The sequence below is a fragment of the Aquarana catesbeiana genome, linkage group LG05 (genome assembly GCF_042186555.1).
Source record: "Aquarana catesbeiana isolate 2022-GZ linkage group LG05, ASM4218655v1, whole genome shotgun sequence".
NCBI classification, from domain to species: domain Eukaryota; kingdom Metazoa; phylum Chordata; class Amphibia; order Anura; family Ranidae; genus Aquarana; species Aquarana catesbeiana.
The window spans coordinates 534,247,868-534,487,492 of record NC_133328.1 but is presented as its reverse complement, the minus strand read 5'-3'; the positions used below and the strand labels follow the sequence as shown (position 1 = coordinate 534,487,492).

At 40.1% G+C, this 239,625-nt stretch overlaps 1 protein-coding gene across 2 annotated transcripts; it reads right to left on the bottom strand.

Annotated features, from left to right (window-relative positions):
* Positions 1-19,404: 19,404 nt before the first annotated feature.
* SULF1 (sulfatase 1) lies at positions 19,405-220,377 on the bottom strand. Of its 2 annotated transcripts, XM_073631779.1 has the most exons (21): positions 220,093-220,376; positions 178,309-178,403; positions 120,390-120,637; positions 117,211-117,450; positions 112,488-112,639; positions 90,174-90,343; positions 82,813-82,963; positions 80,132-80,307; positions 78,481-78,609; positions 75,658-75,714; positions 71,956-72,085; positions 60,123-60,330; positions 50,922-51,210; positions 49,103-49,199; positions 48,673-48,767; positions 47,763-47,828; positions 45,710-45,882; positions 41,512-41,654; positions 39,663-39,786; positions 38,180-38,213; positions 22,031-22,198 (listed from the first exon to the last, which is right to left on the bottom strand). In XM_073631779.1, exons 3-21 carry the CDS (start codon positions 120,559-120,561, stop codon positions 22,168-22,170), a joined length of 2,637 nt encoding a protein of 878 aa, XP_073487880.1. In that variant the 5' UTR covers positions 120,562-120,637; positions 178,309-178,403; positions 220,093-220,376; the 3' UTR covers positions 22,031-22,167. The 2 variants fall into 2 exon arrangements, with proteins under 2 accessions (XP_073487878.1, XP_073487880.1); XM_073631777.1 differs by lacking the exon at positions 38,180-38,213 and having other exon boundaries at positions 19,405-22,198; positions 220,093-220,377.
* Positions 220,378-239,625: the final 19,248 nt, after the last annotated feature.

The following is a 239,625-nucleotide window of genomic DNA, read 5'->3' as shown; positions in this document are numbered from 1 at the left end:
CCAATCCCGCAGCTGAATCAACTGTAGGAGATGGTCTTAGCACTTGCTGGACTTTCTTGGGCGCCATGAAGCCTTCTTCACAACAGTTGAACCTCTTTTCTTGAAGTTCTTGATGATCCGATAAATGGTTGAGTTAGGTGCAATCTTCGTAGCAGCAATTGCCTGTGAATCCCTTTTTGTGCAAAGCAATGATGACTGCACATGTTTCCTTGCAGGTAACCATGGTTAACAGAGTACCTTTGAATATGTCACCTACACCTACAGATCAAGGGCACCTTCATCCCAGAAGAATATTATTTGAAAGATAACAAGGAAAATGGATTTTTATGGTGCCATGACACATACATTTTTAAAGAAATATTCTTTATTTGAATCAAAATTATTAAAAATTGGGGCATGCAATTGCTCCCAAATAGAACATTTCTCAAAAGGGTTTTTACACATATAACACACATATACAGACAATAAATACAATATGTATAGAAACTGTTTGTTTTGACAATAGTGTTTACTGTAATTATTGTTTATAGTTACACATGCTTTACAGCCCCTGAAGAAGCAGAAAAGCGAAACATGTCGAGCAACAAGCATTGTGATTAACATAATATCTGTATATGTGTGTTATATATGTAAAAACCCTTTTAAGAAATGTTCTATTTGGGAACAATTGCATGCCCCAATTTTTAATTAATTTGATTCAAATAAAGAATATTTTTTTAAAATGTATCATGGCATCATAAAAATCCCTTTTCCTTTTTACCTTTCAAATAACATGGTTAACAGAGGAAGAGCAATGGGGGTTATTTACTAAAGCTGGTGAGTGAAAAATCTGCAGCTTTACAAAGAAACCAATCGGCTTCATTGAACAAGCTAAAGTTAGAAGCTGATTGGCTACCATGCACAGCTGCACTAGATCCTGTGTGCACCAGTTTTAGTAAATCCCCCCAATTATTTCAATCACCACCCTACTTTTAAAGCTTCCAGTCTGTTATTCTAACTCAGCATTACAGAGTGATTTCCAGCCTTGTCCTCGTCAACACTGACACCTGTGTTAACTAGAGAATCACTGACATGATGTCAGGTGGTCCTTTTGTGGCAAGGCTGAATGCAGTGGAAATGTTTTTTGGGGGATTAAGTTCATTTTCATGGCAAAGGGGGACTTTGCAATTATTTGAAATTGATCTGATCACTCTTCATAACATTCTGGAGTATATGCAAATTGCCATCATAAAAACTGAGGCAGCAGACTTTGTGAAAAATTAATATTTGTGTCATTCTCAAAACTTTTGGCCACAGCTGTACATTTAATACCCCCTTCCGCAAGGTTAACAATATTGTTATCCAAAGGTTCCCCCTGTGCTCCTTCATCCAGACTGGAGGTGGGTTACTGGCCAAATCACCAGGTGAAAACAGTGAAAAAAGCTATGCTGTCATCGTACATATTTGAGCATAACAATCTTTTCCAAATATGTGAAAAACATCACTTTTTTCGGTCATTTAGACCTGAATCCATGACAGTACTGGATTGTAATATAAAGCCTACTTTGGAGATGCTTCTAGGTAGCATCATTGGCGTTGGAGTAGTTAATGAACTGACTTATAGAAAATACATTTTATGACAGCAGACAATCAGCATCAGTCAGTAAACTCACTGTGAGGGTTTATTTTTCCCAAATACAGATGGAAGATACTCTGTAACTGCAAGGAGAAAATGTTAGGACGTTGCTAGCACTTTTTTTTTATAAGGCGAGATCAGTAATTTCTTCAAAGTGTGCTGTCTCATATTCCCCCATGTACTGTGAAGTACAGAAGCGTTTGGTTGATAGTAACTGCCTGCCAGAACTGGCACAGCTGGCAGGACTCAGCCACTAGGTGGCCAGCTGGGATATTTTGTGCCAACAGCTGGAAATCAACAGGCTGCATTATCTTATCGGAATGTTTGTCATTGATACCAGGTGTGCTACATGTAATTAGAAGATACTAAACATAGTATGGACTTTACTGTAAGGTATGCTTTAAAGCACAATTGAATTAGCCTAAACTATGCAACTACACTGTGGAGAATTGCATTGGAAGCATGGCAGAAATCATACTCCTAAATATGCAAGCCATACTAATGTTATCTATCAGGCAAGACTACCTAAAACAAAACTTTTCACTGCAGGCATTGATAAAATAACCATCAGCATAGGGTTTTATATGTACATAGTAACCGCTTGGTAATACGTGAGCAACTGAAATAAGAACAGTATACAAAGGTTTAGTTGCATCATTTTTGTTACTATATGATAACTTTTGTTATTTTTTTTTTTTTTTTTTTTTAGGACTAATATACAGATAGAGCGTTTTTGTTTTGTTTGATCAACTTTTTGTAAGTGGCTATAGGTTCAAATTGAGTTCCATATATAGAACGTCTAGACTGACATTGTTTCTGATTGTGATTAATTTTAATTTCTTATGCCTTCTTATAAAGTACTGTAGTCCTAGTCTTGGAGAATTGTTTTGACGTCCCCCAGTGTGCAGAGGAGAACCACTCCCCAGGGTACAATGAAAAGGAAGGATACAGCACAGAATCCTACTAATCTGTGTTCAGGACACCCAAGTATGTTGGTGAAACGCCCTTAAAAATAGAATAGAATGTCTGGGGGAGCGCAGTACAGTAAACCAAAATTATGTAATGCTTTTCTCTCAGGATAGAGGCTTTCCATCATTTTTATATCCGGCTCTGTTTATAACAGCAAACAGTATGTGGCCAAGTTATGCTTGCTGTATATCAGGTGCCACATCCCTAAATGATTTCCAACACGCAAAAAAACTTCAGAATTAGTGGGACTTTAAAGGCACCAAGGAACTACAAATATAAAAATGTTTATTGTAGATATTTGTAAAATCACAAATTATAAAATCCGGCAACACTAATCATTGTGTTCTGCTGTCAGGGAAGGCTCCCCACCAGCAGAATACAATAGAGCTGTAGGAGGGATTCTCCCATCAACATAGTCAAGCAATTTTCTTTCCTTCCACCCATAGTGGAAAAGAGAAAATTGCATAATCCATGGCCTGCCTTAGTCTGGCTATAGACGGTTCAAATCTCGGCCGGTTTAGCAGGAACCAGCCGACATTTGAACCATGTGTGGGCAGGCTGAATATATCAAGTTGATCAATCTATCAACTTAGGTACAACCAGCCTGTCAGATTTACTTTACTTTACTGCTATAGCCGCTAGCAATAATCACTGTCTTCTCCCAGTGGGGATGGCTCCCCCCCGGGAGCAGACAATAGCTCGGCAGGAGGGATTCCCCAGTCAGCACTGTCTCTGTTGATGGGGGAATCGTGCAAATTTCTTTCCTGCAACTTGAGGTTGCAGGAAAGAAATTTGCAGTGTCTATGGCCTGCTTTAGGCGGCCAGTGAGTAGTCTACAATAATAGAGAGTCACAGCAGGTAGAGTTAATAATTACTCAGAAATCAGTATACAGAGAAAATCACACAATGCAAAACGCAGAACAACCAATCAGTACTCCTCTTGATCAATAGCTATAAGTTGCAGTACCTCTCAACTTTCTGAGATTGGAAAGAGGAACACTTTTTAGCATAAACTTTGTTGGCAAAGGACTCACTCCTGCCACGCCCCTTGTTATATGAGCACCAATAAAAAAAATGTCACCACTTCCTGTATACTGGATTTTCATAATAACAAATGCAATCATTTATAGGTTGGTCTAAAATGTTTAGTTGTGCTTGTTAAATTGTGCAAGACATCAGTGCAAAAACCATGGGCAGAGGGGTTTGATTTCAAAAATTGGCAGTTCCTCAAATTATGGGGCAGTAGGGAGGTATAGGTTATGGAATTTTTCTTTAAGCCCTTTGCTCCCTGCAGTGATTCTTAAAGTGTATCTAAACCCAGGAACAAAAATGAAATATAATGCAGTTTACCAGTCCTTAGGTGTGGTGGCTGTATTAGTTTTCTTTTTTTCAGGATTTTTTTCCCTTTGATTTACCAGGTGATTCTGCAAGTAACACGCTTCCTTTCCTAGGGTGCCAACGTTCATTTAACATATTGTATCTATAGGGTTGTCACTCTTTTAGGACTACAGAACATCTCCCATTTAAAATTATTCCTACTATAATCTAATGACCACTCTCTTTATACATTTAGGTAGAATATTTTGTTTGGATATATAGTTTTCAAATCTCCACCGCCAAACATGTGAATTCAGTATGGGTCACCCTATGAATTGCTATCATGGCTATTGTCAACACAGGAGGTCAGCTTATCATGCAGCCCCTCTTCACAATTGTGTCCTGCCTAAAGCCGGGTACGCACTAACAGTAAAAAAAAAAAGGACTGCTCCGGACAGAGCCGCTGTACTAACCATGCAAGGTTAGTTCAGCGATCCCTGCTGAGCTGTTGTGTTCTGACAGGGAGACAGCCCCCGGCCAGAACACTCCGCTTGGCTGAGAGATCTTGAGTCAGCTGCTGATTTTCCAGCATGCACGTCTGACAGAAGCCAGACAGGCCAGACAGGCTGACGTAAACATGGGCCCAATGTCGGCCGGATTTTTTTGAACCAGCCGTTGTCTCCCCACATTTGGCCTGTATGTACAGGGCTTAAGAGAGGGTGCGTGTCTGTTATCCCGCTCAACATTACTCATGCTAAAGATTGAGCTAAGACAATAAAGTATATGTAGGCAGATTAACCAGATTGTCCATTTAATTTTCCCATACTCAGGTCTAGACCACATAGGTGGAATTGTATGACAACAGAATTTTAAAGCTAACCTAACCTTCTCATTACTGGTAACCCGGTAGCAAGGACTTGTCTGCACACTTGTTTCAATGTCAGAATATTCTCTTTTTTTATTCCAGTAGTACTCTGGTGCCGCAAAATTAGTGGTGCTTTATTGCTGCCTACCCGTTCCTGCGTACCGTCTCATTTTCCATCAAAAACTCTGCAGCCAACTGAAAAATGAAAACAAAATGGGTGGACTGTGGTGCATCCTTTAGAAATATAGTACCTGTTCCTTGTAATAAATCACTAATGTTCAGCGAGAATGTTCATTGGGAGGTGCCTGCAAACAAGTCCTGCCACAACATTACTACCAATGAGAAGGCTACAGATTTTCCTTTATGGGACTCCATTTGTTTATTTTGTCTCGTTGCAAAATTTGTAAATTAGTGGCTAGACACATATAATAGATTTAATCAGTCTCATGTATGATTTAGAGAACTGTGTAGCCACAAAGGTCTGTAGATCTGGACAACACAAATAGTGGCCTTGAACATCAGAGAACTGTGAAACATCTATGTCCATACTGCACTGGATACTAGAAAAAAACAATGTTGAAGCCATGGGATACATCAGCAGAATAGACAGACGTTTGAAGTTTCCAGTGAAGGATAGCAGATCTGTCTGATATGGTTTGTAGTAGGCATCTGATCTGTTACCAGTTAACAGCATAGTGCATCTTTACCCCTATAATTTTAAGGCTAAACTACATCTTTCCTGGTAAATGGTAGGTAAAATCTGGTTGGTTGGAATCCCTTTATACCCGGTATCATAGCTTATGTTTTAATAAGTCCATCCTTTTGTCTATAATCTCACAACATTTCAGAGGGATGTTTGGGTGTCATATTTTAAGAGCGAATAGGCAAAGCTTTTTAATACAGAAGTCTCTCAGCATCCTTGGAGTGTAACTTCAGGCTCTAATCCTTCCCCACCCTATCCAAAACCTGGGAAAAAAGGTTTGGCTTTAATCACCACTGGCTAGAAAATCTTAAAAGTCAGCATTTATTTATTTGAATTAAGAGCAATTACTGGAACTTGACTTTTCAGACATTAAAAATGTCTATGAGATTCTCCAAGCCAAACAGGCAGTGTTGCTGAAAGAATGCAATGTTTTAGAGTATTTTTTTGTATTTTTATGCAAAGGCAAGGACATTAAACACAAAGAAAGGAAAACTTGTTCACATTAGCTAGTTACTTGTTTTTTTTTTCTCTCGGTGCATTGTATTAGAATAAAAGTAGACTCTGGTTGGATGTTATAGGCATCAGGTACAGTTCTCCCTTTATCTAATAATGTGTGCCTCATATACTATTCATACTGTAGTCAGTAATCATCCTGTGTTAAAGCAAACCTCTGCTAAAAGAAATAGGGGGCTGCCTTCGCTGGCCTCCTTTTGAATGTGCAAGTTTGGGTGGCCCTCTGGCTTCAACACTTTCCAAGTCACTGACCAGAATCATATTTGTAAATCAGTAAAGTCCTTGTACTGTGTACTCAGGGTAGTGACACAAAGTATTAAATAAAGAGTCAGGCAACTTGCAGTTTCAGAATAAAAAGTCAGCAATTGCAGCCTTTTTGATTCTCTTAAGAAAACTGTGTCCAAAAAGTGGCTGATTGGTGTTTTCTGGCTACTCTACATTTCTGCACCTTTATTAACCACTTCCCACCTGGCCACTGCACATAAACGGCCGGGTGGGGGCTTCCTCCTTCTGAGTGGACGTTCCTGAACGTCCTTCAGAAGGAGAGGGATCGTACAATCCGATGCGCACGTGTCCCCCGGACAAACCGCCTCTCGGATCGGCAGGAGGGCTCTGTGATTTGCTCTCCTGATCACATGATGGCTGTGTCCAATCACAGCCATCATGTAATGTAAACAATGAATACAGAAGAAAAAAATATGCCCACTTCCCCTATCTCAGCACTATGGTGCTCCAAATCTTCACAACAAAAAAAATGATTAAAACAAAAATTTTAGCTAGCATTATTTTTTCCCACTGACGCCAGTACCTTTTATGCTCCCACTGGCCATAGTCCGGCTTTCATAAAATCTGAAGGACAGTAAACTGGCCCTTTGTTTGGAAAGTTTGGAGACCCCTGCTCCAGGGCCTTCAATAATGTTATAGGTACTCAGGAAATTAAATGTGTAATTTATGCCTTTAGAACACCTGACGGTACTACTTGGATGTTGGGCCTTTCTATGTGGCCAGACTGTGTAAAAGTCTTACCCATGTGGTATTGCCATACTCAGGACAAGTGGCAGAATGTATTTTGGAGTGTAATTTTTGTACATGCAATGTGTTAGAAATATCTTATAAATTGACAACTTTGTATAAAAAAAAAAACACATTTTCATTTTCTTTCCATATTTTCCAAAAACTTGTGGAAAAAAAAATGACATGTTCAAAAGACTCATTATGCCTCCTAGAATATACACTGTTTACTTTCGAAAATGGGGTCATTTTGTGGGCATTTCTATTGTCCTCGTACTCCAGGGCCTTCACAAATGTGATAGGTAGTCAGGAAACTAAATGTGTAATTTATGCTCCTAGAACGCCTGATGGTGTTCTTTGCATTTTGGGCCTCTCTATGTGGCCAGGCTGTGAAAAAGTCTCACGTGTGGTATCGCTATACTCAGGAGGAGTAGCAGAATGTATTTTGGGGTGTAATTGCAAGTTTATCTATGACATATGCCTATATCTATGTGTGAGAAATAACTTGTGAATATGACAATTTTGTGGGGAAAAAAAAAAATCTTCATTACCCAAACTATTGTTGGACTAAAAATTGTAACTTCAAAAAACTCACTATGCCTTTTACTAAATACCTTGGACTGTCATCTTTACAAAAAGGGGTCATTTGGGGGGTATTTGTACTGTCCTAACATTTTAGGGCCTCAAGAAATGAGCTAGGCGGTCAGTACATCAGGATTGATCAATTTTCAATGATACGTAGCATAGCTTGTAGACTCTATAACTTTCACACAGACCTATTATCATACACTTATCAGGATTTTTTTTACCAAAGATGTAGCAGAATACATTCTGGCCTAAATTTATGATGAAGTTTGATTTTATTGGATTTCTTTTAAAAAAGAAAGTAGAAAATATTGTTTTTTCAAAATTTTTGCTCTTTTTTTTGCTTATATCGCAAAAAAAAAAAAAAAACAGTAGTGAATAAATACCACCAAAAGAAAGCTCTGTTTGTGTGAACAAAATGATAAAAAATTCATTTGGGTACAGTGTAGCATGACTGAGTAAATGTCATTAAAACTGCGAGAGCACTGAAAGCTGAAAATTGGCCTGGGAAGGAAGGGGATGAAAGTGGTCAGTATTGAGGTAGTTAATATTAAAATCTGATCAATTAAAATAGCTTGGAGACAGCAGGAAAGGGCTAAAACTCATCCATTTTTACTGTCTCTGTTCTGTTGGGTAGACTTCTTTCACTTCCTTGCCCAGAGACAGAACAGGAAGTGGGAGCATGGCTCTAAAAAGGAGGAGGATTTTCCCTCTTAAACGATTTAACAGAACTAGAACATTTCCAACCTACTCTTATTCTGGTGACAACTGTAAAATATTGGATTTTCCATCAAATTCTGTTTTGTGACAGTCGTCTCCAGGACGAATAGAGAAAGTTGGTCTTCCCAGCGGGGACATAGGCAATAAAAAAAAAACCTGACCGGGGGTTTCCCATACTCTAGCCAAGAATAAAAAAAAGTTTGGGCTATACATACATTTTAAATGAAATTGAATATGTTAAGAAGCCATACAATGCGGTATTTGCTGTTTATTACCAAATGATGCTAATTATTACAACACTATTGTCCCTATCAAGATTATAGTTGTATAATATACGCCTGCCATATATTATATATATATATAGATATATATATATCTATATATCTATATATATATAGATATATAGATATATAGATATATATCTATATATATATATATTTCAAAATTATGTTTTTCTCTGAAGTAAATCACACAGAATTAGCTGAAAATATACAAATTGGTGGAATGGCTTTATTTATTCATGTGCTATTCCAATGGCTGTCTCATGAATTATATAATTATCATTTAAAGATACCACAGTAGACCAAATTAATCTCCTTGTATGGTCATTTTTAATTTAAACAACAAATATCTGACAAAAAAATATTATTTTAAGAGATAATTATGTATCCAGTTTGAGAGTCCAATCAATTCCTTTTAAAAGTGCTGCTTACAGATAAAACCATGAGACTGTGCAATAACATCTAACCTATTTTTTGGGGCAAATAGTATGAATACAATCAGGATACGTAGATCGTTTTTTGTGCATATCACATATTTTAAAAAAATAACAACATAGGATAAGGCATGGTTACTGAAGAATGTTGCATGAACAAACATGTATTGTGCTCATTTATTAATTAAAATTAAGTCATCATACTCCTGAATCTAAGTTAGATGTATATGTGCTAAATAGTTGGGCTATATTATTTATTAGTATTTCTCATGCACCAGTGTTAATATAGTTCTGTATTTTGTATAATATAATATATAGGCTAAGAAGTATGGAACATATCACTTAAAAAGTGAATAAGAACAAAATCGAATTGTAATGTATTCTGTGAAAATTAGCCATCTGCAGAGCTTTATGCTAAAGTAAGAGCAATATATTAATACTTTGAAAAGATTTTATAGCATTTAAATTGTCTACTTAATATACAGTGGAGGAAGTCATTTTATGAGATTCCCTTTCAGCCTAAAAATTCACTTGGAGCTGCAGAATTATTGTGGTTCTACCAATATATTTGTTGAACTAGTACATCTGTTTTTAATACGCCAATATACTCAGGTTTCTTGGACAGCATTTGCAGGAATATTAATTAAGTTAGTTTCCCCGTTGTGAAAATGACCAGTCCACTTAACGTGACCTTGCATAAAATAGCATTTTAACAGTATAATTTACTGAACACTTTAGGATGAGATTCACCTCGGCACTGCCATGCTAATAAAACTAACATTGTACTGTACTAGGTTGCTGATTATGTGATATAAAACCTTCAGTAATCGTTTGATATATAATGTTTAGAAATCTTATCTCCTAGAGTTACATCTGTGCATCTGAAGGCTGTGCAGGAAGGTGCATCTAAGAAGTGATCTTTGTCCTTGCTAAGACTACCCAATATTGTGGACCAAGCAGTGACACATGCTTTTATCATAATGCAATGTCTGCTTTAAGCGTGACTTATATAGTAGTACCCGCTTGGTACAACAGTTAGCTTTGAAACTTTTTAAAAAAAGTTATCTGTGCTCAAGTAATAAAAACCTAATGATAAAGAAATAAAAGGTCAGATTATCTTGAGACCTGGACTCATAAAGAGGATGTGGGCCCCAGGGGGGGTCTGATGTTGTTAAAAGTATTGAAGATAATAATGCTCGTTACTTGATGTAGCCAATTATTGGCTAGATTTGACTTCTACTGTGTCTTTAGCCATTGGTTTAGCTTAGAGGACAACTGTGGATGCTTGTCTTCGATGGAAAATATGATTAGCCAGGTTGGATTTTTCCAACTGTTACTAATGCTCATCTCAGTTCAGTATGGTCCGAGATGTATCTTGGATAGATACATACAGTACATTGGCCAGTATGAGTGTACTGTATGCAACTTTTTATAGTTGGTGTTCACATATTCTCCTCTCATTCTCTTGTCCAGCAGCTAGATGTATGCAGCTGATAATATAAGCATCATGGTTCTCTAAGATAGTACACTCTCTAAGCATTAGATTTTAATTTTAAGGTTTAATACAAGTCTTTAGACATACACATTTACCATGATTGTAAACAGAAATTCCAGTGTTAAAATGAATAATTCTCATCTTTTGCACAATCCAAAGTGGCTGGTTGGTTGTGCGGAGCATCTGTGTCTCAGGCTGGGCTGTGGGGTATTTCTAGGTTGAGGTGGAATATTACAGGCCAAACATGACACAAAATGCAGACAATAAGCAGCATTTTTATAGCTAGGTTTTGTGTTGAATTCTTGTCTAAGTACTAGGATCACCCTTTAGGTTCTATTTTTGTGCTTAGTTTTGAAAGCATATACTACCAGCCAGAATGGAGCTTTCGATATGTATTAAATCTAGATGCTGGTGGTGGTAGATGATGTGTATGTATAGCTTTAGGCTGGGTTCACACTATTGGGAATAGGATGTGTGTTCCCCTAATCCATTTCAATAGCAGGAGATGTTGACTGGCTCTTTATTGAATTTGCACAGGAGCCCTGTGCGTCTTTTGGTCCGTTTCAGGTCCGAATTCAGCCAAAAATTTGGGCTGAAATCGGACCTGAAACGGTGAAGGAGGATGTACCGGACCTGTGAGCCGCATGCGAACCCAGCCTTACTGTTTCATAAATAGTAATAAAACTATGCTATTTTCTATAACAAACTTGGTTTATCTGAGTAATAAACAGATCCAATGATGATGTTGCTAGTTCTTAATGTTCCACTTATCCAGATTAGGTGAGCAAGTTCACACAAATTTGAATTGCCCATTATACAGTCAAATTATCTGTATACTGTGGATGTACAGCTGTCACTTGAAGTCCGGTATTTCAATAGGAGATGGAGGGAATGTACCATCATTGCACCTTGTTCATCAGTAGGGTCAATTGGCACATACTAGTTATATTCTAAAAATTGGTTTGTCAAAAAATGTATATTGTACAAATTAAATGGTTCATTATTGTATACATACCCAGATCCAAATGTTTTACCCATACCCAAATCCAAATGAAAACCAGTGTTTTCACACTTTAAATTATATCCATTTTGGAAAGGTGAAAGTGACACATTCAGGTTTTATTGCCATTTGTGTCCTACAGGGGAGATCCATTTTTACTGGGATAAAAAGTGATGGGAATTCCAATGTTTTTCAGATGTCACCAGAACAAGATATGAGGAACACATATTCTGGTCACATATCTCCATTGCGAATTTTGCCTTACTTTGAAGCAATCCCATATGTGTACCAGCTTAGCAATGGCTAAGCCCGTCCATTGTTCACCTTTGATGCCGGCGCCAGCGTCATATGTTGCCATGACACCCGCGGCTGGCTCTGTATAGTTCAGATGCCCCTGGGTGCATGTGCACAGCGGGACATGCCATTGGAGGCATGATACATGCCCCCTACATTACCTAGAAACGCTATTATTCTGTTTAGACAGGAACAGCCCCCTGCCCGGCTGATGTGTTTGTTTAGGCTGCTGTCCCTTATATACATTACTATTCATTTTAGGATGAACATGTCGCCATCAGATGTATTCACTTTGTGCTATAGTTAACCTGAATGCTGCTCTACTAAGTTGGTACACATATGGGATTGCTGTTATGTCATTTTTTAACAGTTTATGCAGATGGCGAGAATATGACATAATTATGATGTCAGGGGGCAGGTCTGGGGCTGATTGGTGGATGGTTCTTTAAATATTGTTTGTTCTGTATCACAATTTGGCACATGCCCGATGAAGGGATCCTGCATGGCTCTGAAAAGTTGCTCTCTGTGGTAACAATGTGATTGCTGATTAAAGCTTTGGACCCATTTAGGAGATCTTGGTGTTCTGGTGACATTTCTCTCTCAGACTATATACAGTTCCAGCCGGTGGTCCCTTCAGCACCCACTTACAAATGCAGTCATCTCTATAATAATGTGTGCGTTGGGAATAGTGCTTTGCAGTCACAAAGTCATTTGCATTAGAACGTGCTCTGACATTTTCCAACTTGTACTCGCCAGGGTTGCAGACCAGCTGACTCAGTCTTTACATAGTAGTAGAAGAAATTACATGTGTGGACATTGGCCTGTTGGCTGAAAATGAGTGATAGGAATTTGGAGCAGCAGATTAACATCAAATTTTATGTGAAAATATCAAAAGTGCAAGGGAAGCTTTAGTTCTGTTACAAGTGAACATTCCATGACGAAATCAAGTGTTTTTGAATGGCATAGGCAGTTTAAGGAGGGGCAGGAAGATGTCAACTATGACACAAGAAGTGGGCAGCCAAAAACGTAAAGGATAGATGTCAGCAAATGTGGACATAGTGTGAACCTTGTACACTCATGCTGGTGGGTTTTTTTTTCGTGTTCAAATATTTTATTGAAGTTACAAGAAAATCACATACAGTAAACATGTTTTTTTTTTTTTAAATCCCAAGGGGATAGTTCACTACGAGTACATTGTTACTTGGAAATTCTGAAAAGGTTACGGGAATCTGTTCGGAGGAAAAGACTGGAACTCTGGCATGACAAGTGGATTCTCCACTATGACAATGCTCCTACACAACATTTTTTTACAGTCCATTCCGGGTTTTAAATCGTCACACCTCATATATGTCATTGTGGGGGGGGGGGGGGGGGGGTATTGTTGTGCAATAACCCATAGTAAGTCATTATTTTAGAGTTCTAAAAATAGATATAACGTTTTTGCAGTAAACCAAATAGGTTTTTTGCACTATATTATTGAATAAGCACACATTTGTTATCCATGCAACTAGATTTACAAGGCTGCCCTGGTAACTCTCTATAAAGAACAATATCAGGAACCTCTAATAAAAAGTTATTATATGCATGCAAGACTGAGGTGATCAATCTGCTAGCCAGAGTACCAAATCAGATGCCACATATAGTCTTTTGTTAACTACATTTTTGAGGGGTTAATGGCACACTGATACCTGGAGCTCTATTACTAATACTAATTAAACATCTTTGAGCTAAAGTCTTTAATAAAATGCTGGGCAAACTGAACTGAGGTTCTGAAAGTGGCAAGATGGCCAGTGTTTAGTGAATGAAGATAAAAAAAGGACTTAATGTCAGTGGCTGAATGTTTTTTTTTTTGTTTTTGTTTTTTACTTTACTAGTAAATGATTGCAGTATCTGTAGTAATTTATATATGACTGAATGTGTGTGTAAATGGCATATGTAGGGGCATAACTGCTGATGCATTTTTGCTCAGGCAATAAATGGCGCCAATCTGATTGTAGATCAGCATTGCGGAGTGTGTTGTTAAGAATGAATAATATTGTGGTACAGCATGAAGGATCTTTGTATTAGTGTGTTTTTATTTGTAGTGCAAGAGTAATGCAGATCTTGGGTTTGCCGCATTTAGGTTTGTTGTTACTTGATATTTATTTTAATGACCACACAATCATTTTAAGCTAGGTCAAACTGGCTTATTCAATTGAAATCTTTCTGAAAATGTTTGTTTACAAACCTTTCGATACTTGATATATGACAATAAAGGAGAAATTGTTCATAATGTGTGTCTCTCTGCGTGTGTATATGCTTCTGCTAGTCAAAATTTTTCATGCACAGCACAAATACATGGATCCATCCTTTCGTGTGCTAGCAGTTGAAGAAACTATTAAACATGTAATGCTGTTGAGAATACATTCTTGGCACACATTAGTGGAGCATCAGTGTAATGCCAAAGTTTACCTCAGTATTGTTGCTGGCCATGTGCATCCCTTTATGGTCACAGTCCACCCATTTCCATGCTATTTTCAAGAAAATAATACATCTCTTCAAAAAAGCATGCATCATTTAAATCCTTGTCCACTAACAGAATAGTGACATCAGTGTATTCCAAAGGATACCACAATCTACAACTCTTCATCCAATCAAGCCCCATAAGTGGAGAAGCTGTATAACGATTTTGTCAGCGTGGATCAAAATCCATGTTTCCAACACCTTTTTGAACCCATGCTGCCAACTATTTACCCAGTAGGAGTTATACCAGGTAATACTGTAGAGTATATGCAATCTGTTTTACCAGCCAAAAGATTTGTAACCATACTGAACCAGTTGTGATCAAGGAACCTTTGCTAGATTGCATAGCTGTGTTGGTGACCTCTCTTTCTTTCTACTGCAGTTAGGTTATAGTCAATAAACCTCCCACAGCTTGTTGATTGGACAGTGAAAGAACATTACTGTCCTTATATGGCCATCATTTAACTGAATTAAATTGTGTTAATTTCTATCTACCTCAAATTCAGCATTTCAGACAAGAAAATGTGCCCTTTGTTCTCTTTTATAGGACACAACCTTCTGTGCTCAACATTTCAACATTTTGCTCATGTTACTGGTTTCAGCAATGCTAACTTAGGCTATGTGGTCTGTAGGTTTTTCTATTTTTTTTTTTTTTTTTGCGCTACGTTTACAAAATAAAAATCTGATGTACATAAATTGGGTCTGTACCTTAAAGTCTGAAGTGTAGTTTCAAGTTAAACACATTAGAAAACCCCCAGAGTGCATATTAACGAAGGTTTTTTTTTTGTACCCACCATAAGATCCTTTTTCTCTGTGTTCACAGAAAGACACCTGGAGCTTTACCTATGGGTTATAGTGCCACCTGCATAAGTAGGACACTAGGTGCAAACAACATTACAGCCCAGGTGCAGCCCCTGCTGGTGGCCAAACCGCCCCCCCCCCCTGCAACAACAAAACTCATTAGTACACAGCATAGCCAGAAAGAAGAGAATGCAGAGAAAAGGATTTTACGGTCAGTATAAAAATCCATTATTTCCTATTGTCCTTATTGAAGGACACACCTGGACCTTTAGATCTTGACTGATGGGACGTTCCAAAGCAGTGCAAGGCATTAAGGGAAGGCCCAATGGTGAAACAACAACATAAAAAAGGGAACCAAAACCCAGCAGAACATTCACAATGCTGCCTGCAATACCTTGTGGACATAACTAGCATCTGCAAATGCAGAAAAATCAACCACATAGAACTTGGTATGAACTGTTTACCTTCTTGCAAACTTGAGAAACAGAGGCATGCTGATGAAAAGCTCAGGATGAACACAGAACCATAGCAGAGTGTGCAGTACTGGGTAAAGGAGATTCCTGGCCTGAACCTGCATAAGCTTAAATCACAGTCTGGTGGCTCCATCTGGAAATAGTCAATGATGAGGAAGCCTACCCCTTCCTATGACCATCCATGACAACAAAAAAAGAAAGTTAGTATTTTGGATAGAAGTGGTGGCTTTCAGGTAGACCCTAACTGCTCTAATTACATCTTGATAATAGAGAGCCACTTCTTTAGGATGGGAAGGATTGGAACAAAGGAAAGATAAGAAGATGTTCTTAGTCCAATGACCGACTGATGCTACTTTTGTAAGAAAGGATAACCAAGAGTGGACAACCTTATCCCAGAAATGGTTGCATACAGAGCAGTGATGGTAAAGCTGAATGGAAAACCAGACTCTGTGACAGGAGATCTGGATGCAATGGATGGCATCCGGTCAGATGAGGACTTGGTAAAAAGGCGAGGTTGGAACACATAGGCCCCATAAAGGACGAGGAAGGGAAGTTGGTTACAGATGACAAGGAGAAGGCATCTGTACTAAATGCTTACTTCTCCTCAGTCTTCACATAGGAAAAGGATGGGTATAACAACCACGACTGTATGGTTAGACTAATGTAAATGAGGTCCTTCGGGCTATCAAAGTGAATGAGTGATATAGTAATCAGATAATTTGCAGCTGAAATCTGTGAGTGCACTAAAATTGGTATGAAATAAATAAGTAATCAGCGCAATTTAATACTATAAATAAAATAATAATGATTCTGTGCAAAAAACGCTAAATGAGTATATCTGTGCAAAAAACGCTCACGATGCTGTGCAAGAAATGCTGAGTGCAAATTATAATCCTGTGCTAAAACAGAATGATTCCTGTGCAAGATGAATCAATACAAATAAAAATCTTGTGCATATCCAATATTTCAATGAAATAGATGTGATCTGTATAAATTAATGAAACAATAATCCATTCAATTCCTCATTATCACACTGCTAACACAACAATAAGTGCTCTTCAATAAAATAGCCAATGTGCCAGTCTTCATGTGCATCACTAGACTCTTACCTCCATATGGATAGTAAATGGCAATGGGGATGAATATAGCTGGAGACCTTTCCGGGATGCAATGATGGTGGATGACCCTCTCAAAGCACTGTATACCAGATGACGGCTTAGTATGGATCAATCCGAAGCCGTCATCTGGTATACAGTGCTTTGAGAGGGTCATCCACCATTATTGCATCATTGCAAGACTGGCACATTGGCGATTTTATTGAAGAGTACTTTTGAAGCACTTCCTGCACTTTGTTTAAACACTTCCTACCATTGACTTTTTAATGTCCTCATATTGATCCTTACTTCATGAACTATTACATCACCATTTTATTGTTGTGGTAGCAGTGTGATAATGAGGAATTGAATGGATTATTGTTGCATTAAGTTATACAGATCACATCTATTTCATTGAAATATTGGATATGCACAAGATTTTTATTTGTATTGATTCATCTTGCACAGGAATCATTCTGTATGGTTAGACTGTATGGTAACACGTCACTGTATCTACCCTTGTGGCTAACAGAAGCAGGAGTCTGGAAAGGATTAGAGAAGCTCAAAATAAATAAATCACCAGGACAAGATGGCTTGCTGCCATTCCATATACACTAGGATTACTGGAATGACCTCCAGCTCTTTTCTGCACAACCACTGGGGCATAAATCAAAGGGGAATCCTCATCAGACTCCTTATAAGCAAATGGAGAGGGAGCCCGTTGCCCGTTGACCAGTCTGTCATGGTTCAGCCATGGCTCCAGAGTATCCTGCCAACACAGTGATGCAGATAGGGAAATGACCCCAACACCCAGCACAACAAATGCAAAAGAGCTGTGAATCCAGGCTGTGTTCACTCCATGCTCCCGGCAGAAGGGACTGCCTACTGCCAGTACCCAGGCTCCTCCGTTTCCTGGTTGGAACAGTCAGTAGTAGAGGCAGATGCTCAAAAAAAAATGATGGCAGTGCCACTGGTTTAGGGGTTCAGGGTTCCCTGCTGGCATCTGGCTGTGACAGCACAGTGCTCAGGGGCTGAGACTCTCAACCAGGGCACCTGTCTGATCCCCTGGAGCCGGACAGGGCCCAACATAAAAGTGGTGGCTGCATTAAAAAGGCTGTGGGAGTAGCTACAATGTGACCTGTAGAGTAGGCTCTACAGCAAGAGTCCATGAACACTGCTGTGCAGAAAAACCCAAGGGATCAACCAGCACCAGCATTGAGACATCCTTCTAGTCTGATGGGCACCAGGGTAGGAGTGCTGCAGACAGGGAGAAGCCTGAAATAAAATGGCTGATGTTACAGCCAAACAGGAAAACTGCAAGCTGCATGTATTGAGTTAGAGAGAGGCCTCACCGGTACCTGCAGCACAATGAGGTGGACATCCAACAAGGCAAGGAATCTCCTAGGCAGTGCAGCCAGTGCACCTAATCCTCTTTAGGTAGGAGTTCTCCAGTCAAGAATGCTGGGGGTTATAGTCCCATGAATCCCCAAGGTCTTTTCAGCCTTCTCTTGATGTCGCCACATACTTGATGAGGCAGGTTTACCTCCGGGAATGGACAAAATGCCTCTAAACTTATGCGGTCATATGCACCATCAAAGGGATTGAAACCCTCATGGGCCATTGTGCCAATGCACAGCCATCGCAGCTGGTCCCTTGATGTACTCGTGGGCTCTCTTAGTGGATCTATAAAATCCACCCTGTCACCCAACACACCCCAGGATGTTTTTTTTTATACCTCGCACCCTACTCTTGCAGGTGGGGCTATAGCCCATCAGTCGAGATCTAAAAATACAGCAGTGTCTTTTAATGAACAAAGAGAAATATATCGTGTTTTACTTCTGTCTGTCATTCGAGTTCCAGTGCCAACCCTAAATTTAGCTCTCCTGCAGGAGGCTGAAGATAAGGACTGCTGCAATCTGTGAATGCAACGGTCTATCTTTGGCTGCACAATACACCTTCTGTCTTGTCACATACAGCTAGCTTTCCAGCCAGCAAAGCGCAAATTTTTAGACCTCTGTGCTCACACAAATATCAGTGGTCTTTATCCAGCAGACAGAAGTTTAACTTGAAACTTTGGGCTTTAAGCCTAAGCTTGCCTATTTATTATTTTTTTCTTTGTCTTATTAAGTATTAAAAAAGGAAGCTTAAAGGAGTTGTAAAGGCAGAAGGTTTTTAATCGTAATGCATTCTATGCATTAAGATAAAAAACCTTCTGCGTGTAGCAGCCCCCCTAATACTTACCTGATCCCTATCCCTGTCCAGCGATGTACACCATCAGCCATCCGGGACGCTCCCTCTTGATTGGCTGAGACACAGCAGTGGCTCTATTGACTCCCGCTGCTGTCAATCAAAGTAAGTTAGCCAATCAGGAGAGAGAGGGGATGGGGCCAAACGGCAGCTCTGTGTCTGAATGGACACACGGAGCTGCAGCTCAGCTCGGGTGCCCTCATAGCAAGCTGCTTGCTATGGGGACACTCGACAGCAGGGAGGGGCCAGGAGCACAGAAGGGGCCTGAGAAGAGGAGGATTGGGGCTGACCTTTGCAAAACCACTACACAGAGGAGGTAAGTATAACATGTTTGTTATTTTAAAAAAAACAAAAACTAGACTTTACAATCACTTTAAAATTAAATTAAACCGATACATATAGAGGTAGATAGAATATTTTGAAGCATATGCATGTATCAATCATAAAACACAAAAGTAAAAGGCCACTTTAATAAACTTTAAGAATTGTAAAAGTAAAGCACATCTTTATTTCAAGAAATGATGCTTCGTGACTTTCCTGAAGTCCGAATTGTTCTATAAAAGTATAACATGATTAAAAAAAAACACAGAACAAAGCCTATTCATCTTAAATCTATTTACAAAAAAAAGAATACTTTCATAACCATAAATATGTTTGTCATGTCATCACATAAGGTGACGCGCATAGCAACAGTTTTTAGTATATGTACATAGACCACATTGGGACTGCTCGGAGAAGAGAAACATTCAAAATCCCGTGGAACAAATGTGGTGCTCATGTGCATTTCTGACATGGAATACCGAAGAAATATCTTGACAAAAAGGAAGAAAAATGTATTCCTACCTGGATATGTAAAAACATTGAGGTAATTTGTAAATGGATGTAACATTTACAACTTTAGTCAACGGTATACTTATGACTATGTTTATGTATAGGTTATGTGCCATGTTTGCTGTTTTTTGATGCCTCTAGCTGGACCTTCTTGGTAACCCCCATGTGGAAAAATACATTTATAGTACATGAATGTTGCAGCCAACAAATTGACAATGGAATTCAAGTGTAAGTGAGCTTAAAGTGCACAAATCCTTTTTAGACTTTGATGCCAATCCACAACAGCCCTTGAAAGTCATATACTTACTTGTTCTCGATTCACCTGCTTGGTGCTGCACAGCCTTTATTTAAAAATTCTTAGTATCAAGGCCACATTTTTTCCACATATGTACACCACATTTTATATTCATTGCAATGGAAAGTTCTTACTCTGCTTATCCCTAGCAGAGTAGGGACAGGTAAGTCTATGGCTGTCAAGGGCTGTTGAACATAGACATAGGAGCCCAGTAAATGTAAATGCACTTTTAAAGCTCCTGGAACTGGCAAAACGTAGAAACTTCCAAGTTACCAGACTGTGGAAAAAGAAGCAGATGGGGAACTTCCATTAAAATGGAAAGCTCTCTTTACATGTGCATACATCAGTAGGTATGGCAAGAGAGGAAATAAAGATACATATCACTAGAACAAAGCTGGATTAATGTGCTCTAGATTGCTCCAGCATGCCAATCATAGAACAATGGGAGAAATAAACCAATGATTCACGATTATGGGATACAATCACATTAATATGATACAAGATAACTTATTGGGAAAATAACTCCTCTTTTCTCTGGATTGCGCTTCCAAAATATTACCCTCTTTATAAATGGAGCAATATCCTCTTGTAAGTCACTGATTTATTAGATTCTCTCTCACCAGCAGATCTATCATTTATTGGTCTAATAACAGATTTGGTTATCAATGTACTTATCCAAATCTGACAAATGCAGCCATCAGACGCCTCAGTAAATGCCTAGGTTTAGTAGGTGGCAGGAAAATTGGTTGTGCAATAATAATACTTAGATGGATAAAGTCACCTAACACTGTCTAGTTACTGCTGACTAGATATTAATCAGATTATCTTTACCCCACACACAAGGTGGATTTTTCTCCAGATTTTCCTTATCTGTCACCATAATCTCCTAATGAATCAACGGGACAACACTGATTTCCAATTAGGCATTCATTATAAGATTTTGAAGTTATAAAACAAAATTGTAAAAAGCACCTTTCTGCAATTTTTTTTTTCTGGTCACAACACAATGTTTAGAACTAAAAGTAAAAAGGGAAAAAAACATGGTGGTCAAGCTTAAAAGCTTTATAAAAGTGCAAAATTAGTTTACTAATTCCAGTGGTTAGAAAATAAAATATATATTTAGTGGGGATATAATTGTCTGTGGTGTTTAAACATTTGACACATATGAGCCCAAATAGTGAAAAAAAATAAAACCGTGTGACGTCAAATTTCATTAATTATTAATGTTAATTATCAAGTATCTTATTGGAGTGATGTTTGAAGACTCCGTTTTCCATATTGTGAAAAGCAAAAAAGCTGGATGCACTGGAATGTCAAGTGCCACAGTCACTGGTTAAATTTAGCTTTTGTTAAAGTACATTTGTTCTAATCAGAAGAAAGCGAGAATGAAGCACTGCCTTCCATATCTAAGTTTGTATCTGTTTCTCCAGAAAAATCTTTTGTTGGTCGGGCTTTTGTACTTTTGTGGTCTTCAGAATCATCTAAGTGATCCACAGTGGAGATATTTTTTACCTGGGGAGCCATGGAGTCAATAGGAAGATACATCTGGTCTTGAAATATATCTTCACTTACAAGACGACGTTGCTGAATTTCTCTAGGTGTATGACTGAAAGTCTGCATGTCTAAATTCATTTTAGATTCTAACTCTGTGAGTCCATTTCCACTGAAGTCCACATCATAGGTGTCTAAAGAAACTTGATCTCTCTGTCTTTCGGTTTTGCTATAGCTCCAGTGTGCCTGGTTCTTTTGTTTCTCCTTGGGGAGATTGTTTTCAAGTTTTTTCTTGTGATTAAATATCACTGTGCTCAAATTAACTTCCATTTTAGGTTCCCTTTCTTCTGCAGCTACACCGCTAAATTCATCTTCAGAGTCAGCAGAGGACATTTCCATCAGAGCCGACGCATCGGAGGACACGTAAGTTCGTACAACCACAGTCGAATTTGCTGTAACTTTTTTAGGGATATTGTTCAGCAGTGCAAAAACTCTATCTACATCCTTCAAGTAATTAGCCCAATCATCCGGACTGAGTCTATACTTGTTTCTGTAGCCATACAAGCTTTCATTAACGCTGTACAGATCTTCCAGTCCTTTCCAGTCAACATCCTCTGTGAAATTGGGCAGGTTAACCTTCCCATCCATCCCATAGTTGTCCCCTGTAAAAATACAGATTGTTTAGGTGATTGCATTCTGGCTTCAATACAATATTTCACTTCTTCACACACTGAATTTTTAAAATTCTTTTTAAAATGGAAATGTGTTAAAATGAGGTCAAAGTGTGTTTTTGTGTCAATTATTTTCCACTCAGTAAACAGAATGAATATTTACAGTCTATTCAAATAAATTCTAAGCACGGGGAACCCATCTCAGCAAAAAAGTTATACGCTTAAAATATGCAATTGTTACCCAAATGCTGTGTAAAGTGCATCTATGATTTATCTAGGCAAAAAAAAGCTAAGTTTAATGGTGTCTCCACCTCATCATCCACTCACACTCTCAGCACCTAATTCAGCCACCAGAAGCAGAAAGAGTTAGGACCATGTAAGCTCAAGTTGGAATTTACACAAGGCTCAGGACTCTTTCCTTCCATGTGTAACAGTGCTGGGTGCCTAAGGGGCCAATCACTGAACAGCATTAGAACTGGGAGGAAGGTAAGTGAGTCACATGCTCCCTCATACCCAGAAGTACCAGGATTTTTCTTACACTCCAGAAGCCAACAGAGTGTGGAAAGGGGAGCAAAGGTGTGGCTGCCATTTAAGACCCCTTTCACACTGAGGGCGTTTTGCAGGCGCTATAGCGTTAAAAATAGCACCTGAAAGCCGCCCTAAACAGCTGCTCCATGCACTCCGGTGTGAAAGTCCGAGGGCTTTCACACTGGAGCGGTGCACTGGCAGGGCGTCAGAAAAAGTCCTGCCAGCAGCTTCTTTGGAGCGGTGAACTCACCGCTCCTCCACATTGAAATCAATGGGGCAGCGCTGCAATACCACCAAGATTTAGCCCCTTTTCGGCTGCTAGCAGGGGGTTAAAAGCGCCCCGCTAGTGGGCGAATAGCGCCGCTAAAACAATGGTAAAGCGGCGCTAAAAATAGCGCTGCTTTACCGCTGACGCCCAGGGCAGCTCGGTGTGAAAGGGGTCTTAGTGAATGTTTGGCCTTAGCCTGCATGGAAAAAACAGGTCACTTTAGGAAGACTGCCAGTCATGAATCTATTAATTTTAACATATATTTTACAAAGCTTTGTTTATTACATACTGCTCTTTTGAAATGTCATCATATTTGAATCTGATACAATGCCATTTTAACACTTTTATAAAGCTAAATTGAAATTCCCATTCCACCCAAAACTAGCATGGACGCAAACAAGCTCAATCACACATTAGATGAATATGTTTCCTAGGGACTCTGGTGATGAGATATCACTATAATAATTTGTTTTCTATATAGTTCTATAAGACACAACAAGACAGTAGGAAATATAACACATTGATCACACCCATAAAGGAATTGTCTATCTCATGTGACGGAAATATTTCTCTGCTCATAAACCATAGCAGTATATATTTGTCGTTCAGTAGTATTTGTCTTATAATTTATTATCTGCTTTGTGGGCCATCATATATGTTGCGGCTTCTATAGCTGCCTGGTATAGAAAAATGGAAGTTGTAAATTGCCAAAAAAATGATAATACAATGATTTTATCCTGTAGATGGTAGATGGTATTGATTTTGTCAACATGATGTCACTGCTGCATAAGTCGCAGACATTATTTTCTGTAAAGTGAGGTAGATCTGTGTTCGTGAAATGGATGTTTGAAGTGTGGACAGGTACACTTATTTTCACACTTTACTTAGCCAAGCCCAGGTTTACTTCACACTATAATAAATCAGGCTCATTGTGTCTCAATCAATCAAAAATTAATTGTTAAAAACAGTAGCAATGAGGACGAGGTGAATTAGATGGCAACAAATTAAAAGTACCATTTGAATTTAAATCTAAACCTTACATTTTTTAATTTTGTATAGAGGCCTTGTCAGTGTTTTTCTAAATCTGTATCCCAGTGGGAAGACTTTCTTTTATTCCTTGAGCAGAAGACATAACAGGAAGTGAGAGACCATCTCTTCAAAATATGGTAAATTCCCTCTTCCCTACTGGAAAATGTGGTGTTGTGACAACTTAAAATTTTGGATTTCCCCTCACTTTAAGTCCCAATGACAAAGATCACAGGACAATTAGAGGAAGATCTCCCCAATGAGGATACAGACAGCAAAATACTGACAAGGGTTCTAAACCCTCAACAATCTAAAAAATGGCTTTAGATACATTTTAAAGGCTAAGTTCACCCTTTTTTTTTTCCGTCAAATGACGGAGCATCACTTGTAAACAAACCAGCTTCATGTCATGATGCTGGTTCCTCCCTCCCCTCTCTGTACCGATCTGTACAGTGCGAGAGGAGAGGGGGAGGGATCGTTTTTAGCAGCGCTGTGGGCTGGATCTGTAGTGCCCACAGCGATGCTCTGTGCCTATACTGTGCAATACTCTGCAATAATGTGCAATACTCTGCCAATACTCTGCAATACTGTGCAAAACTCTGCCAATACTCTGCAATACCCTGCAATACTCTGCCAATACTCGCCAATACTCTGCCAATACTCTGCAATAAATTTTAACAGAAACAAAGATTTTTTTTAACCGAATTTTCTGTCTTTTTTGATTTATAGCGCAAAAAATAAAAAACCCAGCTGTGATTAAATACCACCAAAAGAAAGCTCTATTTGTGTGAAAAAAGGACAAAAAATTTCATATGGGTACAGTGTTGCATAACTGAGTAATTGTCAATCAAAATGTGAGAGCACCGAAAGCTGAAAATTGGTCTGGTTAGGAAGGGGGTTTAAGTGCCCAGTTGTCAAGTGGTTCAAAAACCTGCACCTGGGAATGGGAGGGTGCATGATGCAAGGTGTGTGCTAATGAGGTCAGCTGGTCAACGCCTTCCTGTGTCATAACCCACAGTCTGTAAGGATGTAAGACAAGCAATAGATATGGTTGGAATCATGGATGGAGGAGAGTAAGGGATGTGTCTGTAGATTTTATGGAAAGCTTTGATATTTTTGCAATTGGGGAGCTGGAATTTAGAAAAAAAAGTGAACATAGCCTTTAAGAAAGGAAGAAGTAGATGTTTATGAAAAGAATAATTAGAAAACATTGCCCTGCCGTTAAAGGGAGAAAGTACAGTTGTGCTCAAAAGTTTGCATACTCTGGCAGAAATTGTGAAATTTTGGCATTTATATTGAAAATATGACTAATCATGCCAAAAAAACTGTCTTTTATTCAAGGATAGTGATCACATGAAGCCATTTATTATCACATAGTTTTTTGGCTAACAAATCATAATGATAACAGAAATAATCCAAATGGCCCTGATCAAAAGTTTACATACCCTGGAATGTTTGGCCTTGGTACAGACACAGAAGTTGGCACACACAGGTTAAAATGGCTATTAAAGGTTAATTTCCTACATTTGTGGCTTTTTAAACCGCAATTAGTGTCTGTGTATAAAAAGTCAATGAGTTTGTTAGCTCTCACATGGATGCACTAAGCAGGCTAGATACTAAGCCATGGGGGAACAGAAAAAAATGTCAAAAGACCTGCGTAACAAGGTAATGAAACTTTACAAAGATGGAAAAGGATATAAAAAGCTATCCAAAGCCTTGAATATACCGGTCACTACTGTTCATTCATTAAATAAGAAGTGGAAAATTTGGGGATCTCTTGATACCAAGCCAAGGTCAGGTAGATCAAGAAAGATTTCAGCCACAGGAATTGTTTGGGATACAAAGAAAAACCCAGGAGAAATACAGGCTGCACTGGAAAAAGATGGTGTGAAAAATGATGGTTGTTTTTAAGGAGCAAAATACAATGATACTTGAACAAAAAAGGGCTGCATGGTCAAGTTGCCAGAAAGAAGCCTTTACTGTACAAGTTCCACAAAAAAGCCTGGTTACAATATGCCCAACAACACCTTAACGTGCCTCATTGGGCTTTTTTGTGGCATTGGCGCAGTAAAGGCTTCCTTCTGGCAGCTCAACCATGCAGCTCTTTTTTGTTCAAGTATCGTTGAATTGTGCTCCTTAAAAACAACCACACCGTCTTTTTGGAAAACAGCCTGTATTTCTCCTGAGGTTTCCTGTGGGTTTTTCTTTGTATCCTGAGCAATTCTTCCACCAGTTGAGGCTGCAATCTTTCTTGGTCTACGTGACCTTGGCTTGGTATCAAAAGAGCCTTGAATTTTCCTCTTCTTAATAAGGGATTAAACAGTACTGACTGGCATATTCAAGGCTTTGGGTATCCTTTAATATCCTTTTACATATTTATAAAGTTACATTACTTTGTTACGCAGGTCTTTTGACTGTTCTTTTCTACCTCCTCATGGCTCAGTGTTTAGCCTGCTTAGGGCATCCAAGTGGGAGCTAACAAACTCATTGACTATTTACAGTGGCTTGCGAAAGTATTCGGCCCCCTTGAACTTTTCAACCTTTTGCCACATTTCAGGCTTCAAACATAAAGATATAAAATTTTTATTTTTTGTGAAGAATCACCAACAAGTGGGACACAATTGTGAAGTGGAACGAAATCTTTTGGATTTTTGAAACTTTTTTAACTAATAAAAAAATGAAAAGTGGGGCGTGCAAAATTATTCGGCCCCCTTGCGTTAATACTTTGTAGAGCCACCTTTTGCTGCGATTACAGCTGCAAGTCACTTTGGGTATGTCTCTATCAGTTTTGCACATCGAGAGACTGAAATTCTTGCCCATTCTTCCTTGCAAAATAGCTCGAGCTCAGTGAGGTTGGATGGAGAGCATTTGTGAACAGCAGTTTTCAGCTCTTTCCACAGATTCTCGATTGGATTCAGGTCTGGACTTTGACTTCGCCATTCTAACACCTGGATACGTTTATTTGTGAACCATTCCTTTGTAGATTTTGCTGTATGTTTGGGATCATTGTCTTGTTGGAAGATAAATCTCCGTCCCAGTTTCAGGTCTTTTGCAGACTCCAACAGGTTTTCATCCAGAATGGTCCTGTATTTGGCTGCATCCATCTCCCCCTCAATTTTAACCATCTTCCCTGTCCCTGCTGAAGAAAAGCAGGCCCAAACCATGATGCTGCCACTACCATGTTTGACAGTGGGGATGGTGTGTTGAGTGTGATGAGCTGTGTTGCTTTTACGCCAAACATATCGTTTTGCATTGTGGCCAAAAAGTTCGATTTTGGTTTCATCGGACCAGAGCACCTTCTTCCACATGTTTGGTGTGTCTCCCAGGTGGCTTGTGGCAAACCTTAGACGAGACTTTTTATGGATATCTTTATGAAATGGCTTTCTTCTTGCCACTCTTCCATAAAGGCCAGATTTGTGCAGTGTACGACTGATTGTTGTCCTATGGACAGACTCTCCCACCTCAGCTGTAGTTCTCTGCAGTTCATCCAGAGTGATCATGGGCCTCTTGGCTGCATCTCTGATCAGTCTTCTCCTTGTCTGAGCTGAAAGTTTAGAGGGACAGCCAGGTCTTGGTAGATTTGCAGTGGTCTGATACTCCTTCCATTTCAAAATGATCGCTTGCACAGTGCTCCTTGGGATGTTTAAAGCTTGGGAAATCTTTTTGTATCCAAATCCGGCTTTAAACTTCTCCAAAACAGTATTACGGACCTGCCTGGTCTGTCCCTTGGTCTTCATGATGCTCTCTGCGCTTTCAACAGAACCCTGAGACTATCACAGAGCAGGTGCATTTATACAGAGACTTGATTACACACAGGTGGATTCTATTTATCACCATCAGTCATTTAGGACAACATTGGATCATTCAGAGATCCTCGCTGAACTTCTGGAGTGAGTTTGCTGCACTGAAAGTAAAGGGGCCGAATAATTTTGCACGCACCACTTTTCAGTTTTTTAATTGCTAAAAAAGTTTAAAATATCCAATAGATTTCGTTCCACTTCACAATTGTGTCCCACTTGTTGGTGATTCTTCACAAAAAATTAAAATTTTATATCTTTATGTTTGAAGCCTGAAATGTGCCAAAAGGTTGAAAAGTTCAAGGGGGCCGAATACTTTCGCAAGCCACTGTATACACAGACACTAATTGTGATTTAAAAAGCCACAAATGTGAGATATTAACTTTTACTTGCCATTTTACTTGCCATTTTAAGTATGGTAGGTATTATGATTTTAAAAGGGACCAAAAAACTATGTGATAGTAAATGGCTTCATGTGATTATTATCCTTGAATAAAAGACAGTATTTTGGCATGATCAGTCATATTTTCAATATAAATGCCAACTTTTCACAATTTCTGTCAGGGTATGCAAACTTTTGAGTACAACTGTATATCCACATATATGACACATATTTCTGTTTTGGGTAGATAGCCTTTCTCTCCCACAAACCTTAAATATAGATTTGGGTGATAACATCTCTTCCCCAGAACTCTGTCACAAACAAAACAAATAAAGATGTCTCACTTTTCCTGTTGGAGTTTTCAATTTATGTGGGGGCATGCTTGGCTCTTCTCTCCAGTGGAGTGATTTGAGTATGGGCTCATATAGATAGGCTTTGTTTACTGTCAGAGGTTTTCAGCTGGCTTTAAATTTAGCAGTGTGGATGAGCTCTAGGAGTCTGAGCTTGACATGTGTTTTTTTAGATGCATTAGATCCTATTGTAATCGTTTTTGGTTGAGACATAAGCAGGTCATATGAGGCTCCAACACCAAAACAAATGCATACCTGTGCTACATTAAAGTGCAAAACCCAATGGTTGAAAATAAATCTTTCTATACAATACCTACAGTACCTTGAAAATGTATTCATACCCCACATTTTGTCATGTTACAACCAAAAACGTAAATGTATTTTATTGGGATTTTATGTAATAGACCAACACAAAGTGGCACATAATTGTGAAGTGGAAGAAAAATTATAAATGACTTTCAATTTTTTACAAACAAATATCTGAAAAGTGTGGCGTGCATTTGTATTCAGCCCCCTCTTAGTCAATACTTTGTAGAACCACCTTTCACTGCAATTACAGCTGCAAGTCTTTTTGGGGATGTCTCTACCAGCTTTCCACATCTAGAGAGTGAAATTTTTGCCCATTTTTCTCTGCAAAATAGCTCAAGCTCTGTCAGATTGAATGGAGAGTGTCTGTGAACAGCAATGTTCAAGTGTTGCCACATATTCTCAATTGGATATAGGTCTGAGCTTTGACTGTACATTGAATCTGCTTTGATCTAAACTTTTCCATTGTAGCTCTGGCTGTATGTTTAGGGTCGTTGTCCTGCTGGAAGGTGAACCTCCGCACCAGTCTCAAGTCTTTTGCAGACTCTAATGGGGCGTACACACGGTTGGACTTTTCGACCGGACTGGTCTGACCGACGCCGACGGACCAAATCCGGCGAACAATCCGATCATGTGTGGGCTTCAGCGGACCTTCAGCGGACCTTTCCAGTCGCAAATCTGACGGACTTTAGATTTGGAACAGGCTTCAAATCTTTATGTCGTAACTCCGCCGGACCCAGAAATCCGCTCGTCTGTATGCTAGTCCGACGGACAAAAACTGACGCTAGGGTAGCTATTGGCTACTAGCTATCAACTTCCTTATTTTAGTCCGGTGTACGTCATCACGTACAAGTCCGTCGGACTTTGGTGTGATCGTGTGTAGGCAAGTTCGTTCTTCGGTGTGAATACCTTTTCAAGGCACTGTTTAATATTAGAGCATTTTAAGAATATTTTTAACAGAAACCTATCACAAGAAAAACATGGAGGTTAACCCTAGCTGTTCAGTTTTTTTCTGGAAATGCTAGTTGCCTGTCTATTATGGAAACCCCCCTGTTTAGATAACATCAGTGATCCAAAGCAATTCTGGAGATAAAAATTCATAACACTCTTAAGACTTTCCCAATATGCAGAACTGTTTTGGGGTTTTGACTCAAGGCAGTAAAGCCAACAAAAAACAGGCAACTAGTTTTTTTTCAAAAGAGAGTCAGCAATGGCTGCCCCAACATTCCTCTTATGGCTGCTTAATTTTAAGGAATGCTAGGCTTAGAAAAATCCAGATATTAGCGCACACCTACAGTGCCTTGCAAAAGTATTCACCCCTTTGGTATTTTTTGTGTTCTGTTGCCTCACAAACTGGAATTAAGATGGATTGTTTGAGGATTTACATAATTTAATTCACAGAACATGCCCACAACTTTGATGTTTTTTTTAATTGTGAAGCAAACAAATAGGACAAAATAATGGAAAAAGTCAATGTGCATAACTATTCACCCCCCCAAAGTCAATACTTTGTAGAGCCACCTTTTGCAGCTATCACAGCTCCGGGTCGCTTTGGATAAGTCTCTATGAGCTTGCCACATCTTACCACTGGGATTTTTGCCCATTCCTCCTTGCAAAACTGCTCCAGCTCCTTCAAGTTGGATGGTTTACGCTTGTAACAGCAATCTTTAAGTCTGACCACAGATTTTCGATTGGATTGAGGTCTGGGCTTTGACTAGGCCATTCCAACACATTTACATGTTTCCCCTTAAACCACTCAAGTGTTGCTTTAGCAGTGTGTTTGGGGTCATTGTGCTGCTGGGGGGTTAACCTCCGTCCTAGCCTTAAATCACACACAGAGTGGTACAGGTTTTGCTGAAGAATATCCCTGTAAATTAGCACCATCCATCTTTCCCTTAACTCTGACCAGTTTCCCAGTCCCGACTGCTGAAAAACATCCCCACAGCATGATGCTGCCACCACCATGTTTCACTGTGGGTGTTCTTTGGGTGATGTTATGTGTTGGGTTTGCGTTTTCTTTGATGGCCAAAAAGTTCAATTTTAGTCTCATCAGACCAGAGCACCTTCCTCCATACATTTTGGGAGTCTCCCACGTGCCTTTTCGCAAACTCAAAACGTGCCATTTTGTTTTTTGCTGAAAGTAATGGCTTTCTTCTGGCCACTCTGCCATAAAGCCCAACTCTACGGAGCGTATGGCTTATTGTCGTCCTATGTACAGATATTCCATTCTCTGCTGAGGAACTCTGCAGCTCCTCCAGGGTTACCTTAGTAATTGGTTGCACCAGAGCTTTTTATGGGCTTCATAACAAAGGGGGTGAATACATACGCACATGCCAATTATCAGCTTACTTCACCAACTTAGACTATTATGTTCTGATCCATCACATATAATTCAGATTTAAAAAAACATTGAACCAAAGGCTGTAATGTAATTAAATAGGTAAAAATCCAAGAGGATGGGTGAATACTTTTACAAGGCACTGTATATTCATTCATAAATCATTGAGTTTGCTTCTCAATAATGTACCAGTAACTAAACTGAATCGCATACTGAATTCCTATGATCTTCTGCACATAACAAATCACAGATGGAGCCAGACTTTATTGAATTACACAAAACTGTTCAGGCAGCTTATGGTTGGGAAGAGCACAGAGCCTCAGCAATACAATGCTTCCTAGTCCAATGATTGTTGGTAACACAGGAATCTGCTTGTGGCCGTGGTTTAACACTCCCAAGTGGGGACTCGCTAGTAGCGCTCGTTAATGCCTGCATCTACAGATGGAGGCTACCGACAAGTGAAATCATCATTAAGGCAGCACTACGACTTAGAAGTGAGCACCCTCTACTCCACAGGTTTGGTTAATCCTCCAGGCCCCGGTACGGTCACAGTACAATGCTCCCTAATGTCTACACTTACAGGCTGAAGTCAAATGAAACAGCGTTAGGCAGTACTCTAACTTAGAAGTGAGCATGTTCCTCTTGCACAGTTAACCCTTTGTGTATGTTTCACTTTACAGAACTTCTCCCAATGGATGTAGCAAATCCACATGCCACCTAACTCCCAATAACACCATGCGACTTTTCCCTGACACACAGAGATAATCTCTTCACATGTTACCGAGCTTCTCCATTCCTGTGGCCTCTTATTTTTCTTCCGTGACATCTCAGGCTAGGTACCTGGGATACCCGGTTCCAGGATGTTGGTCCCTGTATGTGGGGCACCGATTGCTAGGGAGGCGGCCAAGCTCTCAAACCCTCTCACTGCCAAGACCCTCCGTCACCCATTCCATGTCACCAAGACACTCGTTGGCTGGCTGCTTAAGCACACGACACTCTAGCAATGACACCCCAGTTGCCCGGAGCAACCACAAGATAGCCTCTTTGCCTTCCACTGCAGGTTAGACTTTTCTGTGTCCGCACTAACTTCTCTTCACCCTCTTCTAAGTCCTCTTCTTTGATATGCTATGCATGCACCTCTTTTGTGACTTCAGACCAGGCAGCTTGGCTTAACAATAAAATACTTTACTGAAGTAGCTGAATATAACATATGGACAGTTCTCAGCAACATCATTTATGCACATTCCTATACATAGGCCTCTAAGTGCCATTTTAGTGTGTCCCTGGTGCTCCCTTGTTCCCCATGAGGTGGTCATACTTCATTAGGTAAGAATATCCTAAAAGTAGAGATTACATCCTCAACATCACTCTCCCTTTCTTCCCATGTGAGAGCAGCCAACAAGACCTCTGACCTAGATAGAGTTCCCCTTTTTATATTCTTTGTCCAGCAGACATTAACTAAACAGTGCAACTCACACATTAGAAAATACATTTAACCCAGAAAATAATGAGCACTAAACTAATCTAAAATAACACAGCAATACCTCTATAAGCATCTGCTTACATGCTGAGCCAGGGCTTTTTTTCAGCGGGAACGCGGGGGAACGCAGTTCCGGCACCTCCAACACTGGATGTATGTAATAGCATTGGGTGTGGGGTGTGCTGGAGGGTCTATTGATGTTGGCTGCTGAGGGATATATTGTCACTGGTGGGGATCTGATTTTGTGTGAGGGTCTATTTTTGCTGATGGGGAATATATTGTTGCTGGGGGGTCTTATGTTGCTGGAAGGGATCTACTGTTGAGGGAGAGGTCTATTTTTACTGGCTGCTGGAAGATCTATTAATGCTGGCTGCTGGGAGATCTGTTTTTGCTGCTGGGGGGTCTAATGTTGCTTGGGTGGATATTTTGTTGTGGGTATGTCAAGGTTGCTGCAGGGAATCTATTGTTGTTGGGGTGGAGTCCATTGTTGCTGGGGGAGTCTATTGTTGTGTGGGGATCTATTGCTGAGATTCTATTGTTTCTGACCGCAGGGGATCTATTTTACTGCTTTTCTTTTTATCAACATGTTTCATACAAATGGTTTAGCACCACAAAATTATACTTGGTTCTGTATTCTCTAAAAGGGGCAGTACCGGTAGGTGGGTAGGGGGTGGAATCAAGGGACGGTGGTCAGAGGTGGGTAGGGGGCAGAGACAAAGGGGGGAGTTCCTGCACCTATTCTCCGAGAAAAAAAGCCCTGTGCTGAGTTATAGATATTTAACAGAGGTGTCCCCTTCTCACTACATTGTATGGCAAGGTTGTGTGAATTATAAGTGTGGCTGCACAGAATTAAAGATACTTAGGCAGGTAAACAATTCACAGATGTATATTTCATGTGTGTGTGTTGGTATGGCTGCAGTTTCGCCCTAAATCTTTTTTTTATTAATTTAATAACAAAAACAAAGAAAGGATCTCTGGCAGGTCGGTCAGTCTAAGGTCCTCTGGGTAAGTAAATCTGTATTAAACTTAAGTGGCAGGAGGAATGCATACAATGCAAAAAATGTTGTCTGCGTACAGGGCAAACCTCTACAGTGCGTCATAACCACAATAATGCTCCTTTCCAGGCAGATGTTTTGTGATTTTCCTATCAAAGTGTCAAACTTAAGACAAACAGATTTTCTCTGAGTAGATACTGGAAGTGCAGAGCTTTAAAAAAATGTAGCCTGGAGCAAACTCATAATGGATGTTATTGTGCAAGTATCTCATCTGAAACAAAATCCCATGACGATCACTGCAAACACCTTTAAAGAGCCAGATAGAAAAGTATTAGCAACGAGCACTGTCATAAGACAAAGGCAAAAGATCATTGCATACTGTGCTCCCCAACATTCTACTGGCATAAGGATGAGTTGGAAACCTTCATAAAACTGCATTTATGCTTGAAGATAAAATAGGCCACAGAGGTCTACTGTCTTCTGATGTCACTAGATTGAGGTCTACGTCCCCTAATCTCACTGGATTGAGGTCTACTGTCCTCTGATCTCCCTGGATTGAGGTCTACTGTCCTCTGATCTCCCTGGATTGAGGTCTACTGTTCCTAATCTCACTGGATTGAGGTCTACTGTCTTCTGATCTCACTGGATTGAGGTCTACTTTTCCCTAATTTCACTGGACTGGGGTCCACTGTTCTCTGCTCTCACTAGATTGGGGGAAGATTTTCGTCTCTACAGGTAACTTTAGATGAACCAAGATTGAGTGGTATTTTCTGGGCGATTGTTATTCAGCTACTGGTCATGTAAAGTCACGTTTCCAATGTATATGGATTGACAGCTAGACAGAAGTTAGCTGTGTGCAGGTCTGCAAGATAGTGGCAGCAACCATCTGACCCACATCTAGAATAAATGGGCCCCTAAGTCTCAAAGGGACTTTGTGCAGCCACTCCGTATGTACAAATAGTATGCCTGCCTCTGCTTCGAAATGCTTGGCTGCTCTTCTACTCCTGTCCTCTGTACACATGAACCCACTCCCTTTAAAGCTACCATTATCCCCCCTAGAGTCCCCCTTTTACTTACCTGAACCCGTTCTTTCCAGTGACGAGAATGAGCCCAGCAGCTCCAGGCACTGTCTCAGGTCCTCACTGGATAGATTGATAGCAGCAGGAGCCATTGGCAATCAAATCAGGGGTGGGGTCGAGTCCTGTCTGTGTCAATTAACGCAGCAGCAGGACTAGGGAGTGAGGCTCTCCGTGGGGGGCACTCGATGCAGAGGAGGAGCCAGGAGCGCCGTCAAGAAGGGGAGGGTCTGAGCCGCTCTGTGCAAAACCCTTGCACAGAGGAGACAGGTATACCATATTTGTTATTTAAAAAAACAAAAACCTTTACAATCACTTTAAGACCTCAAACACACTGGACGTTTTACAGCTGCTTCTAGGGGCATCTGGCAGTTTTTTTTTCTGCCTCTAAATGCCCCTCCATGTTAGCCTATGGAGTTGATTTACTAAAGGCAAATCCACAGTGCACTACAAGTTCGCTGTAGATCTGAGGGGACGATCTGAAATGAGGGGAAGCTCTGCTGATTCCTATCAACCAATCAGGTGCAAGCAAAAATGCTGTTTTTTATTTTTCTTGCATGTCCCCCTCTACAGCAATTGCACTTCCAAGTGTACTTGTAGTGCACAGAGGATTTGCCTTTAGTAAATAAACCCCTATGTGTCCATGTACACATAGGATTTTAGCAGCATTTAGTGGCAGGAAAAAAAAACATATGCCAGTGCGTCCAAGAGCAGCAGAGTTTGGGCAAAAAAAAAAGCTTGACACTACTAAAAGAAGCTAAAAGCTGCTAAACGCGCCTAAATGCTAGTGCTTGAGCATTAACTAATTTCAATAGCCAGACAAATTATTTATTCTGGTCAATGAAATTAACGCCAAAGAGCTTGACGCCTGTAAAAGCTCTTAAAAGCCCCTAAAAGCTTGCACAAGCTTTAGACACTTTTACAAGCGTCAGGCATTTTTTCTGCAAAACCGCTGCTGGCTTCTAGGAGAGTTAAATAAACGTCCTGTGTGCATGAGGCCTTAACTCTGTGTGTTGCTGCCCTGTCATTTGCCTGCACTTGCACACTGTCTCCCAACTCCTGTTAGTGCACAACAATGTAAACAAAGCCTTGTAGTTTAGAGGAATATAGGAGTGTAAACAACTAAAGGATTCTGTTATTTGATACTGCTGTGCACTCTGTGTAGCTGGGTGACAGCGTGTCAGCAAGGGCAACTAGCCCAATCTCTAAATATATACCTGAAATACATACACTTAACTGTTTTACAGTGCTCTGAAAAAGTATTCACACCCCTTGAAATCTTCCACATTTTGTCATGTTACAAGCAAAAATGTAAATGTATTTTATTGGGATTTTATGTGATAGACCAACACAAAGTGGCACAGAATTGTGAAGTGGAGGTAAAATAATAAATGTTTTACAAATAAATATCTGAAAAGTATGGCATACATTTGTATTCAGCTCTCTTTACTCTGATACCCCTAACTAAAATCTAGTGGAACCAATTACCTTCAGAAGTCACTTAATTAGTAAATAGAGTCCACCTGTGTCTTATGTATTCTTACTAAGTACAACTGTTCTGTGAAGCCCTCAGAGGTTTGTTAGAAAACCATAGTGAACAAACAGCATCATGAAGGCCAAGGAACACACCAGACAGGTCAGGAATAAAGTTGTGGAGAAGTTTAAAGTAGGGTTAGGTTATACAAATATATCCCAAGCTTTGAACCTCTCACATAGCACTGTTCAATCCATCATCCGAAAATGGAATGAGTATGGCACAACTGCAAACCTACCAAGACATGGCCGTTAACCTAAGCTGACAGGCCGGGCAAGGAGAGCATTAATTAGAGAAGCAGCCAAGTGGCCCATGGTAACTCTGGAGGAGCTGCAGACATCCACAGCTCAGGTGGGAAAAACTATTTATCGTGTACTCCACAAATCTGGCCTTTATGGAAGAGTGGCAAGAAGAAAGCCTTTATTGAAAGAAAGCCATAAGAAGTCCTGCTTGCAGTTTGCAAGAAGTCATGTGGGGGACACAGCACACATGTGGAAGAAGGTGCTCTGTTCAGATGAGACCAAAATGTTACTTTTTGGCCTTAAAGCAAACAGCTATGTGTGGCAGATAACTAACACTGCATATCACCCTGAACACACCATCCCCATCGTGAAGCATGGTGGTGGCAGCAACATGTTGTGCGATGCTTTTCTTCAGCAGGGACAGGGAAGCTGGTCAGAGTTGACGGGAAGTTGGATGGAGCCAAATACAGGGCAATCTTAGAAGAAAACCTGTTAAGAGTCTGCAAAAGACTTGAGACTGGGGTGGAGGTTCACCTTTCAGCAGGACAACAATACTAAACATACAGCCAGAGCTACAATGGAATGGTTTAGATCAAAGCACATTCATGTGTTAGAATGGCCCAGTCAAAGTCCAGACCTAAATCCAATTGAAAATTTGTGGCAAGACTTGAAAATTGCTGTTCACAGATGCTCTCCATCCAATGTGACAGAGCTGTTTTGCAAAGAAGAATGGGCAAAAATGTCACTCTCTAGATGTGCAAAGCTGGCAGAGACATACCCAAAAAAGACTTGCAGCTGTAATTGCAGTGAAAGGAGGCTCTACAAAGTATTGACTCAGTGGGCTGAATACAAATGCACGTCAAACTTTTCACATATTTATTTGTAAAAAATGTTGAAAACCATTTATCATTTGACTTCCACTTCACAATTTTGTGCCACTTTGTGTTTATCTATCACATAAAATCCCAATAAAATAAATGTACGTTTTTGGTTGTAACATGACAAAATGTGGAAAATTTCAAGAGGTATGAATACTTTTACAAGGCACTGTATCTATATGGGGGCATGTCATAAACAGGGTGACAATACGGCAATACAGTGACATTGATGTATCTTGTTTTTCAGTGGCTAATTATAATTTACTTATTATCGGCTAACCTAAAAGTAAAATGTGAAATACATGAAGGGTTGAAAAACCCACAGCTTACTCTAAAATACAAATTTATACTTCTGCACATTGTTTCATGCATTTTGCAAAGCATAACATGGTAATATACATATACAACTTGATATAAATATATGGAGATGCACAATAATAGTGTACACACAACACAGAGAAAACACAATGCACAGGCTTTCTTATCAGTGGCGCATTAACCTAAACATTGTGTGAATTGAATGTTGAAAAATCAACAAGTCGCAAGCATGAAATGAGATGTATGAGCTCTTGCTGGGAAGATGAGATGGAGTGAATCATGGTAGCTGGAGACCATTGACCAATATGAGGAAACCATGGTTAGAATTTGCATGCACCAAAAGCTATGTCATGGGCCACATGACAGAATACACAAATTAGTCGGAATGGGCTGGATCATGCAATTATGTGGGAAGAAGCCGCTGGAAAGGATAAATAAGAAAAAGGACATATACCTGTGTGGATCATAGGTTCGTCCATCTTTACTCCCTGATATAGGAAAATACAAGAGTAATGGTTGTTAACTTCTAGAAGAGAAATCATTCACCAAATACTAGATTGCCAACTCTCCTTAAAGATGGTTAAGGTGTACCCATCATTGAAATTAATAACTCAGCAGCTATTCTAATATTTACTATCAGGTATCTGAAAGGGACAGTCCACCCAAAACTGATATTTCAGCTTTTGGTAGATGCTAGAGAGCTAAAGTAGACAGATTATTTTATTTCTGGGGCACTCTATTGGTGAGATTAGTGTGGCCATTATTTGCAGTTGCCACCTTCCCTGCTGGATTTTTAATTTATTTATACCATGGAGAATGGAAAGGAGTTGCTGGGGCAGGAAAAGGTGGGTGAGAAAACCCAAACTCACATATGGACAGGGACAGAGTTAAGAGTTAGGTAGGTAGATCATTCTGCTGGAGTATCCCAAGACATAAAATAAGGCATGGACAGACTTGGGCCATCAAACTCCATCTATAACATCACTTTTGGGTGAACTAGGCTTTTTTTCTGTGCTTGATAATATGTAATGGGGCTTTCTTACTATATTGTCTAAAAATAAAAACTGTGTTGCTCCATAGCAACTAATCAGACTGAGCTTTCATAAGTTTGTCTCTACAGGACAACACAGACAATTTTGGTTTTAAACATTTTGATATATGAGGGATAGTGTAAGGATAGTATAATAATTGTGGCTATACCCTTGACCTGAGCCAGCACTGTCCGGCTCTTCTGCTGAGCTGGAATTTTTGCCTATTGTCGTCATTTAGGTTTCATGATGTTATCCAGATGATGCTCCTTAGCAGTGGTTTTAAACTGCTTTTCAACTACATTTGGCAGATTTGCCCATTGACTTAATACCTAACTTGGCTAGAAAGAGCAAGCATGTTAGAATTTACCACAAAATAGGCACCACCACTGTATGAAAGCAATGCTATATATTTGAAAATCACTTGAATGCATGGGTTTTTATAGCTTGTAGACTATAGAAACAAAATAAAATAGTGTCAATCAAAATACTCATATTAATTGGTCTTAATTTAAATTTGCTAAAAATATGCAACACCAGCAAACATAAAATTAGTGACCCGCAAACCCTCTTTTACTAGGTACGGCTGATATTAGAAGGGGCACGGGCTGTGTAAGGGGTAAGCAGGTTAGTTAGCAGCTCCTGGCTAGAGACAGTCTAGCAGTTGTTAGCTCTGAAGCCAATGCTGTAAATAAGCTTTGCGGTCTGTGTCAACCTGTTATTATTAAACCTGAAAGAAAGAATTGGTCAGGCCAGCAGGTTATTATTCAGCATTTTTTTTTTTTTTTTTAAGCATGTAGGCATTTTTATAATCCAACTGCTGTAAATAAATAGGACGATATAGCAATGTTTTACACTTAGAACATATTAAAATGTCTTTAAAAAACCTTATATGTACTGAAAATGTACCTGTTTCTAACCCTTTCGGCCTTAGGTTGCACTGCCGGTGACCCTGACAGCTTCTTAGCTCCATCAACTGTACATGAAGCTGATTCAAAACTCCTCTCTCCACAGTATGTACAGCATTTGTGAGCTGTGGGGAAAACAGCAATGCACATGAATACATTGTTAGTAATGGTTCAAAGGCCTGAAACTAATAAGCAAACTGCAGAAACTGTTGCTATTTACATTTTGTAAAAAAATAATAATTCACTCTTGTCTTGATGATTGCAGCTCCTTCCTCATTGGCCTACCATTACACAGGCTATCCTCCCTTCAGAAATAAAAAGAGAAAAGGGCGCACCAGCCATGTGCATTATCTTTTATAAAACATTTATTGAGTAAAATGATAAAGGAAATTACTCACAAGCAGTAGTGAATCATGTGCCATAAACCTTGGACATCAACTAGCAACAAGTGGTTTGAAATGATGAACAAAGCCTTCCAAAGGTCTTTCAGAGGAATATATAACACTGCTTGCTTACGCGTTTCGAAGGGCTCGTCCCTTCTTCATCAGAGCTCAGCAGTGAACAGATGCATTCATCCCGTGCCACTCTGCACTCCTCTGCGCCCAATTATATGTGTGTCTATACATGTATACACCTATCACTGCTGATCATGTACTCCTATGGTTAAGCCCCTGCTGAGTTTCAACTGTATTACACCACAGCGACACTCATCAGTTTCTTTACTATATTTATTAATGAATGAATTTATTATCAATCTATTCATCAACTAATTAAACCATGATGGGCTATCCACCTGTACAGGCGAAGAGTGTAGGAGGGAGGATTTCCCAGAAAGGGAGGAGCCCTATGTGCCCTGCCCCATCCATTGATTGTGCCTTTTTGACATTCACTATATATACAGGGCCTACTGAAGGAGGGTTCACTGCTGAGCTCTGATGAAGAAGGGACGAGCCCTTCGAAACGCGTAAGCAAACAGTGTTATATATTCCTCTGAAAGACCTTTGGAAGGCTTTGTTCATCATTTCAAACCACTTGTTGCTAGTTGATGTCCAAGGTTTATGGCACATGATTCACTACTGCTTGTGAGTAATTTCCTTTATCATTTTACTCAATAAATGTTTTATAAAAGATAATGCACATGGCTGGTGCGCCCTTTTCTCTTTTTATTTCTTTGTCTGCTAGGATTCCCCATCCTTGAGGGCAGCAAGGCCTGTGTATCCCTTTCATCTATTTGGTCGACCACTTGTGCGCAGGAGTCATTTTCTGTTTTTGTATCCTCCCTTCAGCCTATCATGACTGCTGCTTGCAGACCATCCACCTTACTCAACTGCTTTTTGTCTGCTCCCCTTCTCTGCTAATCCCTCCATTGGCTTCCAATGACCCAACAGCATACAAAGTCATCCACAACTCTGCCCCCAGTAACACTACAAAACTTGTCCCAATAAATCACCCAGACCATCCACTCTACTCTTCCCAAGTCCCCCTGCTCTCTAGCTCCCTTTTTACCTCCTTCCATGCTTGCTTCCAAGACTTCTTTAGACTTCTTAAGAGCTTCTACCATCCTCTAGCACTCCCTACCCCAATCTCTCTGGCTGTCTCTTACTTTCTGCCTTTAGGTGATCCATAAAAACTCAACTCCTTTATTGCATACTTACATAGTTTCAGCTTGGACCTATGTAAGTATGCGTAGCTCATCATTGAGGGGAAGCTAACAATTACGGTTTCATAATTACTGATAGGTTGTTGCTTGAAGAATCATTTCCATTGTTTGGTATTATTGGACCATGACTGGGCCTCCTAAGGATAACTGCACTGTGTCTCTAAATATTGAAATACATTTGTGTGTTTACCTGATAGGGGTCAACGTTCATATCGAAGTACTCCAAGAAACCCGTGGCAAATTCACAAAACAGAAAATTGTGAGTCACGTTGACTGTTCTCAAACACCAGTATGTGTTATTATTGGAACTGGTACAGGCACAGAAAGACCCCACTGTAAAGAAAGAGTAAATCAGATTGCATTTTAATACTTTTTAAGCATTAAATTACAAGAAAAAATGTAGATTTTAATAATAAACCACATGTGCACATATAAGGCCTATGCTTTGATATGGTCATCATGTGAAACATACATCAGTTAATAAGGTCAGCACCATAATTGCAACAGTCGTAAGTATCAGCACTCCAAATTAGAACCTGAGCAGAGTTTACATGACAAGCATGTGCAGGAAAAAAACATATCCCCTTGGGGATATAACGTGCTGTTATCTAGTGATGGTGGGCTTTGCCTTCTACATCTGTCTCCTTTCCTCCTCAAAAAAATAATCAATTAAATGATTATAACAGGGGGTCTATGACTTGTTTCTGTTTAAGGCAGGATTTAAGAAAAAATGTCCCCATGGAATTGTGGCACCCACATCCACCATGTTATTTTACCAAGGGGTTCAATGAAGAGAAAAGCATCCAAGAGCCACTGGGACTTTGATGTGAGTTCATACAAAGTAGTGAGAGGACATACAAACTTTAGAGAACTCACTGGTTCAGGTAAGGCTGCTCACAACAGACAAGGCTACTCTCCAGTGGGTACCCCAGCAGATTACCAGTAAAAACAAAGCTTGCACTAATGGAAGGAGTGCCAGACCAAATGATAAACAAGTCCAAATACATTTATTAGTTTATACTAATGAAGTAAAGTTGCACTTTGCATAAGAATACCCTTAGCTTGAATGTGGTGAAATGTGGTAAAATTTCACATTGCAAGGAATACCCAATCCTGTGCAAGGAAAATCAAGAAACAGCATTTTTGCTTGCACATGATTGGATGATGGAAGTCAGCAGAGCTTCACTTCCTTCATTAAACTGTGGGAAATTACACAGGAAAGTGAATGGTCTATTTGCCTTTAGTTAATTAAACTCACTGACTGAGTACTTTCCAAATGATCAATCTGGCTCTAGTGTAACAATCAAGAATAGTGACTTTGGTGGCAGCATTTGTCAGTGACTTAGACAGTTCTGAAGCTAGAGACAGCCAAGCAACTCGAATTTTTAAAATGAAAGCAACTGTAGCCTCTGCATTTTACTCAGTACAACTTTCCTTTAAATTGTTAATGTTGTACTGGAGTGGCTTTTACTTTTATATACTGTACTTGTGTTTCTCATGCTGACAGTAGCACTGATAATATGTATGTAAGGTTTTCATTCTATCTAGATAGAATGAAAACCTCATATACAGTGCCTTGAAAAAGTATTCATACCCACATTTTGTCATGTTACAACCAAAAATGTAAATGTAATGTAAATTTTATTGGGATTTTATCTAATAGACCAACACAAAGTGACACATACTTGTGAAGTAGAAAGAAAATGGTTTTCATTTCTTTTTTACAAATAAATATCTGAAACATGGCATGCATTTGTATTCAGCCCCCTATTACTCTGATACCCGTAACTTTCAGAAGTCACCTAATTAGTAAGTAGAGTTCACCTATGTGTAATTTGATCTCAGTATAAATACAGCTGTTCTGTGAAGCCCTCAGAGGATTATTAGAGAACCTTCGTGAACAAACAGCATCATGAAGGCCAAGGAACACACCAAGCATGTCAGGGATAAAGTTGTGGAGAAGTTTAAAGCAGGGTTAGATTATAAAAAAATATTCCAAGCTTTGAACATCTCACGGAGCACTGCTTAATACATCATCCGAAAAGGCAAAGAGTATGGCACAACTGCAAACCTACAAAGACATGTCCGTCTACCTAAACTGACAGGCCGGGCAAGGAGAGCATTAATCAGAGAAGCAGCCAAGAGGCCCATGGTAACTCTGGAGGAACTGCAGAGATCCACAGCTCAGGTGGGAGAATCTGTCCACAGGACAACTATTAGTCGTGCACTCCACAAATCTGGCCTTTATGGAAGAGTGGCAAGAAGAAAGGCATTGTTGAAAGACATAAGAAGTCCCATTTGCAGTTTGGCGAGAAGCCATGTGGGGGACACAGCAAACATATGGAAGAAGGAACTCTGGTCAGATGACACCAAAATTGAACTTTTTGACCTAAAGGAAAACGCTATGTGTGGTGGAAAACTAACACTGCACATCATCCTGAACACACCATCCCCACCGTGAAACATGATGGTGTCAGCCTCATGTTGTGGGGATGCTTTTCTTCAGCAGGGACAGGGAAGCTGGTCAGAGTTGATGGGAAGGTGGATGGAGCCAAATACAGGGCAATCTTAGAAGAAAACCTGTTAGAGTCTGCAAAAGACTTGAGACTGGGGTGGAGGTTCACCTTCCAGCAGGACAACTACACTAAACATACAGCCAGAGCTACAATGGAATGGTTTAGCTCAAAGCATATTCATGTGTTAGAATGGCCCAGTCAAAGCCCAGACCTAAGTCCAATTGAGAATCTGTGGCAAGACTTGAAAATTGCTGTTCACAGACACTCTCCATCCAATCTGACAGAGCTTGAGCTATTTTGCAAAGAAGAATGGGCAAACATGTCACTCTCTAGATGTGCAAAGCTGGTAGAGACATCCCCAAAAAGACTTGCAGCTGTAATTGCAGCGAAAGGTGGTTCTACAAAGTATTGACTAGGGGGGCTGAATACAAATGCACGCCACACTTTTCACATATTTATTTGTAAAAAATGTTGAAAACCATTTATCATTTTCCTTCCACTTCACAATTATGTGCTACTTTATGTTGGTCTATCACATAAAATCCCAATAAAATAAATTTATGTATTTGGTTGTAACATGACAAAATGTGAAAAATTTCGAGGGGTATGAATATTTTTTCAAGGCTCCGTATAGATACAGTTTATACACACACATGCACATGACCACAATCCTGTTAGTTAAGTGCAGAAATATTTTTACTCTGATTATCCAAGTCATATTTTCTTTGGCATCACATTTAGCAATAGCACGGACTTCATTTCCCTCATTTTTTTTTTTAATTAAGCCCATGCAAAGTACGCACACTCTGTACAACCTGATTTCTGGAAAAGTTTATCACAAGAATTTTTAATCCCAGCAGTTGTGCTGTGTTTAATTAAAGAAGGGTTTAAGCAACAAACCCCAGACCTGACAATGTATCTATACACACAACTTTTTTTAGTTGTTGATAGAATGGGGAAAGCAAAGAACCCCTGTCACCTTTATCTGCTATCTGGGGTTTGTTTAGAGAGATTTCTCCTCACTTCCTGTCCTGGGAGACAACTTTTTTACTAAACAAGAAGTGAATGGATCTTTTCATCGCAGTCAAGCAGCAGAAGAAAAAGACAAACAGGAAGGCAAGACGTCTTTATTGCAGGAGCAACATAGTATATCTCTTCTGCAATTAAAGAAAAAAAAAAAAGAGAAAAAAAAAAACAAAACGCAGCTATATTTCTACTTTAAGAAACCATGATAAGGTAAGTTGACAGCATGTTCAAGTTATCAAAAACATATGTTTAAAGAAACCCACTACCAGAACTTAGAGCCCTTTTGGGGCTGAACTGATTTTAGAAAATACATCCTATACACCCACAGAAATGTCCTTCATGGACTGATGGTCTATGGTAGGTGAATTTTTTTTTAAAGGATCACTGTTACTAACAAAATATATATGTCCCTAATGTATATATCAGTGATGTTTTAAATTGTAGCTGAAAACTGATACAAAATAGAATATTATTTATATTAAAAAATTGAGGAAAGTGAAGGCATTGCCTATAGCTGCTAATTAGGCCTCATTCACACAGGAATACTTAAGTGTACACCCATGTGAGGACCATGTTTGCACCCACACGGATGTCAAATAGGGTGCAGCTGCTATGTCCCATATGACATGAATGGGACTGTCTGCATGCCAATGTACAGGAACACCTGTGCATCCTGTGTGAACAAACAGGGGCCTCACATGGGTGTACGCTTAAGTATGCCCCTGCGAATGTGGCCTTAGATTTCCAATATATGTTCAGTACAGGTTTAAATTAACATTTACAGCTGGGTCTTTGCTAAGCATGATGAAAGATGTAATGTTAGAGCATTAATGAACATGTTCTTACAGTTCCAGAATGGTGCCGTCTGCCAGTGGTTGTTGTCATGAGTAAAGCAGGTGAGTCCAGGAAGGCTGCATTCTTCTCCTTTCCTTTGTCGTTTCTTCTCCTTTTTTACCTTCTTTCTTCTTCGGTTCTCTTTAAAGATCTGCAACTTGTTGTCAACCTCCTGAGCACCTTCCCTATGTGGAAAAATAATTTAAGAAAAAAATCAGGAACTAAAGTCTAAATCAATCACAATACAGGATAGGTCGAATGCCAATCATCATGAAGATCTATCAACTTTCTAAATAAACCTAATTTGATTTCATAATAGTTTATGCAAACCCTAATAAAATGTTAAAGCAGAAATTAAAACTGCTTAAAATGTTTGAATAAAACCTTTTGGTTTTCATGACAGACTTTATTTTTGACCCACTGATGCTATCACTGGGTCTAGAGACTCCAGGCAATGCAGGCAGATCATGACTGGTGAAAGCCTTTAAGAGCCCTTAGCCATGATGCAAACAGCGGGCTGGCTCTTGGAAGGAGATATACAAATATAAAAATGCTTTGATGGGTGGCTGTCAGCCTGAAGAAGAGGGTAAAGAAGAGGGTATTCTAGGCAGGATGCTTTAGCATGCACACTGACTTAAGCCGGGTACATGGGACGACTGTTGGGAGACATCGGCTGGTTACAAAAAAAAAAAAAAAAAAAAGGCCGACATTCGCCCCATGTGTATGTCGGTCTGTCTGACAGATGCCAGCCATTTGGCCAGCTTCTGTCGGACAAGCATGCTGGAAATGCAGCAGCCGACTGACTCCTGATCAACTCTCTCGGCCAAGCGCTGATCGGAGTGTTCTTGTGGGGGACCGTCCCCCTGTCATAACACAACAACTTAGCAGGGGAGATCGCTGCACTAACCTTGAATAGTTAGTACAGCAGCTCCAACCTGACAGTTTTTTTTTTCATTGAACCCGCTGGGTGGAATGAAAAAAAAAACTCATAGTGTGTACCAGGCTTTCGTTAATGTTAACATGTGATACTAAACCTATATGACTGAATTAACTAAAATCCAATTAGTTGAAAGGCTACAGTCTCTAGGGTTGGGGAGGAAGGGGCTAGATAATGCTGGGCATCCTAAAGAGTAGAAATAAGGTGGGTTCTGTTTGACTTTGCCTGCAGCTTCTAATGCACACTGTGAGAAGCTCACAGCATGCAAAGAAATCAGTGTAAGCAATTTCAGTACAGGAGGAGAGCCTGTCCAACTGTGCAAGACTGAAGGTAAGGCTGGAGTTAAGCTTTACACAGGTACAATAATAGGAGCTTTGTGTGATACTTTTATAATATATGTGATGGAACCAAAGAGAAAGTGGAAGCTAGTTTGGACCTTTTTGTAAAATCCTAAAAATACCCAGGTCCACCCCTGAGCAAGGAAAACCAGGTTCCCTCTTCACAATCCATGTCCTTGTATTATATGCACAAACATATAGCTATCTATTTGTTATGAATTATTTGGGAACAATTTGAATTTCTTCATCAAAATTATTGCTATTACATTTCCAAGATAAGTCATGTCTGAAAGATGGTGGGACCTTGTGTCTTGTGGCCCTCGAATAACTTGGACCTTGTTACCTGCATGGGACCCTATCCCTAAGGCCTGGCACCAGAGAGCCCCTTCACTTCTGGAGCCTGTTGGTGCAATGATGTTGTCTTTTCATTCTGGTTTTTCACCGCACTGAAATTGATGACATCATCATAGCTTCCTAAATTAAATAATGTTGTGGCAGCTACAAGCATTGAAGCTCTGCACTAGGGACCATATAGATCACTTGTCACAGATGACCCCTGCAACCCACTTTTTCTATGATTGTGTTTACTACTTGCAAAATATGATCATCAGCATATATTTAGCAGTCCGAAATAAAACAAATAAAAATGTACTGAGAATTTCTAATCCTAAATGCACAACTAAAGCTGAAAAAGAGCATTGCTGATTCTTTGATTATTACACTTTTGAGTAGAAGAAATGTGTTTGGAAAAGTTTTACATAATCAAAGAAAGTAGAATAAACTGTTTTACTTGAATGGGTGAATATGACTCTTTATCTTGTCTTGAACCTTCACACCTTTATCTTTCTTGTAAAATCTGGAAAACAAGTGAATAGCATTAACAAAAAATATAAAAACATATATAAAGGTAATTTGGCCCCTGGGTCAGTGATTAAAGCATAAGTTATCCTTTGTAAAAAAAATAATAAATGCACATCTTCACATGTTAATTTATTATTTTTTATATTAGGAGCCTGTAAAGTATTGCATAATAAATAAATAATTATTTTGTACTTTTTTATAGTTTTTGATCATGTATGTGGCCTTTTTACCTTTTTGTCCTAAACTTTGTGTCCTAAACCTTGTTGTAAACCTTTAGACCAGGGGTCTCCAAACCTTCTAAGCAAAGGACCAGTTTACAGTCCTTCAGGCTTTAGGGGGCCAGACTGTGGCCAGTGGGAGTAAACCATGCGCCATCATTGGTTTTAATGGGAGGAATAGTACTCCATTGTTGGTATCAGTAGGAGGAGTAGTGGCCCATCAATTGTGTTAGTTGAAGGAATGCTGGCCCATCATTGGTGTCAGTTGGAGGAATAGTGCCCCAAGGGCCACATACAGGCAAGCAAAAGGCCACATCTGGCCCCTGGGCCGCAAGTGGAAGACCACTGCTTTATACTATTACACCTATACTGAAAATTACACTTTGCATGTCAGTTATATGCTGTTTTGGGTGTACAGTTAATTGTACCTTCCGTTTCCTCACTAAATGTGACTTGTGTCAAATGCAACTGAATGAACTGGGGCCAAGTGTCATGACAGGTAAAATGCACAATGTGATTGTTTCAAGGATCTCCTCTATCTATCGCACCACCTCCATGTCCTCCTTGCACATGTACTCCACACCAGAGACAATGAAACACCCAACATTATGTGTCACTCACCCAGGTTTGCTGCAGTCACATTCATCAGGTTTCCTCCTTTTCAAATGTCCTCTTACTTCTCTTAAATTCTTAATTTTGTCTTGTAGAGCTTCAATCTGAAATGCAGAAGCGTGCATTCATATCAATATTTGTATACCTCAAACTGGGTCTGTTGTGACAGTTAAATGGACAAGCCCTTTATAATGTCAGTGGCAGATGGGAACAGTTGACAGGGAGCATCAAGCATCAGTTTTTGATGGCATTTATAAATCTTAACTACATTCCATCACATAAAAGGAGAAATTCTTATAATCACCTCCTGGCACAATCTGATTGGCCAAGGGGAGTATCACAGACACTTCCCTTCTGTCAATTGCTATCATTATCTCATGTAACATTAAATTATTGTCTTGTACACACATAGAAGGAGAGCCAGCAGTGATCAGATTACCTCCTTGTCAATATAAGCTTTGTGGTCCTTCCAGGCTCTGCTTGAATGGTATAATTCCCTCTCACAGTGCACCGAGTCATTGGTCAGAATATAACACCTGAGTCAGAAAAAAGATTCAATGACCATTTTACCTACTTAGCCAACATTTATTACAGAAATAAACTAAAATATACAAAACCTTTACTGTACTGTATCACCACTGTAATAAATGTGTCAATTACATACTGATTTTAAGATAACTAGAAGAAATATAACAAGGCCATTGAGAGCCAGTCACAATCTCCTGACATGCGAATTGGATGCAGGGAAAGCCACATCAAATTCGCAATAGTGTGAACCCAGCCTTAAGCTCCCTGGCGGTATGATTATTTCAGATTTTTGCGTCTCAAAGTGGTACAATTATTTTGCATAGAAATTTGGCGTTTTATATTGTAGGTGTAATTCTTAGCAATAACACACTTAGATCTGTCCACCAAGAGTCTAGTTGATATCCCGGGTATGATGAAGTTTGAAACACAAAATCATAAATTATAATATAATAAATAAAAATAAATAATTAAAAAATATATATATAATAATAATAAAATAAATTTCCCCACGATTCACTATCGCTCAATTCTGCAAGTGTTCCAATTTACTATCGCTGTTTTCTAGCTGGTCTAAAGCCACTTTTGACGTAAAGGGACACTTTTTGGTTGCTATGGACAATCTCCAGTTTCCAGGCAGAAAGAACAGTATATAATATAAAACTGCATGCAGGGCATGGGCCAAAGCACTGGGGACAAAAGGGAAGTAAAATGATTTCATACAGTACTGTAATCTGTAAGATTACAGTACTGTATGTGTTATGATTTTTACACTTTTTTGAGTTTGCCGCCAGGCTCAGCCCCCGAGCACTGCGACACTCGCAGGGAACAGAGCCTGGCACAGAGAGGCTTCGGGCAGAGGAAGGCGCCCGCAGACAGCGTGGGGGGGGACATCGCAGGATCTTGGGGACAAGGTAAGTAACCTGCACCAGGATCCTGAGATGTAATCCCGAGTGTGGCTCAGGGTTACCGCTAATGGTGCTGAAATTTAACCCCGAGCCACACTCGGGAATACCGTCAGGGAGGTTAAACCTGGAAAACATAAAATCTGGCAAGACCCAAATTTATGTGCCCTTGAATGATGACTCATTACTGAAAACCTGTTTCACGTCTAGGAGGAGATGTACCTATTAGGAGTTTGTTGACATTGCTAATAATTGTGGAACAGTGGCTAGCAGGCTACACTTTTGCACAATGAGACCTGCTAACCACAACAGGTGCAAACAAAGGGGAACTCCATGTCTATCTGGTTATTAATACATGCGCAGTGTTAGCAGTTAGCTACTAGAGCTGGCAATTCTGTAGCTAGAGTCACACTTTAAAAGTCAAATGTTCAAGCTACAAAGTGTTTAGAGTTCCTGTGACACAGAGCTATCATCAACTACAATGCATTCTTCCTAGCAACAAAAAAAGCTAAGGTGAAGGTACTACAAATTACTGTTACATAACCGCTACAAAGCAATCATATACTCCAATAACTATGCAGGGTGTCTTGTATTTCACAACTAACATTAACATGGAGATCATCAATAACCATTTTCATTTTCCACCTTCTCTTTGATAACTGGCAACTCAGACTAAAAATTCATTTACAAACATCTCATTTCAAGAGACAGATGAACTGAGAACAAGGTTATTCTAAAATGTGTGGAAATATACTTGTAGCAAGACATAATGATGTTAATTTTTTAAATCTGCTAATGCTGCCAAAACGAAGTCCACCAGATGCTTACTTATGCGTGACTTTCACAGATGCAGAGTGACTGATCCCCATCACGCCATCAGCCAACATTACATCATCATCCTCATTTGGGGAAGTAAATGTTTCATCCTCCTCTTCTTCATCATCATCAATATCCTCTCCCACTTCTTCTTCAGAGGCGTAATGTCTCTTGGCTATGACTCTTGTCTGTGGGGGCTCCACATTTTCTTCAACTTCTAAATTGATGTCATAAACTTCTCCTTCAAACTCAACAGCCAGGGAGCGGGCTTGTCTGGTGTGAACAAAACGGGGGTTGAATTCTGCAGAAACAGCAAAAAAAAAAACAAAAAACAGATCACTCGTAAAAGGATTACGGCTGTATTGTATGAACATCATATGTTATAAAAGTACTGTGGATAAGAATACTAAATGTTCATTTAAATTCACAAAAACTATACTGTGGACCCATAAAAAAAGCAAACTACACTGTCCCACCTTTCCCAGCAGGCAGCAACGAAGGAACCACTACTTAGACCGGCCATAGACGGTTCGAATTTTGGCCGGTTCAGCAGGTACCGGCTGAGATTCGAATCATGTATGGGCAGACTGAATGTATCAATTATTGCTAACGGCTGGGAGAATACAATTCCATGGTTGCAGGAAAGAAATTTGTTCCGTGCGTGGCCTGCTAAATGACTCTTGCGCTGTTTTATCGATTATGAAGTTATAAGCCAACTCTAATGCTCTTCTAAATAATGTTCCAAATGATAGCGTCAACCCATCCAAAAGTACTTCTGATGTACAACTCTGCCTCAACAACTGTAAGAAGGGTTAAAAGTCTTAAAACTCTATGATATTTATAGTGACCTATTAAGCAATGTGGATAATTTATACTCTGGGGGGAATTTACTTGTGCACACAGAATTTGGTGCAGCTGTGCATAGTAACCAATCAGCTTCTAGATTTTAGGCCCCTTGTACACGAGAGATCCAATCTGGTCCAGCTGCCCGCTTTTCAGCTAGACCCGATTGGACCCTTCATTCTCCTCTATGGAGCATGGGATGTAAACAGACTTGTGTCCGTTTACACCTGGCTACCTTAGGGTCTTTTCTGGCAAAAAAAAAGGAAGGGGATCCATTCTGATGAGTTACTTCGCACAGCTGTACCAGATTCTAAATGCACCAGTTTTAGTAAGCGTAGTAAGCTATGCTTCCCATGAAAAATAGATGAAACCTATACAAAAGCACCACTGTTAATAATGTTCCTTGAACAGTGCAAACTCTAAAACAGCAGTGGCAGTACATAGAACAGTTCAACAATTTAAAACTTTCTTGTTAATACACACAGTGTAAGGGTTTAACTGATGAAAATTAAGGACATTAAATTATAAAGATACACAGATTCTTAATAGGATTGGCAAAACTAATTTCGAAGAACAGTTTAATAAGCCTCATATTCATCTGCTACCACTAATTAGGAATAAAAAAAAATCTATAAAAACATTAACAAATTAAAAATGCAAATATAAATTGGACACAGAAATAAAGTGAACAGACATCTGGTAACAGAGCTACACCCATGATACTATTAGGGGCTATATTTTACTACACTTTAATACACTGCAGACATTTGACAAGCTAGGGAGATAAATGCCAAATCCATTAACTAGCTCAATAACACTGTGTCTGAAAATAATTTGAAACAACAATTTTCCATAATACTTATATTAAAAAAATATGTGCAATAAATTCTCAAATCACAAATGAAACAATATCACATGTCATTATAAGGTTTATGGACAAATTGCTACAATACTGATTATATTAAAAAAACAATATGGCCAATAAACATTTAAATATCAAATGGAACATTAATTTAGTATATCAGTATAAGGGCTATAAAGAAATAACACTTCAAATCAAAAAAAAAAAAGTATTTTGAATAAAATTTCCTTGGAGCAGATATTTGAAGTCAAAGAGACATTTTCGCAGAGACACTTTCAGAAAGTCTGTATCAATCACGAATAATTTATTTTTGTCTCATCAATTAAAGCAGAACTTTCAGCAGGCCAGAAAAAATGAATATTTCCCCTCCACCAGAATAAGAAAATTTTAATTGTAACACTTGTTTTGTCTAGGGGGATCTAATACAGAGGATTACTTACCTTAACCGGTCCACGTCTTACACACAAGTATATTCTTAAGCTAGAAGCATTGACCAGAACATCTGCACAGCTCCTATAACAGCTGACTTAATGAGCCAACTTTAAAAGATCAGAGCGGCCTTCAATGTCTTAACTTTGACTGTGGGCTTTTGCAGAAATTCTATGGATATCCTGGTCAATGCTTTTTGCTTAAACTATACAGATAACATTGCTATGTACTCATACTTTAAGAGGTAAATCCACTTTGAAAGGAATAAAAATAGCCTAATATATATATATATATATATATATATATATATATATATATATATATATATAATTGTTACACAAGCCATATTGTAATTGAATGTTAGTGCGAGTTCAGCTGAACTTGCACAATTTCACTTACACTTGTCAGTCCCGATTTCGGCTGCGATTTCACAGGCATCTGTGTGGGTTTCTGCACAGATGTCAATAGAAATCACACCCCAAAATCGCAAAAAATGTTGTACAGAAACTACTTTTTGAAATCGGTGCGGTGCCGCAAGTGCGGTGTCGCATCGATTAGGACGGTACCATTGCCAGATATTGCCGCCGATTTGACATGCCAATTGACATGTCAAATTGCATGTCAAATCGCACCAATGTGAACCAGGGCCAACTCACTGTTTTTCCCAGAAGTCTGCACGAAGATACAAGTCAGATTTTGGGCATCCTCTGCAACAAAAAATTCACTTTTGGTGAGATACTCCCAAAAGGTTAATCACTGGCATAGAGATGCTGACCCTGCAACTTTCTTCATTAGAACACAGCAAGTGTATCAGGAGATTAATGCCATGTTTTGCACTAGGAACTCCTTCTCGACAATGGTTCTTTGTAAAAGTATTTTGCTGGGCTTAAGATGTATCTGATTGTTCCTGCTTGTCTATGATTAAGCCCATCAGGTGAAACATGTTAGAAGGGTGGTTCTGGGGGCAGGACCATGTGCTGAATCTTGCCAGCTGATTATAGTATTGCCAGTGAAGTCATCAATGGTGTTGTGCCCTTTTCCTTAGAAATAAAGATTTTTTCCTACTGGTTATTGATTTAAGACACAACTTTATGGCATCCTGGTTTGTGCTGTGTTTGAAGACTGACCTACTGTTGGAAATAAGCAGACACCTGATACCTGGGTCGCATTTGTGGAGTGTATGCTGAAATTCACCTGGAGTTCTATTCTAACGAGTCCTAGATGTAAGTGTAACTCAGAATGCTCAGAAGACAGTGGAGTTGATTTACTTAAAGCAAATAAGCTGTTTACTTTGCAAGGTAAGTTGCACTTTGCAAGGGAATTTTCACCAGAGCTTAGTGAATGTGGTGAAATTTAACTTTGCAAAGAATACCCAATCATGTGCAAGGAAAATAAAAGAAAAACTGCATTTTTGCTTGCACATGACTGGATGATGCATTTCAGAAAAGCTTCACCTCATTCACTAAGCTCTGGGAAACATCCTCTTGCAAAGTAAGCAGACCATTTGCCTTTAGTAAGTCAACCCCAAAATAATCAACATGACAACCAGGAAATTAGATTTTCCAGCCTCCATACTTGACCGTGAAGAAGTTCCTGCAATTCACAACCCTGTTACAGGCTACCTTCAATAATGCAAGGAAACCAAACAGGTGGGGACCATCTAGTTGTAGGCCACTTTTTCCTCAACCAGGTTTCCTCCAGAAGTCGCCAGGGGTTCCTTGAGCAATGACCTGACCTGAATGATCTTTTTAGTTGTCTGTAAGGGGCAAGGTTTCCCACTGACCACAAATTTAAGGAACACACTTACCACTGACTGCATTATTTCAAGGGTTCCTCAGTGTTAAAAGGTTGAGAAAGGCTGCTTTAAACCTTATGCACACAGGACGTTTTTTTTTTAACTCTCCCAGAAGCCAGCAGCGTTTTTGCGAAAAAAGTTTGATGCTTGTAAAAGTGTCTAACGTTTTTACAAGTGGTTAGGCGCGTTTACAGGCATCAAGCGCTTGGACGTTAGTTTCATTGGCCAGTATAAATAATTTATTCTGGCCATCTAAATGAACTAATGCTCAAGAGCTAAATGCACCTAGCATTAACATGCGTTTATGCGCTTTTACAAGCGGCAACATTTTTTCTGCCCAAACTCTGCTGCTCCAGGACACACTGGCAGAGTTTTTTTTTTCCTGTCTCTAAACTCTCCTGCCACTAAAAACTGCTAAATGTGTGCATGAGGCCTTAGGCACAACACTTGTTTCATTGGATTCAAAGTGAGATTAACGGAGAAGTACAGCTAAAGCTTGTTTGTACTTTGTACTTCTGTGGATCACATTAGTGCAGTTCATTCTGCACTCCTGCACTCCTGTCCTGTCCGTTTTCAACAGACAGCAGGCTGAAGTTCGCTGTCGGCTGATGTCACAGAGCCGGTCCAGACTTGGAAAAGACTGCGACCATATGGTTGGGATTCACCCACATGCCTGGACCGGCACCCGGCTCAGCCTCTCAGCGAGCTGCTGAGTTACTGAGCCTCCCGCCTCTTCCACAGCCCAGCGCTCCAGTGAGCGAGAGGGGACAGAGCAGAGAGCCGGTGACTGACAGTCACCAGCTCTCTGCTCAGGGAGCTATGAGAACCAAATGATCCGTAGGGTTTTATTACTCAGATCTCAGCCTTAGAGCCGGCGGGGGACCGATGCAGCATCCAGATTCTGCCCCCCCCAATGCCTTCTGGGACACACACAGGTCCCAGAAGACAGTGGAACCACTCAGAAACTGCAGCGCAACTCATGCATACGCAGTAGGAAACTGTCTGTGAAGCCTGGAGTTTCCCTTGCTTGCAATGCCGGCGCTTGCCCCCGAAGCTGCTTGACCTATCGGCTCAGGATCCTGACATTGCGGGATCCCTGGACAGGTAAGTTTCCTTGTATTAAAAGTCAACAGCTACAGTATTTGTAGCTGCTGACTTTTAATTGTCTTTTACAGACTGGAGCTCCTCTTTAAAAAAGTCATTACTGGGGTGCTGGTCACTGGGCAGATGTATGAATCTAACATCCACATTTAATTCAGACCTTCCATACTTCCCTCCAAAAAGCAGGGTGAGTTCAACATGGGCCATGGGTAGGAATGGCTGTTTTTGCACAGTATATTCCCCATTGAAGGGGTAGCAAGCCCGATGAGGCAGGTGGAGAACTCAAACATGACTTTCTGATGTAGGTGGAGTCTATAAGCACTATGAATGGTGTAGTGCAGTGTTTCTCAACTCCAGTCCTCAAGGCACACCAACAGGTCATGTTTTCAGGATTCCCACTATTTTGCACAGGTGATTTGATCAGTTTTCACTGCCTTAGCAATTACCACAGCCGTTTCATCTGAGGGAAATCCTGAAAACATGACCTGTTGGTGCGCCTTGAGGACTGGAGTTGAGAAACACTGGTGTAGTGTACATCTTTGAAAAATGATATTTTCCAAGAAATACCTCCATGTTCTGGTCTTTAGTAAAAATAAACTAGACTTGCAAATATGTGATCCTTTCTTGCTGTCATATACATATACCTGGGCCAGGTTCTTCTAAGAACCAAAATAGGTTAATATAATTTATTAGTGTTTCCATCTGCCTGATTGTGCTACCTTTTCACATACTAAACAGGCCAGCTGCATATATAAATCACATAGAACATCTGTTTCACTTTCAATAGCCATCAGAAAGGCCAATTATACTAATTGAAAAACAGCTTCAATAAAACAATTGTGTTTGTCCAAATTAAAGACCTCCGGTGATTTATGGTGTCAGCTGTGTAAAGAAAGATAAACATACTGTAGGGAACTGTTGAGTTAATATACAGGATGACGGTTACAAGTTCACTGCTGCCCCATGCCCACCTTCACAGAGCAATGAATTAGGCCACAAGTACAAGCCATGACAGAAATATTTCTGCTGCTTTTTTTTTTGGAACATGTCGGCAGAGGTAAATAATAATTTTAGCAAAAATGGATAATAGATAAATATGAATTTTCACATGTAGTAAAGACAAACTAAAGAAAAAAAACACAGATGCCCAAAGCCTAATTTTCAGTGAATTATAATTTTTATACACAGATATTAAAATAAAATGTTAACATTCTGCTTTCTGATATGTGAATTTACATCATTATCAAAGTCCACTAGGGGTCACTGTGGCACAGTATGACAGCGCTGGCACAATGACCCTGATTTGTGTGATCCGTTCTTTAATTCCAGATTTCATTAATTTAATTAAAAGCTCTAGAACAGTGATGATTAAGGATTCTCAGAGAATTTAAGATTATTTGGTCTTTTATGTAATACAATCTTGGAAACAAAATTTATAGGATTTAAAGAGAGCATTTTTGGTGACCTAGCAGTAAAGCCGGTATAAGAGAAATGATAATTGTGGCTTATTTTTATGCCTGTACATCTGTAATTCATTTTAAACACTGGCTACTGGTTATTAAATATTAAACAAGGAACCTAGTTCTAAACCTTTTTAGTTTTGGGTGTATTGGTGCGTTGTTTGATTCCCTTTCTGTATTTTATTGCTTCCTTGGAGTGGAGATCTAACCTTACCACTGGCTCTTAACCGAAGACCAAAGACTGTAGACTGGAGTGTATTTTCCACCTTTTTGGTGTTACTGGCCCTGTAGTGTCCTTTCCACCATAATATTTATTTATTAATGCTGCCACTTAAGCCTACATTTCAATAGTCATTACGCAAAGAAGCACAAGATATTTTCCTATTTTCTGATGTTTCATTGAATTTTGTTGTGGCCCTTTGAACTAATGTTTGTCCCTGATATAATATGTGATAGGTTTTTTTTTCCTGTAAGGGTTGGACAAAAGTTAATCTGTGGCAGAGGATCAAACCCACTCTCCACTTTACCTAAACTAAAAAAAGAAAACATTCTGCTTTAAATTAGATAACTATGTACAATATTGTGTTAAAAAATCTAAATAAAAAATTGTTGCAGGTATAAAATACAGGCAGAATGCAACCAAGAAAGATCTTAGTAAACTAGTTGCTGTAAAGCTCCCTATTATCCCTCATTTGGAGGGGCTGTCCCTCTTTTTAGACCAAATCCCTCTGTCCCTCCTACAGCCTCAGTTGTCCCTCTTTTTTTGCTCTGATAGGGTCATTTCTATACAAAATGTACGAATTTACTACCAAAAGTGTTCTGCTGCCCTAAACCTTTTATCCAACCTTGATATTACTACATTTATTATTTTGAAAAATCATTATAATAGAAAAATAGAGGTAAAAAAAGCACTAGCGTGGTTTAGCCAATCTATTTTTTGCATATTAGATGTATATGATCCATGGGACGTGGCAGGAACATGTGTTTTAATGTTTTTTTTTTGTTGTTTTTTTTTTTAAATTGAACTCTGGGGGGGGCAATTTTGACATTTGGACCAGACAAATGAAGTATATATGCCAGCCCTAAAGAATGACACCATTATTTAAGAAATCAGAAAGTCAGCACACTTGTAATGGACAGGACTAATGACCAAAAGATGCCTTCTCTTATGTTGGCAGCCCTGACAACTTTGTAAAAAATGTAAACCCCCTTGCGATGACAGTGCTTGTGCCTTTTGACTGGTGGCTCAGGCAGCCCATTTATTGCATTGTGGGAGGTAAGAGGTGGAGATGAATGGGATGCTTAATGTGCAGGTTCACTCCATAATACACCTTTTTTTTTTTTTTTACAGGGCTTTAACAGGGGAAGAACAGCATTGCCAAAACTGTTTAGTTACATCCCTGCCATTACAGATCCACTTGTCAGTGTCAGTTGTTGTATGATCAGTTAAGGTGTTGTATTAAGGACTAACATAGTCAGTTGGAAGAGCAGTAATCTACAATTACAAAAGGTTACTGATACCAACTAATCCGAGACCAGTTTAATTTTTTACTGAAAATATTTTCATTAACTTTATGAGACTGTGATAAATAGCTTTTTCAAAGGGCCAGTTCACACCACATGCAGTCCAGTGCCTTTTTTTTTTGCATCCAAAACGCATGGATAGTAGGTTATATGATTTTCAATGGCATAGTTCACGCCAGTGCAGTCAGTTCCAGTGCTTTCCAGTTCCAGAACATGCTGCATTTTTTCTGCACTGAACTGTACTGGAATACGGTAAAACGCACCAAAACGCACTGGAACACACATGTTCTTATTTAAGGTTAAGAAAAAAGAGGGGTAAAAATGCACTGGACCGCATCATAAAACGCACTGGAACGCATCAAAAACGCACATGCAGTAAAGTATCCGGAACACATCCGGACTGCATTTCTATTGTGTAAACTGGCCCTAAGTTTGTATGCACTGCAGCAATCTGAGGCTTATGCACTCACATGGAATTAAAGGGAACCTCTTAGCAGTGAACTGATCTTAAACTGGAACTTTATGCTAGGAATTGAAAATATGCGAACAGGCAGAGCAAACAGGCAGGAATTATGATGCAGAAAAGACATTCTTTGTCTCTTCTGCATCAAAGCTACTTACCTACCTGTCCGCCCCCATAGAATAAGCTCACTGCACATATTTAGCAATGCAGGACTTCCGTGCATGCATGGGAGTGATGTCAGCTCAGCCTGGCCAATAACAGTGGCCAACGATTAAGACCCAGATGCCAGCTGCCCGAAGATGTCAGCGGCCAGTGCAGAGTTCCAGGATGGCGCATCACTGGATTGAAGGTACGTTTAGTTCAGCTTTAACTGCCTAAACAGATGTACCTCAAAGATTTGGTATATAGTATAGTTTCTGTTATGAAAATACTTTGAAAAAAATGGGCAGTGAGCAGAGGATTCATGTAGTATCTACCCTTAGCTCAGGTCTACAGACAGGAGGGTGTGCTAAGTTGAGAAAGCCCCCCCTCTCCATAAAAGAAAAAAAATGCCCATGAAGTCCATTAAGACTTCATATGACATCATTTTAGCCTAGGCTAGAAACCAGGAAGCAACTGAAAAACTGTAAAAAAAAAGAGAAAATTTAGTTCTGCTTTAAGCAGGCATTTGCCATTAAAATCCACTTGTCACTTACTTGGCTTACTACTTACTTACATTGGATTGGATTGGACTTACTAGCATTGGCTGGTCTTAGGAAAATCCTCTGCTTTTTCCTGGGGTTTCTATGTGGCCTGTAGACTGTTTCAGGACACACACAATCTCTGCTCCCATAGCCCTTTGAATTTATACTCCTTGCCCTTTTCTTCAGTGGTACAACATCTGCAGATCCTTTACACTTATGAATCCGAAGTTTACCAGACACATCTTCAATGCACTGCCATTTCTACAAGAAAACGCAAAACATTGTAGGATTATTATTAGGTTTTTATTGATCAATCCACCTTCACATTCTAATGACTGAATATTGCTGTAATCTACTTATCCAGGCCCAAACACAGGAGTCACATTCCAATCACGGCAGTTTAGCTTGTCTACACAGCTTGTATGTTCTTTTTTCAAAGCCTAAGTTTAGGAACAAAAAATCAGCACGAGGGACTGTAAATTTAATGCTAAGTGTTCTCAAAGTGGAAATCTTCAGTTTTCTGCCCTCCCCACATCCACAATGTTACAGTGCTGCAGTTTAGCTGTTACAGACACACTTCAAGAGTGCCGATTATGCCGATCTTTTCCAACCCCTCCTTTGCTCACAAAAGTTGTACTATAGCTAAACGAAAAAGTGATCTATAAAGGAAGAAGTGGATGGAAAGAGCGAGCATAGTCAGCAATCTTATCGACAGCCTGTGACGAGTCCAGCGCTGGTATTAACTCCCAGCTAACGCACACAACTTGACGCATTGGGGGTGTGGGGGGCAAAAGATTGAAGGTTTCCAATATAACAGCCAAAACCAGCCCAAGGTACACTTTACATTAAATTAAAGTAATGTTCCTTTTGCTGATTTTTTTTTTTTTATACTTAAAAAAATATACAAATACCCACAAAAAAAAATTAACAATCGTTTTTAGAAAAAGGAAGAGTGATAAAAAATTTAATAGTACACAACGACTTACCTGAGACATCCAAACAAAACAAATATTCAATGCAGCACATCTAAAATGTACATATTGAACACACATGATTATATGCGTATTCTGAACATGCATTGCCATCAATAAGCCCATAGTCCAGCGTTTCTCAACCATAGAACAGCGTTTCCATGGAACTCAACTTCAGAGGTTGCTGGGGGTTCCTTGAGCAATAAGCAATTTCTGCCTCTCAGATAAGTTCCCACTGACTGATTTTTTTTAGCTATCTGTAAGGGAGTGATTCTTCCCAATGACCACCATTTTTGCTGCAGCCGCAAAGCACGTGTACAGCCCTGAGGGCTGCATGCTCTTCTTTAATTGGTTGGTCAAGGGGCGGTAACACCTCCTTTTACCAAACCCCTGGTTATCCGTGTGAACAAGTTTTTATGAAGCCCCTGGATAGCAGTAAAAACCCAACAGGAGTTTGAATCCTTCCATACTCTAATTATACAGTTTATGGCTGAGATGTTTACATGAAATCTTACCCTTAACGAAGTGTACATACTAAGGATGCTGCTAGAAAACTCTATCTGCCTAATATCTCCAAAAACCTCCATAAGAGAAAGGGAAGGCAGCATCTATCTTCCTTACAGACTTCCTTAGCAGCATATCGTTTTTCTCCAACCCTACAGGTGCTGTTAATGTAGGAATGTAAAATGAGATTCAGTAGTCATTTCACACTCCATAGCTGGCGTGCCAGTCTTCAGATGTTTCCTAAATAGAGGAGACTGCGAAGCACTGTTTATGTACACTGGACCAGATCAAATGTCTTCACGTTTAGCATCACATTACTACGAAGGGATCAAGTAATGCTTGCTCATGATATATTTATGTAGGGTGCTTCAGACGGGAACAGTCAACAGCTGATACATTTATTTGAAGGACAATCCAGCACACACAACATTCTGTCTGCAGTGAATGAGCTGTTAATGGGAATTTTTCTCCTTCAGATTTCCAATTAGCAGCAGAGATTGATTAGAGCTGAAATAAAATTTTTGTGGAAACTGACTAAAGGTATCTATATCCGTTGAGGTTTTCTTGAAAAAGACATCAGCATCTAGTAAACAGATGTTGAAGAGGAGGTGAAAGTGACTCAGCTTGGAAATCTTCATTCCCTATGTTTAATATACAACCTAACTTCCTTCCAGCTTACCAGAAGTGAGTGTAAACCAGGCACCGCACAGGAAGTGGTACAGCTTGTCTAAATTCAGCCCACCATGCGTCATGAAGAGACTTTTGTTTATAAAGCTTTAATAGATGAGCGTACAGTAATGATAAACAGTGAAACCTCTAACCTATTCATAGATAATGTAGAAAAAAAAATCAGACACCAGCAGTAATAGCTGTCCACACAGCTGTGTTGTCAGGAGGCAGCTTGTTATTCACCAGTTTCTGCTGGCAACTTACTCTCTCACTGTCCTCATTTCTGAGGTTTTTCAATTTTAGCAAAGATAGAACTATTGAATGCAACTATTCTTATTCACATTAGATAAAGTGATCTGGAATGGAAAGTTAGGAGGTGGTGTCAATACATGTGTAAAAAAGTTTAAAAATAAAGAAAAATACAGAATGGAATATAAGGATAATGATATGTTGCATCAAGGAGATATTTCCATGTGTAGAACTTGGCCAATGCGTCCACCCTTTCAATGAGGATTAAGGAAGATGTTCAATGACAGGTAAAAAGGGATTTCTAAAGGGATCATTTAAAATGTCTTCTTGCATAAGTTAAGTCCGAGGCAAATACCTGCTTTGCCTTTTTAAGTCTATTAACAACTCCTCTCCTTGCACTCTGTTGATGGATCAATCACACTTCTGCAAGTGGGCCCTGGAGGTTTGGGCCCTGATGGTATTCACTCCAGAGTTCTAAGAGAACTTTGAGGTATTGTTGTTGGACTATTAACAGATCTTTTTAATCAATCTCTTCTAACAGAGAAGTTCCCCATTAATGGTGGACAGTTAATATTGTACCTATCCATAAGAAGTACAGCAAGGTAGAAACTGGCAATTACAGTCCAGTAAGTTTAACACTTGCTGTAGTCAAGTTAATGTAATCACTCCTACAAAGAAGGGTCGCAGATTACTTAAAAACATACAACTTGCTGGACCCAAAGCAGCATGGCTTTATTAGGGGCAAATCATGTCAGACTCATCTGACTGAATTTCTTTTACTATATAGTGGAACCTCAGTGTGCGAGTAACGCGGTTAACGAGCGTTTCGCAAACCGAGCACTGTATTTCTAAAATTCCTAACTCGGTTTGCGAGTGTTGTCTCGCAAAACGAGAAGGATTCAGGCCAAAAGCGGTGTGCAGTACCGCTTTTGGCCAGAGGTGGGGGTCGCCGGAGCCAAGCAGAGCTGAAAGTCGTGGTTCGTTGCCGTTTGGAAATGCACGGAAAGGCCCGAGGACAGTTCGGCTGACCTCGGCAAACCTCGGAAAGGCTCATGAATGGAGTCTTTCTGAGGTTTGCCGAGGTCCGCCGAAGTGTCCCTCAGGTCTTTTCGGCCATTTCCGAGGCTATCTGGTGCCCCCCCCCCGCCTCTGGCCGCATGCGGTATTGCATCCCATTGAAGTCAATGCGGAACTAATTATTTTCATTTCCATTGACTTCAATGGGAAAACTCGCTTTGATATGTGAGTACATTGAATTACGAGCATACTCCTGGAACGGATTATGCTCGTAATCCGAGGTTCCACTGTATCACTAATGTTTTAGACCAGAGTGGTGCTTTGGATATAGCCTATGTTGATTTCAATAGATTGATTTCAAAAGTGTGCAGTTCTGGGGACCTCGCTTACAAAAAGATATTGATAAGATAGATCAAGTCCAGAGACGGGTAACAAAAATGGTCAAAGGTCTGGGGGATAAAACATATCAAGAGAGACTTCAGGAGCTCAATATGTACAGTCTGTAGGAAAGAAGGGAAAGGTGAGACATGACTGAAACCTTTAAATAAATCAAGGAGATGAATAAGGTCCTTGAAGGCAGTATTTTCAATATGAAGCCTAGTTCCAGAACATGGCGACATGAACTCAGACTAGCAGGTGGAAATTTCTAATTTTAGAACACATTAATTTACCAAAAGTAATTAATGCTTGGAATAGACTTCCAACAGAGGTAGTAAGTCAGTCAACAGTAAGTGGATTCTAATGTGCTTTAGAGAAGCATAGATCTGTACTCAGACAAAAAAGTTAACAAAAAAAACATATAGTATTTAAATATACAAAATGGGGGCAGACTCCATGGACCACTTGGTCTTTTTTTCTGTCATCAGTCTTCTATGTTTCTAAATGGCAATTCACAACATAGGACACCCTTGCAGCATGCTGTGCTCAACCACATTGCTAACAAGGAATGACGATTTAGATGTACTTCATCCAGGTATGAGAATGTTCAGAAATGTGCTTAAATGTGTTTGGGCCATAAAATAGCCCTTTGTATATGTGCTTGGTAAAACTGTAAGATGGGACCTAACGGCCAAGATTGCAATAAGTAAACAACCTGATATAATATATAAATACGTGTATAAATTAATACAGTATATATGATACAAAAAAAGATATAAGATATAAAACAGTTAAGGTCCAAATCACCACGATGGCACACCAGGAAAAGGATCCATATTTTCAAAGAAGTGACAATTAAATTTGGCTAAATCCAATAAAATTTGGATGAAAATAAAGATTATTATTCTTGAGATAAAGCTTTGTGAATTGAGTCTAAAGTTTTATACTTTGTTTAAAAAATATCATAAATGTTCAAAAATAATGCCAGTAGTTTGTATCAAAGTCATCATTATAACAGAAAAAACATTTGTCTGGTATTTGACTGTCAATATCTAGCTCTCCATCTGACACCTCCAGCTCCCAGTCCCAGACATGTGTGGTTTTATTCAAAATCCACAGCTGGTCATAGACTGGAAGTTTACAAATGTATGGTCGAAAAATGTTTATTTTATGAGAAAAGTAGATGGCTGAGCCAAACCAGACTACATTAACTTTCATCTGAATTATTAGAAAGGCTGATTTTCTCTGCTTATGTGAAATTTGACATAGTAACTATTAGCAGCCTTATGTTATACAATTTTTTTCTCAAAAGACAATCTAGATCTGATATTAGCCATACATAAGAACTCAGAAAAATTTAGTCAGGTCCTTGTTTTTTTAATTTGACATGCATGAGTAGTACACCTTGAGTGAGATCCCCATAAAGTAGTACAAGTAGCCTACAGCATAAGTCAAGTAAAACAAAGAAACACATATTTTGTACATCTCTGGAATACATGCACATTTCCCATGTTTTTTCTGTTTCCTTTTTTAAATGTGACCAGAGGTTAGCTTTAACCGATCGTTCCTAAGTTTCAACAATCTAAAACGGCAAGCAAGGGATCATCGGAGGTCTGTTACAGCATATCTGATTCCTACTTAGGCCCCATGTACACAGGAATTTTTTTTTCCTTCCTTGGACGCCTATGCTCCAGGGGAGGAAAAGCAGCGTTAAAAACACACCTAAAGCCACATTTTGCAAACGCGTTTAGGCATTTCATGTACTTGAGCGTTCATTCATTCCTTTGCCCAGAGTATTAATTTATTATGGTCATTGGAATGCATGTTTAGAGCGTGTCTAGATAGGTTTGCACGTGTTTAGACACGTCAAGCATTTTTGGATGCTGGAACACTCCTCTCTTGTACATGCTAGTCCTGTTTTTTTTTTTTTCTCCCAGTAAATGCTCCGGCCTCTAAATGCCTTTGTGTGCAAGGACATATAGGCTAACATTGAGAGGCATTTTCAGGAAATAAAAAAAAATCACAAAACGCATGTAAAAGCAGCGTTTAACACATCCTGCATGCATGAAACCTTAGGCTACACAATCTCTAATAGATTTACTGTTGCTTGTATTCCTCCATACAAGTCTCTGTGAAAACAAGGCAAACTCAAGCTAAACACATCTTATAACGTTTATATTGACCTGTGGGGGAACAGAGAAAAAGTTCCAGTGACCACATACACAGCCAAATGTGTGACGACATTTTCTATTCTGCGTAAACATTATCTTAGCAAACATCAGCTGAGCTTGAAACCTGGGCACTTCTCAAACACATTTAGACATATATGACAATTTAGATCTAAAACAACCAACCTGACCAATAATTGTCCCATGTATGGACATCTTTACAAAGAAAAGAGTTCAGTTTAAATTATATACCAAATCATTGTTGGGTTCTGCATATACCCTCCAGTGCTTCTGCAGTGGTTCTCCTGCATAAGTTGCACAGATAATGCTGTTTGGTGATTCACGGGTATCTACTGTCCCCAGTGCAGATAGCTGCACATCAATGAAGACCTCACTACAAGGTGACAAATACATTTAAATATATGATGTCCTAGAATTTGAATTACTAAATCAGAAGAGAAAAAATATTACATTCCATGCCGATCTTTAGAATATTTTTAATCCGTACATTTTATTCACAACATTCCAAAACATAATTTCCCAGTTCTGAAAAGGGTAGCACAGAGAACAAAAGTCTTAAAAATACTACCCGTAGTGCTTTGTGTAAAAACCACCACAGATTAATGTTATATCCAAAAAAAATTCCAGTGTCCATAAGGGTCAGTCATAAGGAGTTATTATGCAGCAGATCTCAGGGGGAAACCTGAACTGGGGTACAGCTCACATACATCACTCAGGTTCAAGGAGAACAGTCCAGGATGCACTTTCACACAGATTAACAACTAATCGCTTATGTGGCAAATAGGAAATTCTTTGCAGGGAGATTTGCACTGTGCAATAGGCTTACAACTGGCCACTGGAATGCAATCCCATGTTAATCCGTATTGGAATTTATAAGAACAAGGAAAAATTGGATATATTAATAAAGGTATATGTCAGATGATACAAGCTTGAAATAAGGCACTGCCGTTGCCAACTCTTTCCAGTAAGTCATTTTTAATTTTTTATAGACCAGAGAGCTCTAAGAGTGAAAGATAATTAAAAGACTATTGTAACCATCTTTTATAGAAACAAGATTTGCCGAAAAAACAACTTACTTGTAGGAACCTAATGTACATTGTCCTTATTTAGTTACTGTATAAAGGTTTATTGCGAGAAATAAGTCAAACAGCACAGATAAATTTAAAGGTAGAATGTTAACCAAAATAAAAGTAATCATTAACTATAAACTTTAAAGGGCATGTATACAATGTCAGGTTACACATACTTTTTTTTTTTTCATCTTGAGATAATTATAACATTTATAAACCAGTTTACTGCAGGTGAGTGTAAGTCTCTGACTGCTGATGTAGGAACCCACAGGTAATATATTTTGTCTGAGACAGGCTGAGGTGATGCTACTGTTTGAAAATCTAAGGACCATTAATTTTTCATAGGTGACAAGTGAAAACATAGAGTAGTAAAGTAAGGGCTTACTATTACTGTAAAGATTTTCAGCCACGTTTGTAAAATTGCTGGGATGGATAAAGACCTTCTTCACACTATGTTGATAAGTGGTACCGATCCCTGATTACAGTGATTGTAAAGTCTTGTTTTTTTTTCTATAAAAATAATAAACACGTTATACTTACCTCCTCTGTGCAGTGGATTTGCACAGAGCAGCCCCAATCCTCCTCTTCTCGGGTGCCTCTTCTGTGCTCCTGGCCTCTCCCACCTTTTGAGTGCCCCCACAGAAAGCAGCTTTCTATGGGGGCACCCAAGCCGAGTCACAGCTCCCTGTGTCCATTCAGACATGGAGCTGTGGTTTGGCTCTGCCCCCTCTCTGTCCTGATTGGCTAACTGACTTTGATTGACAGCAGCGGGAGCCAATGGCGCCACTGCTGTGTCTCAGCCAATGAGGAGGTAGAGTTCCAGATGGTCAAGACACTTGTGGACATCGCTGGACAGAGAGGGGGCTCAGGTAAGTATTAGGGGGTGCTGGGGTGGCTGCTGAACACAGAAGGCTTTTTATCTTAATGCATAGAATGCATTAAGATAAAAAACCTTCTGACTTTACAACTCCTTTAAGCACCCCACAAACAATCAAAAAGTCCACATTGAGCTAAACAAAACACTACAAATGTCAAGAGTTGGCAAGTGGACTCTCCCAATGCTATATCCTGAGCACGCCAATGGCCAGCCATTTTTTATATTGCTTACCCTAAAAAGCTTCACTGTTAGACTACTACAACAAAACAGGTGATGCAAGAAACACATTATAAGTGAGGATTTAGCATAGACTTATGCTATTGCACGTATAGAGATACCAACACCAATGTCACATTTGTTGTGCAGTGATCTGATCCTTCCATGGCAACATTGCCAGGTGCAGACTTATTCTTTACATGGCTATCACATGTGGCCATAAATTCTAAGCAAATCATTGATGTGTCCAGATCTATTTTTGGCGTGTTCTAGGACATACATGGAAAAAATAAAGATACATCTATATGTGGCCACTACATAGCATTGTTTCCTCCTGTGCTAAAATGTATGGGAAAACATCTTCCAAAATTGTAAATATGAAATGGAAGATCTGAGCATGTGTCATGCTGTCATGAGCATGTGTTAATAAAACCTAACTTGCTTGTAACCATAGAATAAAGTACTAAAATTTAAATATTGTAGATCACTAAATATGCAAAACAAATTGAACATCAATAAATCCAAATGTAACTCTTTATGATTCTAATTCTACACTAATAAGTTCAACAAAGAACAGTTCTCAGTTCTGAGTCAACATTTGCCGGTGTCATTTACCAAATCAGTAAATGACAGAAAGCAGTGTTCCTATAAATAACTGCTCCAGCAATGAAGGAGATTCTTGGCATTTTGTAATAAGATAGAGGATTAAGCCTCCATAATCCCCTTCATTGTTTTAGCATCGCTGTCCTCAGCAGTTCAAGTAGTGAGAAGAAAATGTCTGCTCTACAGAGGTGATCCCAAAAAGGATGATTAGCAGTTGAGATTCTACTAACTAGTCACTACTTTTACTGTAAACCGATATAGAAAAAAAAATGGCAACAATTATAAAACTATGGCAAGTTAGAGACCACCACTGGAGAGAAAGGAGAGGCGCACAAAAGGTGAAATGCTGAGGCAGATGAGAGAAGAAATTCCTATGTCAGGAAGCGTGGCTGCCAATATCTAGAGTCTGCGGAGTGGGAGGATCTAAACACACATAACAAATAACAGCAAACTACCAATGTATAAAATACATGCATCTGCCCCTCCAGGGCGCATCATAAACCTAATGCCCTATGTTTCAGGAGATTGTTTTAATCCAGTAAATCCCCACTTATGGAGGTTAAACACAAATAGACCGTTCACTTTACAAGTGATGTTGCGCTGTGCAAGGGAATTTGCCCCAGAGCTTAGTGAATGAGGTGAAGCTCTGCTGACTTCCATCATTCAATCATGTGCAAGCAAAAATGCATTTTTTTTCAATTTCCCTTGTATGCGATTGGGTATTCTTTTAAAAGTGAAATTCCACCACTATACCAAGCTCTGGGGAAAAAGTACCTTGCATTGCGCAACTTCCCCTGAAATTTAACAGTCAATTTGACTTTAGTAAATCAATCCCACTATGTCCAATGTCAACAAATATAAAGTGAGAGGGCCTACCTGACCAGATATAGCTTATCATGTTTAATTGTTATGTCTTGAAGGTTTTATTTCATTCCTGGAAGTGCAGTTTTAGGTTTGGAGAAATATACTGATGTGAATACAGTTTTTAAAAATGAATAGCTCAAGTATCTGCAGCAGATAACTTGTCATGTAACTACCTCATACATCAAAGCTGAACTCCAAAAGTACACCAAATAACCAAACTAATTCAGCTCTATAGAGAAACATTTCTAGTTTAAAAGCTTAAAGAGATGCCTTATATGTATAAGGAACACTTAAATATATAACACTTAAATATATAAAAAATATCATGCTGGATATCTATACTGATATGGACTGGGTAATGTGTTAGATATGAAAGGATGCCATATCGTTTGATGGAAATTAAAATTATCAACCTACAGAGGGCTGAATTCAAAGATACCCTGAAAATCAAAGTGAAAAAATTATGCACCAGGCTAGTCCATTTTGCTGAAATTTCATTGCAGCAACTCAAAAAGGTACTCAGTAGTTTTGTATGGCCCCCACGTGCTTGTATGCGTAGTGTCCTGGGGTATTTCCTCCCAGATCTGGACCAGTGCATCACGGAGCTCCTGAACAGGCTCAGATGCAACCTGGCGGCATTGGATGGACCGAAACATAATGTCCCAGAGATGTTCTATTGGATTAAGATCAGGCGAGCGTGGGGGCTATTCAATGGTATCAATTCCTTCATCCTCCAGGAACTGGCTGCATACTCTCACCACATGAGGCCGGGCATGGCAGTCAGGATGCCATTGTCTAGCCTGTAGAGTTCTGTGTGTGTCCCTCCATGGATATGCCCCCCAGACCATCATTGATCCACCACCTATTTGGTCTTGATGAATTATGTTACAGGCCGCATAACGTTCTCCACGGCTTCTCCATAACCTTTCACATCTGTCACATGTGCTCACGGTGAACCTGCTCTCATCTGTGAAAAGCACAGGGTGCCAGTGGCAGACCTGCCAGATCTGGTGTTTAATTGCAAATGCCAATCGAGCTCCATGGTGCTGGACAGTGAGCACAGGGCCCACTAGAGGACGTCGGGCCCATAGGCCCCCCATGAAGTCTGCTTCTGATTGTTTGGTCAGAGACATTCACACCAGTATATTGATGTGTCATCCTGGAGGAGTTGGACTGCCTGTGCAACCTCTATAGGGTATGAGGTATCGCCTCATGCTACAGGAGTGACACTGACCCTAGCCAAATGCAAAACTAGTAAAAAACTGTCATAAAAGATGAGTAGGGAAAAAAAATGTCAGTGGCCTCTACCTGTAAAACCATTCTTGTTTTGGAGGTCATCTCATTGTTGCCCATCTAGTGCACCTGTTAGTTTCATTAACAACAAAACAGCTTAAACTGATTTACAACCCCCTCTGCTACTTAACTGACCAGATCAATATCCCAGTGAATTGACTTGATGCTATACTCTGTTTAAAAAGTGTTCCTTTAATTTTTTTGAGCAGTGTATTTAGCTGCTAGAGTTAGCCTTTAAAATGTAAAGTCACCCTAACACTAAAATCCCTGCATCTACAGACATCCACAATCTAACACTAACCTATCTAGCCCGATAAAGAAGAAATCGCTTTACATACTTTCTTTGAAGCTGATCTGATCTCCAGCAGGGAAGCTCTGCAGAGGACACAGCCGACAACGGCTGTGAACTGACTGGGGAGTAATGTCACCCATAGAGTTACTATGGGGCTTCCGTTGTCGGACCTGTCCTTTGCACAGCGAAGCCGCAGCTGACAGCTAAGCGTGGGATTGGGTCGGATCGGCTTCAGAAAGGGTATGTATACTGATTTTTTTCTTTACAGGGCTAGATAGGTTAGTGTTAAATTGTGGATGTCTGTAGATGCAGGGATTTTAGTGTCAGGGTGGACTTCTACTTTAAGTATTTAGATTTTTCAGCTGACTTAGTAAAAAATCTATACATATGTCCTACAATACAGTAATACAGCTTTTTATGCAAGGTTAACATTCATACGTGAGAAGTATCTGTACACATACAGTATGTAATTCATCCCTGCAATCTTCAGCTACATCTTACACAGGGCAAGAATAAAAATGAACACCTGCAAAGTTAATTCAGTTTCCAATGAATGGCCCTCATGAGAATCAGCTAAAATGGGGTTAGAGTAGCTTCCGCAAATACTGCATAGTTGCTCTTGATACCTAGCAAAGGTATTTTGTTTGATGTTTATTTCTGATGAAAAGAAACAGAGCACAGATATTTTCCTTACCTGTCCTGGCTGCTCACAAGCTGTCTGGTATCTAGCTTGCTGGCAAAGCTCCTTCACCCGCTCATATTTTGGCAAATGGTTAGACTGTGGTGCACTTTTCATTGGCTCCTCTTTTTTTCTGATGAATTTTCTGGTAAGAGAGATGTTTAGGTGTTTAGGACAAATAGCGTTATTGAATAAAGGGTTCAAGCACGAAGGTACTAACTATTAAGGTCTAAGTGCAGCCAAAATAAAAAAAAACACAGAAGTCAGCACAAGGGACATAACTTACAGACAGTAGGACATGTCCCTTGTGCTGAGCCCCTGCTGCATCAGAAGATCACAGTGGTGTAGATGGAGGGGGCATAGACAGAGGAGGATTTCACCTAAAAGAAGAGACATCATGACAAGGGACACATCCTATTGACTTGTAAGTTATGTCCCTTGTGCTGATCTTGTGTTTTTGGGGGTTTTTTTTGCTTTTTTGTTTTTATTTTTGTTGCACTTAGCCTTGCTAACTGCAATAACTTATAGGAATAAATCTGAATCAATGTTGTACTGTTGAACATGAGTGAATTCTATGGCTCCTATAGGTTATGGAACTTGAAAATTAGCAGTTTGCTTTAAAGATTTAGTCAAATTGGCTGCAATTCATGACTATGTTAATCTGCTGTGTAATATGTTTGTGCTATATTTAAAAACTATATAAATAGCAGATTGTATGCAAAATTTTAGTCACTGAATTAACAAAGGCTAAAATGCAAGTGCTTGGTAAAACCTTAATAGTAAGCACATAATGTAATGTAATTTAAAGTTCACACATAGTTTAGTGTGGAAAAACTTGAGTGGCCTGAAGAGCTCTTATCTCAACCCTATTGAGCACTTTTGGGACAAATTTCAATGGAGATTGCAAACCAGGTCTTCTTGTCCAACATCAGTACCTAATGTCACAAATGCTCTTTTTGTTAAATGGTGCAAATTCCCACAGACATACACCAAATACACCAAAAGCTTTCCTAGAAAAGTGGGGGTTGTTATAGCTGCAAAGGGGAGGGGCAACTTCTTAATGCTCATGGTTTTGGAATGAGATGTCCAACATAGATGTTCACAAACTCTTGGCGTATAGTGCACAGCAAATATCAGTAATTTTTTTTATAGCTCCACTGCAACTAATTAGCAACCCTAGCCTAAACAGCATTATGTATGAAAATTCAGTGCCACCATAAAGATAGTACAGTGTCTTAAAAAAGTATTCATACCCCTTGAAATTGTTCACATTTTGTCATGTTACAACCAAAAATGTAAATATATTTTATTGAGATTTTATATGATAGACCAACACAAAGTGGCACATAACTGTAAAGTGGAAGGAAAATGATAATGTTTTTCAAATTTCTTTACAAATAAATATGTGAAAAGTGTGGCGTGCATTTGTATTCAGCCCCCCTGAGTCAATACTTTGTAGAACTACCTTTTGCTGCAATTACAGCTGCAAGTCTTTTTGGGGATGTCTACCAGCTTTGCACATCTAGAGAGAGATATTTTTGCCCATTCTTCTTTGCAAAATAGCTCAAGATCTGTCAGATTGGATAGGGAGTGTCTGTGAACAGCAATTTTCAACTCTTGCCACAGATTCTCAATTGGATTTAGGTCTGGGCTTTGACTGGGCCAGTCTAACACATGAATATGCTTTGATCTAAAGCATTCAATTGTAGCTCTTGCTGTATGTGAAGGGTTGTTGTCCTGCTGGAAGGTGAACTCCGCAGTCTGAAGTTTTTTGCAGATTCTAACAGGTTTGTCTTCTAAGACTACCCTGTATTTGGCTCCATCCATCTTCCAATCAACTCTGACCAGCTTCTCTGTCTCTGCTGAAAAAAAAAAGCATCCCTACAACATGATACTGCCACTGCCATGTTTCATGGTAGGGATGGTGTGTTTAGGGTGATGTGCAGTGTTAGTTTCCCGCCACACATAGCGTTTTGCTTTAAGGCCAAAAAGTTCAATTTTGGTCTCATCTGACCAGAGTACCTTCTGCCACATGTTTGCTGTGTTCCCCACATGGCTTCTCAGAAACTGCAAACAGGACTTACTATGGCTTTCTTTCAACAATGGCTCTCTTCTTGCCACTCTTCCATAAAGGCCAGATTTGTGGAGTGCACGACTAATTGTTGTCCTGTGGACAGATTCTCCCACCTGAGCTGTGGATCTCTGCAACTCCTCCAGAGTTACCATGGGCCTCTTGACTGCGTCTCTGATTAATGCTCTCATTGCCCAGCCTGTCAGTTTAGGTGGATGGCCATGTCTTGGTAGATTTGCAGTTGTGCCATACTCTTTCCATTTTTGGATGATGGATTGAACAGTGTCTGTGAGATGTTCAAAGCTTGGGATTTTTTTAATAACCTAACCCTGCTTTAAACTTCCCCACAACTTTATCCCTGACCTGTCTGGTGTGTTCCTTGGCCTTCATGATGCTGTTTGTTCGCTAAGGTTCTCCAACAAACCTCTGAGGGCTTCACAGAATAGCTGTATTTATACTAAGATTAAATTACACACAAGTGGACTCTATTTACTAATTAGGTGACATCTGAAGGCAATTGGTTCCACTAGATTTTAGTTAGGGGTATCAGAGTAAAGGGAGCTAAATACAAATGCACGCCACACTTTTCAGATATTTATTCGTAAACAATTTGGAAAACCATTTATCATTTTCCTTCCACTGTACAATTATGTGCCACTTTGTGTTGGTCTATCACATAAAATCCCAATAAAATACATTGACGTTTTTGGTTGTAACATGACAAAATGTGGAACATTTTAAGGGGTATGAATACTTTTTCAAGGCACTGTAAGTTCTAACCACTGCTATTATGGTCACCTCTTTATCATGGCTGTTTAATTCTACAGGGAAACTTCCCCTGAGTTTAGCCATGAAATATCACAAAGCACTTAACCAGAAGATATGTGGAGTAGAATCACTGCACCAGCCATTAGCAAATTATCTTCCCTGTCACAGGGGATCTTCTTCTGGCACCTCACTCTTCAGTGTGCTTGGCCTATTTATAATTTGAACCTTTTAATTTTGCATGGTAGACAGTGCACTTGGGGTTTGGCTCAGATCCCTGCACCAGTGTTGTGAAAGTTTGGTGTTCACGAATCACACATTAATGACAATTCAAAGTTATTTATGGAAATAATAAGATCCCAGTGCTGCCCAACCTATATACTATGCCAGTAACTTTAATTTCCCCTTGGGTTACAAAACCAGGTCTGCCATCACCTGACAACCCCCATTCAGCTGGACTCTTTATTTAATGTACATTACAAAGACCACACAGTAGTTGTTAAATCATATTGCATCACGTTCATGCACACAAAAAATTAATACATAATTAAAATAAGTTGTAAAAGTCCCTTGTATACCTTTAATTGTACTGAGCATCCTAATCAACTATGGCCTTACAACATATCACTAGGTCTTATTTTGTACAGTATATTTTAATAAACTAGAAATAGAACCTTCTATTCCAGCCTGGTAGTTTTCTACTGGTTTTTGCTTCGGGGCTTTCTGGCATAAAGACAGAAAATATTCCACTGGAGAAGTACAGTAACCTCCTCTCCAATCTTGTGCCAGATGTAATTTTAAATCATGACACATGTTTATATTGTCGAGACATGTAAAATGAAGTTCAGTCATTGTATAAAATAATAAACGTAGCCTGTTACCCTCTTTCCACCAAGAATGTATCTCTCCAGATCTTGTTTTTTTTATTGGTTCGTAATCTGGAATAAAAAGAAGGAGAAGGAGTCTGAGTGAGAACCAGCTGTGTAAAAGTGGGGCTCATGTTAAAACAAAAGAGTCAAAAGTTTGCATTGCCCTTAGCAATGGGAAGTTTGCAATTTTTTTTTTTTAAAGTTTGCATTGCCCTTAGCAACGGGAAGTTTGCAATTTTTTTTTTAGCCAGTCCTACAAAGTGACAGAAGAAGCTTGCTTTATCACAGACTGAATCATTTTCTTTGCTCCAGTTTTATGGATGATGACTGATTACTAAAATCCTAGTAGCTTGTTCTTTTTATTTGAGATCATTTCAGTGTGTTTTTTGTTCCCTTAGTAAATGTCAGTTCACTGAAGGTTGAAATAAGAGTTGGTAAACTTAAAACATCTGTATGTGGGCTGCATAAATGACTCTATAATTTTAAACTTCATCTGTGCTTTAAACCAGCCATTCTGGATGTGCATATGATTCCAGGGGTGTAATAGAATGGCTTGTATGTCTCTGCCCACTGCCTAATCCCTCTTAATCCAGCCAGACAGACATATGGGAACTGCCATTGCAGACATGTTTTACAGTGGTGAGTACCCACCCATCATCCTAAAGTCTTTCTTTCTTTCACTACTTGGTGGGGGTACTGATCTAAAACAAGCATATACATTTCTGGTGCCCCAACAATTGGCATGTGCATACTTGCTCTGGGTCAATGACTCACTAAATAGTGAAGCAAGAATAGATATGACAGTCCAAGCTTGGACCCTTTCTATGCAAATGGGCAGATGAGAATCGTTGAGTGCCATATGAGATCATCATTGTTTTCAGTCAGCAATGGCAGCTTCCATTTTGCTTTTCTGACAGTTTTCTTTTAAGCCCCTTTTTTCTGGACTGGTGATATATTCTGAAATATCGATAAAATCAATGAAACAATCATTCAGTGCTTTACTACAGGGGTAGGCAACCTCGGCACTCCAGCTGTGATGAAATTACAAATCCCATCAATCATGACAAGTTGTTCCCCATGATTTCCAATGAGTAGAATTCATATCTGTGTGACTTCAAGTCCCACTGACTTCAAAGTAGTCCCTTTACTACCTTGGTCCGACTTTGATGAGAGTTGAGGTCCATAGACCTTGAGTTTACACGGGTATTCCCTGAAATCGTGTCAAAATTGTGGCCGCGAAATCGTGGCAAAATTGTGCGACTTTTCAGTTGCGGCAGTGTGAAAGGGGCCTAGCTGACACTGTCCACAAGAATCCATAAACAAAGAAAAAAGCTGCCTATCCGTGCACTGTTTTCAGGGTTTTTGATGGTGTCAGTTCAATCATTTATATAAATTGGTAAATATGATTTAAAAAAAAACCCACCTCATTAACCTTATTAACATTCTATCCCCCCAGCGTTTTAAAAAGAGCATATAGGTATGCAACCATAGCCAACATGCTAACAATGTTATGAGGCCAAAATCATGTCATTTTATAAAGAATTATCCTGCCGATACTCTTTCACAAACAATTATGTAGTGTATGTATATCCAAAACTTTTTTTTGTTAAAGTAGGGAAAGAATGGGACCTCTGTTAGGTTTTTATTGCTGCCTATGTCCCTGCTAGGTAGATTCACCCTCTGTATGTGTTCTGGTGACCAGTGACAGACAGTGATGAGAAATCCAGCTTTTAACAGGTATCCTCAGAATAAGAGGTGATCAGACACCTTTCAATAAGGACACCTGCTCCAGTGACAACTGAAGATTTTTTGTTTACTTTGTAGAGATCCCTCTATTATTACCTTATCCAGTGAACAGAAAAACCAGAGCTATATTCAGTCACTGTATTTTCCAAGATGACTACTCCTCTCTGCTGAGATCACTATCAACAGGTTTCAATCAGCGTGAAAACGTCACAGGCTCCACCTTTATGCACTACGTCCAACAGGATTTCCTCAGCAGGACTTCCTTCTGAGTTCTGTTGGATGTAATGCATAAAGGTAGAGCCTATGATGTGTGATCTCTGCAGAGAGGAGTAATAATCTCGGAACATATACTGGTTGCATATAGCTCTGGTTTATCTGTTCGCTGGATGCTTTATAAGGTTCTTAACACACTGCTTGTTTTACCTTTTTGTAAGTGTTGAGTGCAGATTGCGCTCTAAGTGGCTGTAATAAATACTAGCAGTGAGCACTATTGTATGGTTTCTGCTCTCTTCCATGAAGTGCTTACCACTGGCAGTGTTGTGAGATCAACCCTTTACTACCATGTTTGTTACTACATCTAAACCATGCTATGGAAGTTGTTAACACTTTATATATCAAGCAATATTACAGCACCTATGCTTAAAGGGTCTATGCAGTTTGATTGCACGAGGTGGAGTCGGGAGAGCACCTGTTTTGAGCACAGCAAGAGTGTTTTTAGAAAGATCACGTGTCTCTGACAGAGAAAGTTTAATAAGAAGATCACTGTGTGAGGATTGTGATTGTATTTATACATGATCTGGGAATTTGGTCTTAGCCCTGGTTCACACCAGTGCAGCTTTGAAATTGTGCTACTTCAGTGTGATTTCAAAACTGTAGATCAGTGCGATTTGCACCTCCAATTTCATTGCGTTTTGCGACTTCATTTAACAGAAGTCTATGCAAGTCATAACGAAATCCCAAAAAAGTAGTGCAAGAACCTTTTTGTTTTTTATCCTACCAAAACGCCAATGACCGTTTCCTTTTTATTTTCCTCTTCTATTTTCAGATACACTGAATACAAGCAATATGTAAAAACAAAGACTGGCAAACCTGTTCCCTGGTCTCTCAATGTCCATCAGAGGGAGAACGGACTTCCCATCCATGTCAGGTGGAGTATCCAAACCAGCAATATCCAGTATAGTTGGAGCAATATCCAAGTTCAGCACAATCTGAGGCACACTGCAAAACACAACCGTACAGAGCTACAGATCATTTGTAACAGAAAGTTATCTGCATTCATTTTGAATATGATGAGGTTAATGACATACATTGCTATTAACAATTTGCCTCTGTATTCTATAAACATTTTCAGAGTATTACTACAGCAGCCTAATCAATTCCTGAATGATAACACAAGACAGATTTTCCTTATCGTTTACTTCAGATACAATTACAAAAGGTAACTCTGCATTATGAAAAAGAAGAGTTATGCCCTGTACACACGGTCGGATTTTCCGACGGAAAATGTGTGATAGGACCTTGTTGTCGGAAATTCCGACCAAGTGTGGGCTCCATCACACATTTTCCATCGGAATTTCCAACACACAAAGTTTAAGAGCTTGCTATAAAATTTTCCGACAACAAAATCCGTTCATGGAAATTCCGATCCTGTGTACACAAATCTGACGCACAAAGTGCCACGCATGCTCAGAATAAATTAAGAGACGAAAGCTATTGGCTACTGCCCCGTTTATAGTCCTGACGTACAAGTTTTACGTCACCGCGTTCAGAACGATCGGATTTTCCGACAACTTTGTGTGACCGTGTGTATGCAAGACAAGTTTGAGCCAACATCCGTCAGAAAAAAATCCATGGATTTTGTTGTCGGAATGTCCGATCAATGTCCGGCCGTGTGTACAGGGCATTAGTGTATTGTGCTTCAGTATTTTGGTTCCCACTTGCCTTACTTGCTAATTCTTAAAATGAAAATTTCTAAATCATGCAGTTTTGAATTCCTTTTCTATCACCCTAATTGGTTTTAGGAGACCCAGTGGTTCTAAAAGACCCAGAAGTTGATAAGAGAAGCATGAACACTATTTTTCAATTTGCGGAAAATCATGTGGACAGCACAGACAGATCATCATTAGTGTTGCACATACTGAATTAATACAGCAGTCTATAGATGTTGCACATAACAGCACATCATTCCCCAGATATGTATAAACTTTATGTAACACTCGAAGCAGACATTCTGGTCATTCATCTCTATTTAGGATTATTTGCATTGAATACATCAGACACAAACAAGCCTATATATGTATATATATGTATGATACCCCAACACACAATGTTTGGTCCCTAGCCAACTGGAAAAGCAGACAATATAATGTATATCCTTGTCACTGGGAATGTAGTTACAACCCAAAATCATTACTCTGGAGACCATCGTTGGTCATTTAAACATATTTGTATGATATGGTGTTCCCATCCATCCATGTGTTGATAAAGAGAACCAGACAACAACTGCTGCAAAAACACAGAACAAAGTAGATTCAGTAAACTCCCAGACAGTTTTGTTTATAGTATTTGCTGCTGGTAACATGGCCTCAGAAAATTAAGAAGAGTAATGATATTCTTAGTCCAAACAAAGCAGTTAGTGGCTGATGAAGGCCAGGACAGCTAGTCCAAGTGAGGATAAAATCATGTTACAATTTGGAAACTCGACAGATATAACAGTTGTGAACTAGACAAGAGAACATACACTGATCCTTGCTCCACGTTCGGCCCACGCACAAAGAAAGGGACTCGGATATCAAAGTCATAAGGCATAGACTTCCCTTTGACCAGCCCAAACTGTCCTACATGGTAGCCATGGTCTGCTGTGTAAATGATGTACGTGTTGTCCAATTCTCCTGTTTCCACCAGCATGTTGTACAGCTACCGGTATGAAAGATACAAAATAAAATCCATAAACATATTATAATAAAACAGCAGTTTTATTGTTTTACATATAAACAGAAAGTATGATAAAATTAAAATATTAAGGTCAATGAAGCTTTCATCTTAAATCTGCTAAATACTGTCATTTCGAGGAGCATCAAAACAAAAGATGTGCAAAGTCTTATTGTTTGTTTTATTAAAAAAGCAGACACATCCTGCCAGCACATGAAGGGAAGCGGCCCTCGTGGAAGCAGTGGTCTCTCTGCAGAGGTCTGACGGCCTTCCTTGCTGAATTAGAGCTAGAGTTCTCTAACAAACATAAGAGGGTGAGCTTTGCTGACTGCAGAGCGATAAGTTCTGATTGCACTGTGTAAACCTGACATTGCCCAAAAAATTTCTTGGGCCCTTTTTGTAAGGAATTAGTATATCACATAGCACATAAAATACCATGGTAAGCGAAAGCACTTCACTTCTATAAATCCAGTAAAGAGACTAATTATGGACTGGTTATATATTCTTCAAGTCAGTAAAAATCTAACTAAGGGTAAACCTACTCCCACCCCCATTCTAAGACTATTTTATCTACCCCATGAAAGAAAAAATCCTATTCTGAAGCTGCTCTGGTCCAGTCACGTGATATCTTCAGTGGCAGCTTTAGTAAAGAGGAGAGATCGCCAACAATGGCTACAAATGCCTGTGCGGTGATGTCAGCCATAGGTTTATTATGGGGCCTCCGTTGTCGGCTGCCCCTCCACTACACATATTATGTGACCGGATCGGAGCTGCTTTAGAATAGGCATATTTATAAGCATATTTTCTTTGACAGGGTAGATAGAATAGTCTTAGAATTGGGGTTGGAGTAGGTTTAGCCTTAGTTAGATTTTGACTCAACTTCCATTTTAAACTTCCTCAGGTTCATGGCAGGATTTCAGGAGATGTCTTGTTTGGATGTATAGTAACCCCACTTGTGTTAGACAATGGTGATGAACACCCAGTGAGTTTGCCTGATGCAGTGATTTTTTTGATTATAAACGCTTCACCTGGCCCTGTAATGGGGTATTTGGCACATCCAGTGTAATACTGAATGTAGCTGATATGCATAAAGTGTACAATATTTTCTATGCCCCAAGTGAAGCAGAGAGGAAAAACCTACAGTATATTAAATTTGTACAGTATTAGTGATATTTTTTGTAACGAAAAATTAAATACTGCGCTATCTGTGTAAATATAGTGATAATGAATAATGGTATATGGTAAATCCCCTAAGTGATAATGATGTTTAAGTGACACAAAAACAAATTACCAAACAATCCTGTGAAAAAAATAAATGATACAAAATAATATATTTAATGAAACAGTCACTATAGAGTATTTGATGAAAAAGAGAACCAAGACAGTCCATATGCTGAGAATGGTGCATCAATATATTCCTACAAGGTGGCACACAAGCGTAACACTGCAAGTAAAGTGTGCAAAGAAAATAGCATAGTGCCTCCACCTCTGTATATACTGCCGCTTACCTGCTGTAATTGATCTCCTATTACAGGAGATCAAATGCACTTGTGACTTATTGCCCCGCCTCAGGTCTCTATATGGTGCGCCAATGCTCCCAGCGTCCTCGCTAAATGCAAAGCCTCATGCCCAGATATATTTAATATGTCCTACAATTGTCTTTTGCTGTGCTGGCTGCTGATTCCATTTTTCAGGTGACAGCGCGGTATTTCCCACTCTTACAATCGTATGAACCTAGGCTGTCCAAGGATCCAGTGCTGTCCTCGCTCAAGCCGGTTCTTCAGCTGTCTTCGGGTCCAAACAACGGCTTGTTTAATAAGGGAAGCTGGCTGTACTGCTGCCCGAGCCACAATGCGGTTTGTGTTTTGGCAGGGAGGGGGGCTCATTACCTGGTTTTGACAGGTACCCACTCCCACTTCTGCTCAGATCACCTAGGAAATCCAGATCACCCCTTTGCCAGCAGCCTTCTGGGGCACAGAAAGCTGAGGGACCATTCATGGAGCATTGGCGCACCATATAGAGACCCGAGGTGGGGGAATAAGTGCATTTGATCTCCTGTAATAGGAGATCAATTACAGCTGGTAAGCGGCAGTATATACAGAGGTGGAGGCACTATCCTATTATCTTCGCACACTTTTCTTGCGGTGTTACGCTTGTGTGCCACCTTGGAGGAATATATTGATGCACCATTCTCAGCATATGGACTGTCTTGATTCTCTTTTTCATCAAACACTCTATAGTGACTGTTTCATCAAATATATTATTTTGTATCATTTATTTTTTTCACAGGATTGTTAGGTAATTTGTTTTTATGTCACTTAAACATCATTATCACTTAGGGGATTTATTTGAATTAGCGCAACATATATGTTTGAATTAGTGATATTTTTACTTAAAATAAAGAACAAGACTATTTCAGTTAAAACATCCGAAGGACCATGGATTTAGTGTAATCATTATCATTGGGGAAAAAATAAGATAAACATATACCTTTTCCATTGAATCGTCCACAGACATAAGTGTCTGCAACCTCTTCCTGTGAAGCACATTTGTAAACTCCATGTGTATAGGCAACATGGCTCCTGTGTACTGCATGATCCAATGCTTGTCCATGTTTGGTGCATAATTGTAGCTGGGAGTTCTGATTCAAGAAAGCAGAAAACACACAATTGTTAATACAGCTATGCATACAGCAAATCTATAAATGACCTACATAAACCTAATTTAATTTATAAATACCAATAAACTAAACGCAAGTTTGAACTTGACAATTTTTTGTAAGCCTGTTAAGCAAATCTAGTCATCACTAAAACCCCTGCCAGACAGCACAGTCAGGTGCTGGATCTTTCTGGAGCCAACACTACAGTCTAATGCCTGTAGAAAGAAGAAGTAGAATGTTAATGAGTTATCTTTTGCAAATCCCTTCTGTAACAATGAGCACAAACTAAAGCCTAATACACACTACTAGTTTTTTTTTTCCTTCAACCCAGCAGGGCTGAACGAAAAAAAAAAAAACTGACAGCTCAGGAGCTCCTGTACTAACTATTCGATGTTAGTACAGCAATCTCCCCTGCTGTGCTATTGTGTTTTGACAGGGGATGCCCCCCCCAACCAGAACACTCCGGGAGCCAATCAGCAGACCTTTTACATTCATTCCCCTTCGACAGAAGCCAGCCGAATGCCCAGCTTCTGTCAGATCGGCTGCAGTACACACGGGTCGAATGCCAGCCGGTTTCTATTGAACTGGTGGATGCCGCCCGACATTTGGCCCGTCTGTACTAGGCTTTAGATTAAGAGCACTGTGCAAAGCAAAAAAGCCTAACTGACTTAATCTCTGAGTACAGGTAACTGGAGGCTAATAAGAAAAATTTAGGCAGATTCTGTAGTTTTATAAAAGAAAAAAAAAAAGTACAACTTTTTCATTAAATAGTTTGCTATTTCTATCAGGAATTCTGCTTTAATATGTAATCATTTACCTAAAAAAATATATCTAAATCCAAACCTGTTTTAATTAGGAAAGGGTAGGGACTAGTGAAACCCCAGTCATGATTTTTGCCATCTGCTCCCATGTGGAAGTTTTGCCTTTACTGCCTGACATGTCAGCAAAATAGGATGCGAGAAAAAAGTTCTCCAAAGTAAACAAAAAAAACATCTTGGATAACTGTCAGTGGAACATGTGCCCCCCATGGATGATTTATCCTCTATTCCTGTTCTGGTGATGACTTCAAATTTTGGAATTTCCTTCAGTTTTGGTCCCAAAGACAGTGAGGAGTATCTCCATATCAGTATAAACCTGACAGATGTTCTAACCCAGTCATTCTCAACTAGGGTTCCTTCAGAGGTTGACCTAGCATCTGATGATGCCTGCATAGTTCCAGGAACAACACCACATGGTAAAGCCAGGAACATGACACCAATTATCTTTTAAGCTGTCTGTATTCTTCTTACTGAGCACCAGTGTAAGTGGCATTTTCCCCACTGTCCACTGATGAATTGTTTTAGTTTTCTGAGACCTGAAAATTATTTTAAAGCAGACGTAAACTCCACTTTGTCACTTTTACCTAAAGGTAAGCTTATAATAAAGCTTCCCTGTAGGCAACATAAATATCTACTAAACTTACACCGTTTAGGAGATATTCTCATGCTTTGCAGCTTGTGACGTCAGATGCGCATGTGAACTGTGCTCTGAATGGACGGCATAGTGGACTTGAGCGTGCCGTCCATTGAGAATGCTGTGCTGCGACCGTGATGCCCATGTGCATGCACGGGAGTGATGTTGTGCCGGCTTGGGCATGCAAAGGGCCAGAGCACACAAACTCTAAAAGGAAGACCGGGTTAAGATGGAACCCCTATCAGCAGTGACTGCGCGCTGCCGGAGGGCTTCCTTTTAAGGTAGGTCTTTCATAATGTTCTAGTATGCAATGCATTTTTTTAAGAGTTTACAACCACTTTAAATTTTCCTCTGGGGTAAAAAAGTTTGGTCTCACCATTCTATCCTTTTTTTCTAAAAAAAAACAAAAAACAAAAAAAAAAGGGGGGGGGGGGGGGTTTAAATATACTTTAGAGCCTGTAAAGTTGTTTTATATAAAATAGATATTTAATGCACAGATTAAAGCTGTTTATTGTTCGGGAAAGAATTAGGCCCCTTTCACACATGCGGACAGTATGTCCGTATTTCATCCATCCGTTTTCGGATGAAATACGGACATACATGCATCCCTATGGGATAGCGGGTGTCAGCGGATGTACATCCGCTAACACCCGATGTCGTCCGCCTCCGCTCTCGTCCGATTCTGCGGACGGAAGAAAATCCTATTTTTCTATCCGTTTGCAGAGCGGATCGGAGGAACACGGACAGACGGTCCGTGTTCCTCCGATCCCCCATAGGGGAGAGCGGAGATCTGACAGGGCGGTCCCTGCACAGTGTGCGGGTCCCGCCCTGTCATCTGCCTGCTCAGCTGGGGAAAGCGGAGCGATCCCCGCTGAGCAGCGGATAAACACGGGGCGGATCAACACGGATCCGTCCCGTGTGAAAGGGGCCTAAGAAGTAACTTGCTTTTATATTATTTCACAATTCCTAATTTCAAGATTACTGACAGCTGTCAAAATCTTAGGCCGATATTTGGGGGGAACATGAGCATTCAATTTATGTTGGTTAAAGCCGTATTAAATCCAAAAACAAAAATGTACTATATTGCTGCTTAGCAATTCTAAACATGGTGGCTGCATTTGTTTTCTTCTTTTTTTTTTTACCTATCTTTCCTTATATTTACCATAAAAGAATGGGTAACTTTTATACATTAATGTAAAACCTTTAACGTAAATGAAAAATAAAACATTGCTGTAATGCGAGACAAACACACCAAAGATCCTGCACCTTCTTTTGGCAGTGAGCCTCATGAGTTTTTGCAATGCACATTTTCCACGTGTTTTGTTGGCACTGCAAGTGCAATGCGCATTTTGTGCCTTTTAAGGAACGCATGCAGAAACACAGTGTGATTGGAGCTTAATACAAGAAATGTGTTACTGGCAGATCAACAGGTAAAAATAAAGAAAAAAAAGCCTAAAAAAAGAAACAGCCACCACATTTAAAGTAGAACTATAGGCAATACATTTCTTTTCATTTTGGATAGAGTAATGGAGGGTTATAACCCCTGTAAGTTTTTTCTTGCCATCTGTGTCCCATTGAGGAGACTTCCTGTAGCAAAGCCAAAACAGGAAGTGAGAGGACTTCCATGCAAATTAATGGCATCCCTTGTTGCCCCTTCAGGTTACCAGAACTAGTGTCCCCATTGGAAGATTTCCCCCTCTATTACTTTTCTGGGGACAACACAAAATTTGGGATTTTCTTTTACTTTCACTTTCAATGATAATGGTACTGGAGAGGGTGAATCTCCCTAATGGGGCACAGACAGCAACCGAAACCTAATAGGTGTTCTAAGCCCTTCTACTTTGTCCAAAATGAAGAAAAAATGCCTTTAGTTATACTTTAAAGTGATTGTAAAATCTCGTTTTTTGTTTTTTAAATAACAAAAATGTTATACTTACCTGCTCCATTGCAGTGGTTTTGCACAGGGCAGCCCGGATCCTCCTTTTCTCGGGTCCCTCTTCGCTGCTTCTGGCCCCTCCCACCTGTTGAGTGCCCCCATGGTAAGCAGCTTGCTATAGGGGGAACCCGAGTCGAGCTGCAGCTCTGTGTGTCCATTCAGACATGGAGCTGCCGGTCGGCCCTGCCCCTTTCTCTCCTAAATGGCTGACTGACTTTGATTGACAGCAGCAGGAGCCACTGACACTGCTGCTGTGTCTCAACCAATCAGGAAGGGGTGTCCTGGATGGCTGAAGGTCTCGTGGACATCGCTGGACAGAGAGGGGGCTCAGGTAAGTATTAGGGGGAGCTGGGGCGGCTGCTACACACAGACGGTTTTTTATCTTAATGCAAAGAATGCATTAGGATAAAAAAAAACTTTTGACTTTACAACCCCTTTAAGCTGCAATACATTACATTTTTATTTTTAAATTTAATACTGCTTTAATTTCTCATTTTATAAAATGAATGCAATATCTGTAGGATGGTCCCAACAGTTTCTGGGTAGTAATGATTTCTACATGAAAGGGAAGCAAGGCAGGTGAGCTCTGAACGTTATATAACCATGTTCATTAGATCAATGTTCATTCATTAAGTTGATGAAGGGAATGGAAAAGGCCTGCCACCAACAGTAATATGAAAGCCAAAAATGAAATATACAACAAAAAATATAGTCTGATGAAGATAATTTTTCTTGGAAGGTTTTGAGAGCCGAATATATCCACTTAACTTGAAACTATTTTAGCAAGCTTTATAAATTGGGCACAGAGTGGCAGGCATCCAATAGCAACAACCGGAAAATGAGGCAAAGGTAAATCTTCCAATCGGTACTGGTGACCGATATCTAAGATGGGAATTTCACTTACTTTTTTTAACCCTTCCCTACTTTATGAGACAAAGCACATTGGACACAATCCCATTTTTGCAGTCATAATGAATATTTAAAAATGACTTGTTAAACCTATGTGTGCTTTTTCACAACCGCATTTTCTTTATACTGGCCTTTCAAAATAACAAATGAAATAATTTAAATGCTGGAAGAAATGTATAGTGCAATATAACAGTTATGGTAGTTAAAAAGTAAAAAGGTTTTTACATCAGACCTAAAAGAGGAAAAGAGGGATTGGTTCCAAAAGAGGGACATTACATCTAAATGAGGGACAGCTGGGAGATATGCATGCATAAATAGTTAGGTGCAGCGTAATTGTGACTTCTTAATGCTCAAATTTGCTTTAACTTAATTATTTCTAATTTTCTGGAATATTAGTAATATCAAATGAAATTGAGAGGAACCTGCAGAACAAACGATTACTTAGGCTTGTCTGTGTTTTACCAATCCAGTGGGAACATCTCTTGGAAGGCAGTGCAGGTTACACCCCTGTAAAATAGCCCAAGTATATTATCACTTGGACAAATGTTCTTGGAAAGGCTCCTCACTTTTTTTCTTTCCTGTTATTTTGAGCCAACGACACTTGAAATGTTTTTATTTTATATAAAAAAAAAAAATAATACAGGAATGGGACTGAGAACATTTTTTCCGGCTCAAATGGAAGGGCGGATAATATAATTAAAAGTAAAAAACAAATAACACTGAATGACTCATTCACTTAAATGATTTTCAAAAAGCAAAAAAAGTATTTAAGAATGATTCAATGTACTTTGTTTAGAAATGTTATTAATGACTTAATGAGCTTTATGTTACCAAGTAAGCCTAAAGGCACTGATTCAGGCAAGCTAAATAGTACAATAAGAAAGGTACATCCTTCGTCAAAAGTAAATAAAAGTGAATTACATTTTACTGTAAAGAGAAAAATGCTAGTGAAATTTGAACAGACACCAAGTTTAGTAATCTGTAAGTGATTGTAAGGCTAGCCAAACAAGGTTCCTATTATTTGCAAAATCTGATACATTACAGTTCTTCAGGCCATAACAAAACACTGAATAAACCACTACCTTCCGCTTCCTAACAACCAGTACAATGAAGTTTCAACCTGGTGGGCTTTTCCCATTTTCACACCAAAGTCCAAGCTTGGACTTTGTTAACCACTTTCCATCACTATACAGCGGGGAAATAATTTTTTGATCCCCTGCAGATTTTTTAAGTTTGCCCGCTTACAAAGAAATGAAGGGTCTATAATTTTTATCATAGGTATATTTTAAATGATAAAGACAGAATATCAACCAAAAAAAAAAAAACCATGATACAAATGTTATAAATTGTTGCAGTTCAGTGAGTAAAATAAGTATTTGATCCCCAAGCAAAACATGACTTAGTACTTGGTGGAGAAACCCTTGTTGGCAAGCACAGAGGTAAGACGTTTCTTGTAGTTAGTGACCAGGTTTGCACACATCTCAGGAGGGATTTTGGTCCACTGTTTTTTACAGATCTCGAAATTGATTGAATTAACTTATTTTAGTGAAAGGTCAGTATATGAATTATCATCATTTGAGTTTGCTAGGAACGAGTGGTATGTCATGACATTACCAACTATAAATATTACTTGAACATTGTGTATAAGACAGAGAAGATGATTTTCAATACTGTGGTTTTAAGTTTTAAGTTGTTTTTAGCAAATCTGATGAAATCATCACTTCTCGGTCATTAACATGTACTATAAGTGTTTAGGATTACGGGTTAGAACTCCTGTCAGGTTTGTCCTAGTGACAGAGAAGTGAGAGAGAATTCAACATTTTAAGCTGTTGATGGAACAGGAATAGTAAAATCTTCCAGTGGTGACAATTTTTGGGGGGCAACTTCCCATTATGTCTACAGTACAGAACATAAAAGAAATCTTCCTAATGGTACAGAGATGGTAAACAATCCCTATTCCATTCAAAATGTAAAAAAAGGTTATGGCTTCAAATATCCTTTTAAGTGTAAAGTAGCAAGTAAGCACCATAATTCTTATATTAAACTGCTCGGCTTATCAAACTGGTCAAAACTGGAGTAAAGCTTTAAGTCTGAACTATGGGGAAAAAAAAGATTTACCCTTGCCGTGGGTTCCCCTCCATACTGCAAAAGTTAACTGCTCATTTTGCCTAGGGGATGATGAATAAGGTTAACATTGTCAACATGGACCATCATTTCCATAGAGATAGAGGGAAGCATCATAGAACCAAAAATCACCAAAACCTTTTGCATTGTTTATGCTGAAAATGGGACTGTTACACATTGTCTGACTTCAGCTTGACGGTTTTTCTGGCGACCCTTGTGTTAGAATTTAGTGATTTTTGGTTCTATGAGGCCTCCCTCTATCCCAATGAATCCCCTGTGGGGGGTGGTCCACATTGACAACGTTCTTTAGCGGATGCATATACTTATTGCTTTTAAGGATTTTGTTCAACCACATGGGTAACATATCTTGTTCACATTTACTCCTGAAGAAGACAACAAATGTTTGAAATGCATTAAGCTTGCATGTGGTTTGTGCTATTCGACCTACAGTATATCAACCCATTGAAAAGGATGGATATGGTTTTTATTCTCCTTACAATAAAATATTGATTTTTAAATACTTAAATATATGTATTTGTGTGGTACCAGAAGTATCTAGTATGCCCCTAAAAGTCTTAGCTACACAATTCCTAGTTCTGTCATTGTACAGGAGGATGCCAAGGGCCCACCCACAACCCAATCAGAGGAAGAGTGGCGGCTACTAATGGAGTGAGGAATAAGTATATAATCTTATTCATCAGGCCCAAAGTAAAAGAGTAACAAATTCCCAACGTAATCTGCATTGGATATAGTACCAAGTATTCTACTTACATATGCTGGGAGGCATTAGGGAACAGTTCTGAAAACTGTGGTGCAGAATCCTCAGGACCATGTGGTGCTGCGTGACTGATCACCATCATTATTGGTCGATGGGGGTATATGTTCTTTGAGTGTTTAAAATAACTAATGCTGTCATTGGTAATAAGATCTGTGAAATAGTCCTGAAATAAAGAAAAAAATGAAACAATGTTTAAAAAATATTCCCCACAGTACAAAATATAAAAATCAAAGTGCAAGTGCAAGTTAAACCCACAACAGTAAAATCAGTCTGTGTATGCAGTAAAGCATGCTTGTTATACCTAAGGGGTTAATCCTCCTTATTATGTAAAAAGACAGTTTGATCCTGTCTTTTCTGATCTTCCCCTTATTCCACAGTCCCCAATCCATCTCCTGATAGAACAGAGCCTTGGGGGCAAGCTGCACATGCTCAGTTTGGTGTGTATTGCTAGAGAGTTTTCTTCTTCTTGGCAGAGTGCAAGTCATCAGTACAGGGCCAATCAGCACTGTCCAGACAGAGGGTGGGGTCTTGCAGCCTCATAGGAAAATCAGGGGAGAATTAAACTCCTCCTACAAGCTTTAACCACACACTGATAGAAGTCACAGGACTGCTCTATACTGCTAACAAAAAAGGTATTTGGCAGTTTATATTTTCTAAAACTATTGCATTTCCATGTTCTGTGTACTGTGGGAAACCAGATGTAGTGCATGCAGGGTTCTGGGTTTAGTAACAATTTAAAGCCTGATATGACATAGCTAATTTGGCAGGACACTAAACTTAAAATCATAAAAATTATACTATTAAAAAAAAGTAGCATTTTTTTTCAGCTCCAGCTGAAAAGTCTGGCTATGACTAATTTGCTGTCTGCACCCCATTGGGGAGATTTCACTTCCCTTCTTGTCCCAGAGATACAACAGGAATTAAGAGATAGGAATTAAGTGATAGGAGTGCCTCTCTTATACTGTTGTCTACAGTGCCCCAGCAAATCTACACTGTTATACAAGCTGTACACTCACTACTTTACATTGTAGCAAAGTGTCATTTCTGCAGTGTTGTCACTTGAAAAGATAGAATAAAATAAAAATGTGAGGGGTGTACGCAATTTTGTGAGATACTGTATATATACACACAAAAAATGTGTACACTGAGGACTTCTCATAATAGCTCCTAACCAATATAAAATATCTTCAAGGTAGCTGCATTTATTTACACTAAACCAAAGAATACATACGGCTAAAAGAGTTTTTAGTTATGTCAGTCTATCTGCTTTCCAAAATATATCACTGGCGGAAAAAATAAATCTATGTTAACATTAAATGCTCTGTCTATCAGCCCAAGCCAACTGGGTCTGCATCGTTGCTGCCACTGTACAGCTTGAGAATTATTATTGGTGGAATGATGCACTGTGCACTAAGACTCCTTGTTCTCTGGGTCAACCTGGAACTGCACTATTAGCAGGATGGGGCAACAGTTTGCCTGCTTTTCAGGTCGGTGGCTCTGGCTGTCATGGTACAGAGTGGGCAAACCGTCTCTTATAGCTCCTTCATCCCAAGCTTTGGAATGCCTTGTGCGGCTAACATGTCTGATATTTTTCTAGTCAATCAACTGGGGTAAGACGAGGTACTACAAGACAGTTGGGTGGCAAGAAATAAAAATCCAGCCCTAGTTGTGACTTGTTCAATATACAACTTTTGTCTTTGTCTGACAGCTAATATGAACATGTGAACAAAAGCCCTGGCCAAATCAGATTTTTTTTTTTTTTTTTTTTGCACTTAGCAAAATAATGCATGGTTGCTGAAGTAATCTCCATGAAGAAAAAAGACAAAATGACCTGTTTCCTGGCTCAGTTTTCTCCACTGTTTCTTAAAGTAAACCCAGGAGTGCATTATATAGTAGCTACAATTGCAGTCTTGAGTTTATAGGTTCTGGATTATCTACCTGTTCCTTGAGTGACTCACAAGATGGTGAAAATGGGATCAGGAAATCTTTAATTGTAAGCCATGAATGGTAGTCCTCATAGGTTCACTTCAAGCCGCAAGGTTGAAACATGCAAGCGGGTCTCATTCTTAACCCAATGTTTTAGGATTTTAACCCCATGTTCCAATCAAGCCTTCATAAATGTATTTGATTCCTCTTGTGTTTTGACTTTTTCTGGACTTTCACTTCAAGCCTCTGTCTTCTCTCCCAGTGATCTGCTGCACGAATTAATGCTTCTAGATCCAAATGCAATCATGGACAGGCAGATGCCAACAGTGAAAAAAGGAGATCCAAAAATTATAACACATTTCTGGCAATAATGTTGATGCTTAGCAGTCAACTGGAAGTGTTTTGATATTTTGCCTGTACAGCCCTTTTATGCAATTTACTGAAAGGTCACATCATTCCAATATGTAAGAATATGGAAATGTTTGACCTTTTAATTCCACTTTATATAATCTAGTAAAAGTGGAACAGATACATTTTAGGCAAATGAGAATAACATATCAGTACAGAGGGAAGGATATATGCCACCCTGATGCTTTCCAGATACCTTTCCCGACAAAACCTACATAATGTGCCAAGTCAAAGCTTTGATATCCTGGAAAGCATAAAGAAGGCTTAAAAGGCTATCAGTGTATTGTATCCTACTTGATTAATGGGTGACATGGCTAGTCTTTTATTTGCTTTTACTTTCTAAATTCCTTTTTTATCAAGGTACTCAGAGTCTAAAAAAGCTGGAACATTATGATCGCCAGAAATAAAGTTTAATTTAGAGTAGTGACAACTTCAACAAATTATGAATATTAGGCTGCTGGAGGTCATTGTATATTTGCAATTTAACATGCAGGAAGAATTATTAATTGCAAGTAGACACCCAATCTGTTTCCACTGTTATAAATTAAAACTAACAAAGTAAGATGAAAATAAAGCAAATAAAAAAAATACTGAGGCTCATGCTAAATTAAAGTGAACTAGTGTCCAGAATTTGCATACTAAATATTAACATACCCCGAACAAGCGGTAAAGCACTTAAAACAAGGCCTTCTATGGCTATGGGCATTGTGGATAAATTAATTTTCAAAGTTCACAACACATGAAATTAAATATCAGCTTTTTTTTTTTATATGAGAGTAGATCTTTGCAGCCTGCTAACCCTCTAATGTAAACACACAGCAGGTGTTAGAGACCAAATGAAACACAACTTGAGTCTTTGTTGTGATCTTTGGTGATTTTTGAGAATTAGTAATTTGATATGAAAAGGAGCTAGAAAAATTAATGAAAGTTTGTTGTACTGCTGCTTGTTATTAATATATAAATAGTTTCATGTCCATAGTCTCGGGCCTCGGCACAGGTGCACTTTTTTTTTTTTTATCCAAAGAAAATTTTATTAAGTTCAACATAAACAAACAGAACCAGACTTCATCAACTCACAGTTACATGGCATATCTTGCAAATCCTCAGTACAAATCGGCATTAAGCACATCACAGGTGAGGCCCACCAAGGTCTATCCCTGCCCTCAAATCGTGCCACCCTTTATCACAGCACCTTTATTATTTAGACCAATAATCTGTACAAGTATAATTAACCAGCAATCAAACCTAGTAATCTACCCATCACCAGATACACCGGAACAAGTCCAGGTACATCCAGCCACGGGCTCCAAAGTTTCTCAAACTTTCGGGTGCACCCCCTGTTGTGTTGATACACTATTTTCTCCATCCTAAGCATGTTCCCAACTGCGGAAATCCATTCCTTAACTGTGGGAGGGTCCTATGACTTCCAGTGGAGCATTATCATCTTACGTGCTAAAAGCAGAGTTCTGGTAGCTGCTATTCTGACGCATTCCTCCCATTCAAAGGCCTCCAATACATTTAGTAGACAGTGTTTTGGGTCAGTGGGCATAGAGATCTGGAATACCCTGTTTATGGTGTCCACTACTCCGCTCCAATAGGAGTGAAGCTTCGAGCCCCTCCACAGTAGATGGATCAGATCGCCATGATCTCTTTTGCATCAAGTGCATAACGGGGTGGGCCTAAGAGCCATTTTGTGTAAACTATGCAGAGTATAATACACTCTCAAAATAATATACAGTTGTGTTAGCCTCTGTGATACATTCAGCGAGCTTGTGGGCACCGCCTGTAGGATCTCCTCCCACTGGTCTCTATCTATTTGCCCCACATCTCTCGCCCACTTATCCATCATTCTCAAGGAATGTTTGTTCAGAAAAAGAAGGTAGAATAAATCAGCGCATATATGCATAAAATTAAAAAGCAGCTGAACACCAGGGTCAACACACTCAAATCCCTTAGGTGAAATATACAAAATAAGGTGCAGCGCTCAAATAAAACAAAAAACTCAAAATAATCAAAAAATTCTTCACAAACACGTATAGAACAGTCCTGTTGTAATAATAATCGAATGTCCAAAGATAAAGTGAATCTCCTTCACACGTGACAGCATGCCAAAAAATAGTGAATAATGAATGGTGCCCAACACCGGTGAACGAAATGGCCTCTCACCTATTATACAGGTTAAAAAAGCGTTCCCAGAAGGGGTCAATCAGCAGGAGCTCCAAATTCAGATGCTAATCCATCAGGAATCATACTGAGGATATCATTCTCAAGGGCTCTCGGGTGAAGGCTGTAGGCGGGGATGGCTCACACATAGCATATATAATGCAAAGAAGAAGGAACAAGAATAGTGCTCTCTGTATACTCCAATTTATTAATAAAAGTAATTAAAAACAGACTTACAAAGGTGGCACTTCACAAGTGCAAGATGTACACAGCATAAAGTTCCGTATCGAGACGGAATGGAGCATGCGCGGTAGCAGCGGGTGACGTCACGTCGTTACGTTTCTGGACGCGTTGCGTCCCAGTGGGCGGGGACTTCTTCAGCAGATGACGTGACGACGAGACTACGTGGGCACCCGCGCTATAAGGAGGTGAGTTGCTATGGCGACAATAAACGCTTCACAACAGAGGGAATACCGGAAGTGTCCCCTGGTATTACAAACGGGGAAAACGGAAATCACTCCGTACAAGCTAACCGCTATGATTCACCTTTAAAAGTCATTAACAATGAAAATAAAATAAAACGAGGCAATCAAATGAATACCCGATATAGTATTTTAAATAAAAAATATATGAAAGCCACAATAAAAATATTCAAATTAACCATTTACAAAATGATAATACCTAATTGAAAAAATGTCAGAACGAAAAATTCCGTCAGACCGCTGTTACCGACTGCTCCAAAATAATTAACATACAGAATATAAAATATATAAAAATTATAAAATTTATCGATCAGAGATAAAACAATTTGTATCGAACTCTATATTTAACCCTTCGGGGCACATTACTCTTGTCTCATATATCCAATAGGATTCTCTTTTACTTAATTGTCTTATGAAATTGCCCCCTCGCCAATGTCTATTGACCCTCTCAATGCCCCAAAACTTCAGACCCCTCGGATTCTGTTCATGAAAGGCCTTGAAATGTCTAGACACGTTATGGGTCTTGAGGCCTTTTTTGATGTTGTTGACATGTTCAGCCAGTCTAACGTGTAAAGGTCTTGAGGTTCTGCCCACATACTGGAGTCCACAACTGCACTCCAGCATGTAGACAACTCCAACCGTATCGCATGTGATCAATTGTTTGATCTCATACTCTCGGTTGGTAGCTGAGGCCAGGAATTTTTTTCTCTTTTTGATATTCCCTTTAGCATGTTTGCAAGGTACACACCGACCGCAGGCATAGAAACCCCCTAAAAAGGAAAAAAGCCTGTCAGATGTGGGTATGGGCGGATTTAAAACTCCAGGGGCCAACCGGTCCCTTAGAGTGGGGGCTTTTTTGTAAATAAATTGAGGCCTGTCAGGAAGTACAGGGCCCAAAATTCTATCCTGCTTTAGTATTGCCCAGTTTTTTTGAATTATTCTCTCGAACTTACGGTATTGGACATTATAATCCAACACCATTTTAAAATTGTGTTGATCATTGGTGGGAACCTTCCCGGACCCAGCAATAAGTTCTTTCCTATCCAATGACATAACTCTGGAGACCTCTTTATCAAGGATGGATCTATTGTAACCCTTTTGTTCAAACCTAGACGTGAGGACTTGGGATTGATTTACAAAGTCATTCAGAGTGGTACAATTACGGCGCAACCTAATGTATTGTCCCCTGGGGATGTTGCACAGCCAAGAGCTGTGATGACAACTCCCCAGGGGAATATACGAATTGCGATCTGTTGGTTTAAAATAATTAGTAAGAATGAACTGGTCATGCTTAATACTAATGGACAAATCTAGAAATACAACTTTTTCTGAACTAATGGTCCATGTTAGAGAAATATTCTTAGTGTTATTATTGAGTGATTCAATAAAATCATTCAATCTTGATCTATCACCATTCCAAACCAGGATAAGATCGTCTATGAATCTTCTATAACACACTAACTCAGGGGGGCGACGGAGGAACACTGCCTCATTTTCCCAGTGGGACATGAAAATATTAGCCACACTGGGAGCGAAGCGAGCTCCCATCGCTACACCCCTGGTTTGTAGATAGAATTCTCTATTGTACCAAAAGTAGTTCCTTGTGAGACAAAAATCTAAACAGCTTAAAAGGAACTCCTGATGCCCACCCGATAGGGAAGATCTAGTCAGAGCCCATTCCACCGAAGCCATAGCATCCTGATGGCCAATGATGGTGTACAGGGAACTCACATCCGCTGTAACTAAGAAGGTGGATGAGGAGCACTTCAAGGTGTCTAGAATTTGAATGATGTGTTTTGTGTCCTTCAAAAATGCCGGAGTTTGCATGACTAAAGGTTGTAAAAAGAAATCAATGTACTGTCCTAATCGCGCAGAGACAGAGTCGATCCCATTGACAATGGGTCTCCCTGGAGGTCTAACAGCATCTTTGTGTATTTTTGGTAAAAAATAAATAACAGGTGTTCTGCAGAATAAAGGATCTAAATACAAAGCTTCCTTTTTAAGATCCTTAATAAAAAGGAAGCTTTGTATTTAGATGGGCTCTGACTAGATCTTCCCTATCGGGTGGGCATCAGGAGTTCCTTTTAAGCTGTTTAGATTTTTGTCTCACAAGGAACTACTTTTGGTACAATAGAGAATTCTATCTACAAACCAGGGGTGTAGCGATGGGAGCTCGCTTCGCTCCCAGTGTGGCTAATATTTTCATGTCCCACTGGGAAAATGAGGCAGTGTTCCTCCGTCGCCCCCCTGAGTTAGTGTGTTATAGAAGATTCATAGACGATCTTATCCTGGTTTGGAATGGTGATAGATCAAGATTGAATGATTTTATTGAATCACTCAATAATAACACTAAGAATATTTCTCTAACATGGACCATTAGTTCAGAAAAAGTTGTATTTCTAGATTTGTCCATTAGTATTAAGCATGACCAGTTCATTCTTACTAATTATTTTAAACCAACAGATCGCAATTCGTATATTCCCCTGGGGAGTTGTCATCACAGCTCTTGGCTGTGCAACATCCCCAGGGGACAATACATTAGGTTGCGCCGTAATTGTACCACTCTGAATGACTTTGTAAATCAATCCCAAGTCCTCACGTCTAGGTTTGAACAAAAGGGTTACAATAGATCCATCCTTGATAAAGAGGTCTCCAGAGTTATGTCATTGGATAGGAAAGAACTTATTGCTGGGTCCGGGAAGGTTCCCACCAATGATCAACACAATTTTAAAATGGTGTTGGATTATAATGTCCAATACCGTAAGTTCGAGAGAATAATTCAAAAAAACTGGGCAATACTAAAGCAGGATAGAATTTTGGGCCCTGTACTTCCTGACAGGCCTCAATTTATTTACAAAAAAGCCCCCACTCTAAGGGACCGGTTGGCCCCTGGAGTTTTAAATCCGCCCATACCCACATCTGACAGGCTTTTTTCCTTTTTAGGGGGTTTCTATGCCTGCGGTCGGTGTGTACCTTGCAAACATGCTAAAGGGAATATCAAAAAGAGAAAAAAATTCCTGGCCTCAGCTACCAACCGAGAGTATGAGATCAAACAATTGATCACATGCGATACGGTTGGAGTTGTCTACATGCTGGAGTGCAGTTGTGGACTCCAGTATGTGGGCAGAACCTCAAGACCTTTACACGTTAGACTGGCTGAACATGTCAACAACATCAAAAAAGGCCTCAAGACCCATAACGTGTCTAGACATTTCAAGGCCTTTCATGAACAGAATCCGAGGGGTCTGAAGTTTTGGGGCATTGAGAGGGTCAATAGACATTGGCGAGGGGGCAATTTCATAAGACAATTAAGTAAAAGAGAATCCTATTGGATATATGAGACAAGAGTAATGTGCCCCGAAGGGTTAAATATAGAGTTCGATACAAATTGTTTTATCTCTGATCGATAAATTTTATAATTTTTATATATTTTATATTCTGTATGTTAATTATTTTGGAGCAGTCGGTAACAGCGGTCTGACGGAATTTTTCGTTCTGACATTTTTTCAATTAGGTATTATCATTTTGTAAATGGTTAATTTGAATATTTTTATTGTGGCTTTCATATATTTTTTATTTAAAATACTATATCGGGTATTCATTTGATTGCCTCGTTTTATTTTATTTTCATTGTTAATGACTTTTAAAGGTGAATCATAGCGGTTAGCTTGTACGGAGTGATTTCCGTTTTCCCCGTTTGTAATACCAGGGGACACTTCCGGTATTCCCTCTGTTGTGAAGCGTTTATTGTCGCCATAGCAACTCACCTCCTTATAGCGCGGGTGCCCACGTAGTCTCGTCGTCACGTCATCTGCTGAAGAAGTCCCCGCCCACTGGGACGCAACGCGTCCAGAAACGTAACGACGTGACGTCACCCGCTGCTACCGCGCATGCTCCATTCCGTCTCGATACGGAACTTTATGCTGTGTACATCTTGCACTTGTGAAGTGCCACCTTTGTAAGTCTGTTTTTAATTACTTTTATTAATAAATTGGAGTATACAGAGAGCACTATTCTTGTTCCTTCTTCTTTGCATTATATATGCTATGTGTGAGCCATCCCCGCCTACAGCCTTCACCCGAGAGCCCTTGAGAATGATATCCTCAGTATGATTCCTGATGGATTAGCATCTGAATTTGGAGCTCCTGCTGATTGACCCCTTCTGGGAACGCTTTTTTAACCTGTATAATAGGTGAGAGGCCATTTCGTTCACCGGTGTTGGGCACCATTCATTATTCACTATTTTTTGGCATGCTGTCACGTGTGAAGGAGATTCACTTTATCTTTGGACATTCGATTATTATTACAACAGGACTGTTCTATACGTGTTTGTGAAGAATTTTTTGATGAATGTTTGTTCAGAAAACTTTGCAGGAGCATGTTATAACATGATGAAACCTTTGGTGTTGGATGTTCTCAGGACTAAGTAATGGCGTCGGTGAAGGAGACCACTCAGAAGCACTGCTCTGAGCCTTCACAGCATGTCTCAGTTGCATATAATGGAATCGCATATAGAGCGGCAAGCTGTATCTCTCCTGCAGAGCCTCAAAAAGACAGTAAAGTACCATTTTGAAAAATATCTCGAATGTATATCACCCCATATCTTTTCCATAAGGTTCCATGTTGTAACTGTGCTATTTCAGGATAAGTCTCATTGGACCATATCGGGCTAACCTCCGTATATTCTGTCACTCCCTGCAGGTATCTGATTTTGTTCCAAACTTTCTGGAGAAGATTATAGGTCGGGTATGTCTTATTTGGTTTCCTAAATGCTAAAGCTTCGAGTGCTGCCGGCAACGGGTATCTTTTTACCATGTGTAACATCACAGTCTCTGAAGAGCTGCAGGTAGTACTCATCCAGTCAGATTCCCCACCCATAACTCCTATTAGGTGCTGAAGCTGCGCTGCTAGATAGTATAACCATGGATTTGGCAGGGCTAGTCCCCCCTCGTCTTTAGGGTGCTGTAAGTGTTCAAGCTTAATCCTGGAGGGAGCACGATTTTTCCAGATTAGCAGGCGAAATAAAGAGTTCACAATTCTGAATGTTTTCAGAGGGACCATCACTGGAGAGTTGTGGAGCACATATAGCAGCTGGGGCATGAGGATCATCTTGATCAAATTCACCCTACCGGCTATCGACAGGCAGAGTGAGTTCCATGTCTTAATCCGGTCTCGGAATTTTTGCAGGAGCGGGGAGATGTTCTGTCTCCCATAATCTCTTACCGTAGGGGTCACCTGTACTCCTAATTACCTAAAGAATGTAGTCAAGGGTATAGAGTTATTGTTGGGAGGCTTACCCCCTTCATCAATGAGCAATAGGGAGGATTTTTTCCAGATGATCTGGAGCCCTGAATAAGTGCCAAATTCTGTTATGGCTGACATGGTTTCCCAGAGGGAACCTTCAACGTCCCAGAGCAGAATCATAGTATCATACACGTAGAGCATCAATTTATCTTGTCTGTCACCATAACGGAAGCCGGTAATACCCGGGTTGTCTCTAATTGTGATTGCCAGGGGCTCAATAGCTAGCGCGAAGAGCAGGGGAGACAGTGGGCACCCCTGTCTCATACCCCGTCCCAGCACGAAAGTATGGGACAGCACAGGTGCAGAACTAAACCCTCCTATTCTTTACAAACAAGGAAGCTGCCATCTTAGCCTTTGTTTGATCTCCATTGCAAGAGTGATGCTCATGAGATTAGCTATGACACCAGCCATTTGATGGCTTGACAGTTCAGCTAGCTAACATAAGTGCACTAGTAACTTTAAAGCCCTTTGCATACTAGGGTGTGTAACCCCTCTGTGTTAAAGCCTAGAATTTTAGTGGCGCTGGAATTTAGAGCCCTATGAGTTCAGGGCATTTTTTCCTGAAAGCATAAGGCCCTAAAATGCCAGTATCACTCGATTCAGGTTTCAGCCTAACCAGCCACAGCATGCATTAGCCTGTCATTGACTCTGATAGGCTGCAGGTAGCAGGGCTGGATGCCACCTGCCACCTTGGCAAAACCCTGGGATTGAATGTACATGGGCTAGACACACCGGTGCACAAGGGGCATAACAGTTGTCATTCAAGGCATGCCTTAAATGTTTTGGGAAACAGTTAAATCAATGGGTTTAGTTCTTCTTTACGGCATAAAGAAATCTGAAAATTTACACCAACCAATCAGATGTTTTTTTCACTGCTCTAATCTTCATACATAGAAAACTGTTGGGTTCATATGAGTTACTGCACATTTCTTCCACTTCTTAGGAGGGGTCATTTGGGGGAGGGGATGATCTGTGCTAGGAGGGGGGATTTGTGCTGGGAGGGGGGATTTGCAGAGGGGGAGGATTTGCACTTGGAGGGGAAATTTGAGGGGTGAGGATGTGTGCTAACATGGTGCTTTTTTAGGGAGGGATAGTTGTACCAGCATGGAACGTTTGGGAAGAGAGAGGATTTGAGCTTAGAGAGAGAGGATGGGGAAAAGATTTGTGCTGGGAGGGGGGATTTCAGCAGGGAGAGATTTGTATTGGGGAGGGGAAATTTTGGCTTGTACAGGGAATTTATGCTTAGTGCTAAGTGTGCCAGTAAGTGCTCAATCTTTTTTTATTTTTTTGAAGGGGGGGGTATTTTTGCTAACACATGATGCTCACACAATTTGTGTTTGGGGGGGGTGCAGTTTGGCGTCTTCGCTCTGGGTGCTGTCTATTTGCCTTTAGTAAATGAACCCCTATGCCTCTTCTGCAATATCTGCAATATCACACATTTGCCTGTCTGGTTTGCAGTCTTCTATTGAATGCACTCTGAGCTGCACAGCTCAGTATACATTCCCGGTGTTCTGTCAAAAGAGCCAACTCATCCAAATCTCTAACTACATCACTTCCGGTGACTCTCCAGCAGCAGTAATTGTAGATTTTGACTACTTGGCTGTTTTCACAGAACACCGGCAGCGTATACACTATGATACATGACGAGTTGGCTGTTTTCCCAGAACACCGGCTAATGAGTAAAAAAGTTGTCGCTGTCTTGGAGGCGTCCATGTTGTTGGTTACTAGCAGGCGGACAATGTTCACTCATTATATCGTATACCATAGTGTATACGTTGCCAGTGTTCTGTGAAAACAGCCAAGTTGTCAAAATCTGCAATTGCTGATGCTGGAGAGTCACCGGAGGTGATGTAATTGGAGATTTTGACAAGTTGTTTTTTTTTGACAGAACACTGGCACACTCCAGCTGCGCCAGAAAGACTGGCTAGTTCAGCTTTGAAAGTGAACGCTACGCAAATATAAAAGACACAAATGAATGCGCCTCTGTATTCATAAATACATTGAATCTTTGGACTGAAGGTAAATGATGCAGCAAAAGGTGATTTTGTTATTTGATCTTTTAATGGGGTAGCCATTTTAGCTTGGTATTTTTGGCTAGAGTTCTGCTTTTAAAATATTACTGAAATAGCAATTCTTGTGTGTGATTTGTGACGCGCTTTATTGCGGCACACTGGAACATCTGGAACTGATAGAATAAAAGCTATACAACATATTGTGAGATGTGTTTATGAAGTAACATCGTTACAAATTTCACAGACATACTGAGGATAATCTACTAAAGGAATGATGATCGCCGTACTTGGGGAGTGAATGTTCACTATGTTTAGTAAATAAGATGAAGCTGTGGTCACTTCAATAAATGAATTATGATCAACAAAAATTCCGGTGTTTATTTTACCTTCCCTAATCATAATCAAGATTACCCTATTTATTATCTTCCAATATTGAAAACAAATGGACAGTTTTCAAACTGAACAATCTTCTACTGCATAGTAAATCTACCCTACTGTGTAATTTTAGAAGACTGCAATATATATATAAATATAAATATATATATATATATATATATATATATGTATATATATATATATATATATATATATATATATATATATATATGTCCCCTGCAGATGTTTAAAAGAGATCTGTCAGGACAGAAATCTAGGAGTTGCCAATGCTGACATGTAGAAGATAAAAACTCTAGGCCACTCATCCTGTTCCTTGCTTCACTAACCAGAGAATCACCACCAACAAACATGTGAATATATCAAGTATCACTGCACCTGACATGCACATACTTGTTTCAGGTCAGGAACTCTCCAAGCAGTGAGGTCAGGATAATGATGACATCCTGGGAACATGCAACTTAAAAATCAAGTAAGCAATCCCATATTCTTACCCTGGCGATTCCTGGGGTGCATTGAAAATCAGTCATATTTATTATTTTAGCCTCATTTACCCCAACCACTTTCTCATAAGCTACAAAGACAGTGGACCAGGGTGTACATGTCACAGTCGTGATGATTTGCTTCTCGGCAAAAATGAAACCCCACATTGGCCAAACACAACCCATCGAACTGAAGGGGGCCAGGTCGCAACTACATGAAATATACATTTTTGCTAAGAGGTGGTATGGGCTTTTAGGGGTTAAAGCAGGCGATAAGGAAGCCCCATAATGCCTCTTCATTGCCTGTAAAAACAATCCACCATGGATTGCTCTTCAGAAGGCTAAGGCTAGTCTAAGCTAGCCCTTACACACAATCAGAAAATTGGACGAAAAATACCGCTTTCGAAGTAGACATACGATAATCTAATCAGTAGTACACAGCTTTTGAGAGCCGATCACGACAGTTCATCCGAAATTATCCAAAGGGGCAAACACAAAAATTGTCTTGTATGATACCAGATTGTACGATTTTAATTTAATCAGTACAGTTTTCTTTTGAGAAAAAAAACCTGAAGCGCAAGACTACACATGCTTGGAAACTAAAGAATACATTACAATACTATACAACAAATGACATCACTTCTGAAGTTGTATTCTGTTGTACGAAAATTTTCATAAGTTGAGTGACCTCTTCATTTTTGATATGAGACTAGCATGCAAAAAAAAAAACGGACCATCATTTGTCCGATAGTCTCATCGTGTGTACGAGGCTTTAAAGTTAGGTAGTTCATTATCTTCATTGAGCTGTGTTGATCTACAAAGACCAATGCAGACACAACAAAAGGGCACATAGAAAACAATGTTTTTTTTTTTTTTATGTGCCCTGTTCACATCACAATGCTGTGTCAAGGTGGGTTGTCAAGGGCTTATAAAAGATTAGAATACTAAATGTACTCTTTACCTTGGCATGACCATTGGGAAGTGTAAGTAGTGTTAAAAGTTAAAATCATTAAAGAGGTCGTAATAACTACCATCCTGCAGCTGTCGACATTTAAGAGAAATCTAACTTACAAACAAGTAGGCTTAACCTATAGGCAACATGGTTGCGGAAATTGTGCTTCTCAGGAAAGCTGAGGAAATTAAACAAAAGCAGAGGGGGGCTAGGGATGAAGATGAATTTTTAAATTAAACCACCTGCCACCAGGAGCAGCCTGCAGTCTCTAGCCGAAACCACTAGTAAGCCGTGTAGGGACAAGAGGTGATCACATGACCCATAGAGCTCAGAACAGATGCGAGGGGGGAGAGAAGCCGTGCTCTACTCCTCCAATAAAACGAATGAATGAAGTGTGACCCCAGCTTTATTTATAACACATAAGACAGCCACTGTTTCTATTCAGACAGAAGTGGGGTGTAAGGATTGGAATGATTTATTTTATGAGCACCGTGGAATCATTGAGCAAATCCATGCAACAACAAAAAATAAAACTGCTAATGCTTGACAAGAAAAACGGAATAGTAGATAAACCCTAGAAACAAGGTTCTTACATGTGCTTCTGGGTAAGACTGCAGTCTCCTGTCTTTACAGTGCAACTATCCTCTCATGCTGAAGTTTGTGTGTGTGAAGGGTGCAGTGGGCAGTGCTGAGACAAAGTCCTCTAGGATCCAAGGCATGGATGCAAATGTGTCTTTAATCAGCAAGTTAAAGCAAGGCCAGGTTTCCAAAATGATTATCAAAAGCCATAACTTGTTCTTCCATCTGGGAACAAGGTGGTTTACTCACTCAACAAAAATGCTAATTATATTCTGAAATTTTCCCCTTTTATAAATGGTACTAAAATTATGTTTCTTGCACATGGCATTTTTTTATTGCAGTACTACAAAAGAAACACACGCAAATTTACCAAATTAACATATGAGCAGCAAATACATTAGCTTAAGGGGAGCAAGATGTTCTGTTGTTAAAAAATAAAATGCTGTCAGCACTACTGATACAGTCTAATTTGAAGGATTGAATTGTCATTTTGACATTTAGAAAAAGGTACACGAACCAGCAAATACTCAGGGTTAAAGGATTCAGAAAACGACATGCAGATGAGGTCACAGTCAGCTGTAGATTTGGCAAGCAGGACAGTAGGGTACAAAAGTCATTGTTTGTACTGCCACTCTGCAACTGGGGGTGTACAGCCTTTCTTATGAATAGGAGAATAAGTGACTTTAAGCCACTATGTAATTTGAAGTGCAATCAGCACAACTTTAGAATTGAGAAACTATATACATTTTGGATTTCAAGTAACAATTCAGAATTGGTACATCAGGAGATGTATAGGAGTTGATTTACTAAAACTGGAGAGGGCAAAATCTAGAGCAGTGGTACATGGTAGACAATCAGCTTCCAGTTTTTTTTTTTTTTTTCTTGGTCACAGTTTAAGGCCCCTTGCAGACAGGGTGGACTCCATCAAACTGATTTTGCCCTCTCCAGTTTTGCCTGCTCAGAGGGGGATCTGTCCCCTAATCCCTGCTGAGCAGGCAGATGACAGGTCCATGTCCGCTCCACTGTTCTCTATGGGGTGGTCAGATAGAAACAGACTGACTGTCGTGCAATCCGATCTGACAAACATATGGGGAACAGATCCCCAGCCGTCTGTTTTTAGCGGACCAGATCAGATGCCGGCAGGTGTCAGCGAACATCCGCTGCTCGATAGAGAGCAATCACCATTAGCTCCCGCTGCTGTCAATCAAAGTCAGTGAGCCAATGAGGAGAGAGAGAGGGTGGGGCCAAGCCAAATCTCTGTGTCTGAATAGACACACGGAGCGGCGGCTCGGCTCGGGTGCCCCCATAGCAAGCTGCGTGCTGTGGGGGCACTTGGCAGAGGGGAGGGGCCAGGAGCACCGGCAATTGTTTTCTATGTGTCCTATAGGTGACCTGCGATTTTTAAGTATGGAAACATGCAGGTCACCGCACATAGTGTGAACAAGCCCTTTACTGTCTTTATGTCATTCACCTCGTCCCTTGTTTGAGCTATAAGTGGTAAGGCTCCATTCACACCTATGCAGGTGCAATGTGCACGTGTGTTTGTGCAATTTTGTGTGTCGCATTTAGGGAAGCTGGCTGCCTTACATTTGAAAAATTGCAAAAAAAAGAAGTGCATAACTCTTTATTTTAAATAGGGGCGCACCAAAATGAATGGGGTACTTTTTTACCATTACTTTGGTGACTTTGTTTTTGGTGTGCACAAAAATGCACACGTTAGCAAGATGCATTTGGGTGCCATAAGGAATTAATGGCACCTTCGCACACCTGAAAAAGGGATGCACGTTTTTTGTTCATTGTGGGAACAAGTATAATCTTGAAAGGCATGGAAATCATGGAAAATATGTTCAGCATAATGTAGGAGTTTTTGTCATGATCAAGAAGAGTTTGGTTAAACTTAGAGTCAGATCCATTTAGAATCACTGTAAAAAAGGATCATACATAGTAAATGTGGTACACAAAGAGGAAAAAATTTGCCTACGCAATTGTTACAAATCAGTAAAAATAGTAATTGAAATCGGTTCATATTAAAGAGATTCTGCAAATCCTATAGAAGTCACAAACCTGCCAAAACTTAGGCAATAAAATATATCAAGGAACACTGAAGGATGGTTACGCTGAATTAATTTGACGCCGTATATCTTCCAGGACCTAAGGGGATGAGCACCATTAAGCTTGTAATCTTATGTGCAATCCTATTACATGGGTCAAATGCCATAACTGGAACATCTGTGTCACTGTCTGAAGAAAACCCAGCATGCGGCAGGCATGCTGAAAAGGCTCATGGTTTGCAGCAGTTAGCAGCTCTGTGAAATCTCACGGCTGTAGGCAAGTCACCTTGGCACACTTTCCGAGCTTTTTGTTAGGATTGAAGTCTTCGTTTCAGAAATCTTCCCAGAACCTTGTTATTTCTCACATATCCATTCCAATTGTACTGCCCTGAGACTCAACAGCACATTTTTTTCCAAAGCATAATGAAAACAGCATGGACAGAGGTCCTGTTTGTGAGTTTTATAGATGGAAATACATGGTAACATCATTTATCGTAACATTACAGATCCCAGGAACGCCACATGTTGCCCCTTCCTCTCTTGCCTGATTGAAGTTTCACAGGATTAAACCTTTTCTTTTATCCAGATGTCACCATCAGTTGAACTTTCACATGCAAAAATCACTCATTTTGTGATAACAAACACACTAAAAATATCACATTCCAAGTAGACATCTATGACGTTGATTAAGAAAAAAACTGGCAAAATCTATGGTGGAGGAGGGTGACATCAGGAAGAGGTCAAAACTTGCAATACCAAAAGTAGTTTATGAATCAACATTACGGTTAGTAAGTCATATTCTATCCATACTTCCATGATTACAATTTCCAGGAAGATGTATTATCATCTGTTCTAAATATCTTAAACAGATTCTCTGTTTAGATTAAATATTTATCTAACGTGTCCCTGTGCTGGGTTAGTTAATGTAAAAGTAGTCATAGATTTTAGATATTTTGTCAGATAAATAAACCAATGAAAGGAATAGCTATCTACCTTCTGACCTACAAGCATGCATTATATGACTTTAAGACACCTCAACTGCCCAAAGGATGTGAAAACCACAGCTCTTATAGGGTAAAAGTCTATTAGCCAGATTGGAATTATTTGGTTGAGAAACTTTGCTGGGCATTGCTGGTAAAATTGCACATATGCCTGACACCTTGACTATTATTTGATTCTACTCAACATATCCAGTATCAGAAAAAAAAGCATGTAACAGCTGTGTGTAACTATACTACATTGACTGCAAAGCTTAAATAATAGTAACCTCTAATGCTCCTTATATAACTAAGGAGATACATGCAACAGCAAAGGTTCACCTAATCTCATTCATTTGTCATCCTTTGGTGTGGTCCAACACTACTGGTAAACTGTATTGGAATTGGCAAGATCGGCTGCACCCATAAATAAAGTGCACCTGTACGCAGACTTTGGACATTCAACTATTTACATATTGAACAAGCAGTAAAACAATTAAACTAAACCATCCCCAATCTTTTCATGTAAAATGATTCCTTCTTAAAGATCCAAAGGCCTTAGAGTTGGGCTGTTGAGCTGATAGACTGCTAAGATACTGATCTTACAGAATATTCGCAAATATTTCACAGAACTTTGAAAATACATTTCTCCCCAATGCTATTGGATACAGAGATTAATGAGGTTTTCACTGCTCTACTTACTCATAATATGTAAATACATTAGTAGACATAGCCTGGGCACTCTTTCACTTTAACATAAGGGTCATTGGAGTCATTGTAATACCATGGCAGGCTGTAGCTGGGACATTATGGAAACTTTTAAAGCAGGGGTAGGCAACCTCGGCCCTCCAGCTCTTTTGAAACAAGTCCCATGAGACACTGCAAGACCCTGACAATCACAGGCATGACTCCTAGAAGCAGAGGCATGGTGGGACTTGTAGCTTCACCACAGCTGGGGGGCAGAGTTTGCCTCTCCCTGTCTTAAAGGGTAACAAATTGTGCGTTTAAAATTCAGTCATTGGGTAATCGGCATATTACGTGGTTATATGGTGCCTCTGGGAATTTTCTGAAAGACCTCTATTGATAGTTTATAAAAGAGACACAATTAAGTGGCCATGTACAGCGAGTTTTGATATACAACTATAGTCTTTTATTACCTTTTTATTAGTAATACAAATGGTCAACTTAATGTAAACCGCAACATTTATATAAAGTATGTTAATAGTTTAAAACCTTGTTTCTATGTATAGCCTGTAATGATATATTTAAAAGTGGCAGCCACCTGTACATATGCACAATAATATGTAGTTTCTGCTTCTTCCTTTGTATTGGTGAACAAAGGCTATACCACACTGCAAGTCTACCAGGTAGATGTCAAATTAAAAAAAATAGACTCTCTGCAGTCTCCAAAAATGAAAAGCCCACGATGCTCTTGGTAACCAGAGATCATGTGATCATTTCCTAGACTTTAGGTCAAACAAGGGAAATTGGGAACAGCAGTTCAAAGCAAAAGGGGTCTAGAAATAATAACGTCATTTGGCAATGCTAACACACGTTGTATCATGCAACATGGGAATGTTAATAATAGGTCTACTTAGCAATCTGACTAACAAGCAGTTGTTTATAAGCTATTAGTGCAGAATGTCCCTGACAGGTGCAATAAAAGCTCTGTCCCTCAAACAATAGCTTTATTTCTATCAATAGCTCAGTAGAGTATCATATTAACACATTCAGAGATACAATCATTATTGACTGTAATGGCCTTGTTCAAGAAACATTTCTTATTCGTAAGTGTCAATTCATAAAGTGTATGCTAGGGTAAAAAAACAAATATGCAGTACATTTCAGCATTGCATGAATATTTGCACATGTTTTATGCATTTAAAGACCCTGCAAGTCTCAATATAAGTTACCTTAAACTACAATTCACGGTTTCCTGCAGTTTGGACCAAACTAATTATTTGCATGCCAAAACAGACTGGCTGCTGCTTAGTCTGCAATATATAATAGTAGAGTGTGCTATGTACAGTAAGCGATGATGTGTGGCAGCAGTATGAAGACACTTCCCCTCTGTTGATGTATTTAAAGACAGTTGGTCTCGGAGCACCTCCACCATTCAGGACAAGCCTTGTATTTTTTCAATGTATACAGGGCTTCCTCTAACATGCCGAGGTACAGAGGACATCACAATCTACATCTTGGCCAATCAGAGGAAGCCTTCTATTCATTAAAAAATACAAGGTTTCCACTGAATGGTGGAGATGCAGTACAATTGACTTTCTCAATATCCAGCAGAAGAGGGGAAGCCTCTAGTACTGCTTTTACAACAACGTGTCACGTTCTGTAACCCTACTACAGTATATTACAACCTAAGCAGCAGCTAGTCTCTTCTGGCATGTAAATAATTTGTTGAGTCCATGCTTGACCCAACAACTTTTTTTAATTGTCAGGAAACTGTTCTGGTCTAAATCAGCTACACATGCATAAAAAAAAGTATGTAAAGTCTTATGCCACGTGCACACGATCGGACTTTCCATCAGAATAAACTCTGACAGTCTTTCCAACGGAGTTCCACTGAAACGGACTTGCCAACACACAATCACACCAAAGTCTGTTCATTTAGAACGCAATGACGTATGATAGGACTAGAAAAGGAAGTTCTATAGCCAGTAGCCAATAGCTGCCCTTGCATCGTTTTTGGTCCATCGGAATAGCATACAGATGAACGGTTTTCCCAATAGGAATTGATTCCGTCGGAAAGATTTAAAACGTGTTCTATTTCTAGGTCTGTCAGAATTTTTGGAAAAAAAAAGTCAGCTGAAGCCCACACACGATCGGAATATCCGATGAAATGATTCCGTCTGACCTTTTCTGCTGGAAAGTCCGTTCGTGTGTACGTGGCATTACAGTTTGATTTCTTTAGAAAATAGTCAAACAAAGCCCATTGCTTGCCAGCATGCTGTAGAGCCCTGGGGCTGAACCTGCAGTCATTTGACATATTGTGCAGCCCTTGGGGCCCCTGCCAACAGTAGCCTGTGTTTTCCTTACCAAAGGAATTTTTTTCTTGAATGAACAAATTTTGAACAGTCCATGTAGTTTTCAATCAGGAAAGTTCATTCATTCCAAAATGTTAATGTTACGAAAAACAAAATGTTGAAGTACTTTTGAACGACAATCGGCAAGTCATTGAATGAACTGGGACATTTTGTTTGGATTTGTTGTACATTTTTGTAGAAATGTTTGAAAAAGTACTAGCTTTACTCAGGCCAGTTCTAGTAGTAAATGGCTTGGTTTCTTTCTTTCACACTACCTTAGTATTTGCTGTGCTGTCCATCCCTTTTCTCCTTCTAGGTTTCCTTTTTGACAGAAATGGCATGGCAGTGGCCCCTAACATTATCATGTAATGTGTCTCCAGTCTATATCAGTCTCCTAAAGCGTATACTCAGTCTCCAACAACACTCCAATAGCATGTCTGCAGGCCTTGCCCATCTCCTGTGGTATGCCCATAGTCTCTGATCATCTCCTGTTGCATGTCTGCAGTCTACAAGAGCTTTCTGTAGCATTACATTCACTGAAAATGTATGTGTGGTCTGTTGGTGCTGTCAGAAGACCCCTCTATCAAGAAAGGTAACCACCACTGCTGTAGAGAAAAAAACTTGCCCTTTCTATGGGAGCAGTGGTTCAAAACACCCCCACTCTTTAGAGCAGGGGTCTCCAAACTACAGTCCAGGGCCTACTGCATGTATAGTACACAATTTTACCTGGCCTAAAGCTGACAGGCACAGTCTCCACTCTGATGGGGACCCCAAAGACTCTGATGTAAGGGGGGGACTGTGATAAAAGGGGGGCTCTTATTGGAACCCTGATTTAAAGGGGACTCTAATGAGAAAGGTGCAGATTAAACTTATTTTTGTTCGCCCTCAAGGCCTCATGCACATTGAATGACTGTTTTGGGCTCCAGATGTTTTTTTCTGCAGCCAGTAAACTCCCCAGCATGTTGGGCTTTTATCTGCATTTTCTGTCTGGACCCCCCCAAGAACTAGTGTGTTTGTAGAGGTGTTTTTCAGCTGTAAAAACACTCTGACCTCTGATAAGATTTTAAAAATGCGGCTATTCAGCGTTTATGAGCGTTTTTGAGCCATACGCTTTTGTGGGAGTATAGTCTTGCTAAAAAAAAGCTGAAAAAGGCTACTGCAGGAATGCTGAAAAACTAACTCTACAGCTACAGCTTTCTACAGCTAACGCTACTGGCTTTTTTTATAATGTCCAGTGTGCATGAGTCCTTAATAATGGCTCAAGTTTGTGTGAATTCCTTGGCTCTGTTTTACTGACGTTTTCTCTGTTGTTCTGAATCATATGCTGATTACAAAAAAAAAAGTAATTATATATTGTATTCATTCATTTATTGGACTAGATTTTTAACATTTTTTGCTGCTCATGAATATTTGTAAAATTTATGATGTACCCCTTGTACTGAAAAATTTGGAGAGCCCTGCTCTAAACTGCTGTATATCACTACCCCTACCTTATGATATTAAAAGAACCTGAGGCTGCTCTTAGAAAACATTAGAAACATACCTTTTCATATTCAAATCCATGCTTTTCCTTGTATCCATTCCTGCACATAGTATAATTGTAGAAGCGTGAGTTCTTAATTAGTCCTAGCCATTCTCTCCATCCAGGGGGGATATAACTTCCATTGTATTCATTGAGGTACTTTCCAAAAAATGCTACAGAGAAGAACAAAAGACACTATAAGCAAGCTGTTAGAATATGTTCATTTTCACACTGCTCAACTAAAAGCCAATTCAAGACAAACATATGAAAAAAATATTACATAGCAAAGTTATATTTTACATACCGTATACCTGGAACAAGCCTTTTTTTAGTTTTTTAAAGATAAGGGTTAGAATCTCTTTCCAGTTTTCTTCTTTGCTAGAGAGAGTTTTTTCCTCACTTCCTGTCACATTAACAAGAGAGGAATTGAAAAAAGATCTGTATAAGGGACACGGGAGGGAGCAGCTGACAGGGGATCTACTGAAAAAAGCATTTTTATTTTTGTTTGTGTCCCTGTTACAGATTTTACCTCACTTCCTGTCTGGTGAAACCATTGGCACTGTAACATTAAGTGAGGAACAACCTGCCTATAGGAAGCCTACTTATTCTTATATTACACATACAGTATATTATATATTTCCTGTGACTTGCTTTCCCCTTACTTAAGATGCATTTTTCAGTCTTTATTTTTCCATCTCCCATTTGATGATTTCTGAGGAAAAGAAAATAATTAAGCTGTTGGCTTGGTGTGTACGGTTGGCTGCAGTGAAAAATGACTCATTTGCATGTCTTTTCCCCTAATTCCTCGAGGAATAGGTCCATTATGAATTTGTATGAAAGCAGATCACCGTTTTATAGCTGTTCCTCTGCTGAAACTTACAGGAGGTTTCCTCTTTTTTTTTAGCCCCACATTGACACAGAAGCCTTGTACACACAGGCCGAATGTCGGGTGACATTGGGTGGTTCAATAAAAAGCAGCCTGGAAAACAAGCAGCCAACCAGCTCCCGATAAGCGCTCTCAGCCAATGGCTGAGATTGCCGACCGGAGTGTTCTGGAGGTGGGGCTGTCCTCCTGTCAGAACACAATAGAATAGTAGGAGAAATCGTTGTACTAACATCGGATTGTTAGTACAGCAGCTCTGACCAGAGCTGTCAGTTTATTTTTCATTCAACCCGAAAAAAACCTAGTGGTTTGTACCAGGCTTTAGCCTGAGTGTAGCCAGGCGATTTATAGGCTTTTTTTTTTTTTGCATTTGAATGTGCAACGTATAGTACAAGAGTATAATTTTGTGCTCTTGGCCCAACAGACTTTTATAGTAATATATAAATTTTCCACATTTTGTCATGTTACAACCAAAAACGTATTTTATTTATTTTATTGGGATTTTATGGGATAGACCAACACAAAGTGGCACATAATTGTGAAGTGGAAGGAAAATTATAAATGGTTTTCAATTTTTTTACAAATAAATATGTGAAAAGTGTGGTGTGCATTTGTATTCAGCCCCCCGAGTCAATACTTTGTAGAACCACCTTTTGCTGCAATTACACCTGCAAGTCTTTTTGGGATGTCTCTACCAGCTTTGCGCATTTAGAGAGTGACATTTTTGCCCATTCTTCTTTGCAAAATAGCTCAAGCTCTGTCAGATTGGACGGAGAGTGCCTGTGAACAGCAATGTTCAAGTCTTGCCACAGATTCTCAATTGGATTTAGGTCTGGACTTTGACTGGGCCATTCTAACACATGAAAATGCTTTGATCGAAACCATTCCATTGTAGCTCTGGCAGTATGTTTAGGGTCGTTGTCCTGCTGAAAGGTGAACCTGGGCCCCAGTCTCAAGTCTTTTGCAAACTCTAACAGGTTTTCTTCTAAGATTGCCCTGTATTTGGCTCCATCCATCTTCCCTTAAACTCTGATCAGCTTCTCTGTCCCAACCTGTGTTCAGGGTGATGTGCAGAGTTAGTTTTCCGCCACACAATGTTTAGTTTTTAGGCTAAAAAGTTAAATTTTGGTCTCATCTGACTAGAGCACCTTCTTCCACATGTTTGCTGTGTCGCCCACATGGCTTCTCACAAACTGTAAACGGGACTTCTTATGGCTTTCTTTCAACAATGGCTTTCTTCTTGCCACTATTCCATAAAGGCCAGATTTGTGGAGTGCACGACTAATAGTTGTCTAGTGGACAGATTCTCCCACCTGACCTGTGGATCACTGCAGCTCCTCCGGAGTTACCAAGGACTTCTGATTAATGCTCTACTTGCTCAGCCTGTCAGTTTAGGTGGACGGCCATGTCGTGGTAGGTTTGCAGTTGTGCCATACTCTTTCCATTTTCAGATGATGGATTGAACAGTGCTCCGTAAGATGTTCAAAGCTTTGCAAATTTTTTGTAACCTAACCCTGCTTTAAACTTCTCCACAACTTTATCCCTGACCTGTCTGGTGTGTTCCATGGCCGTCATGATGCTGTTTGTTCATTAAGGTTCTCTAACAAACCTCTGAGTTTGTTGGCTGTATTTATACTAAGATTAAATTACACACAGGTGGACTCTATTTACTAAGTAGGTGACTTCTGAAGGCAATTGGTTCCACTAGTTTTTAGTTAGGGATATTAGAGTTAAGGGGGCTGAATAGAAATGCATGCCATACTTTTAAGATATTTATTTGTAAAAAATGTTATAAATCATTTATCATTTTCCTTCCACTTCACAATTATGTGCCACTTTGTGTTGGTCTATCACATAAAATCCCAATAAAATACATTTACATTTTTGGTTGTAATATGACAAAATGTGGAAAGTTTCAAGGGGTATGAATACTTTTTCAAGGCACTGTAAATGGAAGCACTTGAAAAATGCACGTTAACAAGCATTTTTCACTTACTCCTAATAAAATCTATGGGGCCTAAAAAAACATGAATCTGCCCCAAATAAACTCATCAACTTGTTTGTACTTCATGACAGGAGACACAACAATCAAGTGTAAATGGGCTCATTGAGAATAAGGTAATTTTTACCTTGAGTTTTGGAAATCGCATGCAAGTGTGAATTGGGGCTTAGTATTTTTTGATTGACTGTCTCAGTTAACAAGCCACTAAGCAGAAGACAAAATTAGTAAAATTGCTATTGTCAACTGTGGCATGCACCTGTTTCAATAGCGTTTATATACATCTGGGCAGATAAACCCTTAAAATACTATGTACAGTTGTGCTCATAAGTTTACATACCCTAGCAGAATTGATGATTTCTTGGCCATTTTTCAGAGAATATGAATGATAACACAAAAACTTTTCTTTCACTCATGCTTAGTGTTTGGCTGAAGCCATTTATTATCAATCGACTGTGTTTACTCTTTTTAAATCATAATGACAAAAGAAACTACCCAAATGACCCTGATCAAACGTTTATATACCCTAGTTCTTAATACCGTGTATTGCCCCCTTTAACATCAATGACAGCTTGAAGTCTTTTGTGGTATTTGTGGGTGAGGCTCTTTATCTTCTCAGATGGTAAAGCTGCCCATTCCTCTTGGCAAAAAGCCTCCAGTTCCTGTAAATTCTTGGGCTGTCATGACCTGCACGTTTGAGATCTCACCAGAGTGGCTCAATGATATTGAGGTCAGGAGACTGAGATGGTCACTCCATAACCTTCACTTTATTCTGCTGTAGCCAATGACAGGTCAACTTGGCCTTGTGTTTTGGATCATTATCATGTTAGAATGTCCAAGTACGTCCCATGTGCAGCTTCCTGGCTGATGAATGCAAATCTTCCTCCAGTATTATTTGAAAACATACTGCATTCATCTTGCCATCAATTTTGACCAAATTTCCTGTGCCTTTGTAGCTCACACATCCCCAAAACATCAGCAATCAACCTCAGTGTTCCACAGTAGGAATGGTGTATCTTTCATCATAGGCCTTGTTGACTCCTCTCCAAATGTAGCGTTTATGGTTGTGGCCAAAAAGCTCAATTTTGGTCTTATCACTCCAAATGACTTTGTGCCAGAAGATTTGAGGCTTGTCTCTGTGCTGTTTGGTTTATTGTAAGCGGGATACTTTGTGGCATTTGCGTAGTAATGTCTTTCTTCTGGCGACTCGACCATGCAGCCCATCTTTCTTCAAGTGCCTCCTTATTGTACATCTTGAAACAGCCTCACCACATGTTTTTAGAGAGTCCTGTATTTCGCCTGAAGTTATTTGTGGGTTTTTCTTTTCATCCCAAACTATTTTCCTGGCAGTTGTGGCTGAAATCTTAGTTGGTCTACCTGACCGTGGTTTGGTTTCAACACAACCAATCATTTTCCACTTCTTAATTAGAGTTTGAACACTGCTGATTGGCATTCTCAATTCCTTGGATATCTTTTTATATCCCTTTCCTGTTTTATACAGTTCAACTACCTTTTCCCGCAGATCCTTTTGACAATTCTTTTGCTTTCCCCATGACTCAGAATCCAGAAACGTCAGTGCAGCACTGGATGAAAGATATTCTCATTACTGTGGTCAAAAAACAAACATCAATTTGGCCCCACTAACAACTAGAAAATTGGATGAAGGTTCTTAAGTCCCACCCCAATTTTACTAGTGTATAGCCTGCTTTAGTTGTATAAATGGTGAGCGGATTAATAGCCCTGCTCCATCTGCTTTGCTACAAATTAATTATCCTAATATATCCAGAACACAAAGTAACATAAGCAGTAAAATATTATGTTTCCAATTCTGCAAGCCATGTATAGAATAGCCGTGCTTTTACCTGTCCTGTATCCTGTATTATTGAGGTACACTGCAAATGTACGAGGTTCATGTATAGCTTGCCAAGATGGAGAGGAGCAGTTCTCATTGTTGGTATAAATATTGTGGTTGTGGACATATTTCCCAGTCAGCATAGATGAGCGCGAGGGACAACACATGGGAGTGGTCACAAAGGCATTTATAAAATTCGCACCTCCTTCCTCCATTATTTTTCTGGTCTTGTTCATCACCTGCAACGAACCTGAAATAAATAAAATTCTTTGCTAATGTATAAACCATTTATGTGCCATACCAGCTTCAAGGACAATCGTAACACAATTCTAACTTCAGACAAGGATACTCTAGGGGCACGTAATATAGCCCTTTGAGAGAATCACTGATGGTTCTCTTAGCCTTTCAAACTCCATCCTAAACCAAATCCGCACTCTGCTGTTATCAATAATGAAGCAAAAGTTAAAAGTTAGTGGTGGCTGACAACATTGTGTCTTCCCCTTCTCTTTCCATCGAGATAAACTTGCATGATTGGCAAAACCATGCATACAAGTTTATGAAGCCATTATGGAAGTTATTTCTTTTTCTTAAAATAAAAAAAGAGGTTATACTTACCTGCTTTCCTCAAAAATATTACACAGAGCAGTCCCTTACCTCTTCTTCGGCAGTCCTCCACTGGCACTGTCCGCTTCTTTTCCTTAGGGTGCCATCTTAACAAGCTACGTGTTATGGGGGCATTACAAGGTGGGATCCATAGACACACACAGCACCAGTAAGCCTGCCCCTGCACCCTCCTCACAGGAGTTTGTATGACAGCAGTAGGAGCCTATGGTTCACGCTGCTCTCAGTGTCCCCTGTGAGACCAGGAAGTGGAGGAATGATGCTACAGTGAGGGACAGTGCCGGAGTGGTGAGAGGAGTGAGGTAGGTGTTTATATCTGCGGGTAGGTAGGGCAAGTAAGGGGAGTTTTTTTTACCTTAAAGGAGTTGTAAAGGCAGAAGGTTTTTTATCTTAATGGATTCTATCCATTAAGATAAAGAACCTTCTGTGTGTAGCAGCCTCCCCAGCACCCCCTAATTACTTATCTGAGCCCCATCTCTCTCCAGCGATGTCCACAAATGTCTAACCCGTCTGGGACACTCCTCCTGATTGGCTGAGACACAGCAGCAGTGCCAATGGCTCCTGCGGCTGTCAATCAAAGTCAATCAGCCAATCAGGGGAGAGAGGGGGCGGGCCAGGTCGGGGCTCTGTGTCTGAATGGATACACAGCATTCTGACTTGGCTCAGGTTCCCCCAAAGGAAGCTGTGGGCTGTGGGGGTACTCAATAGGAGGGAGAGGCCAGGGGCAGCAAAGAGGGACCTGAGAAGAGGAGGATCTGGGCTGCTCTGTGCAAAACCATCTGCATAGAGGAGGTAAGTATATGATGTTTGTTATTTTTTTAATTTTTTTAAATGAGACTTTACAATCACTTTAATGCAGAAAATGCTTTAAGATAAAAAAAATAAAAATAAAAAATAATTAGACTTTGGAACCACTTTAACCATAAGGCAGTCCAGTTATACTAAAAATTTCCAAATGCCCACTAAGTTTTATAATGGAGTACAGGGTAAGTACAGTTAAAAACCTAACCCTACATAAAAAAGCAGACCACATGTTGTCTTAAGCAGTGCATTCTAGTTGTGGTTTTAATTAACACTGTGAGAGTATGGTGACTACATACAGCCTACAGCCCTGATCCCAGCATACAGATCCCCCTAGTTTTCTGTAGTGTATGACAATCCATACACTACTTCAACTGCCATGTTGCTTTACTGGGCTTCTGGTGTGTCCCCACGCCCCTGAGGTATGGGCTCCTTCCAGGCATATCTGCCCTCAGTTTTTTCATTGCAACATATGCGCTAACATGGAGCTTCTCAGAGATTAGAGTTAGGGCTGCACTATACAGAGGGGCCATGACAAGACAGTGCAGCTTTCACATATATTTGCAAATATTGTGCAACTAAAAACCTTTTTTTCATAATAGAAATTTTGAACAATTTCAGTGCAAAATAAGGTACAGAGACAATACCGAAATTTTTAATTTTGTCACAGAAAAGGGCAGTCAGTTGTTCAATTATTGAGAAGGGATTTCAACAACCTGGTTAATGTGATAAATGTAGTCCAGTAGAGGTCCATGCTGCTGATTGATCCCTGTGAGAAGTATGTGATTGATCAGGGTGTGAGTAAGTAGGGGTAAGGTTCCGTTCACACTTGTGTGACTTTGGACACACAAAGTAGTAGCCCATTTATTTAAATGAAAGCCGTTCAAAAGACTTTAAAAAAGGAGGTTCCTGCACTACTTTGATTCAACTTTCATGTAATTTGAGCGCCATAGACTGCAATGTAAACTCTCAAAAAGTCACATGAAGGTCGCATCTTACTGTTATCAATGAGACAGATGTGCAACAGTAAAAGCCAAAGTCGCACCAATGAAAGTTGCATCAAAGTCACAATGAAAATTGCATGACTTTGGAGTCACACAAGTGTGAATGGAGCCTTACACCTCTATTTTTAAAGCAAAAATGTTAGACAGCGTACTTTGTTTTTTGGTGTTACTTTTTTTGGCTGCCTTGCTGGTAAGTATCCTGGGAATAATTTAGTTTAGTTTGTTCTTTGTTAACTTCTTCCATGAACACCCTACTCTAGATCAGTCTTCCTCAACTTTTTCAACGCAGAGGAACCCTTGAAATAACTTTCTGATCTCTGGGAACCCCTGCTAAAAATGACTATATCTACAACTCATGATACATTAGTGTGATGGTCAGTAGAAATAATGTTCCTTACACTTATGTTCATTGGGAAGAATTCCCCCCTTACACATAGCTAAAAAGATCAATGGTGTCAGTGGGAACTGAATCTGAGAGGCAGAAATTTCTCATTACTCAAGGAACCCCTAGCAACCTCTTGAGGAACCCGAGGGTTCCATGGAACCCTGATTGAGAAAGGCTGATCTAGATAGATATAAATGGGTGTGGTTGCCACACATCGGGTTGAATGGAGGAACCCTCACAGCAAGACAAATGCAGTACTGAAATCCAAGTACACAACAAGGGTGGTTACAATGTATCCTGTACTTCTTTGATCACAACACAAACAGCAATGTAAATGTATACATAATGGCCAAAATAATGTGTATAAAAGGTCCTCACCTAGCTCTACATCCTGGTCATCAGTCAGAACTAGAATAATATTCGGCCTGATATTCTTCCTGTCTGCTGGCAGACGTCCTCTAAGTCTTCCCGCTTTCAGTGTAGAACCGTGGCTTGCTGGAAGCTCCATATCCAGTATCATGAAGAGAAGTGCAAAACAGTAATACTTCATTGTAGAGGTGATGGTGGCTCTGCTGTGACCAGATGATGCTGAGTGTCCCTTCTGCTATTTGGAGGCAATCTTTTAGCTGCAATGCAATTAATAAAAAGTCATTTTATGCCTGAATATGCCCAATTATATAAGCATAAATTTACATGAATTAAGATGTGACATAAATGATCTCCTGGCCAGACCAAGAAATCGTTTTCGGCGATGATTAGCTAAGGGAATAGCTAAAGCACTTGGGAGAGCAAAGTGTAAACTGCGCTCATTACAATAGGTAGACAACATAACATACCTGTATGATTACACATTTATAGATGGAGCTCTATGAAAGTTAGCTAAAGCATAGCCATGTATTTTCCTGTTTATATTCAGTGATAAAATATTCATAGAACATCTCCACAATAGATAGATTTACACTAAAGCCAAGTATACACATTCAGAATATCATACAAAAAATACCGCTTTCGAAGCAATCGTACGATAATCTGATCGTTAGTACAGAGCTTTTGCTCAAAATTTTCCGAAGGGACAAGCATGAAAATTTTTCTTTTATGATTTTCATTTGATCAGTACAGTTTTCGTCCGAAAATACAATACAAAACACCACTTCCATAGTTTTATTCTGTCAAAAAAACAAAAACGGACGATCATTTTTCCGATAATCTCGTCTTGTTTACTAGGCTTAATGGGCTTATTCCAAAAGAGTGTGCAGAGAACAATAATAAGTTGCAGCCCTTCTCAACCAATGAAGTTTAGGCCTGTAGTGTTTTTATTCTATTTTCTGTTAAAGTTTACTGAAAAATATGCAATTGCAATAGGATCGTAGCAAATATTGAAATTTATACTAAGCAATAAAAAAGCTCTAAGGGGTGCATTTATCAAAACAATTTTCATATTTAATCATCCTGTGTAACTGCATATACAATCATTCTGTGTGAATGGGGCAAAAACAAATATTATTAGGCTATTTTCTCCCCATGTGAAATGATATTCTTCACACAGAATAGAGTGAATTAGTAACATAAAATTATGGCCACTGGGTGGAGCTGATGATCATAGCAAACGTAAAGTGATTTTAAAGTCTCGATTTAACCACTTCAGCCCTGAAAGAATTTACCCCCTTCCTGACCAGAGCACTTTTTGCGATTCAGCACTGCGTCGCTTTAACTGACAATTGCGCGGTCATGCGACATTGCACCCAAACAAAATTGATGTCCTTTTTTTCCCACAAATAGAGCTTTCGTTTGGTGGTATTTGATCACCTCTGCGGTTTTTATTTTTTGCGCTATGAACAAAAAAAGAGCGACAATTTTGAAAAAAAAAGCAATATTTTTTACTTTTTGCTATAATAAATATCCCCCAAAAATATATAAAAAACACATTTCTTTCTCAGTTTAGGCCGATATGTATTCTTCTACATATTTTTGGTAAAAAAATCACAATAAGCGTATATTGATTGGTTTGCGCAAAAGTTATATCATCTACAAAATAGGGGATAGATTTATGGCATTTTTATTATAATTTTTTTTTATTAGTAATGGTGGCGATCTGCGATATTTATCATGACTGCAACATTGCGGCAGACACATCGGACACTTCTGACAGTATTTTGGGACCAGTGACATTTATACAGCGATCGGTGCTATAAACATGCACTGATTACTGTGTAAACGACACTGGCAGGGAAGGGTTTAAACACTAGGGGGCCATCAAGGGGTTAAGTGTGTCCTAGGGAGTGATTCTAACTGTAGGGGGGGGGTGGGCTCACTACAACATGGCAGAGATTACTGCTCCCGATGACAGGGAGCAATAGCTCCCTGTCATGTTGCTAGGCAGAACATGGAAATGCCTTGTTTACATCTCTCCGTTCTGTAGCTCCGTGTCACAATCACGGGCCCCCGACGGACATCGATTCTGCAGGACCCACAGGCACGCTCATGGAGTACGCGGTGGCCGCATGACCACTAAGACGCATCTTAAAAGGGACGTACAGGTACGCCATGCCATTGTGCTGACGTACATCATTGTGCACTGGTCGGCAAGTAGTTAAAAAACAAAAAAACATGGTATACTTACCTGCTCTGTGTAATGGTTTTGCACAGAGCAGCCTCAATCCTCCTCTTCTCAGGTCCCCCGCCAGCGCTCCTGGCTCCTACCCTCCCGCTACTCACCTCTGTGCCCCACCCCCACCTCACTGGCTATGATTGACAGCAGCAGGAGTCAATGGCTCCTGCTGCTGTATCTGAGCCAATGAGGAGGGAGAGCGACGCAGCTCTTGTGCACATTGCTGGATCAGGCTCAGGTAGATATGGGAGGGGCTGCAGGGGGGAGATGCATTCTGAAGGTTTTTTACAACCAGTTTAAGCTGGGTATACATGTACCAAAATTCAGTCCAACAGAAAGAGCAGGGAGCTTGTAGACACTGCTACTCCAGCAATCGTCCAAGCCAAGTGACTGATCTGCTGTGTTCAGCATGCAGTAGGGCAGGTAATCGACTTAGGACCCGGAAACAAGTGGAGATCACTAGAGTAGCAGTGTCTGCTTCAGTGATTTCCAGTTTCCAGGGGCATCAGCCAGGTAAGGAAACTATGTATAAAATATCCATACCTGGAATTCCTCTTTAAAATATTAATAGCAAAGACAGCCATGCAAATAGCATTTTCAGAAACCAGTCAGCAGTGGTAGCCTAGGTATTAAACTCAGTGCAGTATTTTCTTCAAGATATGCAAAGGTATAACAAGGTAACTTGACAAAGAAAATCCTTTCTCCTAAACGCAGTTAAAAAGTGTAAGTAATTGTCTTATTATCCACATCTGATGTCTTCATGACAGGTTTCAAAGAGTAATGTGAAAGTGCATACAAACAAGCAATCCAAAGTCAGTAATCTGACTACTAATGATTAATGATGAACATATAACAGTTATCCCTTGGTGGTTCATATGCATAACTGACAGTTTATCACTGCACTTTGTACTGTTTGATTAAATAAATCTCAATCTAACGAATGTGTACAACCCCTGTCATGGTAAGGGGTAAGTTTCATTAGATGGTCTCTGGGGCAATACAGTTGATTGATGATGCGATCTGAGATGAAATACTGTCGGCCACACACTGATTGACAGCACTGACAATCACCATTCACACTACAGAAACCCCAAGCTTTCAGAGCTGTCACTCATCTGTCAAGATTGGCAGAAACTCCAGCCTATACATAATCCACCGAGCCCCAGACCATCCCATAGTGCTCTGTATACAAACCCACAATTTTCTCTGCATGCCTCCTTGCTGCTTGTCACTCTGGAAGGCGTATAACAAATCTGGTACATGTGACTAATGGGAAACTAACTTAAAAGTAAGGGAGCTGTTTTTTTTAATTAACTAATATAAAATAAAGAATCTAATAGATGTGAAATAAATCTATTCCAATAAGTCTCATCTATGTTTCATGCTATCCATGGATAAAAGTTGTGGAGTAGCCTACTTAGGAGCTGGCCGGGATTCATTACATGATCAGCACTTCAGCACCTGAGACATTCTGCAAAGCGGTGTTTCGACATGCAACATTAACCAGAATCAGACAAGCAAGCAGAACTAATTAAGTGAGAAATATCCTTCGTTGGAATACTGAGGGGGTTTGGGATCAGTGTGGGTGAGTTCTGTCAGTCAGGTAGAAAAAAAAAACCTCTTTCTTAAATTTCCAAACCCAAAATGAAGTTTTAATAAAGTGCTATTTGGCTGTTTACATTAATCAGTGCTGACCATAAATCCAGGGCCACAGGTAGATATAAAAAACACAATTCCTTAGAAAATGTGTTTTTATCTATAACTATCTATACACATGGGGGAGAACCTCTGGGGGAATCTAGGATGGAAAAGGACCTGGGGGTCCTAGTAAATGAAAGGCTCAGCAATGGCATGCAATGCCAAGCTGCAGCTAACAAAGCAAACAGAATATTGGCATGCATTAAAAAGGGGATTCATTCCAGAGATAAAACGATAATTCTCCCACTCTACAGGACTCTGGTCCGGCCTCACCTGGAGTATGCTGTCCAGTTCTAAGCACCAGTCCTCAGGAGGGATGTACTGGAAATGGAGCGAGTACAAAGAAGGGCAACTAAGCTAATAAAGGGTCTGGAGGATATTAGTTATGAGGAAAGGTTGCGAGCACTGAACTTATTCTCTCTGGAGAAGAGACGCTTGAGAGGGGATATGATTTCAATTTATAAATACCATACTGGTGACCCCACAATAGAGATAAAACTTTTTTGCAGAAGGGAGTTTAACAAGACACGTGGCCACTCATTACAATTAGAAGAAAAGAGGGTTAACCTTAAACTACGTAGAGGGTTCTTTACTGTAAGAGCAGCAAGGATGTGGAATTCCCTTCCACAGGCGGTGGTCTCAGCGGGGTGCATCGATAGTTTCAAGAAACTATTACATAATCACCTGAATGACCGCAACATACAGGGATATACAATGTAATACTGACATATAATCACAAACATAGGTTGGACTTGATAGACCTGTGTCTTTTTTCAACCTCACCTACTATGTAACTATATCATCAATACTCAAATCTGTCTTAAAGCTGAACTCCAGCCACAAAAAAATGTTATTTAAATATATTCCCCAATAGTCACAAATTATATAAATCTGCTTTGTGATTACCAAATGCCTTTGTCCATGTATTACCTTGTAAAACTAGCAGTGACATCATCACTGTGCTGTGCATAACCTGTGTAGACAGCAGAGCTGTGGGAGGGACCCAGCAAGCCCCACCCACTACATGCTGCCTGCAGAAAACTACAGGAAGGGGCGGAGACAAGACCAGTCACTCTGCACAAGGAAAAGAGCGGCAGTGACTGGTCTTTATTACAGGAAGCTCCTGTACAGAGACACATTTTCATGCAAGATTACTGAACATCTCTGAAATAAATACACAAAGTAAACACAATCCATCTAATGTTACACATGCCTCTTGTAATTAGATAGTATTTGTGTTTATCATGGAATCATCTTTAAAATCAGTTTCCAGTGTACACAGTTCTGGCCAGTCCAATACTGAAAACATGCTTACAGACAGTGGAAGCAGAGGGAAGACTTTATCAAATCACAGCTGTTTTTTTTTGTTTTATTTACAGTAATAGGCTTGGGCAGGTTGTCATTCATGAGAAGATAAAAAGCCCATCAAATCATAACTCCAGCATGGAGGATAACATAATGTCTGTGATTAAAAAGTTGACGCGTTTCAGGAGACAAGCCCCCTTCCTCAAAACTAATGTGGATTAGCTCTGAGGAAGGGGGCTTGTCTCCCGAAATGCGTCAGATTTTCAATCACAGACATCATGTTATGCTCCATGCTGGAGTTATAATTTGATGAGCTTTTTATCTTCTCATGTTTGTATTTTTTGGCTTTTTAATAAATTGATTGGTGTTAAAGGTAATGCACCGGGCGTTTGCTCCCTCCTTTTTTCTTTGTAGTATTTTGGAGTTTCCCCACTTGAGGAGTGCAGCACCGCTTGAAGCATTGCCACAGCATTGGATGTGGGACATAGTGAGTACTAAGGGTCGACTGTGTCATTCTTAACCGTTGTGTAGTCTGCAGGACTTGGACCTGGCTATCCTATCTGGCAGGATGTGTGAACCACAAGACCAGCTGAATAGAAGGAGGATAAGTAAATCCCCCAAAATGTGCTGGATATTGTTGTTACCCTCATGATAAATTAAAATTAAACTGGACTCTAAAACATACATCTGTCACTTTCTTCATTCTAAATACCAGGGTTCTTCAAAATGTTTCCGCATTTTTTAAAACTTTTTTCAACATATATAAAAGTGCGGAAACTTTTTGAAGAAAGAGATGACAAAAGGTACTGTTTACAAAACAAGAATCAATGAATATTCACATCTTATATGCAGTCTATTTCCTCCCTCCACTATATTATCCTGATTAATTGTTGATTGATAATAAAAGCTCCCATTAAATTATAGGAACAAACTATATTTTTTGGCTCAAATCTTCTCTGTAAATGACATGCTAAGGAAATAGAGTAGTAAAGCACTGGTCCTAATTTTTTAAATTCCTGTTCATAGACAATGACATATATGTGTGTGTGTAAGTGACATTTCTAAACGCATATAAGTACACATAATGATTAAAATTGTATAGGTCTCATTATGCGTTAACTTAGTTTAGGTGCATTCAATCTAACTGTATTTGGAGTAGGTAGAATTCGGTATGCTCAGGGGAAGATTAGATACTCTGAACACAGGTAGACGAAAGTACATTTAAATGTAGGAGAAAATTATCTGGGAAGTATAAAGTTTGTTCCCAGATCAATTCTCCTTCATTTAAATAAAATAAACCCATGTGAATGTAGACAGAAGCATGGGAAACTGGTTTACAGTAGCATGCTTATAGAAAAAAAGCTGCAAAGCTTTGTAACAGTCTTAATGCTTTGCAATGTCTAGTGTAAGGTTGGTTTCTCCAATGACCCTAATAAGAGCAATAAGGAAATACCGTATATACGCTTATGCTCCACTCACAGTGTCATCATCACCAAAACCAGATTCACTCAGTCTTCCAAATGTCAATTTTAAGAGTTTACTTTTTTTCAATGAAGGCTTCTAGGGCAATGTTTTATGACTATGTGGGTTATTTACGAAAGGCAAATCCACTTTGCACTACAAGTGCACTTGGAAGTGCAGTTGCTGTAGATCTGAGGGGGACATGCAAGGAAAATAAAAAAACAACATTTTAGCTTGCACATGATTGGATGATAAAATCAGCAGCGCTTCCCCTCATTTCAGATCTTCCCCTCAGATCTACAGCGACTGCACTTCAGAACATTATTACATGGGATTTTCTAGCCAAGAAAATTTTCACTTACCATAAATATTATTTTATTGTACAATAACATCTAAAAACCGACATATTTTAATGCATATCCTACAATGGCAATTATTAAAAGATCAACAAAAAAGTAAGTGAATTTACATACGGTAGTAGTGACAGCATTTAAAAGCCTAGTATTTAAGTATTTAACAGAATTTAAAGGAAAGGTGTAAGGATATAAACATGGAAGCTGCCGTTTTCAACTCCAGAACCATCATCCATGCTTACTACCAAATTACTTTTTTGCCTGTCAATGCTGCTAACAGGCTGACATTCTTCATGGTCTGAAGCCAGTCATAGACGGTGCCATTTTCTCACCTGCGCAGGGTTGTAGTAGGGAAAAATCGCTTGATTCCCCCAATAACACAGTCAGTATTGAGGGAGGAATCCCTCCCGCTGAGCTATTGTGTTCCCCAGCCAGGAGGTCAGTGGGTCAGTGGGAGCCATCCCGGACCGTAGAACACACAGTGATTGTTCCTAGCGGCTACAGCCAAAGGCAATAATAGCATGAAAAAGCCAACAGGCTGGTTATTTGAAAGTTGATCAACTTGGGTACAATCAGCCTCCCCATACACGGTTCGAATCTTGGCCAGTACTGGCTGATCCAGCTGAGATTTGAACCGTCTATGGCCAGCTTAAATCTTTTATATAAATCTTGCCTAGAAGATCTATTTTGTATGATGGCTTTTTAATTAATTTACCTTGCCTCAGGAACAAAGGTTCCATACAAACAGCCCTGATGCAGGGGACACTCTAATTGTCCTGAAATGTGTTGGGCATACAATTCTAAGAAAAATAAACATATCTTTGTTCAAGACTGATATGCCTGCCTCTTGTCATTGGGGTCCTCTGACATGGAGTTAAGTGCTGGTTATATTGATTTTTAATGCAGTACTTAAGACAACCATACATGTATTGAAATTTGGCCGGTTCAGCAGGGATGTTCCATGTATGAGGTATCGATCGACTTGCCGGCAACACTAATTATTGTATTCTGTGGCCGGGGGGTGAGCACTGGAGAATTTGCAGAGAAGGGCAACCAAACTGATAAGAGGCATGGAGGAGCTCAGCTATGAGGAAAGATTAGAGGAACTGAATTTATTCTCTCTTGAGAAGAGGAGATTAAGGAAGGATATGATCAACATGTACAAATATATAAGTGGTCCAAATAGAGAAGTTGGTGTTGAGTTATTCACTTTAAGGTTGTCACAGAAGACAAGGGGGCACTCTTTATGTCTGGAGGAAAGAAGATTTAATCTCCAAACACAGAAAGGTTTCTTCAAAGTAAGAGCTGTGAAAATGTAGAATTTTCTACTGAGCTGGTTCTGTCCAGCTCAGTAGATTGTTTTAAGAAAGGGCCTGGATTCTTTCCTAAATGTACATAATATAACTGGATACTAACATTTATAGGTAAAGTTGATCCAGGGAACAACTGATTGCCTCTTGGGGAATCAGGAAGGAATTTTTTCACCTGCTGGAGCAAATTGAATCATGCTTTGCTGTTTTGTTTTGTTTTTTTTTGCCTTCCTCTGGATCAACTGTGGGTATGGGATTGTGTATATAGGATTGTAAAAATAAAATGATGTTGTTATTTTTTTTCGTTTTTGCTAGATGGACTTCAAACAGACTAACTATGTGTAACTATGTAACTATGTGTGCAGAGGTGCAGCTACTCAACACAGGACCCAGAAGATCGTGGCTATCACTGTAGTAGAGCAGGCTACTACAGTGATTGTCAGTTTCTCTAACAGTGTCTTAGGTAAAAAATATATATAAAACACAAAGCGCTGTGATGCTAAATAGCTAATAATTACACATAAAACCAAGTGAGGCTGCTATCAAAAGAGAGTGTTTTCAGAGTCACTTAAAAAGAATAAATAATGATATTTGAAGCGCTTCACAATGTGCATGAAAATGAATATATAAGAATAAATATAAATAGTCAAATAAATCCAGCGGTGAGTAAAAATTCCTATAAAATCCAGCAATCAAAATAGTGTAAAATTATTAAAAATTAGTGACACCAAATGTGTAAAAAATTCACATAAAAAATCCACATAAAAATAAATATATAGGGATGTATTCAGAAGGTTCAATTATACAGGTGTAGAATCCTGATTGGTATAGAGCTTTTGATCACTAGCAAAGCTGTTTAAAAACAATTGCTTAATTAAGGTGCTCATTGATAGTACCAATGTGTTTTTTGCTTCTATTCACAACCAATGTGGGAATCATAAACAGGCAGATAAGAGAAAAAAACCAATCATTGTGCAATAGTTAGGATACCAAGGTACACAGGCAAACTTCAATCCACTCACGTGTGCCTTATAATGATAAGGCATATGCAGGTTTTACTATAGCAGTCAGCCGCCTTAGACAGGAGCAGATTCAGTGCAGTACACTGTGTGAAACTGCTGATCTGCACAGAGCTTCCTTGGCTCCTCCCACGCGTTACATCACAGTCACGTGACTTTTTCAAGCTGGACCCATGTAAGTATACAATAAAGATCATACCTGGAGTTTAGCTTTAACATTGGCAGATATTTCAGACTGGAGCGGAGAAACCAATGCCTTTTATCTAGATTACTTAATGGGAAGTCATCCATGTGTAGGAATGACACCCCTCTCCCCAGAACCACTAAATCTGCTCCAACATCTTCTCACTGCCTCCGGTAAAAGGTTTTAAAAAGTGAATGTTGTTTGAAGCGCTTTATTTAATGGAACTTGTTCTTTGATTGTATTTGTCTTTTTTAAGGTAAAATACCTGTACAGACAGTGGTAGTCGGTACTGTAATAAGGATGCCTTGTAATTAACTTTTGTCTAGAAAAAAAAAGATACATAAAGACATGATGGGTCTATTTGATTTTGTTTTAAAGCTGTAATTTCTGCTAAAAGCCCTGTCAAATAACAGAGCATGAGCTTATGAAGGATAATACAGGAGGATTTAATTACATTTTTCTCATAATCTCAGTGAGAGAAGGTGGGGAGGCCCTCGGGGCAGACAGGTCAGTCTTGTAAAACTGGACACATATGAGATACAATACTCACAGTGCTGCCGGCAGCGCAAATACTTCAGGAACATGCCTTCAATGTACTACACTAGAAAGCAAAGTCAAATAGGTAAATTTTCTTTCTTAGAGAACTAGTTCATGCACAATTTTTTTGACACAGTCAGGATCAGAAATTTTCAGAAATCCCAAACTGATCTTTTAGTCATTACCTGAACGGAATTGGTTTTTCTGCATACAGCCTACAGAACACATTTGGCAAAGTTTAGGCACATTCGCTGCCTATTTTTTTCTAACCCTGCACATTTGAGGAAGTTCTAAACTTTCCCAGTGCTTGGTGTAAGGATAAAATCGTCATTAACAGAGTAGCAAATGTCCAGAGAATGTGTGCAGTGGGGAGTAAGCGGACATCAGTTGGCACATCAATAATAAAATCAATGATTCGCCATCCTAAAATAGGGAACGTTAAAAATAGGTTGGGGTCAGCAGCTGCACCATTCATTGTATTATTTCTTGTGCTGGTAAACAGAATGTGAAAAACATGATGGGCTTGTGGTGAGGTTCAAGTGGCCCCTGAGTTATAAATAAGTTTGTATGTGGCATACACAGCACCCTCATCACTGTGATTTAAGTTTATGGTATGAGTTGTAAGACTGTCCCTTGATTTTTGTTTTTTTCATAATGACCAAATGTACCATCAAATCTCTATTTTTTTGCATGTCAGATCTAATTTGTCACTTACTAATGTTCCTTGACATTTAATCTGTAGTGAATGCCAGGCAATAAAATGCAAAATGAAGCATTTCCATTACAATTTCCACTTTCAGGTGTAAAATGTTACAGGGCCCTTCTTCCAAAAAAAGTTCTTAAAATGATTTTACAAACTATACATGTGACCTGTGCCCAAAATTTCCAACATAAAATTGTGAAGGTACCATTCCCAGCTTCTTTGTGGTGTCTGCATCATACATTGTTTACATATCAGAAAACAGTACAAAATGGTACATCATCATGAAATATTTTGGCTACTTTAACTCCAACTACTTGGCCAACCAAAACTTTTCATTTGACATTGTGTGGGTGTGGGTGGGTGCAGCATGGTGCGGAAGCAATAATACACACACAGTCGTTAGTAGAACTTGTATTGTAAAGGCAAAACAGTTCACAACAAACACGGTGGTAGAACGTCCAACCGGAACATTCACAAATGCCAACAGCATGTAGCGGAGCAGATATCAGCCGAACTGGCAGCGTCTTTCTGGAGAGGCAAAATGTGATCTGGCTGTCTTTTACCCAAACAGGAAGATGTCCAACAAGATTGTGAGCCCTAAGCTTTCCCTTTTCATCTGGAACCTTTCCCTGCTGCTAATACTGTCCCTGACAGATGGGCGACCTGTCCCTACAGCACCCACATGCGGATGTGCACCAAAACCAGGGGTCAGGGACTTATAAGGAATCTGCTGACCCAAAGGAGGCCACGAAGGGTCACCTGGATGCATTGTAGCCAACTGAAATGCTGCCTCCAAGAACCAGGAAACCACAGAGAACCCGAGTCCACCTACAGTAGAGAAAGCAGACTGCATCTGCCTACATGGGGAAGGGTTGGAACTGCCACAGTTAAATGCTTTCTGTGTCCCATTGACAAGATTTTTCTCTGTCAAATTTGAAGGCTGTATGTGCCCTCATAGAAAACAGTTCTCTTATTAAAACTCTGAAATAGAAATCCCCAAATGGGGACACAGACAGCAAAAACAAAGGATTAGTTCATTTTTACAAAAAAATTGCCCATGCACTATGGAGCCCATATATTTCAAAATATTTCTTAGGTTTAATAAACGCAACTCAACCCCCCCCCCCCCCCATCCTGTCTACATGTCAGGACAGGAAGACCATTACAGGGCAAATCCAGCATTGCATGTATAAGTGCTCAAGCTTGTTTGAGTCCCATGCATGCAAAGTGTGATCTGTCTGCATTGTTCAATAAAGAAGGGGCACTTTGCTCATGTTGAACTTTAACAAGCCAAACCGAGTCCTGAAGTGCTGGGAGTATGACTTCAATGATCGCCCCATCCTGCCATCTAGACAGGACAAGATTAGATCGCCTACTTAAGTTTTTGAGACAGGCTTATGAGACTACGAACAGCCTACAGTTATGACATTTAAAAAGAACTTTAATTTATCAAATTTAAGCAGTGTTTTGTACTGGGGACACTGGAGTGCAATTTTATTGTCAAACTGAACTAACCCTTTAAGACATTATAGAGGATCTAAGCCTTTTGAAAAAAAAAATTGGCTAAAGTTGGGCTTTAAAGAGTAATCAGACTAGTGGCTGTGAGAAACTTCTTAATTCTGACATTTTCTTTACTTTATGAGAAAAACAAAGGGTCTGCAGTGATTGTGTTTGTAAATAGCTCTCCTGTATGATACTCAGGGTTCTCAGCTCCCCAGATTACTAAAAAATAGGGTAGACTGGTGTCCTACAGTGATACCTGGATGAAGAACTGAAGGGCTAAGCACATAGGCTGAACTCCCAGAAATGCTTCATTCGGGGGGCATCATTAACTCAGAAATTTTCCTTTCCAAAGCTTTGCTCCAAACAAACTATCCCAAACAAACAATCCCAAACATTCCTGTAAAAAAAAAATAAAACTTCCTTTTCTGGTAACCACAAAAATTTCCATATGTGAACAATGCCTCCAGGAAAGTAAACTGAATTAATAGAGAATGCCATAAGAAGACTGCTAATAAAGCAAAGGTTTCACTCAACAAAAAGCCAGGTTTCACTCACTGAAAGGAGATAATCCCTTCAAACTGCTTGGCCATGAAATGCAAATATCAATAAACCTCCCACTGCCTCATCTAATCCCGGGGAGAGCTGCGGTATTGTCATTTCAGAAGCTGATCAGAATCCGAGGGAAAGGGATTCATTCATAATGCAATGGGGCTGTAAAGGAAACTGTACTGAGAGAAATGAGTACTCTGACATGGATGACTTTCTTCTGAAAATGGAAAGTGCCTGGCTGCCCCCAACTTCAGCACTTCCTTAGGCACTGATCTAGAACAAATAGTCAGAAAGTGAAGTCAGTCTGAACCCAACCTGTGTACATGTTCTAGATCAGTGACTCAGAAAATGTTGAGGACACTGCATTAGCATAACAGGTAGGCAACTAATATTTTCATGAAGTGTAGTCAGAAATAGCAGCCTCTGTATTCCAGTACAGGCTTCCTTTAAAGTGAATGCATCATATATATATATATATATATATATATATATATATATATATATATATATATATATATATATATATATACACACACACAGGAGGCAGACATTTTGTGGGCTTCACTAAAATACAGCATATACAATCAGTATATCAGTAACCCAATACAAAAGTATCATACCAGAGCTATATCTAGGAAATAGAACCTGAAATGGCAGTAAGTGGTAAGTGTAAGCATATTAATAACAACTATCTCTGTGCTGCCCTTTCCCAGATTCAGCTCTCCTAAAACTGTGCCTGGAATGTATTACTATCTTTAAGCTAGATATACACTTCTATATTTCTCTGAGACTGAACAAGAGAAAATCAATAACGTGAGTCCCACATCAATGCTAAACAACTTGGATTGAGGAATTTGTAATGTCGGCTATTGTATTCAGATACCCACAGTACCATTGGCTGCCTGCATACCCAATGACTGCATTGGATAGGGTGCAGTCACTGTTTGAAGGATAATTCTTCACCTAGCCCAGTTGATTTTTAAATGCACTTGTGTTGTTGCCAGGTGGTGCCCAGGGGAACACCCACAGCTCAAATTTAGCCAGGGACTTGGCTAACTTTATGTCAAAGCTTTATGCTTCTAATCTCTATTTTATTAATCACTATTTTATGGGAAAAAAATCAATCACTACAAATAGCGTCCCTATAGACTTCTATTGACATGACTAATTAACTTCAAAAATTGCAGAGTTCAAGTAGAAAGTGCATGGTATTGAGGTAATGATCCAGTTTTTGGACATCATGTTAATTTCCTAATCTGTATGCTCCAGGTCAGTATCAAAGTCAAAGCCAGGCTGGAACCAAACATTAGAAGGGGGTCCGCAATGGCAGCTAACATATTTTGCTTACTACAGGTTCCCTTTAAAGTATACAAGCATTTGTAGTGCACTTTTCCTTTTCTGAAGACTGACTCAAAATGATTAAACATAATGTTTTGGAAGGGAAATCAGCTGGGTAAGCTTTGCGGCTTAGGCAAGGCATTCAATTACACATCTGAGTGCTGCACTGCCAAGACATGGGTATGAAAAGAAAAAAAATAGGTAATGGTAATACAGAAAATTATTTTTTAGACAAATTGGGGCCTCTGTTTAAAAACAGGAACAATAGCACCTATTGTGTTAAATCCACACCAGAGCCTGTTAGGGTTCAAATGCTTTTACATTAAAATTCAAAAGTATGCTTCAGCAACTGGTTTCTTATTGTCTTTAGACTTCTAGGATAAAATAAGTAAGTACTCTTGGACTCCATAAACTGTGGTACTCTTTCTCTACACCTTTCAGAGTTCACCTGAACCATCCATGAGGCCCCTTTGAGAGCTGCATAGCCAGCCCTTGTACCCTACAGTACAGACTTATCTTCACACTGAGAAACCAAACCAATTTTGGATCCAGCAACTTCCACCTCCATCCTTTTGAGGTTTTCATAGCTGTCTATATCTTCCCAGTACACCCTCACTTCCTGTCCAGGTGACACCCTGTGTGTCAGAGCATGACAGTGTGTCTGCCTGAAGAAGGGGCCTTTAGTAGCCTCAAAATATCGCTTCTTTCTGTTGGTGACAATAAAGTGCTGTCTGTTTATCTGAACATGATGTGCTGGTGATGTTTTGGACTGATTGGATTGGACTTGCTAACAGCAAGAAAAATAAAAACTGAAACCAAAAAAGAAGGTGCACCGGCCTAGTGCATTATCATAAAACTTTTTATTAGTACAAAATATTCCAATGTACTCAAAAAAGTACACAAAAAAGTGCATGTAACATGTTATAGTTCCAACGCTGTAAAAGCATCCATCTACTGGGGCATATTTTATGAATTTCAACGATGATGCCCTCTTCCTCAGAATTAACCAAAGTCCTCTTCCAGCAAGGAGGCTTTGGTTAGCTCTGAAGAAGAGAGCATCGCCCCTTGAAAAGTATAAGCTGCACCCTGGTGAAAGGATGCTTTTATAGCACTAGGACTGTATCATGTTACATGCACTTTTTCTACAGTGAACCTTCTTCTCTGTTTACATTTCAGTTTTGGTTTCCCCGATCTGAAGCTGGCAGCAAGGCCAGAGTGATGTTGGGTTCCTAGTGGTGGTGGTCTACTCCTAGCAACAAGATTAAAGAGGTTGCTTGCTCTGGACCTACACTTTGGACTAATTTTTTTGAGAACCTCATTCACTTGTAGTGCTGATAAGATTGTTTGTACACAGCAAGAAAAACCTGGCCAAAGTTCTTATCCTTTCCCGCTTCATATTCTCAATAGAAGGGTTGGGCAACTTAAAAAAACCTCCTGGGTGTATTTCAAAATAACACCATTTTTTTGGTTGATCTCAAACAAACACCCACATGTGCAAACCAAGGTAAATCAGCTTTTTTTTTCATACCTTTTTTGTCACTTTTATTTCTAAGTCATGAGTCTGATCCACACAGCAGATTAAAAAGGAGAATTCACAGAATGACCATCAACAAACCGTACATTAAAATGTGCATTTACTATATTTTTGTGTGGATGCAGGCCAGTAAAATGACATTCTGTACCATATATTTCTGATTAACTAGCAGCATGTTTTGGGCCATAACAATGGCATCATACATTCTCGCTCCTGGTTGAGGAGGTACAGAGACATGTTAGTCATGTTATATATGTAACAAAACTGCTTTAATGTTCTATAAAATAGTATCAAGAACACATAATATAACAAAAGGCTTTGCACAGAGAAATTAATAAGCCACTTCTTATCACTCTCCCACAGTACTGCGCTTATTTAAAGTAAACATCATGGTATATTATTCCCACAGGAAAAGTTTGGAGTTTAACTCACCTCTGTAAAATTGCATGTGAAATATCCCACACTGTTTTCTGTTATGAAGTTTAGAGGAACGTTTTAGACAATGTTGACCCAGAAAGTGCAGCCATCCTGACTGCACTGAGCAAACATTGGCAGGCAAGTGTTTGAATAACCCCCATAGCTGACAGCTACACCTCTGTGTTAATAAAATTCACACCCTTACACCATACTAAACACCACTACAAAGCCCCTTTTTCTTTATAACTCAATCAATTCCATACTAATTGCATTTCTATGTTTCCTTTATATGCATATTCCTTAGTATAATGTAATGTAATTATGTAAAATAGTCACAGGAGTGCAGCAACGTTGTTGAATCTACTTGCATATTGATAAAAAAGTAATGTTTAGGACTGATTAATAAGAAAGTGAAAAGAGCAATGATCAAGCTCATTAACTATGACAATTAGTAAGCTTACTAAAATATCACTTTTGATTGGTTGGCATGGTTATTATACATTGCTTACCATTATTGCTTTCTGAGCTGCCTAAAGCATGGCTTAAATTTTGCTCCAATTCTGAGTGGGGGTGGTCCTGTCAGCGCCAGCTCAAGAAAAGTTGATTTAAAGTGTATGTAAACCCCCCTAACGTTTTCGGCCAAGGAAGCTGCCATCTTTGCCTCTGTTTAATCTACAACTTCCATGATGCTGCACATGTGATTAGCTATGACACCAGCTATTGGATGGTTTGACAGTTTGGTTGTGAGCACAACAAATGGGAGTGTTACATTTCCGGCACATGCCGAAATATGAAACTGTTTTATGGATGGGTTTACATCCGCTTTAAAGGAAATGTATGGGGTTCCTAAAAAAAAAAATATCAGTGCTGCAGCTGTCCCTCCACCGGCTCTAAGACCAAGAACTGAGCGATCATATGACCGCTGGTCGCTCAGGTTTTAGACAGCTCTGAGTAGAGAGCCGTAACTGCCAGTCACTGTTTTCTGCTCTGCACCTCCAGCACTCACTAGAGTGTCAGTGCTGGAGAAGGGGTGGGCACAGGTGGTTTCGGCTCTTAGCTGTGTACTGAGCATCGGAGCCAGCTGCCAATCAGGTGGCTGGGTGGATCTAGACAATATAGTTGGGATCCTTCCAGAGCCTGGAGCGACTGTATGACATGCTGATTCTGGGTCACAGGAGAGCACAAGAAAGTGTGGCCAAAAAGTCTACTGAGCTGAGTGGAAAATTGCTGGCCAAGCACTGACTACATCCTATGCAGTCACTGTTCGAGTATTCAGAGCACAGTGGGTGTAGCATCTGCAAGAAAAAAATAACTAGCAAACGTAATTCCTCCATCCACACTGTTTTGCAGGCTGAACAAGAGAAATCTAAGTGTTTATGGCTATCCTTGCTGAATGAGGCAGTGCACTTGTGTATTTGTATGCTTCACTGAGCCATGTGTGGACCATATTCATCAATACTCAAATTTATATCAAAATTGCTGTAAAAAGCACTGAGAAGTATTACCAGTATTGATTTTTTAAATCTTAATTCCACAGGACTGCCTACCTTCCAGCCATCAGTACTTAGCATGGGGGGATTCTCTTCTTTCTGAGTAATTTATGCATTGTACATGCATACGATGCTGCTAAAACTAAGCCAACAGCCAACAGTAGGACCAAGGTACACATACCATTATTTAGTGCATTTTATGAGCAGGGTTGAATTCTGCATAGGCAACACTAGCCGTAGCCTAGGGTGGCACACGCAGTCACCCACACATTTTCGCAACCATCGGTAATTTGTTACATACGTGGTAAATGGTAAACCGACTGCTGCCCTGTCTGCATGTTTAGGTCATCTAGGTCCTTGCTGCTACCCTGCACAAGCTGGGCATTTTTATTGATGGATTATTGCTCTGTAAACGTGTAGTTTAGCCACTCTCGAACAAGTTAGAACTGAACTGCTAGCAAAGTAGTGTGATAGTTTGCCTTTCTCTTCTAGCCAGTGCCTCCAGGTGTTCTAATGCTGAGAGGGCAAACTGTGTACATGTTGGGGGTTGCAGAAAGTGTTTCTGCAATATGTTGTGTATAAGGAATGCTATAAAATTTACTTTATTTTTAGCAAGAAAAACACTGCAATCTTTATTTTAGATAATATTAATTCTTCTGTCAAAAATAGGACAAATAAAGTCACAGAAGACATCATCTAGGTTAATATTTTGAGGTCATAAAGATAAACATAGATAATAAAGATAAGCATAGCTATAGCATTTAATCTAAACAAAATGAGACACCCAAGCTAACTGCCTTCTGGGGTTATTCAGATGAATTCCATACTTATCTACTGTATGTCTGATATCTTTCTATCATCTAAAAAAAAATTCTGTGAACAAGGAAATAGAGCAAGAGGGAGTGCTGCTACTAGTGAGTAAACTTTTCGCACTCTCCTATCGATGCTCCTTCATAAACTTTACTGTAGAACCTCTGGTGCACTTAGTCACTGTGTTGTGGTCAATGACTAAGCACACCAGCATGAAATGTGTCTGAATGTCAGTGGTTCTACAAAAAAGTTTATTAAAGGGTCTTGACTGGTGAGTGTTAAATTGCTGATGTTAAATTGCTGATACTAAGGACTTAAACTTACAAGTCAGCATAGCTTTCTCACACTAAAGTAGGTGGATCGCTTGAAGAGGCTTTTATGATATGAAGTGATGCTACTACTACTATGTAATGTCTGAGAAGATAGGTAACAAGCTATATAAAAGATTCACATGCATTAATGTCAAAGTGAATTATGAAATCTTTATGCTAAAACATAAATTGGGAAATAAGATATACAAGTTCTAAGCATCTTCCACTAAATATATACTGTACTTATAATTAGGAAGGTTTTCTTTGCAGTTCCAGTTTATATGTATTTCGTACATGCCTGCATTTTTCTGCTTAGTCTATTCTTGCTCCAACGCCTTCCCATTTCCTATTAGGACACATCTTTAAATAAAATGGTCATGTCAACCAACAGACCAAATATTTAGGGCCTGATATATCAACAATTACATTCTAAGATTAGGGCTATTCCGCTTCACAGTCAATGGGATTCACACTTTCAGGGCAGACTTGAATCTGCTTAGTGGATGGAAGACAAAAAAGGCCAGTCCTTAATGAGAAAACTTGGATGATATAGGTCTTAAACACCAATTCCAGGCAAATAAAGGCAATCAGTAATCTTTTTACACTTAACAGTTCACCTAATTTCTCATTATTTGAGTTTTGTGTTGTCAGAATCCAGAGAGCAACTCACATTGTCACTATGATTGCACTTCCTGACCTCACTTCCTTAAGCCTGCATCGTGTAATGTCCTCTTTTTGCTTCTTATATCACCAATCACATTCTAAGCAAGAATGAGTTTGACTGGTGACTTTGAAACACTTCTTTGTACCTGAATTATTTTTTTTACTAGCTTTTTGTTTGGAAAAGATAACCATGAACCTGCAGTAAAAGTGTTTGGGTATAGGTCTTCTCACCACATGTAGGGGTTCTCAAGTCATCAGACAACTAACAAAAGGTAAAAGGATGATCTTGAGCACTACAGCAATGAGAAAAAAACTGAAGCATTGACCAAGTAGGCGCTATCCTATTTATGCTGGTTTGATTTTCCGTTTTGATTGGAATGTTCCTTTATGTCAGCTAATGTACTCTACTCCTACATCTTTATCTAGTCAAAACAAGACCTGGCACCATAGGTATAAATCCCAGTATAAAAATAAACGTACTATGATTTAATCATCACTGAGCTTATCTCTATCCTGACCCGATGTAAAAATAATGGAAGTAGCTGAGCTGGATCCAGAAGTGGGGAGTGTGTAGGAGGCTTTAGGATGCACTTCAGTGGAAGTGAAAGCAGAGATTTACTTATACACCCATGGAAACCTTTTCTTTCCTGAGCAGAGATTTCCTATGGAACGTGCTTTCTGCATGATAAAATGAGAGATCGTACATTGGCACACCGCTTATTCTTAAAGTGATTGTAAAGTCTAGTTCCCTATATAGTTTCCCTATAAGAATAATAAATACGTTATACTTACCTGCTCTGTTGTGGTGGATTTGCACAGAACAGCCCGGATTCTCCTCTTGTCAGGTCCCTCTTCTGTGATCCTGGTCCCTCTCTGTTGTTCAGTGCCACCACAGCAAGCAGCTCACTATGGGGGCACCTAAGCCGAGTCACAGCTCCCTGTGTCCATTCAGATAGGGAACCCTGACCCAGCCCCACCTCCTCTCTCCCTGATTGGCTAGCTGACTTTGATTGATAGCAGCAGGAGCCAATGGTCCCACTGCTGTGTCTCAGCCATTCAGGAATGGCTGAGACACATATGAACATCGCTAGACAGAGAGAGACCTCAGGTAAGTATTAGGGGGCTGAGGGGGGCTGCTGCACACAGAAGGCTTTTTATCCTAATGCAAAGAATGCTACTACTTTAAGGCACAGAAAATTAGAACACAGAAAAAAACTGTCATATATGTCTTCACACAGCCACACTTGACTCTTTGGGGCTAATTTACTAAAGGCAAATAAGACTGCTCACTTTTGCAAAGTAAATTACACTTTGCAAGGGAATTTGCCTCAGGGCTTAGAGAATGTGGTGCAGTTTCACTTTGCATAGAATACCCAGTCACGTGCAAGGAAAAAAAACCAGCAGTTTTGCTTGCACATGATTGGTAAATTGAAGTCAGTAGAGATTCACCTTATTTACTAAGCTCTAGGGAAAATTCCCCTGCAAAGTTTTTTGTCCACTATGATTGTTGTAAAACCATGCACAGGGAGATGTCACATAATCTAAAAGATTTTGGAAGAGTTTATTTTACTTTTTTACTTGATTACACAGCTCTGCTTATTGACACCAGTCTCTACTGCAAAGGAGCTTATGCCACAGTCACATATATTAGTGAAAGTTTATGTAGATGCAGAAGAACCTCCTAGTATATTTTGTTTTATATAGTGGAAGAAAACAGCAAATCTGCACAAACAGAAAGACAATATACAAACTCCATGCAGTCACATTCATGTGTACAGATCAATTATGACTTCAAAGGATTTTGTGGGACCGGTATTGCTGCTTTAAGGACTCCAACAGCTGTGAGATCTTTTGCAGTTATTCATTTCATAACACCATGGAGCAGTGCCAAACAGGCAGTAATAATGAGATTCCATGACATGGTGTATATGAATGTTGTGTGAAGGAAGGTTGAAAAAAATCTATTTGTTTTCAAGTTGACCATACATTAGTAAATGTTTTAATTCACATTTTTACAAAAATTGCATGATAATTCTTTGTACATTCAATGACTGGATGAATGTTGGTCGAAAGTACCTAAAAATATTGTTTGCTTTTAACATTAGATTTTGGAATGAATGTAATTTCCAGAACAAAAAACGCATTCGTGGTTAGAAATTCATTCATTTGAAAGTTTTACATCCTGTTCCTTCGAACTTTCTTGTCGCTGTGGTTAAAAAATAAACACTGCCCACTAACAAAAATTCTTATAAAAATAATTTGGAATAAAATTCTGCTAATGTATGGGCAGCTTTTAGACCCCTTTCACACTGGGGCGGTGCGGGCGTTAGCAGTAAAGCGATTTGCAGGTGCTTTAGCAGCGCTGCCTATTCATTTCAATGAGCAGGGGCGGTGGAGGAGTGGTGAATACACCACTCCCCCACCACCCCAAAGATGCTGCTTGCAGGACTTTTTTTTTCACATCCTGCAAGCACACCTCCCCAGTGTGAAAGCACTCAGGCTTTCACACTCGGGTGGCTTGAGAGGCGCTTTTCAGGCGATTTACAGGTGCTATTATTAGCGCTAAAATGCCTGAAAAGTGCCTCAGTGTGAAAGGGGTCTAAAGTCATCAGAACCCTCTTTGTCTGCAAAACTCTAATGTCTAGGATAGGACTGATTCTTGCTAATGAATCTGAAAAAGACAAATTGAGCACATCTAGGAACAATGGACAATTTCAATGTTTTTCACCATTGTTAATACTGTTCTGTGATGTCAAATTCATGACCTGTAAAAATATTTGATAACATATGATGCATGCTAAATAATGAATATTAATAAAAAGTATCTATATAGCACCAACAGTTTGCACAGCACTTTACAAAATAAAGGGTGACAGTACAGTTACAATACAAACAAGACAAAAGGGTTAAGCTGGCCATAGATAATTCTTTTTTTGGATCAGCCAGAGGGCTAATCAAAAAAACAAAAACAAAAAAAAAACAAAAAAAACAAAAAACAGGTTCCCCCATCCACACACACAAGGATGGGGGAATCCTCCCCGCGGTGCTATTGTATTCTGACAGTGGAAACTTTCCGCTGTCAGAATACACTGTTCAGCCCTGAAGCTGACTGGCTGCAGCTGCTGATCAAATGAAAATTTTACAACATTCTGTTTGGCAAAAGTCAGTCATTAGATCAACTTCTGTCAAGCGGGAACAGTCATAGATGGATCAAAATTTGGTCAGTCCCTGCCAAACCAGGCAAATTTCAATCCATCCATGGCCAGCTTTAGAAGGACCCTGCCCGTTACAGCTTACAATCTAATGTTAGTACAATAAAGATAAAAAATCTGCCCTGATAGCAATTTGCGAATTCATAACGCTGCAATCCAAATTTTCGTGTTGGAATCTAACAATCTGATTCTTGGAGTTTTACATGTGGTAATGAAGAGGACCTTCATGTCTGCCAAAAGCCTTTTTTTTTTTAAAGTAGCAGGTCCTCCTCACTACTTTTTATAGTGTTTATCTGATATATAAGGTAACTCAATCCGCACATTTATACTGAAATAAGGAAGCACAAACAGAGGCAAATTATTGGAACAATTTAGATGAGTAGCATTGCTTAAATGACACATGGCTATGCCTACTTCATATAAACCTGGAGGTGTAACTGCAGCTCCCAGAATCACTTTGTATGCTCCTCCAAGGAAGGACTGCGATCATTGGGGAATTTGCATCCTTGTCAGATTTTACACTCAATTCTTATACAGAACAGATTTGGCTAAGTCTTAAATATGTTCTAAATTTAATTATGTTAATCATGATGGCATTCCAAGAACTGCATAAATTCTCCCTCAATGCTCTATTCAATTCTAGTGTGACTCTGGGTTCCGATATCCAAGGAAAGCAAAAGAGGCATAAAGCACTTCTTGATGATTTAGACAATAATGTAACACTGGATCTGCAATATGAGCAGAACCCAGCAATATCCTTGGAAACATGACTGGAATTAATAAAACTTCAGAATGCAGCCTGAAAATTCAGAAAAATACTTTTTAAGATTTAGTGAGGTGACACACAGCAGATAAGCAAATAAAGTGACTTTCGTAAATCTTCAGTCCTAGGAATTCATAAAACATGCATATGTGTGTATTTGTGTTTCATTACTACTTTCTTAAAAGTTTTTAATATGGCCATACATACTACAAGATAGTATACATACTGTAAGGATTGGCATTTTGTAGAGATATAGCAAGACAATACTACATTTATGCCAAAAGTGTGTTGTCCCTGTTATGGTCATAAAATATATTATGTTTAAGTGGTTGTAAACCCTTACAGTCCGCTTTGTGCTACAGGTAAGCCTATAATAAGGCTTACCTGTAGCTACCCAGGATATCTCCTAAACGTGCATGGTTTAGGAGATATCCCCTGTATTTGCATGCGCAATCACACAAACTGAAGCAATGACATGTATGTGCCATTCTAGCGCGCATGCGCGGAAGTGACATCATCGCAGCTTCGGCCAATCACAGTGCCGGAGCTGCGATACCCGGAAGTAACCCCCGGAAGTGATGTCAGCCGCTGGAGCGGTGTAAGGGCTTCAATCTCAGGTGAGTATTACATAATAAGCTAGTATGCCATGCATACTAGCTCATTATGCCTTTGTCTTGCAGGTGTTAGCTTTTTTTTTTTTTTTTTTTTAAGTGGGTTCACAACCACTTTAAGAAGTACAAGTATTATACATAAAAGCTCAATCCTGCACAGTTGTATAGGTTCCTCTAATATTACATAGTTACATAGTTAGTCTAGTTGACACAAGTCCATCTAGTTCAACTAATAAAAGGGAAACAAAAATTATATATACACAATCCTATGCCCACAGTTGATCCAAAAACCCCAGCAAAGCATGATCCAATTTGTTCCAGCAGGGGGAAAAATGCATTCCTGGTCCCCGAGAGGCAATTGGATTTCCCCTGGATCAACTTTACCTATAAATATTAGTATCCAGTTATATTATGTACATTTAGGAAAGAATCCAGGCCTTTTTTAAAGCAATCCACTGAGCTGGCCAGAACCACCTCTGGAGGGAGTCTATTCCACATTTTCACAGCTCTTACTGTGAAGAAACCTTTCTGTATTTGAAGATGAAATCTCTTTTCCTCCAAACATAGAGTGTCCCCTTGTCCTCTGTGATGACCTTAAAGTGAATAACTCTACACCAAGCACCAAGTTCACTATATGGATCACTTATGTATTTATATATGTTGATCATATCCTCCCTTAATCTTCTCTTTTCCAGAGAGAATAGATTCAGTTCCTCTAAGCTTTCCTCATAGCTGAGCTCCTCCATGCCTCTTATCAGTTTGGTTGCCCTTCTCTGCACTTTCTCCAGTTCCCCGATATCCTTTTTGTGAACTGGTGCCCAAAACTGAACTGCATATTCCAAATGAGGTCTTACTAATGATTTGTACAGGGGCAAAATTATATCTCTCTCCCTGTTGTCCATACCTCTCTTAATACAAGAAGGGATTGCTTACTCTGATTTTACTGCACCCTGTGGGCATCTCACAGTGTGTATTTGAGACAAGTCAGATAGAGCCAGTCTCATTTCCTGGCCCCATCAACTAGCCCATTCCTCCCCAACTGTACTGTCCCTTTCAATTATTGTTTTTCAATTCATCCAATCATGGAAGCTCAGCTTCACATGTGGGCTTTACCGAGGATGGTCCGCATCCAAATACAGCCTGGCTATAAACACCCAATTTTCCAGACTGATGTCTGTCAAACTAGGCATTTTGACAATTGCATAACTTTACATCTACTGTTTTTTTTGTGAATGAAAACATACATAATGTACATAAAACACCAATGTTGGGCACTGGCATGCTGAACAAACCAAACCTTTCCTGTATTTAGGATTTTAATATTGAAGAGCCATACAATGTTTTATATTCCTTCATTTTGAAGAAACACTCCTAATTTAACAAACCATGTATGGGCTCGTATTACCAAAAAATAAGAGTATTAAAGAAGATGAATTTAAGTTAAAATCAAATATCATATAGTTTATAATTAAAATGGATGTATGGCTTTCCTCTTAATCTAAACTAGGAGCACAGAGCTGTTATTAAATCTGTTTTAGAAAAACATCTCACATGAAAAAGAATTCCAAATCAAAGAAAGAAATACTGGAACAATATCAATGGATAGTCTGGGACACATGAATTACATCAATTTATCTTGAGTGTAGAGACAGTAAAATGTGACATGCAAGTGCCAGGTGTGAGAATGTATTTCTCTGATCTGCTCCATATGTAAAAGTGCTGACACAAGTTTATTTCCTATTGACTAGACCACAGGAGATTAAGGATGGTCTTGAGAACATCAAAAATAATGGAAACAAATCCCAGTTCAATTTCCGGGAGGATTTCTAGATGGAGTGCAGAAGGACAGAGAGAGCAGTAACTGTACTAAAACCACAAACCTTTCCTCCCATGAGCCACTGTCCTCAGATCTGAGTATGCTGCTTGTAAAGTGCATAGAAAAATTAAGCACCCATTAATGCTTGTAGTACTGGTATAGGCAAACTCTAATCTTAACTAACAAACTAACCCATCTATTCATTCTGATGTTCACTGAAATGGTAAAGTTTGTCTTTACAGTAAAACATAACACCCAGGGTAAGCTAAACCTCCCAACAAATTACTGTATCATTCAGGTACATTAAAGTTGAATTCCAGGTATGGATATTTTTTGCATAGTTACATTGGTCCAGGTTAGACCAGCGTATGCCCTCCAAAGACATGCTGGTAGGTTAATTGGCTTCTGTCTAAATTGGCCCTAGTATATGAATGTGAGTTAGGGACCTTAGATTGTAAGCTCCTTGAGGGTAGGGACCGATGTGAATGTACAATGTATATATAAAGCGTATGGCTAATCCCTTTGAAATCTGGAAATCACTGTCAGGAGCACTACTACTACAACAATCATCGCTAGATTCCAAGTCCCGTGCAAAGCAGCTGCCTTGCTGCTTAGTGGACAGGGGGTCACTCGTTCTGCAAGGGTATCAGTCAGCAAGGGTAATTTCACAGCCCTACCTTGTCCAATCAGATAATGCTTTGCGTTCTCTGAGAAAATGCAAAAAAAAGTATTCTATGAATGACATCCTTTTTGAGCAAGCAATTTCCTGTCATTTGTAGGCAGCAGAACAGCCACTCAGCATGAGACCCAGATCCAGAAGGATTGGCCAGGTACGGAACATGTATACTTACATTGGTTCAAGCTATCAATGTCAAAACATCCATCCATACCTAAATTTCAGCTTTAACTAAAAAAAAAACTCTACACCTAACATTCTAGCTTTACATTATTTACAACAAGTCTCACTCTGCTTATTAGATGTTCCTTTCACTTAAAGCGGAACTTCACCCAAAAGGAAGATCGCCCCCCTGCAGCCTTCCAGGACACATCACAGGTCCCAGAAGACTACAAGACCATTCACGAGGCGAGCAGGACTCACACATGCACAGTAGGAAACCAGCAGTGAAGCTGCAAGACTTCACTGGCGGTTTCCCTTACTTACAGCGCCTGCACTCAAAGCCGATTTAATCGGCTCTGGTGAAGACATCGCTGGTTTCCTGGACAGGTAAGTGCCCTTATATTAAAAGTCAGCAGCTACAGTATTTGTACCTGCTGATTTTTTATCTTTTTGGGGGGGCTTGGAGCTCCTCTTTATTATTACAAAAAATGCACCAGTAATACAGAGACCCCTCTGCTATAGTAGAAGAAGCAAGTATCCAGTGTTGGGGGGAGGTAGAACTGGAACTATGATGGGACCACCTCACAAAAGGTGGTCAGTGAGTAAATTTGTCAGCATTACCCAAAAACTGAAACATCTGTTACCAAAGGATTGATCATTTGCAACATAGTCGAAGATGAATGTGATGTATGTAAAATCAATATTTTTATCTCTCAAATATTATAATTATAAGATAAAGCCTTAAGCATAGCATGTTGCATTCTTCTGGTGATATGGATGATACAAAGGGGTGTATTCAGAAAATATAAATAGGGCTAACACTGTCAAGACTGAATAGCCTGCAACCTTACAGCTGTAATTTTATTACACTTAAATGGCATTATTATGACTCATGCCTCAACAGCTTTCAAAAGATTGCTATTTAAATACTAAGCTCAACTCAACTGTGACCCAACAGTGTGAGCTTGGAAGTCGGTTTCTTTTAATGGATTTCAATATATTTTTTTTTTACAAGCAATAAAATAAAAACTGCTCTTTTTACAGGAATAGTATAGGATAAAAATATAAACAGCACAAAAACTTGCAGTCACTGGTCCGAAATTTGAATGATCAGAAAATTATTTTTTCTTTGTTACTTGGGCCATTTTACAATAGATTTAGTAAATAATTAAAAAAAAATCCTAATTCATTAGACATTATATACATATACATATAATACTATAACTATTAAATAGAAGGTAGGACTCAATCAGTAGATTGACTCTTGAGGGATCAGAGAAATAATTTTTTCCCCTGCTAGCGCAAATTGGATCATGTTTTATTGGGGTTTTTTTGCCTTCCTCTGGATCAACGGTTGGTATAGGATTGGGATTGTGTATATAGGATTGTATACTTTCCCTTCTATTGGTTGAATTGGATGGACTTGTGTCTTTTTCCAACCAGACTAACTATGTAACTATGTATACACCCAAAACCTTTTTTAGCTTTAAGCTCCATTCACACTTAAGCGTTTTCAGGGGATTTGAGGCTTTTTTTTTTTTAAATTGTACACACCTTTTTTGGGAATTTTCAGGCTTAAGTGTTTTATTATAGCCAATATAAAGGTAGTTACTAGGAGGAAGAGAGGAAAGAAAAAAACATGAAAAATGCACATGAAGTGCATTTTCTGACTTTTTCAGGTGCTTCTATTGAAGTCTACAGGAGCCAAAAGTGACTCTGATCCAAAGAAGCTCATTTACCTTTTCTAGCTTTAAGTGGCCAGTTTCAAGCGACAACATCAACAAGAATCTTGATGTCGAGCATTGAACATGATTCAAATCGCTCAGGCAATAACTAAAAATCCAAGGGCCAATTTTGAAGGGGACCCTTTCTCTTTGACAGAAGACCCCTAATGCTGTACATGTGGCATATTTTGGTTCTACTTTGTCAAGAATGGTTCCAATTCCCCATCTTCTAAGGCTAAGCCCAACCACTCAGGCTAAACTCCGGTGGTGAGACCTTGTTCTGTATAAGCTGGTCATTTGTTATTACAATAGGGTGTCATAAACTTAAAGGGCTTTTCATTTATTTTTCATTTATTTCAGATGCAGTATGACTGAGAAACCAAGGCATGGTAGAATAATGCTGGGTTCTCCAGAGGACACACCTTGCCAGCGGCGTTCAGATAAAATCCAATGATTCATTCCTCCAAAGTCCACACATAAGTTAAACATCAGTTTTTCATAAGCTGACCCTTTAATATAAGGTAAACAAACTTAGTGCAGAGCTAAGTCCTTCTTCCACCGAGAGCAGAATATGCACACCGGATTTGCTTGCACCGTTTTCCTGCAATATGTTGTGGCCTTCGTTTTCTCTTCACCGCTCATTTTGTGCTAAAAATAAACTTGTCACACAAAGCAGGCTGATATAATTAAACCAGATGATTTGTCGCTGAAGTAAAATCAGCCATTCATGAATGCTGGTCACCAGAGGCCATTTCAAACAATGCATATTTCAGAGGAATCTGAGGTAATCCTTGCTCTGGACTGATTTGGTTTCCTGGCTGTCTGAGGCACATGTGGCCCACAAACAGATGCTTATTGAACCCTGATGGTTTACAGAAGATTATAAGAACTTTGAGTTCTGCTGTAATTTCAGACTGAAATATTACTGCCTCGGTAGTGAACTTTAACGAGCACTTCACAGCAATCGTGCCAATGTTCACTGGGAATCCTGACAGTTATTGAAAGATAAATTTGTATGTTACAGTCATACTAAAGTAATATTTGAAATACACGATCAGAGCAACGTTCTGAAGGGAAGAAGACAAAGGGTTTCATTTACTAAAACTGTAGAGTGCAAAATCTGGTGCAGCTGTGCATGGTAGCTAATCAGCTTATACATTCAGCTTGTACAATGAAGCTTTGAAAAAAAAAAATGGAAGCTGGTTTCTATGCAGAGCTGCGCCAGATTTTGCACTCTCCAGTTTTAGTAAATCAACCCCAATGCATACAAGCAGTTCGTTTGTCGGCAGGGTAAAATAGATGACAGGCATGGCGATATCTGGTAGTGTCATCTGGATGTCAGCACCCCCACGTCAACCCCATTGGGAAAGCCCCAAGAACGATAACATATATAATTCAGAAGTTCTGTGTGCACTTTCTATATACAGTGGGGACGGAAAGTATTCAGACCCCCTTAAATTTTTCACTCTTTGTTATATTGCAGCCATTTGCTAAAATCATTTAAGTTCATTTTTTTTCCTCATTAATGTACACACAGCACCCCATATTGACAAAAAAACACAGAACTGTTGACATTTTTTCAGATTTATTAAAAAAGAGAAACTGAAATATCACATGGTCCTAAGTATTCAGACCCTTTGCTGTGACACTCATATATCTAACTCAGGTGCTGTCCATTTCTTCTGATCATCCTTGAGATGGTTCTACACCTTCATTTGAGTCCAGCTGTGTTTGATTATACTGATTGGACTTGATTAGGAAAGCCACACACCTGTCTATATAAGACCTTACAGCTTATAGTGCATGTCAGAACAAATGAGAATCATGAGGTCAAGAGACAGAATTGTGGCAAGGCACAGATCTGGCCAAGGTTATAAAAAATTTCTGCTGCACTCAAGGTTTCTAAGAGCACAGTGGCCTCCATACTCCTTAAATGGAAGACATTTGGGACGACCAGAACCCTTCCTAGAGCTGGCCGTCCAGCCAAACTGAGCTATCAGGGGAGAAGAGCCTTGGTGAGAGAGGTAAAGAAGAACCCAAAGATCACTGTGGCTGAGCTCCAGAGATGCAGTCGGGAGATGGGAGAAAGTTGTAGAAAGTCAACCATCAATGCAGCCCTCCACCAGTCGGGGCTTTATGGCAGAGTGGTCCAACGGAAGCCTCTCCTCAGTGCAAGACACATAAAAGCCCGCATGGAGTTTGCTAAAAAACACCTGAAGGACTCCAAGATGGTGAGAAATAAGATTCTCTGGTCTGATTAGACCAAGATAGAACTTTTTGGCCTTAATTCTAAGCGGTATGTGTGGAGAAAACCCAGGCACTGCTCATCACCTATCCAATACAGTCCCAACAGTGAAGCATGGTGGTGGCAGCATCATGCTGTGGGGGTGTTTTCCAGCTGCAGGGACAGGACAACTGGTTGCAATCGAGGGAAAGATGAATGCGGCCAAGTACAGGGATATCCTGGACAAAAACCTTCTCCAAAGTGCTCAGGACCTCAGACTGGGCTGAAGGTTTACCTTCCAACAAGACAATGACCCTAAGCACACAGCTAAAATAAAGAAAGAGTGGCTTCACAACAACTCCGTGACTGTTCTTGAATGGCCCAGTCAGAGCCCTGACTTAAACCCAATTGAGCATCTCTGGAGAGACCTAAAAATGGCTGTCCACCAACGTTTACCATCCAACCTGACAGAACTGTAAGGAGGAATGGCAGAGGATCCCCAAATCCAGGTGTGAAAAACTTGTTGCATCTTTCCCAAAAAGACTCATGGCTGTATTAGATCAAAAGGGTGCTTCTACTAAATACTGAGCAAAGTGTCTGAATACTTAGACCATGTGATATTTCAGTTTTTCTTTTTTAATAAATCTGCAAAAATGTCAACAATTCTGTGTTTTTCTGTCAATATGAGGTGCTGTGTGTACATTAATGAGGAAAAAAATGAACTTAAATGATTTTAGCAAATGGCTGCAATATAACAAAGAGCGAAACATTTAAGGGGGTCTGAATACTTTCAGTCCCCACTGTAAATGTTTTAAAAGCCATTATAAATTAAAAGAGACATATGGGATTTAGAAAAAAAAAATTATACTCAACTAGGTGGATGCAGCTTCGATCCAATGCTGCATCTATCCCCCGCCGGCTCTGCATTGAGAACTGAGCGAACAAAGACCGCTGATCGCTCAGTTCTCAACATTCTGTGAGGACTCAATCACTGGATCTCTGTTTTGCCCCTCCAGTGCTCACTGGAGCGTGGATCGCTGAGAGGCTGAACCAGCTCTGGTCCAGACTTCTGGACAGATCCTGACTATCAGGCCAGAAGTTTTTCAGAGCCTGGACCGGTTCTGTGATGTCAGCCGACATCGGGCTGCACTCCTGTGATCCATGGGATGAGTATAGACAAATAGCTTTGGCTATACTGCTCATTTAAACAGCAGTTCTTTTATCCATCTCTCTTTGCTAATGTTAAAGCTTCACTCCAGAAGAGACAAAAAATGACTAATGCATGCAGAGGGGTTACCCCTGACTGCTTAAGGCTTACATTAAAGTCACAAGGAAGCTCCTCATGTCTTAGATTTTATTTTACAATAAAGCACAGCATTGCTAAAGTTATGAATATTGCTTCCTGTCAATGGGAGATGCTCTTCCAATCTTCTGGATGAATCAAGCTCTTGTGCAACCCTAGCCCGCAGCTTGAAGACAATTCAATATTGAGTACACAGTGTTAACCTTGTATGAAAAAAAGGAGGAAAAACTAGGTTCACATGTGACCTTTAACACAGTTTTAAACCTGTAGGTCTCCATTCAATCTTAGCGTGATATTACAGCCAAAACCAAAAATGTATTACATTGCAGTGTACCAGTTTTTAGATGTGAGGGCTGCATTCATTTTCTTGTTTAGGCTTTTTTCTTTATTTTCATCTGGTGATCCTGCCAGTAAGTATGTTAATTTTCCTTTAAGAGACCAAGATGTTCAGCAAAAGTGGCAGCTAGAGGGTTGAGACAAATCATTTGCCACTGACAAGGGTGCTTTTAATGGTAAGCTCTTATTCATTTAAGTAACATTTTTATTCTAAAATGGATAACTGCTTAAAAAAGTGTTAGTCAATTCCATCTAAAACTGATAGTACATCTAGCACTATCCTCTGCACAGGGTGACAATGCTGCTGTCCAATGATGTCTCCATTGCTCCTTTATCCAGTGTGTATCCACCCTAAAGCTAGCCACAGATGATTTCTCAATCCACACAAATGAGGTGGATGGAGGAATCCTTCCTGCTGGGACATTGTATTCTGACAGCGGGACTCTGCTGATCAGCAAAAGTTTTCCAACTTGTTAATTTGACAGAAATCGATCTAACAAACTGGTTCTGTTGAATAGAGAGGGCCACACACTAATTGAAATTCATATGGTCCCTGCTGAGTTGGCTGAATTTCGATCCATCTATGACCATCTCAACAAAGAGAGTGTGTTACTGGCTGGATCGCCTGGTAAAAATAAAGGGAAAAAAAAAAACCTAAAAAAAAAGAAAGCAAATGCAGCGCCCACATCTTTTGGTTGATAAGCTGCAACATATTACATTTTTGTATTAGGGATTTAATGCCACTGTGTCATGGCAAACGCACTTATATTTAGACTCATATGAGGTAAGTTTCACCAAACACTACTAAATGTAGTGTAGTATGGGTTAGTGATGAGTAAAGCAACCCATAGATGATAATTATTTTTCCTTCAACCAATGGGTTGAAGGGAAAAAAAATAACTAGATTCCCCAAACCACATATTCAATGGAGAGGCTTTCCCACCATCAGAAAACACTGATCAGTGCTACTGGCTGTAGCCTGTGCCACTGATCGAGCAGGGTTATCCCTGACAATACATGGATCAAAAATGTGTCCAGTTCAACAGGAATTTAGATCCATATATGGCCAACTTAAAGTTGAAGTACAGCCAAAGGTCATTTGGCTGTACTTCTGTGAATCACAGGAGTGTAGTTCATTCTGCACTACTGTGACCCGTTTTCAGCAGACAGCGGGTATAAGCACACTGTCAGCTGACGTCACAGAGCCGACCCAGGCATGGGGAAGATCGGGACAATGCAGTCGGAATCTGGGTAAGTATGATTCAAAAATAAAATACTTCTCTTTTAACACTTATGCCTAGTACACATGGGCTCAATGTCCGGAAACAATGGTTGGCTCAATGAAATCTGGCTAACATTCATGCCGTGTGTATGACAGCTGGTCCGACAGAAGCCGGACATTTGGCCGGCTTCTGTTGGATGAGTATGTGGGAAAACCAGCAGCTGACTGCCTCCACGTCAGCGCTCTCAGCCAATGGCAAGAGGGCCATCCCCCTGTCAGAACACAACAGCTCAGTGGGGGAGATCACTGTACTAAAGTGGGACTGTTAGTACAGCAGCTCTGACCAGGGCTGTCAGTTTTAGTGTGTACCAGGCTTCAAGCCTTCTCTAAAGCAGTGTTGGGTTATCAGCCCAGCATGATGAATTGAGACCATGTCATAAGATTAGGGCTGTCTGAGAGGTTTCTACGCCAGCATTTTTATTCCTGTGATCCTGGTCAGATGAGACACGACTGTCTTCAGAAATAAGCTGGGTGTCTGACAGGATCAGAGTAATCAGAGATCAACTCACAGAGGAATTTTCACACTATCAATTAGGAAAAGTCATTGTCCTAAAGAGCTCTTGTGTGACCTTTTCTTAGAGGACACCTATCAAGAGAGGAATTTGTTGCTGCAGACCTCTACTTCTGACAATGCAAGTTAAGCAGCCCATACATGAAGCAAATTTATTTCCTGCAAACACGGGCTGTAGGAAAGAAATTGGCTTGATTCGCCCATCCACACAGACAGTGTTGACATGGGAATCCCTTCCACCGAGCCATTTTATTCTCCTGGCGGGGGGGGGGGGGGGGGGAGTCGATGTGGAGGGAGTGGGGGAAGTTGTCCCCGCCAAGAGAATATAGCAATTATTAGTAGCAGCTATGCTATCCATTAGAGATAAACAATCCGGCTGGCTGGTTGTACCTAAGTTGATCGATCGATCAACTTGGTACATTCAGCTTGCCCATACATGGTTGGAATCTCGGCCTGTTCCTGCCAAGATTCACACTGTCTATGGCCACCCTTATACTGACCCAGTGGCTTTAACTCTTTTGAGTCAATTCCATGAAAGATTCCCAGAAACTACAAGTGGGTCAGTACAGAAACCAAACAACTAGCAGAAAGAGGTCGGCAATGGTAGCCTTTTATTTCTCTCATGACATGCTTACCTTAGGGATGAAATAGATTTAAAGTATATATCAAGCCAAAACTTTTTTTCATTTCACATTTTGGATAAAAACAATCGTAAAACAACCCTGTTCGTTTTTTTTTTGCCATCTGTGCCCCATTTTCGGGGATTTTCCTTAATTTCCTGTCCGTCTGACACAACAGGCAGTGAAAGAAAATCTTTGCACAGGGAATGAAATCCCCCCTTGGAAAGTTGTCACTGCAACAAGTGTCTCCAATGGAAGATTTCCCATCTATTCCTGTTTCCCCTTTCTTTCAGTCACCATGACCAACAGTGACAGTGAATCTCCCCAACTGGAACATAGAGCACATTTAACAAATGAGAATATCAAAGACTCAACTTAAATATTTGAGGCCACGGCTAGTTTATTTGCCGGTTTTTATGTTGTATATACACCTTTGTTGGAAGAACATTTTTATTGAAATATACTGTAAAACAAATTGAAATAGATTTTTGCAGACTCAGAGATTAAGAAGTGATCTGCCATTCACAAAACACGTCTATGTATAAAGTAGCCCAGCTGTCTGTACGGTCCGTGTGCTTCATGAGGGTCATCTCTGCACAAAGCCGGCGCCCAACTAATGCATAAAAATAAGTCCGCCAAAACAAAAAACTGCAGGCTGATGTAACAAGAAAGACATTAACATGTTTCTTAAAGCCAAATGCGCCCACATTTGTTTTCTTTGCCCCTTTCCACAGAGCCTGACATGATGAAAGCATGGAATTCAGTAGGCCAACATGCTGCCTGGTGTACACTGATGAGCCACTTGCTAACTGATAGGGATGAGCTTCGTGTTCGAGTCGAACCCATGTTCGACTCGAACATCGGCTGTTCGATCGTTCGCCGAATTGCGAACGTTATGGGCCGTTCGCGCTAAATTCGTGTGGCGCGTCACGGCCCATAATTCACTGCGGCATCGCAGTGCATTGCTGGCTGATGATTGGCCAAGCATGCACTATGACCCGCATGCTTGGCCAATCACAGCGCTGTCAGTAGAGAGAGCTGTAATTGGCCAAAGCCAGGGTGGCTTTGGCCAATTACGGCTCAGGGCATTTAGTACACACCCCACACTATATAAGGCCGCCTGCACGGCGGCCCTGTGTAGTGTGTGTTCCGGTGTGCTGAGAGATAGAGAGAGAGAGAGACAGTGTCATTTGATTTGAGTTAGATAGATTAGGCAGAACAGTCAGTCAGTTAGCTGCACTTACAGTGTATTGTGTATATATATGCATCCCAGGTGTTGCATATATATATATACACTGTATTCAGTTTAGCTAGATCCGTTCCTGTTATCTTCTATCTAGACTATTTACATTTAATGCAGTGCGTCCTGCTCACAGTGTTCAGCTAGATCCGTTCCTGTTATCTTCTAGACTATTTACATTTAGTGCAGTGCGTCCTGCTCACAGTGTTCAGCTAGATCCGTTCCTGCTATTTACATTTAGTGCAGTGCGTCCTGCTCACAGTGTTCAGCTAGATCCGTTCCTGTTAAATTCCTACTGACCGGCAGGCTTGTCTGGTTACAGTATATAAAGCTACCTGAAGAAAATTACAGGTGTTCTATTTGATCCTATTAGTACCACGGTCAGGCAGCTAGACTATTTACATTTAGTACAGTGTGTCCTGCTCACAGTGTTCAGCTAGATCCGTTCCTGTTAAATTCCTACTGACCGGCAGGCTTGTCTGGTTACAGTATATAAAGCTACCTGAAGAAAATTACAGGTGTTCTATTTGATCCTATTAGTACCACGGTCAGGCAGCTAGACTATTTACATTTAGTACAGTGTGTCCTGCTCACAGTGTTCAGCTAGATCCGTTCCTGTTATCTTCCTACTGACAGGCAGGCTTGTCTGGTTACAGTATATAAAGCTACCTGAAGAAAATTACAGGTGTTCTATTTGATCCTATTAGTACCACGGTCAGGCAGCTAGACTATTTACATTTAGTACAGTGCGTCCTGCTCACAGTGTACAGCTAGATCCGTTCCTGTTATCTTCCTACTGACAGGCAGGCTTGTCTGGTTACAGTATATAAAGCTACCTGAAGAAAATTACAGGTGTTCTATTTGATCCTATTAGTACCACGGTCAGGCAGCTAGACTATTTACATTTAGTACAGTGCGTCCTGCTCACAGTGTTCAGCTAGATCCGTTCCTGTTATCTTCCTACTGACAGGCAGGCTTGTCTGGTTACAGTATATAAAGCTACTTGAAGAAAATTACAGGTGTTCTATCCCAGCTTAGTGCAGCTACAGGCCATTAGTATGTCTGGAAGGCCAAGAAGGAGAGGCAGACAGTCACAAGCCAATAAGAGAGGGCAAGCAGGCTCTGTGTCTAGTGCTGGTCGTGGAGACGGTGCATCCTCATCAGCACGTGGCCATGGGACACGCTTGGCCTTTTTTTCGGCAGCTGGCCATGTTGAGCCGCAACATGCGGAAGACTTGGTCGAGTGGATGACCAAGCCGTCCTCATCCTCCTCATCCTCTCTCACCCATGCCCAGGGTGCTTTGTCTGGCAAAGCAGCGGCCTCTTCCCTCAGCTCAATGTCATCAGTGACTCCTTCCCTAGCTCCACCATGTCCTCATGAGGATTCCCTCGAACTGTTTGACCACAGTGTTGGGTACATGCTCCAGGAGGATGCCCAGCGTTTGGAAGGCTCTGATGACGATACTGAGCTCGATGAAGGCAGTAACATGAGCGCGGACAGAGGGGGTGCCCAAGAAGGACAGCAATCTGGCAGTCATGCTCCCCCTGCTGCAGCATACTGCCAGGTTTGCTCCAGTGATGAGGAGGGAGGGGATGATGAGGTCACTGACTCAACGTGGGTGCCTGATAGGAGAGAGGAGGAGGAGGAGGAGGAGGAGGAGGAGGAGGAGGAGGAGGAGGAGGCGGCAGCACATCACCAACGAGGCAGGATGCCCTCCAGGGGCCAGCCTAAGGGCAGCACATTGACTGCATCACACCCCAAAGCTCCACATGTGCAGGGCGCTGCAGTCTCTGCGCGTTATTCAAAAAGTTCTTTGGTGTGGGCCTTTTTTGAGACGAGTGCATCAGATCGCACCGCTGCTATTTGCAACATATGTCTCAAGCGTATCTCGCGTGGCCAAAATATCTCCCGCTTGGGTACCACATGCTTGACCAGACATATGTTGACCTGCCATGCAGTTCGTTGGCAAGCGTATCTAAAAGACCCACACCAAAGAACAAAGAGGATCTCTCCTTGCTCCTCATCAGCTGAGATTTCCAACCCCACTAGACCTTCAGTCCTCTCTGAGACCTACAGTGAGAGGAATGAAGGTGTAGAATTAGGTGTGTCACAGCCAAGTACTTGTGGGCAATCTGCTTTTGGTACACCGACGTCAGATTGTACCAGGCAAATTTCCCTGCCCCAGCTGCTGCACCGCCGAAAGAAGTTTGCTCCCAGCCATCCACATGCCCAGCGGTTGAATGCTAGCTTGGCAAAATTGCTAGCACTTCAACTGCTGCCTTTTCAGTTGGTAGACTCTGCCCCCTTCCGTGAGTTTGTGGAATGTGCGGTTCCTCAGTGGCAGGTACCCAAACGCCACTTTTTCTCACGGAAGGCGATTCCGGCTCTCTACCGGCATGTGGAAGGCAATGTCCATGCCTCGCTGGACAGGGCGGTCAGCGGTAAGGTGCATATTACCGCTGACTCATGGTCCAGCAGGCATGGACAGGGACGTTACCTAAGTTTCACGGCGCATTGGGTGACTCTGCTGGCAGCTGGGAAGGATGCAGGACAAGGTGCAGTAGTGTTGGAGGTTGTTCCGCCACCACGCCTCCAAAATGCTGATTGTGACACACCTCTCTCCTCCACCCCCTCCTCTTCTTCTTCCTCCATGGCCTCTTCCTCGGAACCAGCGGTGCTCCGTAGGCGTTCAAGGGGCTACGCAAGTACGCAGGCCAAAAGATGCCATGCGGTGCTTGAGCTGGTGTGCTTGGGGGACAGGAGCCACACTGGGGCAGAGGTTCTGTCAGCTCTGCAGGGGCAGGTTCAGAGGTGGTTGACGCCACGCCAACTTAAGGCAGGAATGGTGGTTTGCGACAATGGCACCAACCTCCTCTCTGCCCTCCGACAGGGACAAATGACCCATGTGCCCTGTTTGGCTCACGTCCTTAACTTGGTGGTGCAGCGGTTCTTGGGCAGGTACCCGGGCTTACAGGATGTCCTGAGGCAGGCCAGGAAAGTCTGTGTGCATTTCCGCCGGTCATATAATGCCAGTGCTCGGCTGACGGACCTCCAAAAGGAGTTTAACCTGCCCAAGAACCGCCTAATCTGTGACATGCCCACCAGGTGGAACTCAACGTTGGCCATGCTGCAGCGGCTGCACACGCAGCAGAGGGCCATCAATGAGTACCTGTGCGACTATGGCACCAGGACAGGGTCAGGGGAGCTTGTTTTTTTTTCCCCACGCCAGTGGGCCATGATCAGGGATGCATGCACTGTCCTGTCACCATTCGAGGAGGCCACGAGGATGGTGAGCAGTGACAGTGCATGCATCAGTGACACTGTCCCCCTTGTCCACCTGTTGGAGCACACGCTGCGTGGAATAATGGACAGGGCACTTGAGGCAGAACAGAGGCAGGAAGAGGAGGACTTCCTTAGCTCTCAAGGCCCCCTTTATCCAGACAGTGTTCCTGCGTGCCCGCCGATCACACAGGAAGAGGACGAGGAGGAAGAGGAGGAGGAGGAAGATTGTGTCAGTATGGAGGTGGAGCCTGGCACTCAGCATCAGCAGCAGTCTTTAAGGGATCAGTCCCAAGAAACACATGGACTTGTACGTGGCTGGGAGGAGGTGGCTGCGGACCATGTCGTTCTTAGTGACCCAGAGGACTCCGGACCGAATGCCTCAGCAAACCTACGCTGCATGGCCTCCCTGATCCTGCAAAGCCTGCGTAAGGATCCTCGTATTCGTGGTATCAAGGAGAAGGACCAATACTGGCTGGCAACCCTCCTTGATCCACGTTACAAGGGTAAGGTTGCGGACCTTATCTTGCCATCGCAGAGGGAGCAGAGGATGAAACATCTTCGGGAGGCCTTGCAGAAAGGTCTGTGCAACGCGTTCCCAGAGACTGGGAGGTTACAAACTCCTGTTTCTGGACAACGTGTTGCTGAGGCTTCGGTCAGTCAAAGAAGGAGCGGTGGAGAAGGTGGCCGTCTGACCGATGCGTTCAGACAATTTTTTGGTCCGCAGCCCCAAGGTATGATCGGTTCCAGCAACCATCGCCAGCGTCTGTTTTACATGGTGCAGGAATACCTAGGGGCAAGATCAGACTTGGACACCTTTCCCACCGAAAATCCTCTGGGTTACTGGGTCTTGAGGATGGATCACTGGCCAGAGCTTGCACAGTATGCAATTGAGCTACTGGCCTGTCCTGCATCCAGCGTTCTTTCGGAACGCACATTCAGTGCTGCTGGAGGCGTGGTAACCGATCACAGGGTGCGTCTGTCCACCGACTCGGTCGATCGGCTGACCTTCATAAAAATGAATGAGTCTTGGATCACCACCAGCTACCAAGCACCTGATGCTGATGTAACCGAATAATTTTTTTTGAAATCTCAGATCCCTTCAAAGACTGCCTATGCTGATGCTGAGTGACTATCCCTGAGTAATTATCCTCTTCCTCCTCAATCATCACGCTGATAGCTTGTAAGAACATTTTTGGTTCTGGGCGCCACCACCAGTGCCTAAGGCACAATTTTTCAGCCCCTGTTTAACAGGGGCGTGTAATTACAATTTTTGATGTAATACTTTGCAGCAGGGCTCGTTCCTGCATTCCAACTAGAGTGTCTGTGAGGGGTTGCAGTGTTGTGGCACCAGCACCAGTGCCTAAGGCCCAATTTTTCTGCCCCTGTCTAACAGGGGCGTGTAATTACAATTTTTGAAGCAATAATTTGCAGCAGGGCTCGTTCCTGCGTTCCAACTAGAGTGTCTGTGAGGGGTTGCAGTGTTGTGGCACCAGCACCAGTGCCTAAGGCCTAATTTTTCAGCTGCTGTTCAACAGGGGCATGTAATTACAATTCTTGATCTAATATTTCACAGCAGGGCCCTGTGAGGGCTTACAGTGTTGTGGCCACAGCAACACCTAAGGCCCAAATTTCTGCTGAGTATATAGGGCAGGACCCTACTTTCAAACATCTAACTTACAAACGACTCCTACTTGCAAACGGAAGGAGACAACAGGAAGTGAGATGAAATCTACCCCTAGGAAGGGAAATTCTCTCCTGTAAGAGTTAATATGGGAAAACAAGTTCTCCTTTCCACTGATGCTTTCCAATCCTTGTTCCACAAAAAAACCCAAATTTTCAAAAAACATTTTTCATTGGGACAAAAAAGTGAGGTGAAATCTTCTGAAGAGGAGGAAAGACAGCAAAACAAATGTCACAGGGGTGATAACCCTTCCCTATGTTTTCCAAAAAGCTTAGAAAAGATTTTTTGGCTGGAGCTAAACACGTTAAAAATGTTCAAAATTACAAACAGATTCTACTTAACAACAAACCTACAGTCCCTGTCTTGTTTGCACCGCCTGTATACTGCTGTTCAGAGTATATAGGGCCTGGTGGCCCCACACCTTTCCTTATTTTAATTTGGGTGCGGGGTTCCCCTTAATATCCATACAAGACCCAAAGGGACTGGTAATGGACTGGGGGGTACCCATGCCGTTTGTCTCACTGATTTTCATCCATATTGCCATGACCCGACATGACATTAAACCCGCAAGCAGTTTTAAATGAGATTTTTTCCTTTAAAAATGACATTTGGTGCAGGGACTGTTCTAAACATGGGAAACACGCGTCACTTTACAGGCATACTATAGACACCCCCCAGGTACGATATTTAAAGGAATATTTCACTTTTTTTTTTTTACTTTAAGCATCATTAAAATCACTGCTCCCGAAAAAACGGCCGTTTTTAAAAGTTTTTTTTGCATTGATACATGTCCCCTGGGGTAGGACCCGGGTCCCCAAACCCTTTTTAGGACAATACCATGCAAATTAGCCTTTAAAATGAGCACTTTTGATTTCGAACGTTCGAGTCCCATAGACGTCAATGGGGTTCTAACGTTCGTGCGAACTTTCGGTCCGTTCGCGGGTTCTGGTGCGAACCGAACCGGGGGGTGTTCGGCTCATCCCTACTAACTGAGCATGTCAGCAATTCATTACACCCGCTCAGGAAACCCTGGGGGTTTCCAAACAAAGCTTTTCACTCGGAACATGTTTACAGTGTACACTAAAAAGTGTCAGGAACTGGAAAGAGCGCGTTAATTAGCAGCCCCCCCTTGTCCTGGTATGTCATTTAACAATAACATGAAATGGAAAAGAATTTGGATTCACAGGATTGTTTTCAAAGGGCAAGTTAGAGGCTGTGCTTTCTAATTCTGATCTTACAGTGAATAGGACCATGTACTGTATACAGTATGTTATACCAGATAAAATGTATTTTATGGAAACATTGCTAGAAATTATTCACAAGTTGAACTGAGGTAGCTCCTTGATAGATACAGTACGGTGAGTGAGAGTTGTCACCCTAGGACAGTAAGTGTGTTATTGGCAGGATCACCAGGTGAAAATAAAGGGGGGAAAAAAAGGCGGAAAAAGGAAAATGTATAAAACCACCACATCTATGGACTGACAAGATGCAATTTATCAAATTTAGATACACTTTAAAAAAACTCAGGCTGCGTTCACATCTATGTATTCCAGGAATACACGAAAAAATTTGAGTTTAGCTTAAAGTGGCATTAATTTTTAGGGGCACCCCAAACATGGCCAGCAGACAAACGTTTTCACATGCGGAAAAACACACAAAGCTCTACGTCCAAAAAGGTACCGGAACTTCTTATGTTGCATGTAGGGAAGCCCATTCAAGCGAATGGGCTGCCCTATGCCAATCGTGTAAAAACACACAAAAAACAAGCAAAAAAACCCCCACTCATAAAAATGCGTGTTAATGGGAAGCTAGGTGTAAATTGGCATGAGGGTTTATTATCGCTTTAATACAATCCAAAAAAATTGGAGACACACACTAAGAAAAGGGAAAAACAATAAAAGAAGGGATCGTAGAGTTTCTTTTCCCCATAAACCTCAACAAAATAAATCAATATAACTATATCATGGAATTTGTAAATAAACGCCAACTAGACATCACATTAGGTCTGTATAATCAACATTAATATCACTATGTTCCGTACTTTTCATCTGAGTCTGCAGGGACCAAAGTGTTCCTATATGTCGGCTGCTAAAGAGCTTTTTCTGCTACTTAGCCAACAGCAGGCAAAATTCCTCCCAGGGTTTGAGCTAAATGAAGCTATAGACTTGAGCCTGCTGGTTACACAAACCTCCTGAGCAGAATACTCTGAGGGATACTACATCTCAGACAGACAGAGCAGTTTGCCAGCTTTCCTGAATGAATGCTAAAAAGACCCCGACTCAACAGAGGGGCAACTTGTCATTTATGTACTGCCAGGGTCTGCAGCCATGGGACCTTTGCTGCTGCTGAATAGCACCTTACAAGCCCAAAACTCCACTAATGTACTTTCAGCAGAATCCTTCTGACACAAGCATTAATCCAGAACTCACAGAATCCGTTCAATCATAAATGCCTTCTTGTAGTCTCCAGCAGATTAATCCTTCCATTTATGCATAAGAAACCTTTTAACCTCATGAAAAGTAATACTAAGATGTTAACCCAACTCAATGCACAGATTGCTTGTATTAAAACAGATTTGACTCTAATCCAAACGCTATGTAAATAATGCATTACAAATTGACCTAAAAGGTAACTACAATGCTCCAACTTTGCACAGCAACTTTAAAGATCTCTATCCTAAGAGTACTTTATAATCCATTTATGTTCAAGTCATTTATTCCATATGAGGCAGATACATTGATGTATCACTGTATTACATGGAGAAAAGTCACTGCTTATTTCAATTCCAATTATCAACTAGTATGAAAATCATCAACTCTGAATGGCAAACAGCTAAAAAATAGATTGCACCCTTCAATTCATTTTGGGAGTCATGTAGAAGTTCAGGAGAATTAGAAATAGAGGAATTTACAAGGGTAAGCACACCCGATCGGTGATTGTTAACATTGTACTCAACTGAAGTAGGGAAGTATAGATGTTAACACAGGAGGTGGTTTATGGATTAGTCTATTCTCCTGTCCTCATCTATGGCCATATATTTTGAGATTAAATAAAAAAGATTAAAATCCAATGAAAAAAAGAAGAAAAATCCAAGTGGTGGGAGTTAGGCTTCTCCGATGATGTGCATCTTATGCTCCTCATTCTACAAAAATGCTGGACCTACACCTGCAGAATTTTGTTCAGATGATAAGGTATAAAAAATCACTGGTCTGGCTTTTTAATGGTGCCTTCATAGAATCAACTAATTTCAAACATCTTTTCATTCAAGTACCACGTCAATTCCCTGATTTCCATAGAACAAATGTTCTACTTCTGGATTATCTTTGACAAGTGCACAAGACTAGTTACGATTTTATTTGGATGGGAGCAAGTTCAATGATTAGAAATGTGTTTGTTTTAATTTGATTTGACAACAATTTGTCATCCTTGTTCTTCGATTTTTCACTCACTTTGGTCTAAAACTGATAATTGAATTGTCTCTTTAAACCAGTGATGGCGAACACTGACACCCCAGATGTTTTGGAACTGTCATGGGAAATGTAGTTCCAAAACATCTGGGGTGCTTCAGTGCTTTAAACTCTTACATAATCAAATGAACATTCTGAAAATGACAACTTTTTAATGACATTCTACAGGTGTAAGGCCAGCTTACGACATTTAGCAAACCCCAAAGCCTGTAAAGATGAGTTGCTCTACTAGAGTTTATACATGGGTAGGGGACCTGGGACATACCTCAAAAACACTGAAAAATATATATCTAACATCTGGCCTTGAAACTATTACTGGCATAATTAAAATTCTGGACTATTTATGGAATAATTTAAATATACAACCAGGCAGATTAATCACGGTTAAACAGTACAGCTTGACTTACCAATTTTGAAATCCATTCTCTGCCAATACACGATTCAGCTGGATTCTAGATTTTGGTGTAGTGATTGCTATGCTAGTGATTCTACAAAATAAGCCAATGTCTATAAATATACCTATAAAACAAGTAAACTATTAATTTAGTGACATATATTGAAATGATCTGTCCCTTTTTGGCTCTTTCAGGCAACAAGGAAATGCAAAGTACTGTAACCCATAGACCCATTCAAAGTTCTTGTAAGCAAACTACCCTCAACCCATCCCACCTTCTCTCCTGCAATGGTGTGAGAAATAGAAAAAGAAATAGAAACGACAAAAACTACCACCCTTAAATATTTTAGTCCAGCTTCATATTCTGTACAGCATATAGCGAAACTGCTACCTGCTACTTTTCAGAATTCGTAAATGTTTAGAGCCATTAGGCTTAATATTACTTCTCCAATGAACACGGGGGGCACTGGCAAAGGCATAAGAAATGCCTCCTTTTAAATGTGAGTGCCTGGCTTAAAAACCACATTATGCCATGTACATAAAGCTTATTGTGACTACACATTTGCCCTTAAATGGCTTCAGGGTGTTGCACAATCACTAATTGCTTCCTAATTACAGAACTACAGTACACCATGTAACAAGTCAATGAATGGAAGATATTCTTAACCAGAGCACACGGGCTATTCAGCTGAGTCACAAGCACCAAACCGACTTGTTAATTTGATGAAAACTCTGTGTTTTAAGTACTATCAAAGCATATGGAGAGATAATCGTGAGACACCAGCAAAACCTTTGAAACACTTTTACAAACAATGACCTTCTGTCAGCATAGTTGAATGGATAAAAATGATAACATTAAAGCTATTAGTGAAGTGCAAGTTTTTTTTTAGTAACTGTAGAAAAAAAGAAGCTTGTTTAAACTGACGGAACCTTTTTAAACTTTGTTATACAAAAATCCATTTGCGCAGTTTATATTTGGTCGTTGCACAATCCAGACCTTTTTAATAGGTTATTATGACATGGATGTTTAAATGCTCCATAGATTTATGTAGGGCCATTTAAATAACAGGATTATGTAAATTGTTTCTTCTATAGTTTTTTGTTCTCTTGTACAATGGAAGGTAATTCTACTTGTCTTGTAAAAATATAACATTTCTCACGCATACAACATGCTGAAGCATGGCATTGCTGGGCTTTATAAGGTAGAAGTTAATGTTTGCTAATAATAATAGTGAGTATATATTATGCCAAACTTTTTTTTTCTGGTTAAAGTAGGAAAGTACACAGTATAATCCCTCATCAATTCTTTTTGTGTTTGTTTTTTTTATATATGCTTTAACAGTGAATCTAAACCTGATAACAAAAATTTAAATATATTACAGTTTCTTAAAGCAGAGTTTCAGGCAAAAAGAAAACCCTGTCTCACACAACTGACAACCCCACCCCTCCTCATTTTTGGATATTATTTTTTTATTTCTGGTACCTTTTTTTGTATTTTTTCTTCGGGGCTTCCGTCCTATGTCGCTGCGACGAGGTACGTCACTTTTGAAGTTGCATCTGGCCCTCCCCCCCCCCGCTGCCTTCTGGGACCTGTGTGACAGAACCATTCAGAAAGCATCGCACAACTCGCGCATGCACAATAGGAAACCGGCTTCACTGCCAGTTTCTCTTACTTGCAATGCTGGCACCTGCACCAGAAGCCAATGGACGAATTGGCTTGGGGTGCTGACATTGTGGGCTTCCTGGACAGGTAAGTGTCCTTATATTAAAAGTCAGCAGCTACAGTATTTGTAGCTGCAGACTTGAATTTTTTTTTCCCCGGGCTGGAACTCCGATTTAAATGAGGTGGATACATCAGTTTTAGGTGGATTTTCTCTTGCCAATCTTGTGAATAGCACTAATTTCTGTTACTAGGTGTCTACACTAAGCCCTGGTTCACACTATGCGGTGCAGGGAACTGCATGTGATTTTGAACAGGAATCGCACCGCATTCCTGTTCAAATCACATGCCAACCTTCAGCAGTACAATTTGAGACATTATTCTGTATGGCTGAAATTGCACCGAATTAGCACCAAAAATGCACAGGACCCTTTTTTTGGCCACACCAGAATCAGATCGCCAGGGCGTTCTGCGTTTTGCAAACCGATTTTGGGTTGTCATTAACTTAACATACACACCTGCATTCGCATGAACAGGGTGCGATTTGCATGCGGTGTGGAATCTGCACAGAACTCGCTGCAAATCTGCAGTGCACAAGTGTGAAACGTGGCAAATTCCCAAATACTACTACGATAAAATAAAAACCTTGGTTTAGAGTCAACCTCCACTACTATTTTAATTGTATCCACAACCCTTATGGGCTGGTAAGCTGCAATATACAGTTTTATTCTTGGGTTAGGTATCCTAGATCAGCCTAAAAAATTATGTTATTATTGTGTATTAAGCTTCATGCACATGGGCATATTAAAAATGCTTGTTTTGGTGCGTAATTACATGTGTTTGTGCAAGTTTACAGGTGTATGTCATTTATAGGTGTATGAGTGCAAACTCATTCTACTGGCCAGAATATTAATCTGTTCTAGCCAATAGAATAAATGTATGTGCGTAACATGTTTAGGTGTGTTAATGCGCATACACATGTGAATTATGCTCATAAACTCCTCTCCAAATGCAGCTTTTGAGCATTTTTTGATGCCTCTAAATGCTGCCCTTTAATTTGGATATAAACTCATAATGTGCATGGGAACATAAGCTAGCATTGAACTGCATTTAGAGGCACAAAATAATTCTGGACACCTGTAAAATGCCTTTTACGCCTCTGTGTATGATTCCTAAAAATATTGATTAACAGTCCTTCTATATATATTTTCTAAATATACATATGAATGTACAGAGCTGAGGTATTTACTCATTACATGCAGTGCTAAACAATCTTTGTGCTTTGCTGCGCCTTCAAACAATATAGATTGTATGAAAACAATGCACTCCTTGTGGGGCTTAAAGCTTATTTTAAAGGTAGTTTAAGAGCCTGGTGCAAGCCTTTAGTAAATGAACCCCACTGTCACTGTTTGACGAGTATAGGCACCCAGAGGTACGTGCCCATATCTGGAGTACATTTTGGTATTCTCTGCTATGCCTAAGTGCCAGACTTTTCTGAGCAACTCAATAATATTTCTGAAAGTTGTAGGAGGAAGAAGGATATGGACAAGCTTCAGCGCTAAAGTGCTAACTTTTTGTCCAATCAGAATGCTCAGCACTGGACAAAGTGGAAGATGCTGAGCTCTGCTGTAGGTATATGCAGACACCTCAATCAGCAGCTTTCAGTATTCTTAAAGAGACAGAATTTCCTTTATATAAGGAGTTTAAATGAGGCTAAGCTTTTGATCAATCTGCAAATCTCTGTATTTAATAACAAACTATGGTAGATAAAGCCTTTAAATGTAACAGTCACATAATAAAAAATGACATTAGAATGAACATTGCAAACATAACTAACAATATGTGCTCACTGAAAACAAATTACACTTTCCCTTTAAATAATCCTGGATCCAGGCATTACGACCGGGTAGTCTTGTCTGAAGACCAGGTCCCATACAAGTACTGCACACATATGTTATACATTAACAATTAATTAAAACCAGAAGCTGCAGCACAGACACCTGAGCTTGTTCTAGCTTTGTGGCAGACCAAGTTGCACAGTCCCTATGACTAAGCTCTTTTGGCTAAAATCATGTCTGGCAGGCACCAAGACTCATATAAAAAAGAGAAATACTGGTGTTTCCCATAACAACCAATCAGATGTGTTTTCAATGATTTCATGTGAACTGACCTTTAAGCCCACATTCACACTGAGCCGACGTCTGAGCCTATTGCCGGCAATGACACAGGGGTGATTGCAATAGACATCTGTGCATGAACCCGCACGGATATCTGTCAAATCGCCCCCCGAAGTCGGATTGAAATGCCAGTTTGAAATCGTGCGAGTTCAGCTGAACTCGCACGATTTCAAACCTGCCCTCAGTGTGTATGAAGGTCGCTATAGACAACGGTGGTCAATTTTATTTTGTGCTTGTTTTAAAAGGAAATGGCGGTCTTTTCAAGACTTTTATTTTTTAGATAGAAAAATGAAAGTGATCAGCCTGATGTAAAATCTTATTATTGTGGGTTAATGTTTTAAAAAATGGTGTTTGTGTGTTTAGTGTGTGATTAATAGTATCTACCTAGAAATCTTTTTTCTTTCTAGAGTTTGAAATGATATGCTGCATGTCCTTGAGGACCTTCTATCTTTAAATTGTTTGTATTTGGGGACCTTTTTTTAGATTGTAATTATATACTGGATGTACTTCAGGACCTTCTTCCCCTCCATAGTTTATATTTGGTAATTTTGTTTTTTTCTATAGTTTTCATTTGGGACATTGTTTATTTGTATGGTTTGCAATTATATACAGTATATACTGTACAGGAGGACCTCGTTTTCTACTGTGATTTGTATTTTGGGGACCTTCTTTTTTGATCCTCTCTCTTTCTCTCTCTCAGCCCACGTTGCAAAGGGAGAAGTTTATACACTATACTGGCCACTTCCTCATCCCTCTGCAGTAGACTGACTCTCCCGGAAGTCTGCATAGACAGAGCCACAGTCTGGTCTAAATGTGTCCAGGTTTCAAGTGGACTGAAACCAGGACACATAATTCAAAACCCGGACTGTCCGGGTCAATTCAGGACTGGTGGCGACCCTAGATGGATGGGGGAATCTGCTCACTGAGCTTTTGTATTCTGACCACGTTGGGGCTTTTCTGTCATTAGAATACACTGATCAGCGCTGACAGCTATTTCCTGCGGTGCTGATCAAGTGGGGAAAATATGATAGGTCGGTTGTACAGAAGTTGATCGGCAGATTGACTAATGTACAACCTCCCTGTCCATACATGGATCGAATTTCAATCTATCCCTGCTGAACAGGCCACATTTCGATCTATGTATTTCTGGCTTAAAGAGGAGTTCCAGCCTGGGGGGAAAAAAAATGAAAAGTCAGCAGCTACAAATACTGTAGCTGCTGACTTTTAATATATGGACACTTACCTGTCCAGGGATCCCGCGATGTCGGCACTCCAGCCGATCTTCAGATCAGCAGTTGGGTGCTGCCGCCACCATCTCCTCTAGGGAAACAGGCAGTGAAGCCTTTCGGCTTCACTGTCGGTTCCCTACTGTGCATGTGCAAAGCGTGGTGCGCTTTCCAAAAGGCCCAGCGGTGGGGGAAGGGGGCCGAACCCTTGAGGGATAGCGCTGCGGCACCGTTTCTGGAAGTGGGGAAGAGGGACCAGTCAAAAACAGGTCCCTGTTCCCCCTCCCCCCTGAAAGGTGCCAAATGTGGCACCGGAGGGGGGAGGAAGCAAATAAGCGGAAGTTCTACTTTTGGGTGGAACTCCGCATTAAGGCAGCCTTATTACTGATATTAGAATTAGTATTAGTATTGCACTGCTGCTTGCCAAACCTATTTTCTTATTGGATTGTATTGGTGGCCTGGGGCATTGCTGAGGCTTTGGAGAGCAGCTTAATGCAGCTAGAGCTTGAATCCCTGGTATCAGTGGCGTCATTTGGTGTATATGTCTAGGTCAGAAGTACCCAACTGGGACTATTCAAAATATCCTTAGTACATTATCTTTCAACTACTAATTTAAAAAAGGTACAGATTTGATACTTTAATTCAATGCTCTGATTAAGTTATGGAGCTCATAGAAAGGAAAAAGTATGTCCTTAATAAAATCATATTTCCCACAACCGACTTTTTATCTACTTCTTAAAATTGGCAGAACTAGCTATAATAGGAATAGTATGGGTCAAAGCCAAGAAGAAAAGTTCCCATAACTCATGCTTAACAGGGCGTTTTATGTTTTGTGAACCTACTTTAAAAAGGCCGTCATTTATCCTATTTTAACAGTGCCATTTAGACCTTAACATTCACAAACTGCTTAAAAAAACAACTCATTCTGACTCCACTAACTTATGTGCAGAGCCCAAACAAGTCTTAAGCCGCGTACACACAATCGGATTTTTCAACAGGAAATGTGTGATGACAGGCTGTTGGCGGAAAACCCGAGCGTTTCTACGCTACATCAGACAATTGTTGTCGGATTTTCTGCGGACAAATGTTGGATGGCAGGCTTTAAAATTTTCCGCGGACAAATGTCTGTTGTCAGATTTCCGAGCGTGTGTACACAAGTCCGTCGGACAAAAGTCCAAAGTACAAACACGTATGCTCGGAAGCAAGGATGAGCTGGAAGCAGTCTGTCTTGTAAACTAGCGATCGTAATGGAGAATTAACATTCGTGACGTGGCAAATTATAAAATCTCGAAATGCAGCGCACATTCTCTTCTTTAATGAGATAATAATGAAGCTGCTTTGCTGGTGATACTGATGGAGTTATTGCAAACAAATTTTCAAAGACTTTTTTTTCTAGTGACATCAAGAATAATATTATTATTATTATTTTTTTTTTTTTTGGTGCAAGTTACCACAACACCATTATCCCGTAGTTTTTAAGATCAAAGATACAACTACGTTGGTATCCCTTGTCAATTTTACATTATATTTTTTTAAATGTAACTGCCTACTCCCAAACTGTCATTTGTAGTAAAACACATAGCCAAGTATTATTCTCCACAATTTTTTTATTGTGCATTAACCTCCCTGGCGGTATGATTATTTCTGATTTTAGGTGCTGAAAGCGGTACAATTATTTTGCACAGAAATTTGGCGTTTTATATTGTAGGCCTGTAATTCTTAGGAATAGTTCACTTAAATCTGTCCAAACAAGAGTCTAGTAGACATCCCGGGTATGATAAAGTTTGAAAAACGAAATAAAAAATTATAATATAATAAATAACTATAAATAATTATAACAAATAATAATATAATAATAATAAAAATTATATAATAATGTAATCAAATCAAAAACACTGAAATTTGCTCAGTTGCAGAATTTTAGCTTTCGTTACTTTTAGTGTTTGATGACGGATCTCCCCACAAATCACTATCGCTCAATTCTGCAAGTGATTCTAATTTATTATCGCTTTTTTCTAGCTGCTCTAAAACCACTTTTGATGTAAAGAGACAGTTTTGGTTGCTATGGACAATCTCCAGTTTCCTGGCAGAAAGAACAGTTTTATATATATAAAACTGCATGCAGGACACTGGACAGACCACTAGGGACAAAGGGGATGTGTAATTATTTGATACAGTACTGTAATCTGTAAGATTACAGTATGCTGTATCTATACTGTGTGTTTCACTTTTGAATTTACCACCGAACTCCGTCCCCGTGCGTCGCAACGCTCGCAGGGAACGGAGCTCGGCACTGTGAATCGAGCGAGACACAGCGGCTCGCCGATCACAGCGGGGAGACATCGCAGGATCCAGGGGACAAGGTAAGTATGCTCTTCCTGGATCCTGCGATGCAAGCCCGAGTCTGGCTCGGGGATACCGCTTTTGGTATAAAAAATCCAACCCGAGCCAGACTCGGGAATACCGCCAGGGAGGTTAAAAAAAGAAAACAAATAAAATTAGACACGCTATCTGCCAATATAACTTAACCAAAAAGTGCATTCTATGCATCTAAAATATAGAAAATATAAAAAATCTAATCATTATTATTCAACCAAAAAAATAAAATAAAAGCCTCATGCATGTGTCCTGCTTCTTAATACAGGGAGTCAGCAATGCCAAGAGTTGGTGAAAGCAGGGGTCCGTCATCCGGAGATAATTCCAAAAATCATCTGGATTATTCTCCTGGAGCTCTCGCAGCAAAGGCATCTGACATAATTGGTCATGAATAATAAAGCAACCAATTTTTGGTCCAATAACTCCTCCTCCTTCTGTTCCTGGACTGGACCTGAGTCAAAGCAATAACTCCAAGGCCAATAATAAATAACACGTTATCTCCTCCAATTACGCAACATGGCTGGTTGACGAACGGCCGCTCAGAAATGAACTGAAAAGCACAAAAGGAAAATCGCAAATCAACACTCACCAGACTTCTACTAACATGAAATTAGCAGAAGGAGCCCAAAGGGTGGTGCTAAAGAGCTGAAAAATCACGTAGTACGTCACTACATTAGTGTTTGTTGGCCGACAATTCCTTGTCATTTGTATGCAAGACAAAATCCAGGCACACGCCTTTGGACAAAAGTCTGAGCTTTTGTCTGCGGAAAATCCGATCGTGTGTACGAGGCTTAAGTCACAGAAGATAGCCAACATTGAAAAAGAAATGCGTCACTTTGGCCATTTGCACTATTGCAGTGTATCAGCACATGCCTGTTAATGCACATTATGCAGTGTGATAACACGCTTTATGTTAAGCCTAATACCAAAATGCCCTAAAAAGCTGCATGTAGCATTTCTGGCAGAGCACCTTAATACACATACGCATTGCTGCCCATTGTGTTGAGCTACAGCCAGCACATGTCTGTTGGAAAAGTGCATTGGGATGCCATTCAGAAAGAAAGGCACTGCAACGCAAAATTGCAGGTAACATGCTTTACTGCATTGCAGTTGTGTGAATGGGCCAGGTACTTTGTAGGTTTCTTGGCAGTAAGTGGGTTAAATTATTAATACCTCTCAGCTGTGCCTATACATGAAGAGTTTTGGGTTCAAATATCTTTTTCATGCTGATTGACTGCTCCTGAAAATATGTGAGCAGGGTGGAACACATAAAATATGCCTATAATTTTTGTAGATTATTATTAAGACATCTTTTTTTGACATTCAAACGTGTCTTAGTTTGTGTTTAAGAGTAGTGTGGGCCTTAGTAGTGTTTTTTGCTTACTACTTGTACATAAGTATTTATATAAAGAGAAAGAAAAAACGATTGGAAATGTTCACAGTACAAATCTGGAAACTTGTACAGATGATAAACCTGGCAATAACATAAAATGAAAAAACTCACAGATGTGATGCAATGAAATGAAGCAAATGCAAACAATCGTATTTAAAACATACAACCATTCCACTATTATATACAAGACTCATGATACCTCGTTAAAGTGATTGTTACCTCAGCATTTCATATTCCTGATATATGCTTGTATCATGTACTTGTATGAGAAAGTATCCTGTTCTCTTTGTATTGCTTCCTTTGTGTGAAATCCCTGGATTTCCTGACAGTCCCTCTGCTTTGCTATTAAAAACTGACCACACTAAGCAGAAGAGCACAACCATGGGTAGTTCCCTAGCTCTGCTAAGAACCCAGCCTTCTCTCCTCTGCATAGCCTCTCACTGGGAAGCTCAGTGTGCTGTTGCTTCTCCTCCCCCTCAGCTTTTATGCAGCTGAGAACAGAGGGAATGTGATCACTTATAAAAAAGGGAAAAAAAGGTATTTATAAGGTTTTTTTATATATCTACAAATGTTTTGCCTCATTTCAGTTTTAAACTGAATGGGTTGTTTTACAATGTGATTGTTTACAATCACTTTAAGTTAAATCAATAACTTGAAATTTACTGGCTCTTTTGTATTCATACAAATGTCATTCACTCATCTCAAATACCAAATTACTGAGGAGCCAATAAAGTGATTCTGTATATTTACCACCCATCACCATCAAATGAAACAAAAGATGCTGAGGCAAGGGAAACAATATGGCATGATCCAGAAAAAAAGGATCAGGAGGTATAAAGTATGCAGGCAACTGTTGGTCAGGTTTGGGTTATTGGACACCTCTATTTGTGGGACTGCAGATAAAATAAAAATCAGGGGGCACAAATTACATGGAAAATAACTTAAAAGGGGGTTGCCAATGGTTGACTGCTGGTTTTGGGGTCAGCTGTGGCCAAGATCAAAACCAGAATATCAAGCAGAGATCAGTAAAAAAATTACAAACCCAATTGTAGGAAGATGACCTGGAACCCAAGTGTGGTCAAAGCAGTATTAAACCCAAAAACAAAAAAAATATTATATTGCAGCTTACCAATCCTTAGATGTGGTGGCTGCATTGGTTTTCTTTCTTTAGGCTTTTCCCTTTATTTTTCCTTTATATTGTGGCCAGCCTAACACTACCCTTTGCACATGCTGATGACGCTGCTGCCCATTGGTGTCCCTATTGTTCTTCCATCCAGAGTGGAGCCTTCCTAACACAGGAAGTGTATTACTGGCTGGATCACCAGGAGAAAATAAAGGAAATAAAAGACTAACAATAGAAAACGAATACAACCACCACATTTAAAGCCTAAGTGCAGCCAAAATCAAAAACAAATAATTCAGCAGAAGGCACATAACTTATAGTCAGTGGGATGTGTTCCTTGTGCTGATGCATCTTCTTTAAGTGGAAATCCTCCTCTGTGAAATTGATTTATTTCAATTTTTATAAACAAAACCAGAGTTTCATTTGAACTTTGCTGTGATACAATTAATGTGCAATGGACTAATGCCTCCATAAATTATAAATCACAACAGTTCAAATGTTTATTAGTTCTGTACAGTTATCACTAGGATTATGCCTTGACATGCAATAGACGGCAATTGCTTCTGTACATGAATAGCTTCCCTCTTTTATCACTTAGACTAAAAGCAACATCTCTCCACTTATCAATACTTCTGCTTTTTTGTCAATTTCCTTCCTTTTTCATTTTAAAACTTGACTGACCTTTAGCTTTCTCTACGTGACAAAAGACTACAAAAGACTACAAAGAATAGGTGCATAGGTTATTCTCAAGTAATTCATCATCATGTCTTCCTGTTGCTACAACACACATTAACACATAAAACACTTAGGCTCGGGTTCACACCACTGTGATACGATTTTGCGTCAGTTTTCAGTTTGATTATTTAGTGCAACTTTGATGCGACTTGACTGCATTTTTGCATATTCTATGGGGCCAAGTTGCACTGTAATCACACCAAAATAGCACAGGAACCTTTTCCAAAATCACACTGTGTTGGTTTGCGGGCACCATTGAATATAATGTGGTTTTGTTTGTCATGGGATTCTATGCATCTCATAGCGCATCAGAAATCACACTAGTGTGAACCAACACAGACCTGAGTAGCTCTAACTTAACAGAGAACCGAAAAAAAAAAAAAATCTATAGGCTTTAATGGTAAGCTGCACTCTTAAATGATCTATTAACCCCCTTCTTGCTCCCTGCACCAATTCCAATAGCTGTCTAACACTCATGCTAGACATATAGCTGTAGTCGCTCAGCAGAATCATTGGCTGACCCTGCCTGAATGTCACCCTTTGACACCATCCATGTGCCCCTCCTCCACGGCTGTGCTCCTTTGTTGGCAGCTGAACAAAGTTTGGAGCTGCTGTTAGGTAAATGTTAGACAGCTGTGACCATCAGAATACATGGTAGGACATCAATGTGGGAATTTTAAAATAGATTATCTTTAGAATATAATTAAGGCATTAAACAACCCTTAGCAAAAAAAAAAAGATATATACAAAAAACTCAATTATTCCTGCCAGAAGAGGCATCAACTTGAGATCCATTAAAGATGAGCATCTGCCATGGCTTGGGGTTTTATAGAAAAGCTTATACTCTGTGTGCAGTACAGCAGATGCTGGTGAGTACTCATCATCCATTCTTGTAAGGCCTGGTGCTTTTGTTTCTCTGATAGGGTCATTTTTGGCTCAGTACCTCTGTTAACATGATGAATCATAATCATGTGATAAGTGAGGACAAGGCTTAACAGGTAACTCCTGTTTATTTAATGGACAATCAGGCTTTTTTTAAAAAAAAAGCCTGTTCAAAAAGTTATGACCCATGGCAGCCCACAAGAGTTTTGCTTACTACATACATTACTTATTTCCAAGCCCGGCTAGAGCCACTTGCATTTGACACCTGGTGTGGGATTATGCTCCCATACGTCCCTAAGACACAGTGAATGGTGCTAGGTGAATGGTTACTAGAGCTCAGTGAATAAAAATCCCATTGTGCCAATCAACACCATACAGGTGACCTCACGGTGACTTTTTCATTTTAGTTTGCACCCTGTTGCATTTGCTAGTGGAGAACGGGTGTCTCTGTACACAAAACCAATCTTATTCAATTTATATTTTTTGTGATGTAACCTTTATTAACCAGTCAGAATCCATTTAATACTGGTCTGACTTCAGCAGAGTTAATTCTGATAGTTTGCTACAAGTTGCCGCATTAGATATGGGATTGAGCAAAACGGAGAGTTTTCATTTCCCAGCAATTTTCCTAAATAGATTGAAATCAATAAGGAAGGCAAAATAATTCTATTTTTTTTGTGGTTGTTAAGTGTTCAGTTGGCTTTAAATGTATTCTGAGGGTTAGAGAAGCTTCGTTTAACTATCCTGTACCTGATCTTGTGTCAAAAAAGTCCAAAAATGGGTACTCATTAGCCTTGTGAGAGTACACAAATACTATCAAATACACAAAAAAGAAAAAAATTCAAATCACCTCAACCAAAAAAAGATCGATTTTTAAAAACAATTTTGCCTAAGAAAATGGTAGCTTTAACATATCAGGGAAGCCTTGAGAAAAAATCAGATTGTGCCCTTTGGTGAAATTTCAGTATTGGGTAGACAGAAATTCTTAATTGACTAAGGCTGTTAATTTTGCAGTGAAATCTACTCTAAACCACATATTACAGTCCCAGTGACCCTTCTTTGCCAAGCATACCTGGCAAACTTCAAGCATTTCCAGCATAGACAGTGGACATGATTTCCTGTGTAAAGATAAACGATCCTATCTACAATTTCTGAGTAAGTAATTTGAAAGACTAAAGCTTAGTACACACGAGCCGAATGTCGGGGTGGCATCAACTGGTTGAACAGAAACCGGCCCACATTCGGCCCATGTGTACTGCAGCTCTGCCAATGGGGCATTACCGAAAAAGGTCTACCGACTGGCTCCTGATCAGCACTCTCAGCCAATGGCTGAGAGCTCTGACTGGAGTGTTGTGGTGGTGGGCATCCCCTGTCAGAACACAAGAGCACAGCAGGGGAGATCGCCGTACTAACATCGCATAGTCAGTACAGCGGCTCCTTCTTTTTTTTTGTTCAGCCCTGCTGGGTTAAGATTGACAAGCCCTTATGTTTAGCATGTCTTTGGCTCGACAGCATGTATTTATACCAGAAATCCATAAAATAAATTGTATAAACACAGATTGACAATGTCAATGCCTAACAACAAAACACACTGTACTTGTTAAATACAATTTAAAGCAGCACTTACCTTGTTAGAGGTGTCTTTTGACTGGCAAGTTCTTTAGGAAAAGCATGATGTTGGCATCAATATACACATTATCACACAAAGAGCACAGCGTTTTCCTAGAGAGAAAAAAAGGTTTTCATTAAAAATATGAAAAAAGACAGAAATTGTCAATTTTCAAATGTTATGTCTTTATTTAGAATGTATATTCTATTTATGCCCATACTTTCAGTTTCAATACATTTCTGGATAAAGGTGAAATGAAATTTTGAATGCACAAATCAATATACCTTTAAACTGTATTTTTATTTAATTTTAATATAATTGAATACCAGATAATGGAACTGGTCAAATAAAACTCAGAACACATATCAATTAAACTTCAGTAATCCAGCCCACAGATACTACTCAGTGGCTGCCACATATGAGCGTTGCAGCTTTTTCGCTAACCCTTTTCCACTTTTTATATAGTAGATAGCACTTATGTCTTGCAGAACTGGGATCCGTGGTTTGCATCTTGGCCAGGACACTACCTGCATGGAATTTGCTTGTTCTCCCTGTGGGTTTCCTCCCACAACCAAAGGCTGACGGTGAATTGGCTCCTGTATAAAGTGGCCCTAGTGTGCGGATACAAATTGGCTATGAACATGTTATTACATTCTGCATGCCAGTCCCAATCTGAGCTATATGGAAGGGTTGAGAAAAGACCTGATGATTTATTTTGTAAAAATGATATGGAAAATAGCTTTCAAGCGTATCAGGCACGGTGCCCAGCTGGCCCACAGAATTGAATGGATATATACTTACATACATACCAACCCCTCTTTTTCATGTATGCATAGGGATGGAGACCTCTGTCTCATTCAAAGTCCCAACCTTTCTTCTATAACTACTTGCATACATACGTATATAGTTTTCAGCATATGAGCTGCCCTACTACTTTCTATTATTATTCTTCTATTGATGTCTGGTAACTTGTATGCTGTGTATGCTTCCAGGATCCCTGGAACAAAAAAAGTAATGAGTGACTTCTGTGCCAGGGGTATACAAAGGGTAAATATTCAACCACAACTGCACACTTGTACAAGAATGTTGAATGGATCTGAGATAGAAATTTTACACCAATACAATTGGAGCCATTGTGTTCTCCCTTCCCCACAGTAATTACTGCTAGTGGCTATAATAGTCAATAGCAATAATCGCATGTAAAATCCGACAGGTTGGTTGTGCTCAAATTGATCGATTGATCAACTTGGATACATTCAGCCTGCCCATACATGGTTCGAATCTCGGCTGGTTCAGATTTCAACCGTCTATGGCCAGTTTAAGAGGGGCATTTTTTCCCAATGACCCCTGATGAATTGGTTTTATCTGGTATACCCCAAAACCTGAAAATCATTATTTTTAATGATTGTTGCACAATAATTACAAGATAACAGTGAGCATTAAATATATAAACTGGAGTTTACATGGAGCATTAGATGCATCACAAGCACTGCACAAGCTCATACATTTAAAGAAAGTAGCTAGAAATAGTAAAACCTGGTTTCTAGATAATAATTTTATTCCAATGTAAGATCAAATGGAAGTTTTTTGGTTGCCAGATCTCACCCCTTTCATCATGGTTTAAAGTGAAATTAAAGGCAAAACTAACTCTAAACCTACTGCTACCCCCAATCTAAGACTAATCTATCTAACCATGTAAAGAAAAGACTGCTATAGTTACCAATTCTGAAGCCACTCCAGTCGGGTCTCCAACAGCGCCTTCTGTGTGCAGGAGAAAGGTGACAATGGTTGGGAAATGCCTGGGAAGTAAAGTCACCCATAGACTTACTATGTACTTCCATTGTCGGCAGCCTCTCCTACGCACTAGGAAAAGAAAATGCCACACTAGGTGAGTGATGGAACCAGGTAGGCTGGAGAAAGGACTCCTCCCAAGGGTGCTAGCTTTGGCTCGCCACCTGTGCAATATGGATAAGAAAAATGGATGGCTGCACACCAAGATAGTGATGAATCTCTTTATTGTAAAATCTGTAACATGAATAACACCACAGGACAGGCAAACAGGTACAGGTAGACGCGTTACACACAGCGACGCTGCGCTTATTCATTACCCAGCGCAGCGTCGCTGTGTGAAACGTGTCTACCTGTACCTGTTTGCCTGTCCTGCGGTGTTATTCATGTTACAGATTTTACAATAAAGAGATTCATCACTACCTTGGTGTGTAGCCATCCATTCCTTCTCTCCTATGCACTAAAGCCACTGCTGACAGCTCACCCTGGGACTGGACCAGAGCTGCTTCAGAATAGGTAAGTATAGCGATCTTTTCTTTACAGGGCTAGGTAGATTAGGCTTAGAATGGGAGTGAGTGCAGGTTTAGAGTTAGGCTGGCCATACATTATACAATTTTCTTATTCATTCTTTAGATTTACCTTAAACTATGTAGTACAAGGGCTTGCCTGTTTGCATACAAATTGGAGGTGTTTAGGTTTGACCTCATATTATATGGTTTTGGTAAATTTAAAGGAAACTTGAAATATAAAATTGTATAATGTATGGCCAGTCGTTAAGTTTTGCCTTTACTTCCACTTTCAGAATGGGACATAGTGTAAACGGACTGGACTGAATTAATGGATACAATATATGTGGTACAAATAAAGCACACTATTCATCAGCAGTCGGTTGGAGCACCAAATAGTAAATCAGTATTATTGCACAGATATACAGTAAAATGGCATAATTCTGAATGCTCAAAGGCAGTGCCCCAAGGATAAGATGGTGACTCTCTTTAAGATTGTACTGTTCTAGCTTTTAGAATACCATTTCTAACAGATTTATTTTAGTTTAAATTTGAGTATATTTCTGCTCAATTTTCTTTAAATGTTTTACTTGCATGTGTACACAGTCTCTTTAAATTTACATAGCATCCTTAGTTGTGGCCACCATAAAATTCTGTCTGAAAGCCATCAGTCTTGCCCGCTCAATACTGTGTGCTTGTGAATTCCCTAGTGATTGGTGTAACTAAACCGTTTGCCACATTATCACATTACACCTAACACAAGTTTAGGAATAATTATAGGCGTCGAACATTAAAAAGTTGTTAGAAGTAATCACACTATCACTTAGCTCACTGCTTAATTACAAGGTAGATTTAATATCCTGAAATTAGGGTTTTGTCTGCATTTAATTAAATAAAAGTGAAATAAAGCTGAATCAGGTAATTGCCGAGAAAAGGAAAATACATTTATACAGATGTTCTAAGATTAGGGGAGAAAGCCTAAATCTTTCAATAGTAATCATCTTTGTATACTTTTCTGAATAAGATGATGTTCTAAACCATATCAGAAATAATCAGCTTTATAATTAAAATGTACTACATATTATGTTCAATTATGTACATAAAGAGTCTTGAAGTTTCAGCTGTGCCAACTGAGAATATTGACTTTTTGTTTGCTGCCATGCAGTAATTGTAAAAGTAATGCAAGACTCTGTATATGTAAACATTTCAGAGTTTAAAGGGTTAGATCACCTTTTCACAAAACTTGAAAAGGGGAACTAACTCACAACACCCTCACCATAGTCCCGGTCACCGCTGCACTTACCTATGTGGATGGATATGTTCTGCCACCCATACCTGCCGGTGTAGCAGTCCGGGTATTTGAAAAAGTATCTCTTCGGCACCCAACTTTCTTGTGTAGCAACATCCTGGAGGAAAGACGGCTCAGAGAGATTCTCATTGGTCAGCATGGTCATGTGGCGGCCCTTGTTAATGCCCTCTGGGAGCATTTTGATACTACACAGCCATCAGCTGTATACTGCATTTTCTAATTGTCTTGACCACTACACCGACAGACATGGATGGCAGAAGATAATCATCCAAGGAGGAAAATGCAGCAGGGACCGGGGGTGTAAGATAGGTGTTGTAAGGTAGTTCTTCTTATGTTTTGTGAAAAGGTGAAGTAACCCTTTATATATGTTAACCCTAACAATGAACCTCTTATATTTGCCCCATTTTGGTCTGTTCAATATACTATTGAATGCGTTTTCAATCTGTTCAGTAAGTTTAAAAAAAAAGCTGTTGATTCTGCCAGAAACCTTGTGAGCTTCCTGGGTTCTCTGCCTGCCCTGCCCTGTTAGTATTGCTCTTGGCTCTCCTTGTGCACTACAGAACACCTTAACCTATTTCATGGAGAAAAAGAGAGGGAGAAATGTTGTAGTCCTATCTTGGGGTGACAACACTGACCCCCCCCCCCCCCAGATATAGTACAACGTGGGAGCGTTATCACCCTATTTCCCTTTGAGAAGCAAAAAAGGATGTAAAATGGAGAAAACAGCATTTTACTGAAAAACATGGCAATTGTTTACTAGTTGTTATAGGGTTAGGGTTTACATCCACTTTAATGCCCAACAATTCCACATCCTTTCCCGACCCCATGGTAAGCGTTAAATGCTTGTAAAGTCTAGGGGTTTGCAAAAGAGGCTGTATTACCTACCTGACTCCCCACACCAGCATGCTCGGATGCTCTCCTCCTCCTCTCCCCAAAGCTCTGGCCTGTGGGTGGAGTCTTGGCATTGTACATGTGCAGAAGCCGAGGAATCTCTAAATCCGGGGCTTTATCATTGATCCTAGGATAATGGCTCCCCTACCTTGGGGTTTCTTGTTGCCCGTGTTATATGCTATTACCATGTGAACATTTCAAGTTAGTTTCCTGAAAAATATAATTGGCTTCCCACGTGAAATCTCTTAAGTGGTTTCTTCAGCAGTTCATTCAATATAATTTTTATCATTTGCATGATTTTATATTTATGAATCTGTTCCCCCTATGGCTTACTAATACCTAGTTAGGGCCAGTTCCCTTGGAGCATGAACCTCAGTAACTCCCTGTTGAATTCTGTTTATTCAATTTTTGAATATTGATGTTATGACAATATATATAATGCTTTATGTATAAAAGAAAGATACAGCGCTGTGTAAATAACAGGTATAAGAGCAGCCCACACAGCTATAGACCAAAGCAATAAATGTGAATAAAAAAGTGTAGTGCTATAAACCTAAATAATCATAAACTCTAAAGATAATAAAACCAGAGTTAGAATCCCAATATCATGGGATATAGAACCACCAATAGTAAAATTAGTGAAAAGTTCCAAATTCAGGGGACATACATAAATATGATTATAACTTGTGCAAAATACATACTACAGTATATATGTTTATGCTAGTGATAAAGATAACAAATGTGAATTTAGTGCCAAAATACACATCAAAAAATATATGGATATTTAATTTGTGAAAAAAGGTGACAGTCCAGGAATAGTTTGGAAAGACTGATATAAGTTAAGTACAAAGATGTAAAGGAAATCTTCAAACCCCAGGACCAGTATTCATAAACATCCACACTTCAAGGGAGACTAGGATAGTAAGGGAGCCACCACCGAGGGTCTAAGGAGGCTTACCAGATGATGCTGACTTGGGAAGGCTTATACCGCCCAAGTCGCAAAGACTTTTAAACCAGCTGACTGAAAGGGTACATCTCCTGGGACAGCCACAATGGATCCTAGATCACGGACACCAGCATAAGAATAATGTTCCAATGGGGGGCCCCAAACCGATGTTCACATACAGGTGTTATAGACTGTCCCCGGCAGGTAGGTAAAGCTGGAATTATGTCTAGAGCCACATGTGACAATCCTCAGGTATTATTGAGAGGAGACATATCACTTCCATTGTATCACACATACAGGACAGAGGAGAACACGTAGGGTGAATATAGCAGCCTGACACACGGAGCACACAATCATCATAGTCGAGGAGAGATTCTGTATAAGCCTTCCCAAGTCACCATCATCTGGTAAGCCTCCTAAGGCCCTCAGTGGTGGCTCCCTTACTATCCTAGTCTCCTATGAAGTGTGGATGTTTATGAATACTGGTCCTGGGGTTCGAAGATTTCCTTTACATCTTTGGCCTTAACATATATCAGTCTTTCCAAACTATGCCCGGACTGTCACCTTTTTTCACAAATTAAATATCCATATATTTTTTGATGTGTATTTTGGCACTAAATTCACATTTGTTATCTTTATCACTAGCATGCACATATATACTGTAGTATGTATTTTGCACATGTTATAATCATATTTATGTATGTCCCCTGAATTGGGAACTTTTCACTAATTTTACTATTGGTGGTTCTATATCCCGTGATATTGAGATTCTAACTCTGGTTTTATTATCTTTAGAGATTATGATTATTTAGGTTTATAGCGCTACACTTTTTTATTCACATATATAATGCTTTATGGCTCCTGAAGAAGCCGACTGGTGAAACATGTCAAACGAAGAGCATTTGTCAACAACATAAGAATCTGTATTTGATATTCTTTGCTTGTTTTTAATATCCATTTGTACTTACATATTTTAATATTACAGTATAATAAACAAATATTTTTATAACTTTTGTGTTATGGCACCTTTAAAGTCCCCTCTTTACTGCTTCTAAAAATGTACAGTGCACAACCAACAACCCGGCATTATACATGGTAGAGGATGGAGTGCGGCAGACCAGTCAGACGGCAGATGGATAGAAGGAGCAGTGAGTCAGGTAAGTAATAGAGCATCTTCTGCAATGCCCTAGGCTTAGAAGCATTTAACACTTAATGTGGAGGAGGGGGGGGGGGGGCACTGCAGGAGGGTTTTTTTTGCCCGCAGTTGGGCTTTAAGCATTGCAACAAACAAGTGTATTCCATCACAGAAAAAGAAGTGTCTGGATTTTAATTATACAAATCTGTTTACATTTCTCTCAGCTGCTTGGTGAGGAAGAGTGGCCAAACTAAATATTTAACTAATGTTTATAGGTCACACTTAGCAATTTTCCTTGAAATATATACCTCCTACAAGGAAGCACACACTGTAGATACAGTGACCTACGGAGTTTGTCACACAAATTATTTTGGGGTTGATTTAATGAAGGGGCATACATTATACTGAATCTCAGTAAGCTTGTGTTCTCTATAAACATCATGTCAGGTTAAGCAACATTTAAACTTGCCTCAAAGCGGACCTATCAAATAAGATGCAAGATCCCAGCCTTGTACTGCCGACAGAAACCTTCTTTCTTTAAAGTGTAAGTAAGCCCAAAATGTATTTTTCAGTATGTTTGAAATCATGCCTCAATGTATACAATTTTCTTAAGCAAATCCTTTTTTGTGACTCTATTTCAGGATTTCTTATTTGGAGATCCTTCCAGTAACAGCATTTCCTGACAACACTAAGCTGCTGCCTTCCAATAAGCAGCAGCATTGTCAGTCTGCCGTGTGAGCTCCTTCAGTTGGCCCTAGAGCTGCCTTTCAGGTTTATCAGATAGGCAGCCCAATGGCCAACCGAAGGAGCTTAAATGGCAGGCTGACAACGCCACCACTGATTGTAGAGCAGTGTGGTCAGCCTGCTACAGGAAGTGTTGTTACTGACAGAATATCCAGATAATCTGAAACATATTCACAAAAAATTTAAAATGTTAAACATATTGAAAAAAAGATTTAGGTTTACATACATATAAACTTAAATTTTTTCATGAATGAGAATGAGGGAGCCTTCCCTTTGTACCTTGGTACCTATTGCCAAGCGAATGTTCACAGTTTAGTGAATAAATTGAAGCTATGTTCATTTCAATGATCTAATTATGCAAAAGCAAAAAATGGAGCCGTTTTCATTTTCTTTGCACATCACTAAGTATTAAAGTAAACACAGCTTTACAAAGTTTAGGCACACATTTTATTGCATAGGTCCATCTTGATCAGTTTATTAAGCGCTTTTTTAGTGATAACAGCAGTCTTCTGTGTCCTGTGCCGAATGGCTGCCCTTTTGCATGCCACAGGGAGTCGCCCACTAGGCACTGCCTCTATTCAGAGAATGCCATATATTTCCTTCAATGAATATAGGCATTTCCTGGTTGGATGCGGTAGAGAGGCAGAGAGGTGACGTCACAAACTACACCTCATCCAATTATAGAACACCTTCATTCAGTATTGATTGAAAGAAATGAAAGGCATTCTGTGAATGCTAGCATTGCTACGTGAGCAACCCCCTGTGGCTACTATGCAGAAGGGCAGCACTTGCCACTGGACCCAGAAGACTGTTACTATCACTGTAGTAGCGCTGACTACTACAGGCAGTGCACAGGTATTATATATGCATGCTTACATTGGTCTAAGCTGGACCAATGTAAATGTACATGAAAATTTACGCCGATGCTTCAGTTTTAACATTTGCTTTGAGAATCAAACCTTTACTACTTCTTTTGGTAACCACAATAAGAGAAAGCAGCATAGAAATAGCAGCTCTCATCATTCCGCAGGTTGACACTGATAGAGATTGAAAACAGTTTGCCACAACTTCAAAAGAAAAAAAATCCCGAAAAATGAAAATAAATCCTCCTCCCCCAAAAAAATCTGAAACATGCCACTTGAGCAGAGATTGATTAAGGTCAAATTTGGCTATAAGCAAGGTAGCAGCTTTGGTCCTCCCCATCCCTCTGATTGACATAAGGACTGCAATAGGTACAAATAAGCCCCCTTCCCCATTTGCATTGTCTACACTGGCATGTCCTCATCTCACACCAACTGCCTACAAGTACATCCTCCCTTCTGTAGTGACAGACAGATCTGCAGCTTTTACCAATTGTGCCATCCACCTGGTCTACTACAGGAGCGAGAAAGATGTAGCTGGGTCCCCTGGACATCTACTAGGCCCTATGCGTCTGCCTAGATTGTCTTATGGATAAGACTGGCTCCATACTTGTTTTAACATGCAAGAACTTCTTCAGGTCAAAGTACACTGTTCTTTGTGACAGATCCCCTTTAGTCACACATCATAAATATAATGAATATATCAGTACTGGTCCCTAATATGTACATAATGATTTCCAGATACAGATCTTGACATATTTCACATTATTCCGACATCGGAATAACATTTGTAACTAAAAGAACCATTTTTATTCATTTTATGGTCCTTGACCTTGTGGAAGGAAAGTAACAGAGTAAAACAAAATCTCTCCTGGTAGCTAGTAATACATAATACATATATTCAGTTCTGAGAAGCTTCTCATTTCTTATTTATACAACCAGTGTGTACTTTTGGTTTATTCTGACTTTAATTTGACTGGACAGCCTGTGTTTTAGGCCAAAACTCCAGCCAAAACTTTTTCTTTGTTGTTTTAGTTTGTGTGAAGGTTTTTATTGCTGCCTTTGTCACTGTTGAAGAAGTTTCTATTAACTTCCTGTACCAAAGACAGGGTGTCACAGGAATAAAGTAATTTTCTGCAATAAAGGCAGAGTCAAATTTAAAAGCACCATATTAATGTAGCCTTAAAGGATTAGTCCATAGCTAAAATTTTATTTTAAACAGGATTGAGTGAGATAAAAAAGCCACGTATGAACAATAGGGATGAGCCAAATGCCCCCCAATTCGGTTCGCAGCAGAACATGCAAACAGGAAAAAAATTTGTTCAAACACACGAACACCATTAAAGTCTATGGGACACGAACATGAATAAACAAAAGTGCTCATTTTAAAGGCTTATATGCAAGTTATTGTCATAAAATGTGTTTGGGGATCTGGGTCCTGCCCCAGGGGATATGTATCAATGCAAAAAAAAGTTTTAAAAACAGCCGTTTTTTCGCAGTGATTTTAATAATGCTTAAGGTGAAACAATAAAAGTGAAATATTCCTTTAAATTTCCTACCTGGGGGTTGTCTATAGTATGCCTGTAAAGTGGCGCATGTTTCCCGTGTTTAGAACAGTCCGAGAGCAAAATGACATTTCTAAAGGAAAAAAGTCTTTTAAAACTACTTGCGGCTATAATGAATTGTCGGTCCCGGCAATACAGATAAAAGAAGTCATTGAAAAAAACGGCATGGGATCCCCCCAGTCCATTACCAGTCCCTTTGGGTTTGGTATGAATATTAAGGGGAACCCCGAACCAACATTAAAAAAAAAAAATTGCGTGGGGTTCCCCCCAAATTCCATATCAGGCCCTTCAGGTCTGTTATGAATATTAAGGGGAACCCTATGCCAAAATTTAAAAAAAATGGCATGGGGGTCCCCCTCAAAATCCATACCGATTTTCCCCCGCCCCCCTCTGACACCCTGGGAAAGCCATAGGGATGTCCCCGTGTGTCAGAGGGGGCAGGGTCACCCGGGAATGTCATGGTGTGGCCCCGCCCTCAGTTATAAAAGAACTGTCAAAGCGAAGACGCGTCATACGGCGGGAGCCTCCCATGGAGGCGGGTCGTTTGCGTTTTTTTTTTTTCGGTCCGTCGGCAGAGCAAGAGAAGAAGACTTCGTGGGACATTTTAATTTTTTAATTTTTTAATAAAGGACTTCTCCCAAGCTGTATCTTGTACCCCGTTACAATTTCACACAGGGGGGAGGCTGGGATCTGGGGGTCCCCTTGTTAAAGGGGGCTTCCAGATTCTGATAAGCCCCCCCGCCTGCAGACCCCCACAACCACCGGGCAAGGGTTGTGGGGATGAGGCCCTTGTCCCCATCAACATGGGGACAAGCTGTTTTGGGGGGCTACCCCAAAACACCCTCCCCATGTTGAGGGCATGTGGCCTGATACGGTTCAGGAGGGGGGCCGCTCTCTCATCCCACCTCTTTTCTTGCAGCCTGCCAGGTTGCGTGCTCAGATAAGGGTCTGGTATGGATTTTTGGGGGGACACCCACGCCATTTTTAAAAAATTTTGGCGCAGGGTTCCCCTTAAAATTCATACCAGACCTGAAGGATCTGGTATGGATTTTAAGGGGGACCCCCACGCCATTTAAAAAAAAAAATTGGCGTGGGGTTCCCCTTAATATCCATACCAGACCTGAATGGCCTGGTATGGAATTTGGGGGGACCCCCACGCAATTTTTTTAAAAATTTTGGTTCGGGGTTCCCCTTAATATTCAATGACTTTGAATGACTTTTTTTCCTTTAGAAATGTCATTTTGTGCAGGGACTGTTCTAAACATGCGCCACATTACAGACATACTATAGACACCCCCCAGGTACGGAATTTAAAGGAATATTTCACTTTTATTATTTCACTTTAAGCATTATTAAAATCACTGCTTCTCTGAAAAAACGTCCGTTTTTAAAACTTTTTTTGCATTGATACATGTCCCCTGGGGCAGGACCCAGGTCCCCAAATACTTTTTATAGACTTTTAAAGGGTGTTCCGCGGCTTTCAAATTTGCCGCGAACACCCCAAATTGTTCGCTATTCTGCGAACAGGCGAACACCAGATGTAGTTCGACTCAAACATCGGGCTCATCCCTAATGAACAAGCCCCAATCACCCACCAGTCCTCCTAGCAAAGGCCAGAGCTACCTGTTTACTGGTCTAGTTTAGAGGTAAGATAGCCCGTCACACTGCCGCTTCTAAACTTGGGCTTTTGTATCGCTCCAAGCTTCTAAGCTTGAAAAATAGCTCTAGCAACAAGAGCATTCCAAATTTTCTCCACATTAGATCTCCCTGCTCCAGTCTAGGACTAAACTTTTTTAAATGGTATTAAAAGTTCAGCTTTAAAAAAAAATACTTACCTGCTCTGTGTAATGGTTTCCTGGCTCCTCCCCCATGACAAGTGCCCCCAAGAGCAAGCCACTTGCTATGGGGGCACTGATGCATGCTCATTTCCAAGCCCACCTCTCTGCATCCATAAGACACAAAGCTGTGGCTCAGCCCCACCCCCACTCTCTCTTCATTGGCTCACTGGCTGTGATTGTCTCAGCCAATGAGGAGTGGAAGTCCCAGGACAGCCAAGGCTCTCAAGCACACCGCTGGATCCAGAGAGGGGTCATGTGAGTATTAGAGGGGCTTGAAGGCAAAAAACCTTCAGCCTTTACAACTACTTGCCTACTGGGCACTTTTACCCCCTTCCTGCCCAGGCCAATTTTCAGCTTTAAGGCTTTCAACTGGCCAAACGCGCTGTAGCCGTCATTCAGCTATTGCGTGGCCAGCAAGTGGTTAACCAAACTGAATCCAGTAAGAAGAGGGATGTACCCAAATTGATGGAGCAAGTGTAGCAGGAAATTTTACCTCTACAATCTCCTTTGCTTATCTCTACTCAAGAGTGATACAAACAGAATTCCTACATCGCTCATACTATACTACATACATGCTTTGTAGGATGGGCTGGCTTCCCGCTTTTGTTTGTGCTAAGTGCTCTGGAGCAGTGGGGTTATTTTACCATATGGTCTGGAAATGCACACCAATATGAGTCTTTTGGTCTGAGGTCACTAACTTTACCAGTACGATTCTATAGCGCCTCAGTATATGTAACCCCTTACTTTGCTTATTAGATTATGTGGAGGATGACACTCTCCCTAATGGAATGAAAACAATTCTATGTTTACTGTTTTTCTATGCTAAGAAATTAGTAATGCTGCACTGGAAATCTACCGTCCCGCCCTCCATATCTTTATGACTTGCTTGTTAATAGGGCAATTCCCATGTACAAATTGACATTTGAGTCAAGGGGATGCCCTAAGAAGTTTGATAAGGTCTGGTCCCCCTGGATAGATTCCCAAGATACGGTTACTCCAGAATAGTGTTTTATGCCTACATGTAAATAATTACTTACTCGCATTGGCTCTGAGGTCATTTGATATACCTATGCCTTTAAAACTTTTGTAATGATATATTTCCTGTGCTGTGTTTCTGTATCAGGACACAGGTATTTGGTCCTTTTCATTTATCTTTGCACTAGTATGTATGGATATGCTATAATTTGCTCTTGTTATGTCTTGGTTTTGTATTTTTGTTAGTTTTGTTCTCTTTCGTTTGTATGTTAAAAACATGAGAAAATTTCAATAAAATGTACCCTTTAAAAATAAAAAAAGAGGTAAGATAGACATTAAGTACAGTATGTCCTAATACCTGTGACCTACACATGTCCATTCACATGCCTTCATACCTTTGCATGGGCTTCAATTCTTGTGCTCTTGGACTGATTTATCATTTTTGGAAGTTAACAATGCAATAAAAAGGAAGTTGCACGTACTCTACACACATGCTATCTAATGGGAAAAAATGATATACCAGATTCTAGCAGGTGGAGTAGCAGTAATAGAGTGTATCGCTTTCCAGGGTGCAGCCAAGTTAATGAGGTGTCAGAATTCAAATAGTTTCAAGAGCAAGTACACTCTGCAGATATTTTTTTTTCTGTATACTCAGATAGATTTCCCTTTTTAAACACCTATATAATCATATGATAATGTATATAATAGCCTTCTTCAACAATTATTTATCTCCAAGAGAATTTTTTTTTTTTGCAAACACAACAAACTGATGCGTTTGGAAAACTAAACAGAGCCTACTGCTAGAGCTAAATCAGAAAAAGATAGACACTATCATATGAATTCACTAAGACAATGCAAAGAGCAGTAACACAGGGCTAAGTATTAGTTTACCATTACTATAATCAGATTAGCGTAAGGTAAAATCTGCTTGGTAGTGTGTAGACCACTACTCTTTGCACATTCATTTTTACGCATTGTACTGCTTTATACTAAGCCTATATTTTTGAAGGCCTTTCAAGTTAATGTTTAATGTTTTTTTTATCCTCTTCACAGTGTAAAGATAAAACTTCCACACTCTGCAGAATGCTGCTAATTCTTGTATTTGCACATTATAACTGACTCCTCTTCCAGAGTTTCATTCTTCCTGCATATGGGAGAACAGATCATGCACTTCAGTGTTCTTCCAACCTCGACCCCAGGGAAAAGCCAGTAGAAACTCTATCTATAATAATATTACTTCTGACCCAACAGCAATAAGTGTGACTGCTGTGGTGGGTGACATTCATAGCGGTACACAGGCTCACACCAAAGGTTTGTAATGGGAATCTTGAAGACCACAACAAATGGGTTCCAAAAAGTATACTTTATATTTCACTTTTTGTGCAATATGTGGTAGCCCCCACATTCTCATGCCACATAAAAGCACCATGGAGAATTAAAGCTTACTACAGATCATTCATTCAGCCTCTCTATTGATGGACAGACTTTTTGCAATCTGAAAGTAACCCACATTTATCCTATCTTATTCAGAATGGGAATATCAATTTCCCAACACTATTCAATTCAACCAACTTCTGTGATCTGAGGGTTGGGGGTATCTGGGTGACTTTTGAAGGTGGACACAAACAAAAGGACTGTTGTTTGATCTGGCCAGGTGTGCAATAAGCTTGTAATGTCTATTGTAGTACAGTATTTTGATAAAAGATAACGTTCCAACATGGGAATTTGTTATATGCATTAACATCAATGGGAAATAGTGAGGGCAGTGTGCTGCATTTGTGAACCTTCTACCATTGCATTATCCTCACTAATCTGGAAATCATGGAAAGGCAAAGCCCCTATGTGGGTAAGGATGGATTTTGTTTTTTGATTTAGGCCTTCTCAGCTGTATCATGACACACATAATTGTACATGTACCCACCCATTGCTTTTATAAATTTTCAATAAAGGAATCTTATCATCATTTTTGTGTGGGTGTCCAGCCAATTCAAAGTCTTCCGTTCTATATTTACTGCTGCAGTGGCAGGGCGTGCACCCTACCTCATGGGATTCATCTTGGATCAGTAGCCGATGTATACTCACCTGTGAGCAGCGATCTTTTTTCATTTATTGTCACTAGCTACGCTGACTCAGTGAATAGTTGTCTCATTGTATATATTCCAAATTTCCATGTAGACAACATGAGCATTTTCTCAGATGTGGTTACTAACATGGCAGGGGAAAGATATAGCAGGACTCTGAGCACAGCACATGAGAATCCTCTGCAAACAGCGGCCAGCCAAAGTCTGCACACCATTGTGGATGATGGGACGGGTTCTCTTAAGTTTTTGTTCCATAAAATGGGAAGCCTCATGGTTAAAGAGGTGAAATCGTTTTAGGACAAAAACACTTTGAATGAGTACCTGTCTCTTGAGTGAGTTCCTCATGGTCTTAGAATTAAGAAGTTCCTGACTTTTGAACTTACAGATGAGGACTTAAAGAAATCATGGACTGATGCTCTTACGACATGCTCTTTGGAACTCATGAGAATTATTGTTAAATACAAATCTAACGAGATTGAGAGATTGCAAGAAGAGATCTCAAACAAAAAATAAATTGTGCCATTTAAAGAAACAGTGTCGTTTAAAGATCTGGATCTGAAATTGGGAGAAAAGTTGGGCCGTATAGAGAGAGGAATCATTGAAACAAAAAAGAGAAATTACTAAGAGATCGGTTTGATTATGAGTCCAACATTGTTTTGTTTGGAAAAAGACTCCACTTCCAGTACAGACACAGGAAACCATTCACATTGGGTAGTACGGGTAAACATGTCAGTTTTTCTGACACGGAGACAGAGATCTTTGACCACATTCTAAGTGGCTTTGCCTCTGACTCATATGTGGAAGTAGCCGTTGGAGGATTATCTGAATTGCGTTTAAATTCCCAAACGGGCCTCCCTGGAAAGAAAAAGAAAAAGAAAGGGAAAAGAAATCCCCCCAAAAAACAGGAGAGGGGGTAGGAGAAGAAAGAAGTTTTTACAACCTCAGGGGCCAGCAGCGGAAGACTTTTCAAACGTCTTAAATTTGTCTACAAGATCATTAACTACATCAGAGATTTTACTACTTTCGAGCGGTTTAAATATTTTGCCCCATTAGACATTTTAGTTTGTTCGATATGATCTTAAATGTTAACAAATTTGCATGCAATATCACCCTTTGGAAACACTACTATCAAGATACTCAGGATGTGATCACTAATGATTCCAGTGCAACTGTGGAACCACAAGTACCCATGGGCTTTAGAGAGCAGTGTGCAGTTCAGGATTTAGAAGAGCTACAGGATGAGTCAGTCAGTGGAGAGGTATGTGAGACCACCCTTCCTGTGGACGTCCCCTTCAAACTACGTTCTGACTATTATCCTGTGAACTCTAGAGGTAAAGCTTTAGACACCTTTCAGAGGAGTGTTAAAAGAGAATTAACTAGATTGGCTTTACACACTGGGAGTAGGGGACATGTCTTTAATGATAATCTCTCCTTTGAAGAGCGTTCTGCGCTTCAGTCTCTTAGCTGTGATTCTGCTATTGTGATTAAGAATTCAGAATAGGGAGGTCTGGTGGTGATTCAAGATGCTTCTATGTATAAAGCAGAAGCTCTCCGACAATTATTGGACTCAGATATATACTGTGAGCTTAGAAGTAACCCCACTGATGAGTTTTAGGTGAGCTTGTACTAAAAGGGATACGTCTGGGCATTTTATCAAAGAAGGAGGGTGAGAACATGATCCCTGAGGCACCAATAGTCCCAGTGTTTCACCATTTTCCCAAAACACACAAAGGTTTAGTCCCTCTTAAGAGACGTCCTGAAGTGGCTGGCATAGGCTCATTCAATGAACATCTTGGGCTATGGGTTGATTGTCAGCTACAGCACATAGTGAGGGGCCTCCCCAACTATCTAAGGGGCATGAGGCAATTACTACACTGTTGCAATAAGCTAGTATGGGAGGATGGTGACACCTGGATCACTTGCGATGTCTCTAGCCTTTACTCTTCTATACCCCACTACATGGGCTTACGGGCAGTTGAATTTTTCTTGGCTCATGTCAGTCATTATTCTTCCATACATAAAGAGTACACCTTGAAATGTTTGGAATTTCTGCTTACCCATAACTTCTTTTCCTTTGATGGGAACTTCTATCTCCAGAGGTGCGGGGCAGCCATGGGGGTCTCTCGCCAACCTGTAAATGGGTTGGTGGGAGAGGGGCCACATCTTTGGAGATAGGAACCCCTTTCGTCTGTTCAGATACTGTGGGTGATCTGGATAACTTTCTTGGTTATTTAAACAACAATAATTTGAACCTGCAGTTTACTGGACAGATGAATAGTGAATCAATCTCTTTTTTAGAGATTACGCTCTCCAAAGGGGATGGCCATATTAAATCTAGTGTATACAGGAAACCAAACTCTGGAAACACTTTGCTTCATGCGGAATCGGGACATTCCCTTCATGTTACCCACGGTATACCGGTGGACAGTTCCTAAGATTACGGAGAGTGAGCAGTGAGGAATATGATTTTCAAAGGGAGAAGAAGGGTATGAGCGATAGGTTTCTGAGGATGGGTTACAGTGTGAGTGCACTCTGTAGGGCCATTAATATTGCGGACACTACAGATAGAGACATACTTTTGTGTGATAGGATGCCTAAGCGATAGTCACTCATTCAGCATTGCATTTCAGAAAATCAAAAATATATTGACACATCATATTTCCATCCTCTACGAGGATAACTCATACGCTAAAGTTCTGTCAAAAAGCTTCAAAGCGCTGTTTAGTCGGGCACCTTCTTTGAGTAATTCCCTATCTCCATAGTTACATAGTTAATCAGGTTGAAAAAAGACACAAGTCCATCTAGTTCAACCATAAAGTACTCTAAGTAAGTTCATGTTGGATATCCAACATAGGACATGGCTCGATTTTGTGGGCGATTACAACTGTGGTGTTAATAATTGCCCATGCTGTCCTTGTATTGTGAAAGGGGATCAGTGTCAATTAACTATTAATAGCAGAAAATTTCAAATAAAAACTTTCATCAATTCCGATACAAGATATGTGATCTATTTGATCACATGTAAAGGATGTAAGATCATCCAGTATGTGGGTTGGACGACAAGGAGACTTAGAGATTGTTTAAATGACCACATTAGTAACATAGAAAAGAAACATGGCACCAATGTGGCTTGACACTTTAATCATGTCCATGACGGTGACATTAGTCTACTGCAAATACAAGGTGTAGAGAAAATAACTACACCTAGTAGGGGGGAGATAGATTTAGAATCCTGTGTAAACGGGACGAGATAGATTTAGAATCCTGCATACACGGGACGTGTTCTGGATATTTTCCCTCAATACTAGAATTTCCATGGGCCTACATTTTAAATGGGACTTGGCTCATTTCTATGACTAGGTAACACCACTATTTGCACTTCGGATGTTTACAATTATATTAATATTGAGGGTCATATATACCCTTGTTTTTTTTTTTTCTGTCCGTGTGCTATTTGTGGTAGTACCCATCTTCATGGTGTGTATTTACCTTTTCCGATATTGGGAAAAAATGTTTTTCCCTTTATTGGAAAAGTTGCTATATTGTATAGAACCTTTTCTGTTTTTAATTTTTGTTGTTTGCAGATCTTCAAATACTATCTTTAAACAGGAGAGTGTTTCCAGATCGGTCTGTGCAATCACTTTAATCTAATGCAAGCAATTTAATCTAATGGAATACACCTGAACTGTCATGCGATTAACTTGATATAAGGGAGTGTATTGTGTTTGCATTTGTGTGGTTTTGACAAAGCACTTTAATAGTGTGAAACGTGTCAACCTTACCCTTTCTTCCCCTGCCTGTGCCCATCCATTGCTTTTATGAATTTTCAATAAAGGAATCTTATCATCATTTTTGTGTGGGTATGCAGCTGATCTGAAATCTTCCGTTCCATGATTTTACATGTGTATGACTTTGGAGTAAATAAAGATGTCTGTTTTACCACAAAGTGTTGTCAATGTAAATGCAAAAAGTTCCTTATCCATTTCCTAAACTCCAGGAAATGGATAAATACACAGATTAAGTACATATATGGGAACTTTTTCACATGCCAAAGGATTTGCACTCCCATCCAGTCCTGAGATTTTCACAGCTCAGTCTGACAGAACAGGAGACCTGATTTTTCTCTGCTGCAGCTAAAGTGGAATTTCCCCCTAAAGGCAAAGTTCAGCTTTATACCCTCTTACCCCCCTCCCCCTTCTGTTGTTGGCACCTTTTGGAGGTTTTGACAGGTACCCGCTCCCACTTTCATGAAGTGCTAAACACCCCCACAACCTTCTGGGACACGTGACAGGTCCCAGAAAGCTGCAGGACCATTCCCAAAGTGCAACGTGGTTTGTTATGAAGCTGCAAGGATTCACAGCCGGCTACCCACAGTAAACAGGACCCAAAGACCGGCAAAGAAGTAGTTCAGATGAGCACTCCGATACACTCCTGGACAGGTAAGTGTCCTTTTATTAAAAGTCAGCAGCTACAGGATTTGTAGCTACTAACTTCTATAAAAAATAAAAAAAAAGCAGAAGAACCGCCTTAAGTAACACTTATACAGTAGGTCTTGTCCCTCCCTAAGCCTGTGACTGGCCAGTTAAAGGAAATATAGCAGACTGGTGAGTTCATGCCGTCTCCTATGAGCATACAACGAATTGGTTTCTTGAGCTGCTTCTCCCTCCCCCAGCCTGTACAGGCACTGCAGGAGGCTGATACCAACTCAAATTCAAGTCTACTACTTTGCTTGCATGAAACATGCTTTAAGGTTTTATTAATGAATAGAATTGTAGACTTGTGTGTTTTTTTTTAAATGTGCCTGGAGTTTAGCTTTAAGTGTTCTTCATCAGAAAGAAAAATGGTGCTAAAATAGTCCCATTAAGAGCATTTAAATTTGTAATTCTGTTTTTTTAATAGGGTTTATTTGATAATTTTAACAGAGACCCCCATATTATCCAGGTTCCTGTGATTTGAACTGGATACTTATACCCTGCAAACTAGCTGGCTCATGTTCTTTTAGAAATGAGTCATTATGTTAAACAAACAAAATGCACCACAACCTACGACATGGTCTGTCTATTCAAATCACTAATTATACAGACACATTAAATGCTCATTATGCTGTTTTGAGCAATCACTTCTATATTTAACTTGCTACTTTTGATTTATGCATTCCCTACATTTACACCCAGTGACAGACCTACATTATACTGGCCTCAAGGCCACACAGCTCCTTAAAGGAATTTGAAAGGCTTAAAGTGGACTGTACAAACAATTGTGTGGGAAAACATATGACCCTACCTATGTTTATGTATATATGTCATTTTCCATAGAATATTCTCAAACGTATTAATTGCAGTTCTAATTAGGTGTAACTGTCCTGAGATAAACCCACACAACATGTTTTCTTTTTGAAAAAAAGTCTGTTTAAATGTAGATACAGGAGATGCCAGTTACTAGCCAGAAAACTCTGTTAGTAGGATTTGCCAAATGAAGTTTCTGTGTCCAAGAGGACTGCATTAGGACCTGTAAGGGCACTCTCAATAGGAAAGGGTGGTGCCATTTGGTGGAGCCTATCCATGATGGCAGCAATAGACTCTTGACAGGCCCCTGTGACAAACTGAAACTAAATTGGGAAGGGGCAAAGAAGACGACCATATGGATCATAAGGCCGTTAGCAGGAATCTTGTGGTGTCTGCTCTTTGTAAGGACTGTTAGTTCTAAATTTTACAGGTTTATCTGTAGTCTAATGTCATCCAAAAGTCTATTTTTATTTTCCGGTTTTGGGAAATTAAAACTACACACAAAGACCCCCACCAAAACTCATACCTCATTCCCAATTAACCATCAAGGTATAATATATTAAGTGAGTTTCACACAGTAAGTTGAGAATCTAAAGGTTAAAAACAAATCCCCCTTGTAATGGCTGACCTAGGTGGGTGTAGAAAATTCTGTAGAAAAATACTCAATTCTGGAGTCTTTAAGAGACATAAGAAACCAATATTACCAATATTACCAATATAATTGTATGTCACTTGCACTACTTTGCATTCAAGCAATACTGCTTGATGAATCAGGGCCAATGACACAACAGCTTCTCTTCTGTAAATTGCAGTCTATGGACAAAGCTTAATCAATAACTATGGAGAAAGCTTTATCAATACTTTACTCTCTATGAGGTTCCAAAAAGCTGTATTGCTTTGTGCTAATTTTTTCTCTCTCTTAAAATTTAACACCTGCGTTCCTGTTCTAACTGGACGACATGTTGTCCATCACATTGCTTTGCTCATGCGCGCCCCCAGTGGAGATTGGTGGTGAGCTATGTTCCTCAGACACAGCACGTCACCAATCAGGGTAAAGAGCTGATGACGTAGGCTCTTTACTATGTGATCAGCTGTGTCCAATCAATGATAATCAGCCCCATCAGTACAAAATATCAGTGTCCTTCAGTGAAGCATATCAGTGCCCATCAGTGCAGCCACACCGTGCCCATTAGTGCTGCCTAGTCAGTGCCCATCAGTGCAGCCTCATCAACACACATCAGTGACGAAGAAAAATTACTTATTTGCAAAATTGTATAAAAGAAACGAAGAAAAGGGTTTTTAGGGGTTTTTTTTCAAAATGTTCAATCTTTTTTTGTTTTTTAGCAAAAAATAAAAAACCCAGCGGCGATTAAATATCACCAAAAGAAAGCTCTATCTGTTTCAAAAAAATTATAAAAATTTTATGTGGGTAGTGTTGCATGACTGGGCAATTGTCATTCAAAGTGTGACAGCGCTGAAAGTGCCCTGCATTGGAAGTGGTAAAGATAAATTCCAGGTATGGAATATACATAGTTACATTGGGCCAAGCTGGACCAATATAGCTATGTAAACATATATCATACCTGGAACTTATCTTTAAACTTTAAAGTAGTTGTAAAGGCTCAAGGATTTTTACCTTCATGCATTGTATGCATGAAGGTAAAAAACTTTCTGCATGCAGCAGCCTCCTCAGCCTCCCATAATACTTACCTAGGCCTAATCTCGATCCAGTAATATGCATGAGAGTAGCAGCTCCCACCGGATCTCTTTCTCCTCATGGGCTGAGATATCAGCAGGAGCCAATGGGGAGGCACACAATGAATGGACACACCGAGCAGCAGCTTAGGAGTGAGCAGCCTGCTATGGGGGCAATCGGCAGGAGTGAGGGGCCAGGGGCGCCGACAGGGGACCCGAGTAGAGGAGGATCAGGGCTGCTCTGTGCAAAACAATGGCACAGTGCAGGTAAGTATAACATGTTTATTAACAAAAAAAAAATAATCTGCCTTTAAGTTAGGCAGCGCAACGGTCAACTGAGGGAACCTGCATGGCACACTGACAACGCTGCTGCTTATTCCAGGTCAGTGGTTTAGTGGTGTCAGCCTGCAACAGAAAAAGCTGCTACTAGCAGGATCTCCACGTATGAAATTTTGTATCAGATTAAAAAACAAACGATTTGCTTATGAAAATTGTATACAGTGAGACATGATATCAAACATACTAAAAAGTAGATTTAAAGCCCGGTTCACACTAGTGCAATGCCAGGCATTGCATGTGATTCGCACTGCTTTGCTGTGCAGATCACATGCGATGTCTGTTCGATGCGATTTTGGCCATACAAACTGTATGACTGAAATCGCATTGCATTCTCACCAAAATGGTGCAGGACCCTTTTTTTAGTCTGCAGTGGAATCAGATCGCATGGGTGTTCACACCTATGTGATCCGATTTCTGCACCATTTCACAGTTCGCACTGCAATCTGTGAACCGATCTGGGGGGTTTTGTTAACTTTACATTGACACCCGCAGTGGCTTGCAGATCTCAGTGTGAACCATTGTGCGATTCAGGTGCGATGTGGGAACCCGCAGTGGATTTGCAGGGTTCTCGCATTGCAATAGTGTGAACCGGGCCTAGGACTTACATCACTTACAAAGTGATCATGAACATAAAACAAAGCAAGTAAAAAAGAGGTGTGATGACTTCAAGAAAAAAAAACACTGAAAATACTAAATAGTTTCTTTAATAGTTTCACATTCACATGTTAGAATATCCAGAAAATGAAGTGTTTAGTCACCCTTTCATTTCTATAATGAAAGGTAGATAGCGTTTTATGAACACATGCACTGACTGTTTTACGCACTTGCTGTAGTAGAACAGTGCATGTTAGGAATGTCGAACGCGCCATAAATATTTCGCCTGAGTGTCCGCCACCTGGAGCAGTAAATTACTCTTTGACAACAAGCCGGTCCTCCCCAGAGGCAGAGATATTAAACTGCTCTATTTATTGTGCTGGGACAATTACTCAGTTTCTTTTAAGTTCGCACAACAGTTTTACTGTAATTCTTTTAATAAATCTCAAATAAGTTACTTTTTGTTTCCTGCACAGACCTTAAAATTGGATTATGTGCTCAGTGGCTGTATTAGAGGGGACATCTGTGAATAATAAGACTGTTTTGGGACACAAACACTCTAAAGAGAGTTTTTATCAAACATACAAAACTATCAGCATTGCTTCAGTTTTTTTTTTCCAGCAAAGCAGCAAGGCTTTCTAATCTACATTGGGTATAGAAAATAATCACCCCTTTTAAAAGAATCACATTTTGTTACTCTGCAGCCTGTTGTACTTACCAGTTGTATTTACTAGTACAACTTATAAAATCCAAGTAAAAGATAAAACACCAATGTCAGAAAAAATTGAAAAAATCAAAAACAGAATCACTGAGTTGGAAAAAGGATCACCCCCTGATGTCAGTATTTTGTCGAACCGCCTTTTGCTTTAATTACAGCCTTTAGTCTGTTGGGATATGCCTCTACTAACTTCCAGACTTTGCAATATTTGCCCACTCTTCTTTGCAGAACTTTCTTTTCTTTAGGTATACAGGCTTTGGCCATATGACATCTAGGATACAACCGTATATCATATTTGCTTTCTGTCATACTGTGCACAATAGTGGCTCCACCTTTTGGATCCTCCTTGTTTTTAGTCTTTAATCCAGTGAGTACCGGTGGTGTTTTGATGTATGTTTGGTGTGCCTATACTTGTGGTTACATTCTTTGATTTGTACTGATTTTCATATTAGGCTCCCATTCCCTGGGCTATCTATCAGTGCATGGGTACCTAGAGACCTCCAGGTGAGTTATTAGATCCTCAATCTCTTGCTGATCCCTGTAAGTTATCACTATGAAATCTATACAAACCATTTGCAACCATTTATGTTCATTCTTTGTATGAATATATTTTGTATTTCTTATGTGTGGTTATTTTTTCATTATAGAACATACTACTATTTTTTCCACCAGAACTCCTGAAGAAGACTCCACAAGTTAAAACACATAGGGGGTTACCACTGGGCCTTGTTGCCTTTGTGGTAGATTTAGAGCAGTATATGTCAGCCCCCCTTCTATTACTGAATGTGTTTTTACTATTCTTGATGTTTCTAAATTATGTTTAAATAAAATTTTGTAAATTTTTTTTTTTTTACACATTGTCTTGTATTTGGTCCCTATAAAGTCCCCTCCATAGTACTGTCTTTTTATATTCTTTGCAGAACTGCCCAAGTTCAGTTAAATTTGATGGTGACCGTTTGTGGACTATAGCTTTGGCTGTACTTCTTAATTTTCCTAGGCTGCGATAAGGTCATCAGCCATCAGTCTGCTACAGGCAGGAGAAAGCATTTGCTCAGTCCCTTCTCTCCCAGTCATCAAACAACAACATTTGCAGCAAGTCTCAAGGTGCAAGAACTAGGGCGCTGATCTGTGTCAGATATTTGCAAATACAGCCAAAAACTGCACAGTCACCAGGATTGACATGGGTGTGTCATCACCAAGCCAGCATCCAAGCTCTGGAAGTAAATACTGACTCTAGACTGAGCCAGAACAAAGAAGGCTTCATACTTCTGGAGAGAAAAAAAGATCAAGGCATCATCAGGGGGAGTAGTGTGATATTTGAGTTATCTGAGGCACTGACATTTTGTGGTAAATGCACGTCATCAGGGGCTGGCTGCAAAAAAACTGTAAGAGGCAGCTGCCCCCCTCCCGGGAAGCAGTAGTGTAATGGTGATCTACTCACAGTCCTGACACATGGATTTAGAGCTGTCAGCAGCCCTGCAGCTGCTTCAGTGGTCTGGGGATTTGAAATTCCAACTCTTTTCCATCAATGTGATGGCGCTGAGCTATCAGAATCCATCTGGTCCATCCTAGAAGTGCTGGGAGAAGAGCAGGGATTCCAAATCCCTGGACCGCTGGGGCAGCTGGGAGTGCTGGAGCAGCTTGGCAACCCCGGAGGTAAGTACAGCAGGGAACAGTGGGGGAGGGCAAGAGGGGAAGGGTGTCATTGTTATGTAAAGGTGAGCTAACACTATAACTTTTACCCTACAATGTATATCCTGAACCCTTTTCTGTAGATAGTAGCAAAGAATGTTGTTTATAAGCAAATCCATCACATAAAATTTGCTCCTTTTTTAGCCAAAATAAGATTCTGTGAACTCTCAGATCCTCCTCCAGCCCATAGAGGTCTTATCTCTGCTGCTCCTCCAAGGAGTAGGAAGGCCTGTATGGTATGACCTTTCCTCTGACACTGGAATATCAATCATACGTGTCTTCATGGTGGTCCTAGTACTCCGTCCTAGCAGTAAGCATTTCATGTACTCAGCAGACCCTGATCTTGGTCAAAAGCACAATGATCAGAATGTATTATTTATCATGGTTGTATAGGGAAGGAATTTCATATTTATCACATTCAGGGAGATTTGATGAAAAGTGAAAGTGTTCTGGGGGCTGAATAACTCAGGGAGAAGAGAATGATTACTCTGCAAAGTGAATAGGATGAAGCTGTGTTAGAATACTGAAATAAGTGCAAGAGAAATTTGATTGGATGATTCAAGTGAATACAGATTTGCCTTTTTCACTATGCTAAGTGAGCATTCACATTGCAATGTGAGTCAGATCACGTGTAAATCGCTCCACAAAATCACTTAGCGGGAACGCTTGTTCCCACTATACAATGATGTGAATAGGACCCCACATTTATAAAGGTTCCATCGTACAGTTGGACATTTAGCAGGGATTTACATACAGAGTTGGCAGCCTTCCTGCCCAAAACACTTGTATATAATACTAGCATTGCTGGACTATTCTTGGTCACACCACTGGGCGAAATCCTCTATCAGTCACCTGGGAACACTTAGACCCCTTTAACACGGGGCGGAATCCAAGTGGATCCGCCTGCTCATCCTCTCTCTGCTGAGCAGACAGATGACAGGTCTGTGTCCTCTCCCTATGCAGAGCAGACACAGCCCGCTGATCTCTATTGAGCGGTCGGATGGAAACCGACTGCATAACCATTTCCATCCGATTGTCATCCGATCCGATGGAGGGATGGCCAACGTATCCCCATCCACCTATGTTTAGTGGACTGGATGAGATCCGATGCCGGCAGGTGTCAGCAGACACAAGTCCACTGACAAGCGCGGCCCTATAGAGAACAATAAGTGGTCTGATCGGGTCCACCTGAAAAATGGACAGGCAAACCCAATTGGTCTGCTGGTGTGAAAGGGGCCTTAAAGTGTTACTAAACCCACAACAGTAAAATCTGTATATGCAGTAAAGCATGCTTGTTATACTCACTGTTGAACCTAAGAGGTAATCCTCCGCATTGTGTATAAAGGCTGTTTGATCCTCCCCTTCTTCCACTGTCCCCAATCTATATCCTGATAAGACAGAGCCTTAGGAGTCACTGTGCACATGCTCAGTTTGGTGTGTATTGCTAGAGACCTTTTTTTTTTCTTGGGAGGGTGCATGTGATCAGCACAGGACCAATCAGCACTGTGCAGACAGAGGGTCAGGGGTCCTGTAGCCTCATAGGACAGTCAGAGTAGAATGAAAACTCCTCCTACAAGCTTTAACCAGTAACTAATAGAAGTCACAAGACTGCTATATACTGCTGATGAGAAAATGTATTTAGCAGTTTACATTGACTAAAATAATTGCATTTCCATGTTCTGTGTACTGTGGGAGACCAGATATACTGAATGCAGGCTCCTGGGTTTAGTAACACTCTAAAGTGTTAAATATATTAAACCCTCAATACTTTCAGCAGCTGATTTATTCACTTACTGACTATGCAGCTTCTTTATCTTTTAACCCTTGCCTAGGTTTCTTGTTTCAGGGTAGCTCTCCTGCAGCATCATGGTGCCACCCTTGCATGCAGGGACTAGAGTTGTGTTTCCCTATGCTGTGTGCATCAATAGAAACACACAGCCCACAGCCTAGGATGACAAGGCACTCCCTTGCTCCTTCCTCCCCCTCCAGGCTTACAGACTGACTTCAGACTGCACTGTCCACTGTTAACTCTTTCCTTGGAAGACCGGACGTTCAGGGAAGCAGCACTGAAAGTGATGGGGGAACAATTTTTATTAATAGTTTATTGGAGAATGTTTGTTATTGTGTTCAGTGTGTTAAACTAAACTAAAAATGAGGGTTTAATACTACTTTTATTGTTAAACTCTGTGATATAAAAGGCCAGTCCTGGCTTCAGCTATAAACAGGAATGCTTGGGTCACATAAGCTCTTCTGTTTATGGCTATGAAGCTGAACACGCTGCAGAAATAACAGTCAGAAAAAGTCTCCCTTTAGGGATTCTGGGTGTGATTGGGAGATGTGTATATACAATATCTATACTTACATTTTATACGCATTCAAATGTAAATCTTTCAAGCACTGCTGCAGTGTTAATTATTTACCCTCCTAATGGCTTTCTCTATGTGATTAGCTGGCCGCCTCTCTGCAGTGTCACTGCCATTCAGACATTCCTTACAGGGACAGGAATTTACTTAGTACTTATACTTAGTGTTCCATTATAATGTCTCACACAGAAATGTAAAGAATACTTGAGAAATAAAATCAGGCGGTAGTTTTCTTGGCATATCAAAGAATGTCCTGATAAGCCGATTTGTACAGGGATCTTATTTATTTAGATAAACAGTTCCTTGCACACTGCTGTAACCAACTGCAACCAAGCCGAATGATCCTTTTCTCAATCTAGCATCCCTACGGTTACTATGGGTTACTGCATTTTGCACATAATTACTGCCATATTAAATATCCAAATAGCTGAGATATGTTGCCATTGTTATTATTTCACGTCACCATCAGTGAAACCCAATACACGCTTTCTAAGCTTGATTGACAGAGACTTAGCTGATAATAAAGCAGTATCACAAACTGAAATACCGGTAGCACCAAAACAAAGTACTAGGCAGTAACTGAGAATTCCAACTCTCAGTAATGGATGTCTGACAATGACACTTCAAAATTCCCAACTAGCCAAGCGTCCCAACTTCGCAGAGCTAGTAACGATTTGGAATAACATGACTGATCCCTTCCACCAGATTCCAGAATGTGAGCGCTGCGGAGTAACCTAAGCTAATAATTACACTTTAAAGCAAACTCTGTTAAATCAGCCACATAAGTATCTGACATTTGTCTCTGCTCTGGGATTTAGCGGCTATGCCAGGGTATGATTACCAGCGATAACTCTGGTTCAGATCATTGAGTTTAAACGGTTGTCTGCGAATATGTCTGGCCTTTTTCTAATTCATCGACAAAACCACAAGCTTTTAAATATCAGTCAAAATCATTCAGGCTGGCAGGATTCCTAACTGTGCTTTTCTGTGTGCAGAGAGCAAATGGGGTGGAATGTGGGCTGTATTAGAAAAGCAACAAGTGGAAGAAATGAAACATTCAGACATGTACCATGGGTTTTCATAGATTTTTTTTATAGATAGTGCTATGTTAGTACTCCTATCAGATAGTACTATGTTAGTACTCCTATCAGATAGTACTATGTTAGTACTCCTATCAGATAGTACTATGTTAGTACTCCTATCAGATAGTGCTATGCTAATAATCCTATCAGATAGTGCTATGTTAGTACTGTTAGTACTGTTAGTGCTATATTAGTACTCCTATCAGATAGTGTGATGTTAGTACTCCTATCAGATAGTGCTATGTTAGTACTCCTATCAGATAGTGCTATGTTAGTACTCCTATCAGATAGTGCTATGTTAGTACTCCTATCAGATAGTGTAATGTTAGTACTCCTATCAGATAGTGTAATGTTAGTACTCCTATCAGATAATACTATGCTAGTACTCCTATCAGATAGTGCTATGTTAGTACTCCTATCAGATAGTGTAATGTTAGTACTCCTATCAGATAATACTATGTTAGTACTCCTATCAGATAGTGCTATGTTAGTACTCCTATCAGATAGTGTGATGTTAGTACTCCTATCAGATAATACTGTGCTAGTACTCCTATCAGATAGTGCTGTGTTAGTACTGATAGAGCTAAATTAGTATTCCTATCAGATAGTGCTTTAGTAGTACTGTTAGTGCTATGTTAACACTCCTATCAGATAGTGTTATGTTAGTACAGAAAGTGCTATGTTAGTACTGATAGTGCTAAGTTAGTACCCATACTCCTATCAGAGTGCTATGCTAGTACTGTTACTGCTGTGTTAAATCACTCCTATCAGCTGTATACATGAAGACAAAGTAGCATTCCTGTTATTGATATACATAAAGAAGTAACACTTTCCATAAACACATCACTATAAAAAGAAACAATGGCAATACTGAAGGCAAGGCCTTGGAAAACACTTTATTTTTGTTCTATAGTGCGGGCCAATTCTATCATTCCTTTCCTAAAAAAACATTAATTTTTTTGCTAGGAAATGACTTAGAACCCCCAAACATGTTATACGGTATTCCTACAATATATATACTGCAGAGGCCCTAAAGAATAAAATGGTGGGCGTTGCATATTTTTATTTCACACTATATTTGCGTAGCGTTTTTTCAAATGCAAATTTTGAATCAAAAATACACTTTGATGAATTTTAATGAACAAAAACACAATTCAATAACCAATTGTTTGGTAAAATATAAAAGATGATGTTAATAGGTACCAAACATGTCATGCTTTAAAATTGCGTATGCCCATGGAATGGCACCAAATTATGGTACCCCAAAAATCTCCATTGGCAAAGATTTAAAAGCTCTTACAAGTTACCAGTTTAGAGTTACACAGGAGGTCTGGCACTAAAATAATTGCTCTCGCTCTGCCATTCGTGGCAATACCTCACATGTGTGGTGCAATTGCTGTTTACATATGCGTGTGGGACCAATGTGTGCATTTGCATTTGGGCACAAGCACGGGGAATAGGGGCACTTTAAAAAATGTTTTTTTTTCTCATTAATTAATTAATGAATGAATTAATTAATTTTAATACTGTACCTTTAACTTTTTTTTTAAATCAACTTTATTGCTGCTACAAGGGATGAACAACATCCCTTGAAATAGTGTGGGCCGTGACAGTAGGGTTGCCACCTCATCCCTTTAAAACCAAACACATATTAATTGAACAGGTTCTGGGGCTGATTAAGGTGGTAATTAAACTCACTTGGTGCCTTATCTGCATTAAATTAGCCTTAGAACCTGTGCAATTCATATGTGTTCGGGTTTAAAGAAATGAGGTTGCAACCATACGTTATAGGTCCTCTTTATGGAGAGATCTGGTGTCTATTAGATCCCAAATCTCTCCTCTGGCCTCCAATGCAGCTGATTAGACAAAGATTGGTCTGATCAGCTACTTCCCTGTGTGGTAACGGCCAAGTAAACAAACAATCAAAACAGGAAGTGATGGAAATCTCATCGCTTCCTGTTTCTGACATCACACAGTGGGAGGAACAACATCCTTTTCTCACTGTGTGCCCAGAGCTGGATGCCGCTGGTCGCATCCTTACTGGGCTCTCTGATTACACGGAGATGCCGGTAAGAGCCCTTTCATGCTGGGGCGGTTTGCAGGCACTATTGCGCTAATAATAGCGCCTGCAAACCGACCCGAAAGTGCCGCTGCTTGCATTCCAGTGTGAAAGCCCCGAGGGCTTTCACACTGGAGCGATGCGCTGGCCAGCAGCATCTTCGGAGCGGTGAAGGAGCGGTGTGTATAACGCTCCTTTACCGCTCCTGCCCATTGAAATCAATAGGACGGCGCGGCTATACCGCCGGCAAAGCGCCTCTGCAGAGGCGCTTTGCGGTGGTATTTAACCCTTTCTCGGCCACTAGCGGGGGGTAAAACTGCCCCGCTTGCGGCCGCATATCGACGGTAAAACGCCGCTAATAATAGCGGCATTTTACCGCCGACGCCGCCCCCCGCCCCAGTGTGAAAGGGCTCTAAAGGCTGCGGTGGTGGGACCCCCTTTCGCCACCTGTAAAAGTAATGCAGCAGCTTGTTAGCTGCTTGGATTACTTTTACTTTTAAAAGTTGCAATAATGACCTCGATATCACCCTTCTCGTCCAAGAACGTTTATAAACCTACGGCCCACAGGAAGTGGTTAAAGGGACACAAAACAATATTCCTATTCTTAAAAAAAACTATTATACACATCCCCAAAGCCCCATTCAGGGCCAGTTCACACCAGAACATGGTGGGTGAAAGGCGTGTCCTGTGCGCCATTCCAAATGATTGGGCTTCCAAATTGCTCTGCAGGGAAACATGCAGGAATCGCGTAGGAACATGGGCCGCGTTCCTATGCAATTCTGGTGTGAACTGGCCCTCACTCCTGAGCAACACGACGTGTCATGTTTTTTGTAGCCTCCCTGGCGGTTTTCCCGAGTGTGGCTCGGGGTTAAAATTCAGTACCATTAGCGGTAACCCCGAGCCACACTCGGGATCGCATTGCAGGATCCTGGGGCGGCTTTACTTACCTTGTCCCCGGGATCCTGCGATGTCCCCCGCAGTGTCCGAGGGCTCCGTCCTCCTCCGAAGCCTCTCCGTGCCAGGCTCCGTTCCCTGCGAGCGGCGCGACGCACGGGGGCGGAGCCTGGCGGCAAATTCAAAAAACTGTCAAAATCATAACACATACAGTACTGTAATCTTACAGATTACAGTACTGTATGAAATGATTTCACATCCCTTTTGTCCCCAGTGCTCTGGCCCATGCCCTGCATGCAGTTTTACATGATATACACTGTTCTTTCTGCCTGGAAACTGGAGATTGTCCATAGCAACCAAAAAGTGTCCCTTTACGTCAAAAGTGGCTTTAGACCAGCTAGAAAACAGCGATAATAAATTAGAACACTTGCAGAATTGAGCGATAGTGAATTGTGGGGAAATGTATTTTATTACTATTTTTTTAAATTTTTTTTAATTATTTATTTTTATTTATTATATTATAATTTATGTTTTTGTGTTTCAAACTTTATCATACCGGGGATATCTACTAGACTCTGGTTTGGACAGATTTAAGTGTGTTATTGTTAAGATTTACAGACCTACAATATAAAACGCCAAATTTCCATGCAAAATAATTGTACCGCTTTCAGCACCTAAAATCCGAAATAATCATACCGCCAGGGAGGTTAAGTCCATATCTCATGTACCTCTTTTTGGCCCTGGGCAAGGCGCATTTTGCATTCGTGTATTTTCCTGCATTTTTTTACGCTTTTGGGACTGTTACCCATGTTTGTGGTGCCATTAGGAGTAATAGAGCACGCGGTTTGCCAAGTTTCCAGCACATCTACGAAGACACAGGTAGAATGCACATTTCTGCCTGCAATTCCCAAACTCTCTGGTGTGAATGCAGCGAAGACATGTGCGTTTCTGTCCATGTTTTCATGGATAAAATACATGCAAAAATGCACATCGCATTTGTAGTGCCATCATTTCTTAATGCCACCTCTAACTCAGGTAGCAGTTGCACATTTTGTCATGTGTTTTCCCCACGTCAAAACACGCAAAAATGCTTGTCGCCAAACAAGCTTGGCTCAGTGCTTGAATCAATGGCGCGTGACAAATGCGCCAAAACACGTGAAGTAAAATGCAATGCATCGCTCAAGTGTGAATGCAGCTCAGATTTTAGGTTATTACCAGAATGGGAATAGAGGGGAAATCTTCCTATTGGGACACTTTGGAGGGATTTCCTCTCACTTCCTGTTTTGGCTATGGGACAGGAAGTGAAGATAAATCTCCCCAACTGGACACAGAGGGTTAAAAAAAAAAGATTGACAGGGGTTATAACTCCCTTACTGTAGCCAAAATAAAACAAAAAAGGTCTCTTTAGTTCTATTTTATTGTTCTGTAATCCATTTATCATGAAATCATTTCTTACTGTGTTTTCTGCCTCCTAGTAATGTCCTCTATGTGCTCCCAAACCTCTTCTCATAGACGGAAAAAATGTTCCTGCATTCGCTCGATTCCCCCATCAACACAGAGAGTGATGACAGGGGAATCCCTCCTGCCCAAGCAATTGTGTTCTCCCCGCAGGGGGGCAGGGGAAGCCGTCTTTGCCAGAGAAGACGGTGATCATTGCTAGTGGCTATAACAGCCCCTTGTAAAATCCTGCAGGCTGGTTGTACCCAAGTTGATCGATCAACTTGGATACATTTAGCCTGCCCATACATGGTTCAAATTAGCCGAGACTCGAACCATCTATGGCCGGCTTAACAGGAATTCGGATCACAAAGGGATAGGGAGATTTGGAGGAGGCTGAGAGCAATAGAAGGTCCTTTTTTTACGTTAGGAATACATACTTGGATAGAATTTTTTTTTTAATCCAGAGATTAGTGTCACTTTACCAGGCTAACTGGCTAACACTGGAGCCAAATTTTAGGCACACATATTCGCACATATACCCACTAGTACAAGAAGAAATCTGATAGGAGGAGAAAGCAGGGTGCCAAAGAGATGAGCACATTACTGTGCTGCTTCTCCTTTCACTGTCGATTCACTGGCCAGGGGCAGGTCCAAGACACCCTGGGCTCAGAGGAAGTGGGTTGAATGGCACTGGCCATCAGACTGAAGTTAACAAGAAGGAAAAAGAAAATGCAGGGGAAATCTCTGGATTGAACATGAATATTGCAGCAAAGGCTGCTTTTCTTATTTCATCCTTTAACAGGCTATTAATTTTTATAGTGTTATTTGTGACTGGAATTTCCCATTTTTAAGTAATTATTGGGAAATATGTCATCTCTGTGTGGGAAAATAGGAATTCCCATTAATTATTAATATTATTATTATTACACAGGATTTATATAGCGCCGACAGTTTGCGCAACACTTTACAACATTCGGGCAGACGTTACAATTACAATAAAATTCAATACAGGAAGAATCAGAGGGCCCTTCTCGTAACCATTACATCTGCACTTCTAATATGCTTTAAGATACTGAATCAGGACTTTTTAAACTTTTTATTTCTTGCAATGTATGTTACCGTCTCTAACCCTTCCAGACATAGTTCTGGGTTTAATCAGCAAAACGGTGTAAACAGCAACAATGTTCAATGGGGTTGATTTACTAAGACTGGACAGTTCAAAATCTGGAGCAGCCGTTCATGGTAGCCAATCAGCTTCTAACTTCAGTTTGTTCAATTAGGCTTTGAAAATAAAACCTGGAAGCTGATTGGTTTCTATGAAGAGCTGCACCAGGTTTTGCATCCTCCAGTTTTAGTAAAACAAGCCCAATGTGTACTAACCCATGGCATCCAACCCCTTTAAACTTACTGACTTCAGACTATTGAAAGGGGAATTTTGTTCTGTCTTTGATATTCTGAATAAGTTCATTTGTGCTGGGAATAATAGTCTTCAAAAATCTTGTTTTCATCTGATATGTACACACTGTACAAAGACTATGACACGTCATGATGTGGACGGCAGCACAATGCTTATCTCTGGAAGTGTGATATGAAATAATGGGGAATCAAACCAACGTGTGCACCAAGTCTGGCTCTAGGTGAAGAGAGTGACACATGTACTTGAGGCTACAGCTGTACAAATACAACATATACTAGCATCTAATAACACATCAGACCCAGCACATCAGAAATCCAGTAGCTGCATTTTTTTTTTTTTGGAGTCTTTAGCTTTGCCCCAAAATAGGTGCTTTATTACATTTAAACTAAACGATATCCTTATTCTCCAAAAAAAATGCATACACATCCACTATTTAAAGGCCCTGTAATTTATTTTTCATGAAATTCATTCTTTTACTGTGTGTCTGCCTCCTTGAAATGACCTTGGTGAGCTTCCAAGCCTCTCCTTTTCCCCCCATCACTTGTTAGCTGTGCTCATGTGCACTGTTCTATGCACACCACAAATCTTCGTGCTACCAACTGATGCAAAACCATTGATACTATTCGTGCATGGCCATTATAAAGGAGATTGTACAGTCAGACTGTGGTGGTTCAAAACAAAACTCCCAAAAATACTCAACTCCACCTTCCAGCAATGCGGTGGTTATATCCCTCTATAGACACTGTCATCTTCTCCCTGGGCTACTTCTGGGTGTGGGGTTTTCACCCTTTTGATTGGGCAGTGGTTGATGATGTCATCCCGTGCATATGTACAGAAGTCAGTCATTCCAGCATAGCCGGGAATGAACACTAAGCTGCGCACGCGCAACTCTGTGTGCATTCTTTAGAAGACAGCGAGCAGGCAAGAAAGGGTCGGTTCACACGTTCCTGTGCGATTTCCGTGCTTTGCAAGTTTGCAGCCTATTCATTTGAATGGGATGCAAATCACACTGGAACACAAAGAAAGCAGTGCATACAGTACAGCAGTACTGCCATTATATGCGATTTGGTTCCCCCAAATGCACTGTATTTGCGATTTTCATTTGGGATGTCATTAACATTACATTTTCACCCGCATGCAGATTGCAAAGGCAGTGCCTTTAAAATGTGGTGCAAGAAAACGCACACAGAACATGCATTTTCTGCACTGCATTCTGATGTGAACTGGCCATAAGTGTGTCTTACTGTGGAAGAGATATAGCATGTTTCTTCCGCAATAAAGAGTTGCCTGCTTTCAGTTTTTTACAAGTTAGAATTAATTCCTGTTTTAAACCCTAATATGTAATAGGCCATCATGCAAAACTGTTAAAGCGGTATTAAACCCAAAAGTAAATGCATTTGTTTTCTTTTTTAGGCTTTCTTTCTTGTATTTTCATCTGGTGATCTGGCTAGTAAGTCTGTTGTCAACAAGCTATTTTGTAGATGTAGCAGTTAGAGAGATAAGACAAACCATTTACCACTGACAGGGGTGTTTAAAATGATCAGCTTTCATTTATTCATGTAAAACCTTTATCCCAAAAGAAAAAAAAAACTTGCTGTGTAAATGCAATGTGAGCTTGAATATGGCTTCAGTCTGGTAGTGTATCTAAAGCCAGCCATAGACTGAGTGATTTTATTTCCTGCAACCCAATTTGCCCGATTCTCCCATCAACACAGTCAGTGTTGATGAAGGAATCCCTCCCATGGAGCCATTGTGTTCTCCCGGTAGGGAAGCGGGAGGAGTCGCCCCCGCAAGGAGAACGCGGTGGTTATTGCTAGCAGCAATAATAGCCATTAGCAGTAATCGCATGTAAATTCTGACAGGCTGGCTGTACCCAAGTTGATCGATTAATCCACTTGGGGTACATTTAGCCTGCCCATACATGGTTCAAATCTTAGCCAGTCCCTGCTGAACCAGTCGAGATTCAAACCACCTATGGCCGGCTTTAATCTGCTAGAACAGGGGACTTCAAACTTTCTAAACAAAGGGCCAGTTTACTGTCCTTCAGACTTTAGGAGGGCAGTGGGAGTAAATAATGTAAAAAAAAGGTGTAAAATGGTGTAAAAAAGTATATAGCACTCTTGTAGTTAGGTGGAAGTGGAATAGTTCCCAGTCATTAGTATTAGTGGGAGGAATAGTGCCCCATCATTCATGTCAGCAGGAGGAATAGTACTCCATTCTTGGTATCGTGTCTCAACGTGCCCCATCGTTGGTGTCAGTGTGAGGAATAGTGCCCCATCATTGGTGTTGGTGGGAGGCAGTGGTGGCCAGTCCATAGAGGTTGCACAGGCCCCACCCACCCCCCTATCCATGCATCCAGCCCCCTGATCTACATTTAGGGATGCCAGACCATGTATTCCAATGGGGGGGGGGGTTAAGCTCGTGATTAGAGCCAGAGGCTCTGAGCCCACCCAGTTGTGTGACAACAGTGAATGAATATTCGCTATTCTCACGCTAATCCTCCTCCCAGCCAAAACACCAGGCGATCCTATTGGACGCCTGGGAGGAGGAAGAGAGCGGAGAGCACCGCCGGAAGAGAAGACCCACCGACCCGCCAGCCAGTGACATGGCTCACCTGCAGCAGCGCTCCCCAGCTCGGACAGGGGAGGGGAGTCGGAGTGGGAAGGTAAGGAGGCCGTCTGTCTCGCCGGGGGCCGGATCCCCCACATTCATTTCCCCGAGGAGGTGGTGGACCGACGCATCTTCCACCGTGGGGGGGTGCCAGTTGACGCCCCCCGAATTATCGAGCAACAGCCACCACTGGTGGGAGGAATAGTGCCCCATTATTGGTGTCAGTGGGAGGAATAGTGTCCTATCTTTGGGTGTCGGAGGAAGAATTTATGCTCCATCATTAGTATCAGTGGGAAGAATAATACCCCATTGTTGTTGTCAGAGGGAGGAAGAGTGTCTCAAGGGCCAGATAAAGGCAAGCAAAGTGCCGTATCCGGCCCCCGGGCCGTAGTTTGGAGACCAATGTTCTAGAACATCTAATACTCCCCTTCCCCAAGACTGACAATGCTACTGCCTGCTGTGACCCCTGTGCTCCTTCTTCCAGAGTGGGGGCAATGTAATACAGGAGGTGTGTTACTGGCAAGATCACCAGCTGAAAATGGAGGAAAAAAGCCCAAAAAAGAAAACTAATACAACCACCACATCCAATGATTGGCAGCCTGCAATATATTATATTTTTGGTTTTGGGTGCTTTGACTACATGTAATGTCCCTAAAGTTTACAGCACATTATGTGAAAGCATGATAAAGTTTACAGAAAACGTCACTACATCCACACAGAAACTTCAAACATCTGATATTAATGCTTCCCCATTAGATAGTGACAGCAATTTTCATTTCTACTCAAAGTGTAATCAATTTGGTTTGAGGAAGAGCCCCTGAGCTATAGTAAAACAAGCCCTGACAGAGAGGAGCACATGCCGGTGTATCCAGTGACAGGCATTAATAATACAGCCAGATTACCTACACAGCTTAGGTAATATGCCACGCTCCATGTGTTCAAGCAATGTTATTTTTTGGATAATGAAACCTTCGGGATTTAGTATCACTATCATGGTAACCATCTATAGCTTGACAAGCAAGACAATACCAGTTTACTGTACATACTGTCTTTTATAAAATGTATCCCACAAGTTACATTATATACAGTTCCTGCCATCAAAGCATATCAGTCTGAAAAGCAACCCACCATTCATGGGGAAACCTCATTTACATTAGGAAGCACATTGACACTGTGCATTGTCACAAAGAATGTTTTTCACTTTGCAGCTGAATTAAACAAATACACAATAACCCATTTTATGTCTATTTTTTTCTGGGTGGAAATATAATACTGTTCTAATGATGCGCGACGCCCACACTCCACCATGATTTCCTCTCTGTACAAATGCAATTGTTGGGGGGGGGCACCGAACTGATGACTTTTAAACTTTGCAAGTCAACATCCAAGATTAAGCACAATAATTTCAACATTGTATAATGTAGATTGCAAGCTCATTGGTCCAAGGTTTCAGTAGCCTTGGGGGAAAAAGTGGGGGGTCAGCGAAGTTTAGGAAGAGCTGGAACATGTACTTTTGCACATGTGGTGTCAGTTAAAAGTAAATTATAGCTCCTCTTGTATTTACAGTAGTTAGTAAACTTTGTACAAAGTCACTTCCTAGAAAGTCTTCTAAGAAAACATCAGACACATGTGATACTTGCTAGAATAAAAAATGATGCCTTCAGATTAAATGATGCAAGGGCTTCCTTTAACTCTTGACGGATCTATCCAGCATAATCCAATAAGTATGCTTCAAAAGAGGTGATCTTTACAGCATGTGCTTAGGGCACTGCTGCTTGGGGAGCTGCAATAAATTCTTACCATAATTACAGAATGGTTATGGGACAAAAAGGAATGGGCTTGAGGAGCGTCCACTGATGAATGTATTAGAACATACTACTGAATGAGAAGCTTCATGGTTCAGTTGCATGCTTTTAATTTTTCAGTATGAAAATGAATGAAATGAACCTCTTCTAGAATGTTTCATTTGCAACATGTTGGCTTTAGTGTGTTGCAGAAGAGATGATAGCTTTATAGAGATTTAACAGATGCTATTAAACAAATAAAAACTGCACATGTAGCAGCTCGATTGGGGCTCAAGCACATAGATATTCACCAGGCACTGCTATTAAGTCACTGCGTTGTCTTTCACTAGGGGGACATGCATTTGAAATATATCCAAAGCCAATTGTTTTTGCATTTTAGACAGAGTAGGGAATAAAATCAGGTTTTTGTTGCCATCTGTGTACCACTGGGGAGATTTCCCTTTACTTACTGTCTAGTAGACTAAGTTTCTATAAAGTGAGTAAACTTCTTTATAGACAGTTATAATTGGAACAAGTTTTTACTGTTCTGGTGGCAACTCAGTGGAAGAGATTTCATTTACTAAAACTAGTGCAGACAAAATCTGGTGTAGGTGTGCATAGTAACCAGCTTCTATGTTTTATTGTCAAAGCTTAATTGAACAACCTGAAGTCAGAAGCTGATTAGTTACTATGAACGGTTGCACTAGATTCTGTGTGCACCAGTATTACTAAATCCCCCCCAATATGTTGTATCTTCCCTAACTTTCAGTTCCAGTGAAACAGGTCACCAGGACAAGTAGAGAAAGTGAATCACACAGACAGCAAAAAAAAAAAAAAAAACTGGCAGAGGTTCTAACCCAGACGACTCTATTGTTTTATCTTTAGATGTGCTTCAAGCCACATCTAGCACAAGTAGCCCTCTATCCCCAAGATAACCGCACGGGTTCTGTAAAACATTGAGCTCTAATAAACCTCCATCAACTCAGATGGCTACTCAAGATAATTATTAGGGTTGGTGCCCAGTTACTTTGTATCCACTGTATGCCAACATAATTCTGCACATTTCAGCCAGGCAATAGCTTGCTGTCATGATCCAATAGGGTTGAAATAGTCTGGACTTTTAAATCATTTCTGAGGTCCTTCCATGGAAAATAAGCCTGGGAACAACAATAACAATATATTCTATAGCTTCTCCGAGCCTCCTCTATCAAATGTATTCATGACCTGGATAAATGAGAATCTTCAGAGACTCTAGTCCTGAACATCCCCTGTATCTATCAAGTGTCAGAAAAAGAACCAAAGACGTGGCTTGAGCTATAAAATATCTTCAACATTATAAAACAAATCCAGATAAATGTGGCCAGCTACTACTAGCTACATCATGACCTAGATAAATGAAATAATTAATGGACTCTCCTACTGAAAATGCAGGAAAGCATCCCCTGTATCTATCAAGTGTCAGGAAAATTAACTAAAGAAATGGCTTGAAAGAGCTACAAAGCACCTTCAACTGTACAGGACAAGTCCATATAAATGTGGCCAACTACTACTAGCCACACCATGACCTAAATGAGAACCTTCAAGACTCTCTTCTTGAACAAGCAGGCAATCATCAAGTTCCAAGAAAATTAACTAAAGAAATGTCTTGGAAAAAGCTACAAACCACCTTCAACTTTACAGGACATGTCCATAGAAATGTGACCAACTACATCATGACCTAGATAAATAAGAACTTTCACAGGCTCTCTTCTTGAAAAAGCAGTCAAATATCTCTCATGTGTCCCAAAAATTACCTAAAGATGTGGCTAAGATATGAATAAGAGGTATGAAACATCTTCAACATTACAGAACATGTCCAGTTAAATGTGACCAGCTACCAGCTATATCATGGCCTACATAAAGGAGAACCTTCAGATTCTCTTGAAACAGGCAAGCATCAAGTGTCAGGAAATTGACTTGAAAAAGTGGCTTGGATATGAGTTACAAAACATCTTCAACAATACAGGTCCAGTGTGTCCAAGTGTCAGGAAAATTAACTAAATACATTTCCTGCAAAAGAGCTACAAAACACTTTTAACTTTACAGGACAAGTCCATATAAATGCGGCCAACTGCTACCATGACCTGGATAAATGAGAACCTTCACAGACTCTCTTCTTGAGGAAGCAACCAAGTATCTATCACGTGTCCCAAAAATGACCTAAAGAAGTGGCTTGGATAAGAGGTATGAAACATCTTCAACATTACAAAACAAGTCCAGTTAAATGTGACCAACTACTACTAACAATATCATGACCTGGATAAATGAGAACCTAGACTCTCTTGAAGAAGCAGGCAAGCATCAAGCGTCAGGAAAATGACCTGAAGAAGTGGCTTGCATTAGAGCTAAGAAACATCTCCAACATTACAGGACAAGTTTAGGTAAATGTGACCAAATACTTCCAGCTACACCATGACCTGGATACATGAGAACCTTCACAGATCCACCTCTTGAAAAAGCAGGCAAGCATCCCCTGTATCTATCAAACATCATAAATTGAACTGAAGAAATGGCTCCCATAAGAGTTAGGAAACATCTTCAACATCATTGGAGCTAGTAAACATCTTCAACACTCCAGAACAAGTTTAGTTAAATGTAGCCAAATACTACTAATTATACTATGACCTGGACAAATGAGAACCTTCAGACTATTTTGTTGAAAAAGCAGGCAAGCATCTTTTGTACCTACCAGGCATCATAAATTGAACTGAAGAAGTGCTTTGGATAAAAGCTAGGACACATCTTTAACATTCCAGAAGACATTTAGTTAAATGTAACCAAGTAGTACTAGTTACATCATGACTTGGACAAATGAGAACCTTCAGACTATCTTCTTGAAAAAGCAGGCAAGTATCTCCTGTACCTATCAGGCATCATAAAATGAACCAGGTCCTGATGCTTTGGATAAGAGCTAAAAAACATTTTCAACGTTCCAGAACAAGATTAGTTAAATGTAACAAACTACTACTAGTTCCACCATGACCTGGACAGCTGAGAACCTTCAGACGATCTTCTTGTGGACGCAGGCAAGCATCCCCTGTATCTATCAAGCACAATAACAGCATTGATAGCAGAGAAGTTTCTTCACAAGAGTTCAGCATTCCTCCCACCCCAGCACAGCGACTACTCCCAAGAAACATTCCCCAACTTTACCTGAAGGCACTAGAGTGGCCCCTGATGTGTCCTTGCGGCTCCCCTCACTGGCTGAAGAGCTCACAACTCCGGTTGCGGTGCAGCCTTGCTGCTCTTCTAATCCCCACTCCACAGTGATGACACACACTAACCCCAACCATCTGTTGAAACACGTCCCGCAGCACTCAGCACAGTCCAATGGCTGGATGTCTCCTGTAACAGGCAGAGGAGGGGAAGAGGAGACACCAGGCTGCAGGTCTGCACACTCTTCCCCAAGTAACCTGAGAATTGGAGAGGGGAGCGCTATAAAAAGGCTGCCAGTGGGAGGAGGTGCTGAGTGTGTGTGCTGGGAAGGTAGAGAGGGTGTGATCACATCTGATGACCACTTGTGTGCATTCCCACTGCAGAGCCCCCTGACATCCCCGGGGACCACCAGGACCCTCATTTCACACCATCCTTCTTCTATGGGATCGGGGACCATCTGGGATCAGTGCCCCAGGACTGACAGCAGTGCATGTTTATAGTTTTCTTTTTCATGTTTATTAATTGCAAGGTGTATGTTTATATATGTATATTGTATACGGAAAGGTAGGTATATGCTTATATTTTCTGTTTAATATTTTTATACAGAAAGTTGTAACTTTATATTTTCTTTTAAATATTTGTATACAGAAAGGTGTATGTTTATATTTACTTTTTTAATATTTGTATATAGTAAGGTGTTTCTATTTCAGACAGATTATATAAGCAGTGATTTCTCCATGCGATGTGAATGGATGGGGGGGGGGGGGGGTCGATGATTTGAAAGCCAGGAGCAGAGAAGAGCTGTGCGTACTGTTCAATGGGCTGAACTGTGAACTTGCATGCACCGGCCATGTGCTGTGACATGGAATCCCGCTGCTCCCTATTGTCTGCCTGCTCCCAGCACCATGTTCAAGCTGCAATAAAGAGCTGAATGTCCGCCGATCTCACATGGGCTCCATTCAATCTCTGCCTTTCAATCAATTTCAAGGTTTTTTTCTTTTTCTCTTTAAAGTGACAGTAGACTCTTGTTAAAAAATTTTCTAATAAAGTTTATATTCTTAACATAAAAAAAGTCTCCTCTGTTGCTCTCAGCCTCCTCCAAATGTATTTATTACAGGTACTTATATAGCCCTGACAATTTACGCAGCACTTTACATATTTAACCATGGTTTCAGAGTAACTTGGTTTGAGAGCGTTTTGCAAGACAAGCAAAATTTTTAAATACATTTTGACTTGATATACAAGCGATGTCTTGATATACAAGTAGCGTCATGTCACAAAAAGATTATAGCAATGTGACCAGGTTGTGTAACCATAAAATGTCCATCCACAAATGGAAGCCTCCACAAGGGGATTAGAAGCAAAATCCAGCAGGAGCTACAGAGTATAAAAGAGAAGAGAGGCGCCTCTAAGTGTAGCAATATGGTTACATTTAATGAAGGTACAACATTTAGCAACATATTGCTACACTTAGAGGTGCCTCTCTTCTCTTTTATACTCTGTAGCTCCTGCTGGATTTTGCTTCTAATCCCCTTGTGGAGTCTTCCATTTGTGGATGGACATTTTATGGTTACACAACCTGGTCACATTGCTATAATCTTTTTATATGGATTATAAACTGAAGGACCTATGAATAAATGATTGTGGAAGGAATCATATGAGTTTCCATGATTTCTTATGGGGAAATTTGCTTTGATATATAAGTGTTTTGGATTACAAGCATGTTTCTGGAACGAATTATGCTCGCAATCCAAGGTTTTACTGTATATTGTACATTCACATCACTCCCAGCCAGGACAAGGTCATCTAAAGTCCAGGGCGAACATGCCAATTTGTGCCCCCCCCCCACCCGAGATGTATGAGCATAATGTGTCAGAACCCCCCCCCCCCCCAAAAAAAAAACAAATCAAGCACTAATCTGCATGCATACCCCCTATGCATAAATTCCCCCTCCTCCCTGTACAATTTCACCACCCCTGCTCAAATCCCCCCTCTCAGCACAAATCTTTTTTCACCCAGGTCAAATTCTCTCTCTCCCCCATATGCCCCTATCACAATCCCCCCTCCCTCAAAGAAAAAAAATCCCCCTCCTGGCACAAATCCTCTGCCTCTCAAATTCCCTTCTGAGCACAAATCCTCTTCTCCCTACTCCAAATCCTCTTCCACCATTCACTTCATAATACAAATTTCCCCTCCTAGAACATTTCTAACCTCCTGCCACCCCCCAAAATTCCACCTTCAAACACAAATCCCCTCCCCCCAGTCTCCTCATGGTGCCCTCCCACCTCACATGATTCCACAGTCAGTTCCCAGGGCAGTTGCCCGTCCTGCCAACCTTTGTCCTGGTCCCTGCCCTCAAGGAGCTTACAATCTAAGGTCCCTAACTCACATTCATACATATTAGGGCCAATTTAGACAGGGGCCAATTAAACGTATCAGCATGTCTTTAGAGTGTGGGAGGAAACCTGAGTACCCAGAGGAAACCCAAGCAGGTACAGGGAGAACATGCAAACTCCAGGCAGGTTGTGCTGTGGTTGGAACCAAGGACCCTAGTGCTGCCAGGTAAGTGCTAACGAGTGCACTGTGCTTCCTCCAAAGCTACCAATTCCCTTTTTTTTGTTTGCTGCTGCAATCTGACTTCCTGTTAGAGGGTGGCTACATTTGCTCTCAGTAGGCCCCCGTGCTTAGGAAAGTAGCCACCCTCTTATGTTCACTCCTGATATGGACTATGGAATTTGTAGTGTACATAGAGCAGTACACATTCCCACAACAAACATGAACTGCTCATTAAAAAAACAAACAGAAGTGAGGGGTAAAGGAGAGGTTCGGGAGCCCATGGGGCACCTTACAAGGAAGCAGGGGGAAAATACAGTAAGAAATTATTTAAAGGAGAAGTATGGCCAAACCTTTTTTGGCCAATAGGAGTGTAGTTTGTTTCTGCTTCTGCTAAAGCCCACTGTCTACCGACATCACTAAGTGGGTTCAAGTTCTGAAAGGATCCCAACCATATGGCTGGGATCATCCTAGAAGCCTGGACCAGCAGCTGGCTCAGCCTCTCAGTGACGCGGTGGTTGTAGTGTATAGGGGGGTCTGAGGGTCACAGCTGCAACTGGGATTGGTGCTGCAGCCATCTGGGTGGGTATGATTATTTTTTTTTTTTTTAGATTATCGAACTTCTCCTCCTTTAATGAAAAATAGATTATAAGGCCATTAAATAGTGGATGTAAATGGATTACATTTGGAGAAAAAGGTTATTGTTATTGTCACTTTAAAATGAAATTCCAGCTTCATCTACTCTTAAATCTACCTCCTTCCCCCTCCTAACACCTCTGCTAACTAACTTGTGTAAGAAAGATCTGTATACTTACCTATTTTCAACCTGTTCCGGTGATCCGGCTCCCCTGTGTCAGCCAGAACAGCTGCAGGGGAGAGGAGGGAGGGCCAGGCAGATGAGCCATTGAAGCCTGTGGGTGATGTCACTGCTCCAGGCATACCCAGCTGTTGTCGGAACACTCTCTCCTCTGCCCTTTAGCTGACACTAGCTGACACAGGGGAGATCGCATGACTAGACTGGAATGGGCTGAAAATAGGCAAATATATACATCTTTGTTACACAGGTTAGTTAGCATGGGTGTTAAGAGGAGAGAGGGGACCGTTTTAAGGCTAGTTAGGATGAAGCTGGAATTCCACTTTAACTTCAACGTTCAGGCTCCATTTAGGATTTGTCTATACATCATTCTGATCCCAAGGTTTCAAACTGCTAGGCAGCACTAATAAAGATGTTGAGCTACAGACAAGAAGAGATGCAGAGGGGTTGATTTACTAAAGGCAACTCTGAAAGTGCAATTGCTCTAGAGCTTAGTAAATGATGTAAAGCTTTACTTTGCAAAGAATACCCAATCACATGCAAAGAAGATAAAAAAAAAAGCATTTTTGCTTGCACATGATTGGATGATGAAAGTCAGCAGAGCTTTTGCTCATTTACTAAGCTTTAGAGCAATTGCTCTTGCAGAGTGCAAGTGCAGTCAATTTGCAAATCAACACCAATATTTCTTCTTTTGATATGGCTTCAGGCTAGATTCACACTACAGCATTCTCTGAAAAGTGATCAAGGGTGGATCGCTTTTTCACAAAGTGGCTAACACGTACCACGTTACAATTTGATTGTGCAATATCCTTTAGGCTGGGTTCACACTATTGCAAATTGGATGTGGATTTCCCCACATCCAATTCGCATATCAGGAGATTGCGACCGGCTCTCTATTGAGCTGGTTCACACATCTCCGGAGCAGCTCCTGTGCGAATTGCACAGGAGTCCTGTGCGTCTTTTGGTCCTTTTCAGGTCCGAATTCAGCCCAAATTTCGTGCTGAAATTGGACCTGAAGTGGTGAATGGAGACGTACCGGACTCCTGCTGTGACCTGCTGCGTTCTCCAGTATGAACCCAGCCTTAAGCTCACCACAAACATTACAATGTGTTTTTACTATCCCCTTTAGATCTACCAACAAGTATCTAGTTAAAGAGTATGTCCGATTGCATACAAAATGTTTGGATACCCCAGGTAGGTCCCCATATTACATAGTTTTGGTAGATCTAAATTTAATTGTACAGAAATTGTACTGTCAGATTGTGACACCTACAGTATGGTCCAGCTTTGACCAATGTAACTATGTACATACCATACCTGGCCGATGCCCCTGGAAGCTGGATATCACCAAAATAGGCACTGCTACTCCAGTGATCTCCATTTGCTTCCGGATCCTATGCTAAGCAGCTGGCTTGATGTATTGTGAACACAGGAGGTGGGCTGATCAGCACTGACTCAATTCAGAGAATGCTTTGCATTTTCTGAATGAATGCAAAATGTTATCTGATTGGAAAAACTGGTGTGCATGACACCGCTCCACTTCCTCCAATCAGAGAACACTTTTGCATTCATTCATCAATAGGTGTTTTCTGTACTTGCTGAAAATGTTCTTGGCCTGAAAAGTGAAAAGTGATGTAGCCATCACATCTAAGGACTGATAAGCTGCAATATATTACATTTTTGTTTTTTGGATACAATTAATGGAAAAGTATAGGATTTTTGCATGCACTATAATTATTACACTCAGGACTGAAAATACACTTAGCATTGATAGACTACACTGACAGCCTAATTGCAATTTTCTAATACTGAGGTGAAGTAAGAGGACTTTGGAGATCAGGTCTTTGGATCAGCCTGTTATTTATGACAAGTTCACTTTTAGTCCAGGAGAATGTGGCTCACCCATAAGTATGAAGAGGAATGAGGAGGAGTCAGTGCGGATATTTTCAGGAAGTTGCACAGGATTGTACAGAGGAGATTGCTGGAATATGCAGAAAGATAAGTATTTACCATGGCACTCTGCACTCTGGAAAATCAATTAAAGCAGAACTCCAGGATCTGCTGCCCCCTCTGTTTTTTATTTTTTCTATTAAAAAATATCTATATATACTGTATGTGTATATGCAGTATATTTATATATACACACACACACCCATTTTCCTGCAGTCTTCCAGCCAGTCAGATGATGTCACAGCAGCTTTCTGTCCTTCCTCTAGCATTGCAAGGGGAAGTTGGTGACAGCACTGGAGCATGGAGAGGGTAGAAACTGAGTTCTGAGTTAACTGTTGCATGTATTTTTACCATATGTTTAATAAATTTGATATGCTTATTTCATGAGGCCAGTGCACTCTAGGTTTTCTCTCTAATATGAAATATTGTCAGACCAATCTTGTCTCCAAATATCACCCAAACTGTCCTCTCCGCTCCTCTCAAGTTCTCCTGCTCTCAGGCTCCCTTGTCTTCTCCTCCCATGCTCATCTCCAGGACTTCTACAGAGCCTCTCCCATCCTCTGGAACTCTCTACCTCAATCTGTCTGGCTATCTCCTACTCTGGCTGCCTTTAGGTGATCCCTGAAAACTCATCCCTTTTAGGGAAGCCTATCACCCTTCAACTAATCTTTTATCACTTCTATCAGCTCATCCCCCACAGTTACAACCTTTTGTATCACTTGCCTCATTCATTAGATTGTAAGCTCTTATAAGCAGGGCCCTCTTAACTCTGTTGTATTTTATTGTATTGTAACTGTACTATCTCCCTTTTATATTGTAAAGTGCTGCATAAACTGTTGTTACTATATAAATCCTGTATAATAATAACAGTTGTATATAAGCGTTACGTAGTTAAGAGCTCCATCCAGCAAGTTGACTTTTCTATTATTTACTAGGCTAAGCTAAATGTTGAAACTTTGCTATTTACAGAGTTCAATAGCTGATCAGATTGCACAAGCAGCTAAATGAGTCAGAGGGAAAAGAGGGACACCTTTCAGCATAAGGTAGGCAAAGGACACAGCTCTACCACACCCCCCTATTACACAAACCATAATGAATACATACGCAAAACATGATGCACTGCTAGTTTTTTACTGCAACTTTTCCTTTATACTAACTGTTAAAGAGAAAAATGCAATAATTTAGAAGCTGGATAGAACATTTAAGCTATGTGTAGACTTGTGTTTATGCTTCCGAGGCCTCTGAAAAGCAATCTGGGTTCAGATCACTATTGAGGCATTTGATAGGCAGTGAGGAAGCGATATATAGCCTCAGCCTGTTTTAACCCCACTGCCTTTGTAGCTTGAAAGGGGCACTAAAAACATAGCTCAACCTTGTATTTTTAACACTCCCATTCACAAGTCTAAATGAGCCCTTAGTGCAAAATAAGACTTTGAATATTTAAAGGGAAAGTATAATAGTTTGGGGGCAATTTTATCTGAATAAAACGTAAACATTTTTAAACTGATGCCCTTTATGTCTTTATGTTTTTACTGTTTATAAAAAATAAACTTGTAGTACGGGTTACACCTATGACAATGGTGTCACAGAGAAATGTTTATTTCATGTGTGGGATACAGTAATAACATACAATGTCATGTTGCTCCCCCACTGGAGCAAATTGGATCATGGCTTATTGGGGTTTTTTGCCTTCCACTGGATAAACTGTGGGTATAGGGTTCTGTATATGGAGGTTTTTTATTTATTCATTTTTTTTCTTTTGGTTGAACTACATTGACTTGTCTTTTTTCAACCTGATTAACTATGTCATAAAAAGCCACAGAAATTTCTGCTAATATTATTCTGTAATTGCATACAATGTTGTGTGGCATCCTCTTACTACTGATACATTTTATGAAATACTTTATTAAAATATCAAGTAAAAAATATGCATTACTAGCTCTGTTGTCCATTTTGATTAAATTAGAACTATTGGCAGTTTTTTCTTTTTTGCTGTTTGTGTCCCATTGTGACCATTTCCCTTCACTTCCTGTCCCATAGCCAACAGAGGAAGTGAGAGGAATTCCTTCCAAAGTAAGGGAATTCTTCTGTTGTCACCAAAACTAGTGTCCCCATTGGAAGATTCCCCTCTATTCTTATATTGGTGAAAACCCACTTTAACTTTCGATGATAAGGAAAAACAGGACGAATAGTGGGGACAAATCTTTATAATGAGGGAACACACAGTAATTAAACCTGACAGGTGTTCTAATCCTTCCCCAATCTATCCAAAACTAAAAAAAAATGTGCCTTTTGTTATTTTTAATGCTCTAATGCAGGCTAGTTAGAAGCTAACCTTACTGTTAGTGAGAACGTTTTTTGAAAGCTGAACTCCAGCACAAATAAATATGGTCTAAATATAATAGTAATGTGTATTGCTCCTTGAATCTTGGTGTGCTTTGTGTATTTCTTTCAGATCAGTTCAGTAATCCAGTGTGAAACTTTATCTCAGTTCAGGAATTTCCTGTAATAAAGACTGGGCACTGCTGCTCTCTCCTTGTGTGGGGTGACTGGTCTTGTCTCCGCCCACTCCTGTAGTTTTCTGCAGTGGGTGGATCTGCTGGACCCCTCCCACAGTGCCACTCTTTGCACAGTTTCTGTACAGTGCAGTGATGATGTCACTGCTACTTTTACAAAGTAATATCTGAGTTTACAAAGGTATTTTCTGTGCATAAAGTGGATTTATATCCTTTGTGGTTATTGAGGAGTACATTTGAATGCAGTTTTTTTATTGCCAGAGTTTAGCTTTAAACAGCAAAAGCTGTCAGCCCACCTTAGCTTTGGTTCTTAACTGGCTCTACAAGTTCCCCATAGAGCACATCTGAGCTCAGAGGGCACTTCTACTGTTCATAACCAATTCTTTAAAGCTGTTAGCAAAAAATAGCATTGATGTCTGTAAGTAATTTGGGGTATTTAAAAAAGATATTGTTAATGCTCAAAAACACTTTGCACAGTTAAAGGGTATTGTCAGTAAATCTGCCGACATCCAGGGTACTTGATTATATTTGAACCTGACCATAGTGAAATCCTGGCATTGATAAAGGGGTAAACACTGTAGGGAAGTTGGAGCATATTGGTCCTCTTAAAACTTATTACATACTCAAAATAGCAGGTTATTATTTCTAAACATCGCCCCCCCGAAAAGTAGATTTTCTTTTATTCCTTTATTGCTTTCCTTTCAACAGAAGCTAGAAGATACTAAATGGGATAAAATCCTAGGAACAAAGAACACGTAGGGAAAATGGGTGTGCTTTAGGAGCATATTAAATAAGGGTATTAGCCAGTGCATCCCAAAGGGTAATACATTTAAAAGATCTAATAAAAGCCCTGGGTGGCTTAACGCAAAAATCATAGGATGCATGAAGGTAAAAAACCTTTAGCCTTTAGAACCACTTTAAGCTTTGATAAAAAACTGGAAGCCGTTTGGCTTCTATGCAGAGCTGCACCAGATTTTGCACTCTCCAGTTTTAGTAAATCAACCCCAAAGCTTGCAATGCTAGTGTACTGCTTTGTCTAAAGCATTGTAAAGCATTTAGAGTGCACTAAGAAATGTTTAATTAGCCATGAAATTGGGATATCAGTTGTATGAAGCTTTTTTGGAAAACTTTTAACAGATGGGAGTAATGCCAAAAATATAGTCATGAGCATCATGGGCAGATTCCCTAAGTAATAAACAGTAGCACAGTTTACTGTTTGAAGTATGTATATACATATATGAATTGCTTGTCCTAAAAATCCAACCACCCCCTTACAGCAATACCAGGTCCCTGACCTCACTCTTCTCTATTGCAGTTAAAGCAATACACATGGTCCAGCCTCTGATTACATAATTAGTCAATGATAAGGCCATTCCTATGCTTCCTGATGTCATCAGACTCTGTGAGTTAGGCCTCATGCACACAGGATGCTAAAAATTTAACTTTTACATGCGTTTGTCATTTTTTTTTTCCAGTCTCTAAATTCTCCTTTATGTTAACCTACATCGCCATATGTTTATAGGCCTATTAGAAAAGGAGTGTTTAGAGACTGAAAAAACTCTGAACGAGATTCCAATTGCCAGAAGAAATTATTACATTTATAATCTGGCCGATGGAATGAATGAATGTCCAAATGCTTGGCACGCCTAAATGAAGTTTTAGGTGCGTTTGCTAAGCCATCCCCCCCCCCTCCCCAAAGAAGTCAAGGGGAGGAAAAAAAACATCCTGTGCAGGAGGCCTTAAAGCCTTAGTTCACTTTAAAAAAAATAAATAAATAAATGCACATCTTTTTTCAGGTAAAAAAAATGGGCATTTATTATTTTTTTTATTAGAAGCCTGTAAAGCATTGCTCCCGCAGTCAGCAGATCGTGGGTGCAATGTGAGGCTCCTTCAGACTGTCAGTGTAGCTGTCTGCCTGTAACTCATACGGACAGGCAGTTACAGAATGACAGGACAATTTAACCTCCCTGACGGTATTCTCGAGTGTGGCTCGGGGTGGATTTTCAGCACCAAAAGCGGTAACCCCCGAGCCACACTCGGGATCGCATCGCAGGATCCTGGTACAGCTTACTTACCTTGTGCCCAGGATCCTGCGATGTCTCCCCGCACTGTGTGTGAGCCGTCCTCCGCTCGATCTATCACGGAACTGAGCTCCATTCCCTGCGAGCTTTTCGACGCACGGGGACAGAGAACGGCGCCAAATTCAAAGTAAAACACACAATACATATACAGTATATTGTAATCTTACAGATTACATTACTGTATCAATTTATTTCACATCTCTTTTGTCCCTAGTGGTTTGTCCAGTGCCCTGCATGCAGTTTTATATTATAAATATTGTTCTTTCTCCGCCTGGAAACTGGAGATTGTCCATAGCAACTTAACCGTCCCTTTACATCAAAAGTGCTTTTAGACCAGCTAGAAAACAGCGATAATAAATTAGAATCACTTGCAGAATTGAGTGATAGTGATTTGTGGGGAAATTCGTCATCAAACACTGAAAGTAATGACAGCGACAATTCTGCAACTGAGCAAATTTCAGTGTTTTTGATTTGATTACATCATTAAATAATTTTTATTATTATTATATTATTATTTGTTATAATTATTTATAGTTATTTATTATATTATAATTTATGATTTCGTTTTTCAAACTTTATCATACCTGGGACGTCTACTAGACTCTTGTTTGGACAGATTTAAGTGAGCTATTCCTAAGAATTACAGGCCTACAATATAAAAGGCCAAATTTCCATGAAAAATAATTGTACCACTTTCAGCATCAAAAATCTAAAATAATCATACCGCCAGGGAGGTTAAGGAACTACCAAGAGGGTCATCAGCACCCTGGTAGTTAATTGAGAACTACAAGCCGTCAGCCGTAATAGTAGTAGTTGAAGTTCGCCCATTCACAGAACTCTGCTCCGCTCACATATTTTTTTAAAATTTTGACAGCGGGTGCAAGGAGAAGATCCCTGGTTTGCTGTCACAACGGGGACTCGGGGGGGGGGGGTGGGGTGGTGGTGGTGTTTAGGTGGGGGATGCACTACCGTTCAGTACTGTAGATTCTAAATTGCTTAAGTTGCTTAAAATTGTGGATTTAGAAAAAAAAGGAATATAGATCTGGATTAAATTGGTAATCCCATAAATTTGCCTGCAGTTCTGCTTCAACATATAGGAGTCAAGTGGCTGGCTCATCATAATAAACACAATTTTTGTCTCCTATTAATATATTTGCCTAATATTAATGCAGACACATACGAAATAAACTGCAGTGCGGCCATAGAATAAACTGCATATCTGAAATGTGAATACACAGCTTGTAAGTCAGCGCAATGTTCAGCAAACTGTAACATTCATGAAATATAAAAAGTCCTGGTCAGGGGTATACTATGGGACCATAGGATGCTTTGACTTACCCCATGTAAGCACGCCTGCCATTAGATGCTTATGGTACAGCTGCAGAGTCTTGGATGACGTAAAGGAAAGCTCCATCTGTTTTCTATAGTTCTAACACTGTGAAAATTACTAAATTACCCAAATCACTTTACTGTGAGACTTTAGTAAGCTGCAAAGATCATCCTAACTATATAATGTGACACAGCAGGGTCCCTGCCTGTACAAAATGCATCAAATCTTGTAATACACTTCTTCAATTAAAGTCAGGTATGTGTAAGAATTAGAGAAGAAAAAGGGAGGAAAAATGTATATAGACTGCATATAGACGGTAGAACAAAACTGATGTCAGAAAATAATTTTTGAAAAAGACAGAACCCCAACGTAAGTCCGGTACACGGGCTGAACTGGCTGCCTTTTCAGTCCATGTGTTTAGCTGTTTGTTCAACCGAAGCTTGTCTAAGGGTCTAACAACGGCTCTTTTTTATGGGCAACCATCAGCAAAGCGAGGATATCCTACGGAGGCAGAAGACATGAAAACATAAATAAAATGGCTGTGTTATTATCATAGCAGGATTCATATAGGGGTCTATTGATAAAAAAAATTGCATGGCTATACATCAAGGAAAACTGCATGTGATGTGTCATTTAGCCAGCATTTGCTCATTAGTTTAAGGGTTTCTTCTCACAATGTATAAAGCTGTGGCTGTTGTGCAAATGGGGCAAAAACAAATGTTCTTAAAGCGATTCTCCACTCTGGAAAAAAAAATTAAAAGTCAGCAGCTACAAATATTGTAGCTGTTTACTTTTAATAATAATACAACACTTACCTGTCCACTGATCCAGCACTCTCCTCACCTGGGCTAGTTCTTCACTAGCCTTCGGGTGTTCGGCTCTGGCATCTTAACTGTGGGCAGCCAGCTGCCCATTACTCACAACGCTTTGTCAATTTTTCCGCAGTCTTCTGGGACCTGTGATGTGTCCCAGAAGACTGCAGGGAGGGAGGGAAAGAGGAGAACTTCTGCTTTGGATTGCTTAGGCCAGGGGTCTCCAAACTCTAAACAAAGGGCCACTTTACTGGAGTAATAGTGTTCCATCATTGGTGTCAGTGGGCGGATGGTGCCCCATCTTTGTTGTCAGCGGCAGGAATTGTGCATAGTGATCACATGATCACCGGGTCCTGAGTACAGGGATCCGCAGTCCGCTGTGTCCAACACACACGCAGCATGCTCCTAAACCTGGTGCAGGCACATGACGTATAGGTACATGATTGTGCCTGCATGTGCCGACCTGTCGCAGTAAATGTACTGTGGCAGGTTGGCAAGTGGTTAAAAGAGAAGTGTTGGTTATAAACAAAATAACCATATAAACTCACCTAGGTGAATATAGCATTGGTCTAATGCTGGTTCTGTCCTGCTGCATCTAAGTCCAAGAACTGAACAATTAAAGACCGCTGATCTCTCAGATCTCAGTCTTCAATGAAAAGAGTGCGTTGACTGTCAGTTTCTGACTCTCTGTTCTGCCCCTCTATCTCTCTATGGAATGCTGGGCTGTGGAGGGAGCAAGAGTGGCTGACTCAGGCTCTCATTGGCGCACTGAGATACTGAGACAACTGCCTCTCGGGCATTTGGGTGGATCCTGACATTAAAGCTGGGATCCTTCCAGAGTCTGGGCCGGCTGAGTGACGTCAGACGACAGCGGGCTTTAGCCTGCTGTTGGCTGAATACGGGTCACAGGATTGCAGAATGAAGTGCATTCTTGTGACCTACAGGAGAAATTAGGCCAAATAAACATTGACCCTACTTCTCTTTTAAGGTATGTTCTCTTCTGGTTAAATGTTCTTTCAGGCTATTTCATATCTGGTTGAATGCTTTTAAGCTATTGTTTTAGATTATTTTTGGTTGACTATTGCTAGGCTTTTGTGTTAGATCATGTTCTCTTCTGATTGAGAATTTTTAGGCTATTTTTTCTTAGGATGGAGTGCACTTGGGGTTCTTAGGGAATTATATATTCTCCCTTAGGAAGAAATGTAAATATCAGAAAATAACATTTCACACATAATAAAAACATTTGTAATGGTATTATTTTCAACTTTTATGCAAATACAGAGAAAAAAAATTGCACTGCAAATTTTTATTATAAATAGACCACCTCACCGTGTTCATTCAGCATTTATTCCAGATAATTAAGTAAAAGTAGTGTCTGTCCATGGTGATAAACATATCCCAGGTTAAAATACTTCTACCGTTAAAGTATTACCTCTATCGCTGGCTGGCAGAGGGGTGAAAGGGGTTGGTGAGTACCAATGGACTATTCTGATAAATTCGATAGTGTAAAACAGCAGTAAAATAATCATGGGGTATGATTAAATATAATAAATAAAGAGTGAACAGAAGAGCATTCTATATTAACTCCCACATTCTGTAGATTGACCTGCTGTAGTATTGAAACCAATTAGATGTCTTTCATTAGGCCCAATAAGCACAAGAATTTAGAGCTAGCCATACACTGTTCAAATTTTTATGATTCAGCTAAAATGTGCTTAGTGGGCAGCCAAGTCGGCCCCCTCTGCCTGACATCCTTTGATTTGAAAAAAGGAGCCAGGCAGAAAATTGTCAGCCAAACAGTAGTTGCATTCAATCAGGTGCAGCCGCTGTTCAGCTCTGCCAGCTGCCAGCAGTGGCTCTCAGAAAATAATGGCCCAGGAAGAGAGGGAGGAATCTGAAACTATCAGTGTATGGCCTTAGTAATAAATACTATTTACACTTCAGGGCCAGGCATCACCAAATGTGTCAAAGGGGGGTTTGTTTAAAACCTGCTGCTGGTGCTGGAGCTAAAAGAGGAGAGTGTGTTGCACCTCGCAATACTCACTAAAAGATCAATACATGTTCTTTTTCCTGCATGTTTTGCCTCTGCAACACCTTGCTTCACTGTGACAGAGAGATAAACTGGATGTTAATGTGAGAGTTTTGAAAAGAACTTGTGTTGGGTACACTGTGCATCTAACACTCATATATATATAGGGCCAATGTCAATCAAAGGAACAGTTCATTTATAGAAACACAATATACATTTGTAAAAAAGAGGAAAAGTGTAAAATGGGCGTTAAACGGTCAACTCCAGACATATGTATTACAACACAGATATACAGGTGTACAAAAGAAAATATATATCATACATATACATAAAAAGGGGAGAGCTAATCCCCAAAAATACAAGATTGTGATACACATACTGTATATATTGCATAAGAGCAAATGATGGCCATCCCCTTTTTATGTATAATATATATTTTCTTTTGTACACCTGTTGTGATTTATAATAAAATTTCTCATTTTTATATATGTCTGTGTTGTAATGCATATGTCTGGAGTCGACCGTTTAACGCCCATTTTACATTTTTCCTCTTTTTTACTATATAATTAGGGTTGGCACTCCAGGACATATCTTTTTGATCTGATATGGGTGGGTCTTGACTACATGTTTACGTCCCCAACATAGGCATGCGCACAGGGTGTGCCAGGTGTGCCTGGGCACACCCTAATCAACTAGTGCACATTAGCATTATCGCTCTTTGTGGCAATGGGGATGGGAACAATTTCCCTCTTACTGGCTCTGCTATAGGAGAAGTGCTTACGCAGTTTTCTTTCACTGTGCCGGCAGGAAGATCAATGTGCCTGGACCATTTATACAGTATGTAGACATACACATGCATGTGTGTTTGAGCTTTGGGGTGCACACCCTAATGCATTAGGCTGCGCACACCTATGGTCAGTATCTGTCTATGTTAACCTGAACCCGAAATGCTTTATTCAATATACAGTGCCTTGAAAAAGTATTAATACCCCTTGAAATTTTCCACATTCCAAGGGGTATGAATACCTTTTTAAGGCACTGTAAATGCATTAGCCTAAAGATGACAAATCATTTTTTATGCAACTATACCCTCCATGTTCATTCACTCCATGAATCTACAGGATCATTAATTGCTATGTGTTTTTACATGTGCTCCTTTTTAAGGATCCCATTTAAAGTTACACTAAATGCTGGTTCAAAAAGGGGAAAATTAATTATATAATACATTAGTTCTCCATGGTTCCACTTAGAACCTGAGTCAGATCTTAACTGCTGTGCCCCAGTTGAGGACATTTCCCCTCACCCCCTGTGATACAATGGGAACTAAAAACATCTTGCCAAAGAGAACAAAAGCAGGGGGCATTTTTGAGAATAGTGGTTTCCTCCATAATTTCTTATGAGAACACCACCTTGTTCAGTGTCTAGTTATTGTAAGCTCATACACGTAGATACACAATAGATGCCTTGTTCAGTAAAGCTATAACAAATTTAAAATGCAGTTGGTGTGTTTATTATACCAAAAAAAAATATTCATTTGATTAATAGAGAATTTCATGCAGAAATCCAGCAAATTCCTAAGGGTCCTTTCACACTTTCTAATACACATTTAGGTAGCTAATTTTGTGTGTTGAGGTGTTTTTGTATGCATAGTAACTTGCATTGTCTATATGTGTGTTGGGGATAGGGGGGTGATCATTCAAATCTGTGTGTTTACCTGAATGCTGAATGCATATAATGTAGGCAAAATGGGCTATATATCTTTTCAATGCAAGATCATTTATCCCATAGGAAGGACACCTGAGGGAAAATTCAGATAACCAGTGGAGGGCAAGTGTTTGAGAACCTTTTCTGCCTAGCCCTCCTGAGCTGAACCATAACTACCTCCTTCCTCCAGCTGCTTACTTTCCCCAGAAGGTATGATAAAGAGCATGTACCCACCCTGCAGGGGCATGTCTAGGGTCCAAATAGATCAGGAGACATAGACGGGCTGGTAGAATACCATGATGACCATTTTGGGTCAAATCTAAGACCATTTTGGGTCAAATCTAAGACTAATATAAACTAAAATATTCTACTAAACAAAAATGAATTGGCCTAAACACTGTGATGTCATAATATTATGAAAAAAGTAGTTAATAGATGGATAAAAAGGGATATACATTGTACAATGTTCCAAAACTATATAATATATAGAATGTTTTATCTCCATGCCTCAAGTGGGCACTTAGTACAAGATCTGGGACATCTGAGATCTGGGACATGTGCCCTGGGTGCCAAGGTCTAGCAATAGCTGCCATCCTGGATAGTCTTCGCAACAAACTAAAGATAGCCACACTGATCAAAACTCAACAGGGACCAGACCAATTTCGATCAGTATTTGGGCTCCTCCGCTAGACAGAGGTTGATTATTTAATGGACTTCTTTGGAAGGGATATGTTGGAAAACTTTCTCTCTCTCAGCAGCTGCAGCAAATCAGCTAAAGTTGCTGATCAGTGTATTCTGACAGTGGCAAGTGCAAAATACATTGTCCTGGCAGGTGGATTTCTCCATCTACCTCAATTGTGTGGATGCAGGAATCCTTTTTTTTTTTTTTTAAACTAGCCGTCTTTGGCCAGCCTTAGCTCAGACAGGCCTGGAGACATGCTCCTTGCATGTCTGTCTACACAAATGCACTGCTCCAATAGCCCACTGGCTCAAAATAAAACTAATCTTGTATGGCCAATTTAACACACCTTCTCAAGTTCTCCAGCTACTTACCTGAGTAGGACACCCCCAATCGATCACAATGTGTCTGTACAGTTATGTCCAGACAGTGAGTCCTCATTGACCTAAAGCATTTGTTAACCCCCCAAAAAAAGATCCTGTTCCTCTGTGCCCTCCCCTGTCCTCTCCCCCCTACCCTCCCTGACTGTCAGCTCAGTGTCTGTGCCCACCCCCTCCCCTCCCGCAGCTCAAATTAGGGTTACATTTACATTATCCTCTCTGTTTATTCATGTAATGTCCCCCTGTGACTGTGCTTTATAAAAGAATGCAGTTATATACCTGTTTACAGAGCGCCGATCAGTGCTCACGTGACCTGCCGGCTCTCTCCTCCTGACTGAGGTAAGCAGGGGATCCTCGGCCCTGCCCACTGCAGCTGTCAGGCTGAGAGAGGAGAGAGCTGGTGGGTGTGGAATAACAACCACTTTAAATAGGTCTATTTTAATACCATTTCTAGTCTTAGGGTACAAATCTATGGCAGCTCATTGTGCAGGTCCAGCAAAAGATTTTGGCTGGAGGATGCACACATCTTTCCTATTCATGAAAGTAGGAAACAGTTTTGTTAGTTTAGGTAAGGAGGACAGGTAAGGTGGGTACAATTGGCCATACACTAGTAGATTTTTTTTCTGAAAATCTAATTTTCAGAACATTTGTTTGATATTCTAATCATTAATGGGTCAAAAGGATGTTTTTTTCCCAGAGTGACAGAAAAAGGAGCAGGGTAGAATTTGTTTTCATTCTTTATTTATATATATTTTATCAAGATATTTGGGAACAAAACAGGTCAAGTAGGCATCAGGAAAATCCATGTTCTGGTTAACTAACATATTACATATATCTTATAAGAATCAACTGTAATTTCTACACAAGGAAATGTGTATTTATCCAGGTCAAAATTACTATTTTAAAAAATTGTTGGTGTTAGGTATATTTTGTCAAAAATAATATAATTCAATGTGCCTCTAGATAGGTACTTAAGACTAGTCCCGTATTATTTGTAGTAACTAGTTTGATTAGGGTTTAAAAAAGATATGGTTTGAAATGATTAGGAATAAGGTAGATAAAGAAGAGGAGGAGGATAGGGAGAAAGCAAGAAAAAAAAAAGTGAATAAAAGGGGGAATGTTAATTTCCCTTATTGGTAGCTCCATACTATCAGATTTATGCCCCGTACACACGGTCGGATTTTCCGATGGACAATGTCCGATCGGAGCGTGTTGTCGGAAATTCCGACCGTGTGTGGGCGCCATCGGACATTTTCCATCGGATTTTCCGACACACAAAGTTGGACAGCAGGAGATAAAATTTTCCGACAACAAAATCTGATCGCGTCAATTCCGACCGTGTGTGGCCTGTTCCGACGCACAAAGTGCCACGCATGCTCAGAAGAAATTCCGACACGGGACAGCTCGTTCTGGTAAACTTAGCGTTCGCAATGGATACAGCACTTTCGTCACGCTGCAATGTTCAAAATGGTTTAATACAGCGCACTCTCTTCTTCTTTATAATGTGACAAGAATTAAGTCGTTTTGCTGCCCATATTCACACACACTTCTCACAAACTTTTATTTGTGTTTTTTTAGTGGGATTCCCTTAATATATTGTTATTAGTTGTCACATCTGACAGTTTTATATTTTTTAATTTTTTTTTATTTTGGATTTTAAGCCTTTTTTTTTCTTTAATGTTTGGATTTTTTCCAAGGCTGATCTTTGTTCAATGTTATTTTTATTTTTACTCCAGAATATTTTTGGGTGTGTTTTGTGTGTCAAGTTACCCCAACACCATTGATATCTTTTATTATTTAATCTCAAGGAGATTGTTTGGTGTTGGTGTCCCTTGTTCATTTCACATTGTATATTTGAAATGTACCTGAATCCTCACAAACCAACTGTCATTTTTGAAGTAAAACACATAGGAGAGTATAATTCAAAACAAAAATCCTTTATTAACCACTTGAGCCCCGGACCATTATGCTGCCTAAGGACCAGAGGTCTTTTTCCAATTTGGCACTGCGTCGCTTTAACTGCTAATTGCGTGGTCATGCAATGCTGTACCCAAACGAAATTTGCGTCCTTTTCTTCCCACAAATAGAGCTTTCTTTTGATGGTATTTGATCACCTCTGCAGTTTTTATTTTTTGCGCTATAAACGGAAAAAGACCGAAAATTTTGAAAAAAAATGATATTTTCTACTTTTTGTTATAAAAAAAATCCAATAAACTCAATTTTAGTCATACATTTAGGCCAAAATGTATTCGGCCACATGTCTTTGGTAAAAAAAATGTCAATAAGCGTATATTTATTGGTTTGCGCAAAAGTTATAGCGTCTACAAACTAGGGTACATTTTCTGGAATTTACACAGCTTTTAGTTTATGACTGCCTATGTCATTTCTTGAGGTGCTAAAATGGCAGGGCAGTACAAAACCCCCCCAAATGACCCCATTTTGGAAAGTAGACACCCCAAGGAAATTGCTGATAGGCATGTTGAACCCATTGAATATTTATTTTTTTTGTCCCAAGTGATTGAATAATGACAAAAAAAAAAAAAAATATTTACAAAAAGTTGTCACTAAATGATATATTGCTCACACAGGCCATGGGCCTATGTGGAATTGCACCCCAAAATATATTCAGCTACTTCTCCTGAGTACGGGGATACCACATGTGTGGGACTTTTTGGGAGCCTA

Coding starts and splice junctions, on each gene's coding strand:
- SULF1 (XM_073631777.1), bottom strand. CDS start 120,561: ATGAAGTATTACTGTTTTGCACTTCTCTTCATGATACTGGATATGGAG. Junction 112,640..117,210: donor TAATACAGGATACAGGACAG/GTAAAAGCACGG, acceptor TCTTCTCTGTAG/CATTTTTTGGAAAGTACCTC. Junction 75,715..78,480: donor ATTGAGAGACCAGGGAACAG/GTTTGCCAGTCT, acceptor TTTTTATTCCAG/ATTACGAACCAATAAAAAAA.